At 53.0% G+C, this 281367-nt stretch overlaps 1 protein-coding gene across 2 annotated transcripts; it reads left to right on the top strand.

Moving 5' to 3' along the window:
* Positions 1–37851: 37851 nt before the first annotated feature.
* On the top strand, positions 37852–243829 carry LOC147120728 (uncharacterized). 2 transcript variants are annotated; one of them, XR_015078228.1, is made up of 12 exons: positions 37852–38113; positions 39437–39543; positions 40110–40235; positions 48559–48665; positions 52516–52659; positions 98880–99005; positions 111826–111886; positions 130333–132681; positions 214925–215031; positions 222164–222310; positions 238096–241695; positions 241731–243829. XR_015078228.1 is itself a non-coding variant. In XM_085986957.1 (11 exons), exons 1-11 carry the CDS (start codon positions 38062–38064, stop codon positions 238205–238207), a joined length of 3438 nt encoding a protein of 1145 aa, XP_085843083.1. In that variant the 5' UTR covers positions 37852–38061; the 3' UTR covers positions 238208–243829. The 2 variants fall into 2 exon arrangements, 1 of the variants encoding a protein (XP_085843083.1); XM_085986957.1 differs by having other exon boundaries at positions 238096–243829.
* Positions 243830–281367: the final 37538 nt, after the last annotated feature.

The following is a 281367-nucleotide window of genomic DNA, read 5'->3' as shown; positions in this document are numbered from 1 at the left end:
GTCATCTGCAAATTTTGAAATTGTGCCCTGTACACCCAAGTCCAAGTCATTAATCTATATCAAAAACAGCAGCATATCATAATCTTGGATACTTCAATTAAGTCACTTTGAAGTTTTTTTTTCAAAATAAAACTGGCCCAATATTCTTAACCTTTCCTCACAACTGAAATTCCTGATACTCGTAATCTTTATTGGCCGCCTCGGAAACCCTCTCACGGGCCATGATATCTGTCTTCCATCGGGTGGCCAGATCTCCACGTATCACTTCAGATGGGCTTTTCCTACCAGTTCAGCATGGTCCAGCATTGACCACTGCAACATCACAATGGGGGCAAGCCAACTCGCTGTTGAGAGTCTAGTCGTGAGGCCTCTTGTTGACATTGTATGTCACATCTCCTCAAAGAAGATATAAGAGCAGGGGGGTTATGCTTCAACTGTATAAAACACTAGTTAGGCCTCAGCTAGAATACTGCGTGCGGTTCTGGTCACCACATTACAGGAAAGATGTGATTGCACTAGAGAGGGTGCAGAGGAGATTTACGAGGATGTTGCCAGGACTGGAGAATTTTAGCGATGAGGAAAGACCGGGTAGGCTGGGGTTGTTTTCTTTAGAACAGAGGAGGCTGAGGGGAGACCTAATTAAGGTGTATAAAATTATGAGGGGTCTAGATAGAGTGGATAGGAAGGACCTATTTCCCTTAACAGAGAGGTCAATAACCAGGGGGCAGAGATTTAAAGTAATTGGTAGAAGGTTTAGAGGGGAGTTGAGGAGAACTTTTTTCACCCAGAGGGTGGTGGGGGTCTGGAACTCACTGCCTGAAAGGGTGGTCGAGGCAGAGACCCTCATCACATTTAAAAAGTGCTTGGACGTGCCCTCGAAGTGCCGTAACCTACAGGGCTACGGACCGAGAGCTGGACAGTGGGATTAGGGTGGAGAGCTCTTTGTCGGCCAGCACGGACACGATGGGCCGAACGGCCTCCTTCTGTGCCGTAAATTTCTCTAATTCTCTGATTCTATGAAAGTGTTAATTGTATTCAGATGGTGGGTATTAACTGGGGACCCTCTTGTGTTCATATATATGGGAGCAGGGTCAGAAAGGGGGATAGCTTATCTTGGGGGTGCACGGTGTGTAATGTGTGTCTCTGTAAATAAAAGCTTGTAAGCGACTGAAGACTAGGCTCTAGTATTCTATCCTTCACCACACTATCTGACTTTTATAGCTTGTTTCTGATTACTGTGTGTAAGATCCGTGCAGTATTAGCCTTCTGTTAAGAACAGGAGGAGGCCATTCAGCCCCTCGAGCCCGCTCTGCCATTCAATAAGATCATGGCTGATCTGTATCTCAACTCCACCTTCCTGCCCGAGCCCCATATCCCTTGATTCCTCTAGAGTCCAAAAACCAATCGATCTCAATAAGATCATGGCTGATCTGTACCTCGCTCCACTTTACCAGCCTTAGTTCCAAACCCCTTAATACCCTTACCCAACGCAGATCCACTCTACTTACTGATGCTAAACTACTGTTATACCAAAGAGTCTTTGAGCCTGCCTTAAACAGAACCAGCTCTCTATCCCTCTCGGAGCCAACATAAAATTGGGAACTGACAATGCTTGGACGCTGAGTGTGTTTCAGAAGCATCTATATTCCAGCTGGTTTATGCCAGAGAATGGATTTATATAACATTTAACTTTGATTTGAGACAGACTCTCTCTCTCTCTGCTTCTGGGAAGGATCATAGTTAATGCAATGTGCTCTGCCAACAAAGATCATCCGACGCACCTCAACCAGCCTGCCACTGCATTGGCTTGTCAGACAGCCCTTGGGCATTCGTGTGATGCCAACTCTCCTTCAGCGACACGAGAACAGGCTGCATGAACTTGGCTTGTATTCCCTTGAGTTTAGAAGATTAAGGCGTGATCTAATCGAGGCCTTTAAAACAATAAAGGGATTCAATAGAGTAGGTAGAGGTGATCTACTTTCTCTGGTGGGGGGGGAGTCCAGAACAAGGGGGCAGAACCGTAAAATTAGAGCCAGGCCGTTCAGGGGTGAAATCAGGATATGGGGAGAAGGTGGGATTGAGGAATATGGGGGGTCAATTGGAGCTTTCAAGGCTGAGATTGCTAGATTTTTGTTGGGTGAGGGTATCGAGGGATACAGAGCAAAGGTGGGTAAATGGGTTTGAGGTGCAGATCAGCCATGATATATTTGAATGGCAGAGCAGGCTCGAGGGGCCGAATGGCCTCCTCACGTTCCTATGTTCGTATTTCTCCGAGGGGGGGCGCGGTGGTGTGGGGCTGGCCCGTTGAGAATAAATAATGACCCTCAACCCAGGCTGCCATGAAGGTTCGGAAGGCAGCAAGGCAACTGAGCCTCGGCAAGACGCAACGCTGGTGGGAGGGGGGATGAGGGAAATATGTTAAAAATAAAAGATCCCAAAATGATGAGAACAAAATAATTCAGGTGTGTGATGTAAGGGGACACAGGATTTATGTTCCATTCATGTCGCCAACCATAGATCACTCCTTACATCATTGCTCATGAATTATCCATTCACCGAGGAGTGTAAATCATATTTAGGATTGGCCATCGCACACCTTCTGCTATTTTATACTGAGTTGACACTGTAGATATAAGTTTTGATGCACTCACTGTAGGACTGAGTAAAAGGCAGGGGGCTATGCTATGATCAGTGTTCTCTGTTTTCATTCCAGCTGGGATCAAAGCGCTGCATGGCTGACAGCCTCTTTCCCCAGGCCATGAGCTCAACAAGTGCTCAACACTTAGACAGAATGCCAAGAAAAGGTGGGCTGAGGAGAGATAATGAGTGAATATCGTTCTGTACAAGGTAAGTCAACACAGATCTCTCCCCTGGGGGAAACACATCCTCAAGGTTCTTGGGAATTATCAAAGCGGACAACTGGACTTTGACTGAGAATCGCCAGTAACGTGAGTGGGAGACTCGACAACGAGAGGATTAGGTCGGAGTTGCAGAGAGCGATCAACTTTGTCTTTTGCCACTGGATGACCGGTTTTTCTTTTGCAGGATTTACACCTTCTGGGACTCACCCAGTAACACACCCAGCGAGACAACGGGAGACACACCCAGCGAGGCACCCGGAATTGAGGGATTTGAGGAGAAGGTGGGTAGGTGCGGTTGAGGGTTATGGGGAGTAGGTGGGTTGGTGGGGTGGAGGGATATGAGGAGGAGGTGGGTAGGTGTGGTTGGGGATAAGGGGAGAAAGTGGGTAGGTGGGGTTGAGGATATGGGGAGAAGGTGGGTGGGTGGGGTTGGGGATAAGGGGAGAAGGTGGGATGGTGGGGTTGAGGATATGGGGAGTAGGTGGGTTGGTGGGGTTGAGCTTTATGGGGAGAAGGTGGGTGGGTGGGGTTGGGGATATGGGCAGAAGGTGGGTGGGTGAGTTGAGGGATATGGGGAGAAGGTGGGTAGGTGGGGTTGAGCTTTATGGGGAGAAGGTGGGTGGGTGGGGTTGAGGATATGGGGAGTAGGTGGGTGGGTGGGGTTGAGGATATGGGGAGTAGGTGGGTGGGTGGGTTGAGGGATATGGGGAGAAGGTGGGTAGGTGGGGTTGGGGATAAGGGGAGAAGGTGGGATGGTGGGGTTGAGGATATGGGGAGTAGGTGGGTTGGTGGGGTTGAGCTTTATGGGGAGAAGGTGGGTGGGTGGGGTTGGGGATATGGGCAGAAGGTGGGTGGGTGAGTTGAGGGATATGGGGAGAAGGTGGGTAGGTGGGGTTGAGCTTTATGGGGAGAAGGTGGGTGGGTGGGGTTGGGGATATGGGCAGAAGGTGGGTGGGTGAGTTGAGGGATATGGGGAGAAGGTGGGTAGGTGGGGTTGGGGATATGGGGAGAAGGTGGGTAGGTGGGGTTGAGGGATATGGGGAGAAGGTGGGTAGGTGGGGTTGAGGATATGGGGAGAAGGTGGGTAGGTGGGGTTGAGAGATATAGGGAGAAGGTGGGTAGGTGGGGTTGAGAGATATGGGGAGAAGGTGGGTAGGTGGGGTTGAGGGATATGGGGAGAAGGTGGGTAGGTGGGGTTGGGGATATGGGGAGAAGGTGGGTAGGTGGGGTTGGGGATAAGGGGAGAAGGTGGGTAGGTGGGGTTGAGGGATATGGGGAGAAGGTGGGTAGGTGGGGTTGAGAGATATGGGGAGAAGGTGGGTTGGTGGGGTTGAGGATATGGGGAGAAGGTGGGTAGGTGGGGTTGAGGGATATGGGGAGAAGGTGGGTAGGTGGGGTTGAGGAATATGGGGAGAAGGTGGGTAGGTGGGGTTGAGGGATATGGGGAGAAGGTGGGCTGGTGGGGTTGAGGGATATGGGGAGAAGGTGGGTAGGTGGGGTTGGGGGATATGGGGAGAAGGTGGGTAGGTGGGGTTGGGGATATGGGGAGAAGGTGGGTAGGTGGGGTTGGGGATATGGGGAGAAGGTGGGTAGGTGGGGTTGGGGATAAGGGGAGAAGGTGGGTAGGTGGGGTTGAGGGATATGGGGAGAAGGTGGATAGGTGGGGTTGAGGGATATGGGGAGAAGGTGGGTAGGTGGGGTTGAGGGATATGGGGGGTAGGTGGGGTTGAGGGATATGGGGAGAAGGCGGGTAGGTGGGGTTGGGGGATATGGGGAGAAGGTGGGTAGGTGGGGTTGGGGGATATGGGGAGAAGGTGGGTAGGTGGGGTTGGGGATATGGGGAGAAGGTGGGTAGGTGGGGTTGAGCGATATGGGGAGAAGGCGGAATTGATGTAATTGATGTGCCTCAATAAATCCGAGACTCGATGTTAGCGAAACAAAACAAGGCTTTTATTGACTTAGAAGGTAACACACAGAGGAGAATGTATCTTCCAACCAGAGGTCTGCCGTACTGGATGTGCTGCAGGCTGGGCCAGCTTACATAGGAGCCAGGTATGGGCGGAGCCCTACACACAGTACAATACAATGGAAATGAAACTGAAACCAACCACAGTCACAGGCAGAGAAATACTGATGAGTGCTGAATGGAATATTTCATCACATTCACCCCTTCTATAGATTTAGTCTGTTCGGGGGTTTGATAGTCCTCTGCGACCGACGTGGCTGTTGTGGTGCCGCGGGTGTCGGCTGGGTGTCCCCGGTGGCCTCCTTGGTCTCTGCCGGGGGTGCCGCCAGGGTTGTTGAAGGGGTAGTTGGTGGGGGTACTGTTGGTCGATGTTCTTCCGGGGGTGATGAAAGAGTAGTGGGTGGGTAAGTAGTGGGTGGGTAAGAGTTGCTGTTGTCGTTGTTGCTGCTGTTGTCGTGGTTGTTGTCGTTACCGGCTGGGGCGACGTCTTTTATAGACACGGTGTCCTCCCTTCCGTCGGCGTGCCGGACATACGCGTATTGGGGGTTGGCGTGGAGTAGGTGCACTGACTCCACGAGAGGGTCCGTCTTGTGGCCCCTCACATGCCTTCGCACGAATACCGGACCTGGGGTGGAGAGCCATGACGGCATGGATACGCCTGAGGTGGATTTCCGGGGAAAGACAAACATTCGCTCGTGAGGCGTGGCATTAGTGGCAGTACACAATAGCGACCGTATCGAATGGAGCACATCTGGGAGGACTTCCTGCCAGCGGGAGATAGGGAGGCCTTTGGTCCTTAGAGCTAGAGTGACTGCTTTCCATACTGTCCCGTTCTCTCGCTCCACTTGACCGTTACCCCGGGGGTTGTAGCTGGTGGTACGGCTCATGGCGATCCCCCTGGACAGCATGTACTGGCGTAGCTCTTCACTCATGAAGGACGCCCCCCTATCCGTATGGATGTAGCTCGGCATACCGAACAGGCAGAACAGGCTGTTGAGGCATTTAATGACCGTGGCGCTGGTCATGTCTGGGCAGGGGAAGGCGAATGGGAAACGAGAGTATTCGTCCACAATGTTCAGGAAGTAAACATTGCGGTCGACGGACGGGAGGGGGCCCTTGAAATCTAAGCTGAGCCGCTCAAAGGGCCGTGTAGCTTTGATTAAGTGGGCTCTATCTGGGCGGTAGAACCGAGGCTTGCACTCAGCGCAAGTGCGACAGTTCCTGGTCAGGGACCGAACTTCCTCAATCGAGTAGGGTAAGTTGCGGGACTTTATGAAGTGGAACAGCCGCGTGACCCCTGGGTGGCAGAGGTCGTTGTGGAGGGTCTGTAGCCGATCCCCGGTGGCGCTGGCACACATCCCTCGTGAGAGGGTGTCAGGGGATTCGTTAAGGGCCCCTGGCCGGTAAATGATGTCGTACTCGAAGGTGGAGAGCTCGGTCCGCCACCTAAGAATCTTATCATTTTTAATCTTCCCCCTCTGTTTATTATTGAACATAAACGCTACCGACCGCTGGTCGGTAAGTAGGGTGAAGCGTTTGCCGGCTAGGTAGTGGCGCCAGTGGCGCACTGCCTCCACGATGGCGTGGGCCTCCTTTTCTACGGAGGAGTGTCTGATCTCGGCCCCTTGGAGGGTCCTCGAGAAGAAAGCTACGGGCCGCCCCGCCTGGTTGAGGGTGGCCGCCAAGGCAAAGTCAGACGCATCACTTTCCACTTGAAAGGGAGTGTTCTCGTCCACTGCCTGTAGCGTGGCCCGCTCAATATCCTGCTTAATGCTTTTGAAGGCGGCATGGGCCTCAGCAGAGAGCGGAATAGAGGATGCTTTCAAGAGGGGGCGGGCTTTGTCGGAGTAGTTGGGGACCCATTGGGAATAATGAGAAAATAACCCCAGGCACCTTTTCAGGGCTTTGGGAGTGTTGGGCAGGGGTAGCTCCCGTAGGGGGCGCAATCGGTCGGGGTCTGGTCCGATTTCCCCATTCTCCACCACGCTGCCTAGTATGCAGAGGCGCATGGTGTTGTAAACGCACTTGTCCTCGTTGTAGGTGAGGTTGAGTTTTTGTGCGGTTTTCAGGAACCTCTCGAGGTTCTAGTCGTGATCCTGCTGGTTGTGACCACAGATGGTGACGTTGTCGAGGTAGGGGAAGGTTGCCTGCAAGTGGTGGTCATCGACCATGCGGTCCATCTCCCTCTGGAAGACCGAGACCCCATTCGTCACCCCAAAGGGGACTCTGGGGAATTGGTAGAGGCGTCCATTCGCCTCGAAGGCGGTGTACGGCGGTCCTCTGGTCTGATAGGGAGCTGGTGGTACGCTGACTTGAGGTCGATGGTGGAGAACACCCGGCATTGGGCGATTTGGTTCACCATTTCTGATATGCGGGGTAGCGGGTAGGCGTCTAGTTGGGTGTACCTGTTGATCGTTTGGCTATAGTCGATCACCATCCGTTTCTTCTCGCTACCCCTTACCACCACCACTTGGGCGCGCCACGGGCTATTGCTGCGTTCAATAATGCGCTCTTTCAGGAGCCTGTCTACCTCGGTCGCGATAAACCGCCTGTCCTCCCAGCTGTACCTCCTGCTTTTGGTCGCTATTGGCCGGCAGTTAGGGGTAAGGTTCGCGAATAGCGAAGGCGGCTTTACCTTCAGGGTAGCCAGACCGCACACTGTGAGGGGCGGCTGGGACCCACCATAATTGAGCGTGATGCTTTGGTGGTAGCACTGGAAATCCAGGCCCAAGATCACGCTCGCACATAGATTCTTCATGATTAATACTTTAAAATTATCGTATACAGTTCCGTTAACGGACAATTGTACCGTGCAGTAACCCATAATGGTCGATGTCTGGGTTTTATCAGCCATAGAGATGGTACCCCGAGTAGGGACCACCTTTAGGGAGAGTTGTTGTACCAGTTCAGGGTGGATAAAACTCTCCGTGTCTGCCTGTGACTGTGGTTGGTTTCAGTTTCATTTCCATTGTATTGAAAATTAAGTCAATAAAATTGATGTGCCTCAATAAATCCGAGACTCGATGTTAGCGAAACAAAACAAGGCTTTTATTGACTTAGAAGGTAACACACAGAGGAGAATGTATCTTCCATCCAGAGGTCTGCCGTACTGGATGTGCTGCAGGCTGGGCCAGCTTACATAGGAGCCAGGTATGGGCGGAGCCCTACACACAGTACAATACAATGGAAATGAAACGGAAACCAACCACAGTCACAGGCAGAGAAATACTGATGAGTGATGAATGGAATATTTCATCACAGTATTAAAACAGGAACCATCTTTTCCTGCTATTACAAAATGACTGTGTACAGGAACCAGATGTGACTGTGTTGTACTTTCCGTGCTCTTGTGGTTGAACAGCCCCATCCAGTGGTTACAGACGAGCACGTCGAGAAAGGCCAAGGTCTGGGCAGCACCACTCGAGCACACCGACACGCCTCCAAAATCTCATTCTTGGCAATGATTCACATTCAACATTTCAGCCACACATGAAAAAGCAGTTTTAAAATGGAGGTTTCCCTTAACTGATAACAGACATTTTGTCACCTCCTGATGATGTCATAACCCCGATCGATACACCAAGACTAGAAGTGTCTAAAGCCGGGATTTTGTGCATAAATATCATTATTGTTCGTTAATTGGTAAATAATCAAAGCCATGCACCAACCAAAGGGTTTAGGAATTAGGAGGACAGACTGAGGTCACAATGGAGGAGTCCCACAGTTTGAGGGGAGACTGAGGGAGGGGAGGAGTCCTACAGTTTGAGGGGAGACTGAGGGAGGGGAGGAGTCCCACAGTTTGAGGGGAGACTGAGGGAGGGGAGGAGTCCCACAGTTTGAGGGGAGACTGAGGGAGGGGAGGAGCCCCACAGTTTGAGGGGAGGCTGAGGGAGGGGAGGAGTCCCACAGTTTGAGGGGAGACTGAGGGAGGGGAGGAGTCCCACAGTTTGAGGGGAGAGTGAGGGAGGGGAGGAGTCCCACAGTTTGAGGGGAGAGTGAGGGAGGGGAGGAGTCCCACAGTTTGAGGGGAGACTGAGGGAGGGGAGGAGTCCCACAGTTTGAGGGGAGACTGAGGGAGGGGAGGAGTTCCACAGTTTGAGGGGAGAGTGAGGGAGGGGAGGAGTCCCACAGTTTGAGGGGAGACTGAGGGAGGGGAGGAGTCCCACAGTTTGAGGGGAGACTGAGGGAGGGGAGGAGTCCCACAGTTTGAGGGGAGACTGGGGGAGGGGAGGAGTCCCACAGTTTGAGGGGAGAGTGAGGGAGGGGAGGAGTCCCACAGTTTGAGGGGAGACTGAGGGAGGGGAGGAGTCCCACAGTTTGAGGGGCAACTGAGGGAGGGGAGGAGTCCCAAAGTTTGAGGGGAGACTGATGGAGGGGAGGAGTCCCACAGTTTGAGGGGAGACTGAGGGAGGGGAGGAGTCGCACAGTTTGAGGGGAGACTGATGGAGGGGAGGAGTCCCACAGTTTGAGGGGAGAGTGAGGGAGGGGAGGAGTCCCACAGTTTGAGGGGAGACTGAGGGAGGGGAGGAGTCCCACAGTTTGAGGGGAGACTGAGGGAGGGGAGGAGTCCCAAAGTTTGAGGGGAGACTGATGGAGGGGAGGAATCCCACAGTTTGAGGGGAGAGTGAGGGAGGGGAGGAGTCCCACAGTTTTAGGGGAGACTGAGGGAAGGGGGGAGCCCCACAGTTTTAGGGGGGACTGAAGGAATACATTTAAGTCCAGCAGTACAATAATGAACTGGGAGGTTAATAGCACTGTTGTACGCAGAGGGGTAGGGAATCCAAAATAACATTTAAAAGGGAACTGGATAAATATTTGGAAACTAAAAATGTAAAAAAGTTTGAGAAAAGGCCTGGGGAGAGCACGTCAATGAGAACTGATTAAAGACACGCACAGAAGGAGATAGTGTGTCCCAAATACTAATTTCTTGCTAAACTGCAGGGGTTTGTCTGTGGTCCTGATCCCAACCGCCACCCAGTCTGGTTCAGTTGTCCTGTCACCCTGCCACACTGGGAAGCCCAGACCTTGCTGCTGTGACTGGAGTCGATTAGATCTTGGGGAGCGGGAAGGGAGGGAAACTGGCCATTTTATCATTGAGGCTGTCACTGCAGTGCAGTACTGAGGGAACGCTGCACTGTCGGAGAGGCAGTGTGGAGGGAGTACCACACTGTCGAAGGGGCAATACTGAGGGAGCGCTGCACTGTCGGAGGGGCAGTGTGGAGGGAGTACCGCACTGTCGGAGGGGCAGTACTGAGGGAGCGCTGCACTGTCGGAGGGGCAGTGTGGAGGGAGTACCGCACTGTCGAAGGGGCAATACTGAGGGAACGCTGCACTGTCGGAGGGGCAGTGTGGAGGGAGTACCGCACTGTCGAAGGGGCAATACTGAGGGAACGCTGCACTGTCGGAGAGGCAGTGTGGAGGGAGTACCGCACTGTCGAAGGGGCAATACTGAGGGAGCGCTGCACTGTCGGAGGGGCAGTACTGAGGGAGCGCTGCACTGTCGGAGAGGCAGTGTGGAGGGAGTACCGCACTGTCGAAGGGGCAATACTGAGGGAGCGCTGCACTGTCGGAGGGGCAGTGTGGAGGGAGTACCGCACTGTCGGGGGGCAGTACTGAGGGAGCGCTGCACTGTCGGAGGGGCAGTGTGGAGGGAGTACCGCACTGTCGGAGGGGCAGTACTGAGGGAGCGCTGCACTGTCGGAGGGGCAGTACTGAGGGAGCGCTGCACTGTCGAAGGGGCAATACTGAGGGAACGCTGCACTGTCGGAGAGGCAGTACTGAGGAAGCACTGCACTGTCGGAGGGGCAGTGTGGAGGGAGTACCGCACTGTCGAGGGGGCAGTACTGAGGGAGCGCTGCACTGTCGGAGAGGCAGTGTGGAGGGAGTACCGCACTGTCGAAGGGGCAATACTGAGGGAGCGCTGCACTGTCGGAGAGGCAGTTTGGAGGGAGTGCTGCACTGTCGAAGGAGCAATACTGAGGGAGTGCTGCACTATCGGAGGGGCAGTACTGAGGGAGCGCTGCACTGTTGAAGGGTCAGTACTGAGGGAGTGCTGCACTGTCGGAGGGGCAGTACTGAGGGAGCGCTGCACTGTCGGAGGGGCAGTACTGAGGGAGTGCTGCACTGTCGGAGGGGCAGTACTGAGGGAGTGCTGCACTGTCGGAGGGGCAGTACTGAGGGAGCGCTGCACTGTTGGAGGGTCAGTACTGAGGGAGCGCTGCACTGTCGGAGGGTCAGTACTGAGGGAGCGCTGCACTGTCGGAGGGTCAGTACTGAGGGAGTGCTGCACTGTCGGAGGGTCAGTACTGAGGGAGTGCTGCACTGTCGGAGGGTCAGTACTGAGGGAGTGCTGCACTGTCGGAGGTGACGTATTTCGGATGAGACATTAAACCGAGGTCCCGTCTGCCTTCTCGGGTCGATGTAAAAGATCCCATGGAACCATTTCGAAGAAGAGCAGGGGAATTCTCCCCAGTGTCCTGGGTCAATATTTATCCTTCAACCAACATTGCGATAAACAGGTTGTCTGGTCATTCTTGATGTGCCTCAATAAATCCGAGACTCAATGTTGGCGGAACAAAGCAAGGCTTTTATTAACTTAGAAGGTAACACAGTAGAGAAGTGTCTCCCCACCCAGATGTCTGCTGTACTGGATGCGAGACACGCTGGGCCTGCTTACATAGGAGCCAGGTATGGGCGGAGCCCTACACAATACAATACAAGTGAGGAAACGGAACTGAGGTGAGGGAAATGAAACTGAAACTAAACCACAGTCACAGGTACACAGAGAATACAGATGAGTGATGAATGGCATATTTCATCACATTCACCCCTTCTATAGATTTAGTCTGTTCGGGGGTTTGATAGTCCTCTGTGACCGACGTGGCTGTTGTGGTGCCGCAGGTGTCGGCTGGGTGTCCCCGGTGGCCTCCTGGGTCTCTGCCGGGGGCGCCACCAGGGTTGTTGAAGGGGTAGTTGGTGGGGGTACCGTTGGTCGATGTTCTTCCGGGGGTGATGAAAGAGTAGTGGGTGGGTAAGAGTTGCTGTGATCGTTGTTGCTGCTGTTGTCGTGGTTGTTGTAGTTACCGGCTGGGGCGACGTCTTTTATGGACACGGTGTCCTCCCTTCCGTCGGCGTGCCGGGCATACGCGTATTGGGGGTTGGCGTGGAGTAGGTGCACTGGCTCCACGAGAGGGTCCGTCTTGTGGCCCCTCACATGCCTTCGTACCAATACCGGACCTGGGGTGGAGAGCCATGACGGCATGGATACGCCTGAGGTGGATTTCCGGGGAAAAACAAACATTCGTTCAGGAGGCGTGGCATTAGTGGCAGTACACAATAGCGACCGTATCGAATGGAGCACATCTGTGAGGACTTCCTGCCAGCAGGAGATAGGGAGGCCCTTGGTCCTTAGAGCTAGAGTGACTGCTTTCCATACTGTCCCGTTCTCTCGCTCCACCTGGCCGTTACCCTGGGGGTTGTAGCTGGTGGTACGGCTCGTGGCGATCCCCCTGGACAGCGTGTACTGGCGTAGCTCTTCACTCATGAAGGATGCCCCCCTATCCGTGTGGATGTAGCTCGGCATACCGAACAGGCAGAACAGGCTGTTGAGGCATTTAATGACCGTGGCGCTGGTCATGTCTGGGCAGGGGAAGACAAATGGGAAACGGGAGTATTCGTCCACAATGTTCAGGAAGTAAACATTGCGGTCGACCGACGGGAGGGGGCCCTTGAATTCTAAGCTGAGCCGCTCGAAGGGCCGTGTAGCTTTGATTAAGTGGGCTCTATCTGGGTGGTAGAACCGAGGATTGCAATACAATACAATACAATACAAATCGCTTTATTGGCATGATAAGGTACATCTTATGTTGCCAAAGCATCAAAATACATTTATGGTTGAACACATAAACGCGGTTCCATTCATACAGTGTATAAACAGGTATATCCCTGAGTTTATAAATATATTTTCGCCTTGTTTATATATACTCTTGTCTTAGTTTACTGGTTGTCCCTCTGTTCATGGCAAGTTGTAACATAGTGTGCCGCCAGTGTTACACAGCTTCTCTCCTCCCCCAGTAGGAATGGGAGTTTTTGGTTGTCAGTCAGATTTCTGAATTCAGGGCATATTTGTGAGAATTTTTGATAGAAATTCTCCCTGATGCCCTGATATTTTCCACAGGCTGTGAGGAAGTGCATCTCTGTCTCAACTACTCCCTGACTGCAGTGAGAGCATATCCTGTCTTCTCTTGGCAGCCTGGTCTGCCTGTGTCTGCCTTTTTCGATCGCTAGGCTATGTTCGCTAAGTCTGTACCTTGTCAAGGTTCTTCTCAGTTTGTTATCCTTTACCATGGTCAGGTAATCAGCTATGTTGTATTGTCTGTTTAGGGCCAAGTAGCAATTGAGTTTGCTTTGGGTTTTTGTTGTTTCTGCCCAATATGACAGATATTTTTCCTTTTGCTTAGCGACGATTGTGTTTGGTCGAATTCTTTGTGTTACCCTGTCACTGTCCTGGGGCTGGTTATTGTTAGTATTGTTATTAGTTACTTTATTGAGTCCCAGGACTAGTTGCACTCAGCGCAAGTGCGGCAGTTCCTGGTCAGAGACCGAACTTCCTCAATCGAGTAGGGTAAGTTGCGGGACTTTATGAAGTGGAACAGCCGTGTGACCCCTGGGTGGCAGAGGTCGTTGTGGAGGGTCTGTAGCCGATCCCCGGTGGCGCTGGCACACATCCCTCGTGAGAGGGCGTCGGGGGATTCGTTAAGGGCCCCTGGCCAGTAAATGATGTCATACTCGAAGGTGGAGAGCTCGATCCGCCACCTGAGAATCTTATCATTTTTGAGCTTCCCCTTCTGTTTATTATTAAACATAAACGCTACCGACCGCTGGTCGGTAAGTAGGGTGAAGCGTTTGCCGGCTAGGTAGTGGCGCCAGTGGCGCACTGCCTCCACGATGGCTTGGGCCTCCTTTTCCACGGAGGAGTGTCTGATCTCGGGCCCTTGGAGGGTCCTCGAGAAGAAAGCTACGGGCCGCCCCGCCTGGTTGAGGGTGGCCGCCAAGGCAAAGTCAGACGCATCACTTTCCACTTGAAAGGAAGTGTTCTCGTCCACTGCCTGTAGCGTGGCCAGCTCAATATCCCGCTTAATGCTTTTGAAGGCGGCGTGGGCTTCAGCAGAGAGCGGAAAAGAGGATGCTTTCAAGAGGGGGTGGGCTTTGTCGGAGTAGTTGGGGACCCATTGGGAATAATAAGAAAATAACCCCAGGCACCTTTTCAGGGCTTTGGGAGTGTTGGGCAGGGGCAGCTCCCGTAGGGAGCACAATCGGTCGGGGTCTGGTCCGATTTCCCCATTCTCCACCACGCTGCCTAGTATACAGAGGCACGTGGTGTTGAAAACGCACTTGTCCTCGTTGTAAGTGAGGTTGAGTTTTTGTGCGGTTGTCAGGAAACTCTCGAGGTTCGAGTCGTGATCCTGCTGGTTTTGACCGCAGATGGTGACGTTGTCGAGGTAGGGGAAGGTTGCCTGCGAGTGGTGGTCATCGACCATGCGGTCCATCTCCCTCTGGATGACCGAGACCCCATTCGTCACCCCAAAGGGGACTCTGAGGAATTGGTAGAGGCGTCTGCTCGCCTCGAAGGCGGTGTACGGGCGGTCCTCTGGTCTGATAGGGAGCTGGTGGTACGCTGACTTGAGGTCGATGGTGGAGAACACCCGGTATTGGGCGATTTGGTTCACCATTTCTGATATGCGGGGTAGCGGGTAGGCGTCTAGTTGGGTGTACCTGTTGATCGTTTGGCTATCGTCGATCACCATCCGTTTCTTCTCGCTACCCCTTACCACTACCACTTGGGCGCGCCACGGGCTGTTGCTGCGTTCAATAATGCGCTCCTTCAGGAGCCTGTCTACCTCGGTCGCGATAAACCGCCTGTCCTCCCTGCTGTACCTCCTGCTTTTGGTCTGTATCTAACCCGTGCTGTACCTGCCCTGGGAGTGTTTGATGGGACAGTGTAGAGGGAGCTTTACTCTGTATCTAACCCGTGCTGTACCTGCCCTGGGAGTGTTTGATGGGACAGTGTAGAGGGAGCTTTACTCTGTATCTAACCCGTGCTGTACCTGCCCTGGGAGCGTTTGATGGGTCAGTGTAGAGGGAGCTTTACTCTGTATCTAACCCGTGCTGTACCTGTCCTGGGAGTGTTTGATGGGACAGTGTAGAGGGAGCTTTACTCTGTATCTAACCTGTGCTGTACCTGCCCTGGGAGTGTTTGATGGGACAGTGTAGAGGGAGCTTTACTCTGTATCTAACCCGTGCTGTACCTGCCCTGGGAGTGTTTGATGGGACAGTGTAGAGGGAGCTTTACTCTGTATCTAACCCGTGCTGTACCTGCCCTGGGGGTGTTTGATGGGACAGTGTAGAGGGAGCTTTACTTTGTATCTAGCCCGTGCTGTACCTGCCCTGGGGGTGTTTGATGGGACAGTGTAGAGGGAGCTTTACTCTGTATCTAACCCATGCTGTACCTGCCCTGGGAGTGTTTGATGGGACAGTGTAGAGGGAGCTTTACTTTGTATTTAGGCCGTGCTGTACCTGCCCTGGGGGTGTTTGACGGGACAGTGTAGAGGGAGATTTACTCTGTATCTAACCCGTGCTGTACCTGCCCTGGGAGTGTTTGATGGGACAGTGTAGAGGGAGCCTTACTCTGTATCTAACCTGTGCTGTACCTGTCCTGGGAGTGTTTGATGGGACAGTGTAGAGGTGGCTTTACTCTGTATCTAACCCCGTGCTGTACCTGCCCTGGGAGTGTTTGATGGGACAGTGTAGAGGGAGCTTTACTCTTTATCTAACCCATGCTGTACCTGCCCCGGGAGTGTTTGACGGGGCAGTGTAGAGGGAGCTTTACTCTGTATCTAAGCCGTGCGGTCCCTGCCCTGGGAGTGTTTGATGGGACAGTGTAGAGGGAGCTTTGCTCTGTATTTAGCCCGTGCTGTACCTGCCCTGGGAGTGTTTGATGGGGCAGTGTAGAGGGAGCTTTACTCTGTATCTAACCCGTGCTGTACCTGCTCTGGGAGTGTTTGATGGGACAGTGTAGAGGGAGCTTTACTCTGTATCTAACCCGTGCTATACCTGCCCTGGGAGTGTTTGATGGGACAGTGTAGAGGGAGCTTTACTCTGTATCTAACCCGTGCTATACCTGCCCTGGGAGTGTTTGATGGGACAGTGTAGAGGGAGCTTTACTCTGTATTTAGCCCGTGCTGTACCTGCCCTGGGTGTGTTTGATGGGACAGTGTAGAGGGAGCTTTACTCTATATCTAACCCGTGCTGTACCTGCCCTGGGAGTGTTTGATGGGACAGTGTAGAGGGAGCTTTACTCTGTACCTAACCCGTGCTGTACCTGCGCTGGGAGTGTTTGATGGGACAGTGTAGAGGGAGCTTTACTCTGTATCTAACCCATGCTGTACCTGCCCCGGGAGTGTAGAGTGAGGCTTGATGTGTGTGTACCAGGCAGTCCTGTCATTGTTCTATAGTTTGTCTTCAAGACTCTTCGCTTTCATGATCTTTTCATGACTCCTGCCTCTGCAGTCGCACTCAGACACCTCTCGAACACTGACGGTAACCGTGTACGAAGTTCTGCCACACCCTGAGGCTCTCTGTACCCTTGCCAAACCTTTTTCTTCCCTTTCTGTTGCAGGGCGTGTCGTGGTGTGATGTTCTCAGCCTGCCCAGGCAGGTGCAACTCGTTGTGAAAATAAATTTAAAGAGACATTATCCACTGAAACCGACTCGACTCAGTCAACATAAAAAGCGATCTGGGATTACAGGAAATCTGCGCCAGCCAGAGATATCCCTCAGGACGGGGGGAAGCTCTCATCAGAAGCTCTGTGTTAAAGGGCATCTCACCACCAGGGCCCCTATTGCTGTACATTGATGACTTTGTGTCATTGTAGCTCGGTAGCACACTCGCCTCTGAGTCAGAAGGTTTGAAGGGATATTTACTAGTCCTAGCCCCTTTAGGGCTACCTCGGATCAGGCGTATTTCTCAGATGTTCACTTTCAACTAAAGTTTGAGGTAGCCGAATCCTAAAGACGCTTAATTGGGTCTAAAGGTCCGGACTATCTCTCCCTAAAGGAAAGGAACAACCTGAAAATGTTACCGTCCTCCAGATAGCACTTTTAATAAGTTCCGCTAGACTGTAACATTCCGGATATTATGAGGGTCCGGAAAACTCCCCCAGAACTCTGCAACTCCTCACCAAAGAGTGTACAGAGATTGAGTTCGCGAGTTTTTGATACAGAAGTCTTATGTGAGACAATTCTAAAAATATATAGATTTATTAAAGAACCGATATGTAATTTACAGTTGGTGAGTCAATCGCAACATTAGCAATTCCAAAAATAGAAAGCTTACAATCTTATTATCAGAGAACCTGACTCTCAAATCTTAACTTCGCTACAGTTTTACAGTTCTTAGTGTTCTACAGGATATCCACCAAAATCAAGTACCATTGATCCCCAAGGTACAAAGAGTTGGAGACTTACAGAGCTGCCTCTGAAGCCTAGAATCGCTTTGCCCAATTAAAGCGAGTCTACTATCCCATTTGAGAGTTCAATATTTATACCCTTTTCCAGTGGTATTTCCTTTAAGGTTTCCTGCTGATGAAAGCTAATTATCTCTAGTCATTTTTCTGCTGACCTCTGCCAGACTCATGTCTCACCTCGAGGTGTTCTAAGTTTACCATCTAAAAAACTGTGACAGCAGGTGTTTCCTGCTTGATGTCATTTTTACGAGGGCAAATGCTCCTTACTTTATGTGCTTCTTTACAAAGTGTAAATTAGAACACCTTATCCATGGTGAACCATTGTTTCGTTCTGAAAAGTTCAGCCTGCCGAAGCCTTTAACCTTCTGTTTCAATAAGGTTATTTATTCAGAGTCAACAACTACCTTATCTCAATAGCCAGAATGCTTTCACAGCTATTTCATAGTTCGGTTTCTAGATTTCCAAACCCAGTTTGTCATGTTGTAATAAGGCCAGAGTTCTTTCATGAGACAGTGTATTTTTCTGAATAGGTTATATGGCTTGTTCCTTCACAGGTTGTGGGTTCAAGTCCCACTCCAGAGACTTGAGCACAAAAATCTAGGCTGACACTCCAGTGCAGTGCTGAGGGAGTGCAGCACTGTCGGAGGGTTAGTACTGAGGGAGCGGTGCACTGTTGGAGGTGCCGTCTTTTGGATGAGATATTAAACCGGGGCCCCGTCTGCCCTCTCAGGCGGATGTGAAAGATCCCACGGCACTATTCAAAGAAGAGCAGGGGAGTTATCCCTGGTGTTGTGGGCCAATATTTATCCCTCAACCAAGATCAGTAAAATAGACGATCAGGTCATTATCACATTGCTGTTTGTGGGATCTTGCTGTGCGCAAATTGGCTGCCGCGTTTCCCACATTACAACAGTGACTGCACTTCAAAAAGTACTTCATTGACTGTAAAGCGGTTTGGGACACTCGGTATTCATGAAAGGTGCATTTCACTGCAGGGTGAGAGGTGAGTGTAAAATTCCTAAAGGACCTACACAAGAGCCGAGATTGAACATGGATGATGATCCTTTCCCCGTGATCTGGCATGAGTTGTGTCAGTACGTAACAGCCAATAAACCCCATAACCATGTTGCTGCCGTGAGAGTGGTCAACAGCTGGGGGTAGAAGATGGCGGCCGGGCTTCCATCGCTGGTAGAGATGCTGAACCTGTTCGGTGCCCAGACTGGGTCGCCATGAACACTGTGTGAAGTTGCCAGGCATCTCCTGTTTAACTCCGTGCTGAATGAACTGCTCTCAGCCATTGGTGGAGGGGCTACAAAATGGATCAACTCCACGGGGCCAGACAGGGGAAATCAGCCAGGGTTCCTGCTCCTGATCACTGTCCAGTGACCCCTGGGTTAGAGAGAGGGGGAATCAGCCAGAGTTCCTGCTCCTGATCACTGTCCAGTGACCCCTGGGTTAGAGAGAGGGGGAATCAGCCAGGGTTCCTTCTCCTGATCACTGCCCAGTGACCCCTGGGTTAGAGAGAGGGGGAATCAGCCAGGGTTCCTTCTCCTGATCACTGCCCAGTGACCCCTGGATTAGAGAGAGGGGAAATCAGCCAGGGTTCCTGTGGTAAACCACTGTTTGTTATTGTTGTTGTTGTTGTTGTTGCACACTGTTGTGCCTATGCATGCCTCAGCTGACTCCGCCCCTGGCTCCACCCACATGCCCGGGTATAAAGGTGACTGCTCTGCAGCCCCCTGCCCTTTTGGATACCAGGCAACCACGAGAGGCATGCTCTGTTCTTTGCTAATAAAAGCCTATTAATTAACTCTCTGTCTTTTATGAGGAATTGATAGCGCATCAATTTTATTAGCAAAACAAAATGTCGGGTCCAAATGCTGAACAGCAGGAGCTGCATCAACCGACGGCGCCAAACGCTGAGCAGCAGGCGCTGCTGCGAGCCCTCAGACCAACATGCCTGGACCTAGACCCCCCAAGAAGCGGGTTCGGCTACCAAATTCGCACAATGGCTGCGTTGCTTCGAGGCTTACCTGGAAGCCTCAACTGTGACCCTAGACGAAAACAAGCTGAAAATCCTGGCCTCAAAGGTGAGCCACCAAGTTTATACACTAATCCAGGACGCGACGACCTACGCGGCGGCTATCGATCTGCTTAAAGGGCAGTACGCACGCCCGGTAAATACGGTCTATGCCAGGCACCTCTTAAGATCCCGCAGACAGCAGCCCGGGGAATCGGTGGAGGCTTTCCTACGGGCACTACGGATACTCGGCCGAGGCTGCGATTGCAAAGAAGTATCAGCCGCAGCACACACGGAGGGACTGATCCGAGATGCTTTCGTTGCGGGTCTAAGGTCCGACTACTCCCGGCAGAGACTGTTGGAGAAGGGAGAAATAGACCTGAAAAAGGCAGTGTCCCTCGCGCTCTCGCTCGACGCGGCCCACAGGGATATGGACGCTTTCTCCCCTAACCGCTCCGCACCGTGGACGCCGCAACCTTGGGTCGTGGGACCGCCACCTCCAACTGCTGCAGCGATGTCCAAGGCACAGAAATGTTATTTTTGTGGCCAGGCAAAACACCCCAGAGCACGCTGCCCGGCGAAAAACGCTACCTGCTCCGGCTGCGGGAAGAAAGGACACTATGTTAGCGCCTGCAAAGGTAAAACCGCGAACGCCAGCAGCGCCGCGTGCGAACCGTGGGGGCAGCCATCTTGTCCGCCATCTTGGGCTCCCCCAGCCGCGTGGGGATCGGGATCATGGGCGCCGCCATTTTGTCCGCCATCTTGGACGCCTCCAACTTCAATCACGGGGGACCCGGACTCAAACCACCACCTCATCTGACGACCACATCGACTCACTTGACCATACGCTGGCCTCCGTGACGCTGGACCAATCTCTCCCTCATCAACTGTCCAGGTCCATGATGGACATTACGGTAAACGGCCGCGCCACTACCTGCCTTTTTGACAGCGGGAGCACGGAGAGCTTTATCCACCCCGACACGGTGCGCAGTTACTCTCTCCCGGTCCTGCCGACGCGCCATCGGATCTCTATGGCTTCCAAAGCCCAGTCAGCGGACGTCAGTGGCTACTGTGTAGTGACCCTTTCAGTACGGGGCACAGAATACAAAAATTTTAAACTTCTGGTCCTGCCCCATCTCTGCGCTGCCGTTCTACTGGGGTTGGATTTTCAGTGCCACCTTAAAAGTGTCACATTAGCGTACGATGGACCCCTCCCCCCACTCACAGTCTGCAGCCAGCAGCTTTTAAATCGCCCGCCGCGCACCATTTGCAGCCTCTCCACCCTTAAAGTCTCCCCCCCCTCCTTGTTCGCTAACCTCACCCGCGACTGTAAGCCCATCGCTACCAAAAGCAGGCGTTACAGTGCCGGGGATAGGAGTTTCATTAAATCCGAGGTAGCGAGACTCCTGAAGGAAGGGATTATTGAAAGTAGCACCAGCCCATGGCGAGCACAAGTGGTGGTGGTGAAGACTGGCGGAAAACAGCGCCTAGTTATTGACTACAGACAGACGATCAATCGCTACACCAAGTTGGATGCATACCCACTCCCCCGCATATCTGACATGGTCAATCAGATAGCACAATACCGGGTGTTCTCAACGATTGATCTGAAGTTGGCATACCACCAGCTCCCCATCAGGGCTGAGGACCGCCAGTACACAGCTTTTGAAGCTGACGGTCGTCTCTACCACTTCCTCAGCGTCCCCTTCGGCGTCACCAACGGGGTTTCAGTCTTCCAACGGGAGATGGACCGGATGGTTGACCAGAACGCGCTCCAGGCCACTTTCCCCTATCTAGACAACGTCACCATCTGCGGCCACGACCAGCAGGACCACGACGTTAATCTAGGAAAATTCCTCCGGACGGCCCAGCGGCTGAATCTCACATACAACAAAGACAAATGTATGTTTCGTACCACGCGCCTTGCCATTCTTGGCTGCGTAGTGGAGAACGGAGTCATCGGCCCCGACCCCGACAGAATGCGCCCCCTTATGGAGCTCCCCCTCCCCCACTGCCAAAAAGCACTGAAGAGATGCCTGGGGTTTTTCTCTTACTATGCTCAGTGGGTGCCCAACTATGCGGATAAAGCCCGACCCCTCATCAAGTCCGCCTCCTTCCCCCTGACAGCAGAGGCCTGTGCAGCCTTCACTCTCATAAAAAGCGATATTGCGAAGGCCACAATGCACGCAGTGGATGAGTCCATCACTTTCCAAGTGGAGAGCGACGCATCCGACTTTGCCCTAGCTGCAACCCTTAACCAGGCGGGGAGACCCGTGGCCTTTTTCTCAAGGACCCACCGAGATTCGACACTCCTCTGTCGAAAAGGAGGCCCAGGCCATTGTGGAAGCCGTGCGACATTGGCGGCATTACCTGGCCGGAAAACGATTTACCCTGCTCACTGACCAGCGTTCAGTAGCTTTTATGTTTCATAATAAGCAGCGGGGCAAAATCAAGAATGACAAGATATTAAGGTGGAGAATCGAACTCTCCACCTACAATTACGATATCTTGTACCGGCCCGGGAAACTCAATGAGCCCCCAGATGCCCTATCACGTGGTACGTGCGCCAACGCGCAGGTTGATAGATTACAGACCCTCCACAATGACCTCTGCCACCCGGGGGTCACCAGGTTCTTCCATTTTATCAAATCCCGTAACCTGCCCTACTCCATCGAGGAGGTCAGGACCTTGACCAGGAACTGCCAAATCTTTGCCGAGTGCAAACCGCATTTTTATAGGCCAGACAGAGCGAGCCTGATCAAAGCCACGCGCCCCTTCGAGTGGCTGAGCGGCGATTTTAAAGGGCCCCTCCCCTCCTCTGACCGCAATGTGTACTTCCTCAATATAATTGACGAGTACTCCCGTTTCCCGTTTGCCATCCCTTGCTCAGACATGACCAGTACCACGGTCATTAAATGTCTGAATGACCTCTTCGCCTTGTTCGGTTTCCCTAGCTATATTCATAGCGACAGGGGCTCATCCTTTATGAGCGATGAACTTCGTCAGTACCTGCTCGCGAGAGGTATTGCTACAAGCAGGACCACCAGCTACAACCCCTGGGGGAATGGCCAGGTGGAAAGAGAGAATGCGACGGTCTGGAAGGCAGTCCTTTTAAACTTGAAATCTAAGGGCCTTCCGACCTCTCGCTGGCAGGAGGTCCTCCCTGCGGCGCTCCATTCCATTCGGTCACTGCTCTGTACAGCCACCAATGCCACCCCTCATGAGAGAATGTTCTCCTTCCCCAGGAAGTCCACATCGGGGATCTCATTACCGACATGGCTGACTTCTCCAGGACCCGTCCTACTGCGGAAGCACGTGAGGTCCCATAAGACGGACCCCCTGGTCGAGAGGGTGAGCCTCCTCCACGCCAACCCTCAGTATGCTTACGTGGTGTACCCGGACGGGCGGGAGGACACAGTCTCCATACGAGACCTCGCACCTTCGGGGGCTCCCGAAACACTCCCTTCGCCACCCACCACTACCCACGCCTAACCCCAGTATGCTTACGTAGCGTACCCGGACGGGCGGTGGGACACAGTCTCCACACGAGACCTCGCACCTTCGGGTGCCCCTGAGACACCACCATCGCCACCCACCACTACCCACACCCCGACCCCTGTAGACGGCATGCCGCAGCCCCAGGACCCGCCATTGACTACACAACCTCTCAACGAGACGCCAGGTTCGGCGTTGGATGCTGCACCATCACCGCCGCTGCTACGACGATCAGGACGGCATACAAGGCCACCTGATAGACTTAATTACACGAACTTTTAGTTTACACGAACTTTTAGTACACTTCACCCCGCCGGACTCAATTTTAAACAAGGGGTGAATGTGGTAAACCACTGTTTGTTATTGTTGTTGTTGTTGTTGTTGCACACTGTTGTGCCTATGCATGCCTCAGCTGACTCCGTCCCTGGCTCCACCCACATGCCCGGGTATAAAGGTGACTGCCCTGCAGCCCCCTGCCCTTTTGGATACCAGGCAACCACGAGAGGCATGCTCTGTTCTTTGCTAATAAAAGCCTATTAATTAACTCTCTGTCTTTTATGAGGAATTGATAGCGCATCAGTTCCTTCTCCTGATCACTGCCCAGTGACCCCTGGGTTAGAGAGAGGGGGAATCAGCCAGGGTTCCTTCTCCTGATCAATGTCCAGTGACCCCTGGGTTAGAGAGAGGGGGAAATCAGCCAGGGTTCCTGCTCCTGATCACTGCCCAGCGTCCCCTGGGTTAGAGAGAGGGGAAATCAGCCAGGGTTCCTGCTCCTGATCACTGTCCAGTGACCCCTGGGTTAGAGAGAGGGGGAATCATCCTGGGTTCCTGCTCCTGATCACTGTTCAGTGACCCCTGGGTTAGAGAGAGGGGAAATCAGCCAGGGTTCCTGCTCCTGATCACTGTCCAGTGACCCCTGGGTTAGAGAGAGGGGGAATCAGCCAGGGTTCCTGCTCCTGATCACTGCCCAGTGACCCATGCTGGAATGCCTAAGGACAACATTGGTCTTGACTGTGATGGTCTCCATGTTCCAATAGTCGGCAGACATTCACAAATGATGAATAGCCCTTAGGTGAAGTGTGGGTGATCTGTTTCTGCCTCACCTCAGCGAGACTCAGAGCCCTTAGGGGGCGCGGAGGGGAAATTGGGGGAAAAGTGACCCCTAAATTATTTCTCTACACAGCACTGTTGCTCCACGGCCTGTTGGTGAGGGATTGCGGAACCATCTCGGTGACTTATTATACCAACAGCCCTGTGGTAGAAGTTATGCTACAACTATAAAAAACCCTGGTTAGACCACACCTGGAGCACTGTGAGCAGTTCTGGGCACCGCACCTTAGGAAGGATATATTGGCCTTGGAGGGAGTGCAGCGTAGGTTTACCAGAATGATACCTTCAAGGGTTAAGTTACGAGGAGAGATTACACAAACTAGGGTTGTATTCTCTGGAATTTAGAAGGTTAAGGGGTGATCAGGTCGAAGTTTTCAGGATATTAAGGGGAACTGATAGGGTAGAGAGAGAGAAACTATTTCCGCTGGTTGGGGAGTCTCGGACTAGGGGGCAGAGTCTAAAAATTAGAGCCAGACCTTACAGGAGTGAAATTAGGAAACACTTCTACACACAAAGGGTGGTAGAAGTTTGGAACTCTCTTCCGCAAACGGCAATTGATGCTGGGTCAATTGTTAATTTTAAATCGGAGATTGATAGATTTCTGTTAACCAAAGATTTTAAGGGATATGGGCCAAAGGCGGGTAAATGGAGTTAGATCACAGATCAACCATGATCTCATTGAATGGCGGAACAGACTCTAGGGGCTGAATGGTATTCCTGTTCCTGTGGGTAATGCCCTGACACCAAGCAGGAGGCTGCAGGCTGGGAAGGGTTAACAGACTGTGGGCGGGTGCTCCTTTACATTGGAACACTTCCTCTGCCGATACAGCAACTTCTGCAAACACACAGGAGCAGCGAGCGATACCTGACGGGATTTCCAGTCACGGGACTGACGCTTTCAACCAAACCCCGATCACTGCCACAGCACCAGACTGAAGGTAGGAAGCTGTGTCTGAGGTGAGACACACAGCAGGTAAGCAGGAAATAAGGAGACTCTGTCCTCAGCCTCTGCGACAGCACAAAACCAGCACAGCAAGAGTCACTCAGTCAGTGTGAGTGGGGGATTCAGGTAAGGACTCACAGACAGACTGAGACTCAGTCACAGACAGATAGACAGTTAGATAGAGAGCAACAGAGAAGGACAGAGAGAGAGACAGACAATCAGACACATACAGGTAATCAGAGACAGACAGACAGAATCAAACACAGACCATCAGATAGAGACAGACAGACAATCAGAGAGACAGACAGACAATCAGATAGAGACAGACAGGCAATCGGAGAGAGAGACAGATAATCAGACAGAGACAGACAGACAAACAGACAGACAGACAATCAAACACATACAGACAATCAGAGACAGAGAGACAGAATCAAACACAGACAATCAAATAGAGACAGACAGACAATCAGAGACAGACAGACAATCAGAGAGAGAGACAGATAATCAGACAGAGACAGACAATCAGACACAAACAAACAGATACAGACAGACAGAGAGAGAGATAATCAGACAGATAGAGACAGACAATCAGACACAGACAGCAGACAATCAGACACAGACTGGCAGGGAAAATGCTAGTCTATTATAAAGGATGTGATAACAGGGCACTTAGAAAATATCAACAGGATTAGACAAAGTCAACATAGATTTATGAAAGAGAAATCGTGTTTGACAAACCTACTGGAGTTTTTTGAGGATGTAACTGGTAGAACAGATAAGGGAGAACCAGTGGATTTTCAGAAGGCCTTTGATAAAGTCCCACATAAGAGGTGAGTGTGCAAAATTAAAGCACATGGGATTGGGGGTAATATACTGGCATGGATTGAAAATTGGTTAACAGACAGGAAACAGAGAGTAGGAATAAATGGGTCTTTTTCGGGGTGGCAGGCGGTGACTAGTGGGGTACCGCAGGGATCAGTGCTCGGGCCCCAGCTATTCACAATATATATCAATGATTTGGATGAGGGAACCAAATGTAATATCTCCAAGTTTGCTGATGACACGAAACTAGGTGGGATTGTGAGTTGTGAGGAGGATGCAAAGAGGCTTCAAGGCGATTTAGACAAGTTGAGTGAGTGGGCAAATACATGGCAGATGCAGTATAACGTGGATAAATGTGAAGTTATCCACTTCGGTAGGAAAAACAGAAAGGCAGCGTATTATTTAAATGGTGATAGATTGGGAAATGTTGATGTACAAAGGGACCTGGGTGTCCTTGTACACCAGTCACTGAAAGCAAACATGCAGGTGCAGCAAGCAGTTAGGAAGGCAAATGGTATGTTGGCCTTCATTGCAAGAGGATTTGAGTACAGGAGCAAGGATGTCTTACTACAGTTGTACAGGGCCTTGGTGAGACCACACCTGGAGTACTGTGTGCAGTCTTGGGGTCGATTTTCCTGGAGCCGTCAGGCGGGGTTTCAGGCGTGCGGGGGGGAAAATCCCGAATTCGAGGGCCCAAAACCCCGCTCCACGCAAGTTTCAGAGGCGGCGGGTACCCGCCCCGCACTGGGACCCACCGACCCGAGGCAGGAAGGGATTAGTGCCAATTAACTGCCTGTTAACAGGTAGTTAACAGGCAGTTTTTAGCCTAATCCCTATTTTGAGGGGTTTCGTGTGGGATTCCCGACGGCTCCAAACCACGCCAGGCAGGGCAGGTGGGCCGTCGGGTTGAAGGAGTTGGAGGGGTCGCGATGTCGGTGTTCAGGTGAGTGATGGGTGCATGAGTGCAAAGGTAAGTGTGTTTGGCATGTCTAAAGTGTGTAAAGAACTTTTACTTACCTGTACTTACCTTAACAGCCTTTCTTCCTGTAGCCGTTGGGAGCCCATCACTCAGCCGGCACTTAAAGCTGAACGGCTGCGATCTGTGAAAAGTGACAGCCTTCAGCTTTGAGTGCTGCTGAGAGTTCTAACTGAGTCTGTGCAGAAGGACTCATGTTAGAACTCAGACTGTCAGTGTTTCACAGCTTCAAACAGCTGTGAAACACTAATATTTCATCTGTCAAGAACTCTTGACAGATGAAATTGCAGTCTGTGACGTCACCTGTTGCTGGGTGGCCCTTAATTGGCCTGCTGAGCCCGCTGGGCGGGCTTAACAAGGTCAATCAAGGGAAAATCACGCGGATTGGCCGGACGTCGATATAGGCGGGTCTAAAACCCGAAAGTTGTAGTCCCGCCTTCTTCCCGACAGCTTCGGGAAAATCGACCCCTTGGTCTCCTTACCTAAGAAAGGATATACTTGCCATGGAGGGAGTGCAGCGAAGGTTCACCAGACTGATTCCTGGGATGACAGGACTGTCGTATGAGGAGAGATTGGGTCGACTAGGCCTGTATTCACGAGAGTTTAGAAGAATGAGAGGGGATCTTACTGAAACATATAAAATTCTGACAGGGCTAGACAGATTGGATGCAGGGAGGGTGTTTCTCCTGGCTGGGGGGTCTAGAACAAGAGGTCACAGTCTCAGGATACAGGGTAGGACATTTAGGACTGAGATGAAGAGAAATTTCTTCACTCAGAGGGTGGTGAACCTGTGGAATTCTCTACTACAGAAGGCTGTGGAGGCCAAGTCACTGAATATATTTAAGAAGGAGATAGATAGATTTCTAGATGCAAAAGGCGTCAAGGGGTATGGGGAGAGAGCGGGAATATGGTATTGAGATAGAGGATCAGCCATGATCATATTGAATGGCGGAGCAGGCTTGAAGGGCCGAATGGCCGACTCCTGCTCCGATGTTTCTATCAAACAGAGAGAGGGACAGACTCGGGTTGATTTTGAGTGTCCTCACTAGGCTTCAATGAGGCGTTAACGGCCTCAAAATGGGACGAGTAACCTTACCACCCCGTTAAAGAATTAGGAAAAAGACTTGCATTTCTGCAGCGCCTTTCACAACCTCAGGACGTCCCAAAGCGCTTTACAGCCAATGAAGTGCTTTTGAAGTGATGTCACTGTTGTAATGTAGGAAACGTGGCAGCCAATCTGTGCACAGCAAGCTCCCACAAACAGCAACCAGATAATCTGTTTTAGTGAATATAGGTTGAGGGATAAATATTGGCCAGGACACAGGGGAAACCTGCCCTGCTCTTCTTTGAAATAGTGTTGTGGGATCTTTTACGTCCACCTGAGAGGACAGACGGGGCCTCGGTTAACGTCTCATCTGAAAGACGCTACCTCATCACTGCAGCACTCCCTCAGTGCTACGCTGGTGTGTCAGGCTGGATTATGGGTTCAAGTCTCTGGAGTGGGACTTGAACCCACAACCTTGTGACTCAGAGGCGAGAGCGCTACTCCTCGGGGAAGGGGATGGAATCGGTGGTGAGGACACGGAGTTCTACACCAATACCAACACCAGCATTGAAATCTACACCGCGAGTTACATCGAGATACTTTGCATCGTCAGCACAGAAACAGGCCATTCGGCCCAACAGGTCCATGCGGGTGACATGCTCCACACGAGCCTCCTCCCACCCCTCTTCATCTCACCCAATCAGCATATCCTTCTATTCCCTTTTCCTTCAAGTGTTTATCCAGCTTCCCCTTAAATGCATCTGTGCCATTTGCCTCAGCCACTCCCTGTGGTGGCGAGTTCCACATTCTCACCACTCTTTGGGTAAAGAAGTTTCTCCTGAATTCCCTATTGGAGATAACAACAGAAAATGCTGGAAATACTCAGCAGGCCAGGCAGCATCCGTGGAGAGAGAAACAGAGTTAACGTTTCAGGTCTGGGACCCTTCATCAGAACTGGAAAAGCTGGAGATGTAACAGATATTAAGCAGGTGCAGAGACCAGGAGGGGGCGTTAGGAGGGGAGGAAGAAATAGAAAGAACATCCTGTACTTTTGTAAGAGGAAGGAAAGATAAAATGTTGCAAATGGGAATTGCAAAAATCATACTGCATGAAAAATGGGGGCAGGGATAATTATCTGAAATTGTTGAACTCAATGTTGAGTCCGGCAGGCTGCAAAGTGCCCAATCGAAAGATGAGGTGCTGTTCCTCGAGCTTATGTTGAGCTTCATTGGAACAATGCAATAGCCCGAGGACAGAGAGATCAGAGTGGGAGTGGAGCGGTGAATTAAAGTGACAGGCGACCGGAAGCTCAGGGTCACCCTTACGGACTGAACGGAGGTGTTCCGCAAAGCGGTCGCCCAATCTGCGTTTGGTCTCCCCAATGTAGAGGAGACCGCATCGTGAGCAGCGAATACAGTATATTAAATTGCAAGAAGTACAAGTAAATCGCTGTTTCACCTGGAAGGGGTGTTTGGGGCCCTGGACAGTGAGAAGGGAGGAGGTAATCTCCTGCATTTCCTGCGCTTGCACGGGAAGGTGCCGGGTGAAGGAGAAGGGCTGTTGGGGGTGATAGAGGAGTGGACCAGGGTGTCGCGGAGGGAGCGGTCCCTTCGGAATGCTGAAAGGGGAGGGGAGGGGAAGATGTGTTTGGTGGTGGGATCACGCTGGAGGTGGCGGAAATGGCGGAGGATGATCCATTGAATGTGGAGGCTGGTGGGGTGAAAGGTGAGGACAAGGGGAACCCTATCGTGGTTCTGGGAGGGAGGGGCAGGGGTGAGAGCAGAAGTGCAGGAATAGAACGGACACGGTCAAGGGCCGTGTCAACCACGGTAGAGGGGAATCCTCGGTTGAGGAAAAAGGAAGACATGTCGGAAGCACTGGTATGGAAGGTGGCATCGTCAGAACAGACGCGGCGGAGACGGAGAAACTGGGAGAATGGAATAGAGTCCTTACAGGAAGCGGGGTGGGAGGAAGTGTAGTCCAGGTAGCTGTGGGAGTCAGTGGGCTTGTAGTGGATATTTGTTGAAAGCCGATCGCCATAAATGGAGATGGAGAAGTCAAGGAAGGGAAGGGAAGAGTCGGAGATGGACCATGTGAAGGTGAGGGAAGGGTGGAAATTGGAAGTAAAGTGAATGAACTTATCTAGTTCAGGGCGAGAGCAGGAAACGGCACCAATACAGTCATCGATGTACCGGAAAAAGAGGTGAGGGAGGGGACCCGAGTAGGACTGGAACAAAGAATGTTCGACATATCCCATGAACAGGCAGGCATAGCTAGGGCCCATGTGGGTTCCCATAGCAACACCTTTAATTTGGAGGAAGTGAGTGGAGTCAAAGGAGAAGTTGTTCAATGTGAGAACAAGTTCAGTCAGGCGGAGGAGGGTGGTGGTGGATGGGGACTGGTTGGGCCTCTGTTCAAGGAAGAAATGGAGCACCCGAAGGCCATCCTGGTGGGGGATGGAGGTGTAGAGGGATTGGACGTCCATCGTGAAAAGGAGATGGTTGGGGCCAGGAAACTGGAAACTGTTAAAGTGACGGAGGGCGTCGGAAGAGTCGCGAATGTCGGTGGGAAGAGACTGGACAAGGGGAGAAAAAATAGAGTCGAGATAGGAAGAGATAAATTCTGTGGGGCACGAAAAGGCTGAAACGATGGGTCTACCAGGGCAGTCCTGTTTGTGGATCTTGGGAAGGAGGTAGAAGTGGTCTGTGCGGGGTTGGGGGACTATGAGGTTGGCGGCCATGGAGGGAAGATCTCCAGAGGAGATGAGGTCAGTGACACACTTGGAAACAATGGCTTGATGTTTGCTAGTGGGGTCATGGTCCAGGCGGAGGAGGGAGGAGGTGTTGGAGAGTTCAGCTTCCGCACGGTCGAGGTCGGTTCGCCAAACAACAACAGCACCACCCTTATCAGCAGGTTTAATGATAATGTTAGGGTTAGATGTCACGTCGGCAGTTAGCAATGAAAAGACCGAGAGAGGGTAAGAGGCCAGGGGGAGGGGTCCAAGTAGAACGAGAATTTAGAAAGCGGGAGAAAGGATCAGCCGTGCGGGGGGAAGACTCCTGGCCAGAGAAGTGGGCACGGAGATGAAGGCGACGGAAGAAGAGCATCGGCCGTCTCCATTTCTCTGCTCCCCTCACTCACTCCAACCTACCTCCCTCTGAACTTGCAGCACTCCGTTCTCTCCGATCCAACCCTAACATTATTAAACCTGCTGATAAGGGTGGTGCTGTTGTTGTTTGGCGAACCGACCTCTACCGTGCGGAAGCTGAACGCCAACCTCCAACACCTCCTCCTACCTCCGCCTGGACCATGACCCCACTAGCAAACATCAAGCCATTGTTTCCAAGTGTGTCACTGACCTCATCTCCTCTGGAGATCTTCCCACCATGGCCGCCAACCTCATAGTCCCCCAACCCCGCACAGCCCGCTTCTACCTCCTTCCCAAGATCCACAAACAGGACTGCCCTGGTAAACCCATAGTTTCAGCCTGTTCTTGCCCCACGGAACTTATCTCTTCCTATCTCGACTCTATTTTTTCTCCCCTTGTCCAGTCTCTTCCCACCTACATTCGCGACTCTTCCAACGCCCTCCATCACTTTAACAGTTTCCAGTTTCCTGGCCCCAACCGTCTCCTTTTCACCATGGACGTCCAATCCCTCTACACCTCCATCCCCCACCAGGATGGCCTGAGGGCGCTCCGTTTCTTCCTTGAACAGAGGCCCAACCAGTCCCCATCCACCACCATCCTCCTCCGCCTGGCTGAACTTGTTCTCACATTGAGCAACTTCTCCTTTGACTCCACTCACTTCCTCCAAATTAAAGGTGTTGCTATGGAAACCCGCATGGGCCCTAGCTATGCCTGCCTGTTCATGGGATATGTGGAACACTCTTTGTTCCAGTCCTACTCAGGTCCCCTCCCTCAGCTCTTTTTCTGGTACATCGATGACTGTATTGGTGCCGTTTCCTGCTCTTGCCCTGAACTAGATAAGTTCATTCACTTTACTTCCAATTTCCACCTTTCCCTCACCTTCACATAGTCCATCTCCGACTCTTCCCTTCCCTTCCTTGACTTCTCCGTCTCCATTTCTGGCGATCGGCTTTCAACAAACATCTACTACAAGCCCACCGACTCCCACAGCTACCTGGACTACACTTCCTCCCACCCCGCTTCCTGTAAGGACTCTATTCCATTCTCCCAGTTTCTCCGTCTCCGCCGCATCTGTTCTGACGATGCCACCTTCCATACTAGTGCTTCCGACATGTCTTCCTTTTTCCTCAACCGAGGATTCCCCTCTACCGTGGTTGACACGACCGTTGACCGTGTCCGTTCTATTTCCCACACTTCTGCTCTCACCCCTTCCCCTCCCTCCCAGAACCATGATAGGGTTCCCCTTGTCCTCACCTTTCACCCCACCAGCCTCCACATTCAACGGATCATCCTCCGCCATTTCCGCCACCTCCAACGTGATCCCACCACTAAACACATCTTCCCCTCCCCTCCCCTTTCAGCATTCCGAAGGGATCGCTCCCTCCGCGACACCCTGGTCCACTCCTCAATCACCCCCAACAGCCCTGCTCCTTCACCTGGCACCTTCCCGTGCAAGCGCAGGAGATGCAACACATGCCCTTTTACCTCCTCCCTTCCCACTGTCCAGGGCCCCAAACACCCCTTCCAGGTGAAACAGCGATTTACTTGTACTTCTTGCAATTTAATATACTGTATTCGCTGCTCACGATGCGGTCTCCTCTACATTGGGGAGACCAAACGCAGATTGGGCGACCGCTTTGCGGAACACCTCCGTTCAGTCCGTAAGGGTGACCCTGAGCTTCCGGTCGCCTGTCACTTTAATTCACCGCTTCACTCCCACTCTGATCTCTCTGTCCTCGGGCTATTACATTGTTCCAATGAAGCTCAACGTAAGCTCGAGGAACAGCACCTCATCTTTCGATTGGGCACTTTGCAGTCTGCCGGACTCAACATTGAGTTCAACAATTTCAGATAATTATCCCGGCCCCCATTTTTCATGCAGTATGATTTTTGCCATTCCCATTTGCAACATTTTATCTTTCCTTCCCCTTACAAAAGTACAGGATGTTCTTTCTATTTCTTCCTCCCCTTCTAACGCACCCCCCTGTCTCTGCACCTGCTTAATATCTGTTACATCTCCAGCTTTTTCCAGTTCTGATGAAGGGTCCCAGACCTGAAACATTAACTCTGTTTCTCTCTCCACGGATGCTGCCTGGCCTGCTGAGTGTTTCCAGCATTTTCTGTTGTTATTTCAGATTTCCAGCATCCGCAGTATTTTGCTATTATATCCCTATTGGCGATACTAGTGACTAGCTTATATTTATGGCCCCTAGTTCTGGTCTCCCTCACAAGTGGGTATATCTTCTCTGAGTCTCCCCTATCAAACCCTTTCATAATCTTAAAGATCTAGAAGTGACCCCTAGTGCTAGGTTTGCTGTTTTAAGGCCTTATTTTAGTGATTTGTGAATCACTAGAAACATAGAAACATAGAAGATAGGAGCAGGAGTAGGCCATTCGGCCCTTCGAGCCTGCTCCGCCATTCAATGAGATCATGGCTGATCATCCAAATTCAGTACCCTGTCCCTGCCTTCTCCCCATATCCCTTGATCCCTTTAGCCTTAAGAAATATATCCAACTCTTTCTTGAATATATTTAATGAACTGGCCTCCACCGCCCTCTGTGGCAGAGAATTCCACAGGTTCACCACTCTCTGGGTGAAGAAATTCCTCCTCATTTCAGTTCTAAATGGCCTATCCCTTATCCTTAATCTATGACCCCTGGTTCTGGACTCCCCGGCCATCAGAAACATCCTTCCTGCATCTAGCCTGTCCAGGCCTGACAGAATTTTATAGGTTTCGATGAGATCCCCTCTCAATCTTCTAAACTCCAGTGAGTATAAGCCCAATCGACACAATCTCTCCTCATACGTCATTCCTGCCATCCCAGGTATCAGCCTGGTGATTCTTCGCTGCACTCCTTCCATGGCAAGAACGTCCTTCCTTAGGTAAGGCGACCAAAACTGCACACAATACTCAAGGTGCGGTCTCACCAAGGCCCTGTACAACTGTAGCAAGACATCCTTGTTCCTGTACTCGAACCCTCTTGCTACGAAGGCCAACATATCATTTGCCTTCTTAACTGCCTGCTGCACCTGCATGCTTACCTTCAGCGACTGGTGCACAAGAACACCCAGGTCTCTTTGCACTTCCCCTTCTCCCAATCTATTGCCATTCAAATAATAATCTGCCTTCCTGTTTTTGCCACCAAAGTGGATAACCTCACATTTAACCACATTATAGTGCATTTGCCATGTTTCTGCCCAATCACCCAACCTGTCCAAATCGTATTGGAGTTTCACGACATCCTCCTCACAGCATACCCTCCCACCCAGCTTTGTGTCGTCTGCAAATTTGGAGATATTACATCCAATTCCCTCGTCCAGATCATTAATATATATTGTGAACAGCTGGGGTCCTAGGACCGATCCTTGCGGTACCCCACTAGTCACTGCCTGCCACTCGGAAAATGACCCGTTTATTCCAACTCTTTGCTTTCTGTCCGCCAACCAGTTCTCTATCCAAGTCAATACCTTGCCCCCAATCCCATGTGCCTTAATTTTGCATGCTAATCTCTTATGTGGGACCTTATCGAAAGCCTTCTGAAAGTCCAAATACAGCACATCCACTGGTTCTCCCTTATCTATTTTACCAGTTACATCCTCAAAAAATTCCAGTAGATTAGTCAAGCACGATTTACCTTTTGTAAATCCATGTTGACTTTGTCCGATCCTGTCATTGTTTTCCAAGTGCTCTGCTATTACATCTTTTATCATAGACTCTAGCATTTTCCCCACTACCGATGTCAGGCTTACCGGTCTGTAATTCCCCGCTTTTTCTCTACCACCTTTTTTGAATAGTGGGGTAACATTACCACGAGATCCCTTTGCTCCGTTACCCCATTTTCTAAGCAGTATGTGGCCTCTTTATTCTTCCTACCAAAATGCAGCACCTCAGACTTATTTGTATTGAAGTTCATTTGCCTGTTATACGCCCATTCTGCAAGTTTATTAATGTCTTCTTGTATTTTGTTGCATTCTTCCACTGTTTTAACTGCATCCCCCAATTTGCCGTCACCAATAACAACACCAACATTGAGTTCGACACCAGTTATCATCGAGTTTGGCATTGACCCAGATACAGTGTCGAAATATTCTGCCGATTTGTTTTTCAAAGGAAACATTACAACTCAGGTTCACTGAGAGAAGCCTGTCAGAATATCAAGCTCAGAACCAGAAATTCCTGTTTGTAAAGTTGGCGTTCCATATTGTGAGGGAGATGAGAGAGGTAGGAGGAGAGCTAGGAATGAACATAACATTGAAATGTTTGTACTGATCTCTTGTACTGAGAGAATCATAGAAATCAACGGCATAGATGGAGTCCTGGGCCGAAGAGGCCGCGACCTTCCTTGTGGGACCTGGAGTTGTCGTCCTTTCCAAAAAGGAAAATTTCTCACTACCTGCAGGGCCTCTTTGTCCTTCCCACCAGCTGCCAACCTGCTTCCCCACTCAGGCCCTGATCAAAATTCCCAACACCCCTGTGCTCGCTGACCTACATCGACTCCCGGTCCGGCAATGCCTCAAATTTAAAATTCTCATCTTTGTTTTCAAATTGCTCCATGGCCTCGCCCCTCCCTATCTCTGTAATCTCCTCCAGACCTTCAACCCTCCGAGATCTCTGCACTCCTCCAATTCTGGCCTCTTGACCATCCCCCGATTTCTATCGCCCCACCATTGGCGGCCGTGCCTTCAGCTGCCTGGGGCCCTGAGCTCTGGAATTCCCCCCCTAAACTTCTCCGCCTCTCTCTCCTCCTTTAAGACGCTCCTTAAAACCTCCCTCTTTGACCAAGCTTTTGGTCACCTGTCCTAATGTGGCTGGGTGTCAAATTGTGTTTGATAATCACTCCTGTGAAGCGCCTTGGGACATTTTGCTGCGTTAAAGGCGCTATATAACTACCAGTTGTTGTTGTACATGCCATCGGGGTCCTGTTGATGCCATAAGGCATGAGGCTCCACGTGAGTCCAACGGGCACCTCATCCGCTGCCAGAACCAGCGGAGCTAAAGTTGGAGACTCCAGGGCATGGAGCAGGAAATCGAGCCGTTCCATTTCAACTGCTCCCCCGCTCCATTCCCACACACAGGGGGGAGTTAATATTCCCCCCAAGGGTCACAAAGGGGAAAGATCGGGATATTAAAAAACGAACATCCTCAACCCCACACATCTGGGTCGACCGGCACCATAACCAATGGTGAGATTTTGACCGGGGATGGGGCAGAATTTGGGTCTTGAGGTAAGGCTGAAGAATATGTCTGGGTCAGAGCCAGCTCCCAGGCCAAGAGCATAAAATCTGTGGCATCGATCATTGCTCTTATTATAGGTTTGTTTAATTGTATTCATTTGTACTAGATGATACCAGAACTATCAGGAATGACTGAACAGGCTGGGGCTAATTTCTCTAGAAAAAGAGGCTGAGCGGTGACCTGATAGAGGTCTTTAAGATTATGAAAGGGTTCGATAGGGTAGACGAGAGAAGGTGTCTCCAATTGTGGGGGAGACCAGAACTAGGGGCCATCAATATAAAACAGTCACTAATAAATCCGAAGGGGAATTCAGAAGAAACTTCTTTACCCAGAGAGTGGTGAGAATGTGGAACTCGCTACCACAGGGAGTGGTTGAGGCGAACAGCAGAGATGCATTGAAGGGGAAGCTAGATAAACACATGAGGGAGAAAGGAATAGAAGGACATGTTGATGGGGTGAGATGAAGAGGGGTGGGAGGAGGCTCGTGTGGAGCATAAACACCGGCACAGACCTGTTGGGCCGAATGGCCTGTTTCTGTGCTGTGCGTTCTATGTAATTCTGCATGGATGGTGACATGTAGCTGACTGGTGGGGTTCAGGAGCAGTGAGGAGGGAGTTCTGGGGTGTACACCAGAGATGCAGCTGGGCTTTGGTAGCGATGGGACTGGTTCTCAGGCTTGTCTGGCCAGTGAGGAGGAAAGCCATGTTTAGTCGCACTGGGGGATTCCTGAGGTGGGGCACTAGTGGGGGAGGGGGAGAGGTGGGATCTGGTAGGAGTTGAGGGAGAGTTGGGAGAGTTTTGTCCCCACTGGGGGGGCAGGGAGTCTCAGGATGTAGCAGGACTGGAGACAGTATCAGGGTCTATAAGAACTCCGGGGAGCGGGGAAATGAGTTTCTACGGTGTGTAAGTACTGGGGAGGGTCTTGGGGTCCAGTAGCAATAAAGAGGGATGCTCTCAAATTCGGGGTACACTGGATGGCAGGAAACATGGTGCTGAAATTCCCCGGCCCATTTTCTCCCTGGATACACCCGCTCTCGCCTCTGACATCAAGGACTCCGCCCTCGGGGGGCTTGTAAGAGATGGAGTTCCTTATATAAACAGTGCGTCAGAGGGGGCGGCGTCCGAAGCAGGGTATTCCCAAAGTCATGAATTCCCACCTCTCCAGCAGAACTGGCGGCCGGAATGCCCATTGGGAAGAGGCGTAGCAATCATGCGGGAGTTCCACTTTGGGGTTCAGGATGCGATCATGGCCGTGATCCTCAAAGAGGAACCGTTTTTAGAATGGTCCCTACAATTTAAAGTTATTTTTTGAGGGAGGTGGTGGGGAGGGGCTTGGTTGCCCCCCTGCTCCGGACCAAGCACAGAATATCATATAGTGTGACCCCGAAAGGGCCAGCGAGGGCCCGAGAGTGGTCCCATTAAACTCCATTACAATGTCATGACCAGGTGCAGGGTCCCAGTGGGCACAATCCTGACATAATTTCAGACCTGGGGATTTTCTGTTTGGTAGCACTGGAGTTGGGAAGTGGGATTTGCTTTATTGGGTGGCATGGGGGAGGGGGGAGGGTGGCAAGATTTAGGGGCATTCAAAATTACGAGAGGTTTTGATGGAGTAAATAAGGAGAAACTGTTTCTGGTGGCAGGAGGGTCGGTAACCAGAGGGGAGATGAGGAGATTTTTTTTTTACGCAGCGAGTTGTTGTGATCTGTGTTGCTGTTAAGCGTATGTTTAATTAATAATAATTGTTATGCTTAATAAATCTGAGAACATGTGACATCTGATGCTGTGAACCCTATTATTGTGAGGAGAAAGTTATAAGTAAGAACACCCATCCACGAACAGTCTGGTCACTAACACAGATAAGTCCTTCCGTGCAGGTCGCAGAGGGTGCGCTGAGCAGATTACTGCCCTGGGATGGCAGGAGACACTGACATTCAGCTCCTGAAGGTGATCAAAGACCTACAAAGTAAGACAATTTCATTCACCCTCCAATCTCTTTTAATATCGCTACCCCTCTGCTGTCTCCGTGCGATCCCCGAACACTCACTGACCCCGTACTGTCAAGAAAGAAAGAAAGAGAGAGTGAAAGAACAAGTAGGGATGGGCAATAAATGCCGGCCATGCCAGCCTCCATTCCCGTGGAGGAATTAAAAAATAAAACAAGAAAGAACTTGTATTTCTACAGCACCTTTCATAACCAAACGTTGTCCCAAAGCACTTTGCAGCCAATGAAGTACTTTTTGAAGTGTAGTCACTGTTGTAATGTAGGAAACGCGGCAGCCAATTTGCACACAGCAAGATCCCACGAACAGCAATGTGATAATGACCAGGTAATCTGTTTTTAGTGATGTTGATTGAGGGAAAAATATTGGCCCAGGGCACCGGGGAGAACTCCCGTGCTCTTCTTCGAAACAGTGCCATGGGATCTTTTACATCCACCTGAGAGAGCAGACAGGGCCTTGGTTTAACACCTCATCCAAAAGACGGCACCTCCAACAGTGCAGCACTCCCTCAGTACTGTCCCTCCGACAGTACAGCAGTCCCTCAGTACTGCCCCTCCGACAGTGCAGCGTGCCCCTCCGACAGGGCAGCGCTCCCTCAGTACTGCCCCTCCGACAGTGCAGTGATCCCTTAGTACTGCCCCTCCGACAGTGCAGCGCTCCCTCAGTACTGCCACTCCGACAGGGCAGCGCTCCCTCAGTACTGACCCTCCGACAGTGCAGCACTCCCTCAGTACTGCCCCTCCGACCGTGCAGCGCTCCCTCAGTACTGTCCCTCCGACAGTGCAGCACTCCCTCAGTACTGACCCTCCGACGGTGCAGCGCTCCCTCAGTACTGCCCCTCCGACAGTGCAGCGCTCCCTCAGTGCAGCGCTCCCTCAGTACTGCTCCTCCGACAGTGCAGCGCTCCCTCAGTACTGACACTCCAACAGTGCAGCGCTCCCTCAGTACTGCCCCTCCAACAGTACAGCGCTCCCTCAGTACTGCCCCTCCGACAGTGCAGCGCTCCCTCAGTACTGCTCCTCCGACAGTGCAGCACTCCCTCAGTACTGCCCCTCTGACAGTGCAGCGCTCCCTCAGTACTGACCCTCCGACAGTGCAGCGCTCCCTCAGTACTGCACTGGGAGTGCCAGCCTAGATTTTTGTGCTCAATTCTCCTGGAGCGAGACTCGAACCCACAACCTTCTGACTCAGAGGTGAGAATGCTGCCCACTGAGCCACGCTGACACTGACCCTGTGCTGTCCCTGTGTGATCCCTTAACACTCACTGACCCGATTCTATTTCGTAGGTTCGATCCAAGAGCTTTGCGAAGACCATGAAAGGAATGGGCTACCTATCACTGACGCCAGCCCTGCCCTCTACAGGCTGTGTACTAAGCTCGAGTACCTGCTACAGGTAGGAGACCTCACACTCCAGCGTCCTCCCCAGCTCAATGACAATTTTCAAGTGTGTGACTTCTTCTACATCAGGGTGAGGGGTATTAGTGCTGGGAAACGAAAAGTGTGAGTTTGTCTAATTACCTCTCTGTCTGTCTGTCTATATCTCTCTGGCTCTACCTCACTCTGTCTCTCTCTGTCTGTCTGTCTATATCTCTCTGGCTCTACCTCACTCTGTCTCTCTCTGTCTGTCTGTCTCTGTGTCCACTTCTTTCAATCTCTACTTCTCTCAATCTCTATTCTCTCTGTCTCTCTGTCCATCAGTCTCACTCTATCTGTCTATATCTCTGTCTCTACCTCACACTTCCTCTCTGTCCCTAACTCTCTCTGTCTCTACATATCTCTGTCTCTATTCTGTCTATCTCTCTCTCTGTCCTTCTCACTGCATCTGTCACTTTATCCTTCTATCTCTTTTTGATTATATCTCTGTTTCTACCTCACTCTCTCTCTCTCTCTCTCTCTTACTGTCTCTCTCCAGCTGTCTCCCCTTTTCAGGTGTATTTATTCCTATTTCTCTCTTCCCAGTATGATCAGAAGGAGAAGAAAACTATTTTTGGGAGTCGGAAGGATTACTGGGATTATTTCTATATGTGCCTGAACAGTCACAAGTGTGGAACCGATCGCCTGAAGTTCATTAACTCCATGCCAAGGGTAGGTACTGATGGAATAGGTTTCATTGACATTTTTTGGCTGGCGTTTCCTGTCTGGGAACTCCATGGACATAGAAATATGCAAGAAAATATATGGAAAAGGGCAGGAGGCCAACTGTTCATCGCACGTGTCCCATCCCAACATAGTGTAACCTGCTCATCTCCATCCAACCCCTACCCCAACCCCTGTGATTACTGGGAAAGGCAGCGAAGGTGAAAATAAACCATCATAAGAACTTAAGAAATAGGAGCAGGAGTCAGCCATTCGGCCCCTCGAGCCTGCTTCGCCATTCAATAAGATCATCGCTGACCTTCTACCTCATCTTCACTTTCCCGCCCGATCTCCATATCCCTTGATTTCCCTAGAGTCCAAAAATCAATCGATCTCTGCCTTGAATATACTCAAAGACTCAGCATCCACAGCCCTCTGGGGCAGAGAATTCCAAAGATTCACAACCCTCTGAGTGAAGAAATTCCTCCTCATCCCAGTCCTAAATGGCCGACCCCTTATCCTGAGACTATGCCCCCTAGTTCTAGACACTCCAGCCAGGGGAAACTGCCTCTGAACATCTACCCTGTCAATTCCCTTCAGAATCTTGTATGTTTCAATGAGATCACTGTTGAGTCTGTGTGTCCCAGTTATGCTTAGGATCAATCACTGGACACAGACAACAAGAATAACTTTTAACAGGTCTTTACTATTCGGAGGTCAGGGCTGAACTGCCCAGCAAATCCCTACACAACACTTATATACCGGTGTGGTCACCACCGGTATTACAGTATACAGCAGCCAAGAGAAAGTAGTACATCTCTTAAGGTAGTTCTCTTAAGGTGGAACAGGTTACATATACCACAATCCTCCCTTTTTAGCTTAACAGTTATATCCCCATTTAACATAACATAATAACATATATATATATATATATACAACTTCATGCAAAACAGTTCAAAGATTCAGTCTCTGAGGAGGCCTCCTGATTCGAGTTGGATAACGCCTTTCAGGGGTCTCTGATTCTCGTTGCTGGGGTGACTCATCTAGTTGGTCTCTTATGGATTGGACATCATCATCAGGTACATTCACTTCTGAGGTAGATGCTTCAGGTTCACTAACTTCTTCCACGGTTGTCTCTGCCGTAACCATGGGTTCGACCCTTGTTCTCGATTCTACCAGTTGGTCAGCATGACGCCGTATTACATTTTCACCAATATCTACCGTGTACATCAGGGGTCCTTGTCTGGCCTGAATTGTTCCAGATTGCCATTTCTCGTTTTTATAGCCCCGGGCTAACACTGGACGTCCTATTTCGAAACTCCGAGTGGTCTTGTTATTTATATGCTGGAACTGTTTGTTTTCAACTTCCCTCCGCACATTTGGTTTTAACAAGTCCAACCTGGACCGCAACCTCCTGTTATAGAACATCATGGCAGGACTTTGGTTTGTCACTGCATGAGTGGCGTTTCGATATGCCAGTAGGAATTTGTCCACCTTGTGTTGTAGTGGAATCTGATCTTCGCTCATGGCCTTTATTGCTTTTTTGAACGTTTGTACAAATCTCTCGGCCAACCCGTTTGTAGCCGGATGATATGGGGCAGAGGTATAATGTTTCACCCCATTCTTCTTCATGAATTTCTGGAATTCTTCTGACATGAACTGCGGTCCGTTGTCTGAACATATTTGTTCTGGCAATCCATTTCTTGCAAATATCGTTCTTAGCACCACGATCGTCTTTTCCGAGGTAGTGGTAGTCATCTTAATCACTTCTGGCCATTTAGAATGTGCGTCCACCGCAATTAAAAACATGGAGTCCATGAATGGACCAGCAAAGTCAATATGTACACGTTGCCATGGGGTTGAAGGCCATTCCCATGGATGCAGCGGTGCAATCGGAGGTGCATTTTGCACTTTATGGCACCCTGAGCAGCTTTTCGTCAGATCCTCTATCTGTTGGTCGATACCCGGCCACCACACATAAGCCCTAGCAAGGCTTTTCATCTTGACTCCCCCCAGATGACCTTCATGCAGTTCCTTTAGAACTCTCTCTCTTAACTTAGGAGGAATAATCACCCTTGTTCCATACATCAATGTTCCTTGACAGACGGACAGCTGTTCTCGTCTTGCTGAGAATGCCGGTAACAGTGGATCACCATGTGCTGGCCATCCCTTCACTGTCACTTCGTAGACCCGGGACAGTGTCGGGTCGTTCCTGGTTTCTCTTTCAATACTTGCATTGGTGACTGGTAAACATTCGATGATGGTCGAGTGAAATAACTCAACAGGGTCAACCGTCGGTGCCTCCTCCTCAGTAGGTAGTGGCAGGCGCGACAGCCCATCAGCATTACCATGCTGCTTTGTACCTTTGAATTCAATCTGATATTGATGTGCCCCTAGGAAAAGGGACCATCTCTGGAGTCTCTGTGCTGTCATCACCGAAACACCCTTCTTAGGGTTAAAAATGGATACCAACGGCTGGTGGTCTGTCAGAAGCGTAAACTTTTGGCCCTGCAGGTAATGATTAAACTTCTTTACTCCCCACACAAGGCTGAGAGCCTCCCTATCTATCTGAGCATAGTTGCGCTCCGCGGAGGTCAATGATCTGGATGCGAACGCGACTGGCCTCTCCAGGCCATTTGGCAACTTGTGTGAGAGTACTGCCCCAATACCATATGGAGAAGCATCACAAGCCAAACGAATAGGCAGCGTTGGGTTGAAGTGAGCCAACACTTCCTCTGAGGTGATCAATGCCTTGCTTTTGCGAAAAGCCCTCTTACAGTCCTCGCTCCACTTCCATGGTACTCCCTTCTGCAAAAGAGCGTTCAGCGGGTGCAGCACCATGGATAAATTTGGCAGAAACTTATGGTAATAGTTAATCAACCCTAGGAACGACCTCAACTGGGATACATTATCCGGAGCGGGAGCCTTCACAACAGCTTCGATCTTGTCAGGAGACTTATGAAGCCCCTCCTGGTCAATGACATGACCACAGTACGAGATCCGCTTCTAAAGAACTCACATTTCTGGCGATTAACTCGAAGTCCATATTCTTTCAACCTGGTGAGCACCAGTTCCAAATTTGCAAGGTGTTCCTCGTCATCATCTCCTGTAATCAGAATATCGTCCAGGTAACATTGTGTGCCTGGAATTCCCTGTAATACCTGCTCCATGGCCCTCTGCCAAATTGCTGGAGCCGATGCCACTCCAAAAACCAGTCTATTATACCGGTACAAGCCTCTATGCGTGTTGATCGTGAGATACTGGCGTGACTCTTCCTCAACTTCCATCTGTAAGTACGCCTGCGCCAGGTCTATCTTGGTGAAGTGTTTCCCGCCAGACAACGAAGCGAAGATATCCTCAATCCGCGGAAGCGGATACTGCACCGTGTGAAGCACCGGATTAACAGTGATCTTGAAATCTCCACAGATGCGAACCTTCCCCGGTTCCCCCGGCTTGTTGCTCAATGAACGCTTCATGACGGGAACAATGGGCATGGCCCACTCACTCCAGTCTACCTTAGACAGTACTCCTGAACGTTCTAGCCCTTCCAGCTCAGCTTCCACAGCAGGTCGTATCGCATAAGGTACCGGTCTGGCTTTGAAAAATTTCGGGTTTGCATGTTCTTCAACCTTGATGTTTGCCGTAATTCCTCTCAGTGTTCCCAGTCCCTGTTGGAACACCTCTTTAGCATCGTCCAATATTCTGGACAATCGTTTAGTTTTGACATCTTTTTTACCGGAATCTACCGTTAGTGCTTTTAAGGAATGCCAGTCCATATTTATTTTCCTAATCCACTCCCGTCCCAGTAGTGGTGGACCTCCCTCAGGTAGCACATATAAGTCCATTCCTCGGCTTTCTTTGCCCTTGTGGACCACCTTTACCTCTATCTTCCTGATGGGGTATACTCTTTGCCCCGTGTATGTTTTCAATACAATCTCCGTATCCCGTAGGGGAATATGTGGGAATAACCTTTTGTAATCTTGCTTATTCATGACCATCAATGCCGATCCAGTGTCCAATTCCATCTTCACTTGGACTCCTGCTATCTGAAGTGTGACCCAAGTTGTTTGGAGGTCTGCTTCCTTACCAACATTGTGTACTCTTAGACTACCCAGTTCATTACTGCTGGAGTCTGAATCTGACTTCTGTTCGTTCGAACTGTTCTCTGTCACCTTGTGTACCTTTCTGTACTTTTCCTGCGGTGACTTTTTGTTGCTGGTCTTCTTTCCTGACCGGCATACTTTAGCTATGTGACCAAGCCTGCCACATTTTCTGCATTCCTGATTTTTGAACCAGCACTGGTTCTGACCGTGCGTTGTCTTTCCACAACGATAACATTTTACTGTACCCAAGACCATTTGATTGGTGCTGAGTTCCAGTGACCGTAGCTGCATTTCCGCCGTGCCTCTCGCTGCGGCTTCTTGCGATGCTGCAATAGTGACAGCTTTATCAAGCGTAAGATCATTCTCCTCAAGCAGTCGCTTTTGTGTTCCTTCTTTTAACAATCCACACACAAATTTATCTCTCAGCGCATCTGCTAGTCCTGTTCCAAACTGACAGTACTTTGATAGCTTACGCAGTTCAATTAAAAATTCAGCGTTGCTTTCGTCTTTCAGCTGCGTTCTTCTGTAAAATTTAAATCGTTCCGCTATCATCAGCGGCGTGGGGTTTAAATGATTTTTCAGGACAGTAACAATATTCGCGAAAGTCTGATCCGCCGGTTAATTTGGTGATAGAAGGTGCTTCAATAGCCCGTATGTCTTCGCACCCATTGAGCTTAATAAGGTTAGTGCTTTCTCATCATCTGGTACCTTATTTGCTTTAGAATAAACTTCCATGCGTTCTACATACGTGGTCCAATCTTCGATATCGCTATCAAAGGTATTAATGTTCCCATGTTTAGGCATCCTTGCAAGTTTTTAAATTTTTCTTTTTCTCAAAATGGCGGCTTCCCGCGCTTGTCTTCTTCCCCCGCCTACTAAAATGGCGGCTTCCCGCGCTTGGCGGTCTTTCCCGCGCTCGTCTTCTTCCCCCGCCGACTACAATGGCGGATTCCCGCGTTTGCCTTCTTCCCCCGCTGGCTGCAATGGCGATTGCCGTGCTGCTGCCGTTCTCGCCTCCCCAGCGGTTCTCAATTCCCCGACGCTGCTTTGCCTCGCAGCCCCGCTTGCAGCCTGGTCCTTTACACCGGCTGCGTTTGAGTTCTCCGCGGCTCTCGTGCCTTAAGCTGCCCCAGTCGCTGCGCCTCTCGGCCTCGATTGCAGCCCGGCCCTTTTTACCGGCCGTGGTCGAGTTCTCCGCCCTTATTCCTCCGTTTTCCCTCCCCTACTCCACAGCCAATGCGGCCGACTTTCTGCTCGTGTCGCTGATCGGCTTACCCACCACCGTGGTAGAAGGGATGATCACTGCCTGTCGCTGATGGAGGGCTTCGTGGTCAGAATTTTTCTTTTTAACCCGGGTTCTCGATGCCTCCCGTGCGATGGTGCTCAGCAGGATGATGAGGGTGGATGCCTCTTCTCGACGCCCGTTCTGAGGACGAAGCTGCCTTGGATGTAAAACTGCCGCAGGGTAAGATCGGACTCGTCGCCACTGTTGAGTCTGTGTGTCCCAGTTATGCTTACGATCAATCACTGGACACAGACAACAAGAATAACTTTTAACAGGTCTTTACTATTCGGAGGTCAGGGCTAAACTGCCCAGCAAATCCCTACACAACACTTATATACCGGCGTGGTCACCACTGGTATTACAGTATACAGCAGCCAAGAGAAAGTAGTACATCTCGTAAGGTAGTTCTCTTAAGGTGGAACAGGTTACATACACCACAATCACCTCTCATTCTTCTAAACTCCAGAGAGTATCGGCCCATTCTATACAATCTCTCCTCATAGGACAGCCCTCTCACCCCAGGAATCAATCTAGTGAACCTTTGTTGCACCGCCTCCAAGGCAAGTATATCCTTCCTTAGATAAGGAGACCAAAACTGTGCCCAGTACTCCAGGTGTGGTCTCACCAAGGCCCTGTACAATTGTAGGAAGACTTCCTTACTCTTATACTCCAACCCCTTGCAATAAAGGCCAACATGCCACTTGCCTTCCTTATTGCTTGCAGTCAAAGTAACTCTGCAGACTTACTCTCTGAAACCCCACAGGTGGTAAACTAGGCTGACCAGACGTCCCCGTTTTCTGGGGACAGTCCCCTGGATGAGGTACTGTGTCCCCAGGCAAACAGTGTCCCCGGAAGAGTCCCCAGTTCACGAAACTCGTCCCCGAATGCCCGAGCTGCCATTTTACTTGAATGAGCTCCATTCCGCGTTAAATCCGCGCCCGTGCTCCAGGCCAATCAACAGGGCCCACTGCTGATTGACAGATTCTCTGCCCATTGGCAGTGACGGACCAATGAAAGGGCAGATCACCGTTTGTGACGACTGCTTGGCTTTGACCGGTTTGGCTTCGGTTTGGACCAATGAAAGGGCAGAGTGCGGGGTCGAGTGCTGGCCAATGGGGCGGCTGTGTTTTGTGCGGGAGGTGTGACGGCGGTGTTGTCTGTGTAAGCTGGAGTCCAGGGACAGGGATCACTGAGGGTGCGTTAATGCGCGGAGTGGAAGGGTTTTAGTGCCTGTAACTCGGCAGACAGGGCTCGGTACCTCAGCCTCACTCAGTCCTACATAGAAACATAGAAGATAGGAGCAGGAGTAGGCCATTCGGCCCCTCGAGCCTGCTCCGCCATTCAATGCGATCATGGCTGATCATCCAAACTCAGTACCCTGTCCCTGCCTTCTCCCCATATCCCTTGATTCCCTTTAGCCTTAAGAAATATATCCAACTCCTTCTTGAATATATTTAATGAATTGGTCTCCACTGCCTTCTGTGGTAGAGAATTCCACAGGTTCACCACTCTCTGGGTGAAGAACTTCCTCCTCATCTCTGTCCTAAATGGCTTACCCCTTATCCTTAGACTGTGACCCCTGGTTCTGGACTCCCCGCCATCAGGAACATCCTTCCTGTATCTAGTCTGTCTAGTCCTGTTAGAATTATATAAGTTTCAATGAGATCCCCTCTCATTCTTCTAAACTCCAGCGAGTATAAGCCCGATCGATCCAATCTCTCCTCACACGTCATTCCTGCCATCCCAGGTATCAGTCTGGTGAATCTTCGCTGCACTCCCTCCATGGCAAGAACATCCTTCCTCAGATAAGGCGACCAAAACTGCACACAATACTCAAGGTGTGGTCTCACCAAGGCCCTGTACAACTGCCGCAAGACCTCCTTGTTCTTGTACTCGAACCCTCTCGCTGTGAAGGCCAACATATCATTTGCCTTCTTAACCGCCTGCTGCACCTGCATCCTGAGAGAACAGTACCAGTCTAAGGCCAAACATGGCTCCGTGTGTATGTGTATACAGAAGAGACTGTGTTTATACTTGAGGATAGTGGAATTGCTGCATACCATTCCCATTATAATGTTGCCATAGGCAAGCAGCGTGGTAGCCCCCTGCCCTCAACCATCTCTGTGCCAGGGCGACCCCCCTCTTCCCCAGCCTGTCTGTGCTAGGGTGGCCCGCTTTCCTCACTTTGCCAGAGTGATCACCTCCCCACTAATCTTCTCTTGAAACGCGGAGAGAGCATAGCAATCATTAATAAATCTGTGAAAAATAAATGACTTGGGCAGTGATGTGAAGAAAGAGATTTTTTGGACAGGCCTTATAGACAATGGGTACGAAAAAACTGACGTTCCTGACCAGTGTTATTGTATCATTTATAAACGGTGTCTGAATGTGTTTCCGTCGTGTGACGTCACGCCTGCGGTAATTAGATGCACATTTGTTTTGAACTTGTTGTGTGTAACTGTCAAAATATTTTTACCTCTCCACGCTGGGCAACCTACATTTTCCGTCCTGGCTACTTTGCTGTGCTCCCACTCTGTGTGCCCCCGGATTCGGTTTAGTAACTATGGTCACCCTATGATAAAGCAAGTTCCAGGAGACCCTGGTGACTGGGATCACTCGTCCCCATTAACCCATCTACCTTCGATAACAGACAAATGTCCCCACTGACAAGGACTAGATGGGTTTGTGCAGCACAGGCCGGGAATGGAGCCTGGGCTCTACCGGCTCTGTGTGGGGCTCATGTACCACACCGGATGAGATCAGCTACCTCAGCACAGGCCGGGGATGGGGCCTGGGCTTTCAACTCAGTTACACGTTGCCTTCAACACCTGACGCATCACAGAACGCTAGATGTGTATTTCTGTAGACTGAATAACGGAGTGGTATGCAGCACCTGGGTCACCAGTCGGTATAACCCTCTGCCCTCTCTCTAAATCACCTGCAGCTGAACACCTCAATGGGGAAAGGCCGAGCTTTCATCCGACACTGTCTGGTGCAACAGCAGCTAGCGGACTCCCTGCAACTCTGCTTCCTCAATCAACAGCTGGCCAGGTAAGGTGAAGGTGACGGTCAGTCACACACCTGTATGGGGAACGGTGGGTGTTGGTAATGAAGGGTCTGAGAGACAAATCACAGACTCAAAATAAAATCATCTTCCTCTCTCCATGGGACTTACTCACTGCACCCGAGGTCAGTCTGCAACCGAATCCTCATTCACTCTTCTTTCTTTTTCTTTTTTTACAGGGCAGAAAGAGGCCCTTCGGCCCATCATGTCCGCACCGGCCATCAAGCCCTGTCTATTCTAATCCCATTTTCCAGCACTTGGTCCGTAGCCTTGTATGCTATGGCGTTTCAAGTGCTCATCTAAATGCTTCTTGAATGTTGTGAGGGTTCCTGCCTCCACAGCCCTTTCAGGCAGTGAGTTCCAGATTCCAACCACCCTCTGGGTGAAAAAGTTTTCCCTCAAATCCCCTCTAAACCTCCTGCCCCTTACCTTGAAACTATGCCCCCTGGTTATTGACCCCTCTACTAAGGGGAAAAGTTCCTTTCTATCTACGTTATCTATGCCCCTCATAATTTTGTACCCCTCATAATTTTGTACCCCTCAATCAGGTCCCCCCCTCAGCCTTCTCTGTTCTAAGGGAAACAACCCCAGCCTGTCCAGTCTTTCTTCATAGCTGAAGCGCTCCAGCCCAGGTAACATCCTGGGGAATCTCCTCTGCACCCTCTCCAATGCAATCACATCCTTCCTATAGTGTGGCGACCAGAACTGCACACAGTATTCCAGCTGTGGCCTAACTAGCGTTTTGTACAGCTCCATCATAACCTCCCTGCTCTTATATTCTATGCCTCGGTTAATGAAGGCAAGTATCCCATATGCCTTTTTAACCACCTTATCTACCTGTCCTGCTGCCTTTGGGGATCTATGTACATGCACACCAAGGTCTGTCTGATCCTCTGTCCTTCCTAGGGCCCTACCATTCATTGTGTATTCCCTTGCCTTGTTAGTCCTCCCAAAATGCATCACCTCACACTTTACAGGGTTAAATTCCATTTGCCCCTGTTCTGCCCATCTGACCAACCCGTCTATATTGTCCTGTAGCCTGAGGCTTCCCTCCTCGCTATTTACCACTCCACCAATTTTCGTGTCATCTGCGAACTTACTGATCATATCGCCTACATTCATATCTAAATCATTAATGTACACTACAAACAGCAAGGGACCCAGCACCGATCCCTGCGGTACACCACTGGACACAGGCTTCCAGTCACAAAAACAACCTTCGACCATCACCCTCTGCTTCCTGCCACTAAGCCAATTTGGATCCAATGTGCCAAATTGCCCTGGATCCCATGGGCTCTTACCTTCGTGACGAGTCTCCCATGCGGGACTTTGTCAAAAGCCTCACTGAAATCCATGTAGACTACATCAACTGCACTACCCTCATCCACACACCTAGTCATGCCCTAGAAAAATTCAATCAAATTGGTCAGACATGATCTCCATGACAAAGCCATGCTGACTATCCTTGATTAATCCTTGCCTCTCCAAGTGAAGACTAATTCTGTCCCTCAGAATTTTTTCCAATAATTTCCCAACCACTGATGTTAGGCTCACTGGCCTGTAATTCCCTGGTTTATCCCTACTACTCTTCTTGAATAATGGTACTACGTTAGCTGTCCTCCAGCCCTCTGGCACATCCCCTGTGGCCAGAGAGGTACTGAGAATTTGTGTCAGAGCCCCTGCAATCTGCTTCCTTGCCTCACACAGCAGCCTGGGATACATCTCATCTGGGCCTGGGGATTTATCCACTTTTAAGCCCGCTAAAACCGCTAGTACCTCCTCCCTCTCAATGCTAATATGTTCAAGTATATCACAATCCCCCTGCCTGATTTCTATGCCTGCATCGTCCTTCTCCATAGTGAACACAGATGCAAAATATTCATTTAAAACCTCACCTACATCTTCCGGCTCTACACACAGATTGCCATTTTGGTCCCTAATGGGCCCTACTCTTTCCCTGGTTATCCTCTTGCCCTTAATAAACTTATAAAACACCTTGGGATTTTCCTTTATTTTGCCTGCCAGTGTTTTTTCATGCCCCCTTTTCGCTCTCCTAATTTATTTTTTAAGTACCCCCCTGCACTTTCTATACTCCTCTAGGGCTTCCACTGTTTTTAGTCCTTTGTATCTGCCAAAGGCCTCCCTTTTTTCCCTAATCCATTCTTGTATATCCCTTGACATCCAGTGATTGACTGACACTGTATTGGGTGTCAGTCAATCCCTCCGTGTCTCTCCTCCATCTCCAATCATTCTTAGTCTATCTATCTTAGATCCTTCAACGTAATCCTTCCATCTCCGACCTGACTAACCCCTTCTCTGTGTGAACAATATTTTTCATCCTGTTCTCTGATTAACTCTTTTATTGAGGAAATAGTTAAACCTTCACATTCTCCGTAGCTTAGAATTCCGCTCAGTCGCTTCACTGGCCAACACGCAACAGGCCTAAGGTTCTGCTCGCATCAAAGGTCATTCCTGGTGGGATTTACTGGTCTCCACTCGAGAGGCCCCTGGGGAGAGGCTGAGGCGGGTGTCAGACCCCTAAGGAAGTGTCCTGTGTCAGATGGCCTCAGGGCTAGGGACACGGTGTAAAATTTTAAATTTAGTTTTTAATAAAGAGCCCATACAATCTGCCATTCTGAGAAAGACCCGGCCCTTTAGTTTTTAACTCTCTCTCCAACGCCCATAGGAACCCTGGACAACAGGCCTGTACTGGCGCTCCTTTTGTCCAGGGTTACTATGGCACCAATGACGGTTACATATTCGGTTAAGTAGTCCGACTTATATTTCGTAGGACATATTGTAGGCCTAACAGAAAATATGGTAAGCGGTGGGGTGGGGGGGTGAGGCAAGTGAGGAGTCGTCAAAGTGTTTCCCAGGGAGCATTCCAGCCCACTCCTTTCAAATTACGGGAGAGAGCTGGTATAACTCGAGCCTAAAACCTAGGCCTCTGTGTCACTCTGGCTTTGCAATAACAATCAGTAGGCAGCAGTCTGTAGCCTGTTGGCTCACGAGCATCCCTAGCAGGTTGTTAATAGAACGGCATGCCATACTGAGTTTTAAGGAAGTGGATGACATAAAATGTGACATTTATTGTTTCCCCCCCACCCCCCACTTCCTCCCTGCCCCTGCGTGAGGCACCGACTCGTAGGGCTGGGGGAAGACGGGACGGTTTCAAGGAGCGGGTCTTCCCTTCACTCAGGGGCCTTTCTTTAAATGACTTCAGTTATGTGGATAGACTGGAGAAGCTGGGGTTGTTCTCCTTAGAGCAAGGATGGCTAAGAGGAGATTTGATGGAGGTGTTCAAAATCATGAAGGGTATAGACAGAGTAAATAAAGAGAAACTGTTTCCAATGGCAGGAGGGTCGGTAACCAGAGGACACAGATTTAAGATAATGAGGAGAGTTTTTTATCTCAGCGAGTTGTTGTGATCTGGAACGCGCTGCCCGAAAGGGCGGTGGGAGCAGATTCAATAGGAACTTTCAAAAGGGAATTGGATAAATACTTGAAGGGAAAAGTTTGCAGGGCTCTGGGGAAAGAGCAGGGGGAGTGGGACTAATTGGAGAGCTCTTTCAAAGAGCCGGCACAGGCACAACGGGCCGAATGGCCTCCTCCTGTGCTGTGTGATTCTATGAGGTGTGAGCCGGGAGAGTGTTGGAGCCGATGTGTCCCATTAGTAATCTGCATTGCGTTGTGAAAGTTGGGGGTTTGTACTAGCTCCTTCTGCAGAGGAACACGCAGTCACAGCTGTGCTCAGTGACCCCCACTGATGGGCAGTCTGCGTTGTGTTGCACGAGCTGTCACGATTTGTCACGCATTGCATGGGCTGCTCTCTTTCAGTGACTGGTATTACGCCCGGAACCCCTTCCTGTCCAAGAGGCTCAGACCTGACATCACGGAACACTTGTACGCGTTAAACGGAATAACCTTTGACCTGCCTTTGAAGGGTGTTGACCTGGATACATCGTGGCCATTCGGCAGATGGTAAGGAGAAGGAGAGAACAACGAATAAAATTTAAACAAACTGTGCAATTCACTATTCCATTGAAATCTCATTGGGGTACTGTTCCACAGGCACTGACTCTCACTGGGGTAGAGTTACAGACACTGACTCTCACTGGGGTAGAGTTACAGACACTGACTCTCACTGGGGTACAGTTATAGACACTGACTCTCACTGGGGTACAGTTCCACAGACACTGACTCTCACTGGGGTACAGTTCCACAGGCACTGATTCAAACTGGGGTACAGTTCCACAGACACTGACTCTCACTGGGGTACAGTTCCACAGACACTGACTCTCACTGGGGTACAGTTCCACAGACACTGACTCTCACTGGGGTACAGTTCCACAGACACTGACTCTCACTGGGGTACAGTTCCACAGACACTGACACTCACTGGGGTACAGTTCCACAGACACTGACTCTCACTGGGGTACAGTTGCACGGACACTGACTGTCACTGGGGTATAGTTCCACAGACACTGACTCTCACTGGGGTACAGTTCCACAGGCAGTGACTCTCACTGGGGTACAGTTCCACAGACACTGACTCTCACTGGGGTACAGTTCCACAGACACTGACTCTCACTGGGGTAAAGTTCCACAGACACTGACTCTCACTGGGGTACAGTTCCACAGACACTGACTCTCACTGGGGTACAGTTCCACAGACACTGACTCTCACTGGGGTACAGTTCCACAGACACTGACTCTCACTGGGGTACAGTTCCACAGACACTGACTCTCATTGGGGTACAGTTCCATAGACACTGACTCTCACTGGGGTACAGTTCCACAGACACTGACTCTCACTGGGGTACAGTTCCACAGACACTGACTCTCACTGGGGTACAGTTCCACAGACACTGACTCTCACTGGGGTACAGTTCCACAGACACTGACTCTCACTGGGGTACAGTTCCACAGACACTGACTCTCACTGGGGTACAGTTCCACAGACACTGACTCTCACTGGGGTACAGTTCCACAGACAATGACTCTCACTGGGGTACAGTTCCACAGACACTGACTCTCACTGGGGTACAGTTCCACAGACACTGACTCTCACTGGGGTACAGTTACAGACACTGACTCTCATTGGGGTACAGTTCCACAGACACTGACTCTCACTGGGGTACAGTTCCACAGACACTGACTCTCACTGGGGTACAGTTCCACAGACACTGACTCTCACTGGGGTACAGTTCCACAGACACTGACTCTCACTGGGGTACAGTTCCACAGACACTGACTCTCACTGGGGTGCAGTTCCACAGACACTGACTCTCACTGGGATACAGTTACAGGCACTGACTCTCACTGGGGTACAGTTCCACAGACACTGACTCTCACTGGGGTACAGTTCCACAGACACTGACTCTCACTGGGGTACAGTTCCACAGACAATGACTCTCACTGGGGTACAGTTCCACAGACAGTGACTCTCACTGGGGTACAGTTCCACAGACACAGACACTCACTGGGGTACAGTTCAAGAGACACTGACTCTCACTGGGGTACAGTTCCACAGACACTGACTCTCACTGTGGTACATTTCCACAGACACTGACTCTCACTGTGGTACAGTTCCACAGACACTGACTCTCACTGGGGTACAGTTCCACAGACACTGACGCTCACTGGGGTACAGTTCCACACACTCTGACTCTCACTGGGGTACAGTTCCACAGACACTGACTCTCACTGGGGTACAGTTCAATAGACAGTGACTGTGGCACTGCTGTACAGTTCCACAGACACTGACTCTCACTGGGGTACAGTTCTACAGACACTGACTTTCACTGGGGTACAGTTCCACAGACACTGACTCTCACTGGGGTACAATTCCACAGACACTGACTCTCACTGGGGTACAGTTCCACAGACACTGACTCTCACTGGGGTACAGTTCCACAGACACTGACTTTCACTGGGGTACAGTTCCACAGACACTGACTCTCACTGGGGTACAATTCCACAGACACTGACTCTCACTGGGGTACAGTTCCACAGACACTGACTCTCACTGGGGTACAGTTCCACAGACACTGACTGTCACGGGGGTACAGTTCCACAGACACTGACTCTCACTGGGGTACAGTTCCACAGACACTGACTCTCACTGGGGTACAGTTCCACAGACACTGACTCTCACTGGGGTACAGTTCAACAGACACTGACTCTCACTGGGGTACAGTTCCACAGACAATGACTCTCACTGGGGTACAGCTCCACAGACACTGACTCTCACTGGGGTACAGTTCCACAGACACTGACTCTCACTGGGGAACAGTTCCACAGACACTGACTCTCACTGGGGTACAGTTCCACAGACACTGACTCTCACTGGGGTACAGTTCCACAGACACTGACTCTCACTGGGGTACAGTTCCACAGACACTGACTCTCACTGGGGTACAGTACCACAGACACTGACTCTCACTGGGGTACAGTTCCACAGACACTGACTCTCACTGGGGTACAGTTCCACAGACACTGACTCTCACTGGGGTACAGTTCCACAGACACTGACTCTCACTGGGGTACAGTTCCACAGACACTGACTCTCACTGGGGTAAAGTTCCACACTCACTGACTCTCACTGGGGTACAGTTCCACAGACACTGACTCTCACTGGGGTACAGTTCCACAGACACTGACTCTCACTGGGGTACAGTTCCACAGACACTGACTCTCACTGCGGCACAGTTCCACAGACACTGACTCTCACTGGGGTACAGTTCCACAGACACTGACTCTCACTGGGGTACAGTTCCACAGACTCTGACTCTCACTGGGGTACAATTCCACAGACACTGACTCTCACTGGGGTACAGTTCAACAGACACTGACTCTCACTGGGGTACAGTTCCACAGACACTGACTCTCACTGGGGTACAGTTCCAAAGACACTGACTCTCACTGGGGTACAGTTCCACAGACACTGACTCTCACTGGGGTACAGTTCCACAGACACTGACTCTCACTGGGGTACAGTTCCACAGACACTGACTCTCACTGAGGTACTGTTCCGCAGACACTGACTCTCACTGGGGAACAGTTCCACAGACACTGACTCTCACTGGGGTACAGCTCCACAGACACTGACTCTCACTGGGGAACAGTTCCACAGACACTGACTCTCACTGGGGTAAAATTCCACAGACACTGACTCTCACTGGGGTACAGTTCCACAGACACTGACTCTCACTGGGGTACAGTTCCACAGACACTGACTCTCACTGGGGTACAGTTCCACAGACACTGACTCTCACTGGGGCACAGTTCCACAGACACTGACACTCACTGGGGTACAGTTCCACAGACACTGACCCTCACTGGGGTACAGTTCCACAGACACTGATTCTCACTGGGGTACAGTTCCACAGGCACTGACTCTCACTGGGGTACAGTTCCACAGACACTGACCCTCACTGGGGTACAGTTCCACAGACACTGACTCTCACTGGGGTACAGTTCCACAGGCACTGACTCTCACTGGGGTACAGTTCCGCAGACACTGACTCTCACTGGGGTACAGTTCCACAGACACTGACTCTCACTGGGGTACAGTTCCACAGACACTGACTCTCACTGGGGTGCAGTTCCACAGACACTGACTCTCACTGGGATACAGTTACAGGCACTGACTCTCACTGGGGTACAGTTCCACAGACACTGACTCTCACTGGGGTACAGTTCCACAGACACTGACTCTCACTGGGGTACAGTTCCACAGACAATGACTCTCACTGGGGTACAGTTCCACAGACAGTGACTCTCACTGTGGTACAGTTCCACAGACACAGACTCTCACTGGGGTACAGTTCAAGAGACACTGACTCTCACTGGGGTACAGTTACACAGACACTGACTCTCACTGTGATACATTTCCACAGACACTGACTCTCACTGTGGTACAGTTCCACAGACACTGACTCTCACTGGGGTACAGTTCCACAGACACTGACGCTCACTGGGGTACAGTTCCACAGACACTGACTCTCACTGGGGTACAGTTCCACAGACACTGACTCTCACTGGGGTACAGTTCCACAGACTCTGACTCTCACTGGGGTACAGTTCCACAGACACTGACTCTCACTGGGGTACAGTTCCACAGACACTGACTCTCACTGGGGTACAGTTCCACAGACTCTGACTCTCACTGGGGTACAATTCCACAGACACTGACTCTCACTGGGGTACAGTTCCACAGACACTGACTCTCACTGGGGTACAGTTCCACAGACACTGACTCTCACTGGGGTACAGTTCCACAGACACTGACTCTCACTGGGGTACAGTTCCACAGACACTGACTCTCACTGGGGTACAGTTCCACAGACACTGACTCTCACTGGGGTACAGTTCCACAGACACTGACACTCACTGAGGTACTGTTCCGCAGACACTGACTCTCACTGGGGAACAGTTCCACAGACACTGACTCTCACTGGGGTACAGCTCCACAGACACTGACTCTCACTGGGGAACAGTTCCACAGACACTGACTCTCACTGGGGTAAAATTCCACAGACACTGACTCTCACTGGGGTACAGTTCCACAGACACTGACTCTCACTGGGGTACAGTTCCACAGACACTGACTCTCACTGGGGTACAGTTCCACAGACACTGACTCTCACTGGGGCACAGTTCCACAGACACTGACACTCACTGGGGTACAGTTCCACAGACACTGACCCTCACTGGTGTACAGTTCCACAGACACTGACTCTCACTGGGGTACAGTTCCACAGGCGCTGACTCTCACTGGGGTACAGTTCCACAGACACTGACCCTCACTGGGGTACAGTTCCACAGACACTGACTCTCACTGGGGTGCTGTTCCACAGACACTGACTCTCACTGGGATACAGTTACAGGCACTGACTCTCACTGGGGTACAGTTCCACAGACACTGACTCTCACTGGGGTACAGTTCCACAGACACTGACTCTCACTGGGGTACAGTTCCACAGACAATGACTCTCACTGGGGTACAGTTCCACAGACAGTGACTCTCACTGGGGTACAGTTCCACAGACACAGACTCTCACTGGGGTACAGTTCAAGAGACACTGACTCTCACTGGGGTACAGTTCCACAGACACTGACTCTCACTGTGGTACATTTCCACAGACACTGACTCTCACTGTGGTACAGTTCCACAGACACTGACTCTCACTGGGGTACAGTTCCACAGACACTGACGCTCACTGGGGTACAGTTCCACACACTCTGACTCTCACTGGGGTACAGTTCCACAGACACTGACTCTCACTGGGGTACAGTTCAATAGACAGTGACTGTGGCACTGCTGTACAGTTCCACAGACACTGACTCTCACTGGGGTACAGTTCTACAGACACTGATTCTCACTGGGGTACAGTTCCACAGACACTGACTCTCACTGGGGTACAGTTCCACAGACACTGACTGTCACTGGGGTACAGTTCCACAGACACTGACTCTCACTGGGGTACAGTTCCACAGACACTGACTCTCACTGGGGTACAGTTCCACAGACACTGACTCTCACTGGGGTACAGTTCAACAGACACTGACTCTCACTGGGGTACAGTTCCACAGACACTGACTCTCACTGGGGTACAGCTCCACAGACACTGACTCTCACTGGGGTACAGTTCCACAGACACTGACTCTCACTGGGGAACAGTTCCACAGACACTGACTCTCACTGGGGTACAGTTCCACAGAAACTGACTCTCACTGGGGTACAGTTCCACAGACACTGACTCTCACTGGGGTACAGTTCCACAGACACTGACTCTCACTGGGGTACAGTACCACAGACACTGACTCTCACTGGGGTGCAGTTCCACAGACACTGAGTCTCACTGGGGTACAGTTCCACAGACACTGACTCTCACTGGGGTACAGTTCCACAGACACTGACTCTCACTGGGGTACAGTTCCACAGAAACTGACTCTCACTGGGGTAAAGTTCCACACTCACTGACTCTCACTGGGGTACATTTCCACAGACACTGACTCTCACTGGGGTACAGTTCCACAGACACTGACTCTCACTGGGGTACAGTTCCACAGACACTGACTCTCACTGGGGTACAGTTCCACAGATACTGACTCTCACTGCGGCACAGTTCCACAGACACTGACTCTCACTGGGGTACAGTTCCACAGATACTGACTCTCACTGCGGTACAGTTCCACAGACACTGACTCTCACTGGGGTACAGTTCCACAGACACTGACTCTCACTGGGGTACAGTTCCACAGACACTGACTCTCACTGGGGTACAGTTCCACAGACACTGACTCTCACTGGGGTACAATTCCACAGACACTGACTCTCACTGGGGTACAGTTCCACAGACACTGACTCTCACTGGGGTACAATTCCACAGACACTGACTCTCACTGGGATACAGTTCCACAGACACTGACTCTCACTGGGGTACAGTTCCACAGACACTGACTCTCACTGGGGTACAGTTCCACAGACACTGACTCTCACTGGGGTACAGTTCCACAGACACTGACTCTCACTGGGGTACACTTCCACAGACACTGACTCTCACTGCAGCACAGTTCCACAGGCACTGACTCTCACTGGGGTACAGTTCCACAGACACTGACTCTCACTGGGGTACAATTCCACAGACACTGACTCTCACTGGGGTACAGTTCCACAGACACTGACTCTCACTGGGGTACAGTTCCACAGACACTGACTCTCACTGGGGTACAGTTCCACAGACACTGACTCTCACTGGGGTACAGTTCCACACTCACTGACTCTCACTGGGGCACAGTTCCACAGGCACTGACTCTCACTGGGGTACAGTTCCACAGACACTGACTCTCACTGGGGTACAGTTCCACAGACACTGACTCTCACTGGGGTACAGTTCCACAGAAACTGACTCTCACTGGGGTACAGTTCCACAGACACTGACTCTCACTGGGGTACAGTTCCACAGACACTGACTCTCACTGGGTACAGTTCCACAGACACTGACTCTCACTGGGGTACAGTTCCACAGACACTGACTCTCACTGGGGCACAGTTCCACAGACACTGACACTCACTGGGGTACAGTTCCACAGACACTGACCCTCACTGGGGTACAGTTCCACAGACACTGACTCTCACTGGGGTACAGTTCCACAGGCACTGACTCTCACTGGGGTACAGTTCCACAGACACTGACCCTCACTGGGGTACAGTTCCACAGACACTGACACTCACTGGGGTACAGTTCCACAGGCACTGACTCTCACTGGGGTACAGTTCCGCAGACACTGACTCTCACTGGGGTACAGTTCCACAGACACTGACTCTCACTGGGGTACAGTTCCACAGACACTGACTCTCACTGGGGTGCAGTTCCACAGACACTGACTCTCACTGGGATACAGTTACAGGCACTGACTCTCACTGGGGTACAGTTCCACAGACACTGACTCTCACTGGGGTACAGTTCCACAGACACTGACTCTCACTGGGGTACAGTTCCACAGACAATGACTCTCACTGGGGTACAGTTCCACAGACAGTGACTCTCACTGGGGTACAGTTCCACAGACACAGACTCTCACTGGGGTACAGTTCAAGAGACACTGACTCTCACTGGGGTACAGTTACACAGACACTGACTCTCACTGTGGTACATTTCCACAGACACTGACTCTCACTGTGGTACAGTTCCACAGACACTGACTCTCACTGGGGTACAGTTCCACAGACACTGACGCTCACTGGGGTACAGTTCCACAGACACTGACTCTCACTGGGGTACAGTTCCACAGACACTGACTCTCACTGGGGTACAGTTCCACAGACTCTGACTCTCACTGGGGTACAGTTCCACAGACACTGACTCTCACTGGGGTACAGTTCCACAGACACTGACTCTCACTGGGGTACAGTTCCACAGACTCTGACTCTCACTGGGGTACAATTCCACAGACACTGACTCTCACTGGGGTACAGTTCCACAGACACTGACTCTCACTGGGGTACAGTTCCACAGACACTGACTCTCACTGGGGTACAGTTCCACAGACACTGACTCTCACTGGGGTACAGTTCCACAGACACTGACACTCACTGAGGTACTGTTCCGCAGACACTGACTCTCACTGGGGAACAGTTCCACAGACACTGACTCTCACTGGGGTACAGCTCCACAGACACTGACTCTCACTGGGGAACAGTTCCACAGACACTGACTCTCACTGGGGTAAAATTCCACAGACACTGACTCTCACTGGGGTACAGTTCCACAGACACTGACTCTCACTGGGGTACAGTTCCACAGACACTGACTCTCACTGGGGTACAGTTCCACAGACACTGACTCTCACTGGGGCACAGTTCCACAGACACTGACACTCACTGGGGTACAGTTCCACAGACACTGACCCTCACTGGGGTACAGTTCCACAGACACTGACTCTCACTGGGGTACAGTTCCACAGGCACTGACTCTCACTGGGGTACAGTTCCACAGACACTGACCCTCACTGGGGTACAGTTCCACAGACACTGACTCTCACTGGGGTACAGTTCCACAGGCACTGACTCTCACTGGGGTACAGTTCCACAGACACTGACTCTCACTGGGGTACAGTTCCACAGACACTGACTCTCACTGGGGTACAGTTCCACAGACACTGACTCTCACTGGGGTGCAGTTCCACAGACACTGACTCTCACTGGGATACAGTTACAGGCACTGACTCTCACTGGGGTACAGTTCCGCAGACACTGACTCTCACTGGGGTACAGTTCCACAGACACTGACTCTCACTGGGGTACAGTTCCACAGACAATGACTCTCACTGGGGTACAGTTCCACAGACAGTGACTCTCACTGGGGTACAGTTCCACAGACACAGACTCTCACTGGGGTACAGTTCAAGAGACACTGACTCTCACTGGGGTACAGTTCCACAGACACTGACTCTCACTGTGGTACATTTCCACAGACACTGACTCTCACTGTGGTACAGTTCCACAGACACTGACTCTCACTGGGGTACAGTTCCACAGACACTGACGCTCACTGGGGTACAGTTCCACACACTCTGACTCTCACTGGGGTACAGTTCCACAGACACTGACTCTCACTGGGGTACAGTTCAATAGACAGTGACTGTGGCACTGCTGTACAGTTCCACAGACACTGACTCTCACTGGGGTACAGTTCCACAGACACTGACTCTCACTGGGGTACAATTCCACAGACACTGACTCTCACTGGGGTACAGTTCCACAGACACTGACTCTCACTGGGGTACAGTTCCACAGACACTGACTGTCACTGGGGTACAGTTCCACAGACACTGACTCTCACTGGGGTACAGTTCCACAGACACTGACTCTCACTGGGGTACAGTTCCACAGACACTGACTCTCACTGGGGTACAGTTCCACAGACACTGACTCTCACTGGGGTACACTTCCACAGACACTGACTCTCACTGCGGCACAGTTCCACAGGCACTGACTCTCACTGGGGTACAGTTCCACAGATACTGACTCTCACTGGGGTACAATTCCACAGACACTGACTCTCACTGGGGTACAGTTCCACAGACACTGACTCTCACTGGGGTACAGTTCCACAGACACTGACTCTCACTGGGGTACAGTTCCACAGACACTGACTCTCACTGGGGTACAGTTCCACACTCATTGACTCTCACTGGGGCACAGTTCCACAGGCACTGACTCTCACTGGGGTACAGTTCCACAGACACTGACTCTCACTGGGGTACAGTTCCACAGACACTGACTCTCACTGGGGTACAGTTCCACAGAAACTGACTCTCACTGGGGTACAGTTCCACAGACACTGACTCTCACTGGGGTACAGTTCCACAGACACTGACTCTCACTGGGTACAGTTCCACAGACACTGACTCTCACTGGGGTACAGTTCCACAGACACTGACTCTCACTGGGGCACAGTTCCACAGACACTGACACTCACTGGGGTACAGTTCCACAGACACTGACCCTCACTGGGGTACAGTTCCACAGACACTGACTCTCACTGGGGTACAGTTCCACAGGCACTGACTCTCACTGGGGTACAGTTCCACAGACACTGACCCTCACTGGGGTACAGTTCCACAGACACTGACTCTCACTGGGGTACAGTTCCACAGGCACTGACTCTCACTGGGGTACAGTTCCGCAGACACTGACTCTCACTGGGGTACAGTTCCACAGACACTGACTCTCACTGGGGTACAGTTCCACAGACACTGACTCTCACTGGGGTGCAGTTCCACAGACACTGACTCTCACTGGGATACAGTTACAGGCACTGACTCTCACTGGGGTACAGTTCCACAGACACTGACTCTCACTGGGGTACAGTTCCACAGACACTGACTCTCACTGGGGTACAGTTCCACAGACAATGACTCTCACTGGGGTACAGTTCCACAGACAGTGACTCTCACTGGGGTACAGTTCCACAGACACAGACTCTCACTGGGGTACAGTTCAGGAGACACTGACTCTCACTGGGGTACAGTTACACAGACACTGACTCTCACTGTGGTACATTTCCACAGACACTGACTCTCACTGTGGTACAGTTCCACAGACACTGACTCTCACTGGGGTACAGTTCCACAGACACTGACGCTCACTGGGGTACAGTTCCACAGACACTGACTCTCACTGGGGTACAGTTCCACAGACACTGACTCTCACTGGGGTACAGTTCCACAGACTCTGACTCTCACTGGGGTACAGTTCCACAGACACTGACTCTCACTGGGGTACAGTTCCACAGACACTGACTCTCACTGGGGTACAGTTCCACAGACTCTGACTCTCACTGGGGTACAATTCCACAGACACTGACTCTCACTGGGGTACAGTTCCACAGACACTGACTCTCACTGGGGTACAGTTCCACAGACACTGACTCTCACTGGGGTACAGTTCCACAGACACTGACTCTCACTGGGGTACAGTTCCACAGACACTGACACTCACTGAGGTACTGTTCCGCAGACACTGACTCTCACTGGGGAACAGTTCCACAGACACTGACTCTCACTGGGGTACAGCTCCACAGACACTGACTCTCACTGGGGAACAGTTCCACAGACACTGACTCTCACTGGGGTAAAATTCCACAGACACTGACTCTCACTGGGGTACAGTTCCACAGACACTGACTCTCACTGGGGTACAGTTCCACAGACACTGACTCTCACTGGGGTACAGTTCCACAGACACTGACTCTCACTGGGGCACAGTTCCACAGACACTGACACTCACTGGGGTACAGTTCCACAGACACTGACCCTCACTGGGGTACAGTTCCACAGACACTGACTCTCACTGGGGTACAGTTCCACAGGCACTGACTCTCACTGGGGTACAGTTCCACAGACACTGACCCTCACTGGGGTACAGTTCCACAGACACTGACTCTCACTGGGGTACAGTTCCACAGGCACTGACTCTCACTGGGGTACAGTTCCACAGACACTGACTCTCACTGGGGTACAGTTCCACAGACACTGACTCTCACTGGGGTACAGTTCCACAGACACTGACTTTCACTGGGGTGCAGTTCCACAGACACTGACTCTCACTGGGATACAGTTACAGGCACTGACTCTCACTGGGGTACAGTTCCACAGACACTGACTCTCACTGGGGTACAGTTCCACAGACACTGACTCTCACTGGGGTACAGTTCCACAGACAATGACTCTCACTGGGGTACAGTTCCACAGACAGTGACTCTCACTGGGGTACAGTTCCACAGACACAGACTCTCACTGGGGTACAGTTCAAGAGACACTGACTCTCACTGGGGTACAGTTCCACAGACACTGACTCTCACTGTGGTACATTTCCACAGACACTGACTCTCACTGTGGTACAGTTCCACAGACACTGACTCTCACTGGGGTACAGTTCCACAGACACTGACGCTCACTGGGGTACAGTTCCACACACTCTGACTCTCACTGGGGTACAGTTCCACAGACACTGACTCTCACTGGGGTACAGTTCAATAGACAGTGACTGTGGCACTGGGGTACAGTTCAAGAGACACTGACTCTCACTGGGGTACAGTTCCACAGACACTGACTCTCACTGTGGTACATTTCCACAGACACTGACTCTCACTGGGGTACAGTTCCACAGACACTGACTCTCACTGGGGTGCAGTTCCACAGACACTGACTCTCACTGGGATACAGTTACAGGCACTGACTCTCACTGGGGTACAGTTCCACAGACACTGACTCTCACTGGGGTACAGTTCCACAGACACTGACTCTCACTGGGGTACAGTTCCACAGACACTGACTCTCACTGGGGTACAATTCCACAGACACTGACTCTCACTGGGGTACAGTTCCACAGACACTGACTCTCACTGGGGTACAGTTCCACAGACACTGACTGTCACTGGGGTACAGTTCCACAGACACTGACTCTCACTGGGGTACAGTTCCACAGACACTGACTCTCACTGGGGTACAGTTCCACAGACACTGACTCTCACTGGGGTACAGTTCAACAGACACTGACTCTCACTGGGGTACAGTTCCACAGACACTGACTCTCACTGGGGTACAGCTCCACAGACACTGACTCTCACTGGGGTACAGTTCCACAGACACTGACTCTCACTGGGGAACAGTTCCACAGACACTGACTCTCACTGGGGTACAGTTCCACAGAAACTGACTCTCACTGGGGTACAGTTCCACAGACACTGACTCTCACTGGGGTACAGTTCCACAGACACTGACTCTCACTGGGGTACAGTACCACAGACACTGACTCTCACTGGGGTACAGTTCCACAGACACTGACTCTCACTGGGGTACAGTTCCACAGACACTGACTCTCACTGGGGTACAGTTCCACAGACACTGACTCTCACTGGGGTAAAGTTCCACACTCACTGACTCTCACTGGGGTACAGTTCCACAGACACTGACTCTCACTGGGGTACAGTTCCACAGACACTGACTCTCACTGGGGTACAGTTCCACAGACACTGACTCTCACTGGGGTACAGTTCCACAGATACTGACTCTCACTGCGGCACAGTTCCACAGACACTGACTCTCACTGGGGTACAGTTCCACAGACTCTGACTCTCACTGGGGTACAGTTCCACAGACACTGACGCTCACTGGGGTACAGTTCCACACACTCTGACTCTCACTGGGGTACAGTTCCACAGACACTGACTCTCACTGGGGTACAGTTCAATAGACAGTGACTGTGGCACTGGGGTACAGTTCAAGAGACACTGACTCTCACTGGGGTACAGTTCCACAGACACTGACTCTCACTGTGGTACATTTCCACAGACACTGACTCTCACTGGGGTACAGTTCCACAGACACTGACTCTCACTGGGGTGCAGTTCCACAGACACTGACTCTCACTGGGATACAGTTACAGGCACTGACTCTCACTGGGGTACAGTTCCACAGACACTGACTCTCACTGGGGTACAGTTCCACAGACACTGACTCTCACTGGGGTACAGTTCCACAGACACTGACTCTCACTGGGGTACAATTCCACAGACACTGACTCTCACTGGGGTACAGTTCCACAGACACTGACTCTCACTGGGGTACAGTTCCACAGACACTGACTGTCACTGGGGTACAGTTCCACAGACACTGACTCTCACTGGGGTACAGTTCCACAGACACTGACTCTCACTGGGGTACAGTTCCACAGACACTGACTCTCACTGGGGTACAGTTCAACAGACACTGACTCTCACTGGGGTACAGTTCCACAGACACTGACTCTCACTGGGGTACAGCTCCACAGACACTGACTCTCACTGGGGTACAGTTCCACAGACACTGACTCTCACTGGGGAACAGTTCCACAGACACTGACTCTCACTGGGGTACAGTTCCACAGAAACTGACTCTCACTGGGGTACAGTTCCAAAGACACTGACTCTCACTGGGGTACAGTTCCACAGACACTGACTCTCACTGGGGTACAGTACCACAGACACTGACTCTCACTGGGGTACAGTTCCACAGACACTGAGTCTCACTGGGGTACAGTTCCACAGACACTGACTCTCACTGGGGTACAGTTCCACAGACACTGACTCTCACTGGGGTACAGTTCCACAGACACTGACTCTCACTGGGGTAAAGTTCCACACTCACTGACTCTCACTGGGGTACAGTTCCACAGACACTGACTCTCACTGGGGTACAGTTCCACAGACACTGACTCTCACTGGGGTACAGTTCCACAGACACTGACTCTCACTGGGGTACAGTTCCACAGATACTGACTCTCACTGCGGCACAGTTCCACAGACACTGACTCTCACTGGGGTACAGTTCCACAGACTCTGACTCTCACTGGGGTACAATTCCACAGACACTGACTCTCACTGGGGTACAGTTCCACAGACACTGACTCTCACTGGGGTACAGTTCCACAGACACTGACTCTCACTGGGGTACAGTTCCACAGACACTGACTCTCACTGGGGTACACTTCCACAGACACTGACTCTCACTGCGGCACAGTTCCACAGGCACTGACTCTCACTGGGGTACAGTTCCACAGACACTGACTCTCACTGGGGTACAATTCCACAGACACTGACTCTCACTGGTGTACAGTTCCACAGACACTGACTCTCACTGGGGTACAGTTCCACAGACACTGACTCTCACTGGGGTACAGTTCCACAGACACTGACTCTCACTGGGGTACAGTTCCACACTCACTGACTCTCACTGGGGCACAGTTCCACAGGCACTGACTCTCACTGGGGTACAGTTCCACAGACACTGACTCTCACTGGGGTACAGTTCCACAGACACTGACTCTCACTGGGGTACAGTTCCACAGAAACTGACTCTCACTGGGGTACAGTTCCACAGACACTGACTCTCACTGGGGTACAGTTCCACAGGCACTGACTCTCACTGGGGTACAGTTCCACAGACACTGACCCTCACTGGGGTACAGTTCCACAGACACTGACTCTCACTGGGGTACAGTTCCACAGGCACTGACTCTCACTGGGGTACAGTTCCACAGACACTGACTCTCACTGGGGTACAGTTCCACAGACACTGACTCTCACTGGGGTACAGTTCCACAGACACTGACTCTCACTGGGGTACAGTTCCACACACACTGACTCTCACTGGGGTACAATTCCACAGACACTGACTCTCACTGGGGTACAGTTCCACAGACACTGACTCTCACTGGGGTACAGTTCCACAGACACTGACTCTCAGTGGGATACAGTTCCACAGACACTGACTCTCACTGGGGTACAGTTCCACAGACACTGACTCTCACTGGGGTACAGTTCCACAGACACTGACTCTCACTGGGGTACAGTTCCACAGACACTGACTCTCACTGGGATACAGTTCCACAGACACTGACTGTCACTGGGGTACAGTTCCACAGACACTGACTCTCACTGCGGTACAGTTCCACAGACACTGACTCTCACTGGGGTACAGTTCCACAGACACTGACTCTCACTGGGGTACAGTTCCACACACACTGACTCTCACTGGGGTACAGTTCCACAGACACTGACTCTCACTGGTGTACAGTTCCACAGACACTGACTCTCACTGGGGTACAGTTGCACAGACACTGACTCTCACTGGGATACAGTTCCACAGACACTGACTCTCACTGGGGTACAGTTCCACAGACACTGACTCTCACTGGGTACAGTTCCACAGACACTGACTCTCACTGGGATACAGTTCCACAGACACTGACTCTCACTGGGATACAGTTCCACAGACACTGACTCTCACTGGGGTACAGTTCCACAGACACTGACTCTCACTGGGATACAGTTCCACAGACACTGACTCTCACTGGGGTACAGATCCACAGACACTGACTCTCACTGTGATACAGTTCCACAGACACTGACTCTCACTGGGGTACAGTTCCACAGACACTGACTCTCACTGGGGTACAGTTCCACAGACTCTGACTCTCACTGGGGTATAATTCCACAGACACTGACTCTCACTGGGGTACAGTTCCACAGACACTGACTCTCACTGGGGTACAGTTCCACAGACACTGACTCTCACTGGGGTACATTTCCACAGACACTGACTCTCACTGGGGTACAGTTCCACAGACACTGACTCTCACTGCGGCACAGTTCCACAGGCACTGACTCTCACTGGGGTACAGTTCCACAGACACTGACTCTCACTGGGGTACAATTCCACAGACACTGACTCTCACTGGGGTACAGTTCCACAGACACTGACTCTCACTGGGGTACAGTTCTACAGACACTGACTCTCACTGGGGTACAGTTCCACAGACACTGACTCTCACTGGGGTACAGTTCCACACTCACTGACTCTCACTGGGGCACAGTTCCACAGGCACTGACTCTCACTGGGGTACAGTTCCACAGACACTGACTCTCACTGGGGTACAGTTCCACAGACACTGACTCTCACTGGGGTACAGTTCCACAGACACTGACTCTCACTGGGGTACAGTTCCACAGACACTGACTCTCACTGGGGTACAGTTCCACAGACACTGACTCTCACTGGGGTCCAGTTCCACAGACACTGACTCTCACTGGGGTACAGTTCCACAGACACTGACACTCACTGGGGTACAGTTCCACAGACACTGACTCTCACTGGGGTACAGTTCCACAGACACTGACTCTCACTGGGGTACAGTTCCACAGACAATGACTCTCACTGGGGTACAGTTCCACAGACAGTGACTCTCACTGGGGTACAGTTCCACAGACACAGACTCTCACTGGGGTACAGTTCAGGAGACACTGACTCTCACTGGGGTACAGTTACACAGACACTGACTCTCACTGTGGTACATTTCCACAGACACTGACTCTCACTGTGGTACAGTTCCACAGACACTGACTCTCACTGGGGTACAGTTCCACAGACACTGACGCTCACTGGGGTACAGTTCCACAGACACTGACTCTCACTGGGGTACAGTTCCACAGACACTGACTCTCACTGGGGTACAGTTCCACAGACTCTGACTCTCACTGGGGTACAGTTCCACAGACACTGACTCTCACTGGGGTACAGTTCCACAGACACTGACTCTCACTGGGGTACAGTTCCACAGACTCTGACTCTCACTGGGGTACAATTCCACAGACACTGACTCTCACTGGGGTACAGTTCCACAGACACTGACTCTCACTGGGGTACAGTTCCACAGACACTGACTCTCACTGGGGTACAGTTCCACAGACACTGACTCTCACTGGGGTACAGTTCCACAGACACTGACACTCACTGAGGTACTGTTCCGCAGACACTGACTCTCACTGGGGAACAGTTCCACAGACACTGACTCTCACTGGGGTACAGCTCCACAGACACTGACTCTCACTGGGGAACAGTTCCACAGACACTGACTCTCACTGGGGTAAAATTCCACAGACACTGACTCTCACTGGGGTACAGTTCCACAGACACTGACTCTCACTGGGGTACAGTTCCACAGACACTGACTCTCACTGGGGTACAGTTCCACAGACACTGACTCTCACTGGGGCACAGTTCCACAGACACTGACACTCACTGGGGTACAGTTACACAGACACTGACCCTCACTGGGGTACAGTTCCACAGACACTGACTCTCAGTGGGGTACAGTTCCACAGGCACTGACTCTCACTGGGGTACAGTTCCACAGACACTGACCCTCACTGGGGTACAGTTCCACAGACACTGACTCTCACTGGGGTACAGTTCCACAGGCACTGACTCTCACTGGGGTACAGTTCCACAGACACTGACTCTCACTGGGGTACAGTTCCACAGACACTGACTCTCACTGGGGTACAGTTCCACAGACACTGACTCTCACTGGGGTGCAGTTCCACAGACACTGACTCTCACTGGGATACAGTTACAGGCACTGACTCTCACTGGGGTACAGTTCCACAGACACTGACTCTCACTGGGGTACAGTTCCACAGACACTGACTCTCACTGTGGTACAGTTCCACAGACAATGACTCTCACTGGGGTACAGTTCCACAGACAGTGACTCTCACTGGGGTACAGTTCCACAGACACAGACTCTCACTGGGGTACAGTTCAAGAGACACTGACTCTCACTGGGGTACAGTTCCACAGACACTGACTCTCACTGTGGTACATTTCCACAGACACTGACTCTCACTGTGGTACAGTTCCACAGACACTGACTCTCACTGGGGTACAGTTCCACAGACACTGACGCTCACTGGGGTACAGTTCCACACACTCTGACTCTCACTGGGGTACAGTTCCACAGACACTGACTCTCACTGGGGTACAGTTCAATAGACAGTGACTGTGGCACTGCTGTACAGTTCCACAGACACTGACTCTCACTGGGGTACAGTTCCACAGACACTGACTCTCACTGGGGTACAATTCCACAGACACTGACTCTCACTGGGGTACAGTTCCACAGACACTGACTCTCACTGGGGTACAGTTCCACAGACACTGACTGTCACTGGGGTACAGTTCCACAGACACTGACTCTCACTGGGGTACAGTTCCACAGACACTGACTCTCACTGGGGTACAGTTCCACAGACACTGACTCTCACTGGGGTACAGTTCAACAGACACTGACTCTCACTGGGGTACAGTTCCACAGACACTGACTCTCACTGGGGTACAGCTCCACAGACACTGACTCTCACTGGGGTACAGTTCCACAGACACTGACTCTCACTGGGGAACAGTTCCACAGACACTGACTCTCACTGGGGTACAGTTCCACAGAAACTGACTCTCACTGGGGTACAGTTCCACAGACACTGACTCTCACTGGGGTACAGTTCCACAGACACTGACTCTCACTGGGGTACAGTACCACAGACACTGACTCTCACTGGGGTACAGTTCCACAGACACTGAGTCTCACTGGGGTACAGTTCCACAGACACTGACTCTCACTGGGGTACAGTTCCACAGACACTGACTCTCACTGGGGTACAGTTCCACAGACACTGACACTCACTGGGGTAAAGTTCCACACTCACTGACTCTCACTGGGGTACAGTTCCACAGACACTGACTCTCACTGGGGTACAGTTCCACAGACACTGACTCTCACTGGGGTACAGTTCCACAGACACTGACTCTCACTGGGGTACAGTTCCACAGATACTGACTCACACTGCGGCACAGTTCCACAGACACTGACTCTCACTGGGGTACAGTTCCACAGACTCTGACTCTCACTGGGGTACAATTCCACAGACACTGACTCTCACTGGGGTACAGTTCCACAGACACTGACTCTCACTGGGGTACAGTTCCACAGACACTGACTCTCACTGGGGTACAGTTCCACAGACACTGACTCTCACTGGGGTACACTTCCACAGACACTGACTCTCACTGCGGCACAGTTCCACAGGCACTGACTCTCACTGGGGTACAGTTCCACAGACACTGACTCTCACTGGGGTACAATTCCACAGACACTGACTCTCACTGGTGTACAGTTCCACAGACACTGACTCTCACTGGGGTACAGTTCCACAGACACTGACTCTCACTGGGGTACAGTTCCACAGACACTGACTCTCACTGGGGTACAGTTCCACACTCACTGACTCTCACTGGGGCACAGTTCCACAGGCACTGACTCTCACTGGGGTACAGTTCCACAGACACTGACTCTCACTGGGGTACAGTTCCACAGACACTGACTCTCACTGGGGTACAGTTCCACAGAAACTGACTCTCACTGGGGTACAGTTCCACAGACACTGACTCTCACTGGGGTACAGTTCCACAGGCACTGACTCTCACTGGGGTACAGTTCCACAGACACTGACCCTCACTGGGGTACAGTTCCACAGACACTGACTCTCACTGGGGTACAGTTCCACAGGCACTGACTCTCACTGGGGTACAGTTCCACAGACACTGACTCTCACTGGGGTACAGTTCCACAGACACTGACTCTCACTGGGGTACAGTTCCACAGACACTGACTCTCACTGGGGTACAGTTCCACACACACTGACTCTCACTGGGGTACAATTCCACAGACACTGACTCTCACTGGGGTACAGTTCCACAGACACTGACTCTCACTGGGGTACAGTTCCACAGACACTGACTCTCACTGGGATACAGTTCCACAGACACTGACTCTCACTGGGGTACAGTTCCACAGACACTGACTCTCACTGGGGTACAGTTCCACAGACACTGACTCTCACTGGGGTACAGTTCCACAGACACTGACTCTCACTGGGATACAGTTCCACAGACACTGACTGTCACTGGGGTACAGTTCCACAGACACTGACTCTCACTGCGGTACAGTTCCACAGACACTGACTCTCACTGGGGTACAGTTCCACAGACACTGACTCTCACTGGGGTACAGTTCCACACACACTGACTCTCACTGGGGTACAGTTCCACAGACACTGACTCTCACTGGTGTACAGTTCCACAGACACTGACTCTCACTGGGGTACAGTTCCACAGACACTGACTCTCACTGGGATACAGTTCCACAGACACTGACTCTCACTGGGGTACAGTTCCACAGACACTGACTCTCACTGGGTACAGTTCCACAGACACTGACTCTCACTGGGATACAGTTCCACAGACACTGACTCTCACTGGGATACAGTTCCACAGACACTGACTCTCACTGGGGTACAGTTCCACAGACACTGACTCTCACTGGGATACAGTTCCACAGACACTGACTCTCACTGGGGTACAGATCCACAGACACTGACTCTCACTGTGATACAGTTCCACAGACACTGACTCTCACTGGGGTACAGTTCCACAGACACTGACTCTCACTGGGGTACAGTTCCACAGACTCTGACTCTCACTGGGGTATAATTCCACAGACACTGACTCTCACTGGGGTACAGTTCCACAGACACTGACTCTCACTGGGGTACAGTTCCACAGACACTGACTCTCACTGGGGTACATTTCCACAGACACTGACTCTCACTGGGGTACAGTTCCACAGACACTGACTCTCACTGCGGCACAGTTCCACAGGCACTGACTCTCACTGGGGTACAGTTCCACAGACACTGACTCTCACTGGGGTACAATTCCACAGACACTGACTCTCACTGGGGTACAGTTCCACAGACACTGACTCTCACTGGGGTACAGTTCTACAGACACTGACTCTCACTGGGGTACAGTTCCACAGACACTGACTCTCACTGGGGTACAGTTCCACACTCACTGACTCTCACTGGGGCACAGTTCCACAGGCACTGACTCTCACTGGGGTACAGTTCCACAGACACTGACTCTCACTGGGGTACAGTTCCACAGACACTGACTCTCACTGGGGTACAGTTCCACAGACACTGACTCTCACTGGGGTACAGTTCCACAGACACTGACTCTCACTGGGGTACAGTTCCACAGACACTGACTCTCACTGGGGTCCAGTTCCACAGACACTGACTCTCACTGGGGTACAGTTCCACAGACACTGACACTCACTGGGGTACAGTTCCACAGACACTGACTCTCACTGGGGTACAGTTCCACAGACACTGACTCTCACTGGGGTACAGTTCCACAGACACTGACTCTCACTGGGGTACAGTTCCACAGACACTGACTCTCACTGGGGTACAGTTCCACAGACACTGACTCTCACTGGGGTACAGTTCCACAGACACTGACTCTCACTGGGGTACAGTTCCACAGACACTGACTCTCACTGGGGTACAGTTCCACAGACACTGACTCTCACTGGGGTACAGTTCCACAGACACTGACTCTCACTGGGTACAGTTCCACAGACACTGACTCTCACTGGGGTCCAGTTCCACAGACACTGACTCTCACTGGGGTACAGTTCCACAGACACTGACACTCACTGGGGTACAGTTCCACAGACACTGACTCTCACTGGGGTACAGTTCCACAGACACTGACTCTCACTGGGGTACAGTTCCACAGACACTGACTCTCACTGGGGTACAGTTCCACAGACACTGACTCTCACTGGGGTACAGTTCCACAGACACTGACTCTCACTGGGGTACAGTTCCACAGACACTGACTCTCACTGGGGTACAGTTCCACAGACACTGACTCTCACTGGGGTACAGTTCCACAGACACTGACTCTCACTGGGGTACAGTTCCACAGACACTGACTCTCACTGGGTACAGTTCCACAGACACTGACTCTCACTGGGGTGCAGTTCCACAGACACTGACTCTCACTTGGGTACAGTTCCACAGACACTGACTCTCACTGGGGTACAGTTCCACAGACACTGACTCTCACTGGGGTACAGTTCCACAGACACTGACTCTCACTGGGATACAGTTCCACAGACACTGACTCTCACTGGGGTACAGTTCCACAGACACTGACTCTCACTGGGTACAGTTCCACAGACACTGACTCTCACTGGGATACAGTTCCACAGACACTGACTCTCACTGGGATACAGTTCCACAGACACTGACTCTCACTGGGGTACAGTTCCACAGACACTGACTCTCACTGGGATACAGTTCCACAGACACTGACTCTCACTGGGGTACAGATCCACAGACACTGACTCTCACTGTGATACAGTTCCACAGACACTGACTCTCACTGGGGTACAGTTCCACAGACACTGACTCTCACTGGGGTACAGTTCCACAGACTCTGACTCTCACTGGGGTATAATTCCACAGACACTGACTCTCACTGGGGTACAGTTCCACAGACACTGACTCTCACTGGGGTACAGTTCCACAGACACTGACTCTCACTGGGGTACATTTCCACAGACACTGACTCTCACTGGGGTACAGTTCCACAGACACTGACTCTCACTGCGGCACAGTTCCACAGGCACTGACTCTCACTGGGGTACAGTTCCACAGACACTGACTCTCACTGGGGTACAATTCCACAGACACTGACTCTCACTGGGGTACAGTTCCACAGACACTGACTCTCACTGGGGTACAGTTCTACAGACACTGACTCTCACTGGGGTACAGTTCCACAGACACTGACTCTCACTGGGGTACAGTTCCACACTCACTGACTCTCACTGGGGCACAGTTCCACAGGCACTGACTCTCACTGGGGTACAGTTCCACAGACACTGACTCTCACTGGGGTACAGTTCCACAGACACTGACTCTCACTGGGGTACAGTTCCACAGACACTGACTCTCACTGGGGTACAGTTCCACAGACACTGACTCTCACTGGGGTACAGTTCCACAGACACTGACTCTCACTGGGGTCCAGTTCCACAGACACTGACTCTCACTGGGGTACAGTTCCACAGACACTGACACTCACTGGGGTACAGTTCCACAGACACTGACTCTCACTGGGGTACAGTTCCACAGACACTGACTCTCACTGGGGTACAGTTCCACAGACACTGACTCTCACTGGGGTACAGTTCCACAGACACTGACTCTCACTGGGGTACAGTTCCACAGACACTGACTCTCACTGGGGTACAGTTCCACAGACACTGACTCTCACTGGGGTACAGTTCCACAGACACTGACTCTCACTGGGGTACAGTTCCACAGACACTGACTCTCACTGGGGTACAGTTCCACAGACACTGACTCTCACTGGGTACAGTTCCACAGACACTGACTCTCACTGGGGTGCAGTTCCACAGACACTGACTCTCACTTGGGTACAGTTCCACAGACACTGACTCTCACTGGGGTACAGTTCCACAGACACTGACTCTCACTGGGGTACAGTTCCACAGACACTGACTCTCAATGGGGTACAGTTCCACAGACACTGACTCTCACTGGGGTACAGTTCCACAGACACTGACTCTCACTGGGGTACTGTTCCGCAGACACTGACTCTCACTGGGGTGCAGTTCCACAGACACTGACTCTCACTTGGGTACAGTTCCACAGACACTGACTCTCACTGGGGTACAGTTCCACAGACACTGACTCTCACTGGGGTACAGTTCCACAGACACTGACTCTCACTGGGGTACAGTTCCACAGACACTGACTCTCACTGGGGTACAGTTCCACAGACACTGACTCTCACTGGGTACAGTTCCACAGACACTGACTCTCACTGGGGTGCAGTTCCACAGACACTGACTCTCACTTGGGTACAGTTCCACAGACACTGACTCTCACTGGGGTACAGTTCCACAGACACTGACTCTCACTGGGGAACAGTTCCACAGACACTGACTCTCACTGGGGTAAAATTCCACAGACACTGACTCTCACTGGGGTACAGTTCCACAGACACTGACTCTCACTGGGGTACAGTTCCACAGACACTGACTCTCACTGGGGTACAGTTCCACAGACACTGACTCTCACTGGGGCACAGTTCCACAGACACTGACACTCACTGGGGTACAGTTCCACAGACACTGACCCTCACTGGGGTACAGTTCCACAGACACTGACTCTCACTGGGGTACAGTTCCACAGGCACTGACTCTCACTGGGGTACAGTTCCACAGACACTGACCCTCACTGGGGTACAGTTCCACAGACACTGACTCTCACTGGGGTACAGTTCCACAGACACTGACTCTCACTGGGGTACAGTTCCACAGACACTGACTCTCACTGGGGTACAGTTCCACAGACACTGACTCTCACTGGGGTACAGTTCCACACACACTGACTCTCAATGGGGTACAATTCCACAGACACTGACTCTCACTGGGGTACAGTTCCACAGACACTGCCTCTCACTGGGGTACAGTTCCACAGACACTGACTCTCACTGGGATACAGTTCCACAGACACTGACTCTCACTGGGGTACAGTTCCACAGACACTGACTCTCACTGGGGTACAGTTCCACAGACCCTGACTCTCACTGGGGTACAGTTCCACAGACACTGACTCTCACTGGGATACAGTTCCACAGACACTGACTCTCACTGGGGTACAGTTCCACAGACACTGACTCTCACTGCGGTACAGTTCCACAGACACTGACTCTCACTGGGGTACAGTTCCACAGACATTGACTCTCACTGGGGTACAGTTCCACACACACTGACTCTCACTGGGGTACAGTTCCACAGACACTGACTCTCACTGGGGTACAGTTCCACAGACGCTGACTCTCACTGGGGTACAGTTCCACAGACACTGACTCTCACTGGGATACAGTTCCACAGACACTGACTCTCACTGGGGTACATTTCCACAGACACTGACTCTCACTGGGGTACAGTTCCACACACACTGACTCTCACTGGGGTACAGTTCCACAGACACTGACTCTCACTGGGGTACAGTTCCACACACACTGACTCTCACTGGGGTACAGTTCCACAGACACTGACTCTCACTGGTGTACAGTTCCACAGACACTGACTCTCACTGGGGTACAGTTCCACAGACACTGACTCTCACTGGGATACAGTTCCACAGACACTGACTCTCACTGGGGTACAGTTCCACAGACACTGACTCTCACTGGGTACAGTTCCACAGACACTGACTCTCACTGGGATACAGTTCCACAGACACTGACTCTCACTGGGATACAGCTCCACAGACACTGACTCTCACTGGGGTACAGTTCCACAGACACTGACTCTCACTGGGATACAGTTCCACAGACACTGACTCTCACTGGGGTACAGATCCACAGACACTGACTCTCACTGTGATACAGTTCCACAGACACTGACTCTCACTGGGGTACAGTTCCACAGACACTGACTCTCACTGGGGTACAGTTCCACAGACTCTGACTCTCACTGGGGTATAATTCCACAGACACTGACTCTCACTGGGGTACAGTTCCACAGACACTGACTCTCACTGGGGTACAGTTCCACAGACACTGACTCTCACTGGGGTACATTTCCACAGACACTGACTCTCACTGGGGTACAGTTCCACAGACACTGACTCTCACTGCGGCACAGTTCCACAGGCACTGACTCTCACTGGGGTACAGTTCCACAGACACTGACTCTCACTGGGGTACAATTCCAAAGACACTGACTCTCACTGGGGTACAGTTCCACAGACACTGACTCTCACTGGGGTACAGTTCTACAGACACTGACTCTCACTGGGGTACAGTTCCACAGACACTGACTCTCACTGGGGTACAGTTCCACACTCACTGACTCTCACTGGGGCACAGTTCCACAGGCACTGACACTCACTGGGGTACAGTTCCACAGACACTGACTCTCACTGGGGTACAGTTCCACAGACACTGACTCTCACTGGGGTACAGTTCCACAGACACTGACTCTCACTGGGGTACAGTTCCACAGACACTGACTCTCACTGGGGTACAGTTCCACAGACACTGACTCTCACTGGGGTCCAGTTCCACAGACACTGACTCTCACTGGGGTACAGTTCCACAGACACTGACACTCACTGGGGTACAGTTCCACAGACACTGACTCTCACTGGGGTACAGTTCCACAGACACTGACTCTCACTGGGGTACAGTTCCACAGACACTGACTCTCACTGGGGTGCAGTTCCACAGACACTGACTCTCACTGGGGTACAGTTCCACAGACACTGACTCTCAATGGGGTACAGTTCCACAGACACTGACTCTCACTGGGGTACAGTTCCACAGACACTGACTCTCACTGGGGTACAGTTCCACAGACACTGACTCTCACTGGGGTACAGTTCCACAGACACTGACTCTCACTGGGTACAGTTCCACAGACACTGACTCTCACTGGGGTGCAGTTCCACAGACACTGACTCTCACTTGGGTACAGTTCCACAGACACTGACTCTCACTGGGGTACAGTTCCACAGACACTGACTCTCACTGGGGTACAGTTCCACAGACACTGACTCTCAATGGGGTACAGTTCCACAGACACTGACTCTCACTGGGGTACAGTTCCACAGACACTGACTCTCACTGGGGTACTGTTCCGCAGACACTGACTCTCACTGGGGAACAGTTCCACAGACACTGACTCTCACTGGGGTACAGTTCCACAGACACTGACTCTCACTGGGGAACAGTTCCACAGACACTGACTCTCACTGGGGTAAAATTCCACAGACACTGACTCTCACTGGGGTACAGTTCCACAGACACTGACTCTCACTGTGGTACAGTTCCACAGACACTGACTCTCACTGGGGTACAGTTCCACAGACACTGACTCTCACTGGGGCACAGTTCCACAGACACTGACACTCACTGGGGTACAGTTCCACAGACACTGACCCTCACTGGGGTACAGTTCCACAGACACTGACTCTCACTGGGGTACAGTTCCACAGGCACTGACTCTCACTGGGGTACAGTTCCACAGACACTGACCCTCACTGGGGTACAGTTCCACAGACACTGACTCTCACTGGGGTACTGTTCCACAGACACTGACTCTCACTGGGGTACAGTTCCACAGACACTGACTCTCACTGGGGTACAGTTCCACAGACACTGACTCTCACTGGGGTACAGTTCCACACACACTGACTCTCAATGGGGTACAATTCCACAGACACTGACTCTCACTGGGGTACAGTTCCACAGACACTGCCTCTCACTGGGGTACAGTTCCACAGACACTGACTCTCACTGGGATACAGTTCCACAGACACTGACTCTCACTGGGGTACAGTTCCACAGACACTGACTCTCACTGGGGTACAGTTCCACAGACCCTGACTCTCACTGGGGTACAGTTCCACAGACACTGACTCTCACTGGGATACAGTTCCACAGACACTGACTCTCACTGGGGTACAGTTCCACAGACACTGACTCTCACTGCGGTACAGTTCCACAGACACTGACTCTCACTGGGGTACAGTTCCACAGACATTGACTCTCACTGGGGTACAGTTCCACACACACTGACTCTCACTGGGGTACAGTTCCACAGACACTGACTCTCACTGGGGTACAGTTCCACAGACGCTGACTCTCACTGGGGTACAGTTCCACAGACACTGACTCTCACTGGGATACAGTTCCACAGACACTGACTCTCACTGGGGTACATTTCCACAGACACTGACTCTCACTGGGTACAGTTCCACAGACACTGACTCTCACTGGGATACAGTTCCACAGACACTGACTCTCACTGGGATACAGTTCCACAGACACTGACTCTCACTGGGTACAGTTCCACAGACACTGACTCTCACTGGGATACAGTTCCACAGACACTGACTCTCACTGGGATACAGTTCCACAGACACTGACTCTCACTGGGGTACAGTTCCACAGACACTGACTCTCACTGGGATACAGTTCCACAGACACTGACTCTCAATGGGGTACAGTTCCACAGACACTGACTCTCACTGGGGTACAGTTCCACAGACACTGACTCTCACTGTGATACAGTTCCACAGACACTGACTCTCACTGGGGTACAGTTCCACAGACACTGACTTTCACTGGGATACAGTTCCACAGACACTGACTCTCACTGGGGTACAGTTCCACAGACACTGACTCTCACTGGGGTACAGTTCCACAGACACTGACTCTCACTGGGGTACAGTTCCACAGACACTGACTCTCACTGGGGTACAGTTCCACAGACACTGACTCTCACTGGGGTACAGTTCCACAGACACTGACTCTCACTGGGGTACAGTTCCACAGACACTGACTCTCACTGGGGTACAGTTCCACAGACACTGAGTCTCACTGGGGTACAGTTCCACAGACACTGAGTCTCACTGGGGTACAGTTCCACAGACACTGACTCTCACTGGGGTACAGTTCCACAGACACTGACTCTCACTGGGGTACAGTTCCACAGACACTGACTCTCACTGGGGTACAGTTCCACAGGCAGTGACTCTCACTGGGGTACAGTTCCACAGACACGGACTCTCACTGGGGTACAGTTCCACAGACACTGACTCTCACTGGGGTACAGTTCCACAGACAATGACTCTCACTGGGGTACAGTTCCACAGACACTGACTCTCACTGGGGTACAGTTCCACAGACACTGACTCTCACTGGGGTACAGTTCCACAGACACTGACTCTCACTGGGGTACAGTTCCACAGGCACTGACTCTCACTGGGGTACAGTTCCACAGACACTGACTCTCACTGGGGTACAGTTCCACAGACACTGACTCTGACTGGGGTACAGTTCCACAGACACTGACTCTCACTGTGGTACAGTTCCACAGGCACTGACTCTCACTGGGGTACAGTTCCACAGACACTGACTCTCACTGGGGTACAGTTCCACAGACACTGACTCTCACTGGGGTACAGTTCCACAGACACTGACTCTCACTGGGGCACAGTTCCACAGACACTGACACTCACTGGGGTACAGTTCCACAGACACTGACCCTCACTGGGGTACAGTTCCACAGACACCGACTCTCACTGGGGTACAGTTCCACAGACACTGACTCTCACTGGGGTACAGTTCCACAGACACTGACCCTCACTGGGGTACAGTTCCACAGACACTGACTCTCACTGGGGTACAGTTCCACAGGCACTGACTCTCACTGGGGTACAGTTCCACAGACACTGACTCTCACTGGGGTACAGTTCCACAGACACTGACTCTCACTGGGGTACAGTTCCACAGACACTGACTTTCACTGGGGTACAGTTGCACACACACTGACTCTCACTGGGGTACAATTCCACAGACACTGACTCTCACTGGGGTACAGTTCCACAGACACTGACTCTCACTGGGGTACAGTTCCCCAGACACTGACTCTCACTGGGATACAGTTCCACAGACACTGACTCTCACTGGGGTACAGTTCCACAGACACTGACTCTCACTGGGGTACAGTTCCACAGACACTGACTCTCACTGGGGTACAGTTCCACAGACACTGACTCTCACTGGGATACAGTTCCACAGACACTGACTCTCACTGGGGTACAGTTCCACAGACACTGACTCTCACTGCGGTACAGTTCCACAGACACTGACTCTCACTGGGGTACAGTTCCACAGACACTGACTCTCACTGGGGTACAGTTCCACACACACTGACTCTCACTGGGGTACAGTTCCACAGACACTGACTCTCACTGGGGTACAGTTCCACAGACACTGACTCTCACTGGGGTACAGTTCCACAGACACTGACTCTCACTGGGATACAGTTCCACAGACACTGACTCTCACTGGGGTACAGTTCCACAGACACTGACTCTCACTGGGTACAGTTCCACAGACGCTGACTCTCACTGGGATACAGTTCCACAGACACTGACTCTCACTGGGATACAGTTGCACAGACACTGACTCTCACTGGGTACAGTTCCACAGACACTGACTCTCACTGGGATACAGTTCCACAGACACTGACTCTCACTGGGATACAGTTCCACAGACACTGACTCTCACTGGGGTACAGTTGCACAGACACTGACTCTCACTGGGATACAGTTCCACAGACACTGACTCTCACTGGGGTACAGTTCCACAGACACTGACTCTCACTGGGGTACAGTTCCACAGACACTGACTCTCACTGGGATACAGTTCCACAGACACTGACTCTCACTGGGGTACAGTTCCACAGACACTGACTCTCACTGGGATACAGTTCCACAGACACTGACTCTCACTGGGGTACAGTTCCACAGACACTGACTCTCACTGCGGTACAGTTCCACAGACACTGACTCTCACTGGGGTATAGTTCCACAGACACTGACTCTCACTGGGGTACAGTTCCACAGACACTGACTCTCACTGGGGTACAGTTCCACAGACACTGACTCTCACTGGGGTACAGTTCCACAGACACTGACTCTCACTGGGGTACAGTTCCACAGACACTGAGTCTCAGAATCACAGAATCACAGAAACCACACAGTGCAGATAGAGGCCATTTCGGCCCATCGAGCCTGCACCGACACATATCCCACCCTATCCCCGTAACCCCACGTATTTAATCCCCCTAACACTAAGGGTCAATTTATCATAGCCAATCAACCTAACCCGCACATCTTTGGACTGTGGGAGGAAACCGGAGCACCCGGAGTAAACCCACGCAAACACGGGGAGAATGTGCAAACTCCACACAGACAGTCGCCCGAGGCCGGATTTGAACCCGGGTCCCTGGCGCTGTGAGGCAACAGTGCTAACCACTATGCCACCGTGCTGGGGTACAGTTCCACAGACACTGACTCTCACTGGGGTACAGTTCCACAGACACTGACTCTCACTGGGGTACAGTTCCACAGACACTGACTCTCACTGGGGTGCAGTTCCACAGGCACTGACTCTCACTGGGGTACAGTTCCACAGACACTGACTCTCACTGGGGTACAGTTCCACAGACACTGACTCTCACTGGGGTACAGTTCCACAGGCAGTGACTCTCACTGGGGTACAGTTCCACAGACACTGACTCTCACTGGGGTACAGTTCCACAGACACTGACTCTCACTGGGGTACAGTTCCACAGACACTGACTCTCACTGGGGCACAGTTCCACAGACACTGACACTCACTGGGGTACAGTTCCACAGACACTGACCCTCACTGGGGTACAGTTCCACAGACACTGACTCTCACTGGGGTACAGTTCCACAGGCACTGACTCTCACTGGGGTACAGTTCCACAGACACTGACCCTCACTGGGGTACAGTTCCACAGACACTGACTCTCACTGGGGTACAGTTCCACAGACACTGACTCTCACTGGGGTACAGTTCCACAGACACTGACTCTCACTGGGGTACAGTTCCACAGACACTGACTCTCACTGGGGTACAGTTCCACACACACTGACTCTCAATGGGGTACAATTCCACAGACACTGACTCTCACTGGGGTACAGTTCCACAGACACTGCCTCTCACTGGGGTACAGTTCCACAGACACTGACTCTCACTGGGATACAGTTCCACAGACACTGACTCTCACTGGGGTACAGTTCCACAGACACTGACTCTCACTGGGGTACAGTTCCACAGACCCTGACTCTCACTGGGGTACAGTTCCACAGACACTGACTCTCACTGGGATACAGTTCCACAGACACTGACTCTCACTGGGGTACAGTTCCACAGACACTGACTCTCACTGCGGTACAGTTCCACAGACACTGACTCTCACTGGGGTACAGTTCCACAGACATTGACTCTCACTGGGGTACAGTTCCACACACACTGACTCTCACTGGGGTACAGTTCCACAGACACTGACTCTCACTGGGGTACAGTTCCACAGACGCTGACTCTCACTGGGGTACAGTTCCACAGACACTGACTCTCACTGGGATACAGTTCCACAGACACTGACTCTCACTGGGGTACATTTCCACAGACACTGACTCTCACTGGGTACAGTTCCACAGACACTGACACTCACTGGGATACAGTTCCACAGACACTGACTCTCACTGGGATACAGTTCCACAGACACTGACTCTCACTGGGTACAGTTCCACAGACACTGACTCTCACTGGGATACAGTTCCACAGACACTGACTCTCACTGGGATACAGTTCCACAGACACTGACTCTCACTGGGGTACAGTTCCACAGACACTGACTCTCACTGGGATACAGTTCCACAGACACTGACTCTTACTGGGGTACAGTTCCACAGACACTGACTCTCACTGGGGTACAGTTCCACAGACACTGACTCTCACTGTGATACAGTTCCACAGACACTGACTCTCACTGGGGTACAGTTCCACAGACACTGACTCTCACTGGGATACAGTTCCACAGACACTGACTCTCACTGGGGTACAGTTCCACAGACACTGACTCTCACTGGGGTACAGTTCCACAGACACTGACTCTCACTGGGGTACAGTTCCACAGACACTGACTCTCACTGGGGTACAGTTCCACAGACACTGACTCTCACTGGGGTACAGTTCCACAGACACTGACTCTCACTGGGGTACAGTTCCACAGACACTGACTCTCACTGGGGTACAGTTCCACAGACACTGAGTCTCACTGGGGTACAGTTCCACAGACACTGACTCTCACTGGGGTACAGTTCCACAGACACTGACTCTCACTGGGGTACAGTTCCACAGACACTGACTCTCACTGGGGTACAGTTCCACAGGCACTGACTCTCACTGGGGTACAGTTCCACAGACACTGACTCTCACTGGGGTACAGTTCCACAGACACTGACTCTCACTGGGGTACAGTTCCACAGGCAGTGACTCTCACTGGGGTACAGTTCCACAGACACGGACTCTCACTGGGGTACAGTTCCACAGACACTGACTCTCACTGGGGTACAGTTCCACAGACAATGACTCTCACTGGGGTACAGTTCCACAGACACTGACTCTCACTGGGGTACAGTTCCACAGACACTGACTCTCACTGGGGTACAGTTCCACAGACACTGACTCTCACTGGGGTACAGTTCCACAGGCACTGACTCTCACTGGGGTACAGTTCCACAGACACTGACTCTCACTGGGGTACAGTTCCACAGACACTGACTCTGACTGGGGTACAGTTCCACAGACACTGACTCTCACTGGGGTACAGTTCCACAGGCACTGACTCTCACTGGGGTACAGTTCCACAGACACTGACTCTCACTGGGGTACAGTTCCACAGACACTGACTCTCACTGGGGTACAGTTCCACAGACACTGACTCTCACTGGGGCACAGTTCCACAGACACTGACACTCACTGGGGTACAGTTCCACAGACACTGACCCTCACTGGGGTACAGTTCCACAGACACCGACTCTCACTGGGGTACAGTTCCACAGACACTGACTCTCACTGGGGTACAGTTCCACAGACACTGACCCTCACTGGGGTACAGTTCCACAGACACTGACTCTCACTGGGGTACAGTTCCACAGGCACTGACTCTCACTGGGGTACAGTTCCACAGACACTGACTCTCACTGGGGTACAGTTCCACAGACACTGACTCTCACTGGGGTACAGTTCCACAGACACTGACTTTCACTGGGGTACAGTTGCACACACACTGACTCTCACTGGGGTACAATTCCACAGACACTGACTCTCACTGGGGTACAGTTCCACAGACACTGACTCTCACTGGGGTACAGTTCCCCAGACACTGACTCTCACTGGGATACAGTTCCACAGACACTGACTCTCACTGGGGTACAGTTCCACAGACACTGACTCTCACTGGGGTACAGTTCCACAGACACTGACTCTCACTGGGGTACAGTTCCACAGACACTGACTCTCACTGGGATACAGTTCCACAGACACTGACTCTCACTGGGGTACAGTTCCACAGACACTGACTCTCACTGGGATACAGTTCCACAGACACTGACTCTCACTGGGGTACAGTTCCACAGACACTGACTCTCACTGGGTACAGTTCCACAGACGCTGACTCTCACTGGGATACAGTTCCACAGACACTGACTCTCACTGGGATACAGTTGCACAGACACTGACTCTCACTGGGTACAGTTCCACAGACACTGACTCTCACTGGGATACAGTTCCACAGACACTGACTCTCACTGGGATACAGTTCCACAGACACTGACTCTCACTGGGGTACAGTTGCACAGACACTGACTCTCACTGGGATACAGTTCCACAGACACTGACTCTCACTGGGGTACAGTTCCACAGACACTGACTCTCACTGGGGTACAGTTCCACAGACACTGACTCTCACTGGGATACAGTTCCACAGACACTGACTCTCACTGGGGTACAGTTCCACAGACACTGACTCTCACTGGGATACAGTTCCACAGACACTGACTCTCACTGGGGTACAGTTCCACAGACACTGACTCTCACTGCGGTACAGTTCCACAGACACTGACTCTCACTGGGGTATAGTTCCACAGACACTGACTCTCACTGGGGTACAGTTCCACAGACACTGACTCTCACTGGGGTACAGTTCCACAGACACTGACTCTCACTGGGGTACAGTTCCACAGACACTGACTCTCACTGGGGTACAGTTCCACAGACACTGAGTCTCAGAATCACAGAATCACAGAAACCACACAGTGCAGATAGAGGCCATTTCGGCCCATCGAGCCTGCACCGACACATATCCCACCCTATCCCCGTAACCCCACGTATTTAATCCCCCTAACACTAAGGGTCAATTTATCATAGCCAATCAACCTAACCCGCACATCTTTGGACTGTGGGAGGAAACCGGAGCACCCGGAGTAAACCCACGCAAACACGGGGAGAATGTGCAAACTCCACACAGACAGTCGCCCGAGGCCGGATTTGAACCCGGGTCCCTGGCGCTGTGAGGCAACAGTGCTAACCACTATGCCACCGTGCTGGGGTACAGTTCCACAGACACTGACTCTCACTGGGGTACAGTTCCACAGACACTGACTCTCACTGGGGTACAGTTCCACAGACACTGACTCTCACTGGGGTGCAGTTCCACAGGCACTGACTCTCACTGGGGTACAGTTCCACAGACACTGACTCTCACTGGGGTACAGTTCCACAGACACTGACTCTCACTGGGGTACAGTTCCACAGGCAGTGACTCTCACTGGGGTACAGTTCCACAGACACTGACTCTCACTGGGGTACAGTTCCACAGACACTGACTCTCACTGGGGTACAGTTCCACAGACACTGACTCTCACTGGGGCACAGTTCCACAGACACTGACACTCACTGGGGTACAGTTCCACAGACACTGACCCTCACTGGGGTACAGTTCCACAGACACTGACTCTCACTGGGGTACAGTTCCACAGGCACTGACTCTCACTGGGGTACAGTTCCACAGACACTGACCCTCACTGGGGTACAGTTCCACAGACACTGACTCTCACTGGGGTACAGTTCCACAGACACTGACTCTCACTGGGGTACAGTTCCACAGACACTGACTCTCACTGGGGTACAGTTCCACAGACACTGACTCTCACTGGGGTACAGTTCCACACACACTGACTCTCAATGGGGTACAATTCCACAGACACTGACTCTCACTGGGGTACAGTTCCACAGACACTGCCTCTCACTGGGGTACAGTTCCACAGACACTGACTCTCACTGGGATACAGTTCCACAGACACTGACTCTCACTGGGGTACAGTTCCACAGACACTGACTCTCACTGGGGTACAGTTCCACAGACCCTGACTCTCACTGGGGTACAGTTCCACAGACACTGACTCTCACTGGGATACAGTTCCACAGACACTGACTCTCACTGGGGTACAGTTCCACAGACACTGACTCTCACTGCGGTACAGTTCCACAGACACTGACTCTCACTGGGGTACAGTTCCACAGACACTGACTCTCACTGGGGTACAGTTCCACAGACGCTGACTCTCACTGGGGTACAGTTCCACAGACACTGACTCTCACTGGGATACAGTTCCACAGACACTGACTCTCACTGGGGTACATTTCCACAGACACTGACTCTCACTGGGTACAGTTCCACAGACACTGACTCTCACTGGGATACAGTTCCACAGACACTGACTCTCACTGGGATACAGTTCCACAGACACTGACTCTCACTGGGTACAGTTCCACAGACACTGACTCTCACTGGGATACAGTTCCACAGACACTGACTCTCACTGGGATACAGTTCCACAGACACTGACTCTCACTGGGGTACAGTTCCACAGACACTGACTCTCACTGGGATACAGTTCCACAGACACTGACTCTCACTGGGGTACAGTTCCACAGACACTGACTCTCACTGGGGTACAGTTCCACAGACACTGACTCTCACTGTGATACAGTTCCACAGACACTGACTCTCACTGGGGTACAGTTCCACAGACACTGACTCTCACTGGGATACAGTTCCACAGACACTGACTCTCACTGGGGTACAGTTCCACAGACACTGACTCTCACTGGGGTACAGTTCCACAGACACTGACTCTCACTGGGGTACAGTTCCACAGACACTGACTCTCACTGGGGTACAGTTCCACAGACACTGACTCTCACTGGGGTACAGTTCCACAGACACTGACTCTCACTGGGGTACAGTTCCACAGACACTGACTCTCACTGGGGTACAGTTCCACAGACACTGAGTCTCACTGGGGTACAGTTCCACAGACACTGACTCTCACTGGGGTACAGTTCCACAGACACTGACTCTCACTGGGGTACAGTTCCACAGACACTGACTCTCACTGGGGTACAGTTCCACAGGCACTGACTCTCACTGGGGTACAGTTCCACAGACACTGACTCTCACTGGGGTACAGTTCCACAGACACTGACTCTCACTGGGGTACAGTTCCACAGGCAGTGACTCTCACTGGGGTACAGTTCCACAGACACGGACTCTCACTGGGGTACAGTTCCACAGACACTGACTCTCACTGGGGTACAGTTCCACAGACAATGACTCTCACTGGGGTACAGTTCCACAGACACTGACTCTCACTGGGGTACAGTTCCACAGACACTGACTCTCACTGGGGTACAGTTCCACAGACACTGACTCTCACTGGGGTACAGTTCCACAGGCACTGACTCTCACTGGGGTACAGTTCCACAGACACTGACTCTCACTGGGGTACAGTTCCACAGACACTGACTCTGACTGGGGTACAGTTCCACAGACACTGACTCTCACTGGGGTACAGTTCCACAGGCACTGACTCTCACTGGGGTACAGTTCCACAGACACTGACTCTCACTGGGGTACAGTTCCACAGACACTGACTCTCACTGGGGTACAGTTCCACAGACACTGACTCTCACTGGGGCACAGTTCCACAGACACTGACACTCACTGGGGTACAGTTCCACAGACACTGACCCTCACTGGGGTACAGTTCCACAGACACCGACTCTCACTGGGGTACAGTTCCACAGACACTGACTCTCACTGGGGTACAGTTCCACAGACACTGACCCTCACTGGGGTACAGTTCCACAGACACTGACTCTCACTGGGGTACAGTTCCACAGGCACTGACTCTCACTGGGGTACAGTTCCACAGACACTGACTCTCACTGGGGTACAGTTCCACAGACACTGACTCTCACTGGGGTACAGTTCCACAGACACTGACTTTCACTGGGGTACAGTTGCACACACACTGACTCTCACTGGGGTACAATTCCACAGACACTGACTCTCACTGGGGTACAGTTCCACAGACACTGACTCTCACTGGGGTACAGTTCCCCAGACACTGACTCTCACTGGGATACAGTTCCACAGACACTGACTCTCACTGGGGTACAGTTCCACAGACACTGACTCTCACTGGGGTACAGTTCCACAGACACTGACTCTCACTGGGGTACAGTTCCACAGACACTGACTCTCACTGGGATACAGTTCCACAGACACTGACTCTCACTGGGGTACAGTTCCACAGACACTGACTCTCACTGCGGTACAGTTCCACAGACACTGACTCTCACTGGGGTACAGTTCCACAGACACTGACTCTCACTGGGGTACAGTTCCACACACACTGACTCTCACTGGGGTACAGTTCCACAGACACTGACTCTCACTGGGGTACAGTTCCACAGACACTGACTCTCACTGGGGTACAGTTCCACAGACACTGACTCTCACTGGGATACAGTTCCACAGACACTGACTCTCACTGGGGTACAGTTCCACAGACACTGACTCTCACTGGGTACAGTTCCACAGACGCTGACTCTCACTGGGATACAGTTCCACAGACACTGACTCTCACTGGGATACAGTTCCACAGACACTGACTCTCACTGGGTACAGTTCCACAGACACTGACTCTCACTGGGATACAGTTCCACAGACACTGACTCTCACTGGGATACAGTTCCACAGACACTGACTCTCACTGGGGTACAGTTCCACAGACACTGACTCTCACTGGGATACAGTTCCACAGACACTGACTCTCACTGGGGTACAGTTCCACAGACACTGAGTCTCACTGGGGTACAGTTCCACAGACACTGACTCTCACTGGGATACAGTTCCACAGACACTGACTCTCACTGGGGTACAGTTCCACAGACACTGACTCTCACTGGGATACAGTTCCACAGACACTGACTCTCACTGGGGTACAGTTCCACAGACACTGACTCTCACTGCGGTACAGTTCCACAGACACTGACTCTCACTGGGGTATAGTTCCACAGACACTGACTCTCACTGGGGTACAGTTCCACAGACACTGACTCTCACTGGGGTACAGTTCCACAGACACTGACTCTCACTGGGGTACAGTTCCACAGACACTGACTCTCACTGGGGTACAGTTCCACAGACACTGAGTCTCAGAATCACAGAATCACAGAAACCACACAGTGCAGATAGAGGCCATTTCGGCCCATCGAGCCTGCACCGACACATATCCCACCCTATCCCCGTAACCCCACGTATTTAATCCCCCTAACACTAAGGGTCAATTTATCATAGCCAATCAACCTAACCCGCACATCTTTGGACTGTGGGAGGAAACCGGAGCACCCGGAGTAAACCCACGCAAACACGGGGAGAATGTGCAAACTCCACACAGACAGTCGCCCGAGGCCGGATTTGAACCCGGGTCCCTGGCGCTGTGAGGCAACAGTGCTAACCACTATGCCACCGTGCTGGGGTACAGTTCCACAGACACTGACTCTCACTGGGGTACAGTTCCACAGACACTGACTCTCACTGGGGTACAGTTCCACAGACACTGACTCTCACTGGGGTGCAGTTCCACAGGCACTGACTCTCACTGGGGTACAGTTCCACAGACACTGACTCTCACTGGGGTACAGTTCCACAGACACTGACTCTCACTGGGGTACAGTTCCACAGGCAGTGACTCTCACTGGGGTACAGTTCCACAGACACTGACTCTCACTGGGGTACAGTTCCACAGACACTGACTCTCACTGGGGTACAGTTCCACAGACACTGACTCTCACTGGGGTACAGTTCCACAGACACTGACTCTCACTGGGGTACAGTTCCACAGACACTGACTCTCACTGGGGTACAGTTCCACAGACACTGACTCTCACTGGGGTACAGTTCCACAGGCACTGACTCTCACTGGGGTACAGTTCCACAGACACTGACTCTCACTGGTGTATAGTTCCACAGACACTGACTCTCACTGGGGTACAGTTCCACAGACACTGACTCTCACTGGGGTACAGTTCCACAGACACTGACTCTCACTGGGGTACAGTTCCACAGACACTGACTCTCACTGGGGTACAGTTCCACAGACACTGACTCTCACTGGGGTACAGTTCCACAGACACTGACTCTCACTGGGGTACAGTTCCACAGACACTGACTCTCACTGGGTACAGTTCCACAGACACTGACTCTCACTGGGGTACAGTTCCACAGACACTGACTCTCACTGGGGTACAGTTCCACAGACACTGACTCTCACTGGGGTACAGTTCCACAGACACTGACTCTCACTGCGGTGCAGTTCCACAGACAGTGACTCTCACTGGGGTACAGTTCCACAGACACTGACTCTCACTGGGGTACAGTTCCACAGACAGTGACTCTCACTGGGGTACAGTTCCACAGACACTGACTCTCACTGGGGTACAGTTCCACAGACACTGACTCTCACTGGGGTACAGTTCCACAGACACTGAGTCTCACTGGGTTACAGTTCCACAGGTCCCTCACTGAAATGTCCAGTCTTCCTGTGTCGTGCTAGACAATCAGTACCGGCAGCTTATTCAGTTACGTGGTACCGCACGGTTAAGCTGAATCTTGTGCTCAGCCAATGTGCACACAAGCCACCAGGATTCACTATCCAGTGATCAGGAGTGGGGATCCTGCCTCGTTTTCCCCTTCACAAACCGAGGGCGCTGAGAAAAGAAAAAAAAGAAAGACTTGCATTTATGTTGTGCTTTACAGCCAATGAAGTACTTTTGAAGTGGAGTCACTGTTGTAATGTAGGAAATGTGGCAGCCAATTTCTGCACAGCAAGCTCCCACAAACAGCAATGTGATAATGACCAGATAATCTGTTTTAGTGATGTTGATTGAGGGATAAATTTTGGCACAGGACACCAGGGGTAACACCCCTGCTCTTCTTCATTATTGTGCCGTGCGATCTTTTACAGCCACCTGAGAGAGCAGACGGGGTCTCGGTTTAATGTCTCATCCGAAAGATGGCACCTCCGACAGTGCAGCGCTCCCTCAGTACTGCCTCTCCAACAGTGCAGCTCTCCCTCAGTACTGCAGCTCCGACAGTGCAGCGCTCCCTCAGTACTGCCCCTCCGACAGTGCAGCGCTCCCTCAGTATTGCCCCTCCGACAGTGCAGCGCTCCCTCAGTACTGACCATCTGACAGTGCAGCACTCCCTCAGTGCTGACCCTCCGACAGTGCAGCACTTCCTCAGTGCTGCTCCTCCGACAGTGCAGCACTCCCTCAGTACTGCCCCTCCGACAGTGCAGCACTCCCTCAGTACTGCCCTTCCGACAGTGCAACACTCCCTCAGTACTGCCCCTCCGACAGTGCAACACTCCCTCAGTACTGCCCTTCCGACAGTGCACCACTCCCTCAATACTGCCCCTCCGACAGTGCAGCACTCCCTCAGTACTGCCCCTCCGACAGTGCAGCACTCCCTCAGTACTGCCCCTCCGACAGTGCGGCACTCCCTCAGTACTGCCCCTCTGACAGTGCAGCACTCCCTGAGTACTGACCATCTGACAGTGCAGTACTCCCTCAGTACTGCCCCTCCGACAGTGCGGCACTCCCTCAGTACTGCCCCTCTGACAGTGCAGCACTCCCTGAGTACTGACCCTCTGACAGTGCAGCACTCCCTCAGTACTGCCCCTCTGACAGTGCAGCACTCCCTCAGTACTGCCCCTCCGACAGTGCAGCACTCCCTGAGTACTGACCCTCTGACAGTGCAGCACTCCCTCAGTACTGCCCCTCCGACAGTGCAGCGCTCCCTCAGTATTGCCCCTCTGACAGTGCAGCGCTCCCTCAGTACTGACCCTCTGACAGTGCAGCACTCCCTCAGTACTGCCCCTCCGACAGTGCAGCACTCCCTCAGTACTGCCCCTCCGACAGTGCGGCACTCCCTCAGTACTGCCCCTCTGACAGTGCAGCACTCCCTCAGTACTGCCCCTCTGACAGTGCGGCACTCCCTCAGTACTGACCCTCCGACAGTGCAGCACTCCCTCAGTACTGCCCCTCCGACAGTGCAGCACTCCTTCAGTACGGACCCTCCGACTGTGCAGCACTTCCTCAGTACTGCCCCTCTGACAGTGTGGCACTCCCTCAGTACTGACCCTCCGACAGTGCAGCACTCCCTCAGTACTGCCCCTCCGACAGTGCAGCACTCCCTCAGTACTGCCCCGCCGACAGTGCACCACTCCCTCAATACTGCCCCTCCGACAGTGCGGCACTCCCTCAGTACTGCCCCTCCGACAGTGCAGCGCTCCCTCAGTACTGACCCTCCGACAGTGCAGCACTCCCTCAGTACTGACCCTCCGACAGTGCAGCACTCCCTCAGTACTGCCCCTCCGACAGTGCAGCGCTCCCTCAGTACTGACCCTCCGACAGTGCAGCACTCCCTCAGTACTGCCCCTCCGACAGTGCAGCACTTCCTCAGTGCTGCTCCTCCGACAGTGCAGCACTCCCTCAGTACTGCCCCTCCGACAGTGCAGCACTCCCTCAGTACTGCCCTTCCGACAGTGCAACACTCCCTCAGTACTGCCCCTCCGACAGTGCAACACTCCCTCAGTACTGCCCTTCCGACAGTGCACCACTCCCTCAATACTGCCCCTCCGACAGTGCAGCACTCCCTCAGTACTGCCCCTCCGACAGTGCAGCGCTCCCTCAGTACTGCCTCTCCGACAGTGCAGCACTCCCTCAGTACTGCCCCTCCGACAGTGCGGCACTCCCTCAGTACTGCCCCTCTGACAGTGCAGCACTCCCTGAGTACTGACCCTCTGACAGTGCAGCACTCCCTCAGTACTGCCCCTCCGACAGTGCGGCACTCCCTCAGTACTGCCCCTCTGACAGTGCAGCACTCCCTGAGTACTGACCCTCTGACAGTGCAGCACTCCCTCAGTACTGCCCCTCTGACAGTGCAGCACTCCCTCAGTACTGCCCCTCCGACAGTGCGGCACTCCCTCAGTACTGCCCCTCTGACAGTGCAGCACTCCCTGAGTACTGACCCTCTGACAGTGCAGCACTCCCTCAGTACTGCCCCTCCGACAGTGCGGCACTCCCTCAGTACTGCCCCTCTGACAGTGCAGCACTCCCTGAGTACTGACCCTCTGACAGTGCAGCACTCCCTCAGTACTGCCCCTCTGACAGTGCAGCACTCCCTCAGTACTGCCCCTCCGACAGTGCAGCACTCCCTGAGTACTGACCCTCTGACAGTGCAGCACTCCCTCAGTACTGCCCCTCCGACAGTGCAGCGCTCCCTCCGTATTGCCCCTCTGACAGTGCAGCGCTCCCTCAGTACTGACCCTCTGACAGTGCAGCACTCCCTCAGTACTGCCCCTCCGACAGTGCAGCACTCCCTCAGTACTGCCCCTCCGACAGTGCGGCACTCCCTCAGTACTGCCCCTCTGACAGTGCAGCACTCCCTCAGTACTGCCCCTCTGACAGTGCGGCACTCCCTCAGTACTGACCCTCCGACAGTGCAGCACTCCCTCAGTACTGCCCCTCCGACAGTGCAGCACTCCTTCAGTACGGACCCTCCGACTGTGCAGCACTCCCTCAGTACTGCCCCTCTGACAGTGTGGCACTCCCTCAGTACTGACCCTCCGACAGTGCAGCACTCCCTCAGTACTGCCCCTCCGACAGTGCAGCACTCCCTCAGTACTGCCCCGCCGACAGTGCACCACTCCCTCAATACTGCCCCTCCGACAGTGCAGCGCTCCCTCAGTACTGACCCTCCGACAGTGCAGCACTCCCTCAGTACTGACCCTCCGACAGTGCAGCACTCCCTCAGTACTGCCCCTCCGACAGTGCAGCGCTCCCTCAGTACTGACCCTCCGACAGTGCAGCACTCCCTCAGTACTGCCCCTCCGACAGTGCAGCGCTCCCTCAGTACTGCCCCTCCGACAGTGCAGCGCTCCCTCAGTACTGACCCTCCGACAGTGCGGCGCTCCCTCAGTACTGACCCTCCGACAGTGCCGCACTCCCTCAGTACTGACCCTCCGACAGTGCAGCACTCCCTCAGTACTGCCCCTCCGACAGTGCAGCACTCCCTCAGTACTGCCCCTCCGACAGTGCAGCACTCCCTCAGTACTGACCCTCCGACAGTGCAGCGCTCCCTCAGTACTGACCCTCTGACAGTGCGGCACTCCTTCAGTACTGCACTGGATTGTGAACCTAGACATTTTTTGTTTCTCAAATCCCTGGAGTGGGACTTGAACCCACAACCTTCTGACCCAGAAGTGAGGGTGCTAACAACTGAGCCGTGGCTCACATGAATGAGGTGAATTGTGACCCTCTTAATGCTGTACTAGGTGAGACCAATTAAATCAACACTTAAGGAAGTTGCCCTAGAAATAGTAGATGTATTGCTGGTCATCTTCCAAAATTCTATAGACTGTGGCACAGTTCCCATGGATTGGAGGGTAGCTAATGTTACCCCACTATTTAAAAAAGGTGGCAGAGAGAAAATGGGGTATTATAGACCGGTAAGCCTGACATCGGTAGTGGGGAAAATGCTAGAGTCCATTATAAAAGATGTAATAGCAGAGCACTTGGAAAACAGTGACAGGATCGGACAAAGTCAACATAGATTTACAAAAGGTAATTTGTGCTTGAATAATCTACTGGAATTTTTTGAGGGTGTAACTGGTAGAATAGATAAGGGAAAACCAGTGGATGTGGTGTATTTGCACTTTCAGAAGGCTTTCGATAAGGTCCTGCATAAGAGATTAGCGTGCAAAGTTAAAGCACATGGGATGGGGGTAAGGTACTGACTTGCATGGAGAACTGGCTGGCAGACAGGAAGCAAAGAGTTGGAATAAACGGGTCTTTTTCCGAGTGGCAGGCAGTGACTAGTGGGGTACCGCAGGGATCGGTGCTAGGACCCCAGCTATTCACAGTATACATTAATGATCTAGACGAGGGAACTAGATGTATTATCTCCAAGTTTGCAGACGACACAAAGCTGGGTGGGTGTGTGTGCTGTGAGCAGGATGCCGAGAAACTCCAGTATGATTTGGACAGGATGGGTGATTGGGCAGATGCATGGCAGATGCAGTATAATGTGGATAAATGCGAGGTTATCCACTTTGGTGGCAAAAACAGGAAGGCAGATTATTATCTGAACGGCAATAGATTGGGAGAAGGGGAAGTGCAATGAGACCTGGGTGTCCTTGTGCACCAGTCGCTAAAGGTAAGCATGCAGGTGCAGCAGGCGGTTAAGAAGGCAAATGGTATGTTGGCCTTCATAGCGAGAGGGTTCGAGTACAGGAGCAAGGATGTCTTGCTGCAGTTGTACAGGGCCTTGGTGAGACCACACCTTGAGTATTGTGTGCAGTTTTGGTCGCCTTATCTGAGGAAGGATGTTCTTGCCATGGAGGGAGTGCAGCGAAGATTCTCCAGACTGATACCTGGGATGGCAGGAATGACGTATGAAGAGAGATTGGGTCGATTGGGCTTATATTTGCTGGAGTTTAGAAGAATGAGAAGGGATCTCATTGAAACTTATAAAATTCTAACAGGACTATTCTAATTCTAGACAGACTAGATACAGGAAGGATGTTCCCGATGGCGGGGAGTCCAGAACCAGGGGTCACAGTCTAAGGATAAGGGGTAAGCCATTTAGGACAGAGATGAGGAGGAATTTCTTCACCCAGAGAGTGGTGAACCTGTGGAATTCTCTACCACAAAAGGCAGTTGAGGCCAATTCATTAAATATATTCAAGAAGGATTTAGATCTATTTCTTATGGCTAAAGGGATCAATGGATATGGGGAGAAGGCAGGAACAAGGTACTGAATTTGGATGATCCGCCATGATCTCATTGAATGGCAGAGCAGGCTCGAGGGGCCGAATGGCCTACTCCTGCTCCGACCTTCTATGTTTCTATGTAACACAGATCAAACATTGGACCTGGGTTTTTCAGAGATTGGGGGAGGCAACATCAATACCTTTCAACTGTTTAATATAAAATGAAATGTTGTGTGGCTCATAACGCAATTATTTTTAACAAAACCTTCTTTCATCTTTAAAAAGGGAAATAAAACCATTGACTCAGAGCGAGCTGACCTCATTCAGTCACACAGAACCCAGAGTACCAGAGGAAAACCGGATCAAAAAGAGAATCAGCAGCCCAATAAAAGAGAGAGTACACCAAACAGAGTGAGTCATCAACCAAACAAAACTCACTCCTGGGTATCTGTTATTCTATATATAAACCCTACCGAACCGCTCGATTAGATTCCAGCCTGTAACTCACTCCCGGGTATCTGTTATTCAATATATAAACCCCCCAAACCCCTCGATTAGATTCCAGCCGGTAACTCACTCCCGGGTATCTGTTATTCTATATATAAACCCTCCCGAACCGCTCGATTAGATTCCAGCCTGTAACTCACTCCCGGGTATCTGTTATTCTATATAAAAACCCTCCCGAACCGCTCAATTAGATTCCAGCCTGTAACTCACTCCCGGGTATCTGTTATTCTATATATAAACCCCCGAACGCCTCGATTAGATTCCAGCCTGTAACTCACTCCCGGGTATCTGTTATTCTATATATAAACCCCGCCGAACCCCTCGATTAGATTCTAGTCTGTAGCTCACTCCCGGGTATCTGTTATTCTATATATAAACCCCCCGAACCCCTCGATTAGATTCCAGCCTGTAACTCACTCCCGGGTATCTGTTATTCTATATATAAACCCCCCTGAAACCCTCGATTAGATTCCAGCCTGTAACTCACTCCCGGGTATCTGTTATTCTATATATAAACGCCCCTGAACCCCTCGATTAGATTCCAGCCTGTAACTCACTCCCGGGTATCTGTTATTCTATATATAAACCCTCCCGAGCCGCTCGATTAGATTCCAGCCTGTAACTCACTCCCGGGTATCTGTTATTCTATATATAAACCCTCCCGAACCGCTCGATTAGATTCCAGCCTGTAACTCACTCCCGGGTATCTGTTATTCTATATAAAAACCCTCCCGAACCCCTCGATTAGATTCCAGCCTGTAACTCACTCCCGGGTATCTGTTATTCTATATATAAACCCCCGAACCCCTCGATTAGATTCCAGCCTGTAACTCACTCCCGGGTATCTGTTATTCTATATATACACCCCCCGAACCCCTCGATTAGATTCCAGTCTGTAACTCACTCCCGGGTATCTGTTATTCTATATATAAAGCCCCCGAACCCCTCGATTAGATTCCAGCCTGTAGCTCACTCCCGGGTATCTGTTATTCTATATATAAACCCCCCAAACCCCTCGATTAGATTCCAGCCTGTAACTCACTCCCGGGTATCTGTTATTTTATATATAAACCCCCCCGAACCCCTCGATTAGATTCCAGCCTGTAACTCACTCCTGGGTATCTGTTATTCTATATATAAACACACCGAACCCCTCGATTAGATTCCAGCCTGTAACTCACTCCCGGGTACCTGTTATTCTATATATAAACCCCCCGAACCCCTCGATTAGATTCCAGCCTGTAACTCACTCCCGGGTATCTGTTATTCCATATATAAACCCCCCGAACCCCTCGATTAGATTCCAGCCTGTAACTCACTCCTGGGTATCTGTTATTTTATATATAAACCCCCCGAACCCCTCGATTAGATTCCAGCCTGTAACTCACTCCTGGGTATCTGTTATTCTATATATAAACCCCCCCAAACCCCTCAATTAGACTCCAGCCTGTAACTCACTCCCGGGTATCTGTTATTCTATATATAAACCCCCCGAACCCCTTGATTAGATTCCAGCCTGTAACTCACTCCCGGGTATCTGTTATTCTATATATAAACCCCCTGATCCCCTTGATTAGATTCCAGCCTGTAACTCACTCCTGGGTATCTGCTATTCTATGTATAAACCCCCTGAACCCCTCGATTAGATTCCAGCCTGTAACTCACTCCCGGGTATCTGTTATTCTATATATAAACCCCCCGAACCCCTCGATTAGATTCCAGCCTGTAACTCACTCCCGGGTATCTGTTATTCTATATAAATACCCCCTGATCCCCTTGATTAGATTCCAGCCTGTAACTCACTCCTGGGTATCTGTTATTCTATGTATAAACCCCCTGAACCCCTCGATTAGATTCCAGCCTGTAACTCACTCCCGGGTATCTGTTATTCTATATATAAAGCCCCCGAACCCCTCGATTAGATTCCAGCCTGTAACTCACTCCCGGGTATCTGTTATTCTATATATAAACCCCCCCGAACCCCTCGACTAGATTCCAGCCTGTAACTCACTCCCGGGTATCTATTATTCTATATATAAACCCCCCGAACCCCTCTGAATCCAGCCTGTAACTTACTCCCGGGTATCTGTTATTCTATATATAAACCCCCCGAACCCCTCGATTAGATTCCAGCCTGTAACTCACTCCCAGGTATCTGTTATTCTATATATAAACCCCCCGAACCCCTCGATTAGATTCCAGCCCGTAACTCACTCCCGGGTATCTGTTATTTGATATATAAACCCCCCTGAACCCCTCGATTAGATTCCAGCCTGTAACTCACTCCCGGGTATCTGTTATTCTATATATAAAGCCCCCGAACCCCTCGATTAGATTCCAGCCTGTAACTCACTCCCGGGTATCTGTTATTCTATATATAAACCCCCTGATCCCCTTGATTAGATTCCAGCCTGTAACTCACTCCTGGGTATCTGTTATTCTATGTATAAACCCCCTGAACCCCTCGATTAGATTCCAGCCTGTAACTCACTCCCGGGTATCTGTTATTCTATATATAAACCCCCCGAACCCCTCGATTAGATTCCACCCTGTTACTCACTCCCGGGTATCTGTTATTCTATATATAAACCCCCCGAACCCCTCGACTAGATTCCAGCCTGTAACTCACTCCCGGGTATCTATTATTCTATATATAAACCCCCCGAACCCCTCTGAATCCAGCCTGTAACTCACTCCCGGGTATCTGTTATTCTATATATAAACCCCCCTGAACCCCTTGATTAGATTCCAGCCTGTAACTCACTCCTGGGTATCTGTTATTCTATATATAAACCCCCCCAAACCCCTCGATTAGACTCCAGCCTGTAACTCACTCCCGGGTATCTGTTATTCTATATATAAACCCCCCGAACCCCTCGATTAGATTCCAGCCTGTAACTCACTCCCGGGTATCTGTTATTCTATATATAAACCCTCCCGAACCGCTCGATTAGATTCCAGCCTGTAACTCACTCCCGGGTATCTGTTATTCTATATAAAAACCCTCCCGAACCGCTCAATTAGATTCCAGCCTGTAACTCACTCCCGGGTATCTGTTATTCTATATATAAACCCCCGAACGCCTCGATTAGATTCCAGCCTGTAACTCACTCCCGGGTATCTGTTATTCTATATATAAACCCCCCCGAACCCCTCGATTAGATTCCAGTCTGTAACTCACTCCCGGGTATCTGTTATTCTATACATAAACCCCCCGAACCCCTCGATTAGATTCCAGCCTGTAACTCACTCCCGGGTATCTGTTATTCTGTATATAAACCCCCCTGAAACCCTCGATTAGATTCCAGCCTGTAACTCACTCCCGGGTATCTGTTATTCTATATATAAACCCCCCTGAACCCCTCGATTAGATTCCAGCCTGTAACTCACTCCCGGGTATCTGTTATTCTATATATAAACCCTCCCGAGCCGCTCGATTAGATTCCAGCCTGTAACTCACTCCCGGGTATCTGTTATTCTATATATAAACCCTCCCGAACCGCTCGATTAGAATCCAGCCTGTAACTCACTCCCGGGTATCTGTAATTCTATATAAAAACCCTCCCGAACCGCTCAATTAGATTCCAGCCTGTAACTCACTCCCGGGTATCTGTTATTCTATATATAAACCCCCGAACCCCTCGATTAGATTCCAGCCTGTAACTCACTCCCGGGTATCTGTTATTCTATATATACACCCCCCGAACCCCTCGATTAGATTCCAGTCTGTAACTCACTCCCGGGTATCTGTTATTCTATATATAAAGCCCCCGAACCCCTCGATTAGATTCCAGCCTGTAGCTCACTCCCGGGTATCTGTTATTCTATATATAGACCCCCCAAACCCCTCGATTAGATTCCAGCCTGTAACTCACTCCTGGGTATCTGTTATTCTATATATAAACCCCCCCAAACCCATCGATTAGACTCCAGCCTGTAACTCACTCCCGGGTATCTGTTATTCTATATATAAACCCACCGAACCCCTCGATTAGATTCCAGCCTGTAACTCACTCCCGGGTACCTGTTATTCTATATATAAACCCCCTGATCCCCTTGATTAGATTCCAGCCTGTAACTCACTCCTGGGTATCTGTTATTCTATGTATAAACCCCCTGAACCCCTCGATTAGATTCCAGCCTGTAACTCACTCCCGGGTATCTGTTATTCTATATATAAACCCCCCGAACCCCTCGATTAGATTCCAGCCTGTAACTCACTCCCGGGTATCTGTTATTCTATATATAAACCCCCCGAACCCACCGACTAGATTCCAGCCTGTAACTCACTCCCGGGTATCTATTATTCTATATATAAACCCCCCGAACCCCTCTGAATCCAGCCTGTAACTCACTCCCGGGTATCTGTTATTCTATATATAAACCCCCCCGAACCCCTTGATTAGATTCCAGCCTCTAACTCTCTCCCGGGTATCTGTTATTCTATATATAAACCCCCCTGAACCCCACAATTAGATTCCAGCCTGTAACTCACTCCCGGGTACCTGTTATTCTATATATAAACCCCCCTGAACCCCTCGATTAGACTCCAGCCTGTAACTCACTCCCGGGTATCTGTTATTCTATATATAAAGCCCCCGAACCCCTCTATTAGATTCCAGCCTGTAACTCGCTCCCGGGTATCTGTTATTCTATATATAAGCCCCCTGAACCCCTCGATTAGATTCCAGTCTGTAACTCACTCCCGGGTATCTGTTATTCTATATATAAAGCCCCCGAACCCCTCTATTAGATTCCAGCCTGTAACTCGCTCCCGGGTATCTGTTATTCTATATATAAGCCCCCTGAACCCCTCGATTAGATTCCAGTCTGTAACTCACTCCCGGGTATCTGTTATTCTATATATAAACCCCCCGAACTCCTCGATTAGATTCCAACCTGTAACTCACTCCCGGGTATCTGTTATTCTGTAGAAGAGATGCATTTTAGGGGAAGCTAGATAAGGTCATGAGAGAGAAAGGATTAGGAGGATATGTTGATGGGGTGAGATGAAGAGGGGTAGGAGGAGGCTCGTGTGGAGCACAAACACTGCGTGGACCTGTTGGGCCGAATGGCCTGTTTCTGTGCTGTAAACACTGTGGTAGCATAGTGGTGATGTCACTGGGCTAGTAATCCGGAGGCGTACACTTAATGTTCTGAGATATGAATTCAAATCCCACCACAGTAGCGGGGGAATGTAAATTCAGTTAATTAAATAAATCTGGAATAAAAAGCTAGTGACCATGCAACTACCGGATTGTCGTGACAAACCCATCAGGTTTACTAATGCCCTTTAGGGAAGGAAATCTGCCGTCCTTACTTGGTCTGGGCCTATATGTGACTCCAGGCTCACAGCAATGTGGTTGGCTCTTAACTGCCCTCTGAAAGGGCCCAGCGAGACACTCAGTTGTAAGAAACTACTATGAGAAACAATATTAAGAATAAAACCCGATGGACCACTTGGAGGAAGCACTGAGAGTAGCAAGAGCACAGAATGTACTCTGGATGGGGGACTTCAATGTCCAGCACCAAGAGTGGCTCAGTAGCACCACTACTGACCGAGTCCTGAAGGATATAACTGCCAGTCTGGGCCTGCGGCAGGTGGTGAGAGAACCAACACGAAGGAAAAGTCTACTTGACCTCGTCCTCACCAACTTGTCGCAGATGCATCTGTCCATGGTGGTCACTGCACAGTCCTTGTGGAGACAAAGCCTTGTCTTCACACTGAGGACACCCTCCATTGTGTTTTGTGGATAGATTCAGAACAGATCTAGCAGCTCAAAACTGGGCATCCCTGAGGCGCTGTGGGCCATCAGCAGCAGCAGAATTGTATTCCACCACAATCTGCAACCTCATGGCCCAGCATATCCCTCACTCTACCATTACCATCAAGCCAGGAGACCAACCCTGGTTCAATGAGGAGTGCAGAAGAGCATGCCAGGAGCAGCACCAGGCGTACCTAAAAATGAGGTGTCAACCTGGGGAAGCTGCAACACAGGACTACATGCATGCTAAACAGTGGAGGCAGCATGCTATAGACAGAGCTAAATGATCCCACAACCAGCAGATCAGATCAAAGCTGTGCAGTCGTGAATGGTGGTGGACCATTAAACAACTAAAGCGAGGAGGAGTCTCCGTGAATATCCCCATCCTCAATGATGGTGGAGCCCAGCACTCGAGTGCAAAAGACAAGGCTGAAGTGTTTGCAGCCAGAAGTGCTGAGTGGATGATCCATATCAGCCTTCTCCTGAGGTCCCCACCATCACAGAAGCCAGTCTTCAGCCAATTTGATTCACTCCACGTGATATCAAGAAATGGCTGAGCGCACTGGATACAGCAAAGGCTATGGGCCCCGACAACATCCCGGCTATCATGCTGAAAACTTGTGCTCCAGAAATAGCCGCGCCTCTAGCCAAGCTGTTCCAGTACAGCGACAACACTGGAATCTACCCGACAAGGGGAGCGGACCTGGAGGGAGCACAGCGAGAGCGGAGCAGTTAAAAGGAGCGGCAGCAACTCAACAGAGGCAATTTTTGAAAAAGTGACGTCAGAGTAAAAAGTGACATTGGCACAAGGGAAGGAGCTGATTGGTGAGTGTATTTTTTTTAAGTTCGTGAGTTTATTTTTACTAAGTTAGTTAATAGCCTATTAAATAGAGGGAAAGAGCTGATTGGTGAGTAGCTGGGGAGTGTTTTTTGTTAAGTTTTAAGTTTATTTCTGCTGGGTTAGTTCTTAGTCTATTAAATAGAGGCATAGCAGGGCAGCTCAGTCACATGGAGTGCACATCCTGTGCCATGTGAGAAGTCCTGGACGCTTCGCATAGCCTGGTTGACCACATGTGCGGGAAGTGTTACCAGCTACAGCAAGTCGAGCTCCGGGTTTCGGAGCTTGAGCGGCGGCTGGAGTCACTGCGGTGCATCCGCGAGGTTGAGAGTTACATGGATAGCACGTTTCTAGGGGTGGTCACCCCGCAGCTTAAGAGTAAGCAGGCAGAGAGGGAATGGGTGACTGCCAGACAGAAGAGGAGGACCAGGCAGATAGTGCAGGAATCCCCGGAGTGCATCGCGCTCTCCAACCAGTATTCTGTTCTGAGTACTGGTGAGGGCAATGGTTCCTCTGGGGAGAGCAGCCAGAGTCAAGTCCACGGCACCACGGGTGGCTCAGCTGCACAGGGGCAGGAAGAAGAGTGGAGGAGCAATCGTGGTCGGGGATTCGATAGTTAGGGGAACAGATAGGTGTTTCTGCAGCCATAGACGTGACTCCAGGATGGTATGTTGCCTCCCTGGTGCCAGGGTCAATGATGTCACTGAGCAGCTGCAGGACACTCTGAGGGGGGAGGGTGAACAGCCAGAGGTCGTGGTCCATATCGGTACCAATGACATAGGCAGAAAGAGGGATGAGGTCCTGCAGGCAGAGCTTAGGGAGTTTGGAGAGAGATTAAAAAACAGGACCTCAAAGGTAGTAATCTCCGGATTACTCCCGGTGCCACGTGCTAGTGAATACAGGAATAGGAGGATAGAACAGATGAATGCGTGGCTGGAGAGATGGTGCAGGAGGGAGGGCTTTAGATTCCTGAGGCATTGGGACCGTTTCTGGGGAAGGTGGGACCTGTACAAGCCGGACGAGTTACACCTCAACAGAGCCGGGACCAATATTCTCGCGGGGAGGTTTGTTAGTGCTGTTGGGGAGGGTTTAAACTAGCTTGGCAGGGGGATGGGCACCAGCATATAGGAGTAGAAAAGAGGAATAAGGTGCATAAAAGAGTGAGTGTGTTGGACAGTACTCGAGAAGAAAGTACTAGAGGTGGTAGTAGTACCATATTAGATAGGAGCAGACTAAGAAAGGCTCCGAAAAATTCAAAAATGGGTTTAGAATGCATGTACGTAAACGCACAAAGTGTGGTGAATAAGGTCGGTGAGCTATAGGCACAATTAGTCGTGTGGCAATAACGGAAACGTGGCTTAAAAACGGTGAGGACTGGGCACTTAATATTCAAGGGTACAAGGTGTTCAGGAAAGATAGGGAAGGTAAAAAGGGAGATGGGGTGGCAGTGCTGATTAAGGAAGACATTGTAGTGTTGGAAAGGGAGGATGTTCTTGAGGGGACAAGGACAGAATCCATTTGGTTAGAGTTGAGGAGCAAAAAGGGTATGATCACACTACTGGGGGTATTCTATAGGCCTCCAAATAGTGAGAGGGAAGTAGAGGGGCAAATCTGCAGGGAAATCGCAGAGATATGCAAGAGATATTGGGGGAGAAATTCGGTTGTTAGCGCCACCGATTAACGCCTAAAGAGGCCGAGAAGTGGGGCACTAGCCAATTTCCGGGCGGGCGCAAGGCTCCTAGCCTCATATTGAGCATGCATTTAGCGCCGGCGCTAAATCTTAGCGCCCGCTCATGGGCGCCGGCTGATTATGACGTCATTTGAGTGTGCAACGCCTTTTGGGCGCCCCGGACTGGAAATTCAGTGGCGCCCCCCTCCGTAGCGCCTGGCGCTAATAGTGACAGCTTACCTGGAACCTTACCAAGCCACTCTCGGGCTAGAGGAGCGTTATTTAAAGGGGACTGGTGTGGTTTAAAAGCGGCAGCCATTTTTGGAGCACAACTTCCTCGAGAGCTACAAAGAGTTGCTGAGCTGCACACTGAGAGCCATTTGACCACTGAGCCAGCGCAGGCAGACGATCTTCAACCTTCTGACCATCACCTTGCTGTTGGTGAGCCTTGACAACGGGGAACCTTCCTGTGGGCACTTATTGTGGGGGCTGCATTGGAGGGGAACGTCCTGCTGCTGAATCATCTGGAAAGGGCACTGAGACGCTGGGAGAGGGGGGCAGGCATGGCCAGACGGAGGAGGGCGAACAGACGTCGCCACAGCAGACCTTACGCTGGCAGGGTTTTCTGACTGCAGTTTTCATACATGAACATGCCGGAGGAGCAGTGTGTCAGAAGGCTGCGATTTAGAAAGGAGGTGGTGACTGAGCTGTGCCAGCTGCTTCAGCCAGATCTGCAGCCTCAGATAAGGTGCAGGACATCTCTGTCAGTGGCTGAGAAGATGCCTGCTGGCCTGAACTTCTACGCGAGCGGCTCTTCTCAGGCTGCGCGTCAGAGGCTGATCAGAAGTAGCTTCTAGGCCCCTCTCACGGAATGCTTGTTGCCATTCCAAGAACAGGAATGGAACCGGTCTGATACCCCCAAGCCTGTGAAGGGCAAGATGCATGTAAATAGCAGGCATGGCCATTGTAAATGAAGAAAGTGTTTCATTACACAAAATGTGGTTCCTTCAAACATGAGAAAGCTATGGCAACAGAAAGCAAAACTAATACACTGACACATAACTGCCTCTCACACCCGGGAGACTGTCCAAAATATAAATCACATTCCGACCATCTTCCTTGGCCTCGATTCCACTGCGCCAACCAAAGCATCCAATGCCCCATCAGTGAGGCGTTCCGCCCTCTGCCTCACCCTTTCCATTTCTTGTTGGGCTGGTGCACCACAGGTAGGCTCCCACCGCTTTGAAGGCCTACAAGGCAGTGAGTGTGTCTGGTGATGCCGATTGACCTGCCCCTTTAAGAGCTGGCCGGCACCAGTGTGTCTCAGGGAAAGTGATTATTGACAACACCCTCGCTGCGCCCCGGCGCCGCAAAATTGGGTTGTGCCGCCGGGTTAGTGCTTTAAGAGTAGCGTGCAGCGCCTGATTTAGCGCCGCAATCACCTTTAGGGGCGCTGCAACCCAATATCGCGCTAGGTGGTGCTAAATTGCGCCTGGCGCTAAACTTTGCGCATCGCCAGGACTAGCGCCCCAAACGCGGCTATACCGAATTTCTAGGCCATTAAGCGGTGATATTGGGGGACTTTAATTACCCAAATATCAATTGGGATAATGCTAGGGTAAAGGGAAAGGAGGGGAGGAATTTCTGAAATGTGTCCAGGAGAATTTCCTTGACCAATATATTCTTGGCCCAACTAGGAAGGAGGCATTGCTGGATCTGGTGCTGGGGAATGAGCTGGGCCAGGTCTGTGGGAGAACACTTGGGTACAAGTGATCATCGTATCATAAGATTTAGATTAGCAATGGAGAGGAGCAAGGAACAGTCTAGAGTGGAACTTCTAAACTGGAATAGGGCTAACTTCAATGGGATGTGAAAGGATCTAGCCAGGGTAAAATGGAACCAAAGACCGACAGGAAAAACTGTAACGGAACAATGGGAGATCTTTAAGGAGGAGATGTTCCAAGTACAGGCTAGATACATTCCAACAAGAGGGAAGGGTAAGGGAACCAAAGCAAGGGCTCCTTGGATGATGAGGGAGATAGAGAAGATGATGAAACAAAAACAGAGGGTGTATGATATATGTCAGGTGAATTCTTCAAGGGAGAACCAGACCAAATACAAGAGGATGAGAGGGGATGTGAAGGTGAAAATAAGATTGGCAAAGAGAGAATATGAGAGTAGAATGGCGGTCAACATAAAAGGGAACCCAAAAATCTTCTGTAAACAGTAAACGGGTAGTAAGAGGCGGGGTGGGGCCTAATAGAGACAAAGAAGGTGATATATGCTTAGAGGCGCAGGGCAAGGCTAGAATACTCAATGAGTGCTTTGTATCGGTGTTTACTAAGGAGGTGGATGCTGACAAAATATTGGGAGAAGTGGAAAAGATAGAAGCAATGGAAGGGGTGAAAATTGATAGACAGGATGTACTAGAAAGGCTGAGTATGCTTAGAGTGGACAAGTCGCCTGGTCCAGATGGCTTGCATCCCAGGTTGCTAACAAAATTGGGGGAGGAAATAGCGGAAGGGCTTGCCATCATTTTCCAATCTTCCCTAGATGCGGGGGAGGTGCCTGAGGATTGGAAATTGGCAAATGTGACACCATCGTTCAAGAAAGGGTGTAAGGACAATCCTCGTAACTACAGGCCGGTCAGTTTAACATCAGTGGTGGGTAAAGTTTTAGAAACAATAATCAAGGAAAAATTTAACGGGCACTTGGAGAGGTTTAAGCTAATTAAGGAGACCCAACACGGGTTTGTGAAAGGCAGATCGTGTTTGACTAACCTAATTGAATTTTTTGATGAAGTAACAGAGGATTCATGGAGGGAATGAAATGGATGTTGTCTACATGGATTTTCGGAAGGCGTTTGACAAAGTATCACATAGAAGGCTGGTTAACAAAATTGAGGCTCATGGAATAGATGGGTCAGTGACAGCTGGGATAAGGAATTGGCTTAAGGACAGAAAACAGCAAATTGTGGTAAATGGCTGTTTTTCAGACTGGAGGATGGCAGGCGGTGGTGTTCCCCAAGGGTCAGTGCTGGGGCCACTGCTTTTTTTACTATATATATATATAAATGACCTGGATATTGGAATACAGAGTAGAATCTCTAAATTTGCCGATGACACCAAACTTGGGGGTGCGGCAAACAGTGAGGATGATACCAATCGACTGCAACAGGAAATAGAAAGGCTAGCAGAATGGGCAGACAAGTGGCAGATGGAATTTAATACAGAGAAGTGTGAGGTGATGCAATTTGGCAGAAGGAACAAGGAGAGGCAATATACACTTAATGGCACAGTTTTAAATAGTGTGCTGGGACAGAGGGACCTGGGAGTTACTGTGCATAGGTTCCTGAAGGTGGCGGGACATATTGAGAGAGTGATTAACAAAGCATATGGGATCTTGGGCTTCATAAATAGAGGTATTGAGTACAAAAGTAGAGAAGTTATGCTGAACCTTTATAAAGCGCTGGTTAGGCCACAACTGGAGTATTGCGTCCAGTTCTGGTCACCACACTTTCGGAAGGATGTGACGGCACTTGAGAGGGTGCAGAGGAGATTTACCAGAATGGTTCCGGGGTTGGGGATCTTAATGATTTGATAGAGGTGTACAAGATTATGACGGGTTTGGATAGGCTAGACGGGGAAAGGGTGTTCCCACTAGTTGATGGTACAAGGACTAGGGGACACAGATTTAAGGTTTTGGGCAAGAGATACAGGGGGGACGTGAGGAAAAATCTTTTTACGCAGCGAGTGGTGATGACCTGGAATTCGCTGCTGACGGAAGTGGTGGAAGCGGAGACACTCAATGTTTTCAAGGGGAGACTGGATAGGCACTTGAGGGAAATAAACGTGCAGCTCCAACAGCACTCAAGAAGCTCGACACCATCCGGGACAAAGCAGCCCACTTGATTGGCACCCTATCCACCACTTAAAACATTCACTCCCTCCACCACCGGCGCACCGTGGCTGCAGTGTGTACCATCTACAAGATGCACTGCAGCAACTCGCCAAGGCTTCTTCAGCAGCACCTCCCAAACCCGTGACCTCTTCCACCTAGAAGGACAAGGGCAGCAGGCACATGGGAACACCACCACCTCCAAGTTCCTCACCAAGTCACATACCATCCTGACTTGGAAATATATCGCCGATCCTTCATCGTCGCTGGGTCAAAATCCTGGAACTCCCTCCCTAACAGCACTGTGGGAGCACCTTCACCACACAGACTGCAGCGGTTCAAGAAGGCGGCTCACCGCCACCTTCTCAAGGGCAACTAGGGATGGGCAATAAATGCTGGCCTTGCCAGCGACGCCCACATCCCAGGAACAAATAATAAATAAAAAGTATGTAATAATTTTAATAAGAACAACCGAGAGAATTATGCTATTTAATTTACAAATATAATTACGAAGTAACTAATGCCACAACTTCCCCACTGTTCTGTTCACTGCAGCGAATTTAAAACTCCCAGAAGCACATCAGGGGGCGGAGCTCCAACCAGCAAAGGCTTTAAGGTATCGTACCCCTTCAAAATAGGTTCCATTGCAATGAAGTTTGGCACTGTGTGAGATGTAGGGAATAGGGCAAAACTCCACTTCTGGGCTCGGAACAGGTAGAGCACGGGTTAGATAAAAAGTAAAGCTCCCTCTACCCTGCACAATCAAACACTCCCAGGGCAGGTACAGCACGGATTAGATACAGAGTAAAGCTCCCTCTACACTGTCCCATCAAACACTCCCAGGGCAGGTACAGCACGGGTTAGATACAGAGTAAAGCTCCCTCTACACTGTCCCATCAAACACTCCCAGGGCAGGTACAGCACGGGTTAGATACAAAGTAAAGCTCCCTCTACACTGTCCCATCAAACACTCCCAGGGCAGGTACAGCACGGGTTAGATACAGAGTAAAGCTCCCTCTACACTGTCCCATCAAAGATTCCCAGGGCAGGTACAGCACGGGTTAGATACAGAGTAAAGCTCCCTCTACACTGTCCCATCAACCACTCCCAGGGCAGGTACAGCATGGGTTAGATACAGAGTAAAGCTCCCTCTACACTGTCCCATCAAAGATTCCCAGGGCAGGTAAAGCACGGGTTAGATATAGAGTAAAGCTCCCTCTACACTGTCCCATCAAACACTCCCAGGGCAGGTACAGCACGGGTTAGATACAGAGTAAAGCTCCCTCGACACTGTCCCATCAAACACTCCCAGGGCAGGTACAGCACGGGTTAGATACAGAGTAAAGCTCCCTCTACACTGTCCCATCAAACACTCCCAGGGCAGGTACAGCATGGGTTAGATACAGAGTAAAGCTCCCTCTACACTGTCCCATCAAACACTCCCAGGGCAGGTACAGCACGTGTTAGATACAGAGTAAAGCTCCCTCTACACTGTCCCAACAAACACTCCCGGGGCAGGTACAGCACGGGGTTAGATACAGAGCACAGCTTCCTCTACACTGTCCCATCAAACACTCCCAGGGCAGGTACAGCACAGGTTAGATATAGAGTAAAGCTCCCTCTACACTCTCCCATCAAATACTCCCAGGCAGGTACAGCACAGGTTAGATACAGACTAAAGCTCCCTCTGCACTGTCCCATCAATCACTCCCAGGGCAGGTACAGCACGGGTTAGATAGAGATTAAAACTCCCTCTACACTGTCCCTTCAAACACTCCCAGGGCAGGGACAGCACTGGTTAGATACAGAGTAAAGCTCCCTCTACACTGTCCCATCAAACACTCCCAGGGCAGGTACAGCATGTGTTAGATACAGAGTAAAGCTCCATCGACACTGTCCCAACAAAAACTCACAGGGCAGGTACAGCACGGGTTAGATTCAGAGTAAAGATCCCTCTGCACTGTCCCATCAAACACTCCCAGGGCAGGTAGAGCACGGGTTAGATGCAGAGTAAAGCTCCCTCTACACTGTCCCATCAAACACTCCCAGGGCAGGTACAGCACGGGGTTAGATACAGAGTAAAGCTCCCTCTACACTGTCCCATCAAACACTCCCAGGGCAGGTACAGCACAGGTTAGATACAGAGTAAAGCTCCCACTAGACTCTCCCATCAAACACTCCCAGGGCAGGTACAGCACAGGTTAGATACAGATTAAAGCTCCCTCTGCACTGTCCCATCAATCACTCCCAGGGCAGGTACAGCACGGGTTAGATAGAGATTAAAACTCCCTCTACACTGTCCCTTCAAACACTCCCAGGGCAGTTACAGCACTGGTTAGATACAGAGTAAAGCTCCCTCTACACTGTCCCATGAAACACTCCCAGGGCAGGTACAGCACGGGTTAGATACAGAATAAAGCTCCCTCTACACTGTCCCATCAAACACTCCCAAGGCAGGTACAGCACATGTTAGATACAGAGTAAAGCTCTCTCTACAGTGTCCCATCAATCACTCCCAGGGCAGATACAGCACGAGTTAGAGACAGAGTAAAGCTCCCTCTACACTGTCCCATCAATCACTCACAGGGCAGGTACAGCACGAGTTAGAGACAGAGTAAAGCTCCCTCTACACTGTCCCATCAATCACTCACAGGGCAGGTACAGCACGGGTTAGATACAGAGTAAAGCTCCCTCTACACTGTCCCATCAAACACTCCCAGGGCAGGTACAGCACGGGTTAGATACAAAGTAAAGCTCCCTCTACACTGTCCCATCAAACACTCCCAGGGCAGGTACAGCACGGGTTAGATACAGAGTAAAGTTCCCTCTACACTGTCCCATCAAAGATTCCCAGGGCAGGTACAGCACGGGTTAGATACAGAGTAAAGCTCCCTCTACACTGTCCCATCAACCACTCCCAGGGCAGGTACAGCATGGGTTAGATACAGAGTAAAGCTCCCTCTACACTGTCCCATCAAAGATTCCCAGGGCAGGTACAGCACGGGTTAGATAGAGAATAAAACTCCCTCTACACTGTCCCATGAAACACTCCCAGGGCAGGTACAGCACGGCTTACATACAGAGTAAAGCTTCCTCTACAATGTCGCATCAAACACTCCCAGCCCACGTACAGCACAGGTTCGATACAGAGTAAAGCTCCCTCTACTCTGCCCCATGAAACACTCCCAGGGCAGGTACAGCACGGGTTAGATACAGAGCAAAGCTCGCTCTACACTCTCCCATGAAACACTCCCAGGGCAGGTACAGCACGGCTTACATACAGAGTAAATCATCCTCTACAATGTCGCATCAAACACTGCCAGCCCAGGTACAGCACAGGTTCGGTACAGAGTAAAGCGCCCTCTACGCTGTCCCATCAAATATTCCAGGGCAGGTACAGCACGGGTTAGATACAGAGTAAAGCTCCCTCTACACTGTCCCATCAAACACTCCCAGGGCAGGTACAGCACGGGGTTAGATACAGAGTAAAGCTCCCTCTACACTGTCCCATCAAACACTCCCAGGGCAGGTACAGCACAGGTTAGATACAGAGTAAAGCTCCCTCAACACTGTCCCATCTAACACTCCCAGGGCAGGTACAGCATGTTTTAGGTACAGAGTAAAGCTCCCTCTACACTGTCCCATCACACATTCCCAGGGCAGGTACAACACGGGGTTATATACAGAGTAAAGCTCCCTCTACACTGTCCCATCAAACACTCCCAGGGCAGGGACAGCACGGGTTAGATACAGAGTAAAGCTCCCTCTACACTGTCCCATCAAACACTCCCAGGGCAGGTACAGCACGGGTTAGATACAGAGTAAAGCTCCCTTTACACTGTCCCATCAAACACTCCCAGGCCATGGACAGCACGGGTTAGATACAGAGTAAAACTCACTCTACACTGTCCCATCATACACTCCCAGGGCAGGTACAGCACAGGTTAGCTATAGAGTAAAGCTCCCTCTACACTGTCCCATCAAATACTCCCAGGGTAGTTACAGCACAGGTTAGATACAGAGTAAAGCTCCCTCTGCACTGTCCCGTCAATCAATCCCAGTGCAGGTACAGCACGGGTTAGATAGAGATTAAAACTCCCTCTACACTGTCCCTTCAAACACTCCCAGGGCAGGTACAGCACGGGTTAGATACAGAGTAAAGCTCCCTCTGCACTGTCCCATCAAACACTCCCAGGGCAGGTACAGCACGGGTTAGATACAGAGTAAAGCTCCCTCTACACTGTCCCATCAAACACTCCCAGGGCAGGTACAGCACGGGTTAGATACAGAGTAAAGCTCCCTCTACACTGTCCCATCAAACACTCCCAGGGCAGGTACAGCACGGGTTAGATACAGAGTAAAGCTCCCTCTACACTGTCCCATCAATCACTCCCAGGGCAGATACAGCACGCGTTAGATAACGAGTAAACCTCCCTCTACACTGTCCCATCAATCACTCCCAGGGCAGGTACAGCACGTGTTAGATACAGAGTAATGTTCCCTCTACACTGTCCCATCAAGTACTCGTAGGGCAGGTGCAGCACGGATTAGATAGAGAGTAAAACGCCCTCTACACTGTCCCATAAAACACTCCCAGGGCAGGTACAGCACGGCTTAAATACAGAGTAAATCTTCCTCTACAATGTCGCATCAACACTCCCAGCCCAGGTACAGCACAGGTTCGATACAGAGTAAAGCTCCCTCTACTCTGCCCCATGAAACACTCCCAGGGCAGGTACAGCATGGGTTAGATACAGAGTAAAGCTCCCTCTACACTGTCCCATCAAACACTCCCAGGGCAGGTACAGCATGTTTTAGATACAGGGTAAAGCTCCCTCTACACTGTCCCATCAAACACTCCCAGGGCAGGTACAGCACAGGTTAGATACAGAGTAAAGCTCCCTCTACACTGTCCCATGAAACACTCCCAGGGCAGGTACAGCACGGGTTAGATACAGAGTAAAGCTCCCTCTACAGTGTCCCATCAAACACTCCCAGGGCAGGGACAGCACGGGTTCGATACAGAGTAAAACTCATTCTACACTGTCCCATCTTACACTCCCAGGGCAGGTACTGCATGTGTTAGATACAGAGTAAAGCTCCCTCTACACTGTCCCAACAAACACTCCCAGGGCAGGTACAGCATGGCTTAGATACAGAGTAAAGCTCCCTCTACACTGTCCCGTCAATCACACCCAGGGTAAGTACAGCATGGGTTAGATAGAGAGTAAAACACCCTCTACCCTGCCCCATCAAACACTCCCAGGGCAGATACAGCACAGGTTAGATATAGAGTAAAGCTCCCTCTACACTGTCCCATCAAATACTCCCAGGGCAGTTACAGCACAGGTTAGATACAGAGTAAAGCTCCCTCTGCACTGTCCCATCAATCACTCCCAGTGCAGGTACAGCACGGGTTAGATAGAGATTAAAACTCCCTCGACAATGTCCCTTCAAACACTCCCAGGGCAGGTACATCACGGGTTAGATACAGAGTAAATCTCCCTCTACACTGTCCCATCAATCACTCCCAGGGCAGGTACAGCACAGGTTAGATACAGAGTAAAGCTCCCTCTACACTGTCCCATGAAACACTCCCAGGGCAGGTACAGCACGGGTTAGATACAGAGTAAAGCTCCATCTACACTGTCCCACCACACACTCCCAGGGCAGGTACAACACGGGGTTAGATACAGAGTAAAGCTCCCTCTACACTGTCCCAACAAACACTACCAGGGCAGGTACAGCACGGGTTAGATATAGAGAAAAGCTCCCTCTACACTGTCCCATCAACCACTCCCAGAGCAGGTAGAGCACGGGTTAGATACAGAGTAAAGCTCCCTGTAAGCTATCCCATCAAACACTCCCAGGGCAGGTACGGCACGGGTTAGATACAGAGTAAAGCTCCCTCTACACTGTCCCATCAAACACTCCCAGGGCAGGTACAGCACGGGTTAGATACAGAGTAAAGCTCCCTCTACACTGTCCCATCAAAGATTCCCAGGGCAGGTAAAGCACGGGTTAGATACAGAGTAAAGCTCCCTCTACACTGTCCCATCAAACACTCCCAGGGCTGGTATAGCACGGGTTAGATACAGAGTAAATCTCCCTCTACACTGTCTCATCAAACACTCCCAGGGCAGGTACAGCATGGGTTAGATACAGAGTAAAGCTCCCTCTACACTATCTCAACAAACACTCCCAGGGCAGGTACAGCACGGGTTAGATACAGAGTAAAGCTCCCTCTACACTGTCCACATCATACACTCCCAGGGCAGGTACTGCACAGGTTAGATACAGAGTAAAGCTCCCTCTACACTGTCCCATCAAACACTCCCAGGGCAGGTACAGCACAGGTTAGATACAGAGTAAAGCTCCCTCTACACTTTCCCATCAAACACTCCCAGGGCAGGTACCGCACGGGTTAGATACAGAGTAAAGCTCCCTCTACACTGTCCCATCAAACACTCCCAGGGCACGTACAGCACAGGTTAAATACAGAGTAAAGCTCCCTCTACACTGTCCCATCAAACACTCCCAGGGCTGGTACAGCACGGGTTAGATACAGAGTAAAGCTCCCTCTACACTGTCCCATCAAACACTCCCAGGGCTGGTACAGCACGGGTTCGATACAGAGTAAAGCTCCCTCTGCACTGTCCCATCAAACACTCCCAGGGCAGATACAGCACAGCTTAGATACAGAGTAAAGCTCCCACCACACTGTCCCATCAAACACTCCCGGGGCAGGTACAGCATGTGTTTGATACAGAGTAAAGCTCCCTCTACACTGTCCCAACAAACACTCCCAGGGCAGGTACAGCACGGGTTAGATACAGAGTAAAGCTCCCTCTGCACTGTCTCATCAAACACTCCCAGGGCAGGTACAGCACAGGTTAGATTCAGAGTAAAGCTCCCTCTACACTGTCCCATCAAACACTCCCAGGGCTGGTACAGCACGGGTTAGATACAGAGTAAAGCTGCCTCTACACTGTCCCATCAAACACGCCCAGGGCTGGTACAGCACGGGTTAGATACAGAGTAAAGCTCCCTCTACACTGTCTCATCAAACACTCCCAGGGCAGGTACAGCATGGGTTAGATACAGAGTAAAGCTCCCTCTACACTGTCTCATCAAACACCCCCAGGGCAGGTACAGCATCGGTTAGATACAGAGTAAAGCTCCCTTTACACTGTCCCATGAAAGATTCCCAGGGCAGGTACAGCACGGGTTAGATACATAGTAAAGCTCCCTCTACACTGTCCCATCAACGACTCCCAGGGCAGGTACAGCACGGGTTAGATACAGAGTAAAGCTCACTCTACACTTTCCCATCAAACACTCCCAGGGCAGGTACAGCACGGGTTAGATACAGAGTAAAGCTCTCTCTAAACTGTCCCATCAAACACTCCCAGGACAGTTACAGCACGGGTTAGATACAGAGTAAAGCTCCCTCTACACTGTCCCATCAAAGATTCCCAGGGCAGGTAAAGCACGGGTTAGATGCAGAGTAAAGCTTCCTCTACACTGTCCCATCAAACACTCCCAGGGCAGGTACAGCACGGGTTAGATACAGAGTAAAGCTCCCTCTACACTGTCCACATCAAACACTCCCAGGGCAGGTACAGCACAGGTTAGGTACAGAGTAAAGCTCCCTCTACACTGTCCCATCAAACACTCCCAGTGCAGGTACAGCACGGGTTAGATACAGAGTAAAGCTCCCTCTACACTTTCCCATCAAACACTCCCATGGCAGGTACCGCACGTGTTAGATACAGAGTAAAGCTCCCTCTACACTGTCCCATCAAACACTCCCAGGGCACGTACAGCACAGGTTAAATACAGAGTAAAGCTCCCTCTACACTGTCCCATCAAACACTCCCAGGGCTGGTACAGCACGGGTTAGATACAGAGCAAAGCTCCCTCTACACTGTCCCATCAAACACTCCCAGGGCAGGTACAGCACGGGTTAGATACAGAGTAAAGCTCCCTCGACACTGTCCCATCAAACACTCCCAGGGCAGGTACAGCACGGGTTAGATACAGAGTAAAGCTCCCTCTACACTGTCCCATCAAACACTCCCAGGGCAGGTACAGCATGGGTTAGATACAGAGTAAAGCTCCCTCTACACTGTCCCATCAAACACTCCCAGGGCAGGTACAGCACGTGTTAGATACAGAGTAAAGCTCCCTCTACACTGTCCCAACAAACACTCCCGGGGCAGGTACAGCACGGGGTTAGATACAGAGCACAGCTTCCTCTACACTGTCCCATCAAACACTCCCAGGGCAGGTACAGCACAGGTTAGATATAGAGTAAAGCTCCCTCTACACTCTCCCATCAAATACTCCCAGGCAGGTACAGCACAGGTTAGATACAGACTAAAGCTCCCTCTGCACTGTCCCATCAATCACTCCCAGGGCAGGTACAGCACGGGTTAGATAGAGATTAAAACTCCCTCTACACTGTCCCTTCAAACACTCCCAGGGCAGGGACAGCACTGGTTAGATACAGAGTAAAGCTCCCTCTACACTGTCCCATCAAACACTCCCAGGGCAGGTACAGCATGTGTTAGATACAGAGTAAAGCTCCATCGACACTGTCCCAACAAAAACTCACAGGGCAGGTACAGCACGGGTTAGATTCAGAGTAAAGATCCCTCTGCACTGTCCCATCAAACACTCCCAGGGCAGGTAGAGCACGGGTTAGATGCAGAGTAAAGCTCCCTCTACACTGTCCCATCAAACACTCCCAGGGCAGGTACAGCACGGGGTTAGATACAGAGTAAAGCTCCCTCTACACTGTCCCATCAAACACTCCCAGGGCAGGTACAGCACAGGTTAGATACAGAGTAAAGCTCCCACTAGACTCTCCCATCAAACACTCCCAGGGCAGGTACAGCACAGGTTAGATACAGATTAAAGCTCCCTCTGCACTGTCCCATCAATCACTCCCAGGGCAGGTACAGCACGGGTTAGATAGAGATTAAAACTCCCTCTACACTGTCCCTTCAAACACTCCCAGGGCAGTTACAGCACTGGTTAGATACAGAGTAAAGCTCCCTCTACACTGTCCCATGAAACACTCCCAGGGCAGGTACAGCACGGGTTAGATACAGAATAAAGCTCCCTCTACACTGTCCCATCAAACACTCCCAAGGCAGGTACAGCACATGTTAGATACAGAGTAAAGCTCTCTCTACAGTGTCCCATCAATCACTCCCAGGGCAGATACAGCACGAGTTAGAGACAGAGTAAAGCTCCCTCTACACTGTCCCATCAATCACTCACAGGGCAGGTACAGCACGAGTTAGAGACAGAGTAAAGCTCCCTCTACACTGTCCCATCAATCACTCACAGGGCAGGTACAGCACGGGTTAGATACAGAGTAAAGCTCCCTCTACACTGTCCCATCAAACACTCCCAGGGCAGGTACAGCACGGGTTAGATACAAAGTAAAGCTCCCTCTACACTGTCCCATCAAACACTCCCAGGGCAGGTACAGCACGGGTTAGATACAGAGTAAAGTTCCCTCTACACTGTCCCATCAAAGATTCCCAGGGCAGGTACAGCACGGGTTAGATACAGAGTAAAGCTCCCTCTACACTGTCCCATCAACCACTCCCAGGGCAGGTACAGCATGGGTTAGATACAGAGTAAAGCTCCCTCTACACTGTCCCATCAAAGATTCCCAGGGCAGGTACAGCACGGGTTAGATAGAGAATAAAACTCCCTCTACACTGTCCCATGAAACACTCCCAGGGCAGGTACAGCACGGCTTACATACAGAGTAAAGCTTCCTCTACAATGTCGCATCAAACACTCCCAGCCCACGTACAGCACAGGTTCGATACAGAGTAAAACTCCCTCTACTCTGCCCCATGAAACACTCCCAGGGCAGGTACAGCACGGGTTAGATACAGAGCAAAGCTCGCTCTACACTCTCCCATGAAACACTCCCAGGGCAGGTACAGCACGGCTTACATACAGAGTAAATCATCCTCTACAATGTCGCATCAAACACTGCCAGCCCAGGTACAGCACAGGTTCGGTACAGAGTAAAGCGCCCTCTACGCTGTCCCATCAAATATTCCAGGGCAGGTACAGCACGGGTTAGATACAGAGTAAAGCTCCCTCTACACTGTCCCATCAAACACTCCCAGGGCAGGTACAGCACGGGGTTAGATACAGAGTAAAGCTCCCTCTACACTGTCCCATCAAACACTCCCAGGGCAGGTACAGCACAGGTTAGATACAGAGTAAAGCTCCCTCAACACTGTCCCATCTAACACTCCCAGGGCAGGTACAGCATGTTTTAGGTACAGAGTAAAGCTCCCTCTACACTGTCCCATCACACATTCCCAGGGCAGGTACAACACGGGGTTATATACAGAGTAAAGCTCCCTCTACACTGTCCCATCAAACACTCCCAGGGCAGGGACAGCACGGGTTAGATACAGAGTAAAGCTCCCTCTACACTGTCCCATCAAACACTCCCAGGGCAGGTACAGCACGGGTTAGATACAGAGTAAAGCTCCCTTTACACTGTCCCATCAAACACTCCCAGGCCATGGACAGCACGGGTTAGATACAGAGTAAAACTCACTCTACACTGTCCCATCATACACTCCCAGGGCAGGTACAGCACAGGTTAGCTATAGAGTAAAGCTCCCTCTACACTGTCCCATCAAATACTCCCAGGGTAGTTACAGCACAGGTTAGATACAGAGTAAAGCTCCCTCTGCACTGTCCCGTCAATCAATCCCAGTGCAGGTACAGCACGGGTTAGATAGAGATTAAAACTCCCTCTACACTGTCCCTTCAAACACTCCCAGGGCAGGTACAGCACGGGTTAGATACAGAGTAAAGCTCCCTCTGCACTGTCCCATCAAACACTCCCAGGGCAGGTACAGCACGGGTTAGATACAGAGTAAAGCTCCCTCTACACTGTCCCATCAAACACTCCCAGGGCAGGTACAGCACGGGTTAGATACAGAGTAAAGCTCCCTCTACACTGTCCCATCAAACACTCCCAGGGCAGGTACAGCACGGGTTAGATACAGAGTAAAGCTCCCTCTACACTGTCCCATCAATCACTCCCAGGGCAGATACAGCACGCGTTAGATAACGAGTAAACCTCCCTCTACACTGTCCCATCAATCACTCCCAGGGCAGGTACAGCACGTGTTAGATACAGAGTAATGTTCCCTCTACACTGTCCCATCAAGTACTCGTAGGGCAGGTGCAGCACGGATTAGATAGAGAGTAAAACGCCCTCTACACTGTCCCATAAAACACTCCCAGGGCAGGTACAGCACGGCTTAAATACAGAGTAAATCTTCCTCTACAATGTCGCATCAACACTCCCAGCCCAGGTACAGCACAGGTTCGATACAGAGTAAAGCTCCCTCTACTCTGCCCCATGAAACACTCCCAGGGCAGGTACAGCATGGGTTAGATACAGAGTAAAGCTCCCTCTACACTGTCCCATCAAACACTCCCAGGGCAGGTACAGCATGTTTTAGATACAGGGTAAAGCTCCCTCTACACTGTCCCATCAAACACTCCCAGGGCAGGTACAGCACAGGTTAGATACAGAGTAAAGCTCCCTCTACACTGTCCCATGAAACACTCCCAGGGCAGGTACAGCACGGGTTAGATACAGAGTAAAGCTCCCTCTACAGTGTCCCATCAAACACTCCCAGGGCAGGGACAGCACGGGTTCGATACAGAGTAAAACTCATTCTACACTGTCCCATCTTACACTCCCAGGGCAGGTACTGCATGTGTTAGATACAGAGTAAAGCTCCCTCTACACTGTCCCAACAAACACTCCCAGGGCAGGTACAGCATGGCTTAGATACAGAGTAAAGCTCCCTCTACACTGTCCCGTCAATCACACCCAGGGTAAGTACAGCATGGGTTAGATAGAGAGTAAAACACCCTCTACCCTGCCCCATCAAACACTCCCAGGGCAGATACAGCACAGGTTAGATATAGAGTAAAGCTCCCTCTACACTGTCCCATCAAATACTCCCAGGGCAGTTACAGCACAGGTTAGATACAGAGTAAAGCTCCCTCTGCACTGTCCCATCAATCACTCCCAGTGCAGGTACAGCACGGGTTAGATAGAGATTAAAACTCCCTCGACAATGTCCCTTCAAACACTCCCAGGGCAGGTACATCACGGGTTAGATACAGAGTAAATCTCCCTCTACACTGTCCCATCAATCACTCCCAGGGCAGGTACAGCACAGGTTAGATACAGAGTAAAGCTCCCTCTACACTGTCCCATGAAACACTCCCAGGGCAGGTACAGCACGGGTTAGATACAGAGTAAAGCTCCATCTACACTGTCCCACCACACACTCCCAGGGCAGGTACAACACGGGGTTAGATACAGAGTAAAGCTCCCTCTACACTGTCCCAACAAACACTACCAGGGCAGGTACAGCACGGGTTAGATATAGAGAAAAGCTCCCTCTACACTGTCCCATCAACCACTCCCAGAGCAGGTAGAGCACGGGTTAGATACAGAGTAAAGCTCCCTGTAAGCTATCCCATCAAACACTCCCAGGGCAGGTACGGCACGGGTTAGATACAGAGTAAAGCTCCCTCTACACTGTCCCATCAAACACTCCCAGGGCAGGTACAGCACGGGTTAGATACAGAGTAAAGCTCCCTCTACACTGTCCCATCAAAGATTCCCAGGGCAGGTAAAGCACGGGTTAGATACAGAGTAAAGCTCCCTCTACACTGTCCCATCAAACACTCCCAGGGCTGGTATAGCACGGGTTAGATACAGAGTAAATCTCCCTCTACACTGTCTCATCAAACACTCCCAGGGCAGGTACAGCATGGGTTAGATACAGAGTAAAGCTCCCTCTACACTATCTCAACAAACACTCCCAGGGCAGGTACAGCACGGGTTAGATACAGAGTAAAGCTCCCTCTACACTGTCCACATCATACACTCCCAGGGCAGGTACTGCACAGGTTAGATACAGAGTAAAGCTCCCTCTACACTGTCCCATCAAACACTCCCAGGGCAGGTACAGCACAGGTTAGATACAGAGTAAAGCTCCCTCTACACTTTCCCATCAAACACTCCCAGGGCAGGTACCGCACGGGTTAGATACAGAGTAAAGCTCCCTCTACACTGTCCCATCAAACACTCCCAGGGCACGTACAGCACAGGTTAAATACAGAGTAAAGCTCCCTCTACACTGTCCCATCAAACACTCCCAGGGCTGGTACAGCACGGGTTAGATACAGAGTAAAGCTCCCTCTACACTGTCCCATCAAACACTCCCAGGGCTGGTACAGCACGGGTTCGATACAGAGTAAAGCTCCCTCTGCACTGTCCCATCAAACACTCCCAGGGCAGATACAGCACAGCTTAGATACAGAGTAAAGCTCCCACCACACTGTCCCATCAAACACTCCCGGGGCAGGTACAGCATGTGTTTGATACAGAGTAAAGCTCCCTCTACACTGTCCCAACAAACACTCCCAGGGCAGGTACAGCACGGGTTAGATACAGAGTAAAGCTCCCACCACACTGTCCCATCAAACACTCCCGGGGCAGGTACAGCATGTGTTTGATACAGAGTAAAGCTCCCTCTACACTGTCCCAACAAACACTCCCAGGGCAGGTACAGCACGGGTTAGATACAGAGTAAAGCTCCCTCTGCACTGTCTCATCAAACACTCCCAGGGCAGGTACAGCACAGGTTAGATTCAGAGTAAAGCTCCCTCTACACTGTCCCATCAAACACTCCCAGGGCAGGTACAGCACGGGTTAGATACAGAGTAAAGCTCCCTCTACACTGTCCCATCAATCACTCCCAGGGCAGATACAGCACGCGTTAGATAACGAGTAAACCTCCCTCTACACTGTCCCATCAATCACTCCCAGGGCAGGTACAGCACGTGTTAGATACAGAGTAATGTTCCCTCTACACTGTCCCATCAAGTACTCGTAGGGCAGGTGCAGCACGGATTAGATAGAGAGTAAAACGCCCTCTACACTGTCCCATAAAACACTCCCAGGGCAGGTACAGCACGGCTTAAATACAGAGTAAATCTTCCTCTACAATGTCGCATCAACACTCCCAGCCCAGGTACAGCACAGGTTCGATACAGAGTAAAGCTCCCTCTACTCTGCCCCATGAAACACTCCCAGGGCAGGTACAGCATGGGTTAGATACAGAGTAAAGCTCCCTCTACACTGTCCCATCAAACACTCCCAGGGCAGGTACAGCATGTTTTAGATACAGGGTAAAGCTCCCTCTACACTGTCCCATCAAACACTCCCAGGGCAGGTACAGCACAGGTTAGATACAGAGTAAAGCTCCCTCTACACTGTCCCATGAAACACTCCCAGGGCAGGTACAGCACGGGTTAGATACAGAGTAAAGCTCCCTCTACAGTGTCCCATCAAACACTCCCAGGGCAGGGACAGCACGGGTTCGATACAGAGTAAAACTCATTCTACACTGTCCCATCTTACACTCCCAGGGCAGGTACTGCATGTGTTAGATACAGAGTAAAGCTCCCTCTACACTGTCCCAACAAACACTCCCAGGGCAGGTACAGCATGGCTTAGATACAGAGTAAAGCTCCCTCTACACTGTCCCGTCAATCACACCCAGGGTAAGTACAGCATGGGTTAGATAGAGAGTAAAACACCCTCTACCCTGCCCCATCAAACACTCCCAGGGCAGATACAGCACAGGTTAGATATAGAGTAAAGCTCCCTCTACACTGTCCCATCAAATACTCCCAGGGCAGTTACAGCACAGGTTAGATACAGAGTAAAGCTCCCTCTGCACTGTCCCATCAATCACTCCCAGTGCAGGTACAGCACGGGTTAGATAGAGATTAAAACTCCCTCGACAATGTCCCTTCAAACACTCCCAGGGCAGGTACATCACGGGTTAGATACAGAGTAAATCTCCCTCTACACTGTCCCATCAATCACTCCCAGGGCAGGTACAGCACAGGTTAGATACAGAGTAAAGCTCCCTCTACACTGTCCCATGAAACACTCCCAGGGCAGGTACAGCACGGGTTAGATACAGAGTAAAGCTCCATCTACACTGTCCCACCACACACTCCCAGGGCAGGTACAACACGGGGTTAGATACAGAGTAAAGCTCCCTCTACACTGTCCCAACAAACACTACCAGGGCAGGTACAGCACGGGTTAGATATAGAGAAAAGCTCCCTCTACACTGTCCCATCAACCACTCCCAGAGCAGGTAGAGCACGGGTTAGATACAGAGTAAAGCTCCCTGTAAGCTATCCCATCAAACACTCCCAGGGCAGGTACGGCACGGGTTAGATACAGAGTAAAGCTCCCTCTACACTGTCCCATCAAACACTCCCAGGGCAGGTACAGCACGGGTTAGATACAGAGTAAAGCTCCCTCTACACTGTCCCATCAAAGATTCCCAGGGCAGGTAAAGCACGGGTTAGATACAGAGTAAAGCTCCCTCTACACTGTCCCATCAAACACTCCCAGGGCTGGTATAGCACGGGTTAGATACAGAGTAAATCTCCCTCTACACTGTCTCATCAAACACTCCCAGGGCAGGTACAGCATGGGTTAGATACAGAGTAAAGCTCCCTCTACACTATCTCAACAAACACTCCCAGGGCAGGTACAGCACGGGTTAGATACAGAGTAAAGCTCCCTCTACACTGTCCACATCATACACTCCCAGGGCAGGTACTGCACAGGTTAGATACAGAGTAAAGCTCCCTCTACACTGTCCCATCAAACACTCCCAGGGCAGGTACAGCACAGGTTAGATACAGAGTAAAGCTCCCTCTACACTTTCCCATCAAACACTCCCAGGGCAGGTACCGCACGGGTTAGATACAGAGTAAAGCTCCCTCTACACTGTCCCATCAAACACTCCCAGGGCACGTACAGCACAGGTTAAATACAGAGTAAAGCTCCCTCTACACTGTCCCATCAAACACTCCCAGGGCTGGTACAGCACGGGTTAGATACAGAGTAAAGCTCCCTCTACACTGTCCCATCAAACACTCCCAGGGCTGGTACAGCACGGGTTCGATACAGAGTAAAGCTCCCTCTGCACTGTCCCATCAAACACTCCCAGGGCAGATACAGCACAGCTTAGATACAGAGTAAAGCTCCCACCACACTGTCCCATCAAACACTCCCGGGGCAGGTACAGCATGTGTTTGATACAGAGTAAAGCTCCCTCTACACTGTCCCAACAAACACTCCCAGGGCAGGTACAGCACGGGTTAGATACAGAGTAAAGCTCCCTCTGCACTGTCTCATCAAACACTCCCAGGGCAGGTACAGCACAGGTTAGATTCAGAGTAAAGCTCCCTCTACACTGTCCCATCAAACACTCCCAGGGCTGGTACAGCACGGGTTAGATACAGAGTAAAGCTGCCTCTACACTGTCCCATCAAACACGCCCAGGGCTGGTACAGCACGGGTTAGATACAGAGTAAAGCTCCCTCTACACTGTCTCATCAAACACTCCCAGGGCAGGTACAGCATGGGTTAGATACAGAGTAAAGCTCCCTCTACACTGTCTCATCAAACACCCCCAGGGCAGGTACAGCATCGGTTAGATACAGAGTAAAGCTCCCTTTACACTGTCCCATGAAAGATTCCCAGGGCAGGTACAGCACGGGTTAGATACATAGTAAAGCTCCCTCTACACTGTCCCATCAACGACTCCCAGGGCAGGTACAGCACGGGTTAGATACAGAGTAAAGCTCACTCTACACTTTCCCATCAAACACTCCCAGGGCAGGTACAGCACGGGTTAGATACAGAGTAAAGCTCTCTCTAAACTGTCCCATCAAACACTCCCAGGACAGTTACAGCACGGGTTAGATACAGAGTAAAGCTCCCTCTACACTGTCCCATCAAAGATTCCCAGGGCAGGTAAAGCACGGGTTAGATGCAGAGTAAAGCTTCCTCTACACTGTCCCATCAAACACTCCCAGGGCAGGTACAGCACGGGTTAGATACAGAGTAAAGCTCCCTCTACACTGTCCACATCAAACACTCCCAGGGCAGGTACAGCACAGGTTAGGTACAGAGTAAAGCTCCCTCTACACTGTCCCATCAAACACTCCCAGTGCAGGTACAGCACGGGTTAGATACAGAGTAAAGCTCCCTCTACACTTTCCCATCAAACACTCCCATGGCAGGTACCGCACGTGTTAGATACAGAGTAAAGCTCCCTCTACACTGTCCCATCAAACACTCCCAGGGCACGTACAGCACAGGTTAAATACAGAGTAAAGCTCCCTCTACACTGTCCCATCAAACACTCCCAGGGCTGGTACAGCACGGGTTAGATACAGAGCAAAGCTCCCTCTACACTGTCCCATCAAACACTCCCAGGGCTGGTACAGCACGGGTTAGATACAGAGTAAAGCTCCCTCTACACTGTCCCATCAAACACTCCCAGGGCTGGTACAGCACGGGTTAGATACAGAGTAAAGCTCCCTCTACACTGTCTCATCAAACACTCCCAAGGCAGGTACAGCATGGGTTAGATACAGAGTAAAGCTCCCTCTACACTGTCCCATCAACCACGCCCAGGGCAGGTACAGCACCGGTTAGATACAGAGTACAGCTCCCTCTACACTGTCCCATCAAAGATTCCCAGGGCAGGTACAGCTCGGGTTAGATACAGTGTAGAGCTCCCTCTACACTGTCCCATCAACCACTCCCAGGGCAGGTACAGCACGGGTTAGATACAGGGTAAAGCTCCCTCTACACTGTCCCATCAAACACTCCCAGGGCAGGTACAGCACGGGTTAGATACAGAGTAAAGCTCCCTCTACACTGTCCCATCAAACACTCCCAGGGCAGGTACAGCACGGGTTAGATACAGAGTAAAGCTCCCTCTACACTGTCCCATCAAAGATTCCCAGGGCAGGTAAAGCACGGGTTAGATACAGAGTAAAGCTCCCTCTACACTGTCCCATCAAACACTCCCAGGGCTGGTACAGCACGGGTTAGATACAGAGTAAAGCTCCCTCTACACTGTCTCATCAAACACTCCCAGGGCAGGTACAGCACGGGTTAGATACAGAGTAAAGCTCCCTCTACACTGTCCACATCAAACACTCCCAGGGCAGGTACAGCACATGTTAGATTCAGGGTAAAGCTCCCTCTACACTGTCCCATCAAACACTCCCAGGGGAGGTACAGCACAGGTTAGATACAGAGTAAAGCTCCCTCTACACTTTCCCATCAAACACTCCCAGGGCAGGTACCGCACGGGTTAGATACAGAATAAAGCTCCCTCTACACTGTCCCATCAATCACTCCCAGGGCACGTACAGCACAGGTTAAATACAGAGTAATGCTCCCTCTACACTGTCCCATCAAACACTCCCAGGGCAGGCACAGCATGGGTTAGATACAGAGTAAAGCACCCTCTACACTGTCCCATCAGACACTCCCAGGGCAGGTACAGCCCGGGTTAGATACAGAGTAAAGCTCCCTCTACACTGTCCCATCAAACACTCCCAGGGCAGGTACAGCCCGGGTTAGATACAGAGTAAAGCTCCCTCTACACTGTCCCATCAAACACTCCCAGGACAGGTACAGCACGGGTTAGATACAGAGTAAAACTCCCTCTACACTGTCCCATCAAACACTCGCAGGGCATGTACAGCACGGGTTAGATACAGAGTAAAGCTCCCTCTACACTTTCCCATCAACACTCCCAGGGCAGGTACAGCACGGGTTAGATACAGAGTAAAGCTCCCTCTACACTGTCCCATCAAACACTCCCAGGGCAGGTACAGCACGGGTTAGGTACAGAGTAAAGCTCCCTCGATCCTATCCCTCCAAACACTCCCAGTAATGTTTAGGTGTAGACTAAATGATTCATGTGCAGATACAGATGGTGATGATGACCTTGATGTTGATCACTTCATTTTGCTGATAATTTTTGGTCTCCCATGTTGAAGAATGTGGAGGCAGGAACCTCCCGAGGATATTGCTCAATGTCTGATGTTGAACATTTGTGCCAATTAATTCATACTTAGGGGATGTACAAAAATGCAAATAACGGGCCAGCGAAGAACGCCGAGCACGAAAAAACAGTGATCGTCAGACAGATGAAGGAATCCAGGAAGGCCATTGTACAAGGAATATCAGCAGGAGAATCAGCACCACATGATGCTTCACACAGTAGCAGTAACCTGCAAGAGAACCAAGAACCAATTCTGGAAATATCTGAGTCTGATGGCTCCAGGTCAGTTCCAGCTCAACAGGTGCATTCTGAACATGACGTTCAAATGTTCCAAAATGAAGCAACGAATGTAGGATTGGTGAGCAACTTTGACCAAGTGTCTAACAGCTCGGTGCAGTCAAGGGAGAGAGGCCAAGTTGATGCTCAGAAGGATCAGGAATTTGTGGCCACCTTGACTGCAGGTGAGAAGAGCGAGATTGAACAGAAGGCAGAAACAGGGCAGCAATCTCGAATCGAGAAACTCTGCAGGGATCTAAAGGAGAAAGAGCATGTCATTGAGGAACTCAACGGTCTTCTCGAAGAGAAAGAGAAGCTCCATGGGGAGGAGTCCTCCAAACTTCAGCAAGAGATCTCAAACCTGAAGGAGACGCAGAAGAAAAGTGAAGAACAAACGAACAGGGTTGGCCAGCTGGAGGACAGTAATAAGTTCTTGAACGAAACCATTGAGGAAATGGATATTGTCCTCGATGGGCTGAAACAAGAAATGGTTGAAAAAGTTCATGAGAATATGTTGCTGAAAAAGGAGCAGGTGGAGAAGATGGCGGCCGCCCAGCAAGTCCACAAGGAAGAGTTGGAAAAATTGAAGCTCGAGCTCGGAGAACATCCAAAGGAATATGATGAAATGAAATGGGATGCAGATCAAAGGCTCAAGAAAGTGATGGAAGAACTAAAAAACAAAGAGTCAATCCTGGCTGGGATTCAGAGTGAGATAGAGCTGGAGACAGGCAAGCAATTGGCCAAGATGGAAACACTACAGTCCAAACTGCAGTGCCTGGAGTCTCTCAACAATTCACTGGAAGACAAGCACAAGGAGAGCCAGCGGAAGGTCAAAGATTTAGAAATGTCTGTCGTCTCACTTCAGTCAGAGGTCAGCAGACTCCAGGCTTCTGAGAAACAGCTGCTTCAACAGAGCGGTGATGCCATCCTCTCTCCTGACGGAAAAGAATTAAAGCTGAGGGAGGACAACGGGAATCTTGAAGAAAACCTGAGGAAGGTCCAAATGCAGAATGAGTTGGTCAATCAAAAGCTGGAGAAGTGTCAGCTGGAAAGGGATGAACTCGCACAGGAGAAGACTATGTGCTCGGATTCTCTCGCTGCTTTGAAGCAGGAACACCAGCTGGCCCGGGTGAAAATTTCTGACCTTCGTCAACAGCTGGTGAAATACAGAGAGCAAGAGTTGACCTCCAAAAGCCCCGTTGAAGAAAACACAAATGCTGTAGCAAAGAAAGGGCAAGATCTAACGGTCTTGAAGGAAAAACTTGAAGAAATTAGTCTGAAATTGGAGTCATCAAATGCAGAGAAGTCAGAAACCAAACAGAAACTTGAGGAAACTGTTGCCCAACTCCATATGTTAACTGCAGAACGGTCACGTACAAAAAACCAGGCAACAGAATTGAAAGACCAACATGAGATTCTTGCAGAGGAGATGAAGACTAAGCTGACAACATCTGAGAGTGACCAGGCAGAAATAGCCAAGGTACAAACTGAAGACACAGAAGTGCAGTGCAGTTTACAAGAGGCCTCCGAGGAGAATGGATCCACCCAGAGGAAGCTGACGTCTGTGCTTTCTGCTCTGGAGGACTCTACTCAGGAAGTTGCCAGAGTTAAGAAGCAAATGGAAGAGCTGGAGAACAGCCACGGGCCAGAGGTTCAAAGAATGAAGGAAAGAATTGAGACCATTCAAGCCGAGAAAGAAACAGTGGAGCAACAGAAGGAAGACCTGAAGAAGAAGGTTTCCACCCTGGATGAGGACTTTCTGCAATTGAAGGAGAATGCTGCAAGACTGGAGCTGGGCAACACCAAGGCACAAGGTGAGATGGAGAGGGCACAGGCCGAGGTGGAGCAGGTACGTGCGCAGATGGTACAGCTGTCCTCCGAGAAGGTTGCATTGGAGCAAAGAGCTGCGAGGATGGGACAGCGGCAATGGGACAATGAAGCCTGCGAGCTGGAGAGCGCGCAGGAAGGGAAGGAAGGAGCACGAGAACAGCTATTGACACTCGCAAAGGAGAACGAAGAACTTCAGGCCGAGCTGCAGGCTGCGCGGGAGCGAGTGAGCTCAGTGCAGCAATCAATGGCGTGGGCGAGCTCAGACTTCGAGCAGGGAATGGCCAAGAGAACTGCTGAATGTGACCGGCTAACAGAGGTACAAAATCTACCTTGGAATGGCCGGTTTATAATTTTTCTGTTTTTCTTTCTTGGCTCGGCCCGTGATGAAAAGGCAAACCTGCATTTGCATTCCTCATGTTCCGTGAATTACACTGAACAGCAGGGACTGCTGTAGAGTCAAACACAGCAGCCATTTTGCATACAGCAAGATCCCACAAATAGCAGGCAGATAGATTAGAATGATAGAGTGATAAGGCACAGCAAGAGGCCAAGCGGCCCATCGTGCCTGTGCCGGCTCTTTGAACGAGCTCTCCAATTAGTCCCACTCCCCATAGCCCTTTCCCCGGCACCCTGCAAATTTTTCCCTTCAAGTATTTATCCAATTCCCTTTTGAACGTTACTATTGACTCTGCTTCCACCGCCCTTTCAGGCAGCGCGTTCCAGATCACAACAACTCGCTGCGTAAAAACAATTCTCATCTCCCCTCTGGTTCTTTTACCAATTATCTTCAATCTGTGTCCTCTGGTTACCGACCCTCCTGTCACTGGAAACAGTTTCTCCTTATTTACTCTATCAAAATCGTTCATGATTTTGAACACCTCTATTAAATCTCCCCTTAACCTTCTCTGCTCCAAGGAGAACAATCCCTTGTTGAGGGAGTAATATTGGCCAGGACACCAGGAAAGCCCCTGTTCTTCTTCAAAACAGTGCCTTAGGATGTTTAAACAGCATCTGAGCACTGGCAAAGACTGGCCTCAGTTTTACAACTCATCTGAAAGACGGCACCTTCGATGGTGCCGCACTCCCTTAGTACTGCAGGGAAGTCTTGGCCTAGATTATGTTCTTAGGTCTCTGGAGTGGGACTTGAACCCATGACCTTCTGAGGGACAGAGCCAAGCTGACACGGCCAGATGGACAACTTGTCCCGAGGCCTTTGTCCGTTTCACTCTGTCCCAGGGAGATGTTTCTCTCCAATCTTCCTCTCTGGGTCAAAGTGCCTCGCCACTGCTTATTGCTTCACTGCCAAGCCATGGCTGATGCACGCCATTCGGTGAATTACAGGCTTGGATCTGCGTCCCGTCGGTGCACGATGCAATGAGTGAGTGTGCAAGGTAAGAGTGAGTGTGCGAGGAGAGGGTGAGTGTGCAAGGAGAGAGTGAGTGTGCGGGGAGAGAGTGAATGTGCGAGGACAGAGTGAATGTGCGGGGAGAGTGAGTGTGCGGGGAGAGAGTGAATGTGCGGGGAGAGAGTGAGTGTGCGAGGTGAGAGTGAGTGTGCGGGGAGAGAGTGAGTGTGCGGGGAGAGAGTGAGTGTGCGAGGAGAGAGTGAGTGTGCGAGGAGAGAGTGCGTGTGCGAGGAGAGAGTGAGTGTGCGAGGAGAGTGTGAGTGTGCGGGGAGAGGGAGTGTGCGGGGAGAGAGTGAATGTGCGGGGAGAGAGTGAGTGTGCGGGGAGAGAGTGAGTGTGCGAGGAGAGAGTGAGTGTGCAAGGAGAGAGTGAGTGTGCGGGGAGAGAGTGAGTGTGCAGGGAGAGAGTGAGTGTGCGAGGAGAGAGTGTGTGTGCGAGGAGAGAGTGAATGTGCGAGGAGAGAGTGAATGTGCGGGGAGAGAGTGAGTGTGCGAGGAGAGAGTGAGTGTGCGAGGAGAGAGTGAGTGTGCAAGGAGAGAGTGAATGTGCGAGGAGAGAGTGAGTGTGCGGGGAGAGAGTGAATGTGCGAGGAGAGAGTGAATGTGCGAGGAGAGAGTGAGTGTGCGAGGAGAGAGTGAGTGTGCGAGGAGAGAGTGAATGTGCGAGGAGAGAGTGAGTGTGCAGGGAGTGAGTGAATGTGCAGGGAGAGAGTGAGTGTGCAGGGAGAGAGTGAGTGTGCGAGGAGAGAGTGAGTGTGCGGGGAGAGAGTGAATGTGCGAGGAGAGAGTGAGTGTGCAGGGAGAGAGTGAGTGTGCGAGGAGAGAGTGAGTGTGCGAGAGAGTGAGTGTGCGAGGAGAGAGTGAGTGTGCAGGGAGAGAGTGAGTGTGCGAGGAGAGAGTGAGTGTGCGGGGAGAGAGTGAATGTGCGAGGAGAGAGTGAGTGTGCGAGGAGAGAGTGAGTGTGCGGGGAGAGAGTGAGTGTGCGTGGAGAGAGTGAGTGTGCGAGGAGAGAGTGAGTGTGCAAGGAGAGAGTGAGTGTGCGGGGAGAGAGTGAATGTGCGAGGAGAGAGTGAGTGTGCGGGGAGAGTGAGTGTGCGGGGAGAGAGTGAGTGTGCGGGCAGAGAGTGAATGTGCGGGGAGAGAGTGAGTGTGCGGGGAGAGAATGAGTGTGCGGGGAGAGAGTGAGTGTGCGAGGAGTGAGTGAATGTGCAAGGAGAGAGTGAGTGTGCGAGGAGGGAGTGAATGTGCGAGGAGAGAGTGAGTGTGCGAGGAGTGAGTGAGTGTGCGAGGAGAGAGTGAGTGTGCGAGGAGAGAGTGAATGTGCGAGGAGAGAGTGAGTGTGCAGGGAGTGAGTGAATGTGCAGGGAGAGAGTGAGTGTGCAGGGAGAGAGTGAGTGTGCGAGGAGAGAGTGAGTGTGCGGGGAGAGAGTGAATGTGCGAGGAGAGAGTGAGTGTGCAGGGAGAGAGTGAGTGTGCGAGGAGAGAGTGAGTGTGTGAGAGAGTGAGTGTGCGAGGAGAGAGTGAGTGTGCAGGGAGAGAGTGAGTGTGCGAGGAGAGAGTGAGTGTGCGGGGAGAGAGTGAATGTGCGAGGAGAGAGTGAGTGTGCGAGGAGAGAGTGAGTGTGCGGGGAGAGAGTGAGTGTGCGAGGAGAGAGTGAGTGTGCAAGGAGAGAGTGAGTGTGCGGGGAGAGAGTGAATGTGCGAGGAGAGAGTGAGTGTGCGGGGAGAGTGAGTGTGCGGGGAGAGAGTGAGTGTGCGGGCAGAGAGTGAATGTGCGGGGAGAGAGTGAGTGTGCGGGGAGAGAATGAGTGTGCGGGGAGAGAGTGAGTGTGCGAGGAGTGAGTGAATGTGCAAGGAGAGAGTGAGTGTGCGAGGAGGGAGTGAATGTGCGAGGAGAGAGTGAGTGTGCGAGGAGTGAGTGAGTGTGCGAGGAGCGAGTGAGTGTGCGAGGAGCGGGTGAGTGTGCGAGGAGAGAGTGAGTGTGCGAGAGAGTGAGTGTGCGAGGAGAGAGTGAGTGTGCAGGGAGAGAGTGAGTGTGCGAGGAGAGAGTGAGTGTGCGGGGAGAGAGTGAGTGTGCGAGGAGAGAGTGAGTGTGCGAGGAGACAGTGTGTGCGGGGAGAGAGTGGGTGTGCGAGGAGAGAGTGAGTGTGCGAGGAGAGAGTGAGTGTGCGAGGAGAGAGTGAGCGTGCGAGGAGAGAATGAGTGTGCGAGGAGAGAGTGAATGTGCGGGGAGAGAGTGAGTGTGTGAGGAGAGAGTGAGTGTGCGAGAAGAGAGTGAGTGTGCGAGGAGAGAGTGAGTGTGCGAGGAGAGAGTGAGTGTGAGGAGAGAGTGAGTGTGCGAGGAGAGAGTGAATGTATGAGGAGAGAGTGAGTGTGCGGGTAGAGAGTGAGTGTGCGAGGAGAGAGTGAGTGTGCGAGGAGAGAGCGAGTGAGCGAGGAGAGAGTGAGTGTGCGAGGAGAGAGTGAGTGTGCGAGGAGAGAGTGAGTGTGCGAGGAGAGAGTGAGTGTGCGAGGAGAGAGTGAATGTGCGGGGAGAGAGTGAGTGTGAGGAGAGAGTGAGTGTGCGAGGAGAGAGTGAGTGTGCGAGGAGAGAGCGAGTGTGCGAGAAGGGAGCGAATGTGCGAGGAGAGAGCGAGTGAGCGAGGAGAGAGTGAGTGTGCAAGGAGAGAGTGAGTGTGCGAGGAGAGAGTGAGTGTGCGGGGAGGGAGTGAGTGTGCGGGGATGGAGTGAGTGTGCGAGGAGAGAGTGAATGTGCAAGGAGAGCGTGAATGTGCGAGGAGAGAGTGAGTGTGCGAGGAGAGAGTGAGTGTGCGAGGAGAGAGTGAGTGTGCGAGGAGAGAGTGAGTGTGCGCGGAGGGAGTGAGTGTGCGAGGAGAGAGTGAATCTGCGAGGAGAGAGTGAATGTGCGAGGAGAGAGTGAGTGTGCGAGGAGAGAGTGAGTGTGCGGGGAGAGAGTGAGTGTGCGAGGAGAGAGAATGTGCGAGGAGAGAGTGAATGTGCGAGGAGAGAGTGAGTGTGCGGGGAGAGAGTGAGTGTGTGAGGAGAGAGTGAGTGTGCGAGGAGAGAGTGAATGTATGAGGAGAGAGTGAGTGTGCGAGGAGAGAGTGAGTGTGCGAGGAGAGAGTGAATGTGCGAGGAGAGAGTGAGTGTGCAGGGAGTGAGTGAATGTGCAGGGAGAGAGTGAGTGTGCAGGGAGAGAGTGAGTGTGCGAGGAGAGAGTGAGTGTGCGGGGAGAGAGTGAATGTGCGAGGAGAGAGTGAGTGTGCAGGGAGAGAGTGAGTGTGCGAGGAGAGAGTGAGTGTGCGAGAGAGTGAGTGTGCGAGGAGAGAGTGAGTGTGCAGGGAGAGAGTGAGTGTGCGAGGAGAGAGTGAGTGTGCGGGGAGAGAGTGAATGTGCGAGGAGAGAGTGAGTGTGCGAGGAGAGAGTGAGTGTGCGGGGAGAGAGTGAGTGTGCGTGGAGAGAGTGAGTGTGCGAGGAGAGAGTGAGTGTGCAAGGAGAGAGTGAGTGTGCGGGGAGAGAGTGAATGTGCGAGGAGAGAGTGAGTGTGCGGGGAGAGTGAGTGTGCGGGGAGAGAGTGAGTGTGCGGGCAGAGAGTGAATGTGCGGGGAGAGAGTGAGTGTGCGGGGAGAGAATGAGTGTGCGGGGAGAGAGTGAGTGTGCGAGGAGTGAGTGAATGTGCAAGGAGAGAGTGAGTGTGCGAGGAGGGAGTGAATGTGCGAGGAGAGAGTGAGTGTGCGAGGAGTGAGTGAGTGTGCGAGGAGAGAGTGAGTGTGCGAGGAGAGAGTGAATGTGCGAGGAGAGAGTGAGTGTGCAGGGAGTGAGTGAATGTGCAGGGAGAGAGTGAGTGTGCAGGGAGAGAGTGAGTGTGCGAGGAGAGAGTGAGTGTGCGGGGAGAGAGTGAATGTGCGAGGAGAGAGTGAGTGTGCAGGGAGAGAGTGAGTGTGCGAGGAGAGAGTGAGTGTGCGAGAGAGTGAGTGTGCGAGGAGAGAGTGAGTGTGCAGGGAGAGAGTGAGTGTGCGAGGAGAGAGTGAGTGTGCGGGGAGAGAGTGAATGTGCGAGGAGAGAGTGAGTGTGCGAGGAGAGAGTGAGTGTGCGGGGAGAGAGTGAGTGTGCGAGGAGAGAGTGAGTGTGCAAGGAGAGAGTGAGTGTGCGGGGAGAGAGTGAATGTGCGAGGAGAGAGTGAGTGTGCGGGGAGAGTGAGTGTGCGGGGAGAGAGTGAGTGTGCGGGCAGAGAGTGAATGTGCGGGGAGAGAGTGAGTGTGCGGGGAGAGAATGAGTGTGCGGGGAGAGAGTGAGTGTGCGAGGAGTGAGTGAATGTGCAAGGAGAGAGTGAGTGTGCGAGGAGGGAGTGAATGTGCGAGGAGAGAGTGAGTGTGCGAGGAGTGAGTGAGTGTGCGAGGAGCGAGTGAGTGTGCGAGGAGCGGGTGAGTGTGCGAGGAGAGAGTGAGTGTGCGAGAGAGTGAGTGTGCGAGGAGAGAGTGAGTGTGCAGGGAGAGAGTGAGTGTGCGAGGAGAGAGTGAGTGTGCGGGGAGAGAGTGAGTGTGCGAGGAGAGAGTGAGTGTGCGAGGAGACAGTGTGTGCGGGGAGAGAGTGGGTGTGCGAGGAGAGAGTGAGTGTGCGAGGAGAGAGTGAGTGTGCGAGGAGAGAGTGAGCGTGCGAGGAGAGAATGAGTGTGCGAGGAGAGAGTGAATGTGCGGGGAGAGAGAGAGTGTGTGAGGAGAGAGTGAGTGTGCGAGAAGAGAGTGAGTGTGCGAGGAGAGAGTGAGTGTGCGAGGAGAGAGTGAGTGTGAGGAGAGAGTGAGTGTGCGAGGAGAGAGTGAATGTATGAGGAGAGAGTGAGTGTGCGGGTAGAGAGTGAGTGTGCGAGGAGAGAGTGAGTGTGCGAGGAGAGAGCGAGTGAGCGAGGAGAGAGTGAGTGTGCGAGGAGAGAGTGAGTGTGCGAGGAGAGAGTGAGTGTGCGAGGAGAGAGTGAGTGTGCGAGGAGAGAGTGAATGTGCGGGGAGAGAGTGAGTGTGAGGAGAGAGTGAGTGTGCGAGGAGAGAGTGAGTGTGCGAGGAGAGAGCGAGTGTGCGAGAAGGGAGCGAATGTGCGAGGAGAGAGCGAGTGAGCGAGGAGAGAGTGAGTGTGCGAGGAGAGAGTGAGTGTGCGAGGAGAGAGTGAGTGTGCGGGGAGAGAGTGAGTGTGCGGGGAGGGAGTGAGTGTGCGGGGATGGAGTGAGTGTGCGAGGAGAGAGTGAATGTGCAAGGAGAGCGTGAATGTGCGAGGAGAGAGTGAGTGTGCGAGGAGAGAGTGAGTGTGCGAGGAGAGAGTGAGTGTGCGAGGAGAGAGTGAGTGTGCGCGGAGGGAGTGAGTGTGCGAGGAGAGAGTGAATCTGCGAGGAGAGAGTGAATGTGCGAGGAGAGAGTGAGTGTGCGAGGAGAGAGTGAGTGTGCGGGGAGAGAGTGAGTGTGCGAGGAGAGAGAATGTGCGAGGAGAGAGTGAATGTGCGAGGAGAGAGTGAGTGTGCGGGGAGAGAGTGAGTGTGTGAGGAGAGAGTGAGTGTGCGAGGAGAGAGTGAATGTATGAGGAGAGAGTGAGTGTGCGAGGAGAGAGTGAGTGTGCGAGGAGAGAGTGAGTGTGCGGGTAGAGAGTGGTTGTGAGAGGAGAGAGTGAGTGTGCGAGGAGGGAGCGAATGTGCGAAGAGAGAGTGAGTGTGCGAGGAGAGAGTGAGTGTGCAAGGAGTGAGTGAGTGTGTGAGGAGAGAGTGCGTGTGCGAGGAGAGAGTGAATGTGCGAGGAGAGAGTGAATGTGCGGGGAGAGAGTGAGTGTGCGAGGAGAGGGTGAGTGTGCGAGGAGAGAGTGAGTGTGCGAGGAGAGAGTGAATGTGCGAGGAGAGAGTGAGTGTGCAGGGAGAGAGTGAATGTGCGAGGAGAGAGTGAATGTGCGAGGAGAAAGTGAGTGTGCGAGGAGAGAATGAGTGTGCGGGGAGAGAGTGAATGTGCGAGGAGAGAGTGAGTGTGCGAGGAGAGAGTGAATGTGCGAGGAGAGAGTGAGTGTGCGAGGAGAGAGTGAGTGTGCGAGGAGAGAGTGAATGTGCGAGAGAGTGAGTGTGCGAGGAGAGAGTGAGTGTGCAGGGAGAGAGAGAGTGTGCGAGGAGAGAGTGAGTGTGCGGGGAGAGAGTGAGTGTGCGGGGAGAGACTGAATGTGCGAGGAGAGAGAGAGTGTGCAACGACAGAGTGAGTGTGCGGGTAGAGAGTGAGTGTGCGAGGAGAGGGTGAGTGTGCGGGGAGAGTGAGTGTGCGGGGAGAGAGTGAATGAGCAGGGAGAGAGTGAGTGTGCGGGGAGAGTGAGTGTGCAAGGAGAGAGTGAGTGTGCGGGGAGAGAGTGAATGTGCGAGGAGAGAGTGAGTGTGCGAGAGAGTGAGTGTGCGAGGAGAGAGTGAGTGTGCAGGGAGAGAGTGAGTGTGCGAGGAGAGAGTGAGTGTGCGGGGAGAGAGTGAGTGTGCGAGGAGAGAGTGAGAGTGCGAGGAGACAGTGTGTGCGGGGAGAGAGTGGGTGTGCGAGGAGAGAGTGAGTGTGCGAGGAGAGAGTGAGTGTGCGAGGAGAGAGTGAGCGTGCGAGGAGAGAATGAGTGTGCGAGGAGAGAGTGAATGTGCGGGGAGAGAGTGAGTGTGTGAGGAGAGAGTGAGTGTGCGAGAAGAGAGTGAGTGTGCGAGGAGAGAGTGAGTGTGCGAGGAGAGAGTGAGTGTGAGGAGAGAGTGAGTGTGCGAGGAGATAGTGAATGTATGAGGAGAGAGTGTGTGTGCGGGTAGAGAGTGTGTGTGCGGGTAGAGAGTGAGTGTGCGAGGAGAGAGTGAGTGTGCGAGGAGAGAGCGAGTGAGCGAGGAGAGAGTGAGTGTGCGAGGAGAGAGAGTGTGCGAGGAGAGAGTGAGTGTGCGAGGAGAGAGTGAGTGTGCGAGGAGAGAGTGAGTGTGCGAGGAGAGAGTGAATGTGCGGGGAGAGAGTGAGTGTGAGGAGAGAGTGAGTGAGCGAGGAGAGAGTGAGTGTGCGAGGAGAGAGCGAGTGTGCGAGAAGGGAGCGAATGTGCGAGGAGAGAGCGAGTGAGCGAGGAGAGAGTGAGTGTGCGAGGAGAGAGTGAGTGTGCGGGGAGTGAGTGAGTGTGCGGGGAGGGAGTGAGTGTGCGGGGATGGAGTGAGTGTGCGAGGAGAGAGTGAATGTGCGAGGAGAGCGTGAATGTGCGAGGAGAGAGTGAGTGTGCGAGGAGAGAGTGAGTGTGCGAGGAGAGAGTGAGTGTGCGAGGAGAGAGTGAGTGTGCGCGGAGGGAGTGAGTGTGCGAGGAGAGAGTGAATCTGCGAGGAGAGAGTGAATGTGCGAGGAGAGAGTGAGTGTGCGAGGAGAGAGTGAGTGTGCGGGGAGAGAGTGAGTGTGCGAGGAGAGAGAATGTGCGAGGAGAGAGTGAATGTGCGAGGAGAGAGTGAGTGTGCGGGGAGAGAGTGAGTGTGTGAGGAGAGAGTGAGTGTGCGAGGAGAGAGTGAATGTATGAGGAGAGAGTGAGTGTGCGAGGAGAGAGTGAGTGTGCGAGGAGAGAGTGAGTGTGCGGGTAGAGAGTGGTTGTGAGAGGAGAGAGTGAGTGTGCGAGGAGGGAGCGAATGTGCGAAGAGAGAGAGAGTGTGCGAGGAGAGAGTGAGTGTGCGAGGAGTGAGTGAGTGTGTGAGGAGAGAGTGCGTGTGCGAGGAGAGAGTGAATGTGCGAGGAGAGAGTGAATGTGCGGGGAGAGAGTGAGTGTGCGAGGAGAGGGTGAGTGTGCGAGGAGAGAGTGAGTGTGCGAGGAGAGAGTGAATGTGCGAGGAGAGAGTGAGTGTGCAGGGAGAGAGTGAATGTGCGAGGAGAGAGTGAATGTGCGAGGAGAAAGTGAGTGTGCGAGGAGAGAATGAGTGTGCGGGGAGAGAGTGAATGTGCGAGGAGAGAGTGAGTGTGCGAGGAGAGAGTGAATGTGCGAGGAGAGAGTGAGTGTGCGAGGAGAGAGTGAGTGTGCGAGGAGAGAGTGAATGTGCGAGAGAGTGAGTGTGCGAGGAGAGAGTGAGTGTGCAGGGAGAGAGAGAGTGCGAGGAGAGAGTGAGTGCGCGGGGTGAGAGTGAGTGTGCGGGGAGAGAGTGAATGCGAGGAGAGAGTGAGTGTGCGACGAGAGAGTGAGTGTGCGGGGAGAGAGTGAGTGTGCGAGGAGAGGGTGAGTGTGTGGGGAGAGTGAGTGTGCGGGGAGAGAGTGAATGTGCAGGGAGAGAGTGAGTGTGCGGGGAGAGTGAGTGTGCAAGGAGAGAGTGAGTGTGCGGGGAGAGAGTGAATGTGCGAGGAGAGAGTGAGTTTGCGGGGAGAGTGAGTGTGCGGGGAGAGAGTGAATGTGCGGGGAGAGAGTGAGTGTGCGGGGAGAGAATGAGTGCGCGGGGAGAGAGTGAGTGTGCGAGGAGTGAGTGAATGTGCGAGGAGAGAGTGAGTGTGCGGGGAGAGAGTGAATGTGCGGGGAGAGAGTGAGTGTGCGAGGAGAGAGTGAGTGTGCGAGGAGAGAGTGAGTGTGCGGGGAGAGAGTGAGTGTGCGGGGAGAGAGTGAGTGTGCGAGGAGAGAGTGAGTGTGCGGGGAGAGAGTGACTGTGCGAGGAGAGAGTGAGTGTGCGAGGAGAGAGTGAGTGTGCGAGGAGAGAGTGTGTGTGCGAGGAGGGAGCGAATGTGCGAGGAGAGAGCGAGTGTGCGAGGAGAGAGCGAATGTGCGAGGAGAGAGTGAGTGTGCGAGGAGAGAGTGAGTGTGCGAGGAGTGAGTGAGTGCGAGGAGAGAGTGAGTGTGCGGGGAGAGAGTGAGTGTGCGGGGATGGAGTGAGTGTGCAAGGAGAGAGTGACTGTGCGAGGAGAGCGTGAATGTGCGAGGAGAGAGTGAGTGTGCGAGGAGAGAGTGAGTGTGCGAGGAGAGAGTGAGTGTGCGCGGAGAGAGTGAATGTGCGAGGAGAGAGTGAGTGTGCGAGGAGAGTGCGTGTGCGGGGAGGGAGTGAGTGTGCGAGGAGAGAGTGAATGTGCGAGGAGAGAGTGAATGTGCGAGGAGAGAGTGAGTGTGCGGGGAGAGAGTGAGTGTGTGAGGAGAGAGTGAGTGTGCGAGGAGAGAGTGAATGTATGAGGAGAGTGTGAGTGTGCGAGGAGAGAGTGAATGTGCGAGGATAGAGTGAATGTGCGGGGAGGGAGTGAGTGGGCGACGAGAGGGTGAGTGTACGAGGAGAGAGTGAGTGTGCGAGGAGAGAGTGAATGTGCGAGGAGAGAGTGAGTGTGCAGGGAGAGAGTGAATGTGCGAGGAGAGAGTGAATGTGCGAGGAGAAAGTGAGTGTGCGAGGAGAGAATGAGTGTGCGGGGAGAGAGTGAATGTGCGAGGAGAGAGTGAGTGTGCGAGTAGAGAGTGAATGTGCGAGGAGAGAGTGAGTGTGCGAGGAGCGAGTGAGTGTGCGAGGAGAGAGTGAGTGTGCGAGAGAGTGAGTGTGCGAGGAGAGAGTGAGTGTGCAGGGAGAGAGTGAGTGTGCGAGGAGAGAGTGAGTGTGCAGGGAGAGAGTGAATGTGCGAGGAGAGAGTGAATGTGCGACGAGAGAGTGAGTGGGCAGGGAGAGAGTGAGTGTGCGAGGAGAGAGTGAGTGTGCAAGGAGAGAGTGAGTGTGCGGAGAGAGTGAGTGTGCAAGGAGAGAGTGAGTGTGCGGGGAGAGAGTGAATGTGCGAGGAGAGAGTGAGTGTGCGGGGAGAGGGAGTGTGTGGGGAGAGAGTGAGTGTGCGGGGAGAGAGTGAGTGTGCGGGGAGAGAATGAGTGTGCGGAGAGAGAGTGAGTGTGCGAGGAGTGAGTAAATGTGCGAGGAAAGAGTGAGTGTGCGGGAAGTGAGTGAATGTGCGGGGAGAGAGTGAATGTGCGAGGAGAGAGTTAGTGTGCGAGGAGAGAGTGAGTGTGCGAGGAGAGAGTGAGTGTGCGAGGAGAGTGTGAGTGTGCGGGGAGAGAGTGAGTGTGCAGGGAGAGAGAGAGTGTGCTAGGAGAGAGTGAATGTGCGAGGAGAGAGTGAATGTGCGAGGAGAGAGTGAGTGTGCGGGGAGAGAGTGAGTGTGCGAGGAGAGAGTGAGTTTGCGCGGAGAGAGTGAGTGTGCGAGGAGAGAGTGAATGTGTGAGGAGAGAGTGAGTGGGCAGGTAGAGAGTGGGTGTGCGAGGAGAGAGTGAGTGTGCGAGGAGAGAGTGAGTGTGCGAGGAGAGAGTGAGTGTGCGAGGAGAGAGTGAGAGTGCAGGGAGAGAGTGAGTGTGCGGGGAGAGAATGAGTGTGCGGGGAGAGAGTGAGTGTGCGAGGAGTGAGTGAATGTGCGAGGAAAAAGTGAGTGTGCGGGGAGTGAGTGAATGTGCGGGGAGAGAGTGAATGTGCGAGGAGAGAGTGAGTGTGCGAGGAGAGAGTGAGTGTGCGAGGAGAGAGTGCGTGTGCGAGGAGAGAGTGAGTGTGCGGGGAGAGAGTGAGTGTGCGGGGAGAGAGAGTGTGCTAGGAGAGAGTGAATGTGCGAGGAGTGAGTGATGGGCGAGGAGAGAGTGAGTGTGCGGGGAGAGAGTGAGTGTGCGAGGAGAGAGTGAGTGCGCGCGGAGAGAGTGAGTGTGCGAGGAGAGAGTGAATGTGTGAGGAGAGAGTGAGTGTGCGGGTAGAGAGTGGGTGTGCGAGGAGAGAGTGAGTGTGCGAGGAGAGAGTGAGTGTGCGAGGAGAGAGTGAGTGTGCGAGGAGAGAGTGAGTGTGCGAGGAGAGAGTGAATGTGCGGCGAGAGAGTGAGTGTGCGAGGAGAGAGTGAGTGTGCGAGGAGAGATTGAATGCGAGGAGAGAGTGAATGTGTGAGGAGAGAGTGTGTGCGTGGAGAGAGTGGGTGTGCGAGGAGAGAGTGAGTATGCGAGGAGAGAGTGAGTGTGCGAGGAGTGAGTGAGTGTGCGGGGAGAGATTGAGTGTGCGGGGAGTGAGTGAGTGTGCAGGGAGAGACTGAGTGTGCGAGGAGTGAGTGAGCGTGCGGGGAGAGAGTCAGTGTGCGAGGAGAGAGTGAGTGTGAGGAGAGAGTGAGTGTGCGGGGAGAGAGTGAATGTGCGAGGAGAGAGTGAGTGTGCGAGCAGAGAGTGAGTGTGCGAGGAGAGAGTGAATGTGCGAGGAGAGAGTGAGTGTGCGAGGAGAGAGTGAGTGTGCGAGGAGAGAGTGAATGTGCGAGAGAGTGAGTGTGCGAGGAGAGAGTGAGTGTGCAGGGAGAGAGAGAGTGCGAGGAGAGAGTGAGTGCGCGGGGTGAGAGTGAGTGTGCGGGGAGAGAGTGAATGCGAGGAGAGAGTGAGTGTGCGACGAGAGAGTGAGTGTGCGGGGAGAGAGTGAGTGTGCGAGGAGAGGGTGAGTGTGTGGGGAGAGTGAGTGTGCGGGGAGAGAGTGAATGTGCAGGGAGAGAGTGAGTGTGCGGGGAGAGTGAGTGTGCAAGGAGAGAGTGAGTGTGCGGGGAGAGAGTGAATGTGCGAGGAGAGAGTGAGTTTGCGGGGAGAGTGAGTGTGCGGGGAGAGAGTGAATGTGCGGGGAGAGAGTGAGTGTGCGGGGAGAGAATGAGTGTGCGGGGAGAGAGTGAGTGTGCGAGGAGTGAGTGAATGTGCGAGGAGAGAGTGAGTGTGCGGGGAGAGAGTGAATGTGCGGGGAGAGAGTGAGTGTGCGAGGAGAGAGTGAGTGTGCGAGGAGAGAGTGAGTGTGCGGGGAGAGAGTGAGTGTGCGGGGAGAGAGTGAGTGTGCGAGGAGAGAGTGAGTGTGCGGGGAGAGAGTGACTGTGCGAGGAGAGAGTGAGTGTGCGAGGAGAGAGTGAGTGTGCGAGGAGAGAGTGTGTGTGCGAGGAGGGAGCGAATGTGCGAGGAGAGAGCGAGTGTGCGAGGAGAGAGCGAATGTGCGAGGAGAGAGTGAGTGTGCGAGGAGAGAGTGAGTGTGCGAGGAGTGAGTGAGTGCGAGGAGAGAGTGAGTGTGCGGGGAGAGAGTGAGTGTGCGGGGATGGAGTGAGTGTGCAAGGAGAGAGTGACTGTGCGAGGAGAGCGTGAATGTGCGAGGAGAGAGTGAGTGTGCGAGGAGAGAGTGAGTGTGCGAGGAGAGAGTGAGTGTGCGCGGAGAGAGTGAATGTGCGAGGAGAGAGTGAGTGTGCGAGGAGAGTGCGTGTGCGGGGAGGGAGTGAGTGTGCGAGGAGAGAGTGAATGTGCGAGGAGAGAGTGAATGTGCGAGGAGAGAGTGAGTGTGCGGGGAGAGAGTGAGTGTGTGAGGAGAGAGTGAGTGTGCGAGGAGAGAGTGAATGTATGAGGAGAGTGTGAGTGTGCGAGGAGAGAGTGAATGTGCGAGGATAGAGTGAATGTGCGGGGAGGGAGTGAGTGGGCGACGAGAGGGTGAGTGTACGAGGAGAGAGTGAGTGTGCGAGGAGAGAGTGAATGTGCGAGGAGAGAGTGAGTGTGCAGGGAGAGAGTGAATGTGCGAGGAGAGAGTGAATGTGCGAGGAGAAAGTGAGTGTGCGAGGAGAGAATGAGTGTGCGGGGAGAGAGTGAATGTGCGAGGAGAGAGTGAGTGTGCGAGTAGAGAGTGAATGTGCGAGGAGAGAGTGAGTGTGCGAGGAGCGAGTGAGTGTGCGAGGAGAGAGTGAGTGTGCGAGAGAGTGAGTGTGCGAGGAGAGAGTGAGTGTGCAGGGAGAGAGTGAGTGTGCGAGGAGAGAGTGAGTGTGCAGGGAGAGAGTGAATGTGCGAGGAGAGAGTGAATGTGCGACGAGAGAGTGAGTGGGCAGGGAGAGAGTGAGTGTGCGAGGAGAGAGTGAGTGTGCAAGGAGAGAGTGAGTGTGCGGAGAGAGTGAGTGTGCAAGGAGAGAGTGAGTGTGCGGGGAGAGAGTGAATGTGCGAGGAGAGAGTGAGTGTGCGGGGAGAGGGAGTGTGTGGGGAGAGAGTGAGTGTGCGGGGAGAGAGTGAGTGTGCGGGGAGAGAATGAGTGTGCGGAGAGAGAGTGAGTGTGCGAGGAGTGAGTAAATGTGCGAGGAAAGAGTGAGTGTGCGGGAAGTGAGTGAATGTGCGGGGAGAGAGTGAATGTGCGAGGAGAGAGTTAGTGTGCGAGGAGAGAGTGAGTGTGCGAGGAGAGAGTGAGTGTGCGAGGAGAGTGTGAGTGTGCGGGGAGAGAGTGAGTGTGCAGGGAGAGAGAGAGTGTGCTAGGAGAGAGTGAATGTGCGAGGAGAGAGTGAATGTGCGAGGAGAGAGTGAGTGTGCGGGGAGAGAGTGAGTGTGCGAGGAGAGAGTGAGTTTGCGCGGAGAGAGTGAGTGTGCGAGGAGAGAGTGAATGTGTGAGGAGAGAGTGAGTGGGCAGGTAGAGAGTGGGTGTGCGAGGAGAGAGTGAGTGTGCGAGGAGAGAGTGAGTGTGCGAGGAGAGAGTGAGTGTGCGAGGAGAGAGTGAGAGTGCAGGGAGAGAGTGAGTGTGCGGGGAGAGAATGAGTGTGCGGGGAGAGAGTGAGTGTGCGAGGAGTGAGTGAATGTGCGAGGAAAAAGTGAGTGTGCGGGGAGTGAGTGAATGTGCGGGGAGAGAGTGAATGTGCGAGGAGAGAGTGAGTGTGCGAGGAGAGAGTGAGTGTGCGAGGAGAGAGTGCGTGTGCGAGGAGAGAGTGAGTGTGCGGGGAGAGAGTGAGTGTGCGGGGAGAGAGAGTGTGCTAGGAGAGAGTGAATGTGCGAGGAGTGAGTGATGGGCGAGGAGAGAGTGAGTGTGCGGGGAGAGAGTGAGTGTGCGAGGAGAGAGTGAGTGCGCGCGGAGAGAGTGAGTGTGCGAGGAGAGAGTGAATGTGTGAGGAGAGAGTGAGTGTGCGGGTAGAGAGTGGGTGTGCGAGGAGAGAGTGAGTGTGCGAGGAGAGAGTGAGTGTGCGAGGAGAGAGTGAGTGTGCGAGGAGAGAGTGAGTGTGCGAGGAGAGAGTGAATGTGCGGCGAGAGAGTGAGTGTGCGAGGAGAGAGTGAGTGTGCGAGGAGAGATTGAATGCGAGGAGAGAGTGAATGTGTGAGGAGAGAGTGTGTGCGTGGAGAGAGTGGGTGTGCGAGGAGAGAGTGAGTATGCGAGGAGAGAGTGAGTGTGCGAGGAGTGAGTGAGTGTGCGGGGAGAGATTGAGTGTGCGGGGAGTGAGTGAGTGTGCAGGGAGAGACTGAGTGTGCGAGGAGTGAGTGAGCGTGCGGGGAGAGAGTCAGTGTGCGAGGAGAGAGTGAGTGTGAGGAGAGAGTGAGTGTGCGGGGAGAGAATGAATGTGCGAGGAGAGAATGAGTGTGCGAGGAGAGAGTGAGTGTTCGGGGAGAGAGTGAATGTGCGGGGAGAAACTGAGTGTGCGGGGAGAGACTGAGTGTGCGAGGACAGAGTGATTGTGCGGGGAGAGAGTGAGTGTGCGAGGAGAGTGTGAGTGTGCGAGGAGAGAGTGAATGTGCGAGGAGAGAGTGAGTGTGCGAGGAGAGAGTGGGTGTGCGGGGAGATAGTGAGTGTGTGGGGAGAGAGTGAGTGTGCGGTGAGAGCGTGAGTGTGTGAGGAGAGAGTGGGTGTGCGGGGAGAGAGTGAATGTGCGGGGAGAGAGTGAGTGTGCGAGGAGAGAGTGATTGTGCGAGGAGAGAGTGAGTGTGTGAGGAGAGTGTGGGTGTGCGCGGAGTGAGTGAATGTGCGAGGAGAGAGTGAGTGTGCGGGGAGAGAGTGAATGTGCGGGGAGAGAGTGAGTGTGCGAGGAGAGAGTGGGTGTGCGGGGAGAGAGTGAATGAGCGGGGAGAGAGTGAGTGTGCGGGGAGAGAGTGAGTGTGCGAGGAGAGAGTGAGTGTGCGAGGAGAGAGTGAATGTGGGAGGAGAGAGTGAGTGTGCGAGGAGAGAGTGAGTGTGCGAGGAGTGAGTGAATGTGTGAGGAGAGAGTGAGTGTGCGAGGAGAGAGTGAGTGTGCGAGGAGAGAGTGAATGTGCGAGGAGAGAGTGAGTGTGAGGGGAGAGAGTGAGTGTGCGGGGAGAGTGACTGTGCGAGGAGAGAGTGAATGTGCGGGGAGAGAGTGAGTGTGCGAGGAGAGAGTGAGTGTGCGAGGAGAGAATGAGTGTGCGGGGAGAGAGTGAGTGTGCGAGGAGAGAGTGAGTGTGCGGGGAGAGTGTGAGTGTGCGAGGAGGGAGTGAGTGTGCGGGGACAGAGTGAGTGTGCAAGGAGAGGGTGAGTGTGCGAGGAGAGTGAATGTGCGAGGAGAGAGTGAGTGTGCGAGGAGAGAGTGTGTGTGCGGGGAGAGAGTGAGTCTGCGGGGAGTGAGTGAATGTGCGAGGACAGAGTGAGTGTGCGAGGAGAGAGTGAATGTGCAAGGAGAGAGTGAGTGTGCGAGGAGAGAGTGAATGTGTGAGGAGAGAGTGAGTGCGAGGAGAGAGTGAGTGTGCGAGGAGAGAGTGATTGTGCGAGGACAGAGTGAGTGTGCGAGGAGAGAGTGAATGTGCGAGGAGAGAGTGAGTGTGCGAGGAGAGAGTGAGTGTGCGAGGAGAGAGTGAATGTGCGAGGAGAGAGTGAGTGTGCAGGGAGTGAGTGAATGTGCAGGGAGAGAGTGAGTGTGCAGGGAGAGAGTGAGTGTGCGAGGAGAGAGTGAGTGTGCGGGGAGAGAGTGAATGTGCGAGGAGAGAGTGAGTGTGCAGGGAGAGAGTGAGTGTGCGAGGAGAGAGTGAGTGTGCGAGAGAGTGAGTGTGCGAGGAGAGAGTGAGTGTGCAGGGAGAGAGTGAGTGTGCGAGGAGAGAGTGAGTGTGCGGGGAGAGAGTGAATGTGCGAGGAGAGAGTGAGTGTGCGAGGAGAGAGTGAGTGTGCGGGGAGAGAGTGAGTGTGCGAGGAGAGAGTGAGTGTGCAAGGAGAGAGTGAGTGTGCGGGGAGAGAGTGAATGTGCGAGGAGAGAGTGAGTGTGCGGGGAGAGTGAGTGTGCGGGGAGAGAGTGAGTGTGCGGGCAGAGAGTGAATGTGCGGGGAGAGAGTGAGTGTGCGGGGAGAGAATGAGTGTGCGGGGAGAGAGTGAGTGTGCGAGGAGTGAGTGAATGTGCAAGGAGAGAGTGAGTGTGCGAGGAGGGAGTGAATGTGCGAGGAGAGAGTGAGTGTGCGAGGAGTGAGTGAGTGTGCGAGGAGCGAGTGAGTGTGCGAGGAGCGGGTGAGTGTGCGAGGAGAGAGTGAGTGTGCGAGAGAGTGAGTGTGCGAGGAGAGAGTGAGTGTGCAGGGAGAGAGTGAGTGTGCGAGGAGAGAGTGAGTGTGCGGGGAGAGAGTGAGTGTGCGAGGAGAGAGTGAGTGTGCGAGGAGACAGTGTGTGCGGGGAGAGAGTGGGTGTGCGAGGAGAGAGTGAGTGTGCGAGGAGAGAGTGAGTGTGCGAGGAGAGAGTGAGCGTGCGAGGAGAGAATGAGTGTGCGAGGAGAGAGTGAATGTGCGGGGAGAGAGAGAGTGTGTGAGGAGAGAGTGAGTGTGCGAGAAGAGAGTGAGTGTGCGAGGAGAGAGTGAGTGTGCGAGGAGAGAGTGAGTGTGAGGAGAGAGTGAGTGTGCGAGGAGAGAGTGAATGTATGAGGAGAGAGTGAGTGTGCGGGTAGAGAGTGAGTGTGCGAGGAGAGAGTGAGTGTGCGAGGAGAGAGCGAGTGAGCGAGGAGAGAGTGAGTGTGCGAGGAGAGAGTGAGTGTGCGAGGAGAGAGTGAGTGTGCGAGGAGAGAGTGAGTGTGCGAGGAGAGAGTGAATGTGCGGGGAGAGAGTGAGTGTGAGGAGAGAGTGAGTGTGCGAGGAGAGAGTGAGTGTGCGAGGAGAGAGCGAGTGTGCGAGAAGGGAGCGAATGTGCGAGGAGAGAGCGAGTGAGCGAGGAGAGAGTGAGTGTGCGAGGAGAGAGTGAGTGTGCGAGGAGAGAGTGAGTGTGCGGGGAGAGAGTGAGTGTGCGGGGAGGGAGTGAGTGTGCGGGGATGGAGTGAGTGTGCGAGGAGAGAGTGAATGTGCAAGGAGAGCGTGAATGTGCGAGGAGAGAGTGAGTGTGCGAGGAGAGAGTGAGTGTGCGAGGAGAGAGTGAGTGTGCGAGGAGAGAGTGAGTGTGCGCGGAGGGAGTGAGTGTGCGAGGAGAGAGTGAATCTGCGAGGAGAGAGTGAATGTGCGAGGAGAGAGTGAGTGTGCGAGGAGAGAGTGAGTGTGCGGGGAGAGAGTGAGTGTGCGAGGAGAGAGAATGTGCGAGGAGAGAGTGAATGTGCGAGGAGAGAGTGAGTGTGCGGGGAGAGAGTGAGTGTGTGAGGAGAGAGTGAGTGTGCGAGGAGAGAGTGAATGTATGAGGAGAGAGTGAGTGTGCGAGGAGAGAGTGAGTGTGCGAGGAGAGAGTGAGTGTGCGGGTAGAGAGTGGTTGTGAGAGGAGAGAGTGAGTGTGCGAGGAGGGAGCGAATGTGCGAAGAGAGAGTGAGTGTGCGAGGAGAGAGTGAGTGTGCAAGGAGTGAGTGAGTGTGTGAGGAGAGAGTGCGTGTGCGAGGAGAGAGTGAATGTGCGAGGAGAGAGTGAATGTGCGGGGAGAGAGTGAGTGTGCGAGGAGAGGGTGAGTGTGCGAGGAGAGAGTGAGTGTGCGAGGAGAGAGTGAATGTGCGAGGAGAGAGTGAGTGTGCAGGGAGAGAGTGAATGTGCGAGGAGAGAGTGAATGTGCGAGGAGAAAGTGAGTGTGCGAGGAGAGAATGAGTGTGCGGGGAGAGAGTGAATGTGCGAGGAGAGAGTGAGTGTGCGAGGAGAGAGTGAATGTGCGAGGAGAGAGTGAGTGTGCGAGGAGAGAGTGAGTGTGCGAGGAGAGAGTGAATGTGCGAGAGAGTGAGTGTGCGAGGAGAGAGTGAGTGTGCAGGGAGAGAGAGAGTGTGCGAGGAGAGAGTGAGTGTGCGGGGAGAGAGTGAGTGTGCGGGGAGAGAGTGAATGTGCGAGGAGAGAGTGAGTGTGCAACGACAGAGTGAGTGTGCGGGTAGAGAGTGAGTGTGCGAGGAGAGGGTGAGTGTGCGGGGAGAGTGAGTGTGCGGGGAGAGAGTGAATGAGCAGGGAGAGAGTGAGTGTGCGGGGAGAGTGAGTGTGCAAGGAGAGAGTGAGTGTGCGGGGAGAGAGTGAATGTGCGAGGAGAGAGTGAGTGTGCGAGAGAGTGAGTGTGCGAGGAGAGAGTGAGTGTGCAGGGAGAGAGTGAGTGTGCGAGGAGAGAGTGAGTGTGCGGGGAGAGAGTGAGTGTGCGAGGAGAGAGTGAGTGTGCGAGGAGACAGTGTGTGCGGGGAGAGAGTGGGTGTGCGAGGAGAGAGTGAGTGTGCGAGGAGAGAGTGAGTGTGCGAGGAGAGAGTGAGCGTGCGAGGAGAGAATGAGTGTGCGAGGAGAGAGTGAATGTGCGGGGAGAGAGTGAGTGTGTGAGGAGAGAGTGAGTGTGCGAGAAGAGAGTGAGTGTGCGAGGAGAGAGTGAGTGTGCGAGGAGAGAGTGAGTGTGAGGAGAGAGTGAGTGTGCGAGGAGAGAGTGAATGTATGAGGAGAGAGTGTGTGTGCGGGTAGAGAGTGTGTGTGCGGGTAGAGAGTGAGTGTGCGAGGAGAGAGTGAGTGTGCGAGGAGAGAGCGAGTGAGCGAGGAGAGAGTGAGTGTGCGAGGAGAGAGAGTGTGCGAGGAGAGAGTGAGTGTGCGAGGAGAGAGTGAGTGTGCGAGGAGAGAGTGAGTGTGCGAGGAGAGAGTGAATGTGCGGGGAGAGAGTGAGTGTGAGGAGAGAGTGAGTGAGCGAGGAGAGAGTGAGTGTGCGAGGAGAGAGCGAGTGTGCGAGAAGGGAGCGAATGTGCGAGGAGAGAGCGAGTGAGCGAGGAGAGAGTGAGTGTGCGAGGAGAGAGTGAGTGTGCGAGGAGAGAGTGAGTGTGCGAGGAGAGAGTGAGTGTGCGAGGAGAGAGTGAGTGTGCGGGGAGTGAGTGAGTGTGCGGGGAGGGAGTGAGTGTGCGGGGATGGAGTGAGTGTGCGAGGAGAGAGTGAATGTGCGAGGAGAGCGTGAATGTGCGAGGAGAGAGTGAGTGTGCGAGGAGAGAGTGAGTGTGCGAGGAGAGAGTGAGTGTGCGAGGAGAGAGTGAGTGTGCGCGGAGGGAGTGAGTGTGCGAGGAGAGAGTGAATCTGCGAGGAGAGAGTGAATGTGCGAGGAGAGAGTGAGTGTGCGAGGAGAGAGTGAGTGTGCGGGGAGAGAGTGAGTGTGCGAGGAGAGAGAATGTGCGAGGAGAGAGTGAATGTGCGAGGAGAGAGTGAGTGTGCGGGGAGAGAGTGAGTGTGTGAGGAGAGAGTGAGTGTGCGAGGAGAGAGTGAATGTATGAGGAGAGAGTGAGTGTGCGGGGAGAGTGAGTGTGCGGGGAGAGAGTGAGTGTGCGGGCAGAGAGTGAATGTGCGGGGAGAGAGTGAGTGTGCGGGGAGAGAATGAGTGTGCGGGGAGAGAGTGAGTGTGCGAGGAGTGAGTGAATGTGCAAGGAGAGAGTGAGTGTGCGAGGAGGGAGTGAATGTGCGAGGAGAGAGTGAGTGTGCGAGGAGTGAGTGAGTGTGCGAGGAGCGAGTGAGTGTGCGAGGAGCGGGTGAGTGTGCGAGGAGAGAGTGAGTGTGCGAGAGAGTGAGTGTGCGAGGAGAGAGTGAGTGTGCAGGGAGAGAGTGAGTGTGCGAGGAGAGAGTGAGTGTGCGGGGAGAGAGTGAGTGTGCGAGGAGAGAGTGAGTGTGCGAGGAGACAGTGTGTGCGGGGAGAGAGTGGGTGTGCGAGGAGAGAGTGAGTGTGCGAGGAGAGAGTGAGTGTGCGAGGAGAGAGTGAGCGTGCGAGGAGAGAATGAGTGTGCGAGGAGAGAGTGAATGTGCGGGGAGAGAGAGAGTGTGTGAGGAGAGAGTGAGTGTGCGAGAAGAGAGTGAGTGTGCGAGGAGAGAGTGAGTGTGCGAGGAGAGAGTGAGTGTGAGGAGAGAGTGAGTGTGCGAGGAGAGAGTGAATGTATGAGGAGAGAGTGAGTGTGCGGGTAGAGAGTGAGTGTGCGAGGAGAGAGTGAGTGTGCGAGGAGAGAGCGAGTGAGCGAGGAGAGAGTGAGTGTGCGAGGAGAGAGTGAGTGTGCGAGGAGAGAGTGAGTGTGCGAGGAGAGAGTGAGTGTGCGAGGAGAGAGTGAATGTGCGGGGAGAGAGTGAGTGTGAGGAGAGAGTGAGTGTGCGAGGAGAGAGTGAGTGTGCGAGGAGAGAGCGAGTGTGCGAGAAGGGAGCGAATGTGCGAGGAGAGAGCGAGTGAGCGAGGAGAGAGTGAGTGTGCGAGGAGAGAGTGAGTGTGCGAGGAGAGAGTGAGTGTGCGGGGAGAGAGTGAGTGTGCGGGGAGGGAGTGAGTGTGCGGGGATGGAGTGAGTGTGCGAGGAGAGAGTGAATGTGCAAGGAGAGCGTGAATGTGCGAGGAGAGAGTGAGTGTGCGAGGAGAGAGTGAGTGTGCGAGGAGAGAGTGAGTGTGCGAGGAGAGAGTGAGTGTGCGCGGAGGGAGTGAGTGTGCGAGGAGAGAGTGAATCTGCGAGGAGAGAGTGAATGTGCGAGGAGAGAGTGAGTGTGCGAGGAGAGAGTGAGTGTGCGGGGAGAGAGTGAGTGTGCGAGGAGAGAGAATGTGCGAGGAGAGAGTGAATGTGCGAGGAGAGAGTGAGTGTGCGGGGAGAGAGTGAGTGTGTGAGGAGAGAGTGAGTGTGCGAGGAGAGAGTGAATGTATGAGGAGAGAGTGAGTGTGCGAGGAGAGAGTGAGTGTGCGAGGAGAGAGTGAGTGTGCGGGTAGAGAGTGGTTGTGAGAGGAGAGAGTGAGTGTGCGAGGAGGGAGCGAATGTGCGAAGAGAGAGTGAGTGTGCGAGGAGAGAGTGAGTGTGCAAGGAGTGAGTGAGTGTGTGAGGAGAGAGTGCGTGTGCGAGGAGAGAGTGAATGTGCGAGGAGAGAGTGAATGTGCGGGGAGAGAGTGAGTGTGCGAGGAGAGGGTGAGTGTGCGAGGAGAGAGTGAGTGTGCGAGGAGAGAGTGAATGTGCGAGGAGAGAGTGAGTGTGCAGGGAGAGAGTGAATGTGCGAGGAGAGAGTGAATGTGCGAGGAGAAAGTGAGTGTGCGAGGAGAGAATGAGTGTGCGGGGAGAGAGTGAATGTGCGAGGAGAGAGTGAGTGTGCGAGGAGAGAGTGAATGTGCGAGGAGAGAGTGAGTGTGCGAGGAGAGAGTGAGTGTGCGAGGAGAGAGTGAATGTGCGAGAGAGTGAGTGTGCGAGGAGAGAGTGAGTGTGCAGGGAGAGAGAGAGTGTGCGAGGAGAGAGTGAGTGTGCGGGGAGAGAGTGAGTGTGCGGGGAGAGAGTGAATGTGCGAGGAGAGAGTGAGTGTGCAACGACAGAGTGAGTGTGCGGGTAGAGAGTGAGTGTGCGAGGAGAGGGTGAGTGTGCGGGGAGAGTGAGTGTGCGGGGAGAGAGTGAATGAGCAGGGAGAGAGTGAGTGTGCGGGGAGAGTGAGTGTGCAAGGAGAGAGTGAGTGTGCGGGGAGAGAGTGAATGTGCGAGGAGAGAGTGAGTGTGCGAGAGAGTGAGTGTGCGAGGAGAGAGTGAGTGTGCAGGGAGAGAGTGAGTGTGCGAGGAGAGAGTGAGTGTGCGGGGAGAGAGTGAGTGTGCGAGGAGAGAGTGAGTGTGCGAGGAGACAGTGTGTGCGGGGAGAGAGTGGGTGTGCGAGGAGAGAGTGAGTGTGCGAGGAGAGAGTGAGTGTGCGAGGAGAGAGTGAGCGTGCGAGGAGAGAATGAGTGTGCGAGGAGAGAGTGAATGTGCGGGGAGAGAGTGAGTGTGTGAGGAGAGAGTGAGTGTGCGAGAAGAGAGTGAGTGTGCGAGGAGAGAGTGAGTGTGCGAGGAGAGAGTGAGTGTGAGGAGAGAGTGAGTGTGCGAGGAGAGAGTGAATGTATGAGGAGAGAGTGTGTGTGCGGGTAGAGAGTGTGTGTGCGGGTAGAGAGTGAGTGTGCGAGGAGAGAGTGAGTGTGCGAGGAGAGAGCGAGTGAGCGAGGAGAGAGTGAGTGTGCGAGGAGAGAGAGTGTGCGAGGAGAGAGTGAGTGTGCGAGGAGAGAGTGAGTGTGCGAGGAGAGAGTGAGTGTGCGAGGAGAGAGTGAATGTGCGGGGAGAGAGTGAGTGTGAGGAGAGAGTGAGTGAGCGAGGAGAGAGTGAGTGTGCGAGGAGAGAGCGAGTGTGCGAGAAGGGAGCGAATGTGCGAGGAGAGAGCGAGTGAGCGAGGAGAGAGTGAGTGTGCGAGGAGAGAGTGAGTGTGCGAGGAGAGAGTGAGTGTGCGAGGAGAGAGTGAGTGTGCGAGGAGAGAGTGAGTGTGCGGGGAGTGAGTGAGTGTGCGGGGAGGGAGTGAGTGTGCGGGGATGGAGTGAGTGTGCGAGGAGAGAGTGAATGTGCGAGGAGAGCGTGAATGTGCGAGGAGAGAGTGAGTGTGCGAGGAGAGAGTGAGTGTGCGAGGAGAGAGTGAGTGTGCGAGGAGAGAGTGAGTGTGCGCGGAGGGAGTGAGTGTGCGAGGAGAGAGTGAATCTGCGAGGAGAGAGTGAATGTGCGAGGAGAGAGTGAGTGTGCGAGGAGAGAGTGAGTGTGCGGGGAGAGAGTGAGTGTGCGAGGAGAGAGAATGTGCGAGGAGAGAGTGAATGTGCGAGGAGAGAGTGAGTGTGCGGGGAGAGAGTGAGTGTGTGAGGAGAGAGTGAGTGTGCGAGGAGAGAGTGAATGTATGAGGAGAGAGTGAGTGTGCGAGGAGAGAGTGAGTGTGCGAGGAGAGAGTGAGTGTGCGGGTAGAGAGTGGTTGTGAGAGGAGAGAGTGAGTGTGCGAGGAGGGAGCGAATGTGCGAAGAGAGAGAGAGTGTGCGAGGAGAGAGTGAGTGTGCGAGGAGTGAGTGAGTGTGTGAGGAGAGAGTGCGTGTGCGAGGAGAGAGTGAATGTGCGAGGAGAGAGTGAATGTGCGGGGAGAGAGTGAGTGTGCGAGGAGAGGGTGAGTGTGCGAGGAGAGAGTGAGTGTGCGAGGAGAGAGTGAATGTGCGAGGAGAGAGTGAGTGTGCAGGGAGAGAGTGAATGTGCGAGGAGAGAGTGAATGTGCGAGGAGAAAGTGAGTGTGCGAGGAGAGAATGAGTGTGCGGGGAGAGAGTGAATGTGCGAGGAGAGAGTGAGTGTGCGAGGAGAGAGTGAATGTGCGAGGAGAGAGTGAGTGTGCGAGGAGAGAGTGAGTGTGCGAGGAGAGAGTGAATGTGCGAGAGAGTGAGTGTGTGAGGAGAGAGTGAGTGTGCAGGGAGAGAGAGAGTGCGAGGAGAGAGTGAGTGCGCGGGGTGAGAGTGAGTGTGCGGGGAGAGAGTGAATGCGAGGAGAGAGTGAGTGTGCGACGAGAGAGTGAGTGTGCGGGGAGAGAGTGAGTGTGCGAGGAGAGGGTGAGTGTGTGGGGAGAGTGAGTGTGCGGGGAGAGAGTGAATGTGCAGGGAGAGAGTGAGTGTGCGGGGAGAGTGAGTGTGCAAGGAGAGTGTGAGTGTGCGGGGAGAGAGTGAATGTGCGAGGAGAGAGTGAGTGTGCGGGGAGAGTGAGTGTGCGGGGAGAGAGTGAATGTGCGGGGAGAGAGTGAGTGTGCGGGGAGAGAATGAGTGTGCGGGGAGAGAGTGAGTGTGCGAGGAGTGAGTGAATGTGCGAGGAGAGAGTGAGTGTGCGGGGAGAGAGTGAATGTGCGGGGAGAGAGTGAGTGTGCGAGGAGAGAGTGAGTGTGCGAGGAGAGAGTGAGTGTGCGGGGAGAGAGTGAGTGTGCGGGGAGAGAGTGAGTGTGCGAGGAGAGAGTGAGTGTGCGGGGAGAGAGTGACTGTGCGAGGAGAGAGTGAGTGTGCGAGGAGAGAGTGAGTGTGCGAGGAGAGAGTGTGTGTGCGAGGAGGGAGCGAATGTGCGAGGAGAGAGCGAGTGTGCGAGGAGAGAGCGAATGTGCGAGGAGAGAGTGAGTGTGCGAGGAGAGAGTGAGTGTGCGAGGAGTGAGTGAGTGCGAGGAGAGAGTGAGTGTGCGGGGAGAGAGTGAGTGTGCGGGGATGGAGTGAGTGTGCAAGGAGAGAGTGACTGTGCGAGGAGAGCGTGAATGTGCGAGGAGAGAGTGAGTGTGCGAGGAGAGAGTGAGTGTGCGAGGAGAGAGTGAGTGTGCGCGGAGAGAGTGAATGTGCGAGGAGAGAGTGAGTGTGCGAGGAGAGTGCGTGTGCGGGGAGGGAGTGAGTGTGCGAGGAGAGAGTGAATGTGCGAGGAGAGAGTGAATGTGCGAGGAGAGAGTGAGTGTGCGGGGAGAGAGTGAGTGTGTGAGGAGAGAGTGAGTGTGCGAGGAGAGAGTGAATGTATGAGGAGAGTGTGAGTGTGCGAGGAGAGAGTGAATGTGCGAGGATAGAGTGAATGTGCGGGGAGGGAGTGAGTGGGCGACGAGAGGGTGAGTGTACGAGGAGAGAGTGAGTGTGCGAGGAGAGAGTGAATGTGCGAGGAGAGAGTGAGTGTGCAGGGAGAGAGTGAATGTGCGAGGAGAGAGTGAATGTGCGAGGAGAAAGTGAGTGTGCGAGGAGAGAATGAGTGTGCGGGGAGAGAGTGAATGTGCGAGGAGAGAGTGAGTGTGCGAGTAGAGAGTGAATGTGCGAGGAGAGAGTGAGTGTGCGAGGAGCGAGTGAGTGTGCGAGGAGAGAGTGAGTGTGCGAGAGAGTGAGTGTGCGAGGAGAGAGTGAGTGTGCAGGGAGAGAGTGAGTGTGCGAGGAGAGAGTGAGTGTGCAGGGAGAGAGTGAATGTGCGAGGAGAGAGTGAATGTGCGACGAGAGAGTGAGTGGGCAGGGAGAGAGTGAGTGTGCGAGGAGAGAGTGAGTGTGCAAGGAGAGAGTGAGTGTGCGGAGAGAGTGAGTGTGCAAGGAGAGAGTGAGTGTGCGGGGAGAGAGTGAATGTGCGAGGAGAGAGTGAGTGTGCGGGGAGAGGGAGTGTGTGGGGAGAGAGTGAGTGTGCGGGGAGAGAGTGAGTGTGCGGGGAGAGAATGAGTGTGCGGAGAGAGAGTGAGTGTGCGAGGAGTGAGTAAATGTGCGAGGAAAGAGTGAGTGTGCGGGAAGTGAGTGAATGTGCGGGGAGAGAGTGAATGTGCGAGGAGAGAGTTAGTGTGCGAGGAGAGAGTGAGTGTGCGAGGAGAGAGTGAGTGTGCGAGGAGAGTGTGAGTGTGCGGGGAGAGAGTGAGTGTGCAGGGAGAGAGAGAGTGTGCTAGGAGAGAGTGAATGTGCGAGGAGAGAGTGAATGTGCGAGGAGAGAGTGAGTGTGCGGGGAGAGAGTGAGTGTGCGAGGAGAGAGTGAGTTTGCGCGGAGAGAGTGAGTGTGCGAGGAGAGAGTGAATGTGTGAGGAGAGAGTGAGTGGGCAGGTAGAGAGTGGGTGTGCGAGGAGAGAGTGAGTGTGCGAGGAGAGAGTGAGTGTGCGAGGAGAGAGTGAGTGTGCGAGGAGAGAGTGAGAGTGCAGGGAGAGAGTGAGTGTGCGGGGAGAGAATGAGTGTGCGGGGAGAGAGTGAGTGTGCGAGGAGTGAGTGAATGTGCGAGGAAAAAGTGAGTGTGCGGGGAGTGAGTGAATGTGCGGGGAGAGAGTGAATGTGCGAGGAGAGAGTGAGTGTGCGAGGAGAGAGTGAGTGTGCGAGGAGAGAGTGCGTGTGCGAGGAGAGAGTGAGTGTGCGGGGAGAGAGTGAGTGTGCGGGGAGAGAGAGTGTGCTAGGAGAGAGTGAATGTGCGAGGAGTGAGTGATGGGCGAGGAGAGAGTGAGTGTGCGGGGAGAGAGTGAGTGTGCGAGGAGAGAGTGAGTGCGCGCGGAGAGAGTGAGTGTGCGAGGAGAGAGTGAATGTGTGAGGAGAGAGTGAGTGTGCGGGTAGAGAGTGGGTGTGCGAGGAGAGAGTGAGTGTGCGAGGAGAGAGTGAGTGTGCGAGGAGAGAGTGAGTGTGCGAGGAGAGAGTGAGTGTGCGAGGAGAGAGTGAATGTGCGGCGAGAGAGTGAGTGTGCGAGGAGAGAGTGAGTGTGCGAGGAGAGATTGAATGCGAGGAGAGAGTGAATGTGTGAGGAGAGAGTGTGTGCGTGGAGAGAGTGGGTGTGCGAGGAGAGAGTGAGTATGCGAGGAGAGAGTGAGTGTGCGAGGAGTGAGTGAGTGTGCGGGGAGAGATTGAGTGTGCGGGGAGTGAGTGAGTGTGCAGGGAGAGACTGAGTGTGCGAGGAGTGAGTGAGCGTGCGGGGAGAGAGTCAGTGTGCGAGGAGAGAGTGAGTGTGAGGAGAGAGTGAGTGTGCGGGGAGAGAATGAATGTGCGAGGAGAGAATGAGTGTGCGAGGAGAGAGTGAGTGTTCGGGGAGAGAGTGAATGTGCGGGGAGAAACTGAGTGTGCGGGGAGAGACTGAGTGTGCGAGGACAGAGTGATTGTGCGGGGAGAGAGTGAGTGTGCGAGGAGAGTGTGAGTGTGCGAGGAGAGAGTGAATGTGCGAGGAGAGAGTGAGTGTGCGAGGAGAGAGTGGGTGTGCGGGGAGATAGTGAGTGTGTGGGGAGAGAGTGAGTGTGCGGTGAGAGCGTGAGTGTGTGAGGAGAGAGTGGGTGTGCGGGGAGAGAGTGAATGTGCGGGGAGAGAGTGAGTGTGCGAGGAGAGAGTGATTGTGCGAGGAGAGAGTGAGTGTGTGAGGAGAGTGTGGGTGTGCGCGGAGTGAGTGAATGTGCGAGGAGAGAGTGAGTGTGCGGGGAGAGAGTGAATGTGCGGGGAGAGAGTGAGTGTGCGAGGAGAGAGTGGGTGTGCGGGGAGAGAGTGAATGAGCGGGGAGAGAGTGAGTGTGCGGGGAGAGAGTGAGTGTGCGAGGAGAGAGTGAGTGTGCGAGGAGAGAGTGAATGTGGGAGGAGAGAGTGAGTGTGCGAGGAGAGAGTGAGTGTGCGAGGAGTGAGTGAATGTGTGAGGAGAGAGTGAGTGTGCGAGGAGAGAGTGAGTGTGCGAGGAGAGAGTGAATGTGCGAGGAGAGAGTGAGTGTGAGGGGAGAGAGTGAGTGTGCGGGGAGAGTGAGTGTGCGAGGAGAGAGTGAATGTGCGGGGAGAGAGTGAGTGTGCGAGGAGAGAGTGAGTGTGCGAGGAGAGAATGAGTGTGCGGGGAGAGAGTGAGTGTGCGAGGAGAGAGTGAGTGTGCGGGGAGAGTGTGAGTGTGCGAGGAGGGAGTGAGTGTGCGGGGACAGAGTGAGTGTGCAAGGAGAGGGTGAGTGTGCGAGGAGAGTGAATGTGCGAGGAGAGAGTGAGTGTGCGAGGAGAGAGTGTGTGTGCGGGGAGAGAGTGAGTCTGCGGGGAGTGAGTGAATGTGCGAGGACAGAGTGAGTGTGCGAGGAGAGAGTGAATGTGCAAGGAGAGAGTGAGTGTGCGAGGAGAGAGTGAATGTGTGAGGAGAGAGTGAGTGCGAGGAGAGAGTGAGTGTGCGAGGAGAGAGTGATTGTGCGAGGACAGAGTGAGTGTGCGAGGAGAGAGTGAATGTGCGAGGAGAGAGTGAGTGTGCGAGCAGAGAGTGAATGTGCGGGGAGAGAGTGAGTGCGAGGAGAGAGTGAGTGTGCGGGGAGTGAGAGAATGTGCAAGGACAGAGTGAGTGTGCGAGGAGACAGTGAATGTGCGAGGAGAGAGTGAGTGTGCGAGGAGAGAGTGAGTGTGCGAGGAGAGAGTGAGTGTGCGAGGAGAGAGTGAATGTGTGAGGAGAGAGTGAGTGCGAGGAGAGAGTGAGTGTGCGGGGAGTGAGAGAATGTGCAAGGACAGAGTGAGTGTGCGAGGAGACAGTGAATGTGCGAGGAGAGAGTGAGTGTGCGAGGAGAGAGTGAGTGTGCGAGGAGAGAGTGAGTGTGCGAGGAGTGAGTGAATGTGCAAGGACAGAGTGAGTGTGCGAGGAGAGAGTGAATGTGCGAGGAGAGAGTGAGTGTGCGAGCAGAGAGTGAGTGTGCGAGGAGAGAGTGAATGTGCGAGGAGAGAGTGAGTGTGCGAGGAGAGAGTGGGTGTGCGGGGAGAGAGTGAGTGGGCGGGGAGTGAGTGAGTGTGCGAGGAGAGAGTGAGTGTGCGAGGAGAGAGAGTGTGCGAGGAGAGAGTGGGTGTGCGGGGAGTGAGTGAATGTGCGAGGAGAGAGTGAGTGTGCGGGGAGAGAGTGAATGTGCGGGGAGAGGGTGAGTGTGCGAGGAGAGAGTGGGTGTGCGGGGAGAGAGTGAATGTGCGAGGAGAGAGTGAGTGTGCGAGGAGAGAGTGGGTGTGCGGGGAGTGAGTGAGTGTGCGGGGAGAGATTGAGTGTGCGGGGAAGATTGAGTGGGCGGGGAGAGAGTGAGTGTGCAGGGAGAGAGTGAGTGTGCGAGGAGTGAGTGAGCCTGCGGGGAGAGAGTCAGTGTGCGAGGAGAGAGTGAGTGTGAGGAGAGAGTGAGTGTGCGGGGAGAGAAAGAATGTGCGAGGAGAGAATGAGTGTGCGAGGAGAGAGTGAGTGTGCGGGGAGAGAGTGAATGTGCGGGGAGAAACTGAGTGTGCGGGGAGAGACTGAGTGTGCGAGGACAGAGTGATTGTGCGAGGAGAGAGTGAGTGTGCGAGGAGAGAGTGAGTGTGCGAGGAGAGAGTGAATGTGCGAGGAGAGAGTGAGTGTGCAAGGAGAGAGTGGGTGTGCGGGGAGATAGTGTGTGGGGAGAGAGTGAATGAGCGGGGAGAGAGTGAGTGTGCGGGGAGAGAGTGAGTGTGCAAGGAGAGAGTGAGTGTGCGAGGAGAGTGAATGTGGGAGGAGAGAGTGAGTGTGCGAGGAGAGAGTGAGTGTGCGAGGAGAGAGTGAGTGTGCGAGGAGAGAGTGAATGTGTGAGGAGAGAGTGAATGTGCGACGAGAGAGTGAGTGGGCAGGGAGAGAGTGAGTGTGCGAGGAGAGAGTGAGTGTGCAAGGAGAGAGTGAGTGTGCGGAGAGAGTGAGTGTGCAAGGAGAGAGTGAGTGTGCGGGGAGAGAGTGAATGTGCGAGGAGAGAGTGAGTATGCGGGGAGAGGGAGTGTGTGGGGAGAGAGTGAGTGTGCGGGGAGAGAGTGAGTGTGCGAGGAGAGAGTGAGTGTGCAGGGAGAGAGTGAGTGTGCGAGGAGAGAGTGAGTGTGCAGGGAGAGAGTGAATGTGCGAGGAGAGAGTGAATGTGCGACGAGAGAGTGAGTGGGCAGGGAGAGAGTGAGTGTGCGAGGAGAGAGTGAGTGTGCAAGGAGAGAGTGAGTGTGCGGAGAGAGTGAGTGTGCAAGGAGAGAGTGAGTGTGCGGGGAGAGAGTGAATGTGCGAGGAGAGAGTGAGTGTGCGGGGAGAGAGTGAGTGTGCGGGGAGAGAATGAGTGTGCGGGGAGAGAATGAGTGTGCGGAGAGAGAGTGAGTGTGCGGGAAGTGAGTGAATGTGCGGGGAGAGAGTGAATGTGCGAGGAGAGAGTTAGTGTGCGAGGAGAGAGTGAGTGTGCGAGGAGAGAGTGAGTGTGCGAGGAGAGAGTGAGTGTGCGGGGAGAGAGTGAGTGTGCAGGGAGAGAGAGAGTGTGCTAGGAGAGAGTGAATGTGCGAGGAGAGAGTGAATGTGCGAGGAGAGAGTGAGTGTGCGGGGAGAGAGTGAGTGTGCGAGGAGAGAGTGAGTTTGCGCGGAGAGAGTGAGTGTGCGAGGAGAGAGTGAATGTGTGAGGAGAGAGTGAGTGGGCAGGTAGAGAGTGGGTGTGCGAGGAGAGAGTGAGTGTGCGAGGAGAGAGTGAGTGTGCGAGGAGAGAGTGAGTGTGCGAGGAGAGAGTGAGAGTGCAGGGAGAGAGTGAGTGTGCGGGGAGAGAATGAGTGTGCGGGGAGAGAGTGAGTGTGCGAGGAGTGAGTGAATGTGCGAGGAAAAAGTGAGTGTGCGGGGAGTGAGTGAATGTGCGGGGAGAGAGTGAATGTGCGAGGAGAGAGTGAGTGTGCGAGGAGAGAGTGAGTGTGCGAGGAGAGAGTGCGTGTGCGAGGAGAGAGTGAGTGTGCGGGGAGAGAGTGAGTGTGCGGGGAGAGAGAGTGTGCTAGGAGAGAGTGAATGTGCGAGGAGTGAGTGATGGGCGAGGAGAGAGTGAGTGTGCGGGGAGAGAGTGAGTGTGCGAGGAGAGAGTGAGTGTGCGCGGAGAGAGTGAGTGTGCGAGGAGAGAGTGAATGTGTGAGGAGAGAGTGAGTGTGCGGGTAGAGAGTGGGTGTGCGAGGAGAGAGTGAGTGTGCAAGGAGAGAGTGAGTGTGCGAGGAGAGAGTGAGTGTGCGAGGAGAGAGTGAGTGTGCGAGGAGAGAGTGAATGTGCGGCGAGAGAGTGAGTGTGCGAGGAGAGAGTGAGTGTGCGAGGAGAGATTGAATGCGAGGAGAGAGTGAATGTGCGAGGAGAGAGTGTGTGCGTGGAGAGAGTGGGTGTGCGAGGAGAGAGTGAGTGTGAGGAGAGAGTGAGTGTGCGGGGAGAGAATGAATGTGCGAGGAGAGAATGAGTGTGCGAGGAGAGAGTGAGTGTTCGGGGAGAGAGTGAATGTGCGGGGAGAAACTGAGTGTGCGGGGAGAGACTGAGTGTGCGAGGACAGAGTGATTGTGCGGGGAGAGAGTGAGTGTGCGAGGAGAGTGTGAGTGTGCGAGGAGAGAGTGAATGTGCGAGGAGAGAGTGAGTGTGCGAGGAGAGAGTGAGTGTGCGAGGAGAGAGTGAATGTGCGAGGAGAGAGTGAGTGTGCGAGGAGAGAGTGGGTGTGCGGGGAGATAGTGAGTGTGTGGGGAGAGAGTGAGTGTGCGGTGAGAGCGTGAGTGTGTGAGGAGAGAGTGGGTGTGCGGGGAGAGAGTGAATGTGCGGGGAGAGAGTGAGTGTGCGAGGAGAGAGTGATTGTGCGAGGAGAGAGTGAGTGTGTGAGGAGAGTGTGGGTGTGCGGGGAGTGAGTGAATGTGCGAGGAGAGAGTGAGTGTGCGGGGAGAGAGTGAATGTGCGGGGAGAGAGTGAGTGTGCGAGGAGAGAGTGGGTGTGCGGGGAGAGAGTGAATGAGCGGGGAGAGAGTGAGTGTGCGGGGAGAGAGTGAGTGTGCGAGGAGAGAGTGAGTGTGCGAGGAGAGAGTGAATGTGGGAGGAGAGAGTGAGTGTGCGAGGAGAGAGTGAGTGTGCGAGGAGTGAGTGAATGTGTGAGGAGAGAGTGAGTGTGCGAGGAGAGAGTGAGTGTGCGAGGAGAGAGTGAATGTGCGAGGAGAGAGTGAGTGTGAGGGGAGAGAGTGAGTGTGCGGGGAGAGTGAGTGTGCGAGGAGAGAGTGAATGTGCGGGGAGAGAGTGAGTGTGCGAGGAGAGAGTGAGTGTGCGAGGAGAGAATGAGTGTGCGGGGAGAGAGTGAGTGTGCGAGGAGAGAGTGAGTGTGCGGGGAGAGTGTGAGTGTGCGAGGAGGGAGTGAGTGTGCGGGGACAGAGTGAGTGTGCAAGGAGAGGGTGAGTGTGCGAGGAGAGTGACTGTGCGAGGAGAGAGTGAGTGTGCGAGGAGAGAGTGTGTGTGCGGGGAGAGAGTGAGTCTGCGGGGAGTGAGTGAATGCGAGGACAGAGTGAGTGTGCGAGGAGAGAGTGAATGTGCGAGGAGAGAGTGAGTGTGCGAGGAGAGAGTGAATGTGTGAGGAGAGAGTGAGTGCGAGGAGAGAGTGAGTGTGCGGGGAGTGAGAGAATGTGCAAGGACAGAGTGAGTGTGCGAGGAGAGAGTGAGTGTGCGAGGAGAGAGTGAATGTGTGAGGAGAGAGTGAGTGCGAGGAGAGAGTGAGTGTGCGGGGAGTGAGAGAATGTGCAAGGACAGAGTGAGTGTGCGAGGAGACAGTGAATGTGCGAGGAGAGAGTGAGTGTGCGAGGAGAGAGTGAGTGTGCGAGGAGAGAGTGAGTGTGCGAGGAGTGAGTGAATGTGCAAGGACAGAGTGAGTGTGCGAGGAGAGAGTGAATGTGCGAGGAGAGAGTGAGTGTGCGAGCAGAGAGTGAGTGTGCGAGGAGAGAGTGAATGTGCGAGGAGAGAGTGAGTGTGCGAGGAGAGAGTGGGTGTGCGGGGAGAGAGTGAGTGGGCGGGGAGTGAGTGAGTGTGCGAGGAGAGAGTGAGTGTGCGAGGAGAGAGAGTGTGCGAGGAGAGAGTGGGTGTGCGGGGAGTGAGTGAATGTGCGAGGAGAGAGTGAGTGTGCGGGGAGAGAGTGAATGTGCGGGGAGAGGGTGAGTGTGCGAGGAGAGAGTGGGTGTGCGGGGAGAGAGTGAATGTGCGAGGAGAGAGTGAGTGTGCGAGGAGAGAGTGGGTGTGCGGGGAGTGAGTGAGTGTGCGGGGAGAGATTGAGTGTGCGGGGAAGATTGAGTGGGCGGGGAGAGAGTGAGTGTGCAGGGAGAGAGTGAGTGTGCGAGGAGTGAGTGAGCCTGCGGGGAGAGAGTCAGTGTGCGAGGAGAGAGTGAGTGTGAGGAGAGAGTGAGTGTGCGGGGAGAGAAAGAATGTGCGAGGAGAGAATGAGTGTGCGAGGAGAGAGTGAGTGTGCGGGGAGAGAGTGAATGTGCGGGGAGAAACTGAGTGTGCGGGGAGAGACTGAGTGTGCGAGGACAGAGTGATTGTGCGAGGAGAGAGTGAGTGTGCGAGGAGAGAGTGAGTGTGCGAGGAGAGAGTGAATGTGCGAGGAGAGAGTGAGTGTGCAAGGAGAGAGTGGGTGTGCGGGGAGATAGTGTGTGGGGAGAGAGTGAATGAGCGGGGAGAGAGTGAGTGTGCGGGGAGAGAGTGAGTGTGCAAGGAGAGAGTGAGTGTGCGAGGAGAGTGAATGTGGGAGGAGAGAGTGAGTGTGCGAGGAGAGAGTGAGTGTGCGAGGAGAGAGTGAGTGTGCGAGGAGAGAGTGAATGTGTGAGGAGAGAGTGAATGTGCGACGAGAGAGTGAGTGGGCAGGGAGAGAGTGAGTGTGCGAGGAGAGAGTGAGTGTGCAAGGAGAGAGTGAGTGTGCGGAGAGAGTGAGTGTGCAAGGAGAGAGTGAGTGTGCGGGGAGAGAGTGAATGTGCGAGGAGAGAGTGAGTATGCGGGGAGAGGGAGTGTGTGGGGAGAGAGTGAGTGTGCGGGGAGAGAGTGAGTGTGCGAGGAGAGAGTGAGTGTGCAGGGAGAGAGTGAGTGTGCGAGGAGAGAGTGAGTGTGCAGGGAGAGAGTGAATGTGCGAGGAGAGAGTGAATGTGCGACGAGAGAGTGAGTGGGCAGGGAGAGAGTGAGTGTGCGAGGAGAGAGTGAGTGTGCAAGGAGAGAGTGAGTGTGCGGAGAGAGTGAGTGTGCAAGGAGAGAGTGAGTGTGCGGGGAGAGAGTGAATGTGCGAGGAGAGAGTGAGTGTGCGGGGAGAGAGTGAGTGTGCGGGGAGAGAATGAGTGTGCGGGGAGAGAATGAGTGTGCGGAGAGAGAGTGAGTGTGCGGGAAGTGAGTGAATGTGCGGGGAGAGAGTGAATGTGCGAGGAGAGAGTTAGTGTGCGAGGAGAGAGTGAGTGTGCGAGGAGAGAGTGAGTGTGCGAGGAGAGAGTGAGTGTGCGGGGAGAGAGTGAGTGTGCAGGGAGAGAGAGAGTGTGCTAGGAGAGAGTGAATGTGCGAGGAGAGAGTGAATGTGCGAGGAGAGAGTGAGTGTGCGGGGAGAGAGTGAGTGTGCGAGGAGAGAGTGAGTTTGCGCGGAGAGAGTGAGTGTGCGAGGAGAGAGTGAATGTGTGAGGAGAGAGTGAGTGGGCAGGTAGAGAGTGGGTGTGCGAGGAGAGAGTGAGTGTGCGAGGAGAGAGTGAGTGTGCGAGGAGAGAGTGAGAGTGCAGGGAGAGAGTGAGTGTGCGGGGAGAGAATGAGTGTGCGGGGAGAGAGTGAGTGTGCGAGGAGTGAGTGAATGTGCGAGGAAAAAGTGAGTGTGCGGGGAGTGAGTGAATGTGCGGGGAGAGAGTGAATGTGCGAGGAGAGAGTGAGTGTGCGAGGAGAGAGTGAGTGTGCGAGGAGAGAGTGCGTGTGCGAGGAGAGAGTGAGTGTGCGGGGAGAGAGTGAGTGTGCGGGGAGAGAGAGTGTGCTAGGAGAGAGTGAATGTGCGAGGAGTGAGTGATGGGCGAGGAGAGAGTGAGTGTGCGGGGAGAGAGTGAGTGTGCGAGGAGAGAGTGAGTGTGCGCGGAGAGAGTGAGTGTGCGAGGAGAGAGTGAATGTGTGAGGAGAGAGTGAGTGTGCGGGTAGAGAGTGGGTGTGCGAGGAGAGAGTGAGTGTGCAAGGAGAGAGTGAGTGTGCGAGGAGAGAGTGAGTGTGCGAGGAGAGAGTGAGTGTGCGAGGAGAGAGTGAATGTGCGGCGAGAGAGTGAGTGTGCGAGGAGAGAGTGAGTGTGCGAGGAGAGATTGAATGCGAGGAGAGAGTGAATGTGCGAGGAGAGAGTGTGTGCGTGGAGAGAGTGGGTGTGCGAGGAGAGAGTGAGTGTGAGGAGAGAGTGAGTGTGCGGGGAGAGAATGAATGTGCGAGGAGAGAATGAGTGTGCGAGGAGAGAGTGAGTGTTCGGGGAGAGAGTGAATGTGCGGGGAGAAACTGAGTGTGCGGGGAGAGACTGAGTGTGCGAGGACAGAGTGATTGTGCGGGGAGAGAGTGAGTGTGCGAGGAGAGTGTGAGTGTGCGAGGAGAGAGTGAATGTGCGAGGAGAGAGTGAGTGTGCGAGGAGAGAGTGAGTGTGCGAGGAGAGAGTGAATGTGCGAGGAGAGAGTGAGTGTGCGAGGAGAGAGTGGGTGTGCGGGGAGATAGTGAGTGTGTGGGGAGAGAGTGAGTGTGCGGTGAGAGCGTGAGTGTGTGAGGAGAGAGTGGGTGTGCGGGGAGAGAGTGAATGTGCGGGGAGAGAGTGAGTGTGCGAGGAGAGAGTGATTGTGCGAGGAGAGAGTGAGTGTGTGAGGAGAGTGTGGGTGTGCGGGGAGTGAGTGAATGTGCGAGGAGAGAGTGAGTGTGCGGGGAGAGAGTGAATGTGCGGGGAGAGAGTGAGTGTGCGAGGAGAGAGTGGGTGTGCGGGGAGAGAGTGAATGAGCGGGGAGAGAGTGAGTGTGCGGGGAGAGAGTGAGTGTGCGAGGAGAGAGTGAGTGTGCGAGGAGAGAGTGAATGTGGGAGGAGAGAGTGAGTGTGCGAGGAGAGAGTGAGTGTGCGAGGAGTGAGTGAATGTGTGAGGAGAGAGTGAGTGTGCGAGGAGAGAGTGAGTGTGCGAGGAGAGAGTGAATGTGCGAGGAGAGAGTGAGTGTGAGGGGAGAGAGTGAGTGTGCGGGGAGAGTGAGTGTGCGAGGAGAGAGTGAATGTGCGGGGAGAGAGTGAGTGTGCGAGGAGAGAGTGAGTGTGCGAGGAGAGAATGAGTGTGCGGGGAGAGAGTGAGTGTGCGAGGAGAGAGTGAGTGTGCGGGGAGAGTGTGAGTGTGCGAGGAGGGAGTGAGTGTGCGGGGACAGAGTGAGTGTGCAAGGAGAGGGTGAGTGTGCGAGGAGAGTGACTGTGCGAGGAGAGAGTGAGTGTGCGAGGAGAGAGTGTGTGTGCGGGGAGAGAGTGAGTCTGCGGGGAGTGAGTGAATGCGAGGACAGAGTGAGTGTGCGAGGAGAGAGTGAATGTGCGAGGAGAGAGTGAGTGTGCGAGGAGAGAGTGAATGTGTGAGGAGAGAGTGAGTGCGAGGAGAGAGTGAGTGTGCGAGGAGAGAGTGATTGTGCGAGGACAGAGTGAGTGTGCGAGGAGAGAGTGAATGTGCGAGGAGAGAGTGAGTGTGCGAGCAGAGAGTGAGTGTGCGAGGAGAGAGTGAATGTGCCAGGAGAGAGTGAGTGTGCGAGGAGAGAATGGGTGTGCGGGGAGATAGTGAGTGTGTGGGGAGAGAGTGAGCGTGCGGTGAGAGTGTGAGTGTGTGAGGAGTGAGTGGGTCTGCGGGGAGAGAGTGAATGTGCGGGGAGAGAGTGAGTGTGCGAGGAGAGAGTGATTGTGCGAGGATAGAGTGAGTGTGCAAGGAGAGTGTGGGTGTGCGGGGAGTGAGTGAATGTGCGAGGAGAGAGTGAGTGTGCGGGGAGAGAGTGAATGTGCGGGGAGAGAGTGAGTGTGCGAGGAGAGAGTGGGTGTGCGGGGAGAGAGTGAATGAGCGGGGAGAGAGTGAGTGTGCGGGGAGAGAGTGAGTGTGCGAGGAGAGAGTGAGTGTGCGAGGAGAGAGTGAATGTGGGAGGAGAGAGTGAGTGTGCGAGGAGAGAGTGACTGTGGGAGGAGAGAGTGAATGTGTGAGGAGAGATTGAGTGTGCGAGGAGAGAGTGAGTGTGCGAGGAGAGAGTGAATGTGCGAGGAGAGAGTGAGTGTGAGGGGAGAGAGTGAGTGTGCGGGGAGAGTGAGTGTGCGAGGAGAGAGTGATTGTGCGGGGAGAGAGTGAGTGTGCGAGGAGAGAGTGAGTGTGCGAGGAGAGAATGAGTGTGCGGGGAGAGAGTGAGTGTGCGAGGAGAGAGTGAGTGTGCGGGGAGAGTGTGAGTGTGCGAGGAGAGAGTGAGTGTGCGGGGAGAGAGTGAGTGTGCAAGGAGAGGGTGAGTGTGCGAGGAGAGTGAATGTGCGAGGAGAGAGTGAGTGTGCGAGGAGAGAGTGTGTGTGCGGGGAGAGAGTGAGTGTGCGGGGAGTGAGAGAATGTGCAAGGACAGAGTGAGTGTGCGAGGAGACAGTGAATGTGCGAGGAGAGAGTGAGTGTGCGAGGAGAGAGTGAGTGTGCGAGGAGAGAGTGAGTGTGCGAGGAGTGAGTGAATGTGCAAGGACAGAGTGAGTGTGCGAGGAGAGAGTGAATGTGCGAGGAGAGAGTGAGTGTGCGAGCAGAGAGTGAGTGTGCGAGGAGAGAGTGAATGTGCGAGGAGAGAGTGAGTGTGCGAGGAGAGAGTGGGTGTGCGGGGAGAGAGTGAGTGGGCGGGGAGTGAGTGAGTGTGCGAGGAGAGAGTGAGTGTGCGAGGAGAGAGAGTGTGCGAGGAGAGAGTGGGTGTGCGGGGAGTGAGTGAATGTGCGAGGAGAGAGTGAGTGTGCGGGGAGAGAGTGAATGTGCGGGGAGAGGGTGAGTGTGCGAGGAGAGAGTGGGTGTGCGGGGAGAGAGTGAATGTGCGAGGAGAGAGTGAGTGTGCGAGGAGAGAGTGGGTGTGCGGGGAGTGAGTGAGTGTGCGGGGAGAGATTGAGTGTGCGGGGAAGATTGAGTGGGCGGGGAGAGAGTGAGTGTGCAGGGAGAGAGTGAGTGTGCGAGGAGTGAGTGAGCCTGCGGGGAGAGAGTCAGTGTGCGAGGAGAGAGTGAGTGTGAGGAGAGAGTGAGTGTGCGGGGAGAGAAAGAATGTGCGAGGAGAGAATGAGTGTGCGAGGAGAGAGTGAGTGTGCGGGGAGAGAGTGAATGTGCGGGGAGAAACTGAGTGTGCGGGGAGAGACTGAGTGTGCGAGGACAGAGTGATTGTGCGAGGAGAGAGTGAGTGTGCGAGGAGAGAGTGAGTGTGCGAGGAGAGAGTGAATGTGCGAGGAGAGAGTGAGTGTGCGAGGAGAGAGTGGGTGTGCGGGGAGATAGTGTGTGGGGAGAGAGTGAATGAGCGGGGAGAGAGTGAGTGTGCGGGGAGAGAGTGAGTGTGCAAGGAGAGAGTGAGTGTGCGAGGAGAGTGAATGTGGGAGGAGAGAGTGAGTGTGCGAGGAGAGAGTGAGTGTGCGAGGAGAGAGTGAGTGTGCGAGGAGAGAGTGAATGTGTGAGGAGAGAGTGAGTGTGCGAGGAGAGAGTGAGTTTGCGAGGAGAGAGTGAATGTGCGAGGAGAGAGTGAGTTTGAGGGGAGAGAGTGAGTGTGCGGGAAGAGTGAGTGTGCGGGGAGAGGGTGAATGTGCGGGGAGAGAGTGAGTGTGCGAGGAGAGAGTGAGTGTGCGAGGAGAGAATGTGTGTGCGGGGAGAGAGTGAGTGTGCGAGGAGAGAGTGAGTGTGCGGGGAGAGTGTGAGTGTGCGAGGAGAGAGTGAGTGTGCGGGGAGAGAGTGAGTGTGCAAGGAGTGGGTGAGTGTGCGAGGAGAGTGAATGTGCGAGGAGAGAGTGAGTGTGCGAGGAGAGAGTGTGTGTGCGGGGAGAGAGTGAGTGTGCGGGGAGTGAGTGAATGTGCGAGGACAGAGTGAGTGTGCGAGGAGAGAGTGAATGTGCGAGGAGAGAGTGAATGTGCGAGGAGAGAGTGAGTGTGCGAGGAGAGAGTGAGTGTGCGAGGAGAAAGTGAGTGTGCGAGGAGTGAGTGAATGTGCAAGGACAGAGTGAGTGTGCGAGGAGAGAGTGAATGTGCGAGCAGAGAGTGAGTGTGCGAGGAGAGAGTGGGTGTGCGGGGAGAGAGTGAGTGTGCGGGGAGAGAGAGTCTGCGAGGAGAGAGTGAGTGTGCGAGGAGAGAGTGAGTGTGCGAGGAGAGAGTGGGTGTGCGGGGACTGAGTGAATGTGCGAGGAGAGAGTGAGTGTGCGGGGAGAGAGTGAATGTGCGGGGAGAGGGTGGGTGTGCGAGGAGAGAGTGAGTGTGCGGGGAGAGTGTGAGTGTGCGAGGAGAGAGTGAGTGTGCGGGGAGAGAGTGAGTGTGCAAGGAGAGGGTGAGTGTGCGAGGAGTGTGAATGTGTGAGGAGAGAGTGAGTGTGCGAGGAGAGAGTGTGTGTGCGGGGAGAGAGTGAGTGTGCGGGGAGTGAGTGAATGTGCGAGGAGAGAGTGAATGTGCGAGGAGAGAGTGAGTGTGCGAGGATAGAGTGAATGTGCGAGGAGAGAGTGAGTGTGCGAGGAGAGAGTGAATGTGCGAGGAGAGAGTGAATGTGCGAGGAGAGAGTGAGTGTGCGAGGAGAGAGTGAGTGTGCGAGGAGAGAGTGAGTGTGCGAGGAGTGCGTGAATGTGCAAGGACAGAGTGAGTGTGCGAGGAGAGAGTGAATGTGCGAGCAGAGAGTGAGTGTGCGAGCAGTGAGTGAGTGTGCGAGGAGAGAGTGAATGTGCGAGGAGAGAGTGAGTGTGCGAGGAGAGAGTGGGTGTGCGGGGAGAGAGTGAGTGTGCGGGGAGAGAGAGTCTGCGAGGAGAGAGTGAGTGTGCGAGGAGAGAGTGAGTGTGCGAGGAGAGAGTGAGTGTGCGGGGACTGAGTGAATGTGCGAGGAGAGAGTGAGTGTGCGGGGAGAGAGTGAATGTGCGGGGAGAGGGTGAGTGTGCGAGGAGAGAGTGAGTGTGCGGGGAGAGTGTGAGTGTGCGAGGAGAGAGTGAGTGTGCGGGGAGAGAGTGAGTGTGCAAGGAGAGGGTGAGTGTGCGAGGAGTGTGAATGTGTGAGGAGAGAGTGAGTGTGCGAGGAGAGAGTGTGTGTGCGGGGAGAGAGTGAGTGTGCGGGAGTGAGTGAATGTGCGAGGACAGAGTGAGTGTGCGAGGAGAGAGTGAATGTGCGAGGAGAGAGTGAGTGTGCGAGGATAGAGTGAATGTGCGAGGAGAGAGTGAGTGTGCGAGGAGAGAGTGAGTGTGCGAGGAGAGAGTGAGTGTGCGAGGAGTGAGTGAATGTGCAAGGACAGAGTGAGTGTGCGAGGAGAGAGTGAATGTGCGAGGAGAGAGTGAGTGTGCGAGCAGAGAGTGAGTGTGCGAGGAGAGAGTGAATGTGCGAGGAGAGAGTGAGTGTGCGAGGAGAGAGTGGGTGTGCGGGGAGAGAGTGAGTGTGCGGGGAGAGAGTGAGTGTGCGAGGAGAGAGTGAGTGTGCGAGGAGAGAGTGAGTGTGCAAGGAGAGAGTGGGTGTGCGGGGAGTGAGTGAATGTGCGAGGAGAGAGTGAGTGTGCGGGGAGAGAGTGAATGTGCGGGGAGAGGGTGAGTGTGCGAGGAGAGAGTGGGTGTGCGGGGAGAGAGTGAATGTGCGGGGAGAGAGTGAGTGAGCGAGGAGAGAGTGGGTGTGCGGGGAGAGAGTGAATGTGCGGGGAGAGAGTGAATGTGCGGGGAGAGAGTGAGTGTGTGAGGAGAGAGTGAGTGTGTGAGGAGAGTGAATGTGCGAGGAGAGAGTGGGTGTGGGGAGTGAGTGAATGTGCGAGGAGAGAGTGAGTGTGCGGGGAGAGAGTGAAATTGCGGGGAGAGGGTGAGTGTGCGAGGAGAGAGTGGGTGTGCGGGGAGAGAGTGAATGTGCGAGGAGAGAGTGAGTGTGTGGGGAGAGAGTGAGTGTGCGAGGAGAGAGAGAGTGTGCGAGGAGAGAGTGAATGTGGGAGGAGAGAGTGAGTGTGCGAGGAGAGAGTGAGTGTGCGAGGAGAGAGTGAATGTGTGAGGAGAGAGTGAATGTGTGAGGAGAGAGTGAGTGTGCGAGGAGAGAGTGAGTGTGCGAGGAGAGAGTGAACGTGCGAGGCGAGAGTGATTGTGAGGGGAGAGAGTGAGTGTGTGGGGAGAGCGAGTGTGCGAGGAGAGAGTGAATGTGTGGGGAGAGAGTGAGTGTGCGAGGAGAGGGTGAATGTGCGGGGAGAGAGTGAGTGTGCGAGGAGAGAGTGAGTGTGCGAGGAGAGAATGTGTGTGCGGGGAGAGAGTGAGTGTGCGAGGAGAGAGTGAGTGTGCGGGGAGAGTGTGAGTGTGCGAGGAGAGAGTGAGTGTGCGGGGAGAGAGTGAGTCTGCAAGGAGAGGGTGAGTGTGCGAGGAGAGTGAATGTGCGAGGAGAGAGTGAGTGTGCGAGGAGAGAGTGTGTGTGCGAGGAGAGAGTGAATGTGCGAGGAGAGAGTGAGTGTGCGAGGAGAGTGAGTGTGCGAGGAGAGAGTGAGTGTGCGAGGAGAGAGTGAGTGTGCGAGGAGTGAGTGAATGTGCAAGGACAGAGTGAGTGTGCGAGGAGAGAGTGAATGTGCGAGCAGAGAGTGAGTGTGCGAGCAGTGAGTGAGTGTGCGAGGAGAGAGTGAATGTGCGAGGAGAGAGTGAGTGTGCGAGGAGAGAGTGGGTGTGCGGGGAGAGAGTGAGTGTGCGAGGAGAGAGTGAGTGTGCGAGGAGAGAGTGAGTGTGCGAGGAGTGAGTGAATGTGCAAGGAAAGAGTGAGTGTGCGAGGAGAGAGTGAATGTGCGAGCAGAGAGTGAGTGTGCGAGCAGTGAGTGAGTGTGCGAGGAGAGAGTGAATGTGCGAGGAGAGAGTGAGTGTGCGAGGAGAGAGTGGGTGTGCGGGGAGAGAGTGAGTGTGTGGGGAGAGAGAGTCTGCGAGGAGAGAGTGAGTGTGCGAGGAGAGAGTGAGTGTGCGAGGAGAGAGTGGGTGTGCGGGGACTGAGTGAATGTGCGAGGAGAGAGTGAGTGTGCGGGGAGAGAGTGAATGTGCGGGGAGAGGGTGAGTGTGCGAGGAGAGAGTGATTGTGCGGGGAGAGTGTGAGTGTGCAAGGAGAGAGTGGGTGTGCGGGGAGTGAGTGAATGTGCAAGGAGAGGGTGAGTGTGCGAGGAGTGTGAATGTGTGAGGAGAGAGTGAGTGTGCGAGGAGAGAGTGTGTGTGCGGGGAGAGAGTGAGTGTGCGGGGAGTGAGTGAATGTGCGAGGACAGAGTGAGTGTGCGAGGAGAGAGTGAATGTGCGAGGAGAGAGTGAGTGTGCGAGGATAGAGTGAGTGTGCGAGGAGAGAGTGAGTGTGCAAGGAGAGAGTGAGTGTGCGAGGAGAGAGTGAGTGTGCGAGGAGTGAGTGAATGTGCAAGGACAGAGTGAGTGTGCGAGGAGAGAGTGAATGTGCGAGGAGAGAGTGAGTGTGCGAGCACAGAGTGAGTGTGCGAGGAGAGAGTGAATGTGCAAGGAGAGAGTGAGTGTGCGAGGAGAGAGTGGGTGTGCGGGGAGAGAGTGAGTGTGCGGGGAGAGAGTGAGTGTGCGAGGAGAGAGTGAGTGTGCGAGGAGAGAGTGAGTGTGCAAGGAGAGAGTGGGTGTGCGGGGAGTGAGTGAATGTGCGAGGAGAGAGTGAGTGTGCGGGGAGAGAGTGAATGTGCGGGGAGAGGGTGAGTGTGCGAGGAGAGAGTGGGTGTGCGGGGAGAGAGTGAATGTGCGGGGAGAGAGTGAGTGTGCGAGGAGAGAGTGGGTGTGCGGGGAGAGAGTGAATGTGCGGGGAGAGAGTGAATGTGCGGGGAGAGAGTGAGTGTGTGAGGAGAGAGTGAGTGTGCGAGGAGAGTGAATGTGCGAGGAGAAAGTGGGTGTGGGGAGTGAGTGAATGTGCGAGGAGAGAGTGAGTGTGCGGGGAGAGAGTGAAATTGCGGGGAGAGGGTGAGTGTGCGAGGAGAGAGTGGGTGTGCGGGGAGAGAGTGAATGTGCGAGGAGAGAGTGAGTGTGTGGGGAGAGAGTGAGTGTGCGAGGAGAGAGAGAGTGTGCGAGGAGAGAGTGAATGTGGGAGGAGAGAGTGAGTGTGCGAGGAGAGAGTGAGTGTGCGAGGAGAGAGTGAATGTGTGAGGAGAGAGTGAGTGTGCGAGGAGAGAGTGAGTGTGCGAGGAGAGAGTGAACGTGCGAGGCGAGAGTGATTGTGAGGGGTAGAGTGAGTGTGTGGGGAGAGTGAGTGTCCGAGGAGAGAGTGAATGTGTGGGGAGAGAGTGAGTGTGCGAGGAGAGGGTGAATGTGCGGGGAGAGAGTGAGTGTGCGAGGAGAGAGTGAGTGTGCGAGGAGAGAATGTGTGTGCGGGGAGAGAGTGAGTGTGCGAGGAGAGAGTGAGTGTGCGGGGAGAGTGTGAGTGTGCGAGGAGAGAGTGAGTGTGCGGGGAGAGAGTGAGTGTGCAAGGAGAGGGTGAGTGTGCGAGGAGAGTGAATGTGCGAGGAGAGAGTGAGTGTGCGAGGAGAGAGTGTGTGTGCGGGGAGAGAGTGAGTGTGCGGGGAGTGAGTGAATGTGCGAGGACAGAGTGAGTGTGCGAGGAGAGAGTGAATGTGCGAGGAGAGAGTGAATGTGCGAGGAGAGAGTGAGTGTGCGAGGAGAGAGTGAGTGTGCGAGGAGAGAGTGAGTGTGCGAGGAGTGAGTGAATGTGCAAGGACAGAGTGAGTGTGCGAGGAGAGAGTGAATGTGCGAGCAGAGAGTGAGTGTGCGAGCAGTGAGTGAGTGTGCGAGGAGAGAGTGAATGTGCGAGGAGAGAGTGAGTGTGCGAGGAGAGAGTGGGTGTGCGGGGAGAGAGTGAGTGTGCGGGGAGAGAGAGTCTGCGAGGAGAGAGTGAGTGTGCGAGGAGAGAGTGAGTGTGCGAGGAGAGAGTGGGTGTGCGGGGACTGAGTGAATGTGCGAGGAGAGAGTGAGTGTGCGGGGAGAGAGTGAATGTGCGGGGAGAGGGTGAGTGTGCGAGGAGAGAGTGAGTGTGCGGGGAGAGTGTGAGTGTGCGAGGAGAGAGTGAGTGTGCGGGGAGAGAGTGAGTGTGCAAGGAGAGGGTGAGTGTGCGAGGAGTGTGAATGTGTGAGGAGAGAGTGAGTGTGCGAGGAGAGAGTGTGTGTGCGGGGAGAGAGTGAGTGTGCGGGGAGTGAGTGAATGTGCGAGGACAGAGTGAGTGTGTGAGGAGAGAGTGAATGTGCGAGGAGAGAGTGAGTGTGCGAGGATAGAGTGAATGTGCGAGGAGAGAGTGAGTGTGCGAGGAGAGAGTGAGTGTGCGAGGAGTGAGTGAATGTGCAAGGACAGAGTGAGTGTGCGAGGAGAGAGTGAATGTGCGAGGAGAGAGTGAGTGTGCGAGCAGAGAGTGAATGTGCGAGGAGAGAGTGAGTGTGCGAGGAGAGAGTGGGTGTGCGGGGAGAGAGTGAGTGTGCGGGGAGAGAGTGAGTGTGCGAGGAGAGAGTGAGTGTGCGAGGAGAGAGTGAGTGTGCGAGGAGAGAGTGGGTGTGCGGGGAGTGAGTGAATGTGCGAGGAGAGAGTGAGTGTGCGGGGAGAGAGTGAATGTGCGGGGAGAGGGTGAGTGTGCGAGGAGAGAGTGGGTGTGCGGGGAGAGAGTGAATGTGCGGGGAGAGAGTGAGTGTGCGAGGAGAGAGTGGGTGTGCGGGGAGAGAGTGAATGTGCGGGGAGAGAGTGAATGTGCGGGGAGAGAGTGAGTGTGTGAGGAGAGAGTGAGTGTGCGAGGAGAGTGAATGTGCGAGGAGAGAGTGGGTGTGGGGAGTGAGTGAATGTGCGAGGAGAGAGTGAGTGTGCGGGGAGAGAGTGAAATTGCGGGGAGAGGGTGAGTGTGCGAGGAGAGAGTGGGTGTGCGGGGAGAGAGTGAATGTGCGAGGAGAGAGTGAGTGTGTGGGGAGAGAGTGAGTGTGCGAGGAGAGAGAGAGTGTGCGAGGAGAGAGTGAATGTGGGAGGAGAGAGTGAGTGTGCGAGGAGAGAGTGAGTGTGCGAGGAGAGAGTGAATGTGTGAGGAGAGAGTGAGTGTGTGAGGAGAGAGTGAGTGTGCGATGAGAGAGTGAACGTGCGAGGCGAGAGTGATTGTGAGGGGAGAGAGTGAGTGTGTGGGGAGAGTGAGTGTGCGAGGAGAGAGTGAATGTGTGGGGAGAGAGTGAGTGTGCGAGGAGAGCGTGAGTGTGCAGGGAGAGAGTGAGTGTGGGAGGAGAGAGGGAGTGTGCGAGGAGAGAATGAGTGTGCGGGGAGAGTGTGAGTGTGCGAGGAGAGAGTGAGTGTGCGGGGAGAGTGTGAGTGTGCGAGGGGAGAGTGAGTGTGCGGGGAGAGAGTGAGTGTGCAAGGGGAGGGTGAGTGTGCGAGGAGAGTGAATGTGCGAGGAGAGAGGGAGTGTGCGAGGAGAGTGTGTGTGTGCGGGGAGAGAGTGAGTGTGCGAGGAGAGAGTGAGTGTGCGAGGAGAGAGTGAATGTGGGAGGAGAGAGGGAGTGTGCGAGGAGAGAGTGAATGTGTGAGGAGAGAGTGAGTGTGCGAGGAGAGAGTGATTGTGCGAGGAGAGAGTGAATGTGCGAGGAGATAGTGAGTGTGCGAGGAGAGAGTGAGTGTGAGGGGAGAGAGTGAGTGTGCGGGGAGAGTGAGTGTGCGAGGAGAGAGTGAATGTGTGGGGAGAGAGTGAGTGTGCGAGGACAGAGTGAGTGTGCGAGGAGAGAGTGAATGTGTGAGGAGAGAGTGAGTGTGCGAGGAGAGAGTGATTGTGCGAGGAGAGAGTGAATGTGCGAGGAGAGAGTGTGTGTGCGAGGAGAGAGTGAGTGTGAGGGGAGAGAGTGAGTGTGCGGGGAGAGTGAGTGTGCGAGGAGTGAGTGAATGTGCGGGGAGTGAGTGAATGTGCGAGGACAGAGTGAGTGTGCGAGGAGAGAGTGAATGTGCGAGGAGAGAGTGAGTGTGCGAGGAGAGAGTGAATGTGCGAGGAGAGAGTGAGTGTGCGAGGAGAGAGTGAGTGTGCGAGGAGAGAGTGAGTGTGCGAGGAGAGAGTGAGTGTGCGAGGAGATAGTGAATGTGCGAGGAGAGAGTGAGTGTGCGAGGAGAGAGTGAGTGTGCGAGGAGAGAGTGGGTGTGCGGGGAGTGAGTGAATGTGCGAGGAGAGAGTGAGTGTGCGGGGAGAGAGTGAATGTGCGGGGAGAGGGTGAGTGTGCGAGGAGAGAGTGGGTGTGCGGGGAGAGAGTGAATGTGCGGGGAGAGAGTGAGTGTGCGAGGAGAGAGTGGGTGTGCGGGGAGAGAGTGAATGTGCGGGGAGAGAGTGAATGTGCGGGGAGAGAGTGAGTGTGTGAGGAGAGAGTGAGTGTGCGAGGAGAGTGAATGTGCGAGGAGAGAGTGGGTGTGGGGAGTGAGTGAATGTGCGAGGAGAGAGTGAGTGTGCGGGGAGAGAGTGAAATTGCGGGGAGAGGGTGAGTGTGCGAGGAGAGAGTGGGTGTGCGGGGAGAGAGTGAATGTGCGAGGAGAGAGTGAGTGTGTGGGGAGAGAGTGAGTGTGCGAGGAGAGAGAGAGTGTGCGAGGAGAGAGTGAATGTGGGAGGAGAGAGTGAGTGTGCGAGGAGAGAGTGAGTGTGCGAGGAGAGAGTGAATGTGTGAGGAGAGAGTGAGTGTGTGAGGAGAGAGTGAGTGTGCGAGGAGAGAGTGAACGTGCGAGGCGAGAGTGATTGTGAGGGGAGAGAGTGAGTGTGTGGGGAGAGTGAGTGTGCGAGGAGAGAGTGAATGTGTGGGGAGAGAGTGAGTGTGCGAGGAGAGCGTGAGTGTGCAGGGAGAGAGTGAGTGTGGGAGGAGAGAGGGAGTGTGCGAGGAGAGAATGAGTGTGCGGGGAGAGTGTGAGTGTGCGAGGAGAGAGTGAGTGTGCGGGGAGAGTGTGAGTGTGCGAGGGGAGAGTGAGTGTGCGGGGAGAGAGTGAGTGTGCAAGGGGAGGGTGAGTGTGCGAGGAGAGTGAATGTGCGAGGAGAGAGGGAGTGTGCGAGGAGAGTGTGTGTGTGCGGGGAGAGAGTGAGTGTGCGAGGAGAGAGTGAGTGTGCGAGGAGAGAGTGAATGTGGGAGGAGAGAGGGAGTGTGCGAGGAGAGAGTGAATGTGTGAGGAGAGAGTGAGTGTGCGAGGAGAGAGTGATTGTGCGAGGAGAGAGTGAATGTGCGAGGAGATAGTGAGTGTGCGAGGAGAGAGTGAGTGTGAGGGGAGAGAGTGAGTGTGCGGGGAGAGTGAGTGTGCGAGGAGAGAGTGAATGTGTGGGGAGAGAGTGAGTGTGCGAGGACAGAGTGAGTGTGCGAGGAGAGAGTGAATGTGTGAGGAGAGAGTGAGTGTGCGAGGAGAGAGTGATTGTGCGAGGAGAGAGTGAATGTGCGAGGAGAGAGTGTGTGTGCGAGGAGAGAGTGAGTGTGAGGGGAGAGAGTGAGTGTGCGGGGAGAGTGAGTGTGCGAGGAGTGAGTGAATGTGCGGGGAGTGAGTGAATGTGCGAGGACAGAGTGAGTGTGCGAGGAGAGAGTGAATGTGCGAGGAGAGAGTGAGTGTGCGAGGAGAGAGTGAATGTGCGAGGAGAGAGTGAGTGTGCGAGGAGAGAGTGAGTGTGCGAGGAGAGAGTGAGTGTGCGAGGAGAGAGTGAGTGTGCGAGGAGATAGTGAATGTGCGAGGAGAGAGTGAGTGTGCGAGGAGAGAGTGAGTGTGCGAGGAGAGAGTGAATGTGCGAAGAGAGAGTGAATGTGCGAGGAGAGAGTGAATGTGCGAGGACAGAGTGAGTGTGCGAGGAGAGAGTGAATGTGCGAGGAGAGAGTGAATGTGCGGGGAGAGTGTGAATGTGCGAGGAGAGAGTGAGTGTGCGAGGAGAGAGTGAATGTGCGAGGAGAGAGTGAATGTGCGAGGACAGAGTGAGTGTGCGAGGAGAGAGTGAATGTGCGAGGAGAGAGTGAGTGTGCGAGGAGAGAATGAGTGTGCGAGGAGAGAGTGAATGTAGGAGGAGAGAGTGAGTGTGCGGGGAGAGAGTGAATGTGCGAGGAGAGAGTGAATGTGTGAGGAGAGAGTGAATGTGCGAGGAGACAGTGTGTGTGCGGGGAGTGAGTGAGTGTGCGAGGAGAGAGTGAGTGTGCGAGGAGTGAGTGAGTGCGAGGAGAGAGTGAGTGTGCGGGGAGAGAGTGAGTGTGCGGGGATGGAGTGAGTGTGCGAGGAGAGAGTGACTGTGCGAGGAGAGCGTGAATGTGCGAGGAGAGAGAGTGTGCGAGGAGAGAGTGAGTGTGCGAGGAGAGAGTGAGTGTGCGCGGAGAGAGTGAATGTGCGAGGAGAGAGTGAATGTGAGAGGAGAGAGTGAGTGTGCGAGGAGAGTGCGTGTGCGGGGAGGGAGTGAGTGTGCGAGGAGTGAGTGAATGTGCGAGGAGAGAGTGAATGTGCAAGGAGAGAGTGAGTGTGCGGGGAGAGAGTGAGTGTGTGAGGAGAGAGTGAGTGTGCGAGGAGAGAGTGAATGTATGAGGAGAGAGTGAGTGTGCGAGGAGAAAGTGAATGTGCGAGGAGAGAGTGAATGTGCGGGGAGGGAGTGAGTGGGCGACGAGAGGGTGAGTGTACGAGGAGAGAGTGAGTGTGCGAGGAGAGAGTGAATGTGCGAGGAGAGAGTGAGTGTGCAGGGAGAGAGTGAATGTGCGAGGAGAGAGTGAATGTGCGAGGAGAAAGTGAGTGTGCGAGGAGAGAATGAGTGTGCGGGGAGAGAGTGAATGTGCGAGGAGAGAGTGAGTGTGCGAGGAGAGAGTGAGTGTGCGAGGAGAGAGTGAGTGTGCGGAGAGAGAGTGAGTGTGCGGGGAGTGAGTGAATGTGCGAGGACAGAGTGAGTGTGCGAGGAGAGAGTGAATGTGCGAGGAGAGAGTGAGTGTGCGAGGAGAGAGAATGTGTGAGGAGAGAGTGAGTGCGAGGAGAGAGTGAGTGTGCGAGGAGAGAGTGAGTGTGCGAGGACAGAGTGAGTGTGCGAGGAGAGAGTGAATGTGCGAGGAGAGAGTGAGTGTGCGAGCAGAGAGTGAGTGTGCGAGGAGAGAGTGAATGTGCCAGGAGAGAGTGAGTGTGCGAGGAGAGAGTGGGTGTGCGGGGAGATAGTGAGTGTGTGGGGAGAGAGTGAGTGTGCGGTGAGAGCGTGAGTGTGTGAGGAGTGAGTGGGTCTGCGGGGAGAGAGTGAATGTGCGGGGAGAGAGTGAGTGTGCGAGGAGAGCGTGATTGTGCGAGGAGAGAGTGAGTGTGCGAGCAGAGAGTGAGTGTGCGAGGAGAGAGTGAATGTGCGAGGAGAGAGTGAGTGTGCGAGGAGAGAGAGTGTGCGAGGAGAGACTGGGTGTGCGGGGTGTGAGTGAATGTGCGAGGAGAGAGTGAGTGTGCGGGGAGAGAGTGAATGTGCGGGGAGAGGGTGAGTGTGCGAGGAGAGAGTGGGTGTGCGGGGAGAGAGTGAATGTGCGAGGAGTGAGTGAGTGTGCGAGGAGAGAGTGGGTGTGCGGGGAGTGAGTGAGTGTGCGGGGAGAGATTGAGTGTGCGTGGAGAGATTGAGTGTTCGGGGAGAGAGTGAGTGTGCAGGGAGAGAGTGAGTGTGCGAGGAGTGAGTGAGCGTGCGGGGAGAGAGGCAGTGTGCGAGGAGAGAGTGAGTGTGAGGAGAGAGTGAGTGTGCGGGGAGAGAATGAATGTGCGAGGAGAGAATGAGTGTGCGAGGAGAGAGTGAGTGTGCGGGGAGAGAGTGAATGTGCGGGGAGAAACTGAGTGTGCGGGGAGAGACTGAGTGTGCGAGGACAGAGTGATTGTGCGAGGAGAGAGTGAGTGTGCGAGGAGAGAGTGAGTGTGCGAGGAGAGAGTGAATGTGCGAGGAGAGAGTGAGTGTGCGAGGAGAGAGTGGGTGTGCGGGGAGATAGTGTGTGGGGAGAGAGTGAATGAGCGGGGAGAGAGTGAGTGTGCGGGGAGAGAGTGAGTGTGCGAGGAGAGAGTGAGTGTGCGAGGAGAGTGAATGTGGGAGGAGAGAGTGAGTGTGCGAGGAGAGAGTGAGTGTGCGAGGAGAGAGTGAGTGTGCGAGGAGAGAGTGAATGTGCGAGGAGAGAGTGAGTTTGAGGGGAGAGAGTGAGTGTGCGGGAAGAGTGAGTGTGCGAGGAGAGGGTGAATGTGCGGGGAGAGAGTGAGTGTGCGAGGAGAGAGTGAGTGTGCGAGGAGAGAATGAGTGTGCGGGGAGAGAGTGAGTGTGCGAGGAGAGAGTGAGTGTGCGGGGAGTGTGTGAGTGTGTGAGGAGAGAGTGAGTGTGCGGGGAGAGAGTGAGTGTGCAAGGAGAGGGTGAGTGTGCGAGGATAGTGAATGTGCGAGGAGAGAGTGAGTGTGCGAGGAGAGAGTGTGTGTGCGGGAAGAGAGTGAGTGTGCGGGGAGAGAGTGAGTGTGTGAGGAGACAGTGAGTGTGCGAGGAGAGAGTGAATGTGCGAGGAGAGAGTGAGTGTGCGAGGAGAGAGTGAGTGTGCGGGGAGAGAGTGAATGTGCGAGGAGAGAGTGAGTGTGCGGGGAGAGAGTGAATGTGCGGGAAGAGGGTGAGTGTGCGAGGAGCGAGTGGGTGTGCGGGGTGAGAGTGAATGTGTGGGGAGAGAGTGAGTGTGCGGGGAGAGAGTGAATGTGCGGGGAGAGAGTGAATGTGCGGGGAGAGAGTGAGTGTGCGAGGAGAGAGTGAGTGTGCGAGGAGAGTGTGAATGTGCGAGGAGAGAGTGGGTGTGCGGGGAGTGAGTGAATGTGCGAGGAGAGAGTGAGTGTGCGGGGAGAGAGTGAATGTGCGGGGAGAGGGTGAGTGTGCGGGGAGAGAGTGAGTGTGCGAGGAGAGTGAGTGTGCGAGGAGAGAGTGAATGTGTGGGGAGAGAGTGAGTGTGCGAGGACAGAGTGAGTGTGCGAGGAGAGAGTGAATGTGTGAGGAGAGAGTGAGTGTGCGAGGAGAGAGTGATTGTGCGAGGAGAGAGTGAATGTGCGAGGAGAGAGTGTGTGTGCGAGGAGAGAGTGAGTGTGAGGGGAGAGAGTGAGTGTGCGGGGAGAGTGAGTGTGCGAGGAGTGAGTGAATGTGCGGGGAGTGAGTGAATGTGCGAGGACAGAGTGAGTGTGCGAGGAGAGAGTGAATGTGCGAGGAGAGAGTGAGTGTGCGAGGAGAGAGTGAATGTGCGAGGAGAGAGTGAGTGTGCGAGGAGAGAGTGAGTGTGCGAGGAGAGAGTGAGTGTGCGAGGAGAGAGTGAGTGTGCGAGGAGATAGTGAATGTGCGAGGAGAGAGTGAGTGTGCGAGGAGAGAGTGAATGTGCGAAGAGAGAGTGAATGTGCGAGGAGAGAGTGAATGTGCGAGGACAGAGTGAGTGTGCGAGGAGAGAGTGAATGTGCGAGGAGAGAGTGAATGTGCGGGGAGAGTGTGAATGTGCGAGGAGAGAGTGAGTGTGCGAGGAGAGAGTGAATGTGCGAGGAGAGAGTGAATGTGCGAGGACAGAGTGAGTGTGCGAGGAGAGAGTGAATGTGCGAGGAGAGAGTGAGTGTGCGAGGAGAGAATGAGTGTGCGAGGAGAGAGTGAATGTAGGAGGAGAGAGTGAGTGTGCGGGGAGAGAGTGAATGTGCGAGGAGAGAGTGAATGTGTGAGGAGAGAGTGAATGTGCGAGGAGACAGTGTGTGTGCGGGGAGTGAGTGAGTGTGCGAGGAGAGAGTGAGTGTGCGAGGAGTGAGTGAGTGCGAGGAGAGAGTGAGTGTGCGGGGAGAGAGTGAGTGTGCGGGGATGGAGTGAGTGTGCGAGGAGAGAGTGACTGTGCGAGGAGAGCGTGAATGTGCGAGGAGAGAGAGTGTGCGAGGAGAGAGTGAGTGTGCGAGGAGAGAGTGAGTGTGCGCGGAGAGAGTGAATGTGCGAGGAGAGAGTGAATGTGAGAGGAGAGAGTGAGTGTGCGAGGAGAGTGCGTGTGCGGGGAGGGAGTGAGTGTGCGAGGAGTGAGTGAATGTGCGAGGAGAGAGTGAATGTGCAAGGAGAGAGTGAGTGTGCGGGGAGAGAGTGAGTGTGTGAGGAGAGAGTGAGTGTGCGAGGAGAGAGTGAATGTATGAGGAGAGAGTGAGTGTGCGAGGAGAAAGTGAATGTGCGAGGAGAGAGTGAATGTGCGGGGAGGGAGTGAGTGGGCGACGAGAGGGTGAGTGTACGAGGAGAGAGTGAGTGTGCGAGGAGAGAGTGAATGTGCGAGGAGAGAGTGAGTGTGCAGGGAGAGAGTGAATGTGCGAGGAGAGAGTGAATGTGCGAGGAGAAAGTGAGTGTGCGAGGAGAGAATGAGTGTGCGGGGAGAGAGTGAATGTGCGAGGAGAGAGTGAGTGTGCGAGGAGAGAGTGAATGTGTGAGGAGAGAGTGAGTGTGCGAGGAGAGAGTGAGTGTGCGGAGAGAGAGTGAGTGTGCGGGGAGTGAGTGAATGTGCGAGGACAGAGTGAGTGTGCGAGGAGAGAGTGAATGTGCGAGGAGAGAGTGAGTGTGCGAGGAGAGAGAATGTGTGAGGAGAGAGTGAGTGCGAGGAGAGAGTGAGTGTGCGAGGAGAGAGTGAGTGTGCGAGGACAGAGTGAGTGTGCGAGGAGAGAGTGAATGTGCGAGGAGAGAGTGAGTGTGCGAGCAGAGAGTGAGTGTGCGAGGAGAGAGTGAATGTGCCAGGAGAGAGTGAGTGTGCGAGGAGAGAGTGGGTGTGCGGGGAGATAGTGAGTGTGTGGGGAGAGAGTGAGTGTGCGGTGAGAGCGTGAGTGTGTGAGGAGTGAGTGGGTCTGCGGGGAGAGAGTGAATGTGCGGGGAGAGAGTGAGTGTGCGAGGAGAGCGTGATTGTGCGAGGAGAGAGTGAGTGTGCGAGCAGAGAGTGAGTGTGCGAGGAGAGAGTGAATGTGCGAGGAGAGAGTGAGTGTGCGAGGAGAGAGAGTGTGCGAGGAGAGACTGGGTGTGCGGGGTGTGAGTGAATGTGCGAGGAGAGAGTGAGTGTGCGGGGAGAGAGTGAATGTGCGGGGAGAGGGTGAGTGTGCGAGGAGAGAGTGGGTGTGCGGGGAGAGAGTGAATGTGCGAGGAGAGAGTGAGTGTGCGAGGAGAGAGTGGGTGTGCGGGGAGTGAGTGAGTGTGCGGGGAGAGATTGAGTGTGCGTGGAGAGATTGAGTGTTCGGGGAGAGAGTGAGTGTGCAGGGAGAGAGTGAGTGTGCGAGGAGTGAGTGAGCGTGCGGGGAGAGAGGCAGTGTGCGAGGAGAGAGTGAGTGTGAGGAGAGAGTGAGTGTGCGGGGAGAGAATGAATGTGCGAGGAGAGAATGAGTGTGCGAGGAGAGAGTGAGTGTGCGGGGAGAGAGTGAATGTGCGGGGAGAAACTGAGTGTGCGGGGAGAGACTGAGTGTGCGAGGACAGAGTGATTGTGCGAGGAGAGAGTGAGTGTGCGAGGAGAGAGTGAGTGTGCGAGGAGAGAGTGAATGTGCGAGGAGAGAGTGAGTGTGCGAGGAGAGAGTGGGTGTGCGGGGAGATAGTGTGTGGGGAGAGAGTGAATGAGCGGGGAGAGAGTGAGTGTGCGGGGAGAGAGTGAGTGTGCGAGGAGAGAGTGAGTGTGCGAGGAGAGTGAATGTGGGAGGAGAGAGTGAGTGTGCGAGGAGAGAGTGAGTGTGCGAGGAGAGAGTGAGTGTGCGAGGAGAGAGTGAATGTGCGAGGAGAGAGTGAGTTTGAGGGGAGAGAGTGAGTGTGCGGGAAGAGTGAGTGTGCGAGGAGAGGGTGAATGTGCGGGGAGAGAGTGAGTGTGCGAGGAGAGAGTGAGTGTGCGAGGAGAGAATGAGTGTGCGGGGAGAGAGTGAGTGTGCGAGGAGAGAGTGAGAGTGCGGGGAGAGTGTGAGTGTGTGAGGAGAGAGTGAGTGTGCGGGGAGAGAGTGAGTGTGCAAGGAGAGGGTGAGTGTGCGAGGATAGTGAATGTGCGAGGAGAGAGTGAGTGTGCGAGGAGAGAGTGTGTGTGCGGGAAGAGAGTGAGTGTGCGGGGAGAGAGTGAGTGTGTGAGGAGACAGTGAGTGTGCGAGGAGAGAGTGAATGTGCGAGGAGAGAGTGAGTGTGCGAGGAGAGAGTGAGTGTGCGGGGAGAGAGTGAATGTGCGAGGAGAGAGTGAGTGTGCGGGGAGAGAGTGAATGTGCGGGGAGAGGGTGAGTGTGCGAGGAGAGAGTGGGTGTGCGGGGTGAGAGTGAATGTGTGGGGAGAGAGTGAGTGTGCGGGGAGAGAGTGAATGTGCGGGGAGAGAGTGAATGTGCGGGGAGAGAGTGAGTGTGCGAGGAGAGAGTGAGTGTGCGAGGAGAGTGTGAATGTGCGAGGAGAGAGTGGGTGTGCGGGGAGTGAGTGAATGTGCGAGGAGAGAGTGAGTGTGCGGGGAGAGAGTGAATGTGCGGGGAGAGGGTGAGTGTGCGGGGAGAGAGTGAGTGTGCGAGGAGAGTGAGTGTGCGAGGAGAGAGTGAATGTGCGGGGAGAGAGTGAGTGTGCGAGGAGAGAGTGAGTGTGCGAGGAGAGAGTGAGTGTGCGAGGAGAGAGTGAGTGTGCGGGGAGAGTGTGAGTGTGCGAGGAGAGAGTGAGTGTGCGGGGAGCGAGTGAGTGTGCAAGGGGAGGGTGAGTGTGCGAGGAGAGTGAATGTGCGAGGAGAGAGTGAATGTGCGAGGAGAGAGTGAGTGTGCGAGGAGAGAGTGAGTGTGCGAGGAGAGAGTGAGTGTGCGAGGAGAGAGTGAGTGTGCGAGGAGAGAGTGAGTGTGCGAGGAGATAGTGAATGTGCGAGGAGAGAGTGAGTGTGCGAGGAGAGAGTGAGTGTGCGAGGAGAGAGTGAATGTGCGAAGAGAGAGTGAATGTGCGAGGAGAGAGTGAATGTGCGAGGACAGAGTGAGTGTGCGAGGAGAGAGTGAATGTGCGAGGAGAGAGTGAATGTGCGGGGAGAGTGTGAATGTGCGAGGAGAGAGTGAGTGTGCGAGGAGAGAGTGAATGTGCGAGGAGAGAGTGAATGTGCGAGGACAGAGTGAGTGTGCGAGGAGAGAGTGAATGTGCGAGGAGAGAGTGAGTGTGCGAGGAGAGAATGAGTGTGCGAGGAGAGAGTGAATGTAGGAGGAGAGAGTGAGTGTGCGGGGAGAGAGTGAATGTGCGAGGAGAGAGTGAATGTGTGAGGAGAGAGTGAATATGCGAGGAGACAGTGAGTGTGCGGGGAGTGAGTGAGTGTGCGAGGAGAGAGTGAGTGTGCGAGGAGTGAGTGAGTGCGAGGAGAGAGTGAGTGTGCGGGGAGAGAGTGAGTGTGCGGGGATGGAGTGAGTGTGCGAGGAGAGAGTGACTGTGCGAGGAGAGCGTGAATGTGCGAGGAGAGAGAGTGTGCGAGGAGAGAGTGAGTGTGCGAGGAGAGAGTGAGTGTGCGCGGAGAGAGTGAATGTGCGAGGAGAGAGTGAATGTGAGAGGAGAGAGTGAGTGTGCGAGGAGAGTGCGTGTGCGGGGAGGGAGTGAGTGTGCGAGGAGTGAGTGAATGTGCGAGGAGAGAGTGAATGTGCAAGGAGAGAGTGAGTGTGCGGGGAGAGAGTGAGTGTGTGAGGAGAGAGTGAGTGTGCGAGGAGAGAGTGAATGTATGAGGAGAGAGTGAGTGTGCGAGGAGAAAGTGAATGTGCGAGGAGAGAGTGAATGTGCGGGGAGGGAGTGAGTGGGCGACGAGAGGGTGAGTGTACGAGGAGAGAGTGAGTGTGCGAGGAGAGAGTGAATGTGCGAGGAGAGAGTGAGTGTGCAGGGAGAGAGTGAATGTGCGAGGAGAGAGTGAATGTGCGAGGAGAAAGTGAGTGTGCGAGGAGAGAATGAGTGTGCGGGGAGAGAGTGAATGTGCGAGGAGAGAGTGAGTGTGCGAGGAGAGAGTGAATGTGTGAGGAGAGAGTGAGTGTGCGAGGAGAGAGTGAGTGTGCGGAGAGAGAGTGAGTGTGCGGGGAGTGAGTGAATGTGCGAGGACAGAGTGAGTGTGCGAGGAGAGAGTGAATGTGCGAGGAGAGAGTGAGTGTGCGAGGAGAGAGTGAATGTGTGAGGAGAGAGTGAGTGCGAGGAGAGAGTGAGTTTGCGAGGAGAGAGTGAGTGTGCGAGGACAGAGTGAGTGTGCAAGGAGAGAGTGAATTTGCGAGGAGAGAGTGAGTGTGCGAGCAGAGAGTGAGTGTGCGAGGAGAGAGTGAATGTGCCAGGAGAGAGTGAGTGTGCGAGGAGAGAGTGGGTGTGCGGGGAGATAGTGAGTGTGTGGGGAGAGAGTGAGTGTGCGGTGAGAGCGTGAGTGTGTGAGGAGTGAGTGGGTCTGCGGGGAGAGAGTGAATGTGCGGGGAGAGAGTGTGCGAGGAGAGAGTGATTGTGCGAGGAGAGAGTGAGTGTGAGGAGAGAGTGAGTGTGCGGGGAGAGAATGAATGTGCGAGGAGAGAATGAGTGTGCGAGGAGAGAGTGAGTTTGCGGGGAGAGAGTGATTGTGCGGGGAGAAACTGAGTGTGCGGGGAGAGACTGAGTGTGCGAGGACAGAGAGATTGTGCGGGGAGAGAGTGAGTGTGCGAGGAGGGTGTGAGTGTGCGAGGAGAGAGTGAATGTGCGAGGAGAGAGTGAATGTGCGAGGAGAGAGTGAGTGTGCGAGGAGAGAGTGAATGTGCGAGGAGAGAGTGAGTGTGCGAGGAGAGAGTGGGTGTGCGGGGAGATAGTGAGTGTGTGGGGAGAGAGTGAGTGTGCGGTGAGAGCGTGAGTGTGTGAGGAGAGAGTGGGTGTGCGGGGAGAGAGTGAATGTGCGGGGAGAGAGTGAGTGTGCGAGGAGAGAGTGATTGTGCGAGGAGAGAGTGAGTGTGCGAGGAGAGTGTGGGTGTGCGGGGAGTGAGTGAATGTGCGAGGAGAGAGTGAGTGTGCGGGGAGAGAGTGAATGTGCGGGGAGAGAGTGAGTGTGCGAGGAGAGAGTGGGTGTGCAGGGAGAGAGTGAGTGTGCGAGGAAAGAGTGAGTGTGCAGGGGGAGAATGAATGTGCGAGGAGAGAGTGAGTGTGCGACGAGAGAGTGAGTTGGCAGGGAGAGAGTGAGTGTGCGAGGAGAGAGTGAGTGTGCAAGGAGAGAGTGAGTGTGCGGGGAGAGTGAGTGTGCAAGGAGAGAGTGAGTGTGCGGGGAGAGAGTGAATGTGCGAGGAAAGAGTGAGTGTGCGGGGAGAGTGAGTGTGTGGGGAGAGAGTGAGTGTGCGGGGAGAGAGTGAGTGTGCGGGGAGAGAATGAGTGTGCGGGGAGAGAGTGAGTGTGCGAGGAGTGAGTGAATGTGCGAGGAAAGAGTGAGTGTGCGAGGAGAGAGTGAGTGTGCGAGGAGAGAGTGAGTGTGCGAGGAGAGAGTGAGTGTGCGGGGAGAGAGTGAGTGTGCGGGGAGAGAGAGAGTGTGCTAGGAGAGAGTGAATGTGCGAGGAGAGAGTGAATGTGCGAGGAGAGAGTGAGTGTGCGGGGAGAGAGTGAGTGTGCGAGGAGAGAGTGAGTGTGCGCGGAGAGAGTGAGAGTGCGAGGAGAGAGTGAATGTGTGAGGAGAGAGTGAGTGTGCGGGTAGAGAGTGGGTGTGCGAGGAGAGAGTGAGTGTGCGAGGAGAGAGTGAGTGTGCGAGGAGAGAGTGAGTGTGCGAGGAGAGAGTGAGAGTGCAGGGAGAGAGTGAGTGTGCGGGGAGAGAGTGAGTGTGCGAGGAGTGAGTGAATGTGCGAGGAAAGAGTGAGTGTGCGGGGAGTGAGTGAATGTGCGGGGAGAGAGTGAATGTGCGAGGAGAGAGTGAGTGTGCGAGGAGAGAGTGAGTGTGCGAGGAGAGAGTGCGTGTGCGAGGAGAGAGTGAGTGTGCGGGGAGAGAGTGAGTGTGCGGGGAGAGAGAGAGTGTGCTAGGAGAGAGTGAATGTGCGAGGAGAGAGTGAATGTGCGAGGAGAGAGTGATTGTGCGGGGAGAGAGTGAGTGTGCGAGGAGAGAGTGAGTGTGCGCGGAGAGGGTGAGTGTGCGAGGAGAGAGTGAGTGTGCGAGGAGAGAGTGAGTGTGCGAGGAGAGAGTGAGTGTGTGAGGAGAGAGTGAATGTGCGGCGAGAGAGTGAGTGTGCGAGGAGAGAGTGAATTTGCGAGGAGAGAGTGAGTGTGCGAGGAGAGAGTGAGTGTGCGAGGAGAGAGTGAATGTGCGAGGAGAGAGTGAGTGTGCGAGGAGAGAGTGAGTGTGCGAGGAGAGAGTGAGTGTGCAGGGAGAGAGTGAGTGTGCAGAGAGAGAGTGATTGTGTGGGGAGAGAGTGAGTGTGCGGGGATGGAGTGAATGTGCGAGGAGAGAGTGAATGTGCGAGGAGAGAGTGAGTGTGCGGGGAGAGAGTGAGTGTGCGAGGAGAGAGTGAGTGTGCGCGGAGAGAGTGAGTGTGCGAGAAGAGATTGAATGCGAGGAGAGAGTGAATGTGCGAGGAGAGAGTGTGTGCGTGGAGAGAGTGGGTGTGCGAGGAGAGAGTGAGTGTGCGAGGAGAGAGTGAGTGTGCGAGGAGTGAGTGAGTGTGCGGGGAGAGATTGAGTGTGCGGGGAGAGGGTGAGTGTGCAGGGAGAGAGTGAGTGTGCGAGGAGTGAGTGAGCGTGCGGGGAGAGAGTCAGTGTGCGAGGAGAGAGTGAGTGTGAGGAGAGAGTGAGTGTGCGGGGAGAGAATGAATGTGCGAGGAGAGAATGAGTGTGCGAGGAGAGAGTGAGTTTGCGGGGAGAGAGTGATTGTGCGGGGAGAAACTGAGTGTGCGGGGAGAGACTGAGTGTGCGAGGACAGAGAGATTGTGCGGGGAGAGAGTGAGTGTGCGAGGAGGGTGTGAGTGTGCGAGGAGTGAGTGAATGTGCGAGGAGAGAGTGAATGTGCGAGGAGAGAGTGAGTGTGCGAGGAGAGAGTGAATGTGCGAGGAGAGAGTGAGTGTGCGAGGAGAGAGTGATTGTGCGAGGAGAGAGAGGGTGTGCGGGGAGATAGTGAGTGTGTGGGGAGAGAGTGAGTGTGCGGTGAGAGCGTGAGTGTGTGAGGAGAGAGTGGGTGTGCGGGGAGAGAGTGAATGTGCGGGGAGAGAGTGAGTGTGCGAGGAGAGAGTGATTGTGCGAGGAGAGAGTGAGTGTGCGAGGAGAGTGTGGGTGTGCGGGGAGTGAGTGAATGTGCGAGGAGAGAGTGAGTGTGCGGGGAGAGAGTGAATGTGCGGGGAGAGAGTGAGTGTGCGAGGAGAGAGTGGGTGTGCGGGGAGAGAGTGAATGAGCAGGGAGAGAGTGAGTGTGCGGGGAGAGAGTGAGTGTGCGAGGAGAGAGTGAGTGTGCGAGGAGAGAGTGAATGTGGGAGGAGAGAGTGAGTGTGCGAGGAGAGAGTGAGTGTGCGAGGAGAGAGTGAGTGTGCGAGGAGAGAGTGAATGTGTGAGGAGAGAGTGAGTGTGCGAGGAGAGAGTGAGTATGCGAGGAGAGAGTGAATGTGTGGGGAGAGAGTGAGTGTGCGAGGAGAGAGTGAGTGTGCGAGGAGAGAATGAGTGTGCGGGGAGAGAGTGAGTGTGCGAGGAGAGAGTGAGTGTGCGGGGAGAGTGTGAGTGTGCGAGGAGAGAGTGAGTGTGCGGGGAGAGAGTGAGTGTGCAAGGAGAGGGTGAGTGTGCGAGGAGAGTGAATGTGCGAGGAGAGAGTGAGTCTGCGAGGAGAGAGTGTGTGTGCGGGGAGAGAGTTAGTGTGCGGGGAGTGAGTGAATGTGCGAGGACTGAGTGAGTGTGCGGGGAGAGAGTGAATGAGCAGGGAGAGAGTGAGTGTGCGGGGAGAGAGTGAGTGTGCGAGGAGAGAGTGAGTGTGCGAGGAGAGAGTGAATGTGGGAGGAGAGAGTGAGTGTGCGAGGAGAGAGTGAGTGTGCGAGGAGAGAGTGAGTGTGCGAGGAGAGAGTGAATGTGTGAGGAGAGAGTGAGTGTGCGAGGAGAGAGTGAGTATGCGAGGAGAGAGTGAATGTGTGGGGAGAGAGTGAGTGTGCGAGGAGAGAGTGAGTGTGCGAGGAGAGAATGAGTGTGCGGGGAGAGAGTGAGTGTGCGAGGAGAGAGTGAGTGTGCGGGGAGAGTGTGAGTGTGCGAGGAGAGAGTGAGTGTGCGGGGAGAGAGTGAGTGTGCAAGGAGAGGGTGAGTGTGCGAGGAGAGTGAATGTGCGAGGAGAGAGTGAGTCTGCGAGGAGAGAGTGTGTGTGCGGGGAGAGAGTTAGTGTGCGGGGAGTGAGTGAATGTGCGAGGACTGAGTGAGTGTGCGAGGAGAGAGTGAATGTGCGAGGAGAGAGTGAGTGTGCGAGGAGAGAGTGAAAGTGTGAGGAGAGAGTGAGTGCGAGGAGAGAGTGAGTGTGCGAGGAGTGAGTGTGCGAGGACAGAGTGAGTGTGCGAGGAGAGAGTGAATGTGCGAGGAGAGAGTGAGTGTGCGAGCAGAGAGTGAGTGTGCAAGGAGAGAGTGAATGTGCGAGGAGAGAGTGAGTGTGCGAGGAGAGAGTGGGTGTGCGGGGAGATAGTGAGTGTGTGGGGAGAGAGTGAGTGTGCGGTGAGAGCGTGAGTGTGTGAGGAGAGAGTGGGTGTGCGGGGAGAGAGTGAATGTGCGGGGAGAGAGTGAGTGTGCAAGGAGAGAGTGATTGTGCGAGGAGAGAGTGAGTGTGCGAGGAGTGTGTGGGTGTGCGGGGAGTGAGTGAATGTGCGAGGAGAGAGTGAGTGTGCGGGGAGAGAGTGAATGTGCGGGGAGAGAGTGAGTGTGCGAGGAGAGAGTGGGTGTGCGGGGAGAGAGTGAATGAGCGGGGAGAGAGTGAGTGTGCGGGGAGAGAGTGAGTGTGCGAGGAGAGAGTGAGTGTGCGAGGAGAGAGTGAATGTGGGAGGAGAGAGTGAGTGTGCGAGGAGAGAGTGAGTGTGCGAGGACAGAGTGAGTGTGCGAGGAGAGAGTGAATGTGCGAGGAGAGAGTGAGTGTGCGAGCAGAGAGTGAGTGTGCGAGGAGAGAGTGAATGTGCGAGGAGAGAGTGAGTGTGCGAGGAGAGAGTGGGTGTGCGGGGAGATAGTGAGTGTGTGGGGAGAGAGTGAGTGTGCGGTGAGAGCGTGAGTGTGTGAGGAGAGAGTGGGTGTGCGGGGAGAGAGTGAATGTGCGGGGAGAGAGTGAGTGTGCGAGGAGAGAGTGATTGTGCGAGGAGAGAGTGAGTGTGCGAGGAGAGTGTGGGTGTGCGGGGAGTGAGTGAATGTGCGAGGAGAGAGTGAGTGTGCGGGGAGAGAGTGAATGTGCGGGGAGAGTGTGAGTGTGCGAGGAGAGAGTGGGTGTGCGGGGAGAGAGTGAATGAGCGGGGAGAGAGTGAGTGTGCGGGGAGAGAGTGAGTGTGCGAGGAGAGAGTGAGTGTGCGAGGAGAGAGTGAATGTGGGAGGAGAGAGTGAGTGTGCGAGGAGAGAGTGAGTGTGCAAGGAGAGAGTGAATGTGTGAGGAGAGAGTGAGTGTGCGAGGAGAGAGTGAGTGTGCGAGGAGAGAGTGAGTGTGCGAGGAGAGAGTGAATGTGCGAGGAGAGAGTGAGTGTGAGGGGAGAGAGTGAGTGTGCGGGGAGAGTGAGTGTGCGAGGAGAGAGTGAATGTGCGGGGAGAGAGTGAGTGTGCGAGGAGAGAGTGAGTGTGCGAGGAGAGAATGAGTGTGCGGGGAGAGAGTGAGTGTGCGAGGAGAGAGTGAGTGTGCGGGGAGAGTGTGAGCGTGCGAGGAGAGAGTGAGTGTGCGGGGAGGGAGTGAGTGTGCAAGGAGAGGGTGAGTGTGCGAGGAGAGAGTGAATGTGCGAGGAGAGAGTGAGTGTGCGAGGAGAGAGTGTGTGTGCGGGGAGAGAGCGTGTGCGGGGAGTGAGTGAATGTGCGAGGACAGAGTGAGTGTGCGAGGAGAGAGTGAATGTGCGAGGAGAGAGTGAATGTGCGAGGAGAGAGTGAATGTGCGAGGAGAGAGTGAGTGTGCGAGGAGAGAGTGAGTGTGCGAGGAGTGCGTGAATGTGCAAGGACAGAGTGAGTGTGCGAGGACAGAGTGAATTTGCGAGGAGAGAGTGAGTGTGCGAGCAGAGAGTGAGTGTGCGAGGAGTGAGTGAGTGTGCGAGGAGAGAGTGAGTGTGCGAGGAGAGAGTGAGTGTGCGAGGACAGAGTGAGTGTGTGAGGAGCGAGTGAATGTGCGAGGAGAGAGTGAGTGTGCGAGCAGAGAGTGAGTGTGCAAGGAGAGAGTGAATGTGCGAGGAGAGAGTGAGTGTGCGAGGAGAGAGTGGGTGTGCGGGGAGATAGTGAGTGTGTGGGGAGAGAGTGAGTGTGCGGTGAGAGCGTGAGTGTGTGAGGAGAGAGTGGGTGTGCGGGGAGAGAGTGAATGTGCGGGGAGAGAGTGAGTGTGCGAGGAGAGAGTGATTGTGCGAGGAGAGAGTGAGTGTGCGAGGAGAGTGTGGGTGTGCGGGGAGTGAGTGAATGTGCGAGGAGAGAGTGAGTGAGCGGGGAGAGAGTGAATGTGCGGGGAGAGAGTGAGTGTGCGAGGAGAGAGTGGGTGTGCGGGGAGAGAGTGAATGAGCGGGGAGAGAGTGAGTGTGCGGGGAGAGAGTGAGTGTGCGAGGAGAGAGTGAGTGTGCGAGGAGAGTGTGAATGGGAGGAGAGAGTGAGTGTGCGAGGAGAGAGTGAGTGTGCGAGGAGAGAGTGAATGTGTGAGGAGAGAGTGAGTGTGCGAGGAGAGAGTGAGTGTGCGAGGAGAGAGTGAATGTGCGAGGAGAGAGTGAGTGTGAGGGGAGAGAGTGAGTGTGCGGGGAGAGTGAGTGTGCGAGGAGAGAGTGAATGTGCGGGGAGAGAGTGAGTGTGCGAGGAGAGAGGGAGTGTGCGAGGAGAGAATGAGTGTGCGGGGAGAGAGTGAGTGTGCGAGGAGAGAGTGAGTGTGTGGGGAGAGTTTGAGCGTGCGAGGAGAGAGTGAGTGTGCGGGGAGAGAGTGAGTGTGCAAGGAGAGGGTGAGTGTGCGAGGAGAGTGAATGTGCGAGGAGAGAGTGAGTGTGCGAGGAGAGAGTGTGTGTGCGGGGAGAGAGTGAGTGTGCGGGGAGTGAGTGAATGTGCGAGGACAGAGTGAGTGTGCGAGGAGAGAGTGAATGTGCGAGGAGAGAGTGAGTGTGCGAGGAGAGAGTGAATGTGCGAGGAGAGGCTGAGTGTGCGAGCAGAGAGTGAGTGTGCGAGGAGAGAGTGAATGTGCGAGGAGAGAGTGAGTGTGCGAGGAGAGAGTGGGTGTGCGGGTAGAGAGTGAGTGTGCGGGGAGAGAGTGAGTGTGCAAGGAGAGAGTGAGTGTGCGAGGAGAGAGTGGGTGTGCGGGGAGAGAGTGAGTGTGCGGGGAGAGAGTGAGTGTGCGAGGAGAGAGTGAGTGTGCGAGGAGAGAGAGTGTGCGAGGAGAGAGTGGGTGTGTGGGGAGTGAGTGAATGTGCGAGGAGAGAGTGAGTGTGCGGGGAGAGAGTGAATGTGCGGGGAGAGGGTGAGTGTGCGAGGAGAGAGTGGGTGTGTGGGGAGAGAGTGAATGTGCGAGGAGAGAGTGAGTGTGCGAGGAGAGATTGGGTGTGCGGGGAGTGAGTGAGTGTGCGGGGAGAGATTGAGTGTGCGGGGAGAGATTGAGTGTGCGGGGAGAGAGTGAGTGTGCAGGGAGAGAGTGAGTGTGCGAGGAGTGAGTGAGCGTGCGGGGAGAGAGTCAGTGTGCGAGGAGAGAGTGAGTGTGAGGAGAGAGTGAGTGTGCGGGGAGAGAATGAATGTGCGAGGAGAGAATGAGTGTGCGAGGAGAGAGTGAGTGTGCGGGGAGAGAGTGAATGTGCGGGGAGAAACTGAGTGTGCGGGGAGAGACTGAGTGTGCGAGGACAGAGTGATTGTGCGAGGAGAGAGTGAGTGTGCGAGGAGAGAGGGAATGTGCGAGGAGAGAGTGAGTGTGCGAGGAGAGAGTGGGTGTGCGGGGAAATAGTGTGTGGGGAGAGAGTGAATGAGCGGGGAGAGAGTGAGTGTGCGGGGAGAGAGTGAGTGTGCGAGGAGAGAGTGAGTGTGCGAGGAGAGTGAATGTGGGAGGAGAGAGTGAGTGTGCGAGGAGAGAGTGAGTGTGCGAGGAGAGAGTGAATGTGCGAGGAGAGAGTGAGTGTGCGAGCAGAGAGTGAGTGTGCGAGGAGAGAGTGAATGTGCGAGGAGAGAGTGAGTGTGCGAGGAGAGAGTGGGTGTGCGGGGAGATAGTGAGTGTGTGGGGAGAGAGTGAGTGTGCGGTGAGAGCGTGAGTGTGTGAGGAGAGAGTGGGTGTGCGGGGAGAGAGTGAATGTGCGGGGAGAGAGTGAGTGTGCGAGGAGAGAGTGATTGTGCGAGGAGAGAGTGAGTGTGCGAGGAGAGAGTGTGTGTGCGGGGAGAGAGTGAGTGTGCGGGGAGTGAGTGAATGTGCGAGGACAGAGTGAGTGTGCGAGGAGAGAGTGAATGTGCGAGGAGAGAGTGAGTGTGCGAGGAGAGAGTGAATGTGTGAGGAGAGAGTGAGTGTGAGGAGAGAGTGAGTGTGCGAGGAGAGAGTGAGTGTGCGAGGAGAGAGTGAGTGTGCGAGGAGAGAGTGAATGTGCGAGGAGAGAGTGAGTGTGCGAGCAGAGAGTGAGTGTGCGAGGAGAGAGTGAATGTGCGAGGAGAGAGTGAGTGTGCGAGGAGAGAGTGGGTGTGCGGGGAGATAGTGAGTGTGTGGGGAGAGAGTGAGTGTGCGGTGAGAGCGTGAGTGTGTGAGGAGAGAGTGGGTGTGCGGGGAGAGAGTGAATGTGCGGGGAGAGAGTGAGTGTGCGAGGAGAGACTGATTGTGCGAGGAGAGAGTGAGTGTGCGAGGCGAGTGTGGGTGTGCGGGGAGTGAGTGAATGTGCGAGGATAGAGTGAGTGTGCGGGGAGAGAGTGAATGTGCGGGGAGAGAGTGAGTGTGCGAGGAGAGAGTGGGTGTGCGGGGAGAGAGTGAATGAGCGGGGAGAGAGTGAGTGTGCGGGGAGAGAGTGAGTGTGCGAGGAGAGAGTGAGTGTGCGAGGAGAGAGTGAATGTGTGAGGAGAGAGTGAGTGTGCGAGGAGAGAGTGAGTGTGCGAGGAGAGAGTGAATGTGCGAGGAGAGAGTGAGTGTGAGGGGAGAGAGTGAGTGTGCGGGGAGAGTGAGTGTGCGAGGAGAGAGTGAATGTGCGGGGAGAGAGTGAGTGTGCGAGGAGAGAGTGGGTGTGCGGGGAGATAGTGAGTGTGTGGGGAGAGCGTGAGTGTGCGGTGAGAGCGTGAGTGTGTGAGGAGAGAGTGGGTGTGCGGGGAGAGAGTGAATGTGCGGGGAGAGAGTGAGTGTGCGAGGAGAGAGTGATTGTGCGAGGAGAGAGTGAGTGTGCGAGGAGAGTGTGGGTGTGCGGGGAGTGAGTGAATGTGCGAGGAGAGAGTGAGTGTGCGGGGAGAGAGTGAATGTGCGGGGAGAGAGTGAGTGTGCGAGGAGAGAGTGGGTGTGTGGGGAGAGAGTGAATGAGCGGGGAGAGAGTGAGTTTGCGGGGGGAGAGTGAGTGTGCGAGGAGAGAGTGAGTGTGCGAGGAGAGAGTGAATGTGGGAGGAGAGAGTGAGTGTGCGAGGAGAGAGTGAGTGTGCGAGGAGAGAGTGAATGTGTGAGGAGAGAGTGAGTGTGCGAGGAGAGAGTGAGTGTGCGAGGAGAGAGTGAATGTGCGAGGAGAGAGTGAGTGTGAGGGGAGAGATTGAGTGTGCGGGAGAGTGAGTGTGCGAGGAGAGAGTGAATGTGCGGGGAGAGAGTGAGTGTGCGAGGAGAGAGTGAGTGTGCGAGGAGAGAATGAGTGTGCGGGGAGAGAGTGAGTGTGCGAGGAGAGAGTGAGTGTGCGGGGAGAGTGTGAGCGTGCGAGGAGAGAGTGAGTGTGCAGGGAGAGAGTGAGTGTGCAAGGAGAGGGTGAGTGTGCGAGGAGAGTGAATGTGCGAGGAGAGAGTGAGTGTGCGAGGAGAGAGTGTGTGTGCGGGGAGAGAGTGAGTGTGCGGGGAGTGAGTGAATGTGCGAGGACAGAGTGAGTGTGCGAGGAGAGAGTGAATGTGCGAGGAGAGAGTGAGTGTGCGAGGAGAGAGTGAATGTGCGAGGAGAGAGTGAGTGTGCGAGGAGAGAGTGAGTGTGCGAGGAGAGAGTGAGTGTGCGAGGAGTGAGTGAATGTGCAAGGACAGAGTGAGTGTGCGAGGAGAGAGTGAATGTGCGAGGAGAGAGTGAATGAGCGGGGAGAGAGTGAGTTTGCGGGGAGAGAGTGAGTGTGCGAGGAGAGAGTGAGTGTGCGAGGAGAGAGTGAATGTGGGAGGAGAGAGTGAGTGTGCGAGGAGAGAGTGAGTGTGCGAGGAGAGAGTGAATGTGTGAGGAGAGAGTGAGTGTGCGAGGAGAGAGTGAGTGTGCGAGGAGAGAGTGAATGTGCGAGGAGAGAGTGAGTGTGAGGGGAGAGAGTGAGTGTGCGGGGAGAGTGAGTGTGCGAGGAGAGAGTGAATGTGCGGGGAGAGAGTGAGTGTGCGAGGAGAGAGTGAGTGTGCGAGGAGAGAATGAGTGTGCGGGGAGAGAGTGAGTGTGCGAGGAGAGAGTGAGTGTGCGGGGAGAGTGTGAGCGTGCGAGGAGAGAGTGAGTGTGCAGGGAGAGAGTGAGTGTGCAAGGAGAGGGTGAGTGTGCGAGGAGAGTGAATGTGCGAGGAGAGAGTGAGTGTGCGAGGAGAGAGTGTGTGTGCGGGGAGAGAGTGAGTGTGCGGGGAGTGAGTGAATGTGCGAGGACAGAGTGAGTGTGCGAGGAGAGAGTGAATGTGCGAGGAGAGAGTGAGTGTGCGAGGAGAGAGTGAATGTGCGAGGAGAGAGTGAGTGTGCGAGGAGAGAGTGAGTGTGCGAGGAGAGAGTGAGTGTGCGAGGAGTGAGTGAATGTGCAAGGACAGAGTGAGTGTGCGAGGAGAGAGTGAATGTGCGAGGAGAGAGTGAGTGTGCGAGCAGAGAGTGAGTGTGCGAGGAGAGAGTGAATGTGCGAGGAGAGAGTGAGTGTGCGAGGAGAGAGTGGGTGTGTGGGGAGAGAGTCAGTGTGCGGGGAGAGAGTGAGTGTGCGAGGAGAGAGTGAGTGTGCGAGGAGAGAGAGTGTGCGAGGAGAGAGTGGGTGTGCGGGGAGTGAGTGAATGTGCGAGGAGAGAGTGAGTGTGCGGGGAGTGAGTGAATGTGCGAGGAGAGAGTGAGTGTGCGAGGAGAGAGTGGGTGTGCGGGGAGAGAGTGAGTGTGCGGGGAGAGAGTGAGTGTGCGAGGAGAGAGTGAGTGTGCGAGGAGAGAGAGTGTGCGAGGAGAGAGTGGGTGTGTGGGGAGTGAGTGAATGTGCGAGGAGAGAGTGAGTGTGCGGGGAGAGAGTGAATGTGCGGGGAGAGGGTGAGTGTGCGAGGAGAGAGTGGGTGTGTGGGGAGAGAGTGAATGTGCGAGGAGAGAGTGAGTGTGCGAGGAGAGATTGGGTGTGCGGGGAGTGAGTGAGTGTGCGGGGAGAGATTGAGTGTGCGGGGAGATATTGAGTGTGCGGGGAGAGAGTGAGTGTGCAGGGAGAGAGTGAGTGTGCGACGAGTGAGTGAGCGTGCGGGGAGAGAGTCAGTGTGTGAGGAGAGAGTGAGTGTGAGGAGAGAGTGAGTGTGCGGGGAGAGAATGAATGTGCGAGGAGAGAATGAGTGTGCGAGGAGAGAGTGAGTGTGCGGGGAGAGAGTGAATGTGCGGGGAGAAACTGAGTGTGCGGGGAGAGACTGAGTGTGCGAGGACAGAGTGATTGTGCGAGGAGAGAGTGAGTGTGCGAGGAGAGAGGGAATGTGCGAGGAGAGAGTGAGTGTGCGAGGAGAGAGTGGGTGTGCGGGGAAATAGTGTGTGGGGAGAGAGTGAATGAGCGGGGAGAGAGTGAGTGTGCGGGGAGAGAGTGAGTGTGCGAGGAGAGAGTGAGTGTGCGAGGAGAGTGAATGTGGGAGGAGAGAGTGAGTGTGCGAGGAGAGAGTGAGTGTGCGAGGAGAGAGTGATTGTGCGAGGAGAGAGTGAGTGTGCGAGGAGAGAGTGAGTGTGCGAGGAGAGAGTGAATGTGCGAGGAGAGAGTGAGTGTGAGGGGAGAGAGTGAGTGTGCGGGAAGAGTGAGTGTGCGAGGAAAGGGTGAATGTGCGGGGAGAGAGTGAGTGTGCGAGGAGAGAGTGAGTGTGCGAGGAGAGAATGAGTGTGCGGGGAGAGAGTGAGTGTGCGAGGAGAGAGTGAGTGTGCGGGGAGAGTGTGAGTGTGCGAGGAGAGAGTGAGTGTGCGGGGAGAGAGTGAGTGTGCAAGGAGAGGGTGAGTGTGCGAGGAGAGTGAATGTGCGAGGAGAGAGTGAGTGTGCGAGGAGAGAGTGTGTGTGCGGGGAGAGAGTGAGTGTGCGGGGAGTGAGTGAATGTGCGAGGAGAGAGTGAGTGTGCGAGGAGAGAGTGAGTGTGCGAGGAGAGAGTGAGTGTGCGAGGAGAGAGTGAATGTGCGGGGAGAGAGTGAGTGTGCGAGGAGAGAGTGAGTGTGCGAGGAGAGAATGAGTGTGCGGGGAGAGAGTGAGTGTGCGAGGAGAGAGTGAGTGTGCGGGGAGAGTGTAAGTGTGCGAGGAGTGAGTGAGTTTGCGGGGAGAGAGTGAGTGTGCAAGGAGAGGGTGAGTGTGCGAGGAGAGTGAATGTGCGAGGAGAGAGTGAGTGTGCGAGGAGAGAGTGTGTGTGCGGGGAGAGAGTGAGTGTGCGGGGAGTGAGTGAATGTGCGAGGACAGAGTGAGTGTGCGAGGAGAGAGTGAATGTGCGAGGAGAGAGTGAGTGTGCGAGGAGAGAGTGAATGTGTGAGGAGAGAGTGAGTGCGAGGAGAGAGTGAGTGTGCGAGGAGAGAGTGAGTGTGCGAGGACAGAGTGAGTGTGCGAGGAGAGAGTGAATGTGCGAGGAGAGAGTGAGTGTGCGAGCAGAGAGTGAGTGTGCGAGGAGAGAGTGAATGTGCGAGGAGAGAGTGAGTGTGCGAGCAGAGAGTGGGTGTGCGGGGAGATAGTGAGTGTGTGGGGAGAGAGTGAGTGTGCGGTGAGAGCGTGAGTGTGTGAGGAGAGAGTGGGTGTGCGGGGAGAGAGTGAATGTGCGGGGAGAGAGTGAGTGTGCGAGGAGAGAGTGATTGTGCGAGGAGAGAGTGAGTGTGCGAGGAGAGAGTGTGTGTGCGGGGAGAGAGTGAGTGTGCGGGGAGTGAGTGAATGTGCGAGGACAGAGTGAGTGTGCGAGGAGAGAGTGAGTGTGCGAGGAGAGAGTGAATGTGCGAGGAGAGAGTGAGTGTGCGAGCAGAGAGTGAGTGTGCGAGGAGAGAGTGAATGTGCGAGGAGAGAGTGAGTGTGCGAGGAGAGAGTGGGTGTGCGGGGAGATAGTGAGTGTGTGGGGAGAGAGTGAGTGTGCGGTGAGAGCGTGAGTGTGTGAGGAGAGAGTGGGTGTGCGGGGAGAGAGTGAATGTGCGGGGAGAGAGTGAGTGTGCGAGGAGAGACTGATTGTGCGAGGAGAGAGTGAGTGTGCGAGGCGAGTGTGGGTGTGCGGGGAGTGAGTGAATGTGCGAGGATAGAGTGAGTGTGCGGGGAGAGAGTGAATGTGCGGGGAGAGAGTGAGTGTGCGAGGAGAGAGTGGGTGTGCGGGGAGAGAGTGAATGAGCGGGGAGAGAGTGAGTGTGCGGGGAGAGAGTGAGTGTGCGAGGAGAGAGTGAGTGTGCGAGGAGAGAGTGAATGTGTGAGGAGAGAGTGAGTGTGCGAGGAGAGAGTGAGTGTGCGAGGAGAGAGTGAATGTGCGAGGAGAGAGTGAGTGTGAGGGGAGAGAGTGAGTGTGCGGGGAGAGTGAGTGTGCGAGGAGAGAGTGAATGTGCGGGGAGAGAGTGAGTGTGCGAGGAGAGAGTGGGTGTGCGGGGAGATAGTGAGTGTGTGGGGAGAGAGTGAGTGTGCGGTGAGAGCGTGAGTGTGTGAGGAGAGAGTGGGTGTGCGGGGAGAGAGTGAATGTGCAGGGAGAGAGTGAGTGTGCGAGGAGAGAGTGATTGTGCGAGGAGAGAGTGAGTGTGCGAGGAGAGTGTGGGTGTGCGGGGAGTGAGTGAATGTGCGAGGAGAGAGTGAGTGTGCGGGGAGAGAGTGAATGTGCGGGGAGAGAGTGAGTGTGCGAGGAGAGAGTGGGTGTGTGGGGAGAGAGTGAATGAGCGGGGAGAGAGTGAGTTTGCGGGGGGAGAGTGAGTGTGCGAGGAGAGAGTGAGTGTGCGAGGAGAGAGTGAATGTGGGAGGAGAGAGTGAGTGTGCGAGGAGAGAGTGAGTGTGCGAGGAGAGAGTGAATGTGTGAGGAGAGAGTGAGTGTGCGAGGAGAGAGTGAGTGTGCGAGGAGAGAGTGAATGTGCGAGGAGAGAGTGAGTGTGAGGGGAGAGAGTGAGTGTGCGGGAGAGTGAGTGTGCGAGGAGAGAGTGAATGTGCGGGGAGAGAGTGAGTGTGCGAGGAGAGAGTGAGTGTGCGAGGAGAGAATGTGTGTGCGGGGAGAGAGTGAGTGTGCGAGGAGAGAGTGAGTGTGCGGGGAGAGTGTGAGCGTGCGAGGAGAGAGTGAGTGTGCAGGGAGAGAGTGAGTGTGCAAGGAGAGGGTGAGTGTGCGAGGAGAGTGAATGTGCGAGGAGAGAGTGAGTGTGCGAGGAGAGAGTGTGTGTGCGGGGAGAGAGTGAGTGTGCGGGGAGTGAGTGAATGTGCGAGGACAGAGTGAGTGTGCGAGGAGAGAGTGAATGTGCGAGGAGAGAGTGAGTGTGCGAGGAGAGAGTGAATGTGCGAGGAGAGAGTGAGTGTGCGAGGAGAGAGTGAGTGTGCGAGGAGAGAGTGAGTGTGCGAGGAGTGAGTGAATGTGCAAGGACAGAGTGAGTGTGCGAGGAGAGAGTGAATGTGCGAGGAGAGAGTGAGTGTGCGAGGAGAGAGTGAGTGTGCGAGGAGAGAGTGAATGTGCGAGGAGAGAGTGAGTGTGAGGGGAGAGAGTGAGTGTGCGGGGAGAGTGAGTGTGCGAGGAGAGAGTGAATGTGCGGGGAGAGAGTGAGTGTGCGAGGAGAGAGTGAGTGTGCGAGGAGAGAATGAGTGTGCGGGGAGAGAGTGAGTGTGCGAGGAGTGAGTGTGCGGGGAGAGTGTGAGCGTGCGAGGAGAGAGTGAGTGTGCAGGGAGAGAGTGAGTGTGCAAGGAGAGGGTGAGTGTGCGAGGAGAGTGAATGTGCGAGGAGAGAGTGAGTGTGCGAGGAGAGAGTGTGTGTGCGGGGAGAGAGTGAGTGTGCGGGGAGTGAGTGAATGTGCGAGGACAGAGTGAGTGTGCGAGGAGAGAGTGAATGTGCGAGGAGAGAGTGAGTGTGCGAGGAGAGAGTGAATGTGCGAGGAGAGAGTGAGTGTGCGAGGAGAGAGTGAGTGTGCGAGGAGAGAGTGAGTGTGCGAGGAGTGAGTGAATGTGCAAGGACAGAGTGAGTGTGCGAGGAGAGAGTGAATGTGCGAGGAGAGAGTGAGTGTGCGAGCAGAGAGTGAGTGTGCGAGGAGAGAGTGAATGTGCGAGGAGAGAGTGAGTGTGCGAGGAGAGAGTGGGTGTGCGGGGAGAGAGTGAGTGTGCGGGGAGAGAGTGAGTGTGCGAGGAGAGAGTGAGTGTGCGAGGAGAGAGAGTGTGCGAGGAGAGAGTGGGTGTGCGGGGAGTGAGTGAATGTGCGAGGAGAGAGTGAGTGTGCGGGGAGAGAGTGAATGTGCGGGGAGAGGGTGAGTGTGCGAGGAGAGAGTGGGTGTGTGGGGAGAGAGTGAATGTGCGAGGAGAGAGTGAGTGTGCGAGGAGAGATTGGGTGTGCGGGGAGTGAGTGAGTGTGCGGGGAGAGATTGAGTGTGCGGGGAGAGATTGAGTGTGCGGGGAGAGAGTGAGTGTGCAGGGAGAGAGTGAGTGTGCGAGGAGTGAGTGAGCGTGCGGGGAGAGAGTCAGTGTGCGAGGAGAGAGTGAGTGTGAGGAGAGAGTGAGTGTGCGGGGAGAGAATGAATGTGCGAGGAGAGAATGAGTGTGCGAGGAGAGAGTGAGTGTGCGGGGAGAGAGTGAATGTGCGGGGAGAAACTGAGTGTGCGGGGAGAGACTGAGTGTGCGAGGACAGAGTGATTGTGCGAGGAGAGAGTGAGTGTGCGAGGAGAGAGTGAGTGTGCGAGGAGAGAGTGAATGTGCGAGGAGAGAGTGAGTGTGCGAGGAGAGAGTGGGTGTGCGGGGAAATAGTGTGTGGGGAGAGAGTGAATGAGCGGGGAGAGAGTGAGTGTGCGGGGAGAGAGTGAGTGTGCGAGGAGAGAGTGAGTGTGCGGGGAGAGAGTGAGTGTGCGAGGAGAGAGTGAGTGTGCGGGGAGTGTGTGAGTGTGCGAGGAGAGTGTGAGTGTGCGGGGAGAGAGTGAGTGTGCAAGGAGATGGTGAGTGTGCGAGGAGAGTGAATGTGCGAGGAGAGACTGAGTGTGCGAGGAGAGAGTGTGTGTGCGGGGAGAGAGTGAGTGTGCGGGGAGTGAGTGAATGTGCGAGGAGAGAGTGAGTGTGCGAGGAGAGAGTGAATGTGCGAGGAGAGAGTGAGTGTGCGAGGAGAGAGTGAGTGTGCGAGGAGAGAGTGAGTGTGCGAGGAGAGAGTGAGTGTGTGAGGAGTGAGTGAATGTGCAAGGACAGAGTGAGTGTGCGAGGAGAGAGTGAATGTGCGAGCAGAGAGTGAGTGTGCGAGCAGAGAGTGAGTGTGCAAGGAGAGAGTGAATGTGCGAGGAGAGAGTGAGTGTGCGAGGAGAGAGGGTGTGCGGGGAGAGTGTGAGTGTGCGAGGAGAGAGTGAGTGTGCAAGGGGAGGGTGAGTGTGCGAGGAGAGTGAATGTGCGAGGAGAGAGTGAGTGTGCGAGGAGAGAGTGAGTGTGCGAGGAGAGAGTGTGTGTGCGGGGAGAGTGAGTGTGCGGGGAGTGAGTGAATGTGCGAGGACAGAGTGAGTGTGCAAGGAGAGTGTGAATGTGCGAGGAGAGAGTGAGTGTGCGAGGAGAGAGTGAATGTGCGAGGAGAGAGTGAATGTGCGAGGACAGAGTGAGTGTGCGAGGAGAGAGTGAATGTGCGAGGAGAGAGTGAATGTGCGGGGAGAGTGTGAATGTGCGAGGAGAGAGTGAGTGTGCGAGGAGAGAGTGAATGTGCGAGGAGAGAGTGAATGTGCGAGGACAGAGTGAGTGTGCGAGGAGAGAGTGAATGTGCGAGGAGAGAGTGAGTGTGCGAGGAGAGAATGAGTGTGCGAGGAGAGAGTGAATGTAGGAGGAGAGAGTGAGTGTGCGAGGAGAGAGTGAGTGTGCGAGGAGAGAGTGAGTGTGCGGGGAGAGAGTGAGTGTGCGAGGAGAGAGTGAATGTGTGAGGAGAGAGTGAATGTGCGAGGAGACAGTGAGTGTGCGGGGAGTGAGTGAGTGTGTGGGGAGAGAGTCAGTGTGCGGGGAGAGAATGAGTGTGCGGGGAGAGAGTGAGTGTGCGAGGAGAGAGTGAGTGTGCGAGGAGAGAGTGAATGTGGGAGGAGAGAGTGAGTGTGCGAGGAGAGAGTGAATGTGTGAGGAGAGAGTGAGTGTGCGAGGAGAGAGTGAGTGTGCGAGGAGAGAGTGAATGTGCGAGGAGAGAGTGAATGTGTGCGGAGAGATTGAGTGTGCGAGGAGAGCGTGAGTGTGCGGGGAGAGAGTGAGTGTGCAAGGAGAGAGTGAGTTTGCGAGGAGAGAATGAGTGTGCGGGGAGAGAGTGAGTGTGCGAGGAGAGAGTGAGTGTGCGGGGAGAATGTGAGTGTGCGAGGAGAGAGTGGGTGTGCGGGGAGAGAGTGAGTGTGCAAGGAGAGAGTGAGTGGGCGAGGAGAGTGAATGTGTAAGGAGAGAGTGAGTGTGCGAGGAGAGAGTGTGTGTGCGGGGAGAGAGTGTGTGTGCCGGGAGAGAGTGAGTGTGCGGGGAGAGAGTGAGTGTGCGAGGAGAGAGTGAATGTGCGAGGAGAGAGTGAGTGTGCGAGGAGAGAGTGAGTGTGTGGGGAGAGAGTGAGTGTGCGAGGAGTGAGTGAGTGTGCGAGGAGAGGATGAGTGTGCGAGGAGAGAGTGAGTGTGCGAGGAGAGTGTGAATGTGCGGGGAAAGAGTGAGTGTGCGAGGAGAGAGTGAGTGTGCGGGGAGAGAGTGAGTGTGCGGGGAGAGAGTGATTGTGCGGGGAGAGAGTGAGTGTGCAGGGTGAGAGTGAGTGTGCGGGGAGTGAGTGAGTGTGCGAGGAGAGAGTGAGTGTGCGAGGAGAGAGTGAGTGTGCGGGGAGAGAGTGAGAGTGCGAGGAGAGAGTGAGTGTGCGAGGAGAGTGTGAATGTGAGAGGAGAGAGTGGGTGTGCGACGAGATTGTGAATGTGCGAGGAGAGAGAGTGTGCGAGGAGAGAGTGAGTGTGCGAGGAGAGAGGGAGTGTGCGAGGAGAGTGTGAATGTGTGAGGAGAGAGTGAGTGTGCGAGGAGAGAGTGAGTGTGCGAGGAGAGAGTGAGTGTGCGAGGGGAGAGTGAATATGCGGGGAGAGTGTGAGTGTGTGAGGAGAGAGTGAGTGTGCAAGGAGAGATTGAGTGTGCGAGGAGTGTGTGAATGTGCGGGGAAACAGTGAGTGTGCGAGGAGAGAGTGAGTGTGCGAGGAGAGAGTGAGTGTGCGAGGATAGTGTGAATTTGCGGGGAGAGAGTGAGTGTGCGGGGAGAGTGATTGTGCAGGGAGATAGTGAGTGTGTGGGGAGAGAGTGAGTGTGCGAGGAGAGAGTGAGTGTGCGGGGAGAGAGTGAGTGTGCGAGGAGAGAGTGAGTGCAAGGAGAGAGTGAGTGTGGAAGGAGAGTGTGAATGTGCGAGGAGAGAGTGAGTGTGCGAGGAGAGTATGAATGTGCGAGGAGAGCGTGAGTGTGCGAGGAGAGAGTGAGTGTGCGAGGAGAGTGTGAATGTGTGAGGAGAGAGTGAGAGTGCGAGGAGAGAGTGAGTGTGCGAGGAGAGAGTGAGAGTGCGAGGAGAGAGTGAGTGTGCGAGGAGAGTGTGAATGTGAGAGGAGAGAGTGGGTGTGCGAGGAGAGAGTGAGTGTGCGAGGAGATTGTGAATGTGCGAGGAGAGAGAGTGTGCGAGGAGAGAGTGAGTGTGCGAGGAGAGAATGAGTGTGCGAGGAGAGTGTGAATGTGTGAGGAGAGAGTGAGTGTGCGAGGAGAGAGTGAGTGTGCGAGGAGAGAGTGAGTGTGCGAGGGGAGAGTGAATATGCGGGGAGAGTGTGAGTGTGTGAGGAGAGAGTGAGTGTGCGAGGAGAGATTGAGTGTGCGAGGAGTGTGTGAATGTGCGGTGAAACAGTGAGTGTGCGAGGAGAGAGTGAGTGTGCGAGGAGAGAGTGAGTGTGCGAGGGTAGTGTGAATTTGCGGGGAGAGAGTGAGTGTGCGGGGAGAGTGATTGTGCAGGGAGATAGTGAGTGTGTGGGGAGAGAGTGAGTGTGCGGGGAGAGAGTGAGTGTGCGAGGAGAGAGTGAGTGTGCGGGGAGAGAGTGAGTGTGCGAGGAGAGAGTGAGTGCAAGGAGAGAGTGAGTGTGCAAGGAGAGTGTGAATGTGCGAGGAGAGAGTGAGTGTGCGAGGAGAGAGTGCGTGTGCGAGGAGAGTGTGAATGTGCGAGGAGAGCGTGAGTGTGCGAGGAGAGAGTGAGTGTGCGAGGAGAGTGTGAATGTGTGAGGAGAGAGTGAGTGTGTGAGGAGACAGTGAGTGTGCGAGGAGAGAGTGAATGTGCGAGGAGAGAGTGAGTGTGTGAGGAGAGAGTGAGTGTGCGGGGAGAGAGTGAATGTGCGAGGAGAGAGTGAGTGTGCGGGGAGAGAGTGAATGTGCGGGGAGAGGGTGAGTGTGCGAGGAGAGAGTGGGTGTGCGGGGAGAGAGTGAATGTGCGGGGAGAGAGTGAGTGTGTGAGGAGAGAGTGGGTGTGCGGGGAGAGAGTGAATGTGCGGGGAGAGAGTGAATGTGCGGGGAGAGAGTGAGTGTGCGAGGAGAGAGTGAGTGTGCGAGGAGAGAGTGAATGTGCGAGGAGAGAGTGGGTGTGCGGGGAGTGAGTGAATGTGCGAGGAGAGAGTGAGTGTGCGGGGAGAGAGTGAATGTGCGGGGAGAGGGTGAGTGTGCGAGGAGAGAGTGGGTGTGCGGGGAGAGAGTGAATGTGCGGGGAGAGAGTGAGTGTGTGGGGAGAGAGTGAGTGTGCGAGGAGAGAGTGAGTGTGTGAGGAGAGAGTGAATGTGGGAGGAGAGAGTGAGTGTGCGAGGAGAGAGTGAGTGTGCGAGGAGAGAGTGAATGTGTGAGGAGAGAGTGAGTGTGCGAGGAGTGAGTGAGTGTGCGAGGAGAGAGTGAATGTGCGAGGAGAGAGTGAGTGTGAGGGGAGAGAGTGAGTGTGTGGGGAGAGTGAGTGTGCGAGGAGAGAGTGAATGTGTGGGGAGAGAGTGAGTGTGCGAGGAGAGCGTGAGTGTGCGGGGAGAGAGTGAGTGTGGGAGGAGAGAGGGAGTGTGCGAGGAGAGAATGAGTGTGCGGGGAGAGAATGAGTGTGCGAGGAGAGTGAGTGTGCGAGGAGAGAGTGAATGTGCGGGGAGAGAGTGAGTGTGCGAGGAGAGTGTGAGTGTGCGAGGAGAGAATGAGTGTGCGGGGAGAGAGTGAGTGTGTGAGGAGAGAGTGAGTGTGCGGGGAGAGTGTGAGTGTGCGAGGAGAGAGTGAGTGTGCGGGGAGCGAGTGAGTGTGCAAGGGGAGGGTGAGTGTGCGAGGAGAGTGAATGTGCGAGGAGAGAGTGAGTGTGCGAGGAGAGAGTGAGTGTGCAAGGAGAGAGTGTGTGTGCGGAGAGAGAGTGAGTGTGCGGGGAGTGAGTGAATGTGCGAGGGCAGAGTGAGTGTGCGAGGAGAGAGTGAATGTGCGAGGAGAGAGTGAGTGTGCGAGGAGAGAGTGAATGTGCGAGGAGAGAGTGAGTTTGCGAGGAGAGAGTGAGTGTGCGAGGAGAGAGTGAATGTGCGAGGACAGAGTGAGTGTGCGAGGAGAGAGTGAATGTGCGAGGAGAGAGTGAGTGTGCGAGGAGAGAGTGAGTGTGCGAGGAGAGAGTGAATGTGCGAGGAGAGTGAATGTGCGAGGACAGAGTGAGTGTGCGAGGAGAGAGTGATTGTGCGAGGAGAGAGTGAATGTGCGGTGAGAGTGTGAATGTGCGAGGAGAGAGTGAGTGTGCGAGGAGAGAGTGAATGTGCGAGGAGAGAGTGAATGTGCGAGGACAGAGTGAGTGTGCGAGGAGAGAGTGAATGTGCGAGGATAGAGTGAGTGTGCGAGGAGAGAATGAGTGTGCGAGGAGAGAGTGAATGTAGGAGGAGAGAGTGAGTGTGCGGGGAGAGAGTGAGTGTGCGAGGAGAGAGTGAATGTGTGAGGAGAGAATGAATGTGCGAGGAGACAGTGAGTGTGTGGGGAGTGAGTGAGTGTGTGGGGAGAGAGTCAGTGTGCGGGGAGAGAGTCAGTGTGCGGGGAGAGAGTGAGTGTGCGGGGAGAGATTGAGTGTGCGAGGAGAGAGTGAGTGTGCGAGGAGAGAGTGAATGTGGGAGGAGAGAGTGAGTGTGCGAGGAGTGAGTGAATGTGTGAGGAGAGAGTGAGTGTGCGAGGAGAGAGTGAGTGTGCGAGGAGAGAGTGAATGTGCGAGGAGAGAGTGAGTGTGCGAGGAGAGAGTGAGTGTGCGAGGAGAGAGTGAATGTGCGAGGAGAGAGTGAGTGTGCGGGGAGAGTGAGTGTGCGAGGAGAGAGTGAATGTGTGGGGAGAGAGTGAGTGTGCGAGGAGAGCGTGAGTGTGCGGGGAGAGAGTGAGTGTGCAAGGAGAGAGTGAGTTTGCGAGGAGAGAATGAGTGTGCGGGGAGAGAGTGAGTGTGCGAGGAGAGAGTGAGTGTGCGGGGAGAGTGTGAGTGTGCGAGGAGAGAGTGGGTGTGCGGGGAGAGTGAGTGTGCAAGGAGCAGTGAGTGTGCGAGGAGAGTGAATGTGCAAGGAGAGAGTGAGTGTGCGAGGAGAGAGTGTGTGTGCGGGGAGAGAGTGTGTGTGGGGAGAGAGTGAGTGTGTGGGGAGAGAGTGAGTGTGCGAGGAGAGAGTGAATGTGCGAGGAGAGAGGGAGTGTGCGAGGAGAGAGTGAGTGTGCGGGGAGAGAGTGAGTGTGCGAGGAGTGAGTGAGTGCGAGGAGAGCGTGAGTGTGCGAGGAGAGAGTGAGTGTGCGAGGAAAGTGTGAATGTGCGGGGAAAGAGTGAGTGTGCGAGGAGAGAGTGAGTGTGCGGGGAGAGAGTGAGTGCGAGGAGAGAGTGAGTGTGCGATGAGAGTGTGAATGTGAGAGGAGAGAGTGGGTGTGCGAGGAGAGAGTGAGTGTGCGAGGAGATTGTGAATGTGCGAGGAGAGAGTGAGTGTGCAAGGAGAGAGTGAGTGTGCGAGGAGAGTGTGAATGTGTGAGGAGAGAGTGAGTGTGCGAGGAGAGAGTGAGTGTGCGAGGAGAGAGTGAGTGTGCGAGGGGAGAGTGAATATGCGGGGAGAGTGTGAGTGTGTGAGGAGAGAGTGAGTGTGCGAGGAGAGGCTGAGCTTGCGAGGAGTGTGTGAATGTGCGGGGAAACAGTGAGTGTGCGAGGAGAGAGTGAGTGTGCGAGGAGAGAGTGAGTATGCGAGGATAGTGTGAATTTGCGGGGAGAGAGTGAGTGTGCGGGTAGAGAGTGATTGTGCAGGGAGAGAGTGAGTGTGTGGGGAGAGAGTGAGTGTGCGGGGAGAGAGTGAGTGTGCGAGGAGAGAGTGAGTGTGCGGGGAGAGAGTGAGTGTGCGAGGAGAGAGTGAGTGCGAGGAGAGAGTGAGTGTGCGAGGAGAGTGTGAATGTGCGAGGAGAGAGTGAGTGTGCGAGGAGAGAGTGAGTGTGCGAGGAGAGTGTGAATGTGCGAGGAGAGCGTGAGTGTGCGAGGAGAGCGTGAGTGTGCGAGGAGAGTGTGAATGTGTGAGGAGAGAGTGAGTGTGTGAGGAGACAGTGAGTGTGCGAGGAGAGAGTGAATGTGCGAGGAGAGAGTGAGTGTGTGAGGAGAGAGTGAGTGTGCGGGGAGAGAGTGAATGTGCGAGGAGAGAGTGAGTGTGCGAGGAGAGAGTGAGTGTGCGGGGAGAGAGTGAATGTGCGAGGAGAGAGTGAGTGTGCGGGGAGAGAGTGAATGTGTGAGGAGAGAGTGAGTGTGCAGGGAGAGAGTGAATGTGCAGGGAGAGAGTGAGTGTGCGGGGAGAGAGTGAATGTGTGAGGAGGGAGTTAGTGTGCGGGGAGAGAGTGAGTGTGCGAGGAGAGAATGAGTGTGCGGGGAGAGAGTGAATGTGCGAGGAGAGAGTGAGTGTGCGGGGAGAGAGTGAATGTGTGAGGAGAGAGTGAGTGTGCAGGGAGAGAGTGAATGTGCAGGGAGAGAGTGAGTGTGCGAGGAGAGAATGAGTGTGAGGGGAGAGAGTGAGTGTGCGGGGAGAGTGAGTGTGCGAGGAGAGAGTGAATGTGTGAGGAGAGAGTGAGTGTGCAGGGAGAGAGTGAATGTGCAGGGAGAGAGTGAGTGTGCGGGGAGAGAGTGAATGTGTGAGGAGGGAGTTAGTGTGCGGGGAGAGAGTGAGTGTGCGAGGAGAGAATGAGTGTGCGGGGAGAGAGTGAATGTGCGAGGAGAGAGTGAGTGTGCGGGGAGAGAGTGAATGTGTGAGGAGAGAGTGAGTGTGCAGGGAGAGAGTGAATGTGCAGGGAGAGAGTGAGTGTGCGAGGAGTGAGTGAGTGTGCGGGGAGAGAGTGAATGTGCGAGGAGAGAGTGAGTGTACGGGGAGAGAGTGAATGTGTGAGGAGGGAGTGAGTGTGCGGGGAGAGAGTGAGTGTGTGAGGAGAGTGTGAATGTGCGGGGAGAGAGCGAGTGTGCGGGGAGAGAGTGAGTGTGCGAGGAGATAGTGAGTGTGTGGGGAGAGAGTGAGTGTGCGAGGAGAGAGTGAGTGTGCGGGGAGAGAGTGAATGAGCGGGGAGAGAGTCAGTGTGCAAGGAGAGAGTGAATGTGCGGGGAGAGAGTGAGTGTGCGAGGAGAGAGTGAGTGTGCGAGGAGAGAGTGAATGTGCGGAGAGAGAGTGAGTGTGCGAGGAGAGAGTGAGTGTGCGGAGAGAGAGTGAGTGTTCCTAACTGACTTTGGGGTTGGGTTTATCTCCTTGTTTGATGCCAGTTTTCTCCCCTTGCTTGCTCCATGCACCCCCCTCCTCATAAATGTAACTAGGTTAAGGTTGGGTTAGGGAGGGGGAATAATCAGCCATGGGGTCCTTCTCCTGAACATTGTCAAGTGACTCTTGCCAGAAAGTGCATGCGTGAGGACAGGATCATGCTCGGATGTGATGTCCCCACTGTCGAATATCCAGGTGACACTTGCTGCCTCGGCTTACCTATGAGGAATGTGTACTTGGGTGAGATACCGGAGGGGTACGGGAGGGGGAGGGGTACGGGAGGGTACGGGAGGGGAAGGGGTACGGGAGGGGTACGGGAGAGTACAGGAGGGGTACGGGAGGGTACGGGAGGGGCACGGGAGGCATACGGGAGGGGGAGGGGTACGGGAGGGGTACGGGAGGGGGAGGGGTACAGGAGGGGTACGGGAGGGGGAGGGGTACAGGAGGGGTACGGGAGGGTACGGCAGGGGTACGGGAGGGGGAGGGGTATGGGAGGGTACGGGAGCAGGAGGGCTACGGGAGGGGGAGGGGTACGGGAGGGGTACGGGAGGGGTACGGGAGGGTACGGCAGGGGTACGGGAGGGGGAGGGGTACGGCAGGGGTACGGGAGGGGGAGGGGTACGGCAGGGGTACGGGAGGGGGAGGGGTACGGCAGGGGTACGGGAGGGGGAGGGGTACGGCAGGGATACGGGAGGGAGAGGGGTACGGGAGGGGGAGGGGTACAGGAGGGGTACGGGAGGGTACGGGAGGGGGAGGGGTATGGGAGGGTACGGGAGCAGGAGGGCTACGGGAGGGGGAGGGGTACGGGAGGGGTACGGGAGGGTACGGCAGGGGTACGGGAGGGGGAGGGGTACGGCAGGGGTACGGGAGGGGGAGGGGTACGGCAGGGGTACGGGAGGGGAGGGGTACGGCAGGGGTACGGGAGGGGGAGGGGTACGGCAGGGGTACGGGAGGGGGAGGGGTACGGCAGGGATACGGGAGGGAGAGGGGTACGGGAGGGGGAGGGGTACGGGAGGTGGAGGGGTATGGGAGGGGGAGGGGTATGGGAGGGTACGGGAGCGGGAGGGGTACGGGGGGGAGGGGTACGGGAGGGGGAGGGGTACGGGAGTGGGAGGGGTACGGGAGGGGTACGGGAGGGGGAGGGGTATGGGAGGGGAGGGGTACGGGAGGGGGAGGGGTATGGGAGGGGAGGGGTACGGGAGTGGGAGGGGTACGGGAGGGGTACGGGAGGGGGAGGGGTGCGGGAGGGGGAGGGGTACGGGAGGGGGAGGGGTACGGGAGCGGGAGTGGTACGGGAGGGGGAGGGGTATGGGAGTGGGAGGGGTACGGGAGGGGTACGGGAGGGGGAGGGGTACGGGAGGGGAGGGGTACGGGAGGGGGAGGGGGAGGGGTACGGGAGGGGTACGGGAGGGGGAGGGGTACGGGAGGGGGAGGGGTACGGGAGCGGGAGAGGTACGGGAGGGGAGGGGTACGGGAGGGGTACGGGAGGGGGAGGGGTACGGGAGGGGTACGGGACGGGGAGGGGTACGGGAGGGGTACGGGACGGGGAGGGGTACGGGAGGGGGAGGGGTACGGGAGCGGGAGGGGTACGGGAGGGGGAGGGGTACGGGAGGGGGAGGGGTGCGGGAGGGGGATGGGTACGGGCGGGTTACGGGAGGGGTACGGGATGGGTACTGAAGAGGTACCGGTTCCTCCGGAGCCTGTATCCCAGTGAGAGTCAGGGGAAGGATTTGTGCGTATCAAATACGATTTGACACCGAGCAGTGAGTTCCCCTTTCAGATGAATTCCTGTATTTTCTGCCCATCGCCAGGCCCTAAATGACGATTTACTGACTGGCAGGAAAGAGGTGCAACACAAGGCGAAAGAACTAAAGGCTAAAGACACTGAGCTGCTGTCACTGGTTGAATCGCTGGCACGGTAAGAAACCCTCCGTCCAAACATGTAGCACTCTGTGTCGGTCTTTCTCATTGTCTGATTCCGCCGGTGATATTTTACAACTCCTGTGCTTAATAAGTTGGCCGGAGCGAGCCTTTAGTCGTGGCAGCATTGCCGGTTCTTAGTCATAAAGTGCTGGCTTCGAAAACCCGCTCCAGATAGTCTGGGCGAAAGCAGACCAGACCTCCGGCTCCGAATTCTGGGTTGGCATCCAGTGAGATCCTTGCGTCTGGTGGGCGGCCCCAGCCCCTCAACCTATGGGTTGTGGGAACCCATCAAACTCTCCCATTGTACAGGACTGACCCCACTATGGGCTGGGTGAAAAATGGTTACGGCCATGGAGGGAGCGTTCACGTCGCGGCCTGTCAGACTGTTAATCAGCCGACCAATTCTTCCAATACTTCACACTGTTCTCCAAGGGAAGAGTGAAGATAAGAAAAACAAACAAGTTGAGTGTTTTGGAGCATTAGGAAAACCCAGCCCAGATTACACCCACACGCCTGACTGCTCTGGAATGTGCAACCTGTTAAAGGAAAGAAAGACAGTGCGGCGCTCCCTCAGTACTGCCCCTCCGACAGTGCGGCGCTCCCTCAGTACTGCCCCTCCGACAGTGCAGCGCTCCCTCAGTACTGACCATCCGACAGTGCAGCGCTCCCTCGGTACTGCCCCTCCGACAGTGCGGCACTCCCTCAGTACTGCCCCTCCGACAGTGCAGCGCTCCCTCAGTACTACCCCTCCGACAGTGCAGCGTTCCCTCAGTAGTGACCCTCCGACAGTGCAGCGCTCCCTCAGTACTACCCCTCCGACAGTGCGGTGCTCCCTCAGTACTGCCCCTCCGACAGTGCAGCGCTCCCTCAGTACTGACCCTCCGACAGTGCGGCACTCCCTCAATACTGCCCCTCCGACAGTGCAGCGCTCCCTCAGTACTGACCCTCCGACAGTGCGCCACTCCCTCAGTACTGCCCCTCCGACAGTGCGGCGCTCCCTCAATAATGCCCCTCCGCCAGTGCGGCGCTCCCTCAGTACCGCCCCTCTGACAGTGCGGCGCTCCCTCAGTACTGCCCCTCCGACATTGCGGCGCTCCCTCAGTACTGCCCCTCCGACAGTGCAGCGCTCCCTCAGTACTGACCCTCCGACAGTGCGGCACTCCCTCAATACTGCCCCTCCGACAGTGCCCTCAGTACTGACCCACCGACAGTGCGGCACTCCCTCGGTACTGCCCCTCCGACAGTGCGGCGCTCCCTCAATACTGCCCCTCCGACAGTGCGGCACTCCCTCAGTATTGCCCCTCCGACAGTGCGGCGCTCCCTCAATACTGCCCCTCCGACAGTGCAGCACCCCCTCAGTACTGCCCCTCCGACAGTGCAGCACTCCCTCAGTACCGCCCCTCTGACAGTGTAACGCTCCCTCAGTACTGCCCTCCGACAGTGCAGCACTCCCTCAGTACTGCCCCTCCGACAGTGTAATGCTCCCTCAGTACTGCCCCTCCGACAGTGCGGCGCTCCCTCAATACTGCCGCTCCGACAGTGCAGCGCTCCCTCAGTACTGCCCCTCCGACAGTGCGGCGCTCCCTCAGTACTGCCCCTCCGACAGTGCGGCGCTCCCTCAGTACTGCCCCTCCGACAGTGCAGCACTCCCTCAGTACTGCCCCTCCGACAGTGTAACGCTCCCTCAGTACTGCCCCTCCGACAGTGCAGCACTCCCTCAGTACTGCCGCTCCGACAGTGCAGCGCTCCCTCAGTACTGCCCCTCCGACAGTGCGGCGCTCCCTCAGTACTGCCCCTCCGACAGTGCGGCGCTCCCTCAGTACTGCCCCTCCGACAGTGCAGCACTCCCTCAGTACTGCCCCTCCGACAGGGTAACGCTCCCTCAGTACTGCCCCTCCGACAGTGCAGCACTCCCTCAGTACTGCCCCTCCGACAGTGCAGCACTCCCTCAGTACTGCCCCTCCGACAGTGTAACGCTCCCTCAGTACTGCCCTCCGACAGTGCAGCACTCCCTCAGTACTGCCCCTCCGACAGTGTAACGCTCCCTCAGTACTGCCCCTCCGACAGTGCGGCGCTCCCTCAATACTGCCCCTCCGACAGTGCAGCGCTCCCTCAGTACTGCCCCTCCGACAGTGCGGCGCTCCCTCAGTACTGCCCCTCCGACAGTGCAGCGCTCCCTCAGTACTGACCATCCGACAGTGCAGCGCTCCCTCAGTACTGCCCCTCCGACAGGGCGGCACTCCCTCAGTACTGCCCCTCCGACAGTGCAGCGCTCCCTCAGTACTACCCCTCCGACAGTGCAGCGCTCCCTCAGTACTGCCCCTCCGACAGTGCAGCGCTCCCTCAGTACTACCCCTCCGACAGTGCGGCACTCCCTCAGTTCTGCCCCTCCGACAGTGCAGCGTTCCCTCAGTAGTGACCCTCCGACAGTGCAGCGCTCCCTCAGTACTACCCCTCCGACAGTGCGGTGCTCCCTCAGTACTGCCCCTCCGACAGTGCAGCGCTCCCTCAGTACTGACCCTCCGACAGTGCGGCACTCCCTCAATACTGCCCCTCCGACAGTGCAGCGCTCCCTCAGTACTGACCCTCCGACAGTGCGCCACTCCCTCAGTACTGCCCCTCCGCCAGTGCGGTGCTCCCTCAGTACCGCCCCTCCGACAGTGCGGCGCTCCCTCAGTACTGCCCCTCCGACAGTGCGGCGCTCCCTCAGTACTGCCCCTCCGACAGTGCAGCGCTCCCTCAGTACTGACCCTCCGACAGTGCGGCACTCCCTCAATACTGCCCCTCCGACAGTGCCCTCAGTACTGACCCTCCGACAGTGTGGCACTCCCTCGGTACTGCCCCTCCGACAGTGCAGCGCTCCCTCAATACTGCCCCTCCGACAGTGCGGCACTCCCTCAGTACTGCCCCTCCGACAGTGCGGCGCTCCCTCAATACTGCCCCTCCGACAGTGCAGCACCCCCTCAGTACTGCCCCTCCGACAGTGCAGCAGTCCCTCAGTACTGCCCCTCCGACAGTGTAACGCTCCCTCAGTACTGCCCTCCGACAGTGCAGCACTCCCTCAGTACTGCCCCTCCGACAGTGTAACGCTCCCTCAGTACTGCCCCTCCGACAGTGCGGCGCTCCCTCAATACTGCCCCTCCGACAGTGCAGCGCTCCCTCAGTACTGCCCCTCCGACAGTGCGGCGCTCCCTCAGTACTGCCCCTCCGACAGTGCGGCGCTCCCTCAGTACTGCCCCTCCGACAGTGCAGCACTCCCTCAGTACTGCCCCTCCGACAGTGTAACGCTCCCTCAGTACTGCCCCTCCGACAGTGCAGCACTCCCTCAGTACTGCCCCTCCGACAGTGCAGCACTCCCTCAGTACTGCCCCTCCGACAGTGTAACGCTCCCTCAGTACTGCCCTCCGACAGTGCAGCACTCCCTCAGTACTGCCCCTCCGACAGTGTAACGCTCCCTCAGTACTGCCCCTCCGACAGTGCGGCGCTCCCTCAATACTGCCCCTCCGACAGTGCAGCGCTCCCTCAGTACTGCCCCTCCGACAGTGCGGCGCTCCCTCAGTACTGCCCCTCCGACAGTGCGGCGCTCCCTCAGTACTGCCCCTCCGACAGTGCAGCACTCCCTCAGTACTGCCCCTCCGACAGTGCAGCACTCCCTCAGTACTGCCCCTCCGACAGTGTAACGCTCCCTCAGTACTGCCCCTCCGACAGTGCAGCACTCCCTCAGTACTGCCCTCCGACAGTGCAGCACTCCCTCAGTACTGCCCCTCCGACAGTGTAACGCTCCCTCAGTACTGCCCCTCCGACAGTGCGGCGCTCCCTCAGTACTGCCCCTCCGACAGTGTAACGCTCCCTCAGTACTGCACTGGAGTGTCAGCCTAGATTTATGTGCTCAAGTCTCTGGAGTTGGGACTTGAACCCACAATCTTCTGACTCAGAGGCGAGAGAGAGTGCTACCCATTAAGCCACGGCCTGTAATGGTAGATTGGGGCAATTTTTTTTGCAGATACAGCAGCACTAAACTTAACAACTAAACCATGACGGGGGTTTAGAGCCAGTACTTGATACTCGAACGAGCTATTACCTATCTGTAGGTCAGGCAGTGAGAATCATCTCTCTCATACGGCCTTCTGCTGTTAAATATCAGCTACTCCATGGCGAGTTTACAGAATATGTACAGGAGCTGACACTGACACACACGGGCCGTACAGTCCCAGACGGGAGTGAATTGTTCCCTTTTACCCGCTGTGTGCTGTACGTGTACAGGAGCTTACACTGACATACACGGGCCGTACAGTCCCAGACGGGAGTGAATTGTTCCCTTTTACCCGCTGTGTACTGACATGTACAGGAGCTGACACTGAGACACACACGGGCCGTACAGTACTAGACGGGAGTGAATCGTTCCCTTTTACCTGCTGTGTACTGTACATGTACAGGCGCTGACACTAAGACACACAAAGGCCGTACAGTACCAGACGGGGATGAATCATTCCCTTTTACCCGCTGTGTACTGTACATGTACAGGAGCTGACACTGAGACACATACGGGCCATACAGTACCAGACGGGCGTGAATCGTTCCCTTTTACCCGCTGTGTACTGTACATGTACAGGAGCTGACACTGAGACACACACGGGCCGTACAGCACCAGACGGGGGTGAATCGTTCCCTTTTACCTGCTGTGTACTGTACATGTACAGGAGCTGACACTGAGACACACACGGGCCATACAGTACCAGACAGGGGTGAATCGTTCCCTTTACCCACTGTGCTTTCTGTGGATGCAATATGTGGTGTGTTTCATCAGGCTCTTTTGGCCACTAGGTGGAGACCTGTACATTCAGTGAGATGTGTGTGTCGCTGAGGAAAGTGAATGAAATTGGTTCGATCAGGTCCTGTGTTACCCATTCTGCTGGTTACCATGTGGTTCTAATGGTTTTACACACTGAGTAATACAAGGTACTGCTGTGATTTCCGCACTAACCAAAAACCAAAACCCCAGGGCTTAGTGATAGCGACACGATTGACAAGTAAGTAGCTGAACACAGGACCAATTCTGTCACCGGGTCCAGTCGGGGTGGAGTGGTTCTGGTCCTGGACTCGCAACCCGGGGATCGTGAGTTCACATTACATCGTGGCAAGTTGTGAAGCTGAATTAAATAAATCTGGTAATTTGTGGGCTGGAGCCAGCTAAAATTACCATGAAGCTGTGCGATTGCTGTAAAATCCCAACTGGTTCACTAATTACCCGGTCTGACCTCCATGTGATTCCAGTCCCACACTGCAGAGGCCTTAATCCCCGTGTTCTCCCTGGGGTGCCTTTGAATGGGGGAAGAGAGCCAGCCTCTCATTCTGACCTCACGCCATCCACCTCGTATTACAGCTGCCTGCTTCCTCTGTGTCGCATCGAGAGCTGTAGAACTGTGATCCATTCATTTGTTAAATAAACAAAACCAGAACCAGGGGAGGGGCACTGAGGAGTCCTTCACACTGTCAGTCTGTCGTGAAGCTCTTCCCTTTTCAACGGTTTCATAGTTTCAAACTCTGCGAGCAAGGCTCCATCATCCAATTATGCCAAAAGGCCCAGACAGAATTGGCATGACACCAGGATGAGGCCAAACGTGTGCCAATTATTCTCGCCATACCTCCTCCACAAGTGGGCATGGGGCGCATTGAGACAGCATGTCCCGTGGAGCAGGGCATTGTGTTCCTACATGTCAGGGCTAATTATCCTGAATGTGCAGATTATCTGATTAACTTGCTAACAAACCAGCACTCCAGATAAGCACTCCTGTGTTACTGCAATTGGTGTGAGTTTATTTTACATTAAACAGGGGATCAGTTTCACAACAGCAACAACTTGCATTTATGAAGGGTCCTTCACATAGTGAAATGCCCCAAGGTGCTTCACAGGAGCGCAATCAGACAATGACACCAAACCAAAGAAGGCGACATTAGGACAGGTGACCAAACACTCTGTCAAAGAGTGCGGAACACCTCCGTTCAGTCCGTAAGGGTGACCCCGAGCTTCCGGTCGCCTGTCATTTTAATTCACCGCTCCATTCCCACTCGGACCTCACTGTCCTTGGCCTCTTGCATTGTTCCACGGAATCTCAACGTAAACTCGAGGAACAGCACCTCATCTTCCGATTAGGCACTTTACAGCCTTCCGGACTCAATATCGAGTTCAACAATTTCAGATCATAACCTCGGCCCCTATTACATTTTTACTTACATTTTTTTCCACCCCTTTGTTTTTGGTCTTCCCCCCCCCCACCTTTTCCTTTTTTTTTTCTCTCTCCATGTGGCAGCTGTTTCTCATCCTGCCAGTACACTTCACACCTAATCTCAGCCGTCTTTTGTCTCCTCTGTCCTATTACCATCTCGTCTGGTTTTGAATACCTCTTAATGTTTCTTTTTCTTCTTTTGTTCTATCGCAGCCCTGCCTTCGATCTATTTTATTTCCTTTCCAGTTTTGAAAAAGGGTTTCGACCCGAAACCTCGACTCTAATTTCTCTCCACGGATGTTGCCTGACCTGCTGAGATTTTCCAGCATTTTCTGTTGTTATTTCGGATTTCCAGCATCTGCAGTATTTTGCTATCGTACTATGTCAAAGAGGGAGGTTTTAAAGAAAGGCGGAGAGACTTAGGGGGTGAATTCCAGAGCTTTTTCTGACACAGCTGAAGACACGGCCGCCAATGGTGGAGCGATTATAATCAGGGAGGCTCAAGAAGCCCAGAATTGGAGGAGAGCGGAGATCTCGGGGGGTTGCGGGGCTGGAGGAGGTAACAGAGAGCGGGAGGGCCGAGGACATGGGGGGGTCGGAATACAAGGATGAGAATTTTAAAATCGAGGCATGGCCGGACCGGGCGGGAGCCAAGGTAGGTCAGCGAGCACAGGGTGATGGGTGAACGGGACTTGGTGGAACAGGAGCCAATCAGCCAGTCGCGCTGGCAGGGCTGTGTCTCTGATTGTCCCCTGGGAGTACTTGGCTGGTGAGACATCCGCTTTGGGAAATGTGTTTTTAAAAGGCTTAGTGAGAAATTAAAGATAAAATGGAGGGTGGGTACAGGCTGTATTTAATCTCCTGTATTGGTGATGGTTACCCTTAAACATCCATTCTCAGAGCCAAGAGAGTTGAAGAAGATTTGAAGGAGACGTTGAAAAAGACACAAGAAGATGCAAAAAGCAGGGAGGAAGAATCCCACCACGAAATCCAGGATCTCAGGGAGATGGTGAGGTCCCTGAAGGAGAGGACAGTGGAATTACTCAGGTGAGGGTATGAGAAACAAGAATCAGTGAATTGAGAACTGCGAGTGAACAGCAGAAGAGGGCAGCACCTGAGTTTTATTATCTGCAGGGAGTGTGATGGGGTGTGTGGGGAGTGTGATGGAGTGTGATGGAGTGGCTGCAGGGCATTCTGGAGGGGGAGGGTGAACATCCAGTTGTTGTGGTGCATATAGGTACCAACGATATCGGTAAAAAATGGGATGAGGTCCTAAAAGCTGAATATAGGGAGTTAGGAAGTAAATGAAAAAATAAGACCTCAAAGGCAGTAATCTCAGGATTGCTACCAGTACCACGTGCTAATCAGAGTAGAAATAGAAGGATATTTCAGATGAATACGTGGCTAAAGGAATGGTGCAAGGGGGAGGGATTCAAATTCCTGGGACATTGGAACCGGTTCTGGGGGAGGTGGGACCAGTACAAACTGGACGCTTTGCACCTGGGCAGGACCGGGACCGATGTCCTAGGGGGAGTGTTTGCTAGTGCTGTTGGGGAGGCTTTAAACTAAAATGTCAGGGGGTTGGGAACCTGTGCAGGGAGACAGAGGAAAGGGAAGCAAGGATAGAAGCAAAAGACAGGAAGGAGAAAAGCAAAAGTGGAAGGCAGAGAAATCAAGGGTGTAAATCAATCAGTGCCACAGTAAATAATAATTCTAAAAGGACTAAAAGTGTTAAAAAAACAAGCCTGAAGGCTTTGTGTCTTAATGCGAGGAGCATTGGTAATAAGGTAGATGAATTAACTGCACAAATAGATGTAAACAGATATGATATAATTGGGATTACGAAGACATGGCTCCAGGGTGACCAAGGCTGGGAATTCAACATCCAGGGGTATTCAATATTCAGGAAGGGCAGGAAAAAAGGAAAAGGAGGTGGGGTAGCATTGCTGGTTAAAGAGGACATTAACACAATAGTAAGGAAGGATATTAGCTCAGATGATGTAGAATCTGTATGGGTAGAACTGAGAAATAACAAAGGGCAGAAAACGTTAGTGGGAGTTGTATACAGACCCCCAAACAGTAATGCGGAGGATGGGGATGGCATTAAACGGGAAATTAGAGACGCGTGCAATAAGGGCACAGCAGTTATCATGGGTGACTTTAATCTACATATAGATTGGGCTAACCAAATTAGTAACAATACCGTGGAGGAGAAATTCCTAGAGTGTATACGGGATGGTTTCCTGGACCAGTATGTCAAGGAACCAACTCGAGATCAGGCCATCTTAGACTGGGTAATTGAAATAAAGAGTAGCTTGCCTTTCAAAAGCTAGGCTTTATTAACCTTAAAAAAACAGCAGTACATGTTGAGCACCCAGTCTCAACCAAACTGTAGAAAACTGAATTTAAGATGGCCACCACAGGAATCAACTAACCAATAAGTTTACAGCATATATCTCAAGGCAGGAAAACAGGCAACCAATTACAATGCTTCTTATAAAACAAGAATAATCATCACATTCACCCCTCCCTTTAAAATATACTTCAACCTAGGTAGCCTTTACAGTTTACAATTAGTTATTTATGACTAGAGCAATACATGTATAATGCCTTCAATAATTTTAAAATTTTACTATTAAATTATTAATTATTTTAAAAGTCAATTTTTAATCGGTCGACCGGATATCTTGTTCGTGTCGACCTTCTTAGCCTTGGTGGAGTTCCTTGCCCTCCCACACCAGGAGACACAGAAATATCTTCTGCAGGGAGGCTATCAATATCCCGATTATCAACAGTTTCCGGATTGGAAGTCCCATTAGAAGGTAGACTGGGAGGGTCATGAACATCCATTGGGGGCAGACTAAGAGAATTGTAAGTGTCTGCAATAGGATTGGAAATGTTCGTAGTATCTGTGACGACATCAACATTATCTGAATTATGGCTATTGTTAATGTCCTCAGGAGAGGGCTGGCCACCACAAGGAGCTAAGTCTTTAACTGAAACCGTACTTTCTTTCCCATCTTGGAATCGAATATGAGCATATTGGGAATTTGCCTCCAATAGCTCCACCTCCTCCACTAAAGGATCATACTTTGACAGTCTAACGTGGCGTCGGAGCAGCACAGGTCCCTGCATAGTAAGCCATGAAGGTACCGAATATCCCGTAGAGGATCCCCGCGGATAGTTGAAGAGCCTTTCATGGGGGGTCACATTAGTAGCCATTGAAAGCAATGATCTAATGGAATGCAGGGCATCAGGCAGTACCGTTTCCCACTGTGTATTCTTAAGGTTCCGGGATGTCAAAGCCAACATAACTGCCTTCCAGATCACCCCATTGTATCGTTCACACTGTCCATTACCCTGGGGATTATACAGGGTAGTTCTGCTAGTAGAAATTCCCCGACTCTGGAGGTATTCCTTCAACTGGGAAGACATAAAAGAACTTCCCTGATCCGAATGGATATATGCAGGCATCCCAAAGATGACAAAAAGTTGAGTCAGACATTTAATAACTGTAGCAGCTGATACATCTGCACAAGGAAAAGCAAAAGGGAACCTTGAAAACTCATCCACAACAGTAAATATATATCGATTCTGAGTCGTTGAAGGAAGAGGCCCCTTAAAATCAACGCTCAGGCGTTCAAAGGGAGAAGTAGCCTTTATAAGATGAGCTCGTTGAGGCTTAAAGAAATTTGGTTTACACCGGGCGCAGACAGAGCATGACGAAGTCATCCGCTTGACGTCTTCAACTGAAAAGGGCAAATTCTTACTGCGTACGAAGTGTATCATCCTCGTAACACCAGGATGGCACAAAGCATTATGAAGATTAATAAGCGTATCTCTGTGAAGCACAGAACAATAAGCCCTCGACAGCACATCAGCAGCAACATTATCCTTCCCTGGACGATAGACTATATCGAAATGATAGCATGCCAACTCGATCCTCCATCTCATTATTTTATCATTCTTAATCTTTCCGAAATGTTTGACATCAAACATGAAGGACACAGATTTTTGGTCAGTTACTAACGTAAAATGTCGCCCAGATAAATAATGTCTCCATTTACGCAGTGCTTCTACTATTGCGTACGCCTCTTTCTCTATTGATGAATGTCTCTGCTCACTATTGCTCAGAGTATGTGAGAAAAAGGCCACAGGTCTTCCATTTTGGTTCAGGGTAGCCCCAATTGCAAAATCGGAAGCGTCCGTCTCAATCACAAAGGGAACCTGCTCATCAATAGAATGCACAACTGCTCCAAGGATATCCTTTTTAAGATTATCAAAACACATCCTGGCCTCCCATGATAGAGGATATGTCGTAACCCGAATAAGGGGCCGGATCTTCTGCGAGAAGTTTGCAATCCAATTAGAATAATAAGAAAACAGTCCAACAACTCGTTGCAAGGCCTTAGAATTAGTAGGGCAAGGTAACTCAATCAGTGGTCGCAGCCGTTCTGGATCTGGTTTAATCTTGTTTCCCGAGATAATATACCCCAGTAAATTTACCTCGGTAGTCGAAAAGATACACTTCTCTTTATTGAAAGTTAAGCCAACTTTTTCCGCAACTTGAAGGAATCTTTCTAGATTAAAATCGTGCTCCACCCTTGATTTGCCACACACCGTGATGTCATCTAAATATGAGAAGGTGTCAGAGAGCGAGTTATCACTTATAAAAGCATCCATTGCCCGTTGAAAACAGGCGACACCGTTAGTAACACCGAATGGTACTCGGCAAAACTGGTACAGCTATCCGCCAGCTTCAAAGGCCATATATGGTTTGTCCCTCTTAGCGATAGGAATCTGATGATAAGCACTCTTTAGGTCAATAGTGCTAAAAACCTTATATTGTGATACTTTATTGATAAGCTCATCAATCTTAGGCAGGGGGTACGCATCTAATTGAGTATACCTGTTAATAGTTTGAGAGTAGTCTATCAGCATTCGCTTCTTATGTCTCTCATTAGTGGTGACAACTACCTGTGCCCGTCAGGGCGAAAAACTAGGTTCAATGATTCCTTCTGATAAAAGACGTTGAACTTCAGAATTAATAAATTCTTTATCCTGACTGCTATACCTTCTTGACTTGGTAACAATTGGCTTACAGTCTGGCATCAAATTGGAAAAAAGTGATAATGGAGAAATGAATAAAGAAGTTAATCCACAAATAGACAAAGGTGGCTTAGTTCCGCCGAAAGAAAGACTGAGGGACTCATGTAATTGAAGCACATCATGACCAATCAAAATGTCCGCACACAGATTAGGCAGAACGGATAGGCGTATATCAGTATACGTATTACCTAGGAGAATTAATTTCACAAGGCAACAACCAGCTACTTGTGAGGTGAGAGTCGTCTGAGCCATACACACCTGATAGGAAGCAGGCGAAATTTTCAAACGCTTCTCCCTCACAAACTGAAGACTTATAAAGCTCTCAGTATTGCCCGTATCTATAAGGGCCTTCACTTCTAACCCATTAACTTGGGCCATAACTATAGCTTTGTTTAGGCCATGGGAAAAGGCGGCAGAAACTGATGCAATAAACGCCCTATCTAAAGGCTGAATGGTCGCAGAGGAGGCAACCGATTTGCAGACACGTGCATAATGACCTCCCTTGCCGCATTTACTACACACAGCCTCCTGGGCAGGGCACTTCAGACGGGGGTGCCGGGCGTTCCCGCAAAAATAACACTTCTGAATCCTAGAGGCAACAGCTGCCAAAGTAGAAACTGTTTCGGAATCTGGTAAACCACTCCTATTAAATCCACGTGACTCCCTTTCATCCGGAACTGCCGAAACCACGGTCGCAGGCCGATCAAAAAGAGCATAAGAATCCGAACTTCTCTGAGCCAAATCCAATGTAGATGCTTGATCAAAAGCACACTTAAGATCCAAGGTCTTATTTTCTAATATCCGCTGACGAATTGATCTAGACAGTAATCCATTAATAAATGCATCCCGTACCGACTCTTCCTTATGTTCTTCTGCAGACACGGCCTTATAATTACAGTTATCACCAAGGCGCCGGAGTGCTTGTAAATAAGCATCCAAGGATTCTCCCGCCTGCTGCCTACGGGCAGATAAAAGGTGACGTGCAAATACCTCATTTTTGGGTTTAACAAAAAAAATTTCCAACGTAGCAATAGCCAATTCTTAAGTTTCACAGTCCAAAATATACTTAGACACATCCGGAGCAATGTAGTTGATTAGTATATCCAACCTATTCAGAGATTGCTGATCCAACACGCCCAAAAAGTTTTTAAATGTACGATACCAATGTTTCCATTGATCATCCACTCCTGCAGAATTAGGGTCAGCATTAAATCGTTCCGGTCGAAGATATCGTTCCATTATAGCAAAAGGTTAATAAATTGAAATAAAGAGTAGCTTGCCTTTCAAAAGCTAGGCTTTATTAACCTTAAAAAACCAGCAGTACATGTTGAGCACCCAGTCTCAACCAAACTGTAGAAAACTGAATTTAAGATGGCCACCACAGGTCACATAGAGTCATAGAGTCATAGAGTTTTACAGCACAGAAAGAGGCCCTTCGGCCCATCGTGTCTGCGCCGCCCATCCATCCCTGTCCAGTCTAATCCCATTTTCCAGCATTTGGTCCATAGCCTTGTATGCAATGGCATTTCAAGTGCTCATCCAAATGCTTCTTGAATGTTGTGAGGGTTTCTGCCTCCACCACCCTTTCAGGCATTGAGTTCCACATTCCAACCACCCTCTGGGTGAAAAAGTTCCTCCTCAAATCCCCTCTAAATCTCCTGCCCCTTACCCTGAATCTATGCCCCCTTGTTATTGACCCCCCCACTAAGGGGAAAAGTTCCTCTTTATCTACCCTATCTATGCCCCTCATTATTTTGTACACCTCAATCAGGTCCCCCCTCAGCCTTCTCTGCTCCAAGGAAAACAACTCCAGCCTGTCCAGCCTCTCTTCATAGCTGAGGCGCTCCATCCCAGGTAACATCCTGGTGAATCTTCTCTGCACCCTCTCCAAAGCAATCACATCCTTCCTATAGTGAGGCGACCAGAACTGCACACAGTACTCCAGCTGTGGCCTCACCAGCGTTTTGTACAGCTCCATCATAACCTCCCTGCTCTTATATTCTATGCCTCGGCTAATGAAGGCAAGTATCCCATATGCCTTTTTAACCACCTTATCTACCTGCTCCGCTGCCTTCAGGGATCTATGTACATGTACACCAAGGTCCCTCTGACCCTCTGTACTTCCTAGGGTCCTACCACTCATTGTGTATTCCCTTGCCTTATTTGTCCGTCCAAAATGCATCACCTCGCACTTTTCAGGGTTAAATTCCATTTGCCACTTTTCCGCCCATCTGACCAACCCGTTTATATCGTCCTGTAGCCGGAGGCTTTCCTCCTCGCAATTTACCACCCCACCAATTTTCGTGTCATCTGCGAACTTACTGATCATACCTTTTACATTCTCATCCAAATCATTTATGTAGATCACAAACAATAAGGGACCCAGCACCGATCCCTGAGGTACCCCACTGGACACAGGCTTCCAGTCACAAAAGCAACCTTCGACCATCACCCTCTGCCTCCTGCCACTCAGCCAGTTTAGGATCCAACGCGCCAAGGCACCCTGGATCCCATGGGCTCTTACCTTCTTGACCAGTCTCCTATGCGGGACTTTGTCAAAAGCTTTACTGAAGTCCATGTAAACCACATCCACAGCATTTCCCTCATCCACCCCACTAGTCACCCCCTCGAAAAATTCGATCAGATTTGTTAGACATGATTTGCCCTTGACAAAGCCATGCTGACTATCCCCGATTAATCCTTGCCTCTCCAAGTGGAGATTAATTTTGTCCCTCAGAATTTTTTCCAATAATTTCCCCACCACAGATGTTAGACTCACTGGCCTGTAATTCCCTGGTTTATCCCTGCTACCCTTCTTGAATAATGGTACTACGTTAGCTGTTCTCCAGTCCTCTGGTACATCCCCTGTGGCCAGAGAGGTTCTGAAAATTAGTGTCAGAGCCCCTGCAATCTCCTCCCTTGCCTCCCACAGCAGCCTGGGATACATCTCGTCCGGGCCTGGGGATTTATCCACTTTTTGGCCCGCTAAAACCGCTAGCACCTCCTCCCTCTCGATGCTAATATGTTCAAGTATGTCACAGTCCCCTTGCCCGATTTCTATGTCTGCATCGTCTTTCTCCATAGTGAACACAGATGCAAAAAATTCATTTAAAACCCCGCCTACATCCTCTGGCTCTACACACAGATTGCCACTTTGGTCCCTAATGGGCCCTACCCTTTCCCTGGTTATCCTCTTGCCCTTAATATACTTATAAAACATCTTAGGATTTTCCTTTATTTTGCTCGCCAGTGTTATTTCATGGCCCCTCCTCGCCCTCCTAATTTCTTTTTTAAGTATGCCCCTGCACTTTTTATACTCCTCTAGGGCTTCTTCTGTTTTTAGTCTTTTGTAACTGCCAAAAGCCCCCCTTTTATTTCTAATGCATTTTTGTATATCCCTTGTCATCCAAGGTTCCCTTTGCTTGTTGGTCCCACCCTTGACCTTTACAGGAACATGTTGGCGTTGTACTCTCTCTATTTCCCTTCTGAAAGTCTCCCACTGTTTTGATGTGGATTTTCCTATAAGCAGCTGCTCCCAGTCCACTTTGGCCAGATCCTGCCTTATCATATTAAAATCGGCCTTCCCCCAATTTAGAACCCTTATTTCCGGGCCGTCTTTGTCTTTTTCCATGACCACCTTAAATCTCACCGAATTATGGTCACTGTCGCCAAAATGCTCTCCTACTGACGCTTCCACCACTTGCCCGGCTACATTCCCCAGAATTAGGTCCAGTACCGCCCCCTCTCTTGTAGGACTTTCTACATGTTGGCTCAAAAAGCTCTCCTGGATGCACTTTAAGAATTCTGCACCCTCTAAGCCTTTCACACTCTGACTGTCCCAATTTATATTGGGGAAGTTGAAATCCCCCACTATTATTACCCTATTATTTTCACACTTCTCTGAGATTTGCCTACATATCTGTTCCTCTATCACCCCCTGACTGTTTGGGGGCCTATAGTACACTCCCAGCAAAGTGCTTGCCCCCTTTTTGTTTTTAAGTTCTACCCATATGGCCTCATTAGAGGAACCCGCTAATATATCATCCCTCCTTACAGCAGTAATTGACTCCTTAATTAATATTGCAACACCCCCTCCCCTTTTACACCCCCCTCTGTCTCGCCTGAAGATTCTATACCCCGGAATATTGAGCTGCCAGTCCTGACCCTCCCTCAACCATGTCTCCGTGATAGCAACAATATCGTACTCCCATGTGTTCAACAACAACTTCAGTTCATCCACCTTATTTGCAAGACTCCTTGCATTAAAATAAATGCCTTCCAGCCCTGCCATATTCTCTTTTGCCTTCACATATTTGCTCTGCCTTCCCAGCTGACTTGTTTTTCCCTCTGTATTTGGCCGTAAATCACCCCCTACTATAGCTCCACTCTGTACCCCAACCCCCTGCCAAGTTAGTTTAAACCCTCCCCAGCAGTGCTAGCAAACCTCCCCGCAAGGATATTGGTTCCCCCCTGGTTCAGGTGTAAACCGTCCGACTTGTACAAGTCCCACCTTTCCCAGAAGCAGACCCAGTGATCCAGGAAACTAAAGCCCTCCCCCCTGCACCATCCCTTTAGCCACGCATTCATCTGTTCTATCTTCCTATTCCTATACTTACTAGCACGTGGCACCGGGAGTAATCCAGAGATTACAACCTTTGAGGTCCTGCTCCTTAATCCTTCACCTAGCTCCCTAAATTCTTGCTGCAGGACCTCATCCCTCTTTTTACCTATGTCGTTGGTACCAATGTGGACCACGACCACTGGCTGCTCTCCTTCCCCCTCCACAATGCCCTGCAGCCGCTCAGTGACATCCTTGACCCTGGCACCAGGGAGGCAACAAACCATCCTGGATTCACGTCTACGGCCACAGAAACGCCTATCTGTTCCCCTTACTATAGAATCCCCTACCACTATTGCTCTCCCACTCTTTTTCCCCCCTTCCTGGGCAGCAGGAGCACCCCCAGTGCCAGGAAGTTGGCCGCTGCTGCCTTCCCCTGGTGAGTCATCCCCCTCAACAGTATCCAAAGCGGTATACTTGTTTGAAAGGGGGATGTCCGCAGGGGTTCCCTGCACTACCTGCCTGCCTTTGTTGCTCCGCCTGATGGTCACCCCCTGTGCTGCCCTACCCTGAGGCGAGCACAACTCGCTAAACGTGTTATCCACGAGCCTTTCAGCATCGCGCACGCTCCAAAATTCATCCACCCGCAGCTCGAGCGCCGCAATGCAGTCTACAAGTAGCTGCAGCTGGATGCATTTCCCGCACACATGGTCGTCAGGGACACTGGCAGCATCCCTGACTTCCCACATAGAGCAGGAGGAGCAGAGCACGGGTCTGAACTCTCCTGCCATGACTTACCCCTTTAATTACTTTAAAAAATTTATTCAATACCCCAGTTACAGGTATGCTCTAGGGCGCTTTATTTACCAACTATCCCCACTACACCACAGAAATTTAACACCACAGAATTCAAGCTTGTATTGAAAAAAGAGAAATACTCACCAACCAATCACCTACCTGCTCCCTGGTGACGTCACCACTGATTACTTTTTACCTCTCTCCCCGCTGCTGAGTTGGTATGCCTCGCCTCTCTCCGGTTTTTATACCGGTCTCACCACGCTGCTCCCGACTGGTCTCGGGCCTCGCTGGTCGCCGGGTTTTCTCCCGAGCTCCTCCTCGCTGCTCCCGCTGGTCCCGACTGGTCTCGGGCCTCGCCTCTCTCCGGTTTTTATACCGGTCTCACCACGCTGCTCCCGACTGGCCTCGGGCCTCGCTGGTCGCCGGGTTTTCTCCCGAGCTCCTCCTCGCTGCTCCCGCTGGTCCCGACTGGTCTCGGGCCTCGCCTCTCTCCGGTTTTTATACCGGTCTCACCACGCTGCTCCCGACTGGTCTCGGGCCTCGCTGGTCGCCGGGTTTTCTCCCGAGCTCCTCCTCGCTGCTCCCGCTGGTCCCGACTGGTCTCGGGCCTCGCCTCTCTCCGGTTTTTATACCGGTCTCACCACGCTGCTCCCGACTGGTCTCGGGCCTCGCTGGTCGCCGGGTTTTCTCCCGAGCTCCTCTTCGCTGCTCCCGCTGGTCCCGACTGGTCTCGGGCCTCGCCTCTCTCCGGTTTTTATACCGGTCTCACCACGCTGCTCCCGACTGGTCTCGGGCCTCGCTGGTCGCCGGGTTTTCTCCCGAGCTCCTCCTCGCTGCTCCCGCTGGTCCCGACTGGTCTCGGGCCTCGCCTCTCTCCGGTTTTTATACCGGTCTCACCACGCTGCTCCCGACTGGTCTCGGGCCTCGCTGGTCGCCGGGTTTTCTCCCGAGCTCCTCCTCGCTGCTCCCGCTGGTCCCGACTGGAATCAACTAACCAATAGGTTACAGCATATATCTCAAGGCAGGAAAACAGGCAACCAATTACAATGCTTCTTATAAAACAAGAATAATCACCACAGTATTATGTAATGAGAAAGGATTAATTAGCAATCTTGTTGTGCGAGGCCCCTTGGGGAGGAGCGATCATAATATGATAGAATTCGTCATTAAGAAGTAGTTGACTGAGAGACTAGGGTCCTGAATTTAAATAAAGGAAACTATGATGGTATGAGGCGCGAGTTGGTTAGGATGGATTGGGGAACGTTACTTAAAGGGTTGACAGTGGATAGGCAATGGCAAACATTTAAAGATTGCATGGATGAACTACAGAATTTCTTCATCCCTGTCTGACATAAAAATAAAACAAAAAAGGTGGCTCAACCATGGCTAACAAGGGAAATTAGGGATAGCATAAGATCCATATAAATTGGCCAGAAAAAGCAGCAAACCTGAGGATTGGGAGCAGTTTAGGATTCAGCAAAGGAGGACAAAGGGATGAATTAAGAGAGGGAAAATAGAGTATGAGAGTAAGCTTGCAAAGAACATAAAAACTGACTGTAAAAGCTTCGATAGATATGTGAAGAGAAAAAGATAGGTGAAGTTAAGTGTAGGTCTCTTGCAGTCAGAATCAGGGGATTTTATAATGGGGAACAAAGAAATGGCAGACCAATTAAATACATACTTTGGTTCTGTCTTCACAAAGGAGGACACAAATAACCTCCCAGAGATGTCGGGGAACATAGGGTCTAATGAGAGGGAGGAACTGAATGAAATCAGTATTTGTAGGGAAATGGTGTTAGGGAAATTGACGGGATTGAAGGCCGATAAATCCCGAGGGCCTGATAATCTACATCCTAGGATACTTAAGGAAGTTGCCCTAGAAATAGTAGATGCATTGCTGGTCATCTTCCAAAATTCTATAGATTCTGGAACAGTTCCCATGGATTGGAAGGTAGCTAATGTTACCCAACTATTCAAGAAAGATGGTAGAGAGAAAACAGGGAATTATAGACCGGTAAGCCTGACATCGGTAGTGGGGAAAATGCTAGAGTTCATTATAAAAGATGTAATAGCAGAGCACCTGGAAAAGAGTGACAGGATCGGACAAAGTCAACATGGATTTACAAAAGATAAATCATGCTTGACTAATCCACTGGAAGTTTTTGAGGATGTAACTGGTAGAATAGATAAGGGAGAACCAGTGGATGTGGTGTATTTGGACTTTCAGAAGGCTTTCGATAAGGTCCCGCATAAGAGATTAGCATGCAAAGTTAAAGCACATGGGATTGGGGGTAAGGTACTGACTTGGATAGAGAACTGGTTGGCAGACAGGAATCAAAGAGTTGGAATAGATGGGTCTTTTTCCAAGTGGCAGGCAGTGACTAGTGGGATACCGCAGGGATCGGTGCTAGGACCCCAGCTATTCACAATATATATTAATGATCTAGACGAGGGAACTAGATGTAATATCTCCAAGTTTGCAGATGACACAAAGCTGGGTGGGCGTGTGTGTTGTGTGGAGGATTCCGAGAAACTCCAATATGATTTGGACAGGTTGGGTGATTGGGCAGATGCATGGCAGATGCAGTATAATGTGGATAAATGCGAGGTTATCCACTTTGGTGGCAAAAACAGGAAGGCAGATTATTATCTGAACGGCAATAGATTGGGAGAAGGGGAAGTGCAACGAGACCTGGGTGTCCTTGTGCGCCAGTCGCTGAAGGTAAGCATGCAGGTGCAGCAGGCAGTTAAGAAGGCAAATGGTATGTTGGCCTTCATAGCGAGAGGATTCGAGTACAGGAGTAAGGATGTCTTGCTGCAGTTGTACAGGGCCTTGGTGAGACCAGACCTTGAGTATTGTGTGCAGTTTTGGTCGCCTTATCTGAGGAAGGATGTTCTTGCCATGGAGGGAGTGCAGTGAAGTTTCACCAGGTTGATACCTGGGATGGCAGGAATGACGTATGAAGAGAGATTGGGTCGATTAGGCTTATTTTCGCTAGATTTTAGAAGAATGAGAGGGGATCTCATTGAAACTTATAAAATTCTAACAGGACTAGACAGACTAGATGCAGGAAGGATGTTCCCGATGGCGGGGGAGTCCAGAACCAGGGGTCACAGTCTAAGGATAAGGGGTAAGCCATTTAGGACAGAGATGAGGAGGAATTTCTTCACCCAGAGAGTGGTGAACCTGTGGAATTCTCTACCCTAGAAGGCAGTTGAGGCCAATTCATTAAATATATTCAAGAAGGAGTTCGATATATTTCTTAAGGCTAAGGGGATCAAGGGATATGGGGAGAAAGCAGGGACCGGGTTCTGAATTTGGATGATCAGCCATGATCTCATTAAATGGCGGAGCAGGCTCGAGGGGCCGAATGGCCTACACCTGCTCCTATCTTCTATGTTTCTATGTATGTGATGGGGTGTGTGGGGAGTGTGATGATGTGTGGGGAGTGTGATGGGGTGTGTGGGGAGTGTGATGGGGTGTGTGGGGAGTGTGATAGGGTGTGTGGGGAGTTTGATGGGTTGTGTGGGGTGTGTGACGGGGTGTGGGGAGTGTGAAGGGGTGTGTGGGGTGTGTGATGGGGTGTGTGGGGAGTGTGATGGGATGTGTGGGGAGTGTGATGTGTGGGGAGTGTGATGGGTTGCGTGGGGTGTGTGCTGGTGTGTGGGGAATGTGATGGTGTGTGGGGTGTGTGATGGGGTGTGTGGGGAATTTGATGGTGTGTGGGGAGTGTGATGGGGTGTATGGGGAGTGTGATGGGGTGTGTGGGGAGTGTGATGGGGTGTGTGGGGAGTTTGATGGTCTGTGTGGGGAGTGTGATGGGGTGTGTGGGGAGTGTGATGTGGTGTGTGGGGAGTGTGATGGGGTGTGTGGGGAGTGTGTGGGGAGTGTGATGGGGTGTGTGGGGAGTGTGATGTGGTGTGTGGGGAGTTTGATGGTGTGTGGGGAGTGTGATGGGGTGTGTGGGGAGTGTGATGGAGTGTGTGGGGCGTGTGATGTGGTGTGTGGGGAGTGTGATGTGGTGTGTGGGGAGTGTGATGTGTGTGGGGAGTGTGATGGGGTGTGTGGGGAGTGTGATGCGGTGTGTGGGGATTGTGATGGGGTGTGTGGGGACTTTGATGGTGTGTGTGGGGAGTGTGATGGGGTGTGTGGGGAGTGTGATGTGGTGTGTGGGGAATGTGTGGGGAGTGTGATGGGGTGTGTGGGGAGTTTGATGGTGTGTGGGGAGTGTGATGGGGTGTGTGGGGAGTGTGATGGGGTGTGGGGATTGTGATGGGGTGTGTGGGGAGTTTGATGGTGTGTGTGGGGAGTGTGATGGGGTGTGTGGGGAGTGTGATGTGGTGTGTGGGGAGTGTGTGGGGAGTGTGATGGGGTGTGTGGGGAGTGTGATGTGTGTGGGGAGTTTGATGGTGTGTGGGGAGTGTGATGGGGTGTGTGGGGAGTGTGATGTGGTGTGTGGGGAGCGTGATGGGGTGTGTGGGGAGTGTGATGGTGTGTGTGGGGAGTGTGATGGGGTGTGTGGGGAGTGTGATGGGGTGTGTGGGGAGTGTGATGGGGTGTGGGGGGAGCGTGATGGGGTGTGTGGGGAGTGTGATGTGGTGTGTGGGGAGCGTGATGGGGTGTGTGGGGAGTGTGATGGTGTGTGTGAGGAGTGTGATGGGGTGTGTGGGGAGTGTGATGGGGTGTGTGGGGAGTGTGATGGGGTGTGGGGAATGTGATGGGCTGTGTGATGGGGTGTATGGGGAGTGTGATGGGGTGTGTGGGGAGTGTGATGGGGTGTGTGGGGATTTTGATGGTGTGTGGGGAGTGTGATGGGGTGTGTGGGGAGTGTGATGTGGTGTGTGGGGAGCGTGATGGGGTGTGTGGGGAGTGTGATGGTGTGTGTGGGGAGCGTGATGGGGTGTGTGGGGAGCGTGATGGGGTGTGTGGGGAGTGTGATGGTGTGTGTGGGGAGTGTGATGTGGTGTGTGGGGAGCGTGATGGGGTGTGTGGGGAGTGTGATGGTGTGTGTGGGGAGTGTGATGGTGTGTGTGGGGAGCGTGATGGGGTGTGTGGGGAGCGTGATGGTGTGTGTGGGGAGTGTGATGTGGTGTGTGGGGAGCGTGATGGGGTGTGTGGGGAGTGTGATGGTGTGTGTGGGGAGTGTGATGGTGTGTGTGGGGAGTGTGATGGGGTGTGTGGGGAGTGTGATGGTGTGTGTGGGGAGTGTGATGTGGTGTGTGGGGAGCGTGATGGTGTGTGTGGGGAGTGTGATGGTGTGTGTGGGGAGTGTGATGGGGTGTGTGGGGAGTGTGATGGGGTGTGGGGGGAGCGTGATGGGGTGTGTGGGGAGTGTGATGTGGTGTGTGGGGAGCGTGATGGGGTGTGTGGGGAGTGTGATGGTGTGTGTGAGGAGTGTGATGGGGTGTGTGGGGAGTGTGATGGGGTGTGTGGGGAGTGTGATGGGGTGTGGGGGGAATGTGATGGGCTGTGTGATGGGGTGTATGGGGAGTGTGATGGGGTGTGTGATGGGGTGTATGGGGAGTGTGATGGGGTGTGTGGGGAGTGTGATGGGGTGTGTGGGGAGTGTGATGGGGTGTGTGGGGAGTGTGATGGGGTGTGTGGGGAGTGTGATGGGGTGTGTGGGGAGTGTGATGGGGTGTGGGGGGTGTGTGAGGAGTGTGATGTGGTGTGTGGGGAGTGTGATGGGCTGTGTGATGGTGTGTGTGGGGAGTGTGATGGGGTGTGTGGGGAGTGTGATGGGGTGTGTGGGGAGTGTGATGGTGTGTGTGGGGAGTGTGATGGGGTGTGTGGGGAGTGTGATGGGGTGTGGGGGGAGCGTGATGGGGTGTGTGGGGAGTGTGATGTGGTGTGTGGGGAGCGTGATGGGGTGTGTGGGGAGTGTGATGGTGTGTGTGAGGAGTGTGATGGGGTGTGTGGGGAGTGTGATGGGGTGTGTGGGGAGTGTGATGGGGTGTGGGGGGAATGTGATGGGCTGTGTGATGGGGTGTATGGGGAGTGTGATGGGGTGTGTGATGGGGTGTGTGGGGAGTGTGATGGGGTGTGTGGGGAGTGTGATGGGGTGTGTGGGGAGTGTGATGGGGTGTGTGGGGAGTGTGATGGGGTGTGTGGGGAGTGTGATGGGGTGTGTGGGGAGTGTGATGGGGTGTGTGGGGAGTGTGATGGGGTGTGTGGGGAGTGTGATGGGGTGTGTGAGGAGTGTGATGGGGTGTGTGGGGAGTGTGATGGGGTGTGTGGGGAGTGTGATGGGCTGTGTGGGGAGTGTGATGTGGTGTGTGGGGAGTGTGATGGGCTGTGTGATGGTGTGTGTGGGGACTGTGACGAGATCAGTTCACTGTGACTGAATTTATTCTCCGTGTCTCACAGGGAGAAGGACATTCTATGGCAGAAATCAGACAATTTGGAGTTTAATCAGCGGCAATCGGATCAGAAACATTCATCAAGAAGGGATCGATTCGGAAGCAGGAAGGGAACATAATGACTGAGCTGGGGAACCGTGGAGACATTCAAAGGGTGTCTCTTTTGGAGGGTCCCAGTGGGTGGAATTCCGATCCTCTTTGAGCTATGGGATGTTAGTGGTGGGGTCGGGAGCACGTTCAGCTTTGGATAACCAAGGATAGATCCTCCAATAACCGGCTGTAAATACTCAGGAGCAGTGGCAGAGATCTGATCTCATCCGTTTTACCGCTGCAATTTCCAAAGGCAGTGAAGAGCCTGCCAGCGGATTCACGCAAGTGGTGACAAAGCGACCTGACCAAGTCGTGCCCACAATTTGCCGGTGTTCACACTGACAACAGCATGGGATAGGATGGCCAACTCGGTTTGGACGCATTTCATCACATGACATTTCACCTCCAACCATGCTGTAACCGCACGTCCTCCTGCGCCCAGTCAGCGTGGAGGCGGGTGCAAGCGTTGTGACATCTCTTTTCAGGACACCTGCAGACAACCACCACCATGGGGAAATGTCTCTGACAATGGCAGTCAAGCTCACCACCTCCTTCAACTGTTGTGCCTCTGTCTCCTTCCAGGCTAGGGTTGCCCATTCTAATTGGACATATTCTTGGTGGTTTCATCACATTGGTTGCCCGACACGTCCATCGTCGCGGCGCACCGCCTTCCCACGTCAACTGGATATCCTAGAATCTTACAGCAGAGAAGGAGGCCGTTCAGCCCATGTGCTGGCTTTCTGAAAGAGTTCTTCAGTTCATCCCACTCTGCCTGCTTGCCCTGTAGCCTTTAAACATTTCTTTTTCAAATATTTATTCACTTCCGTTTTAAAAGCTATTATGGATCCTGCTTTCTCCACGGTTTCCAGTTGAGCATTCCATGTCCGAACAATCCTCTGCCTAAGAAACATTGGCCTAGAAATTCAGTAAGGCGCCGCCAGCTTTGCGGCCAGTTACCGCCCAAAGAGGGCTTCTGCGCCAATAGAGGAGTTTGCGCTGATATTCAGCGCAGCGGTAATGGCGGCGGTAGCCGTTAGCGCTGCGCCGGCACCGATGACGTCATCGGTGTGCGCAGTGCCCCGGTTCCGCCCCGATACCGGCCCGATCCCCATATTTAGTTGCGGCCGCCTCTTCCGCAGCGGCCGCAAACAGCGATCAGAAAACGGGGCCGTACTGTAGCCTTAGTGGGGCGCTTTAAGGTGGAGGTGCGGCCGGCCGCTTTTTCGGCGGCCGCCTGCCCGTACCTCCTTCCCCGGCCTCCTCCACCCCCCCCCGCGGCATTGCCGGCTGCTTTCCGTGAACCCGGCACTTCTCCGTGGTGCCGGGCTCATTTGCCGGCACTATCCAGCGGTGATCTCCCCATTGCAGGCACCTCCCCCTTAAGAGAAGGAGGAGGCCTGCAGTACCGCAGCCTGCCGCTCCGCAGCGGGTGGCGCAGCGGCGCCTAGAGCGCTGAAATTCAGTTTCAGCGCCCCAAGCGGGGGCGGGCACACCCTGGAATAGCGCCCGGTTCTGACTTGGGGCGCAAAAACTGAATATCTGACGGGCGCAACTGGCTCCGCGCTCAGCGCTAACTTTTGGGCGCACGCCAGCTGGCGGGCCCAAAGTGAATTTCTCCTATCCTATCCTCTCCCTTCATTTTTCTTCATTAAGAAAGAACTTGCATCGCTATAGCGCTTTTTAATGACCTCAGGAAGTCCCAAACCGCTTCACAGTCAATGAAGTACTTTCTGAAGTGTAGTCACTGTTGTAATGTAGGAAATGCACCAGCCAATTTGTGCACAGCAAGCTCCCACAAACAACATTAAGATACTGACCAGGCTTCCCTCCCAGTGCTCAATAATGCCCTATACCAAACATCCAGCACTTCCTGATCCCAGAAACAACTCAAAAGCTCCTGGATCCTGAGACCTGCCTCCCCAATGCCACCAGATCTTAGGATCCATTTCCCAGTTATCCCAGGATCTGCTCCAGTCTTCCTCAAACCCTGGGACCTCCCCACCCAGGGCTCCTCAAACCCTGTGACCTCCCCACCCAGGGCTCCTCAAACCCTGTGACCTTCCCACCCAGGGCTCCTCAAACCCTGAGACCTCCCCACCCAGGGCTCCTCAAACCCTGAGACCTTCCCACCCAGGGCTCCACAAACCCTGTGACCTTCCCACCCAGGGCTCCTCAAACCCTGAGACCTTCCCACCCAGGGCTCCTCAAACCCTGAGACCTTCCCACCCAGGGCTCCTCAAACCCTGAGACCTTCCCACCCAGGGCTCCACAAACCCTGAGACCTTCCCACCCAGGGCTCCTCAAACCCGAGACCTTCCCACCCAGGGCTCCTCAAACCCCGAGACCTTCCCACCCAGGGCTCCTCAAACCCTGAGACCTTCCCACCCAGGGCTCCTCAAACCCTGGGACATTCCCACCCAGGGCTCCTCAAACCCTGAGACCTTCCCACCCAGGGCTCCTCAAACCCCGAGACCTTCCCACCCAGGGCTCCTCAAACCCTGAGACCTTCCCACCCAGGGCTCCACAAACCCTGAGGCCTTCCCAACCAGGGCTTCTCAAACCCCGAGACCTTCCCACCCAGGGCTCCTCAAATCCTGAGACCTTCCCACCCAGGGCTCCACAAACCCTGAGACCTTCCCACCCAGGGCTTCTCAAACCCCGAGACCTTCCCACCAAGGGCTCCTCAAACCCTGAGACCTTCCCACCCTGCTCGGATGTTATGTAAAAATCATTCATATTGTCCTCAACCAAACCAACAAGGCAATGGTCAGGGGACTTGATCACTCCATAGCCCAAATCAGCCGGGCAATATTCTCGTCCTGCTCCTCGATGCATTTACCTCACTAACGGTGCTCACTCCTGCAGTGAACGATTCCTGTCGGCTTACTCTTCATTTCTTCTGCAAACCTCTCTGGGAAAGAGATTGGAAACTCTGTGGCCATTTTGTGGTTGTTTGATAAACACTGTCCAAGACCCATAGGTGACAGCGAAGGAGGCCAGACAGTGTTTAAAGCCTGTGCCAGGTGCAGACATCGTGAGATTCCTCTTCATGGCACAAAGATGTGCAATGGAGAAAGAGAGAAAATTCTCCACAATGTTAGATGCCCCAAACTGCTGACAATGGGGAAATAAGCTGGTGGGTCGGGTCAGGTCAGGGAACCATCTTTTCACTGGGAAAAAGTGGGATGGACTCCTTCTCAAAGTGAGAATTCCAACTCTTCAGTTCAGTTAAGTGTTCTCTTCATCTAATTCTTCCTAAAAGTAGCAGGTTTGTCGCATTTTAATGTACTCAATGGGCCATCTCTTGTGCGGTCTTCCTTTCTTTTATTCTGTCAGCTTAAATACATTGCGTTCACCCTGGAACTACTAAAGAATGAATCTTTGCTGGTTTCTCTGCTCCCTTGACCTGTTACCCGCTCTCCTCCCCTCACTCCCCTCACTCTTCCCCCTTCCCCCCGCCCGCCACTTCTCCCGCCTCACAGGTTTCCAGGCTCCCCCCTGGCTCACACCCTCAGAGGTTTCCAGGCTCCCCCCTGGCTCACACCCTCAGAGGCTTCCAGGCAACCCCCATCCCGCACCCTCACAGGTTTCCAGGCTCCCCCCGGCCTGCACCCGCACAGGTTTCCAGGCCCCCCCATCCCACACCCTCAGATGTTTCCAGGCACCCCCCTGGCTCGCACCCTCAGAGGTTTCCAGGCCCCCCTATCCCCCGGCGCGCGGCCGGTGTAAGTTTGAATCTAACGGCCGGTTCCGGGAGCGAGCCTCAGGCGGTTCCCAATCCTCCCGCCGCCATTCCCAGCCATTCCCGGCCCGGCCCACAATGGGCCCAGACACTCAGACAGGGAGATGTTGGGACTGAGGTTTGCCAACAGTGGCAGAGGATGCGCTGCAGGCACCGACTCCATCCCCCTCCCTGGCCACCTGCCTCAGGCTGAACCAGATGGTTCACCAACCTTGGTGTGGTATCTGACCCTGAAACTAGGGCGACTATATCTTCCCAACCGGATACAGTGCGCTGCGGGGTGGGAGCACGGCAAAGTTAGCCGGGGCGGGAAATGTAGGTCGAGCAGCGCAGTCAGGCAAAGATTTCCTGGTACTTTGGCGCAAACTGAATCAGCAAAGAGCAGCGGCCGCTGTTCGCAGCCTCCGCCGCCGGCAGTCACCGTGCTCCTGCCCCTCCTCGCAGCCTGGCACTCACCCGCACCGTCCGCGGCCGCTGAGCGCGCTGATCGGTCTCCCGGGACATCCACGCGGCCGGGGTCGGGGGTGGATAGTGGAGCGTGCGTACTGTGGCCGCCGAGCACGATCTCTGCATGAATTAAAGTCCCGCGGTGAGCCCACCCCTTTCGACTGGTTGAAAGCAGGAGATTGACATCTCCCCGGCAATCAGAACCCGCCGCGCCGCACAGCCCTGTCCACTTTGTTGACCAATGACGGGGCAGCTCAGGGTCACGTGGCTGCTGATTTGAACGCGCGCGCATTTGGGGACGAGTTTCCTGAGCCGGGGATTCTTCCGGGGACCTTGTTTGCCCGGGGGACACAGGGACTGTCCCCAGAAAATGAGGGAACGTATGGTCACCCCTGTCCTGAAATGAGCTTCCGACCACACCACATATCCGCGGCATAACTAAGACCGCCTAACTCCACCTCCGCAACATCGCCCGTCTCCGCCCCACCTCAGCTCATCCGCCGCTGAAATCCTCATCCATGCCTTTGTTAGCTCTGGACTTCACTATTCCAACCCACTCCTGGCCAGCCTCCCACATTCTACCTTTCATAAACTTGAGGTCATCCGAAACTCGGCTGCCTGTGTCCTAACTCGCATCAAGTCCCGTTCACGCATCTGCCCTGTGCTCGCTGACCTACATTGGCTCCCGGTTAAGCAACGCCTCGATTTTAAAATTTTCATCCTTGATTTTAAATCCCTCCATGGCCTCGCCCCTTCCTAGCTCTGTAATCTCCTCCAGCCCCACAACCCCCCCGAGATCTCTGCGCTCCTCTAATTCTGGCCTCTTCAGCATCCCCGATTTTAATCCCTCCACCATTGGCGGCCATGCCTTCTGTTGCCTGGGCCCTAAGCTCTGGAATTCCCTCCCTACATCTCTCCGCCTCTCACTCCTCCTTTAAGATGCCTGATAAAACCTGAAATAACACCAGAAAATGCTGGAAACACTCAGCAGGCCCGGCAGCATCCGTGGAGAGAGAAACAGAGTTAACGTTTCAGGTCTGTGACCCTTCGTCAGAACTGGAAAAAGTTAGAGATCTAGGCGGTTTTAAGCAGGGGCAGAGGCGGGGATAGGGGAGAGGGGAGGAAAGAAGAAAAAGGACAGTCTGCGATAGGGTGGAAGGCGGGAATGGGTAAATGTTGCAAATGGGGATGGCAGAATAGGGGCAGGGGTTATAGTCTGAAAGGCCCCTTAAAACCTCCCTCATTGACCAAGCTTTTGGCCATCTGCCCTAATCTCCTTATGTGGCTCGGTGTCAAATTTTTTGTCTTATAAAACTCCTTGAGACGTTTTGCTGCGTTACAGACGCTATATCAATACAAGTTGTTGTTGTTGATTAGAGGATTCTTGATTGTCAATCAAACACCCTTTCGCGCATGTCCGATATTTGTTGTAGCTAATAAACTGTTCAAAGAAAATTTTAAAAATTAACACAATGTTTTTGATGTCCCATTGATTTTTCTCCTGGGTTGCTAGAAGTAATGTCCGGGAGATTAATCCCTGGAGAGTCCGGGACAATCCAGGTGGGTTGGGGTGACCATCTCAGGGATTCAGTCACCAACCGGATAAAATGGCCATCCGACGGCCCCGTGGACTTAGCTGTGTTTTTTATTCATTCACGGGATGTGGGCATCGCTGACAAGGCCGGCATTTATTGCCCATCCCGAGTTGCCCTTGAGAAGGTGGTGGTGAACCGCCTTCTTGAGCCGCTGCAGTCCGTGAGGTGAAGGTACTCCCACAGTGCTGTTAGGTCGGGAGTTCTAGCAACGATGAAGGATCGACGATACACTTCCAAGTCAGGATGGTGTGTGACTTGGAGGGGAATTTGGAGGTGGTGGTGTTCCCGTGCGTCTGCTGCCCTTGTCCTTCTAAGTGGTAGAGGTTGCAGGTTTGGGAGGTGCTGCCTCGGAGGTCCCCTCAGTGAAACGTGGTCGGTCGCTGTAAGCGAGGAAAATCTGGATGGTAAAACAGAACTAACAGACTCAGGTGTTACCCAGATCAATAGTTTTATTACGAATGCACACGGGAGAACTACCTCATCCAACCCCAGCTGGAGGCATCGTTCTCAGAGGAAAAGTGACAAAACAGTTTATTAGACAACACCCACTTATTACTAATGGGGTGTATACATGGGAATATTGATACTGTAGGAGTCTCTGCACTCCTAACAAATAATCTATAACTTACTGGAAGTTAACAAACTGAATTTATTGTCTAAGAACTTTACAAAACAAGAAACTACAGGAGAAGCTCAAAACAGGTCTTTTCTCTTTCAATCCACACGAGGACTGGCTGGCCCCGCCCTCTACCTCTGACGTCATGATGTCATCACGTTTCCTGCCGAAGGGGACGTCACGTGACCCACGTGATGACGTCATCGCGTCAGATCGCGATGTTGTCGATCTAGCTCTGTTTAACCAGAGCCAACTTGAAAGGTAATAACATTGGTTACAGACAATTATGTAAGTCACTTCGTGGTTTTGCCACAATACTTCATTGGTTTACATGATTAATCAATCAATTACTAAGCCTGTCCTTCGAACTCGAGTACCCCCTGAATACATCAGTAAAAAGCTTGTCGACTGTAGGAGGCTTCATATTCATGAGCTATCTCTTATTTTGTTATCGGTATGGGGAAGTATTTTCCAGCAGAGACATGGCTAGCTGGATACAAAGCCACATTGAATTATGTAGCTGGCTGACTACTTCTTCAAGGCCTTATTTGCTGCTGCTTCTTAATCATGCCTTCGTACTCTTATCTCTTCCAAGAACAGGCTCTTTTTAAACAGTTACCAGGTTGTAATTACAAGCAACATTTCAGAATGCCTTTGGTCAGCTAACTTCTATTTATGTTAGTCTAAAAGGGTTAATATAGCCAAGTATCCCATGGTGCTTTGCATTTGTTTTCCAGCTAACAAGACAGAAAATGGTACCTTTCAGATAGTTTTATACCGGTCGAATATTGAGGCCCCCTTTATATCCTTTAAACCAAATTTTATCCTAACAGTCACCTCAGCGCTGTTGGTGTAAATCCTACAAATAATTTAACCACTTTTTTTTAATTACACGATCACTGTGTAATCTCTGTATAACATGGTGACAGTATAATCCGCTTATAACACACAGCCACTTCCAATCTGAGCCTAATACAGAAACTGAATAATCTCTCTATATCACATTGTATAAATCTCTGCATAACCCACAGTATGTAATCTCTGATCATTGTATAATAATCTCTATATAACGCATAGTCAGTGTGTAATCACTGTATAGCACACATTCTCAGCTCTATAACATGTAATAGCTCTGTAATTAGAACAATATTTTAAATACAGTATTATTTTATTGAAATAATTACACTTCTGACTGAGCCAATGAAATTTTATAGTTCCAGCAGTCATTTCAGTATGGGGTATCGCTCTCTAACTCTCTTGCTCTCTCGCACTCTTTCGCTCTCTTGCTCTCTCTCACTCTGTCTCGCTCTCTCACTCTGCCTCGCTCTCTCTTGCTTTCTCTCGCTCTGTCTCGCTCTCTCACCATCTCTTGCTCTGTCTCTCTCGCTCTCACTCTGACTCGCTCTCTCTCTTGCTCTCTCTCGCTCTCTCACTATCTCTCACTCTGTCTCACTTGCTCTCTTACTCTCTCTCACTGTCTCGCTCTTTCTCACTCTGTCTCACTCTCTCTCACTCTCTCACCCTGCCTCGCTCTCAATCTTGCTCTCTCTCACTCTGTCTCGCTCTCTCACTGTCTCTCGCTCTGTCTCTCTCTCACTCTGTCTCGCTCTCTCTCACTCTGACTCGCTCTCTCTCTCGCTCTCGATCTCTCTTGCTCTTTCTCACACTATTGCTCTCTCTTGCTCTCTCTATCTCTCACTCTGTCTCACTCGCTCTTTCTCTCACTGTCTCGCTCCCTCTCACTCTGTCTCGCTCTCTCTTGCTCTCGATCTCTCTTGCTCTTTCTCACACTATTGCTCTCTCTCGCTCTCTCACTATCTCTCACTCTGTCTCACTCGCTCTTTCTCTCACTATCTCGCTCTCTCTCACTCTGACTCGCTCTCTCTCGCTCTCGATCTCTCTTGCTCTTTCTCACTCTCTTGCTCTCTCTCGCTCTCTCACTATCTCTCACTGTTAAGTCTGTGTGTTCTAGTTGTATTTAAGATTAATTACTGACACAGACTACAAGAATAACGTTTCAACAGGTCTTTACTAGTTGGAGGTCAGGGCTATACTAACAGCAATATCACTACACAGTACTTATATACCAGTGGTCACCACCGGTATTACGTATACAGCAGCCAGAGAAAGTAGTACATCTCTTAAGGTGGAACAGGCTTAAGTTCTCTTAAGGTGGAACAGGTTACATACACCACAATCCTCCCTTTTTAGCTTAACAGTCATATCCCCATTTAACATAACATAATAACATATATACATATATAACTTCAGGTATAAACAGTTCAAAGGTTCAGTCTCTCAGGAGGCCTTCTGATTCGGGTTGGATAACGCCTTTCAGTGGTCTCTGATTCTTGTTGCTGAGGTGACTCCTCTAGTTGGTTTCCTATGTATTGGACGTCATCATCAGGTACATTCCCTGCCGAGGTAGATGCTTCAGGTTCATTAACGTCTTCCACAGTTGTCTCTGTCGCAACCATGGGTTCGACCCTTGCTCTCGATTCTACCAGTTGATCCGCATGACGCCTTATCACATTGTTACCAATATCTACTGTGTACATCAGAGGTCCTTGTCTGGCCCGAATTGTTCTGGACTGCCATTTTTCATTTCCATAGTCCCTTGCCAACACTGGTTGTCCTACGTCGAAACTTCGAGTGGTCTTGTTATTAATATGCCGGAACTGTTTGTTTTCCACTTCCCTCCGCACATTTGGTTTTAACAAGTCCAACCTGGACCGCAACCTCCTGTTATAAAACATCATGGCAGGACTTTGGTTAGTTACTGCATGAGCGGCGTTTCGATATGCCATTAGGAAATTGTCCACCTTGTGTTGTAGCGGAATCTGATCATCGTTCATGGCCTTTATTGCCTTTTTGAATGTTTGGACAAATCTCTCGGCCAACCCGTTTGTTGCCGGATGATATGGGGCAGAGGTATAATGTTTCACCCCATTCTTCTTTAAGAATTTTTGGAATTCTTCCGACACGAACTGTGGTCCGTTGTCCGAACATATCTGTTCTGGCAATCCGTTCCTTGCGAATATTGTTCTTAACACCGCAATTGTCTTTTCTGAAGTAGTGGTATTCATCTTGATCACTTCTGGCCATTTGGAATGTGCGTCCACCGCAATTAGGAACATGGAGTCCATGAATGGACCAGCAAAGTCAATATGTACGCGTTGCCATGGGGCTGAAGGCCATTCCCATGGGTGTAGCGGTGCGATCGGAGGTGCATTTTGCACTTTTTGGCACCCAGCGCAGCTTTTCGTCAACTCCTCTATCTGTTGGTCAATACCCGGCCACCATAGATAAGCCCTAGCAAGACTTTTCATCTTAACTCCCCCCAGATGACCTTCATGCAGTTCATTTAGAACTCTTTCCCTTAACTTGGGAGGAATAATCACTCTTGTCCCGTACATCAAAGTACCATGGCAGACGGACAGCTGGTCTCGCCTTGCCGAGAATGCCGGTAACAGAGGATCACCACGTGTTGGCCATCCCTTCACTGTCACCTCGTAGACTCGGGACAGTGTCGGGTCGTTCCTGGTTTCTCTTTCAATACTTGCATTGGTGACTGGTAAACACTCGATGATGGTCGAATGAAATAACTCAACAGGGTCAACTTTCATCGTCTCTTCTTCTTCAGGTAGTGGCAGGTGCGACAGCCCATCAGCATTGCCATGCTGCTTTGTACCTTTGAATTCTATTTGATATTGATGTACCCCTAGGAAAAGGGACCATCTCTGGAGTCGCTGTGCTGTCATCACCGAAACACCCTTCTTAGGGTTAAAAATGGATACCAACGGCTGATGGTCTGTCAGAAGTGTGAATTTTTGGCCCTGCAGGTAATGATTAAACTTCTTCACTCCCCATACAAGGCTGAGAGCCTCCCTATCGATCTGCGCATAGTTGCGCTCAGCGGAGGTCAATGATCTGGATGCAAACGCGACTGGCCTTTCCGTGCTATTTGGCAACTTGTGTGAGAGTACTGCCCCAATACCATATGGAGAAGCATCACAAGCCAACCGAATAGGCAGTGTCGGGTTGAAGTGAGCCAACACTTCCTCTGAGGTGATCAATTCTTTGCTTTTGCGAAATGCCTTCTTACAGTTTTCGCTCCATTCCCATGGTACCCCCTTCTGTAAAAGAGCGTTCAGCGGGTGCAGTACCGTGGATAGATTCGGTAGAAACTTATGGTAATAGTTAATCAATCCTAGAAACGACCTCAACTGAGAGACATTATCCGGAGCGGGAGCCTTTACAACTGCCTCTATCTTGTCAGGAGACTTATGAAGCCCCTCCCGGTCAATGACATGACCACAGTACGAGATCCGCTTCTGAAAGAACTCACATTTCTGCCGATTAACTCTAAGTCCATACTCTTTCAGTCTGTTGAGCACCAGTTCCACGTTTGCGAGGTGTTCTTCATCACCATCTCCTGTAATCAGAATATCGTCCAGGTAACATTGTGTGCCTGGAATTCCCTGTAATACCTGCTCCATGGCCCTCTGCCAAATTGCTGGAGCCGATGCCACTCCAAAAACCAGCCTATTATACCAGTACAAACCTCTATGCGTGTTGATCGTGAGGTACTGGCGTGACTCTTCTTCACCCTCCATCTGCAAGTACGCCTACGCCAGGTCTAACTTGGTGAAGTGTTTCCCGCCAGACAACGAAGCAAAAATATCCTCAATCCGCGGAAGCGGATACTGCACCGTGTGAAGCACCGGATTAACGGTGATCTTGAAGTCTCCACAGATGCGAACCTTCCCTGGTTCTCCTGGCTTGTTGCTCGAAGGACGTTTCATAACGGGAACAATGGGCGTAGCCCACTCACTCCAATCTACCTTAGACAGTACACCTGAACGTTCTAGCGCTTCCAGTTCCGCTTCTACAGCAGGTCGTATTGCATAGGGTACCGGTCTGGCTTTGAAAAATTTTGGGTGTGCATGTTCATCAATCTTGTTGTTTGCCGTAATTCCTCTCAGTGTTCCCAGTCCCTGCTGGAACACCTCTTTAGCATCACCCAATATTCTGGACAATCGTTTAGGTTTGACATCTGTTTCCCCGGAATCTACCGTCAGTGCCTTTAAGGAGTGCCAGTCCATATTCATTTTCCTAATCCACTCCCGTCCCAGTAGTGGTGGACCTCCTTCAGGTAGCACATATAAGCCCATTACTTGGCTTTCTTTGCCCTTGTGGACCACTTTTACCTCTATCTTTCCGATGGGGTACACTCTTTGCCCCGTGTATGTTTTCAATATAATCTCCGTATCCCGTAGGGGAATATGTTGGAATAACCTTTTGTAATCTTTCTTATTCATGACCGTCAATGCCGATCCAGTGTCCAATTCCATCTTTACTTGGACTCCTGCTATCTGAAGAGTGACCCAAATTGTCTGGAGATCTGCATCCTTACCAACGTTGTGTACTCTTAAGCTACCCAGTTCATTACTGCTGGTGTCTGAATCTGACTTCTGTTCGTTCGAACTGTTCTTTGTCACCTTGTGTACCTTTATGTATTTTCCTTGCGGTGACTTTTGGTTGCTGGTCTTCTTTCCTGACCGGCATACTTTAGCTATTTGGCCAAGCCTGCTACACGTTCTGCATTCTTGGTTTTTAAACCAACACTGGTTCTGATCATGCGTTGTCTTTCCACAACAATAACATTTTACAGTACTCAAAACCAATTGATTTGTACTGAGTTCCGGTGACCGTAGCTGCATTACTGCCGTGCCTCTCGCTGCGGCTTCGTGTGATGCTGCCATAGTGACCGCTTTCTCAAGCGTCAGCTCATTCTCCTCGAGCAGTCGCTTTTGTGTATCTTCTTTTAATAATCCACACACAAATTTATCTCTCAGCGCATCTGTTAGTCCCGTTCCAAACTGACAGTACTTTGCTAGCTTACGCAATTCCATTAAATATTCAGCATTGCTTTCATCTTTCAGCTGCTTTCTGCTGTAAAATTTAAATCGTTCCGCTAGCATCAGCGGCGTGGGGTTTAGATGATTTCTCAGGACAGTAACAATCTCCTCGAACGTCTTCTCCGCCGGTTCATCTGGTGATAAAAGGTGTTTCAATTGCCCGTATGTCTTCGCACCCATTAAGTTTAATAAAGTTAGTGTTTTCTCATCATCTGGGATTTTATTTGCTTTACAATAATTTTGTATGCGTTCTACATACGTGGCCCAATCTTCGATGCCGCTATCAAAGGTATTAATGTTCCCATGTTTAGGCATTGTTGCAATTTTTTTAGTGATTTCCCTTTTTCCAAGATGGCGGCTTCCCGCTCTTGTCTTCGTCCTCCGCCTACAAATGGCGGTTTCCCGCGCTTGGCAGTCTTTCCCGCGCTCGCCTTCTTCACCCGCTGGCTGCAATGGCGTTTGGCGTGCCGCTGCTGCTCCCCTTTCCCAGCGGTTAGTAACTCCCCCGACACTGTCTCCGCTTCACCGCGGCTCCCTCGGGCATTCGCGCTTCCCCGATGTCGCGCCTCGCAGCCCTTCTTGCAGCCCGGTTATTAGCACCGGCTGCGTTCGCCTTCACCGCGGCTCTCGCGCCTTCAGTCGCCCCAGACGCTGTGCCTTTTTGGCCCGAATGCGGCCCGGCCCTTATCACCAGCCGCGATCGATGTCCCCGCACTGCGCCTTTTGGCCCGAATGCGGCCCGGCCCTTATCTCCGGTCGCGATCGATCTCACCGCCCTTATTCCTCCATCTTCCCTCCCCGTCTGTACAGCCAACGCGGCCGACTTTCTGCTCGCGTCGCTGACTGGCTTACCCACCGCCGAGGTAGAAGGAAGATAGCTGACTGCCGCTGATGGAGGCTTCGAGTTCAGGATATCTTCTGCACTCCGGGTTCTCGATGCCTGCCGCGCGACGTGTCTTCCAGCAGGGTGATGAGGGTGGATGCCTCTCTTCGACAGCCATTCTGTGGACGAAGCCACCGTGGATATAAACTGCCGCAGGGTAAGAATCGGACTCGTCGCCACTGTTAAGTCTGTGTGTTCTAGTTTTATTTAAGATTAATTACTGACACAGACTACAAGAATAACGTTTCAACAGGTCTTTACTAGTTGGAGGTCAGGGCTATACTAACAGCAATATCACTACACAGTACTTATATACCGGTGGTCACCACCGGTATTACGTATACAGCAGCCAGAGAAAGTAGTACATCTCTTAAGGTGGAACAGGCTTAAGTTCTCTTAAGGTGGAACAGCTTACATACACTGCACTCACTCTGTCTCACTCGCTCTTACTCTCTCTCACTGTCTCGCTCCCTCTCACTCTGTCTCGCTCTCTCTCTTGCTCTCTCCTGTTCTCTCTGTCTCTCCTCTTGATGTACCTGGGAGATGGTTCTGTATGAATTCCACAAGTTGTTGCCTGTTTACTCCTGGTCCATGCCAGGCCTTCACACAACCGACCAGCTCTTTCATTGTTGACCATGTATGTCCACACACCAGCAGGGAACACATTCACACTGCAACTTACAATTGAAAGCTTTTTCCAAAGACTTCACACATGGAAGCATTGTGACACAGCCTAGCTGAATGGTCCCATATGGACACACAGAATGGGCTGTAGTTTGGGTACATGCCCTCCTTAAACTTACAACTCGCCAAGGCTCCTTCGGCAGCACCTCCCAAATCCGTGACCTCCACCACCTAGGAGGACAAGGGCAGCAGGCGCATGGGAACACCACCACCTCCAAGTTCCCCTCCAAGTCACACACCATCCTGACTTAGAAATATATCGTCGTTCCTTCATTGTCGCTGGGTCAAAATCCTGGAACTCCATCACGAACAACAATGTGGCAGTACCTTCACCACACAGACTGCAGCGGTTCAAGAAGTAGGCACAGGGATCTCTCCCAAGCGCAGGCTTGTATCTTCCAGCTCTTGTATCTCATCCTCCTCATTCACGCTGACACAGGCGTTCACCAGTATCAGTCATCAATTTGATAAGTGTGCGGATAGAAGATTGACTGATACAGCAGTGCTAGCTTGGAATGTGCAGGGAGCCTAAACGTTGAGAGAGATTGTTACCCTGACTACCACTGGCAGTACCTCATCTGTTTTGAACATTGGCTGCCATTGTTCTTGCAGCTGATGGCATGGAGCTCACGAAGGCAGTTGTCCTTGGTCATTGGCAGGTAGGGGAAGAGAAACAGTTTCTCTTACATAGAAGATAGGAGCAGGAGTAGGCCATTCGGCCCCTCAAGCCTACTCCGCCATTCAATGAGATCATGGCTGATCATCCAAACTCAGTACCCTGTCCCTGCCTTCTCCCCATATCCCTCGATCCCTTTAGCCTTAAGAAATATATCTAACTCCTTCTTGAATATATTTAATGAATTGGCCTCAACTGCCTTCTGTGGTAGAGAATTCCACAGGTTCACCACTCTCTGGGTGAAGAAATTCCTCCTCATCTCTGTCCTAAATAGCTTCCCCCTTATCCTTAGACTGTGACCCCTGGCTCTTGACTCCCCGGCCATCGGGAACATCCTTCCTGCATCTAGTCTGTCTAGTCCTGTTAGATTTTATAAGTTTCAATGAGATCCCCTCTCATTCTTCTAAACTCCAGCGAGTATAAGCCCGATCGACCCAATCTCTCCTCATACGTCATTCCTGCCATCCCAGGTATCAGTCTGGTGAATCTTCGCTGCACACCCTCCATGGCAAGAACATCCTTCCTCAGATAAGGCGACCAAAACTGCACTCAATACTCAAGGTGTGGTCTCACCAGGGCCATGTACAACTGCAGCAAAACATCCTTGTTCCTGTACTCGAACCCTCTCGCTACGAAGGCCAACATACCATTTGCCTTCTTAACCGCCTGCTGCACCTGCATGCTTACCTTCAGCGACTGGTGCACAAGGACACCCAGGTCTTGTTGCACTTCCCCTTCTCCCAATCTATTGCCGTTCAGATAATAATCTGCCTTACTGTTTTTGCCACCAAAGTGGATAACCTTGCATTTATCCACATTATACTGCATCTGCCATGTATCTACCCAATCACCCTACCTGTCCAAATCATACTGGAGTTTCTCGGCATTCTCCTCACAGCACACACGCCCACCCAGCTTTGTGTCGTCTGCAAACTTGGAGATATTACATCTAGTTCCCTCATCTAGATCATTAATAGATATTGTGATAGCTGGGGTCCTAGGACCGATCCCTGCGGTACACCACTAGTCACTGCCTGCCACTCGGAAAAAGACCCATTTATTCCAACTCTTTGCTTCCTGTCTGCCAACCAGTTCTCTATCCAAATCAGTACCTTGCCCCCAATCCCATGTGCCTTAACTTTACACGCTAATCTCTTATGCGGGATCTTATCGAAAGCCTTCTGAAAGTCCAAATACACCACATCCACTGGTTCTCCCTTATCTATTCTACCAGTTACATCCTCAAAAAATTCCAGTAGATTAGTCAAGCACGATTTACCTTTTGTAAATCCATGTTGACTTTGTCCAATCCTGTCACTGTTTTCCAAGTGCTCTGCTATTACATCTTATATAATGCACTCTAGCATTTTCCCCACTACCGATGTCAGGCTTACCGGTCTATAATACCCCGTTTTCCCTCTATCACCTTTTTTGAATAGTGGGGTAACATTAGCTACCCTCCAATCCATGGGAACTGTTCCAGAGTCTATAGAATTTTGGAAGATGACCAGCAATGCATCTACTATTTCTAGGGCAACTTCCTTAAGCACCCTAGGATGTAGATTATCAGGCACTGGGGATTTATCGGCCTTCAATCCCGTCAATTTCCCTAACACCATTTCCCTACAAATACTGATTTCATTCAGTTCCTCCCTCTCATTAGACCCTATGAACCCTGACATCTCTGGGAGGTTATTTGTGTCCTCCTTTGTGAAGACAGAACCAAAGTATGTATTTAATTGGTCTGCCATTTCTTTGTTCCCCATTATAAATTCCCCTGATTCTGACTGCAAGGAACCTATGCTTGACTTCACCAATCTTTTTCTCTTCACATATCTATCAAAGCTTTTACAGTCAGTTTTTATGTTCCCTGCAAGCTTACTCTCATACTCTATTTCCCCCCTCTTAATTAATCCCTTTGTCCTCCTTTGCTGAATCCTAAACTGCTCCCAATCCACAGGTTTACTGCTTTTTCTGGCCAATTTATATGTCCTCTCCTTGGATCTTATGCTATCCCTAATTTCCCTTGTTAGCCACGGTTGAGTCACCTTTTTTGTTTTATTTTTATGCCAAACAGGGATGAACAAATTCTGTAGTTCATCCATTCCATCATTAAATGTTTGCCATTGCCTATCCACCGTCAACCCTTTAAGTAACATTCCCCAATCAATCCTACCTAACTCGTGCCTCGTACCATAGTAGTTTCCTTTATTTAAATTCAGGACCCTAGTCTCTGAGTCAACTACTTCACTCTGCACCTTAATGAAGAATCCTCAAGGGGCCTCGCACAACAAGATTGCTAATTATTCCTTCCTCATTACATAATACCCAGTCTAAGATGGCCTGATCTCTAGTTGGTTCCTCAACATATTGGTCCAGGAAACCATCCCGTATACACTCCAGGAATTCCTCCTCCACAGTATTGTTACTAATTTGGTTAGCCCAACCTATATGTAGATTAAAGTCACCCATGATAACTGCTGTGCCCTTATTGCACGTGTCTCTAATTTCCCATTTAATGCCATCCCTAACCTTTGCATTACTGTTTGGGAGTCTGTATACAACTCCCACTAACGTTTTCTGCCCCTTGGTATTTCTCAGCTCTACCCATACAGATTCCACATCATCAGAGCTAATATCCTTCCTTACTATTGTGTTAATCTCCTCTTTAACCAGCAATGCTACCCCACCTCCTTTTCCTTTTTGCCTGTCTTTCCTGAATATTGAATACCCCTGGATGTTGAGTTTCCAGCCTTGGTCACCCTGGAGCCATGTTTCCATAATCCCAATCATATCATATCCGTTTACACCTATTTGCGCAGCTAATTCATCCACCTTATTACGAATGCTCCTCGCATTAAGACACAAAGCCTTCAGGCTTGTTTTTTTAACACTCTCAGACCTTTTAGAATTATTATTTACCGTGTCCATGTTTGTTTTAAGCTCTTGATTTCTCTGACTGCTACTTTTGGTTTTCTCCTTCCTGTCTTTTGCTTCTATCCTTGTTTCCATTTCCTCTGTCTCCCTGCACAGATTCCCAACCCCCTGCCATTTTAGTTTAAACCCTCCCCCACAGCACTAGCAAACACAGCTAAGACATCAGTCCCGGTCCTGCCCAGGTGCAAACCATCTAGTTTGTACTGGTCCCACCTTCCCCAGAACCGTTTCCAATGTCCCAGGAATTTGAATCCCTCCCCCTTGCACCATTCCTCTAGCCACATATTCATCTGAAATATCCTTCTATTTCTACTCTGACTAGCATGTGGCACTGGTAGCAATCCTGAGATTGCTACCTTTGAGGTCCTATTTTTTTATTTACCTCCTAACTCCTTATATTCATCTTTTAGGACCTCATCCAATTTTTTACCTATATCATTGGTACCTATATGCACCATGACAACTGGCTGTTCATCCTCCCCTTCCAAAATGCTCTGCAGCCGCTCCGAGACATCCTTGACCCTTGCACCAGGGAGGCAACATACCATCCTGGACTCTCGTTTGTGGCCGCAGAAATGCCTATCTATTCCCCTTACAATAGAATCCCCTATTACTATAGCTCTCCCACTCTTTTTCCTCCTGTCCTGTGCAGCAGAACCGCCCACGGTGTCAGGAAGTTGGCTGCTGCTGTCTTCCCCCAATAAGCCATCTCCCTCAACAATATCCAAAGCAGTATATCTGTTTGAGAGGGGGATGGCCACAGGGGACTGCTGCACTACCTGCCTGCGCCTACTACTCTGCCTGGCATTCACCCATTCCCTTCCTGCCTGTGCAGTCTTTACCAGTGGTGTGACCAACTCGTTAACCGTGCTATCCACGATGTCCTCAGCATCGTGAATGCTCCAGTATGTATCCATTTGCAGCTCCAGTGCCGCAACGCGGTCTGCCAGTAGCTGCAGCTGGATACACTTCCTGCACACATGGTCGTCAGGGACACAGGAAGTGTCCCTGATTTCCCACATAGTGCAGGAGGAGCATACCATGGTGCCGAGCTGTACTGCCATGTCTTACCATTTAATTAATTCAAATTAAATTAAATCAAATCAATCCCACCAATTACACTACAATTAAATGATTTACTCAAGGGCCCTTGTTTACCAGCAGTCCCCGCTACACAACAGAGGCCTTAACAACTATAAACCACAAAATTTAAGTTTGGAAGAAATCGAGAAATAGAGAAATACTCACCAACCAATCACCTGCTTTCTGGTGACGTCACACTTTGATTATTTTTCACTTCTCTCTCTCCTCTCGCTGACTCTGTGCCGCTCGCAGGTCCGCCGCTCAGCTCTGGTCCCAGGCCGCTCAGCTCCACTCTTGTTAATGCTTTCAATTACAGTCAGTGTTTTGGTGGCCAAGACAACAATAATGGATTTGTTTTTCAGGACACTGATTCAGGATTGATCATAACGATTCAATAAAAATTGCCACAAAAAGATATTAAAAAAAACAGAAGACAGTGCAGCAGTAAAAGTGAACTGGAAAATTCAGATAAGATACCATAAAAAAAATCCAACCTTTAAGAACTTCAGTGTACTTGGATCTTTCCTCAGCACAGTTGAAATGGGCTTAAGAGACAAACAGCACAATCTCAGGAATTGGCCCAGCAATTACTATTTAGTTATTTTCATAGTCCCCTTATTAAGACTCTTGCACATTTTAGCAAAAAGTGCGGACAGACAGAAAATCATGGGGAGAAGCGATCAGGTGAGAAACAGGCTCAAGTCCGACTCGGCCCAAACTGCTGATTCATGTTTGGGAATTCTACCTTTACCTTTCTGTCTGTCTCTGCTTTCACCTCTGCCGCTGTCTCTCCCAGTCTCTGTCTCAATATCTGTGTGTTTAGGTCTGTCTCTCTGATTCTACAACTCTTTACCTCTGTGATATCCGAGTGGTAAGGTCAGAAACTGAGAGAAGCGAGATATTAGGAACAAACCCAACTGTTTATTTACATGTTGCAGCAGAGGAACATATCTCTTACAAGCTGGAGGCCAGGCACACTTCTTATTGCACGAGCACAAGATGGAGGATCAACCTCTGAGTCATACCCATAATGCAATGCCACATTACCATATTAACTGGTGTACCAGGACATTGAATACATGACCTATTACCTTAAATACTGGTGAATGTGAACCCTTAATATTTGGCTCCATCTGGTGGATAACTTAAACATTACATCCCAGTTTATTATATCCCTCCCCTCTTAAGTTGAACATTAATTTCTTAACAACAATCTTAAAAAGTCCCATAAGGAAACTCCTTTAACGATAGTCCATACTGAACGAATCTAGCAGGTCGTTATCAATCTCTCTGGCGGCTTGTGAGCCCTTGGTGAACGTCTTACAGTCAAGTCCCTGCTAGGTTGTGGTAGAGCCACCTGCTGCTCCTGAGCAGTACTCAGAGTATCTGACTCTGCTACGATGGTTTCCTCTTGACGAAGGGGTCCAGGTGGAACTGGCTCTGTTCGTGGTGGTGGTACCACCGATGCATTTGGAGAACTGGGGCCCACTTGTCCTCCGACATCACCTCTGGAACCTCCATTTCAATTTCCCCTGGTCTGGTCAGTATCTGATCTACATGTCTGCGTACTACCTGACCAGTTCCCACCATGACCGTATATGATACTGGACCGGTCATTGAGTCTATGATGCCAGGAATCCATTTTGGACCATAACTGAAATTCCTGGTAAGGACCGCATCTCCTTCTCCAAAACTGCGGCTCTTTGTCCTTCTGTCATGGTTCTCCTTTTGTTTGATTTGTCGGTTTTCCACCTTCCTTTTTAGATCTGGGTGAACCAGGTCAAGAGTGGAGCGTAGTCGACGTCCTAACAACAGCTCAGCAGGAGAGAGTCCTGTGGTAGATTGAGGTGTTATTCTGTAGCTGAACAGAACTCATGACACCTTGGCTGCCAAACTCCCTTCCGTACCTTTTTTCATCATCTCCTTAAATGTTTGTATGGCTCTCTCCGCAAGTCCATTTGAAGACGGATGATATGGAGCTGAGGTCACGTGCACTATGCCATTGTTTCTCATGAACTCTTTTGTTTCTGTACTCACAAAACACATGGCATTGTCACTTACTATGATCTCCGGTAGCCCTTGATTACTAAAACTCCTACGCAGGCAGTCTATAGTAACAGTAGATGAAGCAGAATTTACAGGATAAACATCCATCCATTTGGAATGGGCATCCATGATTATGAGGAACATCTTTCCCATGAATGGACCCGCATAATCTACATGTAATCTTCTCCATGGTTTATCCGGCCACTCCCAGGGGTGGAGAGGAGCCGCTGCTGGTGCCTTCCTGTGTACTTGACAAGTGCTGCATGTCTTGACTAGATTTTCTATCTCCTCATCTAGCTTTGGCCACCACAAGTAACTCCTTGCCAAGGCTTTCATATGCGAAACTCCAGGATGACACTGATGTAGTTGCCCTAGGATAGACTGTCGTGCTGGCTGTGGAACAATCACTCGTGCTCTCCACAACACACAACGACCCAGCTCTGTCTTCCTGACACTTTTGTAAGGTATGAAATCAGTCCCTTCCGGATGCTGTGGCCAACCCCTCCTCACATATTCTCGGACTCTAGACAGTACTGGATCTTTACCGGTCCATGTCCTTACTTGTTCAGCGGTCACAATTGCCGTGTCCGTGTCCTCCAACATCAAAACTCTGTCCTCTGGAGCTGCACGGATAGGGGTACCTGGCAGTGGAAGATGGCTCAAGTCATCTGCGTTCCCATGGTACTTGCCCACCTTGTAAACGATGACATACTCATATGCCCTCAACGTCACTGCCCACCTCTGGATCTGGGGTGACACCATCTGTGGTACTGCTTTCATTTCATTAAAAAGAGATAGAAGTGGTTTATGATCGGTGCATATGGTGAATTTCCTGCCATATATGTACTTGTGAAACCTCCGTAACCCAAACATTACTGCTAACCCCTCTTTATCTAACTGGGAATATTTTTTTTCCGCCGGTGTCAGAATTCGAGACATAAACCCTATTGGTCTTTCTGTTCCATCTTCCAAGCTGTGTGAAAGAACTGCCCCCACCCTGTAAGGTGAAGCATCACTAGAGAGAATGATGGCTTTCTCTGCATTGTAGTGAACCAGCACATCCGAGGACAGCATCAGTTTCTTGGACTGTTCAAATGAAACCCTCTGTTCCTCTCCCCACTGCCACTGTGTCTCCTTGTGCAGAAGTTTGTGAAGAGGTGCTAACACTGTTGCCAAGTTTGGTAAAATTCTGTTATAATAGTTTAGCAGTCCCAGGTAAGCTTTTATCTCAGTCACATTGGTAGGAGCTGGGGCCTCCTGCAGTGCTTGTACCTTCTCCTTGATTGGATGGAGCCCGGTGGTGTCCACTCTGTGTCCCAGGAACACAGCCTTATTCCCCATGAAAGCGCACTTCCTCCTCTTGAGCCGCAACCCCGCCTTATCCAATCTTTGTAGTACCTCTCTCAGAGTGCTCAGATGCTCCTGGTCAGTTCTTCCCGTCACCAGAATGTTATCCAGATAGATTGAAACATGTGGGATCCCTTGCAGTACATCCTCGATAGTCCTCTGGAAAATAGCTGGACTAGATGAGACACCGAATGGTAAGCAGTTATAGGTAAACAAACCCTTGTGTGTATTTATGGTTACATACTTCTTGGATTCCTCATCTAGTGTAATCTGCAAGTACGCATGACTCATATCCAGCTTCGTGAATTTCTTCCCTCCAGCCAGGTTTGCAAAGAAATCCTTTGTTTTGGGAATAGGATACTGTTCTAGTTTAGACACCCTATTTACTGTCAATTTATAATCTCCACAGAGTCTTACTGAATTGTCCGGTTTTAAAACAGGTACAATGGGAGCTGCCCATTCTGAACATTTCACGGGTTCCAGTATGTTCTCTCTCAAAAGACGATCAAGCTCAACCTCTACCTTCGGTTTCATGGCATACGGCACAGGTCGTTGTTTAAAAAACCTTGGCAGTGCCTCCTTGTCTACATAAATCTTAGCTGGGGGGCCATTAATTGTGCCAAGTTCTTCCTTGAACACGTTCTCATGTTCAATCAACACTTCTTGCAAAGACAACTGTTTGCCTCCCTCTATTTGATTTATTGCTCCCCAATCTAATTTAAGTTCTTGTATCCAGCCCCGACCTAACAGGTTTGGTCCAGAACCCGATACTACAACTACAGGTAGCTGTTCCACGGTGTCCCTGTGTTGCACAGATACAGTAGCTGCACCCAAGGTCGCCACTCGTTCACCGGTATATGTTTTAAGCTGCATAGAGCAAGACTTTAACTCTGGAACTTTTGCACGGTTCCACAACTTTGAGTACTCTTCCCTGTTCATTATGGTTACAGCGCATCCTGTATCCACTTCAAATTTGACCTTAGAGTCATTTACTGTAAGTTGCAAAGTGATAGGATCCACTTTTGGAATGTTCTCTACCATACTATGCATTATGAACATGTCGTCTTCTTTCTCAGCTTCTCCGCTGATGTGATGTGCTCCCTGTTTTTTCACTTCTCTTCCTAGGTTTTGCTTTCCTCCCCCTTTTGGTTTGTATTCCTCCACGGTTGCTTTTGCCCTGCATGCACGTTTTATGTGTCCTTTTTTCCCACACTTGTGGCACTTTTCCTCCAGAAACCTGCATTCCCTCGCCAGGTGATCGCCATTGCATCTATAACATGCCTTTACATGCTCACGTTGTGGTTTCTGACGCATGTTTAACTTGTGCACAATAACCTGACCTGCAACTTGCTTTGTAGTAGCCCAGTCTGAACCTTGTATTTCTTTTACATCTTGGTTCGCTGTCTCTATGGCTTGAGCAAGTTCCAACGCTTTTTCATACGTAAGCCCAGTCTCAGACAATAATCTCCGCTGCATTCGATCATCCATTATCCTGCAAACGAGCCTATCTCTCAGCATGTCTTTCAGGTTGTTGCCGTAATTGCAATCGTGTGCCAATTTCTGCAACACCGCTACATAATCCAATACAGTCTCTCCCGGTTTTCTGTTCCGTGAATTAAATTTGAAACGCTGTATAATCTCACTCGGTCTGGGATTGAAATGGTCCTTTAGCAAGGCCACTAAGTCAGCAAATGATCTGTCTCCAGGCTTTGCAGGACCGCATAAGTTTCTCATTAAACTATACGTCTGACTTCCCACGGAAGTGAGCAAAATAGCTCTCCTTTTTCCGACATCATTTATATCATTTGCTTCAAAGAAATGCATCAACACCTCGCAGTATTCATCCCAGGTCTGCGTCTGAACATCAAAAGCAGAGATCTTTCCTACCATAGCAGCCATGATCCATTATTCAGTGTTCCTTTTCTTTTTTTTTTCTTCGTCAAGATGTGATCTGTTTATCCTCGTCACCAATATGTGATATCCATGTGGTAAGGTCAGAAACTGAGAGAAGTGAGATATTAGGAACAAACCCAACTGTTTATTTACACGGTGTAGCAGAGGAACATATCTCTTACAAGCTGGAGGCAAGGCACACAATTCTCATTGCACAAGCACAGGATCAACCTCTGAGTCATACCCATAATGCAATGCCACATTACCGTATTAACTGGTGTACCAGGACATTGAATACATGACCCATTACCATAAATACTGGTGAATGTGAACCCTTAATATTTGGCTCCATCTGGTGGATAACTTAAACATTACATCCCAGATTACTATAACCTCTCGCTGTGTTATGGCGGATTCTCGTATTCTCTCTTCCACTGTATTGTCACGTGTACCTTCACTTTTTGCTGCTGTTTATCTCGCTCTGTTTTCTCTCTCTTTCTCCATAATACTCTCCCAATGCACTTCAGAGTGAATAAGTTTCTTTCGAAGTGCAATCACTTGTTACGTAAGCAAACATGACTGGCAATTTGTGCACAGCAAGATCCCACATAATACAAATGAATGAACAGTTAATCGATGTTGGTTGAGGGATAAATAGCGGCCAGGACTCCAAGCAAAATTCCGCTACTCTTTGAATAGTTCCATCGGATCTTTAACATCCACCTTACAGTAGAGGACACTAAGAATATCTCAACACTGGACAAACAGGGGGCTATAGGGGGGGAGGAGCTAAACACAATCAAAATCACTAAGGAAGTGGTACTCGGTAAAATAATGGGACTCAAGGCGGATAAATCACCTGGACCTGATGGCTTACATCCTAGGGTCTTGAGGGAAGTGGCGGTAGGGATTGTGGATGCATTGGTAATAATTTTCCAAAACTCCCTGGACTCAGTAAAGGTCCCGGCAGACTGGAAAACTGCTAATGTAACACCCTTATTTAAAAAGGGCAGTAGACAGAAGGCTGGAAACTATAGACCGGTTAGCCTAACATCTCTGGGAGGTAAAATTTTGGAGTCCATTATTAAGGAGACAGTAGCAGGACATTTGGATAATCATCATTTAATAGGACAAAGTCAGCATGGTTTTATGAAGGGGAAGTCATGTTTGACAAATTTGCTGGAGTTCTTTGAGGAAGTAACATATAGGGTGGATAAAGGGGAACCAGTGGATGTAGTGTATTTAGACTTCCAAAAGGCATTTGACAAGGTGCCACACAAAAGATTATTGCTTAAGATAAAAAATCATGGGATTGGGGGTAATACTCTGGCATGGATAGAGGATTGGCCATCTAACATAAGGCAGAGAGTTGGGATAAATGGTTCATTCTCAGACTGGCAATCAGTAACTAGTGGTGTTCCGCAGGGGTCAGTGCTGGGTCCCCAACTCTTTACAATCTATATTAACGATTTGGAGGAGGGGACCGAGTGTAACATATCAAAGTTTGCAGATGATACTAAGATGGGAGGGAAAGTAGTGAGTGAGGAGGACATAAAAAACCTGCAAGGGGACATAGACAGGCTAAGTAAGTGGGCAGAGATTTGGCAGATGGAATACAATACTGGAAAGTGTGAAGTTATGCACTTTGGCAGGAAAAATCATAGAGCAAGTTATTATCTTAATGGCAAGAAACTGGAAAGTACTGAAGTACAAAGGGCTCTGGGGGTCCTGGTGCACGAAACTCAAAAGGTTAGTATGCAGGTGCAGCAAGTGATTAAGAAGGCCAATGGAATGTTGGCTTTCATTGCTAGGGGGATAGTATATAAAAATAGGGAGGTATTGCTTCAGTTGTACAAGGTATTGGTGAGACCGCACCTGGAATACTGCATACAGTTTTGGTGTCCATACTTAAGAAAAGACATACTTGCTCTCGAGTCAGTACAAAGAAGGTTCACTCGGTTAATCCCGGGGATGAGGGGATGGACATATGAGGAGAGGTTGAGTAGATTGGGACTCTACTCATTGGAGTTCAGAAGAATGAGAGGCGATCTTATTGAAACATATAAGATTGTGAAGGGGTTGGATCGGGTGGATGCGGGGAAGATGTTCCCGATGATGGGTGAAACTAGAACTAGGGGGCATAGTCTTAGAATAAGGGGCTGCTCTTTCAAAACTGAGATGAGGAGGAACTACTTCACTCAGAGGGTGGTAGGTCCATGGAATATGCTGCCCCAAAAAGCTGTAGAAGCTACATCATTACATAAATTTAAAACAGAAATAGACAGTTTCCAAGAAGTAAAGGGAATTAAGGGTTACGGGGAGCGGGCAGGAATTTGGACTTGAGTCTAGGTTTGGATCGGACATGGCCCTGTGGGTAGCGGAGCGGGCCCAGGGGCCATGTAGCCTGATCCTGCTCCTATTTCGTGTGTCTAATTCTGTTAGATGCAGGAGATGGTTCTGTGATAGTAGATTGGCGGTTAGGATCAGATCAGCCATGATCTTATTGAATGGCGGAGCAGGCTCGAGGGGCCGATTGGCCTACTCCTGCTCCTATTTCTTATGTTCTTATGTTATTAGCAGACAGGGTCTTGGTTTAAAGTCTCATTCGAAGGATGGCGCCTCCGACAGTGCGGCACTCCATCAGTACTGCCCCTCCGACAGTGCGGCACTCCATCAGTACTGCCCCTCCGACAGTGCGGCGCTCCCTCAGTACTGCCCCTCCGACAGTGCGGCACTCCCTCAGTACTGCCTCTCCGACAGTGGAGCGCGCTCTCAGTACTGCCCCTGTGACAGTGCAGCACTCCCTCAGTACTGCCCCTCCGACAGTGCAGCGCTCTCTCAGTACTGCCCCTGTAACAGTGCAGCGCTCCCTCAGTACTGCCCCACCGACAGTGCAGCAATCTCTCAGTACTGCCCCTCCGACAGTGCAGCACTCCCTCAATACTACCCCTCCGACAGTGCAGCGTGCTCTCATTACTGCTACTGTGACAGTGCAGCACTCCCTCATTACTGCCCCTCCGACAGTGCAGTGCTCTGTCAGTACAGACCCTGTGACAGTGCAGCACTCACTCAGTACTGCCCCTCCGACAGTGCAGCGCTCCCTCAGTAATGCCCTTCTGACAGTGCAGCACTCCCATAGTACTGCACTCTGACAGTGCAGAGCTCCCTCAGTGCTGAACCTTTGACAGTGCAGCACTCCCTCAGAACTGCCCCTCTGACAGTGCAGTGCTACCGCAGTACTGCCCTCCGACAGTGCAGTGCTCCCTCAGTACTGACCCTTTGACAGTGCAGCGCTCCCTTAGTACTGACCCTCCGACAGTGCAGCACTCCCTCAGTACTGCCTCTCAGACAGTGCAGCGCTCTCTCAGTACTGCCCCTGTGACAGTGCAGCACTCCCTCAGCACTGCCCCACCGACAATGCAGCGCTCCCTCAGTGCTGCCCCTCCAACAGTGCAGCATTCCCTCAGTGCTGCCCCTCCGACAATGCAGTGCTCTCTCAGTACTGCCCCTGTGACAGTGCAGCACTCCCTCAGTACTGCCCCTCCGACAGTGCAGCGCTCCCTCAATACTGCCTCTCCGACAGTGCAGCACTCTCTCAGTACTGCCCCTCTGACACTGCAGCACTCCCTCAGTACTGCCCCTCCGACAGTGTAGCACTCTCTCAGTACTGCCCCGCTGACAGTGCAGCACTCTCTCAGTACTGCCCCTCCGACAGTGCAGCACTCCCTCAGTACTGCCCCACCGACAGTGCAGTGCTCTGTCAGTACAGACCCTGTGACAGTGCAGCACTCCTTCAGTACTGACCATCTGGCAGTGCAGCGCTCCCTCAGTACTGCCCTTCTGACAGTGCAGCACTCCCTCAGTACTGCACTCTGACAGTGCAGCGCTCCCTCAGTACTGCCCATCCGACAGTGCAGTGTGCTCTCATTACTGCTCCTGTGACAGTGCAGCACTCCCTCAGTACTGCCCCTTCGACAGTGTAGCACTCACTCAGTACTGCCCCTCCGACAGTGCAGCACTCCCTCACTACTGCCCCTCCGACAGTGCAGCACACTCTCACTACTGCTCCTGTGACAGTGCAGCACTCCCTCAGTACTGCCCCACCAACAGTGCAGCGCTTTGTCAGTACAGACCCTGTGACAGTGCAGCACTCCTTCAGTACTGCCCCTCTGACAGTGCAGTGCTCCCTCAGTACTGCCCCTCTGACAGTGCAGATCTCCCTCAGTGCTGAACTTTCGACAGTGCAGCACTCACTCAGTACTGCCCCTGTGACAGTGCAGCGCTCCCTTAGTACTTACCCTCCGACAGTGCAGCACTCCCTCAGTGCTGCCCCTCCGACAGTGCAGCACTCCCTCAGTACTGCCCCTCCGACAGTGCAGCGCTCCCTCAGTACTGCCCCTCCGACAGTGCAGCGCTCCCTCAGTACTGCCCCTCCGACAGTGCAGCTCTCCCTCAGTACTGCCCCTCCGACAGTGCAGCGCTCCCTCAGTACTGCCCCTCCTACAGTGCAGCACTCTCTCAGTACTGCCCCTCCGACAATGCAGCACTCCCTTAATACTGCCCCTCCGACAGTGCAGCGTGCTCTCACTACTGCTCCTGTGACAGTGCAGCACTCCCTCATTACTGCCCTCCGACAGTGCAGTGCTCTGTCAGTACAGACCCTGTGACAGTGCAGCACTCCCTCAGTACTGCCCTTCTGACAGTGCAGCACTCCCTTAGTACTGCACTCTGACAGTGCAGCGCTCCCTCAGTCCTGCCCCTCTGACAGTGCAGAGCTCCCTCAGTGCTGAACTTTTGACAGTGCAGCACTCCCTCATTACTGACCCTTTGACAGTGCAGCGCTCCCTTAGTACTGACCCTCTGACAGTGCATCAGTCCCTCAGTACTGCCTCTCGGACAGTGCAGCACTCTCTCATTACTGCCCCTGTGACAGTGCAGCACTCCCTCAGTGCTGCCCCACCGACAGTGCAGCGCTCCCTCAGTACTGCCCCTCCAACAGTGCAGCATTCCCTCAGTACTGCCCCTCCGACAATGCGGTGCTCCCTCAGTACTGCCCCTCCAACAGTGCAGCCCTCTCTCAGTCCTGCCCCTCCGACAGTGCAGCTCCCTCAGTACTGACCCTACGACAATGCGGTGCTCCCTCAGTACTGCCCCTCCAACAGTGCAGCCCTCTCTCAGTACTGCCTCTCAGACAGTGCAGCTCCCTCAGTACTGACCCTCCGACAGTGCAGCACTCCCTCAGTACTGCCTCTCAGACAGTGCAGCGCTCCCTTAGTACTGACCCTCCGACAGTGCAGCACTCTCTCAGTACTGCCCCTTTGACAGTGCAGCACTCCCTCAGTACTGCGTCACCGACAGTGCAGCGTTCCCTCAGTACTGCCCCTCCAACAGTGCAGCATTCCCTCCTGAGGTCCCCAGCATCACAGATGCCAGTCTTCAGCCCATTCAATTCACTCCACGTGATGGAAAGAAACGGCTGAAGACACTGGATACTGCAAAGGCTATGGGCCCGGACAACATTCCGGCAATAGTACTGAAGACTTGTGCTCCAGAACTAGCTGCGCCCCTAGCCAAGCTGTTCCAGTACAGCTACAACACTGGCATCTACCCGGCAATGTGGAAAATTGCCCCAAGTATGTCCTGTCTGCAAAAAGCAGGACAAATTCGACCCGGCCAATTACCGTCCCATCAGTCTACTCTCAATCATCAGCAAAGTAATGGAAGGTGTCATCGATAGTGCTATCAAGCGGCACTTACTCAGCAATAACCTGCTAACTGACGCCCAGTTTGTGTTCTGCCAGGGCCACTCAGCTCCTGACCTCATTACAGCCTTGGTCCAAACATGGACAAAAGAGTTGAACTCAAGAGGTGAGGTGAGAGTGACTGCCCTTGACATCAAGGCAGCATTTGATCGAGTGTGGCATCAAGGAGCCCTAGCAAAACTGAAGTCAATGGGAATCAAGGGGAAAACTCTCCATTGGTTGGAATCATACCTAGCACAAAGGAAGTTGGCTGTGGTTGTTGGAGGTCATTCATCTCAATCACATGACATCACTGCAGGAGTTCCTCAGGGCAGTGTCCTAGGCCCAACCATCTTCAGCTGTTTCATCAATGACCTTCCCTCCATCATAAGGTCAGAAGTGGGGATGTTCGCTGATGATTGCACACTGTTCAGCACCATTCAAGACTCGTCCGATACTGACGCAGTCCGTGTCCATATGCAGCAAGACCTGGACAACATTCAGACTTGGGCTGACAAGTGGCAAGTAACATTCGCACCACACAAGTGCCAGGCAATGACCACCTCCAACAAGCGAGACTCTAACCATCTCCCCTTGACATTCAATGGCATTACCATCGCTGAATCTCCCACTATCAACATCCTGGGGGTTACCATTGATCAGAAACTGAACTGGACCAGCCATATAAATACTGTGGCTACAAGAGCAGGCCAGAGGCTGGGAATTCTGCGGCGAGTGTCTCACCTCCTGACTCCCCAAAGCCTTTCCAACATCTACAAGGCACAAGTCAGGAGTGTGATGGAATACTCTCCACTTGCCTGGATGAGTGCAGCTCCAACAACACTCAAGAAGCTCGACACCATTCAGGATAAAGCAGCCCGTTTGATTGGCACTCCATCCACCACCTTCAACATTCACTCCCTCCACCACCGGCGCACTGTGGCTGCAGTGTGTACCATCTACAAGATGCACTGCAGCAACTCGCCAAAACTCCTTCAACAGCACCTTCCAAACCCGCGACCTCTACCACTTAGAAAGACAAGGGCAGTAGACTCATGGGAACATCACCACCTATAAGTTCCCCTCCAAGCCACACACCATCCTGACTTGGACCTGTATCGCCGTTCCTTCACTGTCGCTGGGCCAAAATCCTGGAACACCCTTCCTAACAGCACTGTGGGTGTACCTACACCATATGGACTGCAGCGGTTCAAGAAGGCGGCTCACCACCATCTTCTCAAGGGCAATTAGGGATGGGCACTAAATGCCGGCCTAGCCAGCGACGCCCACATCCCATAAATGAATAATTAAAAAAAAAAAAAGTACTGCCCCTCCGACAATGCAGCACTCTCTCAGTACTGCCACTCCGACAGTGCAGCTCCCTCAGAACTGCCCCTCTGACAGTGCAGAGCTACCGCAGTACTGCCCTCTGACAGTGCAGTGCTCCCTCAGTACTGAGCCTTTGACAGTGCAGCGCTCCCTTAGTACTGACCCTCCGACAGTGCAGCACTCCCTCAGTACTGCCCCTCCGACAGTGCAGCACTCCCTCAGTACTGTCCCTCCAGCAGTGCAGCGCTTCCTCAGTACTGCCCCTCCGACAGTGCAGCGCTCCCTCAGTACTGCCCCTCCGACAGTGCAGCTCCCTCAGTACTGACCCTCCGACAATGCGGTGCTCCCTCAGTACTGCCCCTCCAACAGTGCAGCCCTCTCTCAGTACTGCCTCTCAGACAGTGCAGCTCCCTCAGTACTGACCCTCCGACAGTGCAGCACTCCCTCAGTACTGCCTCTCAGACAGTGCAGCGCTCCCTTAGTACTGACCCTCCGACAGTGCAGCACTCGCTCAGTACTGCCCCTTTGACAGTGCAGCACTCCCTCAGTACTGCGTCACCGACAGTGCAGCGTTCCCTCAGTACTGCCCCTCCAACAGTGCAGCATTCCCTCCTGAGGTCCCCAGCATCACAGATGCCAGTCTTCAGCCCATTCAATTCACTCCACGTGATGGAAAGAAACGGCTGAAGACACTGGATACTGCAAAGGCTATGGGCCCGGACAACATTCCGGCAATAGTACTGAAGACTTGTGCTCCAGAACTAGCTGCGCCCCTAGCCAAGCTGTTCCAGTACAGCTACAACACTGGCATCTACCCGGCAATGTGGAAAATTGCCCCAAGTATGTCCTGTCTACAAAAAGCAGGACAAATCCGACCCGGCCAATTACCGTCCCATCAGTCTACTCTCAATCATCAGCAAAGTAATGGAAGGTGTCATCGATAGTGCTATCAAGCGGCACTTACTCAGCAATAACCTGCTAACTGACGCCCAGTTTGGGTTCTGCCAGGGCCACTCAGCTCCTGACCTCATTACAGCCTTGGTCCAAACATGGACAAAAGAGTTGAACTCAAGAGGTGAGGTGAGAGTGACTGCCCTTGACATCAAGGCAGCATTTGATCGAGTGTGGCATCAAGGAGCCCTAGTAAAACTGAAGTCAATGGGAATCAAGGGGAAAACTCTCCATTGGTTGGAATCATACCTAGCACAAAGGAAGTTGGCTGTGGTTGTTGGAGGTCATTCATCTCAATCACATGACATCACTGCAGGAGTTCCTCAGGGCAGTGTCCTAGGCCCAACCATCTTCAGCTGTTTCATCAATGACCTTCCCTCCATCATAAGGCCTTCGATAAGGTCCCACATAAAAGATTAGCATGGAAAATTGAGGCTCATGGGATAAAGGGGAAAGTATTGGCGTGGATAGGGAACTGGCTGTCAGATAGAAAACAGAGAGTTGGAATAAACGGCTCATTTTCTGAATGGCAGGCAGTAACAAGTGGGGTACCACAGGGATCTGTCCTGGGCCCCCAGCTGTTCACAATTTACATTAATGACCTGGATCAGGGAGTCGGATGCAGCATTTCCAAATTTGCAGACGACACTAAACTAGGAGGGGGGGTGGGCTCAGAGGAAGAGACCAGGAAGCTCCAGAGCGATTTGGACAGACTGGGCGATTGGGCGGATAAATGGCAGATGCACTATAATGTGGACAAGTGCGAAGTTATCCACCTTGGGTGCAGGAACGGGAGGGCAAATTATTATTTAAATGGCAATAGATTGGGAGAGGGGGAAGTACAGAGAGACCTGGGTGTTCTTGTACACCAGTCACTGAAGGCGAGCATGCAGGTGCAACAGGCGGTCAAGAAGGCAAACGGTATGCTGGCCTTCATAGCAAAAGGGTTAGAATACAGGAACAGGGATACCTTGCTGCAGCTGTACAGGGCACTGGTGAGACCACACCTCGAGTACTGTGTACAGTTTTGGTCGCCTCATCTGAGGAAGGATGTTCTTGCCATGGAGGGGGTGCAGCGGCGATTCACCAGGCTGATACCAGGAATGGCGGGAATGACCTATGAGGAGAGACTATGTAGTTTAGGGATGTACACACTGGAGTTTAGAAGATTGAGAGGGGACCTCATAGAAGTGTATAAAATTCTGACAGGTCTAGACAGACTGGATGCAGAAGGAATGTTTCCCTTGGCGGGTGAGAACAGAACTAGAGGACATAATTTAAGGATAAGGGCTAAACCATTTAGGACAGAGATGAGGGGGAATTTCTTCACTCAGAGAGTGGTGAACCTGTGGAACTCATTGCCACAGAGGGCAGTGTACGCCAGCTCATTAAATATATTTAAGAGGGAATTAGATATATTTCTACGGGCAAAAGGGGTTAAGGGTTACGGAGAGAAGGCGGGGACGGGATACTGAATTAAAGGATCAGCCATGATCTCATTGAATGGCGGAGCAGGCACGAAGGGCCGAATGGCCTACTCCTGCTCCTATCTTCTATGTATCTATGTATAAGGTCAGAAGTGGGGATGTTCGCTGATGATTGCACACTGTTCAGCACCATTCAAGACTCGTCCGATACTGACGCAGTCCGTGTCCATATGCAGCAAGACCTGGACAACATTCAGACTTGGGCTGACAAGTGGCAAGTAACATTCGCACCACACAAGTGCCAGGCAATGACCACCTCCAACAAGCGAGACTCTAACCATCTCCCCTTGACATTCAATGGCATTACCATCGCTGAATCTCCCACTATCAACATCCTGGGGGTTACCATTGATCAGAAACTGAACTGGACCAGCCATATAAATACTGTGGCTACAAGAGCAGGCCAGAGGCTGGGAATTCTGCGGCGAGTATCTCACCTCCTGACTCCCCAAAGCCTTTCCAACATCTACAAGGCACAAGTCAGGAGTGTGATGGAATACTCTCCACTTGCCTGGATGAGTGCAGCTCCAACAACACTCAAGAAGCTCGACACCATTCAGGATAAAGCAGCCCGTTTGATTGGCACTCCATCCACCACCTTCAACATTCACTCCCTCCACCACCGGCGCACTGTGGCTGCAGTGTGTACCATCTACAAGATGCACTGCAGCAACTCGCCAAAACTCCTTCAACAGCACCTTCCAAACCCGCGACCTCTACCACTTAGAAAGACAAGGGCAGCAGACTCATGGGAACATCACCACCTATAAGTTCCCCTCCAAGCCACACACCATCCTGACTTGGACCTGTATCGCCGTTCCTTCACTGTCGCTGGGCCAAAATCCTGGAACACCCTTCCTAACAGCACTGTGGGTGTACCTACACCATATGGACTGCAGCGGTTCAAGAAGGCGGCTCACCACCATCTTCTCAAGGGCAATTAGGGATGGGCACTAAATGCCGGCCTAGCCAGCGACGCCCACATCCCATAAATGAATAATTTTTTTAAAAAAAAGTACTGCCCCTCCGACAATGCAGCACTCTCTCAGTACTGCCACTCCGACAGTGCAGCTCCCTCAGAACTGCCCCTCTGACAGTGCAGAGCTACCGCAGTACTGCCCTCTGACAGTGCAGTGCTCCCTCAGTACTGAGCCTTTGACAGTGCAGCGCTCCCTTAGTACTGACCCTCCGACAGTGCAGCACTCCCTCAGTACTGCACCTCCGACGGTGCAGCACTCCCTCAGTACTGTCCCTCCAGCAGTGCAGCGCTTCCTCAGTACTGCCCCTCCGACAGTGCAGCGCTCCCTCAGTACTGCCCCTCCGACAGTGCAGCTCCCTCAGTACTGACCCTCCGACAATGCGGTGCTCCCTCAGTACTGCCCCTCCAACAGTGCAGCCCTCTCTCAGTACTGCCTCTCAGACAGTGCAGCTCCCTCAGTACTGACCCTCCGACAGTGCAGCACTCCCTCAGTACTGCCTCTCAGACAGTGCAGCGCTCCCTTAGTACTGACCCTCCGACAGTGCAGCACTCTCTCAGTACTGCCCCTTTGACAGTGCAGCACTCCCTCAGTACTGCCCCTTTGACAGTGCAGCACTCCCTCAGAACTGCGTCACCGACAGTGCAGCGTTCCCTCAGTACTGCCCCTCCGACAGTGCAGCACTCCCTCAATACTGCCCCTCCGACAGTGCAGCGTGCTCTCACTACTGCTCCTGTGACAGTGCAGCACTCCCTCATTACTGCCCCTCCGACAGTGCAGTGCTCGGTCAGTACAGACTCTGTGACCGTGCAGCACTCCCTCAGTACTGCCTCTCCGACAGTGCAGCGCTCCCTCAGTACTTCCCTTCTGACAGTGCAGCACTCCCTTAGTACTGCACTCTGACAGTGCAGCGCTCCCTCAGTACTGCCCCTCTGACAGTGCAGAGCTCCCTCAGTGCTGAACCTTTGACAGTGCAGCACTCCCTCAGAACTGCCCCTCCGACAGTGCACTGCTCCCTCAGTACTGACCCTTTGACAGTGCAGCGCTCCCTTAGTACTGACCCTCCGACAGTGCAGCAGTCCCTCAGTACTGCCTCTCAGACAGTGCAGCACTCTCTCAGTACTGCCCCTGTGACAGTGCGGCACTCCCTCAGTACTGCCCCACCGACAGTGCAGCGCTCCCTCAGTACTGCCCCTCCAACAGTGCAGCATTCCCTCAGTACTGCCCCTCCGACAATGCGGTGCTCCCTCAGTAATGCCCCTCCGACAGTGCAGCACTCTCTCAGTACTGCCCCTCCGACAGTGCAGCTCCCTCAGTACTGACCCTCCGACAGTGCAGCACTCCCTCAGTACTGCCTCTCCGACAGTGCAGCACTCTCTCAGTACTGCCCCTCTGACACTGCAGCACTCCCTCAGTACTGCCGCTCTGAGAGTGTAGCACTCTCTCAGTACTGCCCCACTGACAGTGCAGCACTCTCTCAGTACTGCCCCTCCAACAGTGCAGCACTCCCTCAGTACTGCCCCTCTGACTGTGCAGCGCTCTGTCAGTACAGACCCTGTGACAGTGCAGCACTCCTTCAGGACTGTCCCTCTGGCAGTGCAGCGCTCCCTCAGTACTGCCCTTCTGACAGTGCAGCGCTCTCTCAATACTGCCCCTGAGCAGTGCAGCGCTCCCTCAGTACTGCCCCACCGACAGTGCAGCGCTCTCTCAGCACTGCCCCTGTAACAGTGCAGCGCTCCCTCAGTACTGCCCCTCCGACAGTGCAGCGCTCTCTCAGTACTGCCCCTGTAACAGTGCAGCGCTCCCTCAGTACTGCCCCACCGACAGTGCAGCACTCTCTCAGTACTGCCCCTCTGACAGTGCAGCACACTCTCACTACTGCTCCTGTGACAGTGCAGCACTCCCTCAGTACTGCCCCTCTGACAGTGCAGCGCTCTGTCAGTACAGACTCTGTGACAGTGCAGCACTCCTTCAGTACTGCCCCTCTGACAGTGCAGTGCTCCCTCAGTACTGCCCGTCCGACAGTGCAGCGCTCCCTCAGTACTGCCTCCCCGACAGTGCAGCACTCCCTCAGTACTTCCCCTCCGACAGTGCAGCGCTCTGTCAGTACAGACCCTGTGACAGTGCAGCACTCCTTCAGTACTGCCGCTGTGGCAGAGCAGCGCTCCATCAGTACTGCCCTTCTGACAAGTGCAGCTCTCCCTCAGTACTGCACTCTGACAGTGCAGCACTCCCTCAGTACTGCCCCTCTGACAGTGCAGAGCTCCCTCAGTGCTGAACCTTCGACAGTGCAGCGCTCCCTCAGGACTGACCCTCCGACAGTGCAGCACTCCCTCAGTACTGCCTCTCAGACAGTGCTGCGCTCTCTCAGTACTGCCCCTGTGACAGTGCAGCACTCCCTCAGTACTGCCCCTCTGACAGTGCAGCGCCCCCTCAGTACTGCCCCTCCGACAGTGCAGTGCTCCCTCAGTTCTGCCCCTCCGACAGTGCAGCATTTCCTCAGTACTGCCCCTCCGACAATGCGGTGCTCCCTCAGCACTGACCCTCTGACAGTGCAGCACTCCCTCAGTACTGCCTCTCAGACAGTGCTGCGCTCTCACAGTACTGCTCCTGTGACAGTGCAGCACTCCCTCAGTACTGATCCACTGACAGTGCAGAGCTTTCTCAGTACTGCACCTCCAACTGTGCAGCTCCCTCAGTACTGCCCCTCCAACAGTGCAGCTCTCTCATTACTGCCCCTCCGATAGTGCGGCGCTCCCTCAGTACTGCCCCTGTGACAGAGCAGCACTCCCTCAGTACTGCCTCTCCGACAGTGCGGCGCTCCCTCAGTACTGCCCCTGTGACAGTGCAGCACTCCCTCAGTACTGATCCACTGACAGTGCAGAGCTTTCTCAGTACTGCCCCTCCGACAGTGCAGCTCCCTCAGTACTGCCCCTCCGACAGTCCAGCTCCCTCATTACTGCCCCTCCAACAGTGTGGCGCTCCCTCAGTACTGCCCCTGTGACAGAGCAGCACCCCCTCAGTACTGCCCCTCCGACAGTCCAGCTCCCTCATTACTGCCCCTCCGAAAGTGTGGCGCTCCCTCAGTACTGCCCCTGTGACAGTGCAGCACTCCCTCAGTACTGCCCCTCTACAGTGCCGCACTCCCTCAGTATTGGAGTGTCAGCCTGGATTTTGTGCAGAAGTCTCGGGAGTGGAGCTTGAACCCACAACCCTCTGACTCAGTGGCGAGTGTGCTACCCACTGAGCCATGGCTGACATGGTGCATGTGACTCCACACTACAGAGTACCGCCAATGCCGGAAATTATTTTATTTATTCTCAGGATGTGGGCATTGTTGGCAAGGTCAGCATTTATTGCCCGTCCTAGTAGCCTGTGAGAAGCTGGTGGTGACCCGCCTTCTTCTTAATTTGCTGCATTCCGTGTGGTGAAGGTGCTCCCACAGTGCTGTTAGTGAGGGAGTTCCAGAATTTTGACCCAGCAGCGATGGTAGCACTCGTAATCTATATATCCAAGCCAGGATGGTGTGAGAGCTGGAGAGGAACTTTGAGGTGATGGTATTCCGACAACATTGGAACTCTTGTCTTTCTTGATGATCAAGGTAGCAGGGATTCCATAACCTGGCCACTGCCAGTGCCCATGGTTCCATGCCCCAGTGGATTGCCAGTGCCCATGGTTCCACATCCCATTGAATTGCCAGTGTCCAGGGTTCCATACCCCAGTTGATTGCCAGTGCCCATGGTTCCATACCCCAGTGGATTGTCAGTGCCCATAGTTGCATACCACAGTGGATTGCCAGTGCCCATGGTTCCATACCACAGTTGATTGCCCGTGCCCATGGTTCCATACACCAGTGGATTGCCAGTGCCCATGGTCGCATACCCCAGTGGATTGCCAGTGTCCATTGATCCATACCCGAGTAGATTGAAAGTGCCCATAATTCCATACCCCAATGGATTGCCAGTGCCCATGGTTCCATATCCCAGGGAATTGCCAGTGCCCATGGTTCAATACCCCAGCAGATTGCCAGTGTTGATGGTCCCACACCCCGGTGTATTGCCAGTGCCCATGGTTCCATAGCCCAGTGACTGCCAGTGCCCATGGTTCCAAACCCCAGTGGATTGCCAGTACCCATGGTTCCATATGCAAGTGGATTGCCAGTGCCCATGGTTCCATACCCAAGTGGATTGCCAGTGCTCATGCTTCCATAACCAAGTGGATTGCCAGTGCAAATGGTTCCATACACCAGTGGATTGCCAGTGCTCATGGTTCCACAGCCCAGTGGGTTGCCAGTGCCCCTGCTTCCAAAACTCAGTGGATTGCCAGTACCCATGGCTCCATACCCCAGTGGATTGCCAGTTCCCATGTTTCCATGGTCCAGTGGATTGCCAGTGCGTATGGTTCCATACTGCAGTGGAATGCCAGTGCCCATAATTCCATACCCCAGTGGATTGCCAGTGCCCATGATTCCATACCCCAGTGGATTGCCATTGCCCATGGTTCCATACCCGAGTAGATTGCCAGTGCCCATGGTTCCATACACCAGTAGATTGCCAGTGCTCATGGTTCCATACCACAGAGGATTGCCAATGCCCATGGTTCCATAGCCCAGTGGATTGTCAGTGCCCATGGACCCTTACCCCAGTCGATTGCCTGTGCCCATGGTTGCATACCCCAGTGGATTGCCAGTGCCAATTGTTCCATATCCCAGTGGATTGCCGGTGCCCATGGTTCCATAGCCCAGTGGATTGCCAGTGCCCATGGTTCCATACCACAGCAGACTGCCAGTGCCTATGGTTCCATGACCCAAGGGATTGCTAGTGCCCATGGTTCCATACCCCAGTGGATTGCCAGTGCCCATGATTCCATACACCAGTGGATTTCCAGTGCCCATGGATCCATACCCCAGTGGATTGCCAGTGCCCATGGTTCCATACACCAGTGGATTGCCAGTTCCCATGGTTCCATGGTACAGTGGATTGCCAGTGCCTATGTTTCCATGCCGCAGTGGATTGCCAGTGCCCATGGTTCCATACAGCAGTAGATTGCCAGTGCTCATGGTTCCATACCACAGAGGATTGCCAGTGCCCATGGTTCCATAGCCCAGTGGATTGCCAGTGTCCATGATTCCATACACCAGTGGATTGCCAGTGCCCATGGTTCCATACCCCAGTGGATTGCCAGTGCTCATGGTTCCACAGCCCAGTGGATTGCCAGTGCACATGCTTCCAAACCCCAGTGGATTGCCAGTGCCCATGGTTCCATACCCCAGTGGATTGCCATTGCCCATGGGTCCATTACCCCAGTAGATTGCCAGTGCCCATGGTTCCATACACCAGTAGATTGCCAGTGCTCATGGTTCCATACTGCAGAGGATTGCCTGTGCCCATGGTTCCATCGCCCAGAAGATTGCCAGTGCCCATGGTTCCATACATCAGTGGATTGCCAGTGCCCATGGTTGCATACCTAAGCAGATTGCCAGTGCCCATGGTTCCATATCCTAATGGATGGCCAGTCCTCATGGTTCCATACCCCAGTGGATTGCCAGTGCTCATGGTTCCATGCCCCAGTGGGTTGCCTGTGCCCATGGTTCCATACCGCAGAGGATTGCCAGTGCCTATGGTTCCATAGCCCAGAAGATTGCCAGTGCCCATGGTTCCATACATCAGTGGATTGCCAGTGCTCATGGTTCCCCACCACAGTGGTTTGTCAGTACCCATGGTTCCATACCCCAGTCGATTGCCAGTGCCCATGGTTGCATACCCAAGCGGATTGCCAGTGCCCATGGTTCCATATCCTAATGGATGGCCAGTGCCCCTGGTTCCATACCCCAATAGATTGCAGGTGCCCATGGTTCCATACCCCAGTGGATTGCCAGTGACAATTGTTCCATATCCCAGTGGATTGCCAGTGCCCATGGTTTCATAGCCTAGTGGATTGCCAGTGCCCATGGTTCCATACCCCAGTGAATTGCCAGTGCCCATGGTTCCATAGCCCAGTGGATTGCCAGTGCCCATGATTCCATACACCAGTGGATTGCCACTGGCCATGGTTCCACAGCCCAGTGGATTGCCAGTGCCCATGCTTCCAAAACCCAGTGGATTGCCAGTACCCATGGTTCCATACCCTAGTGGATTGCCAGTTCCCATGGTTCCATGGTCCAGTGGATTGCCAATGCCTATGGTTCCATATGGCTGTGGATTGCCAGTGCCCAAGGTTCCATACCCCAGTGGATTGCCATTGCCCATGGTACCATACCCCAGTAGATTGCCAGTGCCCAAGGTTCCATACACCAGTGGATTGCCATTGCCCATGATTCCATACCCCATTAGATTGCCAGTGCCCATGGTTCCATACACCAGTGGATTGCCAGTGCCCATGGACCCATACCCCAGTCGATTGCCAGTGCCCATGGTTGCATACCCAAGTGCATTTCCAGGGCCCATTGTTCCATATCCCAATGGATGGCCAGTGCCCATGGTTCCATACCCCAGTCAAATGCCAGTGCCAATGATTCCATAGCTGAGTGGATTGCCAGTGCCCATGGACCCATACCCCAGTCGATTGCCAGTGCCCATGGTTGCATACCCAAGTGCATTGCCAGGGCCCATGGTTCCATATCCCAATGGAAAGCCAGTGCACATGGTTCCATACCCCAGTCAATTGCCAGTGCCCATGGTTCCATAGCTGAGTGGATTGCCAGTGCCCATGGACCCATACCCCAATCGATTGCCAGTGCCCATGGTTGCATACCCAAGTGCATTGCCAGGGCCCATGGTTCCATATCCCAATGGATGTCCAGTGCCCATTGTTCCATACCCCAATTGATTGCAGGTGCCCATGATTCCATACCCCTGTAGATAGCCAGTGCCCATGGTTCCATAGCCCAGTGGATTGCCAGAGCCCAGGGTTCCATACACCAGTGGATTGCCAGTGCCCATGGTTCCCTACTGTGGTTAACCACTGTTTGTATTCCACTGTGTACATGCCTGGACATGCCTCGGCTGACTCCTCCCACAAGTCCTAGTATAAAGGTGACTGCTCCCCAGCCCTTTGTATTTCTGGACCGGTCGACCACTCGAGGCAGACCTTCATTCTTTTGTTAATAAAAGCCTTTAGTTACTCTCTTAACTCTCAGTCTTTTATGAGTAATTGATTGCGCATCACCTACCACAGTGGATTATCAGTGCCCATGGTTCCATACACCAGTAGATTGCCAGTGCTCATGGCTCCATACTGCAGAGGATTGACAGTGCCCATGGTTCCATAGCCCAGTGTATTGCCAGTGCTCATGGTTCCATACACCAGTGGATTGCCAGTACCCATGGTTCCCTACCACAGTGGATTGTCAGTGCCCAAGGTTCCATACCCAATCAATTGCAAATGCCCATGGTTCCATAGCTGAGTGGATTGCCAGTGCCCATGGGCCCATACCCCAGTCGATTGCCAGTGCCCATGGTTGCATACCCAAGTGGATTGCCAGTGCCCATGGTTCCATACCTCAGCAGATTGCCAGTGCGTATGGTCCCATGCCGCAGTGGATTGCCAGTGCCCATGGTTCCATAGCCCAGTGGATTGGCAGTGCCCATGATTCTGTACACCAGTGGACTGCCAGTCCCCATGGTTCCATACCCCAGTGGATTGCCAGTGCTCATGGTTCCACAGCCCAGTGGATTGCCAGTGCCCATGCCTCCAAAACCCAGTAGATTGCCAGTACCCATGGTTCCATACTCCAGTGGATTGCCAGTTCCCATGGTTCCATAGCCCAGTGGATTGCCATTGCCCATGGTTCCATATCCCAGTGGATTGCCAGTGCCCATGGTTCCATAGCCCAGTGGATTGCCAGTGCCCATCATTCCATACACCAGTGCATTGCCAGTGCCCATGGTTCCATACACCAGTGGATTGCCAGTGCTCATGTTTCCACAGCCAAGTGGATTGCCAGTACCTATTGCTCCATACCCCAGTGGATTGCCAGTTCCCATGGTTCCATGGTCCAGTGGATTGCCAGTGCATATGGTTCCATGCCACAGTGGATTTCCAGTGCCCATGATTCCATACCCCAGTGGATTACCAGTGCCCATGGTTCTGTACCCCAGTGGATTGCCATCGCCCATGGTTCCATACCCCAGTAGATTGACAGTGCCCATGGTTCCATGCACCAGTAGATTGCCAGTGCTCATGGTTCCATACTGCAGAGGATTGCCAATGTCCATGGTTGCATACCCCAGTCAATGCCAGTGCCCATGATTCCATAGCCGAGTGGATGGCCAGTGCCCATGGTTGCATACCCAATTGCATTGCCAGTGCCCATGGTTCCATATCCCAATGGATGGAAAGTGCCCATGGTTCCATACCCCAATATATTGCAGGTGCCCATGGTTCCATATCCCAGTGGATTGCCAGTGCCAATTGTTCCATATCCCAGTGGATTTCCAGTGCCCATGGTTCCATAACACAGTGGATTGCCAGTGCCCATTATTCGATACCACAGTGGATTGCCAGTGCCCATGATTCCATACACCAATGGATTTCCAGTGCCCATGGATCAATACCGCAGTGGATGCCAATGCTCATGGTTCCACAGCCCAGTGGATTGCCAGTGCCCATGATTCCATGGTCCAGTGGATTGCCAGTGCCTATGGTTCCATACCACAGTGTATTGCCAGTGCCAATGGTTCCATACCCCAGTGGATTGCCAGTGCCCATGATTCCATACACCAGTGTATTGCCAGTGCCCATAGTTCCATACCCCAATTGTTTACCAGTGCTCATGGTTCCACAGCCCAGTGGATTGCCAGTGCCCATGCTTCTAAAACCCAGTGGATTGCCAG

The sequence above is a fragment of the Somniosus microcephalus genome, chromosome 4, assembly GCF_052327205.1.
Source record: "Somniosus microcephalus isolate GS21.2 chromosome 4, FLI_Smic_1.0, whole genome shotgun sequence".
NCBI lineage: Eukaryota > Metazoa > Chordata > Chondrichthyes > Squaliformes > Somniosidae > Somniosus > Somniosus microcephalus.
Note: the sequence above shows the minus strand (reverse complement) of the source record. Positions and strands in the feature narration are given on the sequence as shown.

Coding starts and splice junctions, on each gene's coding strand:
- LOC147120728 (XM_085986957.1), top strand. CDS start 38,062: ATGGCAGGAGACACTGACATTCAGCTCCTGAAGGTGATCAAAGACCTA. Junction 38,114..39,436: donor GGTGATCAAAGACCTACAAA/GTAAGACAATTT, acceptor TCTATTTCGTAG/GTTCGATCCAAGAGCTTTGC. Junction 222,311..238,095: donor AGGACAGTGGAATTACTCAG/GTGAGGGTATGA, acceptor CGTGTCTCACAG/GGAGAAGGACATTCTATGGC.